Here is a 288,358-nt window from a genome sequence, read left to right on the forward strand (position 1 = left end):
AGCTCCATGCATCTTAGATATAGATTATCTTAAGAGAGGGTATTTTAACGACCCAAAAGGATACAGATGGGCCTTTGGTGTGGCTGCAGTGGAGGCAGAAGAGATTGAACAATTATCCAGCATGCCTGGCCTTTCAGAGGACCCTTCTGTTGTGGGTTTGCTGAAGGCTGAGGAGCAACAGGTACCAATTGCAACCACAACAGTGCACCGTCGGCAATATCGCACCAACAGAGACTCAGTGATTCCCATTCATAAGTTGATTCGCCAATTGGAGAGCCAAGGGGTGATCAGCAAAACTCATTCACCCTTTAACAGCCCTATATGGCCGGTACAAAAGTCTACTGGAGAGTGGAGACTGACAGTAGACTATCGTGGCCTGAATGAAGTCACGCCGCCGCTGAGCGCAGCTGTGCCGGACATGCTGGAACTCCAATACGAATTGGAGTCCAAGGCAGCCAAATGGTATGCCACCATTGATATTGCCAATGCATTCTTCTCAATCCCTTTAGCAAAAGAGTGCAGGCCTCAGTTTGCTTTCACTTGGAGAGGGGTGCAGTATACTTGGAATCGACTGCCCCAGGGGTGGAAACACAGCCCCACCATCTGCCATGGACTGATCCAGGCCATGCTGGAGAAGGGTGAGGCCCCAGAACATCTGCAATACATTGATGATATTGTGGTGTGGGGTGACTCAGCCGTGGAAGTCCTTGATAAAGGAAAGAAAATAATTCAAATTCTTCTAAAGGCTGGCTTTGCCATTAAACGCAGTAAAGTCAAAGGACCTGCACAGGAGATCCAGTTTTTAGGAGTAAAATGGCAGGATGGACGTCGTCATATTCCAATAGAGGTGATAAACAAGATTGCAGCCATGTCTCCACCAACTAACAAAAAGGAAACACAAGCTTTCCTAGGTGTTGTGGGTTTTTGGAGAATGCATATTTCAAATTACAGTATGATTGTGAGCCCCCTCTACCGTGTGACACGGAAGAAGAATGATTTTGAATGGGGTCCTGAGCAGCAACAAAGTTTTGTACAAATTAAACAGGAGATTGTTCATGCGATGGCACTTGGGCCAGTCCGGACAGGACCAGATGTTAAAAATGTGCTCTACACCGCAGCTGGGGAGAATGGCCCTACTTGGAGTCTTTGGCAGAGAGCACCAGGGGAGGGTCGAGGCCGACCCCTTGGATTCTGGAGTCGGGGATACAGAGGATCCGAGGCCCGATACACTCCAACTGAGAAGGAGATACTGGCAGCATATGAAGGGGTTCAAGCTGCATCAGAAGTGATTGGCACAGAAACACAACTCTTCCTAGCACCTCGACTGCCAGTGCTGGGCTGGATGTTCAAGGGGAAGGCATTCCCTATGCATCATGCAACTGATGCTACATGGAGTAAGTGGATCGCACTGATCACACAACGAGCTTGTATAGGGAAGCCTAGTCGCCCTGGGATCCTGGAGGTGATCACAAACTGGCCAGAGTGTGAAGATGGTGAAATATCACCAGAGAAGGTGACATGTGTTGACGAGGCCCCATCGTATGATGAACTGTCAGAAGATGAGAAGCGGTATGCCCTGTTTACTGATGGCTCCTGTTGCCTTGTGGGAAGGCATCGGAGATGGAAGGCAGCTGTATGGAGTCCCCTACGCAAAATTTCAGAAGCTGCAGAAGGAGAGGGTGAATCCAGCCAGTTTGCAGAGGTAAAAGCCATCCAGTTGGCTTTAGACATTGCTGAACGGGAAAAATGGCCAAGGATCTACCTCTACACTGATTCGTGGATGGTGGCAAACGCTCTATGGGGATGGCTACAGCAATGGAGACGGAACAACTGGCAACGACGGGGCAAACCCGTCTGGGCTGCTCCACTATGGCAGGACATTGCTGCTCGAATGGAGAAACTAGTTGTGAAGGTGCGCCATGTAGATGCTCATGTACCCAAAAAGCGGGCCACAGAAAAACATCTGCATAACCAGCAAGCTGACAAGGCTGCTAAGATTTCTCAGATAGATCTGGATTTGCAACATAAGGGGGAGTTATTTTTAGCTCGATGGGCCCATGATACCTCAGGTCATCAAAGCAGAGATGCTACCTATAAATGGGCTCGCGATCGAGGGGTGGACTTAACCTTGGACACTATTGCACAGGTTATCCATGAGTGTGAGACATGTGCTACAATTAAACAAGCAAAACGACTGAAGCCCATATGGTATGGAGGACGATGGCAGAAATATAAATACGGAGAGGCCTGGCAGATTGATTACATCACACTGCCACAGACTTGCCAAGGCAAATGCCATGTGCTCACAATGGTGGAGGCGACCACCGGCTGGTTGGAAACGTATCCTGTGTCTCATGACACCGCCCGGAGCACCATCCAGGGCCTTGAAAGGAAAGTCCTCTGGCGACATGGCACCCCAGAAAGAATTGAGTCAGACAATGGGACGCACTTCAGGAACAACCTCATAGATGCCTGGGCCAAAGAGCATGGCATTGAATGGGTTTATCACATCCCCTATCATGCACCAGCCTCAGGAAAAGTTGAGAGATACAATGGGTTACTGAAAACCACACTGAAAGCGATGGGAGGTGGAACTTTCAAGCATTGGGATACACACTTGGAAAAGGCCACCTGGTTAGTCAACTCTAGAGGATCTGTCAATCGAGCTGGCCCTGCCCAATCAGGACCCTTACATATTGTAGAAGGGGACAAAGTCCCTGTGGTACATATAAAAGACATGTTAGGGAAGGCAGTCTGGGTGTGTCCTGCTTCAGGTAAAGGCAAACCCATCCGTGGGATTATTTTTGCTCAGGGACCTGGGTGTACTTGGTGGATGATGTGTAAGGATGCGAAGACCCAATGTGTGCCTCAACAGAATTTAATTCTGGGTGAGAATAATCCGTGAATTAAATTGTATAATGATAGTTGTTGAATGTCACGATTCCTATAGTTGCTCTATGTTATGTATGTGTAGGTGATTATGATGTGTAAACCTAGACATGACGTGTAGATGGTATAGAATAAGGGGTGGAATGTCCTGGTTTGAGCCAGGATAGAGTTAATTCCCGTGAGGAACCAGGAAAGGGGCACAGCCTGAACAGCTGACCCAGGCTGGCCAGCAGATATTCGATACCATCCTAACCGTCATGCCCAGGGTACAGGTGGGGGCTGGCCGGAATAAGCCCTTGCCCCGGTATAAGCTTCCGGGGGGCGCGGGCTCTCGGTCGCCGGTCGGGAGCGGTCGCTTACGTCGGGTCCCGGGTGGTGAGCAACTGTATCACTCACCAGTTTTCTTTGTAATATTCCCTTGTCTTTGTTATAGTTGTTACTCTTCAATTTCCCCAGTAAACTGTTCTTATTTCAACTTACGCGGGCTCTTTTACTTTTTTTTCCTCCCTCTCCGATCCCCTCCGCATTCTGTCGAGAGGGGCAGGGGGAGGAGTCGCGGTTTTCTTCCCCTTTGCTCCGGCTGGGCAAAACCACGACATGTCTTAACATTGGGCCATGCAGATGGTGCAGGATTGTGTCAGGATAGAAAGCTGCAGAGTCTTGTCAAGCTGGGGTGGTGTGGCCTTTGCAGCCAGTGAGTACAGCTTTCTCCTGGGTCTGTCTGCAGCTGCAGCAACCAGTGCATATGTGCACCTGGGTATCTCTGTGTAAGGCTTAAAGAACATGTGGTCTTCCTAATAGGGCAAAGGGCCCTTTTATGCAGTGGAAAACAGATTTTGCAGCATTAGGGACTTGTCAGAAGCATGAGAACGAGACCCAGTTTCCATGTTCATCCACATAAATGTGCACACGTTTTCTACTTGTATGTATATTAATGGGTAAAAATTAAAGCTATTTAAAATGAAAGCTATTTAATCATTTCCTTTGGAAAGTGCCATCTGCTTCCATGTAATATTTAACATTCAGGATTCTATTTATAAACAGAACGAGGTGTAGACTTCAAAGCTGGATTTGCTCATGCCAGCACTATGGCCAGCTCACAATCTATATATATATATATATATATGTATCTGTATGTTTAATGTGATACAGATCTACAAACCAAGCCTTGTATGTTTAAGTGAAAGAACAGAATGTGAAGTGAAGGTTTATATATCCTCCTCCCCAAGCTTAAACTAGAAGCAATCAGTGGGCGATAATTCTTCTTATCATTCTACTTTCATTAAATAATCACCAGCACATGAGAATATATCAGAGAAATAGAAATTGCACAACTGCTTTGCAGTGATACAGATGTAATATAAATAGATAGTGCAACAAAACCCAAATACTATTAATATTTTATACTTTAGTATTCTTTTATTTCTTTTTTTCCCACTAAAATTGTTCTTTTCTGGTCAAAAGATAGAGTGCTGAGCCATGTCATGTTTGCACATATGGTATTTGGATATTGCACCAGTTTCTGCCTGAATCAAGTAGCCAGACCCAGGCATGTGAAAGGGTAGAGGAACAGTCCAGAGAGGTTTGTGGCTATTGTCTGAGCTAACTCGTGAAGCAGAGCAAGCCAGAGTTTGTCTGTTTTCTACATGAAAGCAAGAGTGGAAGTGACTTAAAGCCAAAAGTTATCAGCTGTAGGTTTGGTTTTGTATTACGTCTTTGTATTCAAGTGATAAATTGTTCTATGAAGCAAGGACCCTTAAAGGACACAGCTGTGGTGTTTCTTTATTTTGGGAAAAGTTTTGTCAGGTTAAAGAGAGTGTTACAGTTAAAGACAGGTTAACATATCCCCTGAAATAGTTGGCAAATTCTTAGGTTTTTTAGTAATAATGATGATTTCTCAGAATCCACTTTTGTTTTTTTTTCTACACTAGCTTTAAATTGGGTGAAGTAGCTGTAAATTCGTGTTTCAAATATGATCAGAGAAAAATCAGTAACATGTAAGACAGGTTTGCAAATAAAAAGTTGAATCTTTCATAATCATGTTCTCATGATTGCCAGGAGTATCATCTGTCAGCAGCATTGATTTCAACTGTCTTTAGTCAGACAGAACTCCTGGATCCATTTTAAGTTTAAACTGTCTTCACTACCAGTTCAAATGTGTTGCAGATGTGAAAAAGCCCACCTTTTTGATACACCCATCAATAAACTTGAGTTGATATCTAACTGCAAATAAACCTTTAGAAGAGGCAGGAAACTCCAGAGAACTACAAAAAGGTCATGAGGTTATGCAGGGAGAAAATGAGAAGGGACAAAGCCGAACAAGAACTTAATCTGCCTACTCCTGTAAAAGATAATGAAAAAATGTTTCTGTAAATTCATTAGTAACAAAGGGAGGGGTAAGGAGAATCTATATTGGATGTTAGAGGAGATATAGGAACAAAGAAGGAGGTAAAGGCTGACATACTTAATCTCTTCTTTGCCTCAGTCTTTAATAGTAAGACCAATCTTTCAAGATCCCTTTCAGCCCCTGAGATTCTGTGATTCTGTGATCATATGGGACAGCTAAGTGATCAGGCCCAGTCAGTGTGGGTTTAAGAAGGTGCTTGACAAACCTAAACTTCTGTGACAAGGTGACACACTCAGTGAGGGGCAGGCTGTCGATGTTGTCTACTTGGATTTTAGTAAAGCCTTTCACACCATTCCCCCCAGCACTCTCCTGGAGAAAGTGGCTGCCCATGGTTTGGATGGGCCTACTCCTTGCTGGATTAAAAACTATCTGGATATCCAGTCCCAGAGAGTGGTGAAAAATAGAGCTAACCTCAGTTGGCAGCTGGTCACCAATAGTGTTTGCCACAGCTCAGTGCTGGAGCCTGTTCTGTTTAACATTTCTAACTGATCTGGATGAGGAGATCGAGTACACTCTCAGTAAGTTTGCAGATTACACCAACTTGGGCGGGAGCATAGACTTGCTTTAGGACAGGAAGGCATTGGGGAAGGACTTTTCAGAGGGAAGCTGGAGAGATGTGCCAAAGCCAATTGTATGAGGTTCAACAAGACCAAGTGCTGGGTCTTGCACTTGGGCCACAACAACCCCAGGCAACATTATAGGGCTGGGACAGAGTGGCCAATGGCATCCTAGTTTGTATCAGAAATAGTGTGACCAGAAAAACCAAGGAAGTGATCGTGCCCTTGTACTTGGGTCTGATGAGGCTGTGCCTTGGATACTGTGTCCAGTTGTGGGCCCCCCAGTACAAGAAAGACATTGAGGTGCTGGAGCATGTCCAGAGGTGGGCAACAAAGCTGGTGAAGGGTCTGGAGAAGGAATAGCTGAGGGAACTGGGGTTGTTTATTTGGAGAAAAGGAGGCTGAGGGGAAACCTTATCACTCTCTATAAGTAGCTGAAAGGTGGTTGTAGAAAGGTAAAGGTAGGTCTTTTCTCCCAAGTAACAAGCCATAGTAGATGAGGAAATGGCCTCAAGTTCCACCAAGGGAGGAAAAATTTCTTCGTTGAAAGGGTTGTCAAGCATTTTAACAGGCTACCCAGGGAAGCTGTAGAGTCCCTATCTCTGGAGATATTTAACAGACATGTAGATGTGGTGCTTAGGGACATGATTTAGTGGTGGACATGGCAGTTCTGGGTTTAGGGTTGAACTTGATGATCTTAAAGGTCTTTTCCAACCAAAACGATTCTATGATTCCACGATCCTATGAAATGCAGTACTTTTTATGTTAGAGAATATGAAAGCACAACTACTCAAATTGTAAATGTATTTCTTTTCAGAACCTATATTTGACATTTTGAGCTGACAATGAAGTCATTTGACATTTCACATTGAAAAGCTACATTCGCTTGCTGCCGTCAGCATATAGTGCATTTTTCCTTAGGAGGCAAGGTAGACTGCAGACCTTCTGCTCCAAGCCTTCATTAGGCCCATGAATCTGAGCCTTTATGTGGTTTTGGAAATGGAAATGACATAGAACATCTTTGTTACAATACTATATTTTTATATGTGTTTTATCAAAAGCATTACATGATGTCTAATCAAAAGGTTAAAGGAGAGAAGGTGGCTATAAACCTACTCATGTGTGTGCTTGTTTTGAATGTTGTTGGACTACAAACCAGTGAAGAACAGATCTGTGTTCCTGGGACTTCAAATGTTGAGTAATGCAGAATTTACTTATTAAGATGAGCAAGCCTCTCCACACTGCATATACTGTCTGTCCTGATGGAAGCATGGTATTTGACCAGGAACACATCCAGCTGTAAAACTGATTTCCTTAAGCATGTAAATAAGGTGTGTATCTTAAAAACAATTGTGACATCATTAAAGTCTATAAAATCATTGCTAAATGCAAAGAAAATTACCACCAAGCTAAGACGCCTAAAAGACTTCAAACTTGCTTTCCATACATTTGACAGCACAGGTTATTTATCATGTTTTATATGCCAGAATCATGCATGTGCTTATGTTTACAGGTAAGTATGTTTATGAAGAATGAAAATTATTGATTATCACTAAAATGTACATAAATAAAGATGAAATCTCTGTTAAGTGTATCATAGATTTTATCCTGCAAGGGTTTGAATGTACATAAGAGGAGTGTCTCAAAGTCCCTCCCATAGAGTCAGCGTGAGGTATTTTTTTTCCTATCTTGGAATTTACTCAAGATGTTGCAGACCTAATAGGAAAGGCACTGAGATGCATTCAGTTTAATGGATGTATTAAGCCTGTAAACACATTGGCTGAGGAATAAACCTTTGCACAGGTTGTTCTTTATTTGTCCACATTAGTGAGACAAGGTAGGTGGTTGACTGGACTATGACAAATAATTTCTGAAGGAGATTTGAGTCTGCTGAGTAAGAACAGGGTACATAATTTTCTTTTTGGGAAAACATTTTTCACACTATACATAATTTTGAGGGAGGATTAGAAGTGCTCTTTTATTGAAAAAATAAAATGCAACAAAAAATGTTGATTGTGTTTGGATAAGACATTTTTACTGCCTTTGCTTTGTCATTACTAGAAACAGTGAAGAGGCAGAAGGTTTCATAGAATCATAGAATCATAGAATGGTAGGGGTTGGAAGGGACCTTTAGAGATCATGTAGTCCAATCCCCCTGCAGAAGCACGTTCACCTAGATCAGGTCGCAGGAACGTGTCCACGCGAGTCCTGAAGACCTCCAAGGAAGGAGACTCCACAACCCCTCTGGGCAGCCTGTGCCACTGCTCCCTCACCCTCACAGTGAAATAGTTTTTTCTTATATTTAAGTGGAACTTTTTAAGTGGACTCTCTCCAGCACTTTCCTGTCCCTCTTGAGCTGAGGAGCCCAGAACTGGACACAGGACTCCAGATGAGGCCTCACCAGGGCAGAGTAGAGGGGGAGAAGAACCTCCCTTGACCTGTTGGCCACACTCTTCTTGATGCATCCCAGGATACCACTGGCCTTCTTGGCCATGAGGGCACATTACTGGCTCATATTTAGCTTATTATCAATCAGAACTCCCAGGTCTCTCTCTGCAGAGCTGTTCTTCAGCAGTTCAACCCCCAGCCTGTACTAGTGCATAGGGTTGTTCCTTCTCAGATGCAGGACTCTGCACTTGTCCTTGTTGGACCTCATGAGGTTCCTCTCTGCCCAACTCTCAAGCTGGTTGAGATCCCACTGAATATCAGCACAGCCTTCTGGGGAGCCAGTCCTCCCAGTTTGATGTCATCAGGGAACTTGCTGAGGGTACACTCTGTCCCCTCATCCAGGTTGTTGATGAAGATGTTGAACAAGACTGGCCCCAGAACTGATCCCTGTGGAACTCCACTGGCCACAGGCCTCCAACTCAATACTATGCCATTGATCACCACCCTCTGGGCTCTGTCATTCAGCCAGCTCTCCATCCACCTCACTGTCCACTCATCCAAGCCACACTGCTTGAGCTTTCTGATGAGGATGTTATGGGAGACAGTGTCAAAAGCCTTGCTGAAGTCAAGGTAGATGACATCTGCTGCTCTCCCCTCATCTAGCCAGCCAGTTATGCACTCATAGAAGGATATCAGGTTGGTCAAACAGGATTTCCCCTTGGTGAAGCCATGTTGACTCCCCCTGATAACCATCTTTTCCTTCATATGTTCAGTGATAACATTCAGGATGAGCTGTTCCATCACCTTTCCAGGGATGGAGGTGAGGCTGACCGGCCTGTAGTTTCCTGGGTGGTTTAGACTTGAAACTCTTTTACTAGAGAGAAAACAAGTGCATGGATGTACAATTTAAAAAAAAAAAAATGTCAAAAGTAAGTAGATGAGCAGATGAAAAAATTTCAGTTCTCCTGGCCAAGGGGTGAGTGGGGCTCATTGTAACTGAAAAGTGTAAATGCAGAACTGATGGAAAGACTATCCTTTCCAGGTAAATAATATTGGATTTAGTAGGAGAAGCTACACTCGGGGTGAGCTTCTTATCTGAGTACAAAGGAGAATCTTTTTAAGTACTTAAAACCCAAATATATCCCGAGATATAATACTAAATATAAAGTACATAATTATTTCTCAAGTTTCAGAGAACTAATTAATTTCAAATAATTACATTTTGGGAGGTATTTTTTTTTCTGGAGATGTTTCTTAAATTGCCCAATGTGTAGTTTTTTCCTGTATTAACAGCAAAATCTTAGATTATGTGGATAACAGTATGTCTTGATTTCTTATGGCCTAATGTTTTGAAGTAGATCCATGCCTTAATGTTTTAAGTATTTGGGAGTCTAAGACTCTACAGAGATTTATCTAAACTGCTGGAGCACTTAGCTAATACCACAATCAACAAAAATAAAGTGATTGTTTTCTACAGGTCTTAATGTTATGCCTCTGGGAATGCTTAAAGACAGATTAAAATCTGATGTAAATTACCAATATACTATAAATTGGCCATGATTCCTGCTGGAGTTTATAAGTTACTATTGTTTGTTCATGGTCCTATTGTACCTAGATTTAAGCTAAAGGTATCCACGTCCATACAAATACCATCCATCGTTTTACTTGATTCAGCCCTTTTCAAATGCTTCATGAAATCCTTTCCCCTTTCTGAAGACTGTGGAAAATTTCTGACACTAATAGTCAAGGAATTTACCCAGTTCATTAGTGCAGGATTGCTGCTGAATGTGCAAGTACCATTAAAAAACCCAAAGATGGAGAGCACTTCATCTCATCTGCAAGCTTAAACCAGCGACTATCATCTCAACTTCACAGGCAGAAATATAAGTTTCTTAAGGGTAGAAGCAAGAAATTGGTATCCAGATAAAATTCTAGGGTTAAGGAACTGTATCAATGCTGTGTTTTTTCTCCAGTGCTACTGCCAGAGTGAGCTTCTGCTCCCTTCCAGTCTTAGACGTATACATGCAGATAGAAGTATCACACAGGTAGAGGTACATGCGTATAAATAAGTAAAATTTGTCTAATTTGTTTGTATATCCAGTCTTTTCTCTTTTAATTGATACTTGATCATGAGTCAATTATTACAAAAGTGGTATGGTTGTAAATCATTAGCAATTTTTCTCTGTTTCACAATGATTACACTTCTAGTGTCTATATGCAGAAAGTATGTATCATTTCTGTCCATAATCACTTTTTCTTGCATCCATAGCTATCCCTTTTTGAAGCTTTGGCAGCTGGGTAGTTGGCAGTAATTTAAAATGAGGACTAAGAAAGAATCCCATGTGAAAAGAGAACTTTGGTAGAGATTTAAATCTGGAACATGAGCAGAACAATAGATAATTCTGGCCATTTACAATTTCTTATTTTGAAATTAAATCACTTGCTAATTCTGTTTGATATAATAGATACAATCTTACCTTCCTTATTTATCCTGTAGATGTGTAATATGAAAGCTGAGTAGCAAGGAACGGAGGAAGGATAAGTTCTCGGTGAGATATTGGGCAGTGTTTCAGTCCATCTTTGCTTGAGACAGATGGTTATGAGTCTTCTATGGAATAATACGAATTTATGAACAATCTATAGTTGCATTTATAAACACATTCATATGGTTATAAACCACATGAATCAGTTAGCATGTTTATGAGCCATATTAATTGGTTAAAATGTTCCCTTGGGACAATGTTATTTGGTCAATCATGTAGTATGTCCAGCTCTCACTCATGGCTTATTTGAGCAGTTGACAGTCACTAGCCTGGAAGTGCACTATAGTAGATGCCCATTTAGTTTAGTGTTGTAGTTGTACACTCTTTGATATACAGATGATGAATCTCCATTAAAAACTCCTAATTACTAAAGTTATAATATCATCTGATCCTGACAACTATTTTTGCAAACACTGGCCCTTGAAACCAGTCAACCTTCTCTGTCCTATCCTTTCTGGCTGCCAAATCCCTGTTCTTTACAAAATGTTGACAAAACACTGGTGCTACTGAGTGTCTATTTAATTTTTGACTGATTTTCCTGCTGCATGAGATCACTGGCAACTGCTAGAAAACACTCTTGCTTTCCCAAACTTTATGTTTATTTCCCTGAAGATCTTGCCATCTGCCGTGCTCAGCTGCCCAAATACATAAAATTTTCCATGTCTTATGATTTTTTTTTCCTGAAAACATTTATCTGTTCCCTCAGTCTTTCCAGTTTTCATCAGGTTCTTTATGATCACTTCATTTCTAAATAACATGTATCGTAACAGGTCATGTTACCACAAATCAGAGTATTGATTTTGGCAGTAGGACAGAGGTTACTGAAGCAGTGAGTAGCATTCCACATAATACCTAGAGGTCAGCCAACAGAACTATGGACAACAGATTCATACATGATGCTCTTCTCACAGTGTATATTTTGTTGGCCTTCCTTAGCATTTACACCTCATTTGTTCCAACTTGCTTACTGTTGCCAACCCCAAGTGTTCAAAATCACAAAATTGGCTTGAAATTGATACTGTTTGAAGCAATAATACATTTAGAAGTTCTTAATCCAGAGGGTTTGTACTTTCAAGTATTTTCCTGTAGCTAGCAGGAAATGTGCTCTCTTTGTGTGGAGGGCAAAAGTGACAGAAATCACACAAAATATTGTGACCCTATCTGAGTTGAGAAAACATCAGATATCGCACTTACTGTATGAGTTACTCTCAATTTATACTAGCGTAAGTAAATGAGAATGCTGCATAAATGATGTAAAGTGACTGTGTGCAACAAAAATAATGTATTGTTTCACCTGTTAGAACTTATACAACCACTGCTTCTACCCTTCTGGTTCCATATTACTTCTCTTTAAGAATCAAGTAAACAAAGCTCTTGAAGACAGAAGGGCATGCAGAGGACTGAAGCAGTGAAGACATCCATGCTTCCAGACTGGTTGGTTCTCATGTTAATCTGTTTATGCCTATCATCTCTACTACTCTATAGTATCACAAGATCAGTGTATCTTGGGTCAGCGGAAGCCTTGCTAGAAGTCATTACATTATAAAATGGGAATTGGTCATGATTGTATGAAAGCACTCTCTTTTCTTTGCCTTGAAACTTGATCTAAAATAGAAATGTGTCAAAAAAACCCTAGCTCCCCACTCAAAAAAAACCCCAAAACCCAATCCAGAAGTTTGAATACCTCACAGTCAACTGTTTGAAAACTCAGACTAGGACACACATGGGAGATTTCTTGTGGATTTTAACTTTAAATCTATTTTGTCTATAGTTTAACCAAGCAAGCTCTTCACATTCTTATACCCATGTCTTTATTTATTTTTCACTCTTAGGTGATTTCTAGTGGGATGAGAGTGGGAGGTTGAGGGAAAGAGTAGAATGAAGAATGAATGAGTGTTGTTCACATGCAAATCCTGGGGACTCCTGTAAAATCTAAAACAGTAACAGTGGAGGAGGATGTGGCTGGCTGGTGAAATGCTCTGTGGGCTACATCCTGCCTGTGGCTAGGCAAGAACTCACACACCATTTTTTATTTGTATACGCACACTAGGTCCTTAGAAGGTGCTTAGCACACTGGTGTATGCATCTAATAGAAAAAGAGAGACCATGCCTTGACACCGCATCCTTACTGTTGGTACTCACATACTATGCATGCTTGGCTCGTTAATTGTCTGCTTTTTACAGATAGGAAATGAATGTGAATGGGCACAATGTTACAAGGATGAAATTTCCCTGTGGGAACCATGTTGGAGGTGTTTCTCCAACACAATCTGAGTTTTCAACCTGCAGTGTAGTGTTTTTCCCTAAAACTTTTCTGAAATATCTTTGTATCGCTTCATGTAGTTCAGCGGAGTATAAAATAACCTTGGCATTTGCTTTAGTTCTGTCATTTTCCGTTTACAAATTAAAAAGGGCCTAACATAAATAGTTGTCAACACTTACATATTACTCTGATTCATTGACTTCACCACGAGAGTTTTGGTGCAGTGGCAGAAAAAGCCTCAGTATAAAATTCTTATCTTGAAAGCCACTGCAGTTGTTCATTTCTCAGTAAGTACGCACAGTGAATCTAATTGTGCTACTTGAGATATAATTGCACAGTTGCCAGAATAGGCTATCAAAACGGTACCTCAGTCTGCATGTGGGCCTGAACCACCTAGGGTGAAGGGCTTCTTTTTTTTGTACTGCGACAATAGGAACTGCTTTGATCATTTAGATTTAAAAACTTGTGCAAATAGGAGAAAGAGAGAGAAAAAAAAAGAGATGAAAACAGTAAAATCAAAGCATGTATGTCTCTTCCTCTTCTGGAAGTTTTGTTTATTCATAGATCAAAACTTCCTAAAATTCTGTTGTACTTTTGAGGAAGGATCAATTCTGACAGAACCCTACTACACTATTTTCAGGTCAATTTTAAGGAAAGACTATTAGGTCTCTCATTTGTTATAGCTATTTAATATCTAGCCATAGACTAGGAAACACTTGCAGCACTAGCAGCTAGTATCTGCTTACCTGTGGTCCTGTGGCCCATGACAGCTCAAACCTTTCATGTGAAAACAAATCGGTACACAGCAAACATAGCAGACTGGAATTTAAATCATCCCTGCTGTGCCATGGAAAAGAAGAAGTAGAGAGACTTGTTGATCCACTCTTACATAACTGAGCAGTGGATAAATACACATCTGGCATATATTACATTTTGAAAAAACACTAGGCTCCAGGCTTTCCTTCTTAATTCTTGAAGTAAAAAATACAGAAATACTGGAGGAGAGTTTATGTTGCAAAATTGTGAACATCTAGCTCATTTATGGCCACGGGAGGTCTATGCAGGCAGGACTGTGGTGTCCTCAGCTGGTTCAGTTTAATCTCACTGCCTGGAAATGCAGTCCCAGGGACCTTAGTTTGACATCTCACCTAAGAGGTCTGTTTTTTTTGTGAGACCACCATTTTACCTTGCTTCAGTACTGGCTCAGGAGACTCTGAATTTCATGAAGACTATTCTGGGTGGTAAAAATATCCTAGGAGAAATATTTAGCTCTTGTGGAAGCTTGTGCAGTTCCACTGAAATAAATGGACTAATTGAGGAGTAAGGTAAAACCACTGGCTTTAGTGGTTTTCATGCACAGACTGAAGGGATTGAGTGTTGTCGTCCCTTTTTTTAAAAAAAAAAAGAAAAAGAAAATTGTAAACAAGGTGTATTTTAGGGCACAGTTCTGACTAAAGTGTTCCATCTAGTTAGTCTGATTGATGAAATTCATCTAGCAATTAAATGAATAACTAGATAAAGTGGAGCAAAGCAATGGTGGACTATGAGCTAGTGTGAATCCCTAGAAAGATGTCCCATTGTGTCACTGCCATGATGCAATCAGGTGAGAGACTTTGTCACTGAGCTTCTAAGAACAGTTCTGTGTTTTCACACATAGTGTATTTTACTTTCCTACAGGTATTCAGTGTGGAGTATTTAGAGAAAAGTCTGACATAGTCAGCAGGCTGGATTTATAAATTTACTGGCATAAATTGCCATGAATAAATTTCTGAATTAATTGGAGATGGCAGGATGACACAGGGCATCCAGTGCTCAAATATGTGATTCCTAGGAAAAGCTGCCATGGATTATAGCTCTTTGGATAGAAGCCAAACTTTTATGCAAACCAGCAAGGCATAAGCTGTAGGAACTGTCTCACTGCTTTCTTGCTGCCTAGTCTGGGTGACCAGTGCTTGAAGGGAAAACTCCATTAGTGGAGGCTCAATTCTGGCAATGGTTGGTGAGAGTAGAGTGCAGTTTTTCTCTTTACTGTCTCTGACAAAGATTTTTCTCTGCAGGAGGCTAAAGACTGTCAGACAGAACTGTAATTACACTCAGGTTTACTGTGGCTTCTACAAATTAAATAATGATGTCATAGAGGTATATCAGAAGAAACCCAGACTGTGGTGCCTTTGGAGTCTCAGCAGCTCAGCCTTGGTCAATGAAAGGTTAAGCGATGACTAGTGAGCTGCTACCCTTTTGTTCTCTAGTTCTGGTTGGTAACTATGTTATTCTGCTGGAATAGTATTCTTCATTTTCAGGCTATGAAAAATAACTGATTAAAAAAATGGAACAGGTGAACAAAAATGTGCAAACCCGGGGTTCAAATTTTATGGGAATTTTTGGCTGGTTGCACTTGATGCCACACTCTCTTCCAGTTTTACACATTGTCCAGTCCAGTATGATTACTGCACCTACAGGAAGCTAATTTTAACTTCAAGTGCTTAATAGTCTCAGCAAAAATGAACTCAGAGATAGCGTGCATTACCAGGATTTGTACAAGTTGTGTTTCATAGAATCATAGAATGGTATGGGTTGGAAGGGACCTTTAGAGATCATCTAGTCCAACCCCACTGCAGAAGCAGGGTCACCTAGATCAGGTCGCATAGGAACATGTCCAGGCGGGTCTTGAAGACCTCCAAGGAAGGAGACTCCACAACCCCTCTGGGCAGCCTGTGCCACTGCTCCCTCACCGTGAAATAGTTTTTTCTTATGTTTAAGTGGAACTTTTTGTGTTCCAGCTTCATCCCATTACCCCTTGTCCTGTTGCTAGCTACTACAGAAAAAAGGGATGTCCCAGCCTCCTGATACCCACCCTTTAGATATTTATAAATGTTAATAAGATCTCCCCTCAGTCTCCTCTTCTCCAGACTAAACAGCCCCAGTTCCCGCAGCCTTTCCTCATATGAAAGATGTTCCAGTCCAGTTTCACACTTGTCTGTGTTTCTGAGTGTATTTCCCAGCCACTAAAGCCCATGGCACTTAGTTGAACTTTCTGCATAACAAAGCCAATGGTTTCTACTTCAGGTTCAGTATCTTGCAACTGAAGCAGACAGCATCTTTTTGTAGACATCCAGACTTGATCTAAATTCTCCAAGTATCACAGAATATTCCAGGGCAATCACTTCCAATGGTTAATTATCCACACTGTTAAAAATGTGCCTTGTCTCCAGTTTGAATTTTGCTGAGTTCAGCTTCTAGGCTCTGCATCTTTGAATAAGAAATGTGAAACTCTTTTGTTGTTGATTACTTATATAGCTTGTCTGCACAAGGAAAGGGAATGGTTCTCTGCAGTTGGTGAGCAGGGTGAACAGAAGGGTCTTTTAGCATTCTTGCCCTTCTGCATAAGCAATTGTGAAAAATGTCGAGCGGTGGCCTGTAAGCCATAAAAGCATAAGCCCTAGCAGAAAGAGTGTCAGAATCCATAGGCAAGACTTTCAATTAAAATAAATATATGCTTGTAGTCTAATATAAAGTAAGTGAAAGACTACAAAGCATCTGTTACTGCTAAACGCTAAGAAACAGTCTTCGTCTTCCTCATTTAAGAGTTCAGCATACTCTTAGGAGAAAGTAAATGGAATTTTTAAGCATTAATTCATGTGAGTTTTCCTATGTGATCTCATATAATGTTAACATCATATATGAATGATATACAAAATACACAGAACTTCAGACTAAAAGGCTGTTGTCTGTCTCTGGTGGGTCAGCAGCTTCTTCTTCCTCAGTTTTACGCTAATATTTATTTCATTGGCCCACCTGATTAACTTCATCCAATTTCCCTACAAGGTCTCCTCACCAATCTTTTGATAATTGCCAAGGCTTAGCAGTTTCTGGAGTGATATTGTACAACTTGTCTGGGGAATCTCAATGCAGATGGAAGCTGGTTGCTATGTGTGTTACTGTAGTAGTAACTATATAGTTAGAGCAGTATTAGCAATTGCTTCTTTTTTTTTTTTTTCAAATGGAAAAAGCAGTAGACTTACTAAGTTCACCTCTGTGAGAAGCATATTCAGATTTTACCCTCATGTGTTTAGGTAGATACTTGAAAGATAATGGCTAGAAAAACAATGAAAGTATCCAGACTAATCGCTCTGATGGGGAGAAGTTAGAGGCCGCTTGCAATAATGGAATTAAGAGTCTCCAGAATATTTTGGAAAGTGTTTCTGGACATTATGAGAGTATAGTTGGAGAACTCGGTGAAATGGCTCCTTCCTGGGAAAGACTCATTGGAAAATGTCCCAGTGGCGACTTACTCAACCCTCCCCACCAAGGACTACAACAGAGCTAACAAGATTAGGGGAAAGAGGAAAAAAAGGGTGGAGGGAAGACAGGATGAGGGAGAGAAGGAGAGGGATAGACCAGAAGCTCTAACTGGGTATTACAAAGGCTCTTCTAGGAGAAATGGAATGTGTATGGTACTGCAAGGTGCAATCTATATAATTAAGAGGAAACATGTTATAAAACTTTTTTGAAATATCATTCCAAGTACTTCTGAAATGAGAGGGGAGCAGGAATAAAAAAATCTATCATAAAAAGAGAGAAAAGAAGAAAGGAAAATAAAGGAAGAAGATTTTGAGGACACAGAAATTGAAGGAGGTGAACCAGTCATTCCCCGCTGCACATTCTCCACTTGAGCCCATGAATATGCAAGTGAATATCAGAGCAAACATTATCACTGACACAGATTCCCTTCCACAGGATATTTGTGTTGCCATGCATATGAATAATTGCATTAGTAAGGCAGAAGCTCTGGTTCCCATATTTTACATGCATTTATATTTTGTCTGTGGCCATGCTTTGCACTCTAATGATATGGTGCTGGAATAATCCATTTATCTTGTTTCTTTCCAATATGAACAAGATCTTTTTTCAGTTGACCCAACACCTCAAAGAAATTGGACCAAGAACAAAAGATGTCATCTCAGGCTTAGTCTGGACAAGACAGAGGCAGAGGGTAAGAATTTTAGGGGAGTGACGGATGTTAAGTCATCTGCCATCTGATAGGATCTCAGTGTACTGAGATCACGTTTAATTGTATATCTGCATAGCAGCAATCACTGTCTTCTCTCTTACCTCCCACCCATTTCTTTTTGATTTAAGCTTCATTACTAAAATAGATGGATACATAGATGAGATGACATGACTACATCCTCTAGTCCCCTGCTTCCCAGCTGTGGGGGAACATGATGGTAGTATAGTGCTACCACTCTCTCAGACTCTTACGTTTGGCACCAGTCACGGTGTCAGGGCTGCTTCTGGCCTTCAGGTCTCCAGGGACCAACATATGGCAACAGTATCCAGATCCTCCACTGATATAGCTGTGATCAGTCCTCTGCCGGCTGATGTATTTAAGTGGAAAACCCTGAGAATCTGGCAAAGCATGAGTTTTGGAAGTCTCACCAATCACACTCTGAGGTCAGGATAAGTCCTTGATAGTTTTTAACTCAGAACAAACCCATTTTTGCAGATATTAGATGAATTCACTGCTGAGCAGAAGGCCAGCCCTATCTTTAAATTTTAATGGGACTTATTGGTATATGATCTTGGCCTGGCTTTGGCACAAGGGTTATTTTCACCCAAAGTGAACTACTGAGAGGTTGACAACATCCCTTGGAAGACAACCAGCAAGAAGTCATTACTCTTGGGATAGCTGTGAACTCCAGGAGAATCAGAGAAATATTTCCTTCTTAGGCAGAAGCCAGTGTTATATAAAGCAGCTAACACAAATGCTGGGCTTATTGGCAATGCTAAGATAGCAAAGTAACTGAAAAATATTTACTTACACTCAGTAAGCAATATCTTCATTAGTTTTGAATAATGTTAATGTCTGTCCCTTGTTTATGGTTTAAATTATTTTCACAAATCATTAAAGTCAAGATGATGACATTGTCCCATCCTGTAGAGCACATCTATTTATAGAATACATGTGTTGTGTACCAATAAGGAACTTTAAAAAAAGAAAATATATTATCTGAGTGCTCTTCAACCGCATTCTCCAGTCCTGTGCCATCATCTGTTGTCATCATCTAGAGTCTCTGGGTAGCACTTTTTTAGCAATTCAGAAGATTTATGTGTCTCTTGCTGTACTAAATGCCATTCTTTGAGTATGCAGAGAGCACTGAAAGTTTCTTTTGAGGAGTGACCGAGGAGATATTAAAGCAGCTCACGTGCTTTATGCATAAAATTTGAGAAGCTGAAAAGCAATTTGATTATAATATGATTGAAAGGATGTTCTGTGGCATGCTTCAGTGATGTTTCTAAGTGACATAGGTGCATAGGCAAGAAGGGGGTAACTTGACTGTTGATACTTCTGTTGTTTTTTATTAAGAATACTTAATCTTGCAAGCTGCCCAGAGGGAAAGCCTTGTAGAGCTAGTAGGGCACTGCTATAGTGAGAGAGTCCCTTTGCAGCAGTTGCTTAAGATAGTAGCCCTGAATTTGCATCCCTGGTTGAGAATGTTTGTAGTCAATTAGAAACCAGGTTCTGCCTTATGTTAGGGTTGCTCTTCATCACTCTCTGAATATGAAATGGATTTTAAGTGAGTGTAAACTTAAGTTATAACCATTATAAGGCAGCTTTGCATCTTAGATCAGTTTAAAGCCTCAAAGTAAATGAGAATCTGGATTCACAATGTATAAATCATGGACTGCCCGACTAAAACTTAATTGAAGATTTTTATGTTTTGTAATGCTACCACTAAGACTACTTGAATGTTTGTTACATTTAATTCAATATAGCAACTGTAGTCATTAGAGCTCCTCAAACTGTGTGGTAATCTCCAGGTTTCAGTGTTTTGCTTTGTACATATTTGAGAATTTTACAGACACCCATTCAGCCATGAGACTGTTTTGTCTTTTTTTTTTTTTTTTTAATTCTAAAGTTCTTAGGAAAGGACATAGCACAGGAGGTCAGTATGGGAAAGACCTTCTAGTCCATTCATCCTTTTCATATTTACTATGCTTCTTTAAATAATTTATCACAAGACACTTTGTATTCTGAGAATTTCTGACAATTAATTAAAGTTTTCATCACTTGTTCTTTGGGAATTAACTTACCGTGATAAATCATCTCACCCTTAACACTGGTTATGGTCTGTTTGTTACCACTGTGTCTTCAGTTGGTACAGATGGCACTTGCATAAATCGTTTAGTCCGGGATGTATCCCATGCATGTTACCTTTAAAATAGCAGGGATTCAATCTATACCCTTTTCTGGCCATAAAGGCAAGGGAAAAAAAAAGAAAAAAAAGTGGCATCTTTATGAGAACAAATAAAGCTCTGCTCTTGCAAAAACAATTGTACACATTCCTCTTTCTTCTTGTGCCTCTAACAATGGCATTGCTTCTGAGAAAGGAGGCAGAAAAGCATCCTGGGCGTTAAACACACTGAATATCATGTCTTCGTGATCTCTTCAGCTGCTCCTGCCACTACCACACCAGAGTTAAATTAGCTATGTAGATACTCAAAATAAAAAATTAATAGGAATCTTGTTATTTTGCTCTACCCACTTCTTTCAAATATTGTTCCATTCTCTCTAAGCAGGCATTGGTCTGTCATGATGTTTGTTACTGCAAGAACTTCTTAAAGAAGCAGTGAGATTTCCTTAATTTATATTTTCTGGAAGATTTTAATATTCACCGGGATAACATCTTAAGCCTCATTGCAAAATCTGTATTCTGTAGTCTCCCATTAAAAGCAACATCTAATTAAGAACCAAAGCCTACAAGATGAACTCCCTGGGAGCAAGTGACTAATTGTCGATAGCAGGACTGAATTTAAGCTGTTGCCAGCATCTTGAGTACAGTTTGGTGCTGGAAGCTTCTCCCAAGGGTCCTTTCTTTCAGTTTCACAAAGTACTGGAATAGGAAAAGCTGGAGAGGAGATGGTCCTGTGGCTCTGCAGAGGCCTGGGGCTGTGCACACCAGCAGGGGGAGATGAGGTGATGTCTTTCCACTTCTGGAAACCTTGGCACCTCAGGTTTGTAGTCAATTCTTCTTCTTCTACATCGAGTCATTTCCACTGTACAAGCTTGGAGTGCTTAATTAAAGCTATAATTTAGAAGCATCAGTGCGGTGCTCTACTGGATACATAAGTTGAGTTAAATCTGCTTGCTTGCACCTGTAAATTTATAGAGGCAAGCTACTCCTGCAGGTTGAATTTTAAACCAATGCATGTTTGTCCACACTGTCAGGCTCTGCCTGGGCTACTGGCCCTGCAGCTGGATGAAAAAGGGCAACTGGGACTGTGGCCCAGCTGTGCAGGAGCTAAGGCTTGGGTAATTTCCTCTAATAGCAGATGTGTCAGGCAACTCCACCAGTTGCTCTTGGCTGTCTGCAGTGCCATTTGGCTGTAGTTTTGCTTCTGACTCTCTTGCTTTTCATTCTTGTTTGCTTAGTCTTGATTCCTGGTTCCTGTCTCCTTTCTGTTATGTTCCTATACCTCACTGTTCCAGCCCAGACTTATAATAGGGGCTCTTTGGTTTTCAAACTTCTGGCTTTCAGTTTGGTATGACTCTTTCTATCTTGGGCGTCTTGATTTATTCGTATGCTGGCTTCAGTACTTGTCACCAAATATAATTCTAACATGGTCTTCATCTTTGGGCATACTGGTGTGATGATTACTCTTGAGAAAATTGAAACTGAAGTGGAAGAAACTTGCATTGGTTTGCTTTTCAGCTGCATTGGAAAGGGGGCAGATGTGGAAATCCATTGCATGACTTCTCTTGAGTCTGCATACTACTAGGGATTTCAGGCATGACTTGTATATCAGTTTTGCACCAGAGGCTCAATCTGAATGCAAGTATTCATTCACAGCCTTAGATGACAACAGTTAAGCTTCTATCGAAACCTGTTCTAAGCAGGCTATTTTTGGCAGGGGGTATAACTATTTCCAGGGTTCAAAGTTATTTTCTTTCACTTGTGTTCTCTTCTGTTATCTGTTGACTTTTAAAATGTCAGTCAAGCTCTGTATAATTGCTCAAGGCACCATTTATCACTGTTTTCCATGTTGATTCAGCATCTTGGAATTTGGAGCTAACCTGCTTTCCCTCTCCAGTGCTCCAGATGCCATGCATGTGTTTTATTCCAATGCAATTAATTTTGGTATCATTCATTACATTATTGTCTATACAATTATCTATTTTGCTTTGCTTTCTAAACCAGGCACAGTATCATTAACAATGTGTATAAACTCTGCTAAATGTTTCAGGACCAAGTCCAGAACCTGTACAAATAGCTGAGCCACCAGCCTAACAGATGTGTGCAAGGGGAAAACATGCAAAGCTCCAGAAAGGCACACTGTGGATGCACGAAGACCACAAGTGGGGAAAGTAGAGAGTACATTTGGTGATAGATTAAATGGCTATGTTTTGCAACCTGAACTTTCCATCATTTGGAAAATGTAGCCAGAAAGCATTTGGATGATACAAACAATTGTTGCCAGGCCCTTTATGTAGCTCCTTCTTGTGTACTGAGGTAGAATAAGGGCAGGAAACTGTCAAGAAAGTCTTCAGACAGTGCCCCTTGATGGTGGTCTAAATTGGTATACCGTCTTTTGTATAGGCTCTCTACATGGGAGTGAATTTCCTCTCTAGGATATGATGGAAGCAAATGTCACATAGGGTACTAATAAATCACATTGTCTCTCCGAGGCTAGTATACAGAACTTGCTATCAAATTTGTTGTGGTCAGATGGAGATTAATGCAGTTCCTTTAGAAGTTTTATGTGCTTGTAGTCAGAGCTGTGAGCATGGGCTCTAATGGAACATTGATCCACTAAGGAGCATCTCCTGAAGATGCACTGTCAACACAGACTAATAAATAGTGATTTTAATGTTGTGGACAATTATGTTATGGAGATTATGTCCTATGTGCTAGGCTTAATTACACAGATATTAAGAATTCATTTTTATATTGAAAGGAAGTAAATTGAAACAATTATGGATCTCTTTTAAAAGAAAAGTCAGGAAAATAACCAGTTAAGACAGAACCAATATCTAGCCTAACCTCGTTGCACATATTTATCATGCAGCCATCTAACACTCAACAGCACTCTCTAACTGCCCTTTAATTCCAAGAACTGTCAAACTCACATTTATTACATGTGAAGCCAGAACTTCCAGGGGCTAAAAGCTAATGTGTGAAGGACAGGCTCCCTGTAGCTAGTTTTTCCTCTAATAATAATGATTAAAATTTTAAACACTATCTCTTACAATCAATACTTTAAAACAGTATCTTAATTGGCTGAGTCACCGTGCAAACATACGGTTACTTTTCTGAAGAGAATCTTCATCTTGCTGCTGAAATAAAGTCTAGGCAACTAGATTGCTAATTTTTCATTGAACCTGTGACAAAGTTTAGATACTACTAGTCTGAACATCTTTATGAAACTCTGGCTTAAAATGACTATCTTCTCATTGTATGGGCATTTATTCCTCCTCCCACTTCAGCTGGATGTTGCTGCTTTCTGAAGCCACTGTGTGCTTAAAAGAATTTTCATGTCTCAGCTAAACTAGAAAAGAACCACTTATCTGAGGCAATGAGGTGGGGACTAACTTATTTTGAACTTGAAAAAATTCTCTCTCCCCCCAGCTCTTGCAGACCTTGTCTCTAAACTGTGTGATCAGAAGTGACTGCTCTTCAGAACATCAGAGCTTCTAACATATCATGCTGGGCTTCTATTCTGCTAGAGGATGAAATGACTAACAATGGTACTAGAGAGTGGTGATGCAAGAGGTCAAGTGTGTTAAAATTTTCCCAGAATCCATGGACCATTCGGAGATATGCTCTTCATGTTCTCTTCTGACTGTTAAATGAGGAAAAGGAATCTAACAGGACTCTGATTTGATGAAAAGAAATCTTTCCATGATGAAGGAGGTCTTTGTGAGAAAAAGCTGAAGGACCACCTGTGGAGATGGGGGGAAAAGGACAGATTTAGGTAATAAGGAATAGTTATACAACCTTCACTACTAACATAGATCTGAAATACAGAATTTTTCTAGTCTGTTACCATTATGAAAGAACAAAGAGGGTGTTCAGTGATTTATATCTATTCCTTTCCCTCCCTCGCTGCAAATTCTCCTAAAATAAATCATGGGGTTAAGATTGCACCACACTATGGCAAAGTAGTCATGGGATCTTATACCTGTGATCTGAATCTTAGCTGTTATCATACCTTGCAGAAGTGTCATGATATGTGGTATTTGGCAGTGGTACTCACCTTTGTCTTATTAAAGCTTATCTGAAAACTCATAAGGAAGAAATTGCCTGAAATAGGGATTCTACCTTGGAAAGGAAGACAAAATGCATTCAACAGATGAATAATCAAGACCTTCTACCAGATAAAATGAAAGAACTTTACCTAGGCTGGATGGCATATTATAATTGCAAACGTAGGAGCAAAAGAAAACTGTTAAAAGTAGCTTTCAGAACTCAATAGCTTTCAGAACCAATGCAAACATGCTGGATTTGTGATAGTGAATGTCCTTATATAGCAGCAACAATTATTAATACTTTTTTGTTAAAAAAATCAGAGCTGAAGTCCTGTCATGTGACTAATGGGGGAGCAAGTGTAAGCTGGAGAGACACAGAATCTCTGTTACTGCAGCCTATCAAGAAGAATCCAGATGACTCATACAAACAGCCTGCAGTCACAGGAGAACAGATCCAAACTGGTCCTCAGCTTCTCATGAAGTTGTGGCCCACGACGTGTATGTAATACCTGAATTTACTGGCCATACTGCATTCCGAATATGCTGCTTCTCCTGCTGTGTCCAAGCACTGGGTGCTGCTAAGCACAGCACTTCCCAGCAGTGGGGATGAAGATGTAGGAGTTTTCTATCCAGATTCTTCAGTGGACTTAGTGCTTCCTGAAGTATGACTAACATATGGGGAGCTTCCTGCAAGCTTGTATAGGCTTCAGGATTTGTTTGGGCACACATAAAAAGACCCTTGCTTGAGCGCTAGCTCTGTTTCTTATTCTCGTGTTACCGTTGCAATTGGAATCTCAGATGGGAACTTTGTTACCCAGCTAATTTGTCCTCGTGGGACAAAAGGATAGTCACACCACATGGAGCTCACCATGGTTGTTGGAACAAGCTGAGAACTCATGCTGTTGTTCTGAATGTCAGTTGCATACAATGTCTCCCTATGTTCAGTGAAAATACCACAAGGACAGCCGACAAAATAGTCCCTAAAAATGTTAGGCAAATCAAAGCAGAGAATATGTGTCATAACTGCCATCTTATTTTCTTTGTGGCTTTCTAAAGCAACAGGATCTGCTAAGCAAGGGACTTGTACATCACCCTGGAGGGGAATGGAAGCCCAGGTTAGGTGTCTGTTGATTCTTGGCTCATCTACACAGAAGCTATTCATCAACAACTCTGTAAACATCCCTCTTCCAGAATAGGTGTGTCCTAGTTTCCTCTTTAATTAAAAACTCACAGTGTTAAACTAAACCGGAACAGCTCAGCCTTATTCTGGAAATTAGTCATGAAATTAGTCAGGAATAGCTTCTCCTGAGCAACTACATGCATAAACAAGCCCTAAACAATATTTATGTTGTCTGGACAGATGGGAGACACCATCACAGGTGTAACTTTCATTCCCGTTGTCAAAGAAACATTAAGTAAGAGCCCTTAGCTTCCAACTGGGGACAAAGAACACTTCACACACCACCTTTGACGATTTTGTTTGTCCTTGCTGGACAGTTTGAGAAGCCACTGGGGCTGGACAGGCCCCAGCAGTAAGGCCAAGCGCTGCAAGCTGTGCCAATCCTTTCAGCTGGCAGACCTGAACCAGGTGAGCTAGGCAAGATAACACAGTCAGGGAAGACGGGCGCAGGCATTCCCTCGGGGCAGGCGGCCGGAGCCGCCGGAGCTCGGCAACGGCCCACGCCCCCCGCAGCAGCGCGGGGCGACCCGACACGCAGGCGCGGCCACCGGGCGCGGTTCTCCGGCGTGCGGCCGCCGCAGCCACTGCGAGTGACAAGTGGCGGCCGCCCCCGCGGCCACACGCGGGCCTCCCTGCTCCGCCTGTGGCGCCGCGGTTCCGCCGCGGTTCTTCAGCGCCTGTCGAGCCGCGGCCCTGAGGGCAGCCGCGGCCCCGAGGGCAGTCGCGGCGGGGCGGGGCAGAGCGGAGCGCGGTGCGGTGCAGCCCTGCCGGTCCCCACGGTGCGGATGGGCGCAGGCGGCGCACCTGGGCGGTGCGGTTCGGGAGGGGCGGGGCCACCTGACAGTGATTGGCAACTCAGTGTGAGCCAATGGCGGTGCGGGGGAGCGGGAGCCGGGAGGGCGGGGCCGGGCGGGGGGGCTGCGCCGAGGAGCGTGTGCTACGCCGCGGGGCCGCGGCCGGTGTCGGTGCGAGTGAGGGGAGAGACCCTGCGGGGGGTGGGGGGGAAGAGACGGATCCAGATCCCGATCCGGTGCGGCGGCAGCGGCCCGTGGCGGCGGCGGGAGGAGCCGGAGCAGCCAGCGACGCGACGCGCCGTGCTCTGCCGTGCCGTTCCGTGGAGGAAGGAAGCGCAGGGCTGGCCGCTGCGTGTGCAACCTGGCTGTTCCTGCTGCCCGCGTCCACTCGCGGCTTTTCCTGTCGGAGCTGCCTGACAGCCCCCCGCCGCGGGTGCCGTCGCCAGAGTCTTTGGCCGCGGGGAGGAAGAGCGAGCCCTCCTAAACAACCCGGAGGCGTGATTGAAAGCGAGCAATAATTAACTGGAGGAGGACGACAGGAGGACGGGGGTGGAGGAAGACGAAGGAGGAAGACACCGCGCGGCAGAGCCCAGCCAGCGAGCGGCGGCGGGACGCGGCAACTTCGGCCGCAGCGGAGGACCCGGAGTCTTGACTGCAGCGGCGGCCGCCGCCTCAGCCCTCGCCTGCCCTGCTTGAGGGGGGAGAGCCCCGCCGCCTCCCCGGCCGCCGGACATGTCGGAGCATAAGGCCGTTGATCCCAAGTTATCGACGACGGACAGGGTGGTGAAAGGTGGGTGCTGCGCCCTCGCCGCCCTTTCGGCTGGGTCGTACCGCCGTGCTGAGGTCGCGTCCCTGCCCCCCACCTACCCCACCTCGGGCAGGTACCGCGAGGCTGCAGGCGGTACGGCCGAAGGAAGCGGTGGGTTCGGCCCGGGGGCTTGCGCCGGGCCCCGGTGGAGGGTTTGCGGCTTCCCTCGCCCGCCCGCCCGGCGCTACATTGCAGCATTTCCCTCCCTTCCTCTCCCCCGCCACCTCCCCCTCTCCGCCTTGAAGGCGCTGCACAGGGCTGGCGTGAGAGAGAGGGGGAGCCCCAGCTTCCTCAACCCGCCCCAGTGCCTGGGGGAGAGGGGGGCAGGGCTCAGCCCCCTCCCTCAGCCCGCCTGCTCCTCCGGGCATCCCCCCTTCCTCCTTCTTCCCCTCCTCCGGACTGCGCTCCCTGGAGCCCCCCCCGCAGGCTGCGCCGCCGCTTGTCACTGCCATTCGGCTCCCCGCATGCTGCAAGGATGCCTGGAAACCTCCTCACACCGACAGCCGGGGCTCCGCTCCCCACCCCCTCTCCCACCAAGCCAAATCTTGATGCAGGGGACACGCTGCGCTGCCTGGCTTCCCTCATCCAAATCCTGCACTCCCTGTAGGGCTGCCCCCGCGGCACCTGCGAGGGGGATTGCCGTGACAGTGGGCACAGAGGGGGCGGCGGGCCGCGGGCGCTATGGGAGGCGGCGAAGGCTGCTTCCTCCTCCTCCATCGCCGTCTCTTACTGACGGCCTGGCCTGCGTGGATGTGTAGTTATCCAGCAGACGTACCGTGGCCGTGCACCCGCGTGTGCATGCAGATGTGCGTGGGGGTGCTCGGCACAACCACGTATCGGCTCCATGATTTTTGCTCGGTTTCGAAGGTATGTGTGTGCCGAGAGCCTCGACTATATAGGCAAATTAGACTTTGGATTAACAACACATTGAGTCCTGCAGTACAAACCAAGGTCTTATTTACTGAGGTAGTGCCTGATTTAAATTGCACGTGTGCATTTCTCGGTACGTGTGAAGTGTGCCTGTACGTCGTGATTCGGGTTTTTGGCTCTGTTTTTTCCTTTTTTTCCCTTTTCTACACCGGCCATGTAGCTGGATGCACTTGGATACAGTGTATTTCTTCTGGTTGGGTTATAACCGGTATATCAATACAGAGTGGCAAGCACAAATCGTAGATACAGCATGCGTCTTTCCAGAACCCAGGAGGCTGAAAAGGCCTTGGAATGGATACACTTTTGTATTTACACCAAAACTGGGCACTCAATGTAAATAATATGCAGGAAGACATATTATTTATGTTTTTGTGTTTATATTTGCATGTACCATCTTATACCTTTTCCCCTAATTTTTTTTTCCACTCCACATTAAATTGTTAGTCTTCAGTTGTTATAAGAAACATAATCACAAGCACGATAAATATTTATTTTGAAAATATTGTGCCAGTTCACCTTTACCTTCTAATATGTGCAATATTTACTGCTCGTTTAAGTAGACAGTATGTTATATCATACTAAGAGTGGGCTTTAGAAACCTGAAACAGCATGTTTAGCTGATGCGTATCTTCTATAGAAACAACAAATGATCATCCCATTGGGAAGCCTTCTTCATGATTGTGAGATGGCTAACTTTTGTTTTGTTTGGGTATTTTTTGTGAGGTTGTTTTCTGGGGTTTTTTTTGTTCGTTTCTTTTTTACATCTTTCTTGGTCCTAATACATGACCAAATGTCTTGATCTTTGCTGTGTCAGAACTTCCTTTGGTTTAAGGTTATGTTCATCATTAATAGGAATTGTCTTAATATTTAAAAAAGCCTCAGTGGTTTCAGTGCCTCTTAGGATGTCTTGTGAGTAATAATTATTTTCATTTTTCTAATGTCTTAAACATCTGAAAGCACCATTTCTAAGCAAACTTAGTAGCATGTGTAGCGAGGTATTTTTATAATGCAACTAAACTGAATCAATTCAGTTCAACTGGGTTCAAGTTTTGAACAAAAAAACAGAACATACATGCTGCTTAGGTGTCCATCTCAGCTGGTAACTGTTGTCTCATAATGGCAGTGTTCCACTGGACATGTCAAGATCTGTTTAACTGGTTCAGTCCCTAATTAAATATTGAAATCCTTTTAAGGTCTTAAACAGCGTCTGAAGAGTGCAGTACACAGCAAACATTCTTAATAGGATTATTCTTTTCTGTATCATAGGGACTTCACACTGCCTTCCTATAGACGATAAGGAACTAGAGTAAGAAAATGGTAGTAATAATAATGAGATGAGAAAAGATTCATTTGTTCCTTTCCTATAGGAATTGATTTGTACCTTCTTGACAGGAACAACTGAAACAGGCTTGCAGTGTTAAATGTATAAGGAATAATTAAAATAAAAAGGCACCTTGTAAGCGCCTATGCAAATAGTTGGAGAGCCTTGGTAGTCTGGAGAGGAAAACCAGATATTCTGCTGTTGGTGGGATAGAACCTGTGAAAACAGCTTTTTGGTTTTTTAATTTAGAATATCATATAAAGCCTTACTTAGAATGGAAATGTTTTTAGCGTATGAATATACGCTCTAGGTTAAATTCTTTCTTCTGTTTGCATGTTCTGGTTTTTTTTGCTTGTTTTCATTGTGTTTGGTTGGCTTCTTTTTAATTTTTTTAAAGCCTTCCGATTTGCTGGTGTGTGACAAGAGATGTCTCCTTCTAACAACAATTCTGGGCTAGCTGGTGAAAATCCTGTCTCAGCACTGTTACATAATGATGGAGTGGGTTTGGGGAGGTCACAGTTCCAGCAGCTTCGTGCAGATGGCCTGTGGCTGAGAGATGTCTCTTTGGGGGGTTGCTGTGGGCACTTTTTTACCTTTTTGCGTTCTCATGCTTAAAAAACTCATCTATACTGAGAAGTCAGTTATTTCCATAGGTGAGGACTTAAGCAACGCAAAATGCATGAGAGATTATTGAATTGTCTGAACGGTGCTTGGACTGATTTGAATTAAATATTAAACATGCTTTCGGCAGAAGGATAAAAAGGCATAGGAGGCCCTAATGCTTATAAAGTCCAGCTTGTGTACAATTACATTTCACATTGAAGTTTTTTCATCTGACACTGTTGTGCAATGACCAGTGTAAAGAAAAAATTTGACTACATGGGTAGTGTTAACTTTTCAGGAGCAAATCAACTCTTGTTTAGAGTTTATAAAACTGTATTTTGTTGAGATAAAGGAGAAGTATGGGAATCTAGAAGATGCACTTATCATTTGAGAAATACTTTTTTGTTTTACTCTTGTGATTTCCTTAAGATGGTACAGGTGTTATGTTGCAAATCAGACAACTCACCGTTACTCTCCAGATTTTGTGATTCTGTAGAAGAGCAGCATTTCAGTCAATTGACTGCAAATACAATAACCGGTATGTTCAGAAGTTTATCGAGATCAAGGCTCAGGATAACATACTCTTGCAGCAAATGTTGACTTGACATACTTACAAATTTTAATTTCTTGCTCTTTTTGCTAGAGGTATGATGCAGTCTTCACCTGGATAGACATGTCTTAAAGTTCTTGCTCTCCTTCAGGACTGAAGAAGATACCTCTCATCAACACTGCTTTTAACTCCTCAGACTAGCCAGCCAGAGTGTGGGCTTGGTTGTTTTTGTGAATTTAGGAATACCTGTCTAGGAAAAACTGGACTGAGGATACGAGCTCATTCCTCATGAGTCACACAACAGCTGTCTAATGTCAACAGCTTTTGATCACTACTGACATTAGCAAGATTTGAACCCCACTGACCCAGAGGGAGAAGCTGTATATCAAGTTACTTGATCGCCTCAAAATATTCAGTGTTGCATTACTGCCTTCTAGAAATACTGTTCTAAAGCAGAGTAATCCTAAGTAAAAACTTTGAAAGTGAACTGGAGCAGTCATACAAAGAAATAAAGTCAGTATTTCTTGGAAATCTTGCTGTTAGCTAGGTACAGTGATTGTTTTGATTCGTATGGGCAGCCCAGAGGGTTGTGTACATTTGAGTGGTTTTCTTGTCTGTTGCTTTTGGTTTTCTGGGTCAGGTTGTTGTTGTTTGTTGAGTTGGTTGGGGTTTTTATTAGCTTTGAAGGAAAAGAGAATTTTAAAAATCATACCATCTCAGCTGTTTAGATAGGCTACTGCCATGGTCTGTGAACATTGGCAGTCTCCTTTCCTCTTGTGTGTTGTGTGTGGAAGTGTACACATTTATATCAATGATTGACAATGCCCAAAGAAACTAGACATCCGTCTCTGCTGTCTCTGATTTTCAAACCATGTCATTGTTAATGGCCTTCTAATGTTCAGGATGTCAGTTGTTTGTAATACAATATGAATGCCAGCTCATGATCAATATGTTAGCCATCAGTGTTAATTTCAGATTCGTGAGAGGTAAAATTGCTGTCAATAATGGGAATTAGCAATGAAGTTTTGAGTTCCTGATAGTCCAGAGAGACTTGTGTCTATTCACCAAAGGCTTGTGCTCCACTCTGAAATCCAGCATTAGTATATTGCAAAGCCTGCTTCTGTCTCTCTGGGAATCAAGTTCAATTTTTCCATCATAGTTATATCCTGCAAGTTCTGGGATCCCCTTCAGTGGTTTTTGAGTAATTGTGTGGTGACCTGAAATGTCAATAGTGTTGACGAATTTGGTATGTATTGGATGTAAATCTGAGTGTTGGGAGATGTATGACAAGGACCAGTGTTACTTGTGTTGTTACAGCTATCTAATGACAGTAAATAGTTATGTGCCCCTCTTCTGAGGGTACTGAAGATTCAGTATCTGCCTGTTCCCACGAGGGAAAGGAAGGAGTTGCTTTATAGCTCCTTCTGTCAGTTTAGGAAAGCCGACTTTATTTTTCTTTTGATTAATTTATCTTTATATTACTTAGGAATGTACTGGCTTGCTCTGAGGAAGCCTGCATCTGGATTTAAGGAGTATTATTACCTGGAGAATCCACCTTCAGCTATGTCAGAAAGGTGGCAGTGGTACAGCTGGAGGTCATCTGCTCTTCTCTGTCCACTTTTACCTTTGTTTGAAGGGATAGATGTTCCTATACCACAACTTTGGTAATAGCAAAAAGTCTGTAATTGCAGATTCCTGGAACCTTTGTGAAACAAGCTGATATGAGATGCAACTGAGAGCACAAAACATCTGAATATGCTTGTATGGGCCTTACGGTTACTTAGGAAAGAAAACTAGGTTGTTATTTTCTTGTATGTAACTGCTTTCTTCTTGTCTCCTCATCAAAATTAATACTTGTAAGACTGGTGGATTCTGTCAGCTTCGTGTACGTTACATGGTATAAACCTGTATATACATGTGATAGTTGTGTAACACTTGTAAAGGATTGTGAATGTAGTACCAAGAAACTGAAACAGAACCAAAGTACAATGCTTGCCAGTAATGCTTGTGTAATAAAGCTGGTAGTTTATTTTGATTTATGCACTCACTGACCCTCTTAGTCATTAAGAAAATTTTGTAAATACATTGTAAAATAAACCTTTTGCAGTGTAGGCATAGGGGAAGAATCGTGTTGATACTGAAGAGCACCTTCCTGTTGTAGTTATTGCTGCATTGCATAGGTGGGAGGCTTTTCTCATGCTCTGTATTATGAGAGTGGCTTGCTGAGTCTCAGGACTGATATCAGGTGAGGGGCAAAATTGATGAGGACTGATGAGGTCACATCTGGAGTACTGTGTCCAGTTTTGGACTCCCCAGCTCAAGAGGGTCAGGGAACTTCTGGACAGAGTCCTTTGCAAGGCCACAGAGATCACAGAATCTTAAGGGCTGGAAGAGACCTCGAAAGATCATGTAGTCCAACCCCTCTTGCAGAGCAGGACCACCTAGAGTAGATCACACAGGAACTCATCCTGTTGGGTTTTGAATGTCTCCAGAGAAGGAGACTCCACAACCCATCTGGGCAGCCTGTTCTAGTGCTCTGTCACTGGAGAAGTGAAGAAGTTTTCCTTGTGTTTCTTTGGAACCTCTTAGGCTCTAGCTTGTACCTGTTGTCCATTGTCCTAACATTGGACATTGCTGAGATGATCAGGGGATTGGAGTATCTGTCTTATGAGAAAAGACTGCAGGACCTGGGTCTGTTCAGCCTGGAGAAGAGGAGACTGAGGGGAGATCACATGAATACAAGTATTTGATAGGTATATGTGAAGAGGATAGGACGATACTTTTTTTTTGTTCGTGTCCAGTGACAGGACATGGGGTAATGGACAAAAGCTGGAACATGAAAAGTTTCACTTAAACTATTTTACTGTAAGGTTGAGGGAGCCCTGGCACGGGCTGTCCAGGGAGGATGTGAAGTCTCTTTCTCTGGAGGTGTTAGAAATCCATCTGGTTACGTTCCTGTGTGACCTGGTCCAGGGGAACCTACAGAGCAAGTTGGACTAGGTGATCTTTAGAGATCCCTTCCAACCCCTACCATTCTCTGATTCTGTGAAAATTGCCTTGTTTGTATATCTTTTGTACACTTGTGAATTCCACATTGACTAAAGCTGCTTTCTGTTCCCTGTTCTTTTTGACTGAGTCTAGAAATAGAGCTGTTGCTTTTGATGCTACTATTGGTGGTGAGAAACTTCAAAAAGGAGTTCAGGCTGGATGTTATCAGCGTTTAACTGAATTGGAAAATATGAGATGGTTGAGGTCATTTTCCATAGGGCGATGTTATATAGAACAGGTGTTTCCTCTCTACTATCCATTCCCTAATTGAATGGTGTCTGCTTCCATCACATACATCCCACTTGGAGATGATAGATGTTGCTTAGTTATGTGTACTTAATGTCAGTAAATAAATACCTGTGGCTTGGATACTCCAAAGTTGGGGTTTTTTTTAGTTTCTTTTGTTTTACTGAGTGGCTCCTACCTAACAGTTCAAAAGCAGGACTATAATTTTAAATTTGGGATTTTTTAATTTAAATTTGAATATTAATTTGTCCAAGTCTTCCCAGCAATGTTGAAGCAACACGTAGAGGGGGTATATAGCTCTGTAGCTTTAAAGAATGTGGAGAAAAATACTTCCTTAAGAGTGTTTTAAGATACAAAGATACTGCTTAACACTTTTCTCAAGCGTGCCATAAAAGAAGCCACAAGTTTCTGAAGTAAAAGCCACTTCAAATCATCTTCATGAAGAGGTGCCTTCTTATATTCCTTTGTATGTGGTTTTGCAAGTCAAATGCGAGTTACAGTTGTAGAATGGTTCTTCAGCTGAACACTTAAGTCATTTCCTTTTCTGATAATCAGTCATTTACCTTGACGTTCCCCCATAAAAGATCATTTTATGGCTATTCAATCAATAATGGTGAAAAGTATCATCTCAGGTCTGAAAGACATTATATCACATGTGCAGCCTAGTTCACTGAATGCATGGCTCATTGAGCAATCTGCCACCTGGGTTGCAGATTCAGATGTATTATTGTTGGAGATTGTACCCCCGTACTTTCTTGTTTTTTTCATTTAATTATTGAATGCAAGAAGAGATAGAATATTGCATGTGGAGAAACAGGGAGAGAATGAGTGCTATGGTGGTAAATGTTTCTTTAAAAGATAAAAGTTTGAACTACTTATTTGTACCCTACTTACTCTTCCACCAGAAAGCTGCTACTGTTGAAATAACACCTCTAGAGTAGTACCTTCTTGACAGGCATTTACGTGCATGTGAAACTGACGACTATGATATCTATATTTATAAGTGAGGTTAGGCACGTTTATGTTGATATGGCAACACTACTTTATGAGGAGAACATGACTGTGTTATTTAAGATTGAATTATGATGCCAACACAGTCTCCAACTCATTTCCAAATAATATAATTTGTGTTTAGAGCTGGAGGGGGGAAGGGGCAAAGTGAAATCGCACCAGAGGTCAAAAATAGTGTTTTTAGCTCAAAGTTAATTCCTGGGTGTCTGTGGGATACATATGCTTAAGATGTAGATGGCATTATTTCATTTTAGGTTGCACTTCATTAAGAATGTTTTTGAAAACATTTAGTTTGAGGATTGTCTACTATTCAGACTTCTTTCTACTTAGAAATAAATCAGTGCTGTACTGAATTTGTGTTGCAGCTTCCTTTTGGTTTGGCCATGGTTCTTTTTTAATACTGTCTCCCCTTTGTCTTTCAACGTCCCTTTTCTTTTCCTGTCTATACCTTTCCTACATTTCTGCAAACTCTCCTGTCATTATTGCTTTTTTACTCATTGCTAGGTATGCTGAGCAACCTTGATACTGCCTGGTAGTTGTGATTTGGGTGCGTGTGCCTGAAACAAGAGGTTCACTGAACAATGTGTCTTCTAATACCTCTGTAGGCATTTGTAGGTGCTTGGGGGAAGCGCGTGAGAATGAGTAGTTTAAGTATATTCTCCCTCTTCCTCAGACTTCTGTTGTAATTCTGCAGGCACCTGCTGACTTTTCAGTGAATAGCTCCACTATCAGTGTGCTGCTCAAGCTCTACCCTTGTCACAGCACGATGTCTCTATTTTGCTGTTCAGCTGCAGCTTGCAGGTTGCTTAGTAGTAATATGGGAAACTCACAGTGTGACTGTTAATTTCGACTCTCATAGTTTTCAGAAGGCTCCGAGGGCCAGGATACAGAGTGGTGTGTTTTTGTTTAACTTGAAAAGACAGGTGATATGAACACTCTTTCTTTGATATCTCTGCAACCAGACACAAAAGATAGTTAGCAACAGAAGGTAACATTTGCTGAAGTTGGTAATACTTGAAAAAAACCTGAAGTTCACCAGGGATGAGTGACCTTTAAACCCTCCACCTTAACTTCTGAGCATAAGTGCAAAACCTAGTTTGCATTGAGATTATACAAAATTTTTGTGGTAAAGAAAGGAAAAATTATGCCAAAATATGGTTCTAATAGCAGTAGCTCTTTGTCCTTTTGTGTATATGTGTGTGTGTAGGCATACATGGCTTAAATTAAGTCTGATGCATTACAGGGCTTTCCAAATTGAAAAGTGCTCAAATGGAATTACATGTACTGATGGAGACAGGTATTGCTGTAACAATGCCAATATTCTATATCATATTCTTTTTCTCTATCCCATCTTTTTTAGAGGCATGCAGCTTAGGCATTTTATTGCATCAGATTTGTGTTGGCCAAAATGCTTTCCTTAAATTGTCCTGAGTGTTGCACAATAGAGAACTGGTGGAGCAGAGCAAAGAAGTATAACTAACCTATGGAGCAAATTGTGCTGTAATGTTGGCTCTGATACTTGCTAATTATACAAAAATATCAAGCCTGCACTGTGTTGCCACAAGAAAGGAAGTGCACTTTGAACTTCTGATTGGAATGGTGAAAATAACATGTGTTAATAATGTTTTACGCAGATGTGATGCTGCAGACAGTCTTTGACGCTCGTTCTAGGCATTGTTCAATAGGCTTAATTAATAGAACCCAAACTACAGGTTTTTGGCCTAATTTAGTGTGTGATTAGATCTTGGTTTTTAATTTAAGCTTTTGTGAGTGTCTTTGAAGGTAGGTTGTACAATTTTTTTTTTTTTCATTTTTTTTTCTGTACTTGCTGATAGTGAGAGCTCAGTAATTGTGTGGCTGGATAAAGCAAAGTTCCTGAGTTCATGTTTAGAAGTAACTATCACTGGAAAGGAAATCCTTTGCAGTCTGCATAGATGGCCCAAAGGCAGAAAAAGAGTCTGAGCTTCTAACCTGTTTTACATTGCTGTTTTTGGTTATAAGTACACATTTGACAATTATCTTTCTCTTTGTTTGGATAGGGATGCTTAATTTTTACTGTTCTTTTGCTGTGGCTGTATTTGTAATCAAGACCCTATGAAAGTGGGTGTGTGCTGGGTATGATTAAGTGGTAGTCTTTCTGAAGTGTTTGGAATTCTCTGGATTTTTTGTTTGTTTGTTTGTTTTTTAAGTGGAGAAACTGGTAAAATGAATGCTAGTTTTATTAATAAATTAATGCTTTCCTCAGTAACTTGGAGAATTAAAAAAAAGGGCAGTGCAGGAGCTTGTGACTTCTTTCTGGTCTGTAGCTCTTTATGGATGATTTTGGAGGAGAAGGCACATCACTAGAGGGGAACATATACTCGTGTGTTTTCCTTAGAAATGACATTAAATTACTTGAAATAGTATTTTCCATGTTCTGTGGAGATTTTATGCAGGAATAAATGCTTTTTCTTAGTTTTTTCTCCACCTGTTAAGGAGTAATGCTTGGGTAGACAGTTGTATATGAAAATCTTTTCAGCATCTGTAGATGTGGTATTTTCTATTTGAACCTTTTCATTGCGTTTATGTGTTTCCATCCTTATGAAAAATCTCATTTGGTTCATGTGTATTACAGTTAAAAAACAACAACAAAACTTGTAGATGGAGCAGCCCACCCTGTTCTTTGCTCCAGAGGAAAGATCCACCCTCCACTTTGGACTTGAGACAAATTTACTCAGCACATCTCTCTTCAACACCAGATTTTGGATTTCTTAAATGAATTCTATTACTGGAAAAGACAAGTTAAGTAGTGTAATACCTTTATTTACTGTCTTTTTTTCAAGGAGTTTAACAATTGATAATTTGCATGCAGATCCACTCGTACAGAATCCCTTTCTATCAACCCAAACACAAAACCCAAACCATGAACAGAAATAATAAAATAAAATCAAACAGTATTGAAATAATTTTTAAAGCTTTTTTTTTTTCCCATGGTGCTTGCCAAGTTTCAGTTTGATGTAGATTACAATGGTCATACTGTGTTACAATCTTTGAAAAAGTGCAACTGGTCATTAGCTACAATGACACGAACAGCTGTAGTATTTTATGATAACAGCTGGGAACAATCTAGTTCTCTTCAATAACTTTCTTTTATTGTTCTTTTCATGCCATTTTTAAAATGAGAGAGTGAGATTGTTGTATTTATTCTCTATTTCACACCAGGGATTTCTTCATAAGCAGTGGTAGCAATTAGGTAACGAAATACGGCATTGCTGTTTATGACTTGGAACATTTACCTCCACAGGACCTGTTTCATAACCCACCAAAATCTGTGGGAGTTGGAGTCTTTTCATTAACTTGAGTAAACTGTGGATCAAGTTGTCATCTTAGGACTTCTGATTTTGGCCCTTGTTTTCAGGGCATGATTTCTCTTCAGTTTAAACTGCTTTGTTATATCTGATCTTAACACAGCTTAGGACAGGATGATGTTAGCTCTGAGCAAAGTGTGCTTCTACTTTGCAGTGCTTTCATTTAGCAAGTGAAAAGGGACGTGTCTGTTGTAGGTGGCTGGGTTCCCAAGAAATAGTTTGTTGTTCTGTTGCTGTGTCTTCAGAAGTGTAGCGTTACATATTTTCTGTTAGGTATCTATGGTTGATTTTTATTGTTGGAAAACCAAATAGGAACCTTTCTCATATATCTTTTTTTTTTTCTCTATATTCCTTACAGATGAGTTTTCTTCACTAATGAACACATCTGTGTTATCTTAAAATCTCTTTAACTTATTTTTTGGTGTAACAGAGTAAGTCTTAAAATCACACTGATAGTAGTACAAAAGACGTACATATCAGATCTGCATAGAAGCATTGTTTTCTTCCCTGAGAGACCTACTGTTCTGTGTCACACAAGTGGAGTCCTCATTGATTACTGGAGGGGGGGCCGAATGGCACAATGAGGTATATTGGGCATACAGCTGCAGAGTGTGGGAAGAGGAAATGTATGGAGCAAGGGTATGTGTTTTCAATGCTACTTAAGGATTCTTATCCGGTTTATAAATCAAAAGTAGAGAGCTGTTACAGGACATTTTTTGCCTAATGAATTGTGCTGGGTCAGGCAAGTATATTAGCTTCCCACTCTGCTGCACAGACACCGATGTAAATGCTGCTAGGGAGCTTGACTCTATCAAAAAGCAGAGAACTGTCAAAGACAGTTGGTGAAGTTTGATTTGCTCATATAGTCTCTGTATAGCTAAGTTTCATTTAGATTTTTAGTGAAAGATCTTTTTGCACTTTTAAGAAAAGTTTCTGTTAGCCGTAACAACTTTTAACCTGTTTGTCCTCAAACTGTCAGTAACAAGGAGGGGAAAATGACTTTAAGGTGCTCTCTTTTAAGCATACTGAGGTGAGGTTACTTTTGGTAGAGGGGGGAAAGAGGAGTGAGCTCAAACATACAAAAGGAGGCAAACCTGCATTCATTTCAGTTGAGAAATTAGTTTTAGCTCCTGTGCTGTTGATTACCTTAGAAGGTAAGGGAGTGTTTTTTTCTTTATCGTTTAACCTTCTGCTCCATTGCTGCACTGGAGAAAGATTGTATCCTTATTTTTTATGGATGGTATATTGAAGTCTGTTTCTCAGTCACAGCTAAAAAGCATCAGCTCTGACAGCTTCACTGAAGCACAGAATAGTTGAGGCCAAAAGGGACCTTTGGGGGTCACCTGGTCCAGCCCCAACTCTCTTAGCCTTTCATCATAGGAGAGATGTCTCAGTCCCTTTAAATCATCATAATGGCCCTTTGCTGGACTCTCTGCAGTTGCTCCATATGTTACAGTTTATTTGAAATCTAAATGTAAACAAAAATTAATTTAGACATATAAAGAACGTGCACATTAGAGTAGCACACTTAACCTTTTTAACACGGTACTGCTGCTTCCCTGGAGGTCTGAATCTCAGGTGACACTAACCTCATGCAAATACTATTTGTTTACCTCATAGAAGATGGGGGAAATGACTGTCATTAATGAAAGTCTGAAATGTATGTGACAGTACAGTATTAACTTCACATCTTTTAGCCTATTGTCACAAACAACACTTTAGTGTAGGATATTGTTTGTATAACCTAGGTTGAGCTTAGAAGTACTGCCAGTCGGAAAGTTATTCTGCTGATGTATTTTTGGTTATAATCCAGTTGCTATGGGTTCTGATTTGTGGGAGTTGGAGACAAAGTTTTTAATAGGCCATCTTAGAGAATTTGCTAACAGCCTCCTGGGCTTCATTAGGAGGAGTGCTGCCAGCAGATCGAGAGAGGTGACTGTTCTCCTTTCCTCAGCACTGGAAAGGCTATACCTGGAGTGCTGGGTGCAGATCTGGGCTTCCCAGTTTGAGAAAGACATGGACATTCTGGAGCGAATCCATTGCAGGGCCACAAAGATGTCTGTGGGACTGGAACATCTTCCATGTGAGGAGAGGCTGAGAGAGCTAAGGCTATTGACCTGGGAGAAGAGAATGCTGAGGGGCGTCTCATCTGTTTGGGTAAATACCTGGTGGAAGGAAATGAAGAGAAGGAAACCAGGTTCTTTTCAGTATTGCCCAGTGGCAGCGCAAAAGATAATGGACACAAAATGACAGCTCTCACAGTAAGTGAATTTTCTAGTTTGTGAAACACTGGCATAGGTTGCCCAGGGAGGTGGTGGAGTCCCCATTCTTGAGGACACTCAAAAGCTTTTAACCAAATGTGAAATAAAGAAATCTCCCTTAAAAAAATTAAAGGTTATGTCTGCTAAAGAGGTATTCTACAGGAAAAATGTTTTGTGTGGTTATGAGGATCCACCATACAGATACTTGTTTTGAAATAGCAGCAAGATCTGTTGCATTGGGAAATTGTATATTTTTTTAATTGATGCAGCCATGCGTAGCTGATAGTGTCACTGGCAAAACACTTTTACAGATCACTCTTGAATAATTTCAGGATCTCCTAGGCATGTATAGCCCTGGAGTTTGCTGTACCTTGAGAGTAGGTACAGAGAGCATCCCCACTGTACTTTGCACAACTATAAGAAAAATGGGAAAAAGTTTTTATATAAACCTTTCATAGTTATTACTGATGTTTCTGGCTGATGGCAATTGTCTTTCAGCTCCAGTAATCTCTGCCATAATGACTTTTTCTTCATAACTTTCTCATGCTTTTTTATTTCCTTCTGAAGATGTACATTGCTCTGTAAAGCTAATTAGGAAGTACCTGAGTATTACCTGTGTAAAAGTAAAATGAAACCCGAGATGAGGGAATCTCTCTGTGGGTGACAGGGAGTGAAGATAAGTGTCTGAAAGAGTTTGAGTGAAACAAAAGTATGCCGACTGCTTCAGAAAAGTTAGTAGGGCTAACACTCCAGAAGTTTTGAGCAAGTTCTCTAGGTGGGATCACCTTAAGAGATAATTAACTTGGATAATGGAGATACCCTTTTTTTTTTTTTGAGTGAAAATGCAGCTTTCAGACTTTCTCAGCTGACTAGATACATATGAGGAAAATGGTAAACACATAATATAATTTAATATATGGTTTGCCTTGGTGCTCATATAGATCATGTTGTATAATAAAACCTGACAAAGCACACATCCCTATGAAAAGTTTAAATCCGTTTACTGTCTTTACAACATACTGAAAACAACTAGGAAGAGGACTTGCTAGTGCAGCCACTAAATCTTTGGCCTAATTATTTGTAATTGGAATAGTGTATGTCAAAAGATCCCTTGTTCTGGAGAACTTCTGTCTGCAAGAAGTCAAGTAGAGTGTTGAAGTGTTACCTTAAAGATACTTACAGAAATAAAAAAAAAAGACAAGTTGAACATAGATATTGTGACCTGGAATGATGTTCCTTGTAGTTAAACACACCAAAGGAGCTGAAGAAGTGCTTTGAATAAATGAAAATGAAGAGCAAATGAGAGAGCTCAACAACCTGCAGGTACTGTTAATAGCATCTGTTCCACCTACCTGAAGCATTAATGGCTATTCCAGGAGTATCTCTTTTAGCCATGCTATAGGGCATTTCTTCCTAAGTGGCTCTGAGGGTTACACAGTCATCTCCTGCTCGGGTACAGTGGGCATCTGTCATAGTCACAAATAAGTCACCAGAGGAAATTATTTCTGTGGGTTATATTCATGAAAAACCTCTTGAGAGTGACCATAGAGGAGAAGTGGTTGTATAGCTTTTAAAAAATGTCTTTCTTTATGAAGGAAGATATATGATACTAAAATTAGTTGTTGAGAATCTAGTGTATTCTTATGCTCTGATACGTTGGGCATGATTAAAATCTGAATTCAGTTTATACCATGTTTTATCTGAACTGATGTTACAAGCTGCTTCTAAGAAATAATTTTATCAGAAAATATTAACAAATTACCATGATTTCACAAGGCTTCTATTTTTTTTCCCCCAAATTCTTAATATAACAAAACTGACCAAACCAAAGTCTAATTCTGTCATGAGTCCTGGAAAATAAAGGGTGTGTGGGCAATGGATTCTTCTCGTGCCTTGATGCAGGGCAAAAATTTTAACTGCCTTCCTAAAAGTTTACCAGAAATATTTTTGGCTTATAAAAAAAGCAAGTTTTATCTTTGAACAAAGATAACTGGTGGCAGTAGTAATATTTTTTTCGAATGTGCAGAGCAGCTGAGTGTTGAAGAGTTGGTGAGATCAGATGGCCTATCTGTCCAAAGAATACTACAAAATTTTTTCATAAGTATATTTTAGCTACCAAGTGAATGACCTTTGCCTGAGTTTATGTTAACCCAGCACCCTGGATTATTTTGGTGAAAATTATTCCTTTCAAATTGTCCCTCTTGCCTCCTGAAAAGGTACTGCTTTTAAAAAGCACAACAGCACTTATAGACAGTAGCCCATAAACATGGAATAAATAATACATGGCAACCAATTCATTGCTAGAGACCTTGTTGAAAACAATGCTTGAGTTTAAGTATATTTTTCTTCTCCTGGACATGTGAAATCATATCTCTTGATGAGTATCACCCAAGCTTTGGCGGATTTATTTTAAGTAAGGTGAGTCTTACTTTTTCAGGGTAGTAGGGACCTAGCAAGGAATGGACTGGGTTAGCTCAAAAACTTTCCTTGTAGTAGGAGACTGCAAAAGTAACAGACTGAATTATTACTGGTGCAGTGCACACCAGCAGTCAGAAAGGATGCTGCTCAGAGGTAGAGAAAAACACGAGTGGAATCTGGATTACCTTTCCTTTTTCTGTGTGAAGCTTATCCTCATGCCTTCCATCTCCTTTGCTGCTATACTACTAACAATTCAAATATTTTCTACCAAGTTAAGAGGCCTTTCTTTTGTATTTTTGAGTTCAAGAAGAAAGTGACTCTGTAGAAGCTTGCCCTGAAGCATTCTACTTGAAGATTGTATTATTTAGCGTAAATTTCACATTTAAGTAATTCAAAGGAGAAATGTTCTCATTTGGTATTAACCTTGACTAGTGAGGGGTGCCAAGTGTGGTAAATGGACCAAAGAGGATAGTTAGTTATTCACATCTATGTATCAGCTGCACTGTAGAAGTCTCCAAAAAGGGCTAGTTTCTCTTGAAAGAAACCACTGGAAAAAAACAGGTCAGTATATGTGGTGTGTTTGTGTGTGGCAGGACTACTATCCTACAAACCTCTTACTGCGATCAACAAGTGCTTCCAATCTATACTTCAGAACTGGGAACAGAAAAAATTTGGATGTTTGCTATTTGAGGGTAAGTACTGGGCATGTTACTAGTTTGTTTTTGATAGAACAATATCCCCACTCTACGTGTGTGTGTGTATCTGTTTCTGATTCACTGACACTGCAGCAAAAGTGGATTTGAAGCAGAACCGGTTTATAAGGGAAAGGCAGATGTTGAAAGTTTTCTACTTGAAACCTCACCAATTCCCTTTTCAGCCTTTAACTTCCTGTTTAGATGGGGAACACACTGTGGGTTGTTGTGTGGCCAGGCAGGTCTTTCAGAGGCAACAGCGTTCATATTTTGTGTAGTGTACTGGCTAGATTTTGATGCTTTAGAAAACTTTTTGCCTTTTGTTTCCTCAGAAAAATCTTAGGTCCCACTTGCTAAATCTTACTGGAAATGAATGAGTTTATTCCTGAGTTAACCCAAATAAATGGCTTTCTTAAAGAAATGAGACAATCAACAAACACCTTAGAAAAACTTATGCATCTCTACATGACTCTCTTTTTCTTCTTTATATGCAAAATTGGACTTTTAATGAAAAAGAAGATGTTTTCTTGCTTTGGTGACCTAACTGCTATGAAACTTGTGTTAATGTAGCCTGTCTAATGTCATACTCTTCTTTGCTACGAAGAGAATTGTGATGACTGGAATGCATGTCATCAACTTCTGTAATCAGAGTACTTGAAATATTTACAATACTGTGATTACTGTAAAACTTACACACATGCACACACTGTAGCTTCCTTAAACTTGAAAGGCAAAAACACGTATGTCCTGGTTTGTCTCCTGTTCTTGTTTTATAGTTTTTTAACTTAAAGTGTTTGGCAAAAATGAATAAAATACAAACTTCTTGATCTCCTGTCTGAAGTTGGTCATGTACACATTTATAAATTATTGTAGTGAAATAAACAGGAGGAAGGAACAATTGTGCAAAGTTTGAGGTATTTCACTGGCCAAAACCAAAACCTCAAGCACTTACTGAAGCGGCCAAGTTCTGTGTCAGGGTGTTGTCTGTCAAGAGACTCATACCTTTCCATGGATCCAGCAAATGGAATTGAGCAGCAGGGAGATAAATCCTGTAAAGGATTTGCTTGGAATACCTCTGTGTTTGGAAGGCCACTTCAAATGGCCAGGACCAGCCTACAAATAATTACCCACCCAGGTTACTATCAGGAGGCCTAAGATGTGGAAGAGCTCCAAGCCAAGACTTATCAGTCTGATAAGTTTCCTTTCCATTGTGTGCAAGAGCTGTGAACAGTTGGTGCAAAAGACAGTTCTTTGTACAAGTAACTTCTTTTTCTTGTTTCAGACCCTGAGAGTCAATCCAACGAGAAATAATAAAGTAGCCCAAAACTATTACAGCTGTAATATTTCCTATCTGACAGGTAAAGTTCACAGAAAACCATCTAAACTCTGATTACAGACTCATTTAATTGAATTTCATATTTCAAACTGGGCATATCTTGGATTGAGTCCAGGGCATGAAACCGGAGAGGATTTGGTAGCACTACTAGACAAGGTTCTCCTGTAACAGGATTGCCAGGCATCTATTGCCTGCCCGGGAGGAGACAGCATGAAAGAAGGTACTTACCTAACGATGGGCAAAGATCTTTCCTCTTGGATTGTTCCTTGCTGGGGATCTCATAGAATTTTTTATGCTGAAGACTCGAGCTTCGAAATGAGGCTTTTGTAAGTGGTTTTACTCCTCTGACATAAGAGAAAATCCCACAGCAAGAGGATGTGTATTTTGCTTTATTACTAGGCTAAAATTGTGAAAAAAGTCTCTCTTTTCTTCTGGGATGGAGGATGGGCCTAGATGGTTGGCTCTGTGCACCTGTGTAAGTTATCTTTGTCTGTGACCTTTCCTTTTCATAGGCAATCTAATGTCTGTTTAAAGTCTGTGTGGTTTGATGTAACTCCTAGCAAAGTGAAGCTACTTTTAAAAAAAAACATTGGTGGTTTAAATTTTTTTTTTTTGGTATCTCTATGGAAAGTCAGAGTTCAGAGCTCACATTGCAGATGCTGCTTGTTGGTTCAGAAGCTTCCACAAGGATGATGTAAGAACAAGAAGTGAAGAGAAAACAAATACTGATAGAAACAAATTATGCCTGCATATGTAGTCATGTAGTTTTTGTCTTCCTTCAGAGCTGAGGACTTCTTTGTTCATTCCTAGCTGACTCAGCTGGCCTGCACTGTCTTCCCTAATAAGTTTTAAAAGTTTGAGTTTGTATTTTTTTTTAACTTCTGTCTGAGGAGTTTCCATTTTACAGGCTATTTTTTTATGAGTCTAGTCCCGTCTCCAAAAGAGTAATCTCTTGTGTGTTGATGTACATAAAATACCTCAAAGTTTTCTTAAAGAATAGTGGAAGAATGGCTGCTAGCCCTCCCAGGAGGAAAGCACAGTGAGGTCAGTGGTATTCCTTTTGCTTACCTTTTGATTTTGTTCACTCCTATGCCTTGTGAAACAGCCATGAGCATTTGTCATGAACCCCTTTTACTTTCCTCTTGTGAAAATACAATCCAATATGGGCTTTTATTTTTCTTACAATTAATCTATCAGAAACTAGATTTTTTTTTTGTGTTTGATTGATTTTGTTGTTTTTTGTGTATATCATTTTTGGGGATGTTTATTTGTTTTAAATAACTCAAACCTTAGAACTGAATATAAAACCAAAAAGCCACCTCAAAACCCCACCTTGCTGTTACAAACTAGTCTTGGGCATCAGTTGACTCAGACCATTTTATTATAGATGTCTCATTTGTTTAATCCCATATAGTTAATGGTTATTGACTCATAACTAAGATTCACCTTGCCTGTATGGGCTTCTATTCTTTTGACTTGTGTTTAAAAAAAACCCAAAACAACCTATATTTTAAATTAATATTTTTCCTCACATCTATCTGTGGACTATTAGTCATGTTTCCTGGTGTTGGAGAGTTTTATTGAGGGGGAACATCAGGGCAATAACAGAAGTGCTGCAGGGAGGGATAATCTCCAAAAAGGGAAAAGAATGGAAAGAAATGTCAATATAATATTTTGGTTTCTACCAGTTTATTTTCTTTCCTGATGCTTTTCACTTGAGACCAGGCCAAGAATGAGAAATGTTATGGTGATTTGCTGTTTGGTTTTTTTGTTTTTCTTTTTTTTGTGTGGTTACTCTTGTGTATTAACATCTTCCTTCTGTTCTCAATGCAAGTTCCCCAAAGGCAGAAATGGATCAGGTATGTGGGTGGGAGTTTCACATGTGCTGTGATCAACAGCAAGTTTTCTCTCTGAACATGCAGTGTGAGTTATTGGGGTTTGTTGCATGATATTGCATGACAAAGTAAATGACAGCAAAAATGATATATTATCTGTACTATTACTCCTTTTAACATGTAAGCTGTGGGTTTTTTTCCATTCTTTGGGAGAGAGAGAATAATTTAACTTGCCTCTCTGAGTCTACAGCTGCTCAGTGTTTTTTTCCCATGGTCTTACAGGAAGCCAACAGTGGAGTCAGGAATGGCGTTTTTAATTTCTCGATTTGGAATCGGTGCCCCAATCTGTTATATCAATATTACATGCAAAATAGTGCCACCTCATTCTACATGTGTGATCAAAGCATTTGGTCTGGCATATATGACTGCCTTCTCCTTGTACTGCTTTGCCTTTTAAGATAAAGCATGTATATTCCCCCCACAGCCAGGTATATGATCCTTCTCTCTACTGCTGGGATTCCAGAAGAAAAGCAAGGATTGATCTTTAAATGAGAATATGAATCATTACTGTGAAGCCTGGACTTTAAACACAGTCAGTTGTCCTTGTGTTTTCAGTAGCAAATCTGTTCTTTATCTTCTCCATAGCAGTCACAGTTTTAATAACTTTACTTGACTTCTTATGGATAGGAAGTAACAGAGCTGCTTGCAGCACAGTGTTTAAAGGTTTACAGTGTATATTAATGGTCTGTTGCTTTCAGGACACGTTTTGGTTTCAGTTCCTCTCTCTCATCTATCTTCATCAAAATCGAGAGTCCCTCTGACACTGGGAAGTAAATGTGAAAGGCCAAAATGTCTCTTTCAGACAGCGACTCAGGTGTACTGTCACATAACTTTTCAAAGGCTTTTTCAGTCTATCTCAAACACTGAGGATGTTCTTGGGGGCTTGGCCACATACAGATTGTCACAACCCTTGAAAATTTTGGATCCCTGTATAGTTTGCAGTAGTTTGTTTCTACATAGTAATCACTATTAAGACAAATATCCCCTGAAAAGCCTCTTAAAATTGTGGAAAGAAAAGGTCTATTTTTTTTCTAATACTTGCTTTTGTAAGGCAAAAGTGATTATTCTATAAAATCTAAATCTCCCGTGGTGATTTTTCTCCACCAAGAAAGTCTATGTGAAATTTGTATAAAAGCTATGGATGGGGAATATAATGACCTCATATTCTCAGAGGGAAAAGGTGTTATTGGAAACTGAAAGTATAATAAATTTGCAGCATTAGGGAGGGGCATTAAGGAATAATTTTTGATGTTTTTACCTTGAGCAAGTGGCAACAATTAAAAAGCAGTTTTGCAATTCAAGCAAATATTGACATTTATAATGGCTTTTGACTTGCGCATTTAATGAAAACAAGGACCATGAAGATGCTTGTTTGTCTGCAGAAAAGCTCATTTTGTGGGTTAGAGATACTGGCTTGCAGGGGGGCTATGTTGTCCAGGAGAGAATCTCTATCCCTATCCCATTTTTTCTTCCCTTCCCTTCCCTTCCCTTCCCTTCCCTTCCCTTCCCTTCCCTTCCCTTCCCTTCCCTTCCCTTCCCTTCCCTTCCCTTCCCTTCCCTTCCCTTCCCTTCCCTTCCCTTCCCTTCCCTTCCCTTCCCTTCCCTTCCCTTCCCTTCCCTTCCCTTCCCTTCCCTTCCCTTCCCTTCCCTTCCCTTCCCTTCCCTTCCCTTCCCTTCCCTTCCCTTCCCTTCCCTTCCCTTCCCTTCCCTTCCCTTCCCTTCCCTTCCCTTCCCTTCCCTTCCCTTCCCTTCCCTTCCCTTCCCTTCCCTTCCCTTCCCTTCCCTTCCCCTTTTGTTCCTTGCCTTTTTTTTTTTCTTTCTTCTTTTTAACTGAACTGTTTTGATTTGTGACGTGATCCAAAAGACAAAGAAAACAAAGTGTGCTGACAGATTGACATTCTTTGAGACTGGTGCCAGAAGGCTTTTGGAAAAATATCCAATTCTTGCACATAAAGTCTGATCAAATATTATATGGGAAAGTGTGTTCATTTTGTTCATTACAAGAGAGGACAAAACATCTTATTACAGTCTTCTAGCTCAGGTAGGCTGTCAGGAGTATCATACTTTTGAGGTCATTTCTATACAAAAGTGAAAAAGGCAGGTTGTAGTACTAGAATGGGATTCTCTATCTATACATGGCTTTTAAATTATGGTTATTTTTATGCATAAACTGACTTTCCATCTGAACTCACAATTAGCTGAAGGTAAGCAGAAGGATATGTATGTGGACATTTGTCTAAACATCTCCTAGTTGTTCAGCGGTTTTTCAGTATTTAATTCTGGAACTGTAGTCCTATACCTCCATGTACTGGCCTGGCAATGGACCACTCTCTTTAGTCTTGTCTAATAAAGTTCAGGTATTTGCTCAATCTACGTGGAAACTGTGTTTTGCCTCTAGTCAAACTGATGTAATAGGCAGTGAAAGCTGTCAGGGAGGTGGATATCTGTGCAAGAAACAGTGGTCTGGCTGCTGAGCGTGCTGAGCAGTTGGTAGGCAGAATGGCTTAGTACAGCCCTGATGGCTCACCCATGCTGTTTGCAATAAAGCCTCTTCAGGGAAGGTCAACCAGTTTACAGCTGAGTCTTCTCAGTTCACAGGCTTGTTATTGAGCCAGGTTATTATAGTGGCAAATGTAACCACTTTTTTCGTTTGGTTATTTGCTAAGGCTGTTTTGCAGTATGGCTTGTGTGCTGTGCATTGGAACTGGCTCTTGAGCTGGCTGAGGTGCTCCCTGTTGCGGCTGTCAGTCCTGTCTTAATGTATCACATAAGCATAACAGTTTATAGAGGGCTGAGGAAATTCACTTAAGGACTGATCAAAACTATTTGACATATCTCTATTAACCTAAACAGTTTCTCTAAATGGCTGGTGGTAAAAGATTTTGCCGAAGTTCTATGAAAAGAAAGTATTTAATTTTAAATTAGTTCAAGAGGCCAGCCAGGGTTTACTTGCCCATGATGGTAAGTTCTCATATCACAAAACCATCTATGGGTGGTCTTGAGACAGACTAATTAAATATATTAGGGATCTTAAATTCTAATTGAAATATCACAATTTCTCTTCATTGGTTTTTTGTTCTTAAAAGTTTAGTTATGATTTTCTAGTATTATATAATCTGGTATTTTATGGAAATTGTTACCAGAAATTTTTAAGGTTTCAGTATCCTCTCAGAATGATTAGAAGAACAATTTAAGTGTAATGCTTTTTACAAACATCTGGAAGAGGCTGGAGTTTGTCACTTTGTCATTTTGTAGAAACAGGGATGAATTAAAAGACTTTTTCCTGCAGACATCTCATTTGTTGCTCCATGGTCAATTGAAAGAAAAATAAAAAGGCATGGCGTCCTGGCTGTGTGGGAGCTTGAAATTTCCTTGCAAATGCTGGATGATGACCTGTTTTCTCAGGGTCTTGCCTAAAGCCAAGTACGGAGCACTTCTTCAGTAACCTAATGATGCATTTTTGATAGTGTTGCCAGGTCTTACTCAGCTCATGCTGTCTTGGTGAGTAATATAAAAGTTACAGTTCTTTTTAAGCAGTCATCCTCTTGCTTTACTTTTGTGGTGTAAAACACTAGGAACGTCTCTGAAATCTGTTTTGTCTTATTTTGCTTGACCTGTGAAAACCTTTCAGTTTTATAATTTGAAAAGGTATGTTTTGAAGAAATTCTACTGCCAGTTATTTTTCTGTGGGGGATGGAGGGTTACTGCCCAGGGTTTCTAAGTGACTAAATACCAGTCACCTCTGCTTGCCAAGGGTGTCTCGGTTGCTGTTGCACTCCATATGAGAGGAAGAGATGCTGCTGGTGGCCTGCTTTCTTTTGCAATCACCCACCATCCAGACAGAACAAACTTCAGCATTTCTGGTACTGTTGCCAAGATTCCTGTAACAATGCAGGTCAGGGAAAGGATCCTCTGCAGTGTGTAGGGTTCTTCAGAGCCTCTGTGCCAGTTTTTCTTTTCTCCTTCTACAGAAAGAGAGAAGTTAAGCGTCTTCTGATGCTTCTTTTTGCTTTCCAACATGAAAAAGCTCATTAGCCAATTGATAAAACTTAAAATGGTTTCGTCTATGATGCAAGGTAAAAGTGACAATAACTAATTACCTAACTAACTAACTGAAGTCACCACTAAATATCTATTCTAAAATGAAGACTCATAAGACAGATTTGTAGAATGTCTGAAATCACATCTGAAGGTCATAAAGTATAACTAGGAATCTGCTGTTCCCTTTTTTAGGGGCTTTTGTGTGTGTGAAAAACTGCACTAACTTGTTTAAAGAATTTTTGGGCTAAACATTTTAGCTTTTAAAATTACCAAACACAATATATGAACTATGTTATTCTCCGAAGCTGAAGTGCAAGTAAAGTTATAAACATTTTCTAAAATTGCTAAAGTAGTAAGTGGGCTTGCAATAATCTAAAATTACCTTTCAGGTACTATATTTGATATTTTTTTATATTCATGCAAAAATCTCTCCTGTAGCTAGAAAGTCCTGAAGTCACACGGGGCTGACACTTGCACAGAAACATTTGTCCCTGAGTAGGGAAATTTCCTTGCAAAGCTGCTTACTTGTCTTGTTCTAGCAAGCTTTTCTCTATCAGTGTGTGAAACATAGAATTATTTAAAAAATAATTCTTTACTCTTTATAAATGCAGCAATGAGAATGAGACCTCTGGAAATAGAGCCAAATCCATATTTGTGGGTGGGAGCATGTGAGGTTTAAGGTGTTTTTGTTTTTAAAATCTGATGTCTTGAGACAAGCAGCTGCAGTGCCTCTAGCATTGCTCAAAGGGCTGCAAAATTAAATTAACCAGACATGCTGCTTTTACTGTTATGTGGAAACTCATGGCAGCCCTGCCACTGTCCATGGTCAGGTGAATTTCACCCAGTTAGAAATCCCAGTGCTATTCTCTGTAGTGGAAAAAGCTGAGCCACTGGCCTGACTGTTGTCTGTTGACCCCCACCATAGTGATTCCCACTTCCCTGGGGAAGATTTTCCTTCTCATTGACAGCTTTGGATTTGCTCCCTCTGTAGGAATCTTGTGTAATCCTGAAGGTCTTGACTTAGAGGTTAGAGAGTGGAATAATATAGACTTGGGCTTCCAGGTTGAGCTTTTCTGCATCCATCTGTCTTCATGGGACCCAAATAATATAGACTGAAAAGTTACATTAGACCAAATGATTTGTGCCTCATTAGAATTGTCATTTTTTTATAATGCAGAGTCTGTGCAATTCATTTGTTGGAAATATAGCAAGGGAAACTATAGAACCCATAAGTGGAAGAACCAAAATGAAAATGTTTAGCTATTCACTAGCCAGCTGACCACTCCTGAGTTCTACTGGAATTACAATGCTGGGAAAACTTACCATTATCTAATTTTTTTACAACATATTTTTTTAATGATGCCAGTACTTGTATGTCTACTGGGGCACCTACTAGATGAATCTATTTCATGTATTTTAAAAGTCTGCTAGGTTTCCTGTGGTAATGTGTTATGTTTGGGAGGTTGGCAATTAGAGCTTAGAAGACATGAATCTGATGGATAAAGTGCCTGTCTTACTCTTTTACTTATTTTTATATCTGATTGTTTATAGATCCATTGGGCTGTACTAACAGCAAAACAGAAACAAATATGTTTATCCCAGGCTACTGTGTCACCAGTGAAATACGCAATATTCTAGATCAGCATGAGAAGCGCAGAAGGCCTGAAGGGGTGGAGATGTTGTAGCAGCCACACTCCTCTGTGTCCTGGTGCTCAGTGCCAATCCTGCCGTGGGGTGGGAAGCTCTTCCAGGGATGATCCATTGGCTGTCAAGGGCTGCTGAACTACTCCCAGGCATCTCTCACTCTTCTCTGGAGATGTGCATGCTCTGGTGCCTGAGCAGTTATTCATTTCACGCTCATGAAGTCAGAAGGCAGAGGTTTTCTCCACTTTGTTTTTCCATCCTTATTTTCCTTTTAAATTTGGAGATACTTGCCCTGGTCAAAGAGTTGAAACTAGACCATGTGATTTGGCATGTGGTCCTATATCTCCTCCAGCTCAAACTATATGGGTTTAATTATGGTACAGAAGTAAAAGTGAGGAAGGGAGACATGCTGCTCACATGCAATGAAACATTGCATACTGGCTATCAGTGGTTCAAGTAAGGTAGATGTGTTCTGCCTTAGTTATTTATGCCTTCATCAAACTGAAGGCTGTACCCCGCTATAAAAGGTAGCAACATGGTGACAGGGTTGTGTGGTCCTCCTGCCAACTTAGCAGAAGGATCTTACCGTGCTTGAGGATATTTCCAGTTACTTGATCTGATGAACATTTTGTCTTTCAGGCTCTTAGATTGATGCAGATGCTAACTTGATTTCAGGGCAGTTTTGAGTATTATTAGCTTCAGATTTGTGAAACCCTTCTATTTGGTGATTTTTTTTTTTTTTTTTTTTTTACTGTGTGCTTTTCACAAATGGAATGTAAGGACCAGGCTCTTATAGTGACAGCGTGAGGAAGCCTTGGCACGAAGCACGTAATGAGCAAAAAACTTGGCTTGATCCAGAAAGTGGGGTTTACATTTATTTTGGGATAACTCTTTCGTTTTTCAGTCTGAATAAATATCAGATCTCTTCTTTACTCTGCTCAATGAAACCTGAATAATTTATGCAACTCTGACTAGGAGCTGACAAGAAGAAGCAACAGTGCTCTTGCAATTTTTATGATGGCCAAGGTGGCTACTTGTTAAGAATTAAAATGAAGTTCCTAAAAACTGAGAGTAGAAAAACTATTTCATCTGGAAGCATGCTATTCTTAGATATTTTTTCTTTTTTTGCAAGTGGACTTGCAAACCTTGTTAAACAGAAGTGCAGTGATAAGAAATAGAAACCATTGAAAAGGAAGACAGTATTCATGTGTTTCCTGTGTTATCATTCTTTGTGTTTAATTCGTCAGTGCAAGATTCACATGACCTAAAACAGCCTTTAGAAGCAAATTTGCCAACATATTTGACTGTTGTTAGTTCTGCATTTTGAGGAAATCTTGAGTGCATTCAAGTTAACTTTCAATATTATCCAGGATATTGTGAATTGTCACGTAGTGCTTTATTTTACTTCACTTATGGGAGATGTAGTATGGATGACCTTAAGTTATCAGTAGTAGACAGTCCTTGTACTTCTTGGAATTGAATTTATAGGAAAAAAAAGTGTCAACTGAGTGTGGCAAATGTTTATTTACACAAGAAGATAAATGTACAAGTTTTTAATTGCTGCCCGAGGGAGTGGGATATAGTTTATAAATGTGTCTCTACTTTTAGAATGTAAGAGTTAAGTTACAGTTCTTCCCTGGTGATTCTTGCATGAAACAGGAAAAAAGATGCAAAGCTTTCCTTCAAGTGACTAAAAAGCTACACTGTTGAAAGCAACACTGTGGCTTGTAAATTGATGTTTCCTGTTACAGTTTCTCCGAGCTGTCTCCAAAACTATGGAGAAGGTTTAGTGGTGAGGTAGAAAGAGATTGATTATGCTGGGACTCCTTCAAAGCAGTGAGATCAAGGCAACTTCCTAGGCTCACATACACATCCCAGTTACACCATGACTATCTCAGGATGAGAGATGATGTCCAGCATCCTTTTCATAGGCTCTCTTCCGTTGTATTTTCTAATACAAGCAAGCTTGTGAGTGCTGTTTGGCAAAGTGCCTGGGTGCTGTGCAGCCTTGACCTAGCAGGGGTTGCAGGACCCCAGGTGGGCTGCAGCTGGGCTTCCTCACCAGCTCTCCTCATGGAAGAAGAGGTGCTAAAGTGCTTTCCATGCAGGAAATGAAGGGTGTTAGGGGATTTCCAGGTAATGTGTTGAGCTAAGGGAAGGGTTATTATTCATCAGCTTCTTATTTTAAACTTAGAAGCAAATCTGGGTGGTTGTAGAGTTAAGATATTGTAGCAGTATTGGGCATTGGAAGGAAGAGCTGAGCATTTGTGTGCAGAATAGAGCAACAGGAAGATATGCGTAGCCTCTGAAAAGGTTGGCAGTTGTCCTACTGAAGAGTTCTGTATAATGTTACAGCAGTCTGCTGATGCTACAGAATTTTGATAGATTAAACTGCAGTTTGTTTATATGGATTTTTTTTTTCTCTAAGGTTCAATGTTTCCAATTGAAGATGTAGATCTTTAATTAAATAAAATTATTTCCATCCGTATTTAGAAAGCTTGCATGGCGTTCAGGCTGAATAGTAGCTGCTATTTTGACTTAAACAGTAAGTGTTTTTTTCATATAACTTTGCAAACATGAAATAGCTCCCCAGTCAAGTGAATAGTCTTCTATTCTACATAGATACGTTCCTGCTTTATTTGAAGTAGATGAATCATTTAGTATGGTTTTATTATCTGTGTCTTATGTGCTCAGGAACGGTGGAGTGATTTTTGTTTTGTGGGTTTTCTTTCACTCATTTAGGGGAGCATATGGTTTAGGGAGAGTTGCCTTATATCTGAAAATTTGGCGAGGAGTCTGCAGATTGTATAATTAGCTCCATTCCTAAATAGTGACTTCTTTTCCAGGTATTGCTTTGGCTACATACGTTTGGAAATGAGTATGGTTTTTAGGGCAGTAAATGGGTATATGTATAAAAATAAGCCCTGTTCAAACTTGGACTACCAAACTAAATGTTAGCATTTAAAAGCATATCAACAAACTTGGTAAGAGGAAAGAAGCATTCACAGTGACGAGATTAACTTGGTTAAAGCAGATGCTGAAGAAATGATTTCTTTCCGTTACCTGGATGATGACGGGCAATGCTGCAGGCCACTGAGAAATTGACTGAAATGTTGAGCTATGCTCGATTGTTTGCTGTCAGATTATTAAGTTAGTTCCTGGAGGAGTCTGGCTTAAGTTGTTTACTAGTTGATATCCTCAGTATTCATCATCCATTTGTTCCTGTCGAAGAGGATAATTTGAGCATTTTTGGAAGACAAAGCAGGAGGGATTATAAACAGATTTAGAATTTCAGATGATGAACTGTAAAAATGGTCTGAAATCAATGAGGTGAAATTTAATAAAGATGCTTGGAGAAATCAAATGCACAATTATAAATGGGCTAGGTAGCATGCTGGTCAGGAAGGACTGGGGTATTGCAGTGGGTCACAAACTGAGTTTGTCAGAGGTGGTGTGCATAACACTGAGATCTCATAAGGGCTGTATAGATGATGAAACATGTCAGATAAATAGCAGAGGAGGTAATTATGCTTCTGTGCTTAGCATTCTGCTTTTAGCCTAATCAGAGGGATGTTGTAGCTAAAGGGAGCGGAATCTCAATGGCACCAACAAGGACAGGACACAAGGTTTAAAAAACTCAGTCTTCAGGGAAAATCTGAAAGCTTTGAGTTTCCTTAGTCTAGAAAATAGAAAGATTAGGGAATGCCTAAATATTCAATGATATGAAAAAGTGGTGTAAGGAAGGTAGAGATCAACTATTCTTTACTGCTACTGAGGCTAAACGAAATTATTTTAATTTGCTGCACTGAAGCTTTAGATTACATAATATAGAAATTTCCCAGTACTCAGAAAGAAATTCTCTAGAGACTTACAGGAGGTAGATGAAACATTGCAAAAGCACCGTTGCAAAGATACACAAATGAAAACTGGCCTAAGTAAGTAGCACCCTGAGAAGTGCTGTGTACCCTCTAATCATGGTGTACAGCATGGGAAAGGAGATTGTAGGTGGACTCTGAAGGCAGGAGAGCAGTAAGTTAACCCTAGGGACAGCCTGTCAGCTCAGCCTTAGAGCTGCACTGATGTAGCCAGGGATATCTGGTCCTGTTCATGTAGCTGCCTGGAATGCTTCTGCACAGAAATTATGCTGTATATGGTGGAGAGGACTTAAAGATGTCAGTTTGTCCTGGAGGCAAGCACTGGTATTAGGGCTTCATAGCTTTTCTAATCCACATCCATTTTTTTCCTACTAATAATTCTCATCTCATTGTAGTATTCGATTCTTGAAGTGGAGAAGGGTTTTCATGCCTCACTTGTGGTTTTGGTGTGTTTTTTTTTTTTTTTTTTTTGTAGTGTTTCAACAGTGAGTTATACGTTGCAAGTTGGGAAGAACAGGCCCAGATGACTGCTGGGCGCTATTTTTTGAATTCTGCTTTTCTATCATTTGCTGTTAAAATGATTAACTCTTTGTGTAGTTCTAGTCTGTAATTAATGGAGCCTGAAACATCTCTCATTCAATTTCTTTTCTCTGTACACTAGTTTCTTTTAAGACACTGTCTTTCATCTACCTGGTATTAACACTAGTAATATTGCTTTTAAGATATCTTTAAGATCTACTTCTGTGTGCAAGCACCACGTTAACTTTTGTTTCCAGTTTATTAAACTACATTTGATAAGCTAATGTGATGCATACTTAGCTATATACTCAGTAAAGTTAATCTTGTGTTGAATTTATCCAGGAAAAAATATGCTTTGTGGGTTTTTAAAAATTTTTATTGTCCAGATTCTTTAGTGTTGAGATTTCAGGTTGCTGTGACTTGAGTTATCTTTTTAGCTTTGGTAAAGGTGCATATAACTATGGAATGAATTTTATGTTCTGTAGTGAGTATAGTTTTATTGCTTCTCTTTTTACTTCTGAGAAGTACAGAGTGTACTTCTGGATTCTTTCTCTGTGTGTGCGACTACTTTAATTGGATGGTTTTCATGTTCTCTAAATAATACCAAGTGATTATTTCTTGGATCTTTTTTAGCTCTATCTAAAGGTGCATTTCAAAGTTAGGAAAATGGATATACAAAGGTTAGCTTGTGACTTTAAAACAAGTCTCAGATTCATAAGAAGCCTTTAGTTTTGCAGGTTCAGAAGCAGGTAAAATAACAGAGTAGGCAATAGTGTACACATCTGAGTCAATGTAAGATTAGCTTCTCAGGTGGGAAAATTTATCTGCAAGAGATTTTGTGCCATGAGGGCTAAATTGGTCCTTGTACCTGAGCTAAGGCATTGAGAAGTGGTTTGGGAGTCTCTGTAGCACTGACCTGCCCAAGTCTCAATCATGTTCCCCAGCCCCATAGCTGGGAAAAACAGTCTTTCCTGTGCTCTGTGTTTGTCAGAAGTATTGATTTTGAGCCAGCCTGACTATGCTAACTACTGTGTTCGGAGAGTTATTAGGTGGTAGCTAGAGCCAAAATGTTTTTCTTTTCCTGTCTGGATCTATCCAGCTGCACAGAGCACTAGACTGTATAAATTGTTTACTTGCATTTTGCTGTGACTTGTAGTACGAGCTGCTTGCACTGATTAATGCGAGATGATAGTTTTTCTTTTTATTTCTTTTCTTTTTTTTAATTTATTACCCCCCACTTGCCTTGAAAAATAGAGCATTAGATTAAAGTGGTTATGCTTAAATATAATGAGGAAAACCAAATATCCTGATTACAGATCCTAGTGACATTTGTGCTTTTAAAATATGCCTACTATTTGTGAAGTTAGTGCCTTAACCCTTGTACACAAAACGGAGGATGAGACTGTTTCAGGGAAAAGGAAATTAACAGCTTTATAGAAGTTGTGGAGCTCTAGTTTGGGATTTCACTGGAGATCAGCTTTTGAGTTCAGTGAAGTCACTTAACTTGAGTGCAGTTGCAAATGAGAATAATGTTTATTTAGGTAAATTAGGAGGGACGATTAACCTGAGCCTTTTGTGAAACAATTTTGAGAGTAGAGGAAAGTATGTGAAAGTGAAATTATGATACTTATTCAGACAGACAGTAAGGTGGCTTTTTTTTAATCCTGATTGTGTAATTTGCAGAGGTTAAAATTTTGCGACTCTGATATTCATGTAAGTTTATCAGTTTATAAGGGCCTGATTTTCAAACTATTCCAAAAATGAAATTCTTACTTTTCTATATTATTTTATTTTGGTCAAGTGGAAGCATGCAAAACTGAAACATTGGCTTTCAATGTTTCTCTTCAACTGACGCCTTGGTTCAGCAGCTTGCATTAGCCTTGTCTGTTTTAATTTCATTTCCTTCCTTGACAGAATACCTACGGAAGTTTGTCATACAGTTTTTCTCAAGTGAAAATAGCTTTGTTAATGGGCTAACAGCACCATTAGGGTTCCCTGTGCTTCTGGTCAGTTCTTTTTTCTTCAGCATGTGAAAGTATTAGCTTCACTGTTTGCCATAGAATAATAATGTTTTTTCAGAAAAACTCAAATATTTAAACAGCTGTTTCCTTTATTCAGTACAACACTAAAGAGGATATTTTTACCATCCTGACACTGTGCTCTTAAACTAATTCATTAATTTGTTTGTCTTGTTGTTTTGCCGTCTCTGTCCTAAGACAATTGGTTTAGGATAGTCTGTTCTCTTATTTGTGACACTTTCGTTTCTTGCTGTATAAGGCATAGCAAGTATTTCATCAAGAGGTTTGGCATGTGTGATGTCAAATGGTGCTGGAGACAGGACTCTCCCTAAAAGCCTGAAGTAATAATATTCAGTGTTGTAAATTCAGTCTTTCTAAATATTTTGTACTAATCTGGCATAGGCTTGTTGTACTAAAATGAGACTAGTGTTCTCATACCAGTCTAGGCAGAGCTCGGCATCAGTTTTCACACACAAGCACTTCTTAAAATCCACCCCTAAACACTCTGAACGCTTTCCATATTAGTTGAAAGGCATTTGTTATTTATCATCTGACAGGATTTTATGTACCAACAGTACCTACTTCTTTTGCAGGATGTAAATATACTACTTAAATATGCCACACACTTTAATATACTGATTTAAACTTAATACATACTTGAGACATGTTTTGTATTTTCTACCAGTGTATCTTTGCACATCCTAGAGTCAGATAAATCTGGGGAACCTTCTAATAGAGGTTTGCTGAACTTCTTTGTAGGTTGCATTTACTGTCAATCCTGCTTTGAACATCATATACTTAATGACAATTTGTAGTCACTAGAGAAGTTGCATGGGAGGACTTTTAAACCTGTAGTTCTGTGTAGGCTATATAATTTTCTGCAGCATGTATTCCAGGCTTTCTGGATTACTAAGGCTTTTCATATTTTGAGAGAAATTTCCCCATGTTTATAATTCTGTAGAACTTTTTTATGACTTGCAGAAATAGCATTTTAAATGCATGCAATGCTGGAAAAACAGTAAAATGCTTTCCAAAATGAGAGTTTTGCAGTCTGCAGCTATTTGTGTTGCAGGGTTGTGAAGCATGGAGTGATGTTAGTCAGCATGCAATATCTCTGTTTGCCAGAGATCATTATCAGTAGCAGATTGATATGACAGAAGCACATTTATATGAATATAACCTTGTATATGTCGGTATTCTTTTTCACTCCTCGAGTAACTCTTGGAACAGTGGCAAATTTGGATAGTGGGCTTTGTAGAGTTATTGCGTGGCAAAGATGGTGTTCTCTCATTGGTTATCTCCCTTTCATAAGAATCTTAACTATTGGTGTCCAAAGATGAAGAAACAGTGTCTTCTAAAATAATTCTGTTAAGTCGTCCTTGTTTCTTGTTTTGCTCAAAATTCCCTAGCTGTCCTTGTTTTCCTCAGATAACTATTTATAGCCAGTATCTCTTACTGGGAGGACTCAGCTGGCAGGGCTTGTGGGGGGATTCCTGGAGGTGACATCATCTCATCTGCAGAGCAGCCTCCTGCTGGCATGGCAAGGAGGGAAAAACCCTTTACTACAGATGAGATAAGAGCTTGCAAAATGCCTTTTATAGAGAATACATGCAAAGCCGTAATACCTTACCTGCCTCTTACTATCTGAAGAAATAATCTCTTGAAACTCATGTTGCAGGTTTGGTCTTGAATTTTTAAACTGTCCACCCACTCTTTTTTGTCCTGAAGACTCCTTTGTATTTCTTTTCAAATGGAACTTAAAAGCTCTTTGAAGCAAACAGAGGAGGGAAGAGATTTTCATTTCCTTGCCTTCCAAGTGGTGGAACACTAATGAAATAGCTCCATTCTGATAATAAATGCCTTCAATGGCAGGTAGGGATAAAGGGGATATGTGTTCTATTGTCTTTTTTGTCCTCTTGGATATTCAGCATCCCTACTATCCAACAATTAGGTAGTATCATCAGGAGAAGTGAATGTTTGTGAGATCCATATGTAGCTTATTTACCACTTCTTTATATGAGGAAGAAAAAAGCTTTCTATGGTGAAAATGGGAAATTGACGTTTTCTCCTAATCACAATATGCAATAAAATATTTTTTGACGAGGTCTGTATCTATGGACCTCATCGTCTTGGAAGTCCAAGTACCTGAGGAGGGAAGATAAGCCTCATCCCATCTTGCAAACGAGGACTTGGAATGGACATGGACTCTTTTTTTTTTTTTTTTTTTAAAAGAATAATTCTAAACCACCAAATGTCATAGTCTTTCTGCATTTGAGGTTTGCCTTTGACAGCATCCTTGAGCCCAGGTAACATAGCTGAGCAGAAAGACAGTGACCATGTAGCAAAAGCAGTGCTTGGGCTCCCCAGAACAATTTGATTTGCAGCAGGGCAGGTCTGGAGCAGCAGCTGATGAGGTGTTGAAACTTGAGCAACTGTGTCCCTGCTTCACTTGTTTGAGTGACAGAATATTTGAATGCCAACCCACCTTTCCCTTCGTTTTCCCTCAGTGGTCCAGCAAACTTAAGTTTAAAGTGATGCTTGCTCTAGAGATTTTCGTTGCTGTGAATCAGGTTTAGGGATAAGGCTGTGGCTAAAATGCAGAGGAAACAAGTCCAATTAAAAATATACCTATGGTTATCTGCGCATTTCAGACATGTTTGTGTGAGAAGAAAGTAGTTTGGGACAGGTGCTTTTTCAAAACCAAACTGTTCGCTGATGTGGTTGATGTTATGATGGTTATTGTCACTGGCAGGACTAGTAGAGGATAGAGAGATATAAAATGATGGAAGTATTTAGGAAGTCCCTTTAAATGGCCAGTATGACTCCGTGTTTCCCTTCCATTTTGAGGCATGAAGGGATATACTTAGCTAGGTCAAAAAAAAAAAAAATTATGTTCAGGATGTGTTCTCAAACTTTTTTACTTCAAAATGGCAGATTCTTGCATCTTGATTCTTAGCAGGTCTCCCAAGTAGACAGCTAAAGGTGTGTAGGGGAAGAGTTGGTCAATGGAGCAGTTGGAAGGGCCCCTCCTCCTCCTGTCTTTCACCTACAAAACCAAGGGGGAAAAGGAAGCCAATTTCTTATCTGAAACATATACTGAGGTTTTCTAAAGGCAAAAAGATTTCAGCCTTGGCTGTCAAAAACCAATCCTGAGATACTGCTGATAACATGCCAGGTGACAACTGACGTACTTACTCAAGCCTGGCTGAAGAGCAGTGGCCAGTCCTGGTGCCTGTGAGCAACTGGGACGTGTCCCTCCTCAGGGACCTGGATGTGTGGCCTCTCCTCGGGGACCCTGCCCTGGCTCTCTGTCCTACAAGAAATCTTGTGTCTCCTCCATGTAATTAGTGGTAGTGTTTAAACCAGCACACTGGCAACAGTTTGGCACTTGTAATAAAAGCCTGTACCCAAGGGAGGAGAGATAAAAGAAGCAGTTTGCAAAATGCCTGTGTGGTTTAAGCTTTTATAAAAGGAAGGTATCTGGTGGCTGAGAGGCTGTAGAAGGAAGGAGAGCTTACTCTGTAGATTATACCAATGAATTTCATGACTTGCACATCCTTTAAAATATATATATATTTTAAAGTCAGATGGCTTTGCTTAATCCCTTTTTAAACTCTTCAAGAAAAGATTTAGTCGTTTAAGGTGAAGTGTGTGTTCAGACTCTTGTACTACCAGTCATGATTAACTCTCCTCTCTTACCTTGCTAATTACTTCAATGAATATATTAATTGCTATCACATTTTAGCAGAGACCTATCACTCTGGGATCCTAATTTACTTTGTTTTCAGAATTGCATTGGGAGGGAAGGAGAAGGACCAAGTAAGCATGTCAGTAGGGGTTTTGTTACAGCTACTTGTGTGCCAGTTGTTTAAGTCAAATGAAATTGGAAATGTATTGTATGCCTTGTACTCTCTGACAGCCATCCTGAGGAAGGAAAACAATTAGTTCCTCTTCATACCACTGGGACTTGAGTGTGTGATTTGGGGCTGAGTGCATGTTGGAGTGTTCTCTTCAGCTGAGGCCATTAGTCATACCATGCAGCCCAGTCATTTTCACTGTGAAGAACTGATGGTTTTAAGAACCTTAAAATAAAGGGAATAATGGCCCTGTGCAATGTGGCTGCTTAGTTTTCTTTTTCTTTTTTTTTTTTCATTAGGCTTTTATCTTGTTTCTGCAAGAAGAGTTAAAGGAGCAAAGAGAGGAGAGACAAATGCAACTGCCCAAAGCATAGCCTTCATCAGTGCAAAGGCCAGCATTCCCTAACTGGGGCTTGTAAATGTGTGGGAATCGGGTAACATCAGGCATCTCTCCGTTTAAAAAACGAAACCTTGATGTTTATATGCTGGTAGATCTGAAATCTTTGCTTCATTAAAAAGTTCTGCTAAATGTTTTTATGTCCTTGATGGCAATTTTGTGGATTCAAAATTTTGTAGGTTTGATCATCTTGAAAGCAACATTAACATAAGGCAGAAGAGGAACCTATTTGATGGTTAGAGAAGGAAAAGAAAGAAGGCTGAATGTTTTCAACACCCCCAATAAAGGGAGCTCTTCACTGTAGTTGCTGCAGTTAATGAAGATATTGTACCATGTAAAGTGGCTCTGTTGTCCAGATGCAGACTGCTGGTCTCTGAATTCAGTCCTGATATGACATATTAGTTTCTGATTATTGAAAGGGTAGTTTCCAAGTTTTGAGATAGTATATAGGAGGATTTAAATTTCTCAATTAAGAAAGTAATGGTGTGGGAGTGTTTTGTTTTTTATTTTCCAGCGTGATGTTGTGGATTGAATGATAATGGGAAAATGAGAATAAAACAGACAATAATGGTCAGCTTACCTGAGAATTAAGGTTGCTTCTTCATTGCCATATCAAGTGGAAGTTAATATTTTGGTTTTATTTTAAAACAAACATCTGTATGTTGCATCAGGACTTCAGGATCATATTTTGTGGCTGAGAAGTATGTCACAGATGTGATGCTTGCATGGTAGTATGCTTCCTTTGTTTTGGTTGACTCTCCCATTTAGCTGCCTGTCTGACAATGTGGGAATGAACTGAATATCTTCATATGCAGGTTAATTTAACACTGGCAGTCTCCTGGTTCCCTGGATTTCCATGACTGACAAGATGTTTGGTGTCCCAAATGCAGAGATGTTCCAATGTCCAATATGATGAACACAAAGCTGCATCAGAGTTTGCTTTTAAGCATCAGAGTGTGACTGGCAACAGAATAATTCTTGAGGATGAATTTACTTGCACTGGATTCCCAGTGGGTCTGGACCTCCCAATGCCTCAGGAGCTAGTGGTGGTTTGGTAGGTGTGAGAGGCCATATACTCCTGGTTCAAGATCAGTGAACCAGTGACTGCATCTAGATTTTTCTTCATAGTGACTGCAATCACGAGATTTAAGAGACAAAGAAGAAAGTCCTAACCAGTCCTGTCTCACTCAGTCACTCAGAAGCTGCGATTTTCTTACATAGAAATGGAATGCCATGTGTAATATCCAGTAGATGTGTTTGTAGGGGTTTTGGGAGAAACTTTGGATAACCTAGGGTGTTGCACCCTCACTGTTCGCATCTCTGATTTCCCTTTTCAATAGTGGCCTTGTGTCATGAGGTCTATATGCCTTTGAATTCAGTGTTTGATTGCTTCAGGTTCCATGTATGCAGTGCAGCACTGAAAACTCCAGAGCTGTAAAATTGTTAGATCTTAACATAACTTTTCTGTCTCCCTCTTCCTATCCTATTTCTTTGAAAAGCAAAGAATACTTTTTCTGCAGAGCTGTTGATTACAAAGTTGTATAATACGGGTGTAAATAGTTACCAGTACTAAGTGAGCTTTAAATTTTTATTCCTAAGTGTCACTGTACCATCTGTGATATTGAAATACAGTAGCTAATGTCTGACCCTTCAACATGTTTGTAGAGGTGGAATTTTCTGGGGGTGTATGTGAGTCAAGCCTACTTTTAGTCAAATAATAGCTATATTTGAAGTCCTGTAGTCATTGTTGTGGCATAGGCTTCCAATTTTCCACATTCTGTAATATTATTAACCTTGCAATTTGTGCTGGAAGGTGGAGAATGTACATGAAATTTCTGGTAATTGTTAACCCATACATTTTGAGCCATCACGAGTAGCCTTCTCACCTTTCAATAAGTATGATACTGCAGTTTTGAGCATATTACTGAGCATTTACTAATCTATAAAGCATACTATTTTAAGAAAGAATAAATAACTAAAAAATAGTATTCTAATTACAATTAAGTTACCTCTACTTAAGTTGTTTATGATTATTCTATAATGAGTTTTGGTTTGGTTTAAATATCTTATCAAATTGACAGTTGATGGTGTCTTAAAGAGCAGAGCCATAAATGTTTAGTATTTTCTCTGTAGCTGGACAGAATTGGGCTTTTGCATGCAGGGTGGGCAAGGCTGGGAGCACCTCTAGAACAGTACTAGTGCATGTGGCCCTTTTGGAGATCAGGTTTTGGGATTGTTAGGACAGTGGCTTCATTGACAATAAAAACAACTGTAGGGAATGCTGTTGCAATTTTAGTGCAACTGTTTTGTACTTGAGGATTTGCAAATATAACATGGTACATCTACAGTATTCAAGAAAAAAACCCCAACAGAACACCAACAAACAAAATCAACCAACAAACAAACCCAGTTTCTGGAGATTTTTTGCAAAGCACCAGGTTTCACTTCCCCAAGGAGTGAGTGCTGTTCCAGAGTGTGTTGTAGTGAGAAAGAGGATGTTGGAGACCAGCGACTGCCGCGGCTGCTGCCAGCAGCAATCTTGAAAAACCTACACAACTCTACTACCAGCAGTTAAAAATGGGCAGAGGTGAGGGTGGAGAGAGAGGATATTGCTTACCTTGACAAGGACACGAACGTTGTCTCACAGTGCCACCCAGTGATGTCTGCCATAACAGCACGGGAGAGCGAGGCGCTCAGGGTGCCTGCGGGAGCGGGGCGGGATGGGGGCTGAGCCCCTGGACACGCGGCGCTGAGCCCTACACAGCACCAGGGCTGCTGGTGCTTGAGCCATCGTCTGTGAGCTGTTTGTGACATAAGGGAACTCGAGCCAGCTGTTGACGAGATACATCTACTTCTAGCTTGAGGGGAGCGTTTTCTTTAACTATGCATGTACAGGATTAAGCTTTGTAGCAAGATCTCAAGGGAGATTATTTTTGGAGTGCATAAAATGCATTCAGTTCAGTATGCCTCATTTGTATGTGGTAGTATTACGCTAAAAGTGCAGTCTTGTTGCTCTGTGGTAAGAGTTCAGTCTAGCTCTTTGACCCATTTCTAGTCCATATGTATTAAAAACACAATACTTTTGAGACTTGGTTAACTGGACAAATATGACAGTTAATTGAGCATTAACTGTGCTATATTGAATCAGATCTCCACTGAGTACTGATTTAAACTATAAATCTGTCTTTTGCAAGCACATTTATCTTTCATATTTAGAAAAGACGTGATTTTTGAAGTGTTATGAGAAAGATAGACTTTATAATTTCACCTTTAATTGGCATCAGTCCTTCTTTGTCTTGTGCTGTGTCTTCCCAGATACAACACTGGTGAACAGCAAAATCCTGAAAGTTGGAGCTCAGCTTCCAAGTGCTGAGTCCAAGGCAGGGATTAAGCAGAATTGTAATTTTTAACCTCTGAAAGCTACTTGGAAAGGTGGAAATATGACTGGACTCTGCACGGGTGGGCTTAGCATTTTAAGACAGCATTTTTTTGGAAGGTAACATAGATAAATCATACCATCTTCACAAACAAACTATTTGTTTTCAACACTGTAAGTGGAGATTACATGAAATAAAAGATTAATATGTGTTGTGGTCTGAAATTAAAGACGGTGAGTTTTATTATTATTCAGTATTACTTGAATTTCAAGCCAGATACAGTCGATAAAAGTCACTGCAAGGCTACAGAAGATAAGCCACCTTCTTTTATGGTTTGCACTTCTTAATAGCATTTGGTTCCAAAACATTTTGGAAAAAAATGAAAGAAAGCATTCAGAGTACTGATTATATCCTTGTTTAAACTACATTATTTTGCATACTTTAAAATATGAAATTAATGTGTTATTGCTTCACACTAAAAAAATTATAAAATGCATTCTAACACCCCCAGTAGGAGCTGAATGTTCATGCACCACGATTCCTAGAAATACTTTGAGGAAGAGGGGTTATTAACCTCTCTCCAGAGGTCAGCAGTAAAGTGGCCAACAAGAATATAAACTAGCCATGCTGGTTCAGAATGTGTTTGGCTTTTTTAAAGGGAGTAGTGTGATAATGTTGAAACAGCTAAAAGAAATATACTTGAGAAAAGGAGTGTTTTTTTTTTTTTCTATTTTTTCCCCTATTTTTGTTGAGGGAAAGGGGCTTGATATATATATATTTTCTTTAAAAACTTTGGAAACTGCAGTCTGAAGTCAGGTAAGTTTATGTACATCAGACTTTCGTGCATTCATTAAATGTGGTGGCACTTGCACCTGGTCTGCAAAGATTGCTTCTTTATAAAAAAGGACTAAATCCTCAATTTTGTTTTGTAAGCTCTGCAGAGTGAAAGTAAAAAATTGTGTGTAGTCCTTTTAAAACTGTCTCACCTTTCAAATTTCTGGACAGTGATAAAGACCTAAGGAGATTTCTTTTGTACTCTTGTCTTTGAAAATCTGCACATATAAACTGAATTTGGCTGTTGTGCTGTCTACAGGGATTTAGTCAAGTCACTCTACCATTTTACTGTCCTACTTTGTGATTAATGGGGTTGGAGCATGCATATTTATGAACTCCTGGTGTGTTCTTGAGGAGTAGTGGTACCAGAGAATATTCCCCAACTGCACAGCTGCAAAGCACTGTCTGAATGTGAGACTGCCAAATCTACTGGATATGTACGAGGAAACTGGCACTGTGTGACTTGCAGAGAGCTGCTGTGAACCTTTGTGTACTCCAATAAGCAGAATTTTACAATTTCCATTTAGTGCTCTTCTATGGCATGCTGTTGTGTTAGGGTGGAAGAGAAGGAGGAAGAGAATGTTAAAGTTCTGTACTACTTGAAAATCTGAACAGATGACTTCCAGAAAGCCCACAAGCCTTTTCAGGATGATGGAACCTCCTCCATACCATTACTGGTTTCTCTTGATGTCGACATTTATTTCTGGTAGTTGATGTTGAATCTTTGGTGTATGGACACTCAGTGGCATTTTGCATTGGTGAAGTCTGAAAAACATACCACATAGAACATTCACAGTTCTCTCTTTCATGTTAAAATAGTTGGACCTGTTGCTTGTAAAGGAAAATGTACTGAGCCATCTATGTTCAGGCCTGTGCTTTAACTACTGGATCTATGCAACAGTCAAGATCTAGTACTGTTTTCTCCATAGCAGGTCTATTAATCTCTACACTTTCTGGAGTCCGGTATTAATGTGCGTACATGTGCAAACACAATGAGTTCTTTTCTGCAGTAAAGACAGGGTTTTTTTGGTTTCTGGTTTGTCTGTTTGTTTGTTTTTTAAAATGAAATCTGCATGAATGTATATTAAAATTTTAAAATATTTCCACAGCTCACACAAATCATAGCTCTTTGTGCTGTAAGAAAAAGAATATAAGTGATCTGTTGATAACGTGTTTTTTTAGAACAGTTTTTTTAATGGGATCAAATATTTAGACTTGGAATTGCTGTCTGAATTCTGGTACTTAGCTTTCTTTTTGGCACTTGTTCTAATATGTTCCCTAACTAAAGTAAACTTCTTTTAAAAAATGTTATATATATTTTTTTTTCCCTTGGGTTTCTTAATGTCAAATTTGCACAGTAACATGCTGTGCATGTACCAGGCCACGAGTGTGTGTGTAGGTGTTTTGGTCTGTGTTAGTTCTTTACTCAGATAATTGTTAGCACTATTTAAGTATTTGCTTTCCTAGCTTAGATTTGCTTGTTCCTGTTGGGTTTGAAAAATGCAGTCTGGTGCCATCTGTTAGTTTCAGACTGCTGTATAGCTTGACCTTTGTAATCCCTGTCAGATGTAGCACAGTGCTGCCTTTGCTGGAAAGTATTTCACAAGGGAAGCCTCTTCTCATCCCTACCCATTTAAAAACAAACCTGGATGATCTCACTATTTTGTGAGGTTTAATTATTATTGTATATTTTCCAAAGGCTTTTCCTGTGAAATGAGTGTACAGGCTCCAAAACTACATCTGCTTACTGTTTGCTGCTATATGCAGGTCATCACTTAGGTCTGTCATTTCTTGTCATTTTCAACAGGACTGTTGAAAAGATGAGAATATATAGGAAACCTGTTCAGTTTGATCTGTAGAAGTGTGGTGTGTTTTCCTTTTTAACCATTTAAACCTTAACCCAAACCATGAGAAATCTTTTTTATTAAAAGTTCATATGTATTCTTCCTTCTGAAAAGAGAAGTAAAAAAAAGGTGTAAAAGGAATATGTTAATTGTAAACACCAAAATTATCAATCTATTTTCTGTGTTACTGCCTAAGGGATCAATTTCAGTCTTTTTGAAAGGTCTGAACTTCAGTTCAGAAAATGAACTCTCAAATCAGAAGTCTATGATGTAGATTCAAATATACGCCACCATTTAAAACTTGCTTACACTTAGAAATAACCTGCTTCTGCAGGGGGGTTGGACTAGATGATCTCTAAAGGTCCCTTCCAACCTCTGCCATTCTATGATTCTATGATATTTATGATGATGACACTACAATAGCTAAGAAAAAAGTAGATGTGGAAAAAAAAGCAGTAGAAAAGTCCAGTTAAAGAGATAAGTCTTAAGATGCCTGTATTTTCCAATAGGATGTATTTGGGAACTTAAAATGCTTGTACGTGGGGAAAAAACATTGGCACTTGTTGTCTTTAAATACTTAATACTGCTGTTTCATAAACCAAAGGTATTCAGCATGCTTCAAACTATTTAATGCATCTTAGTGATAAAAATGGAGATGGCAACCAAAGCAAAAAAACAACTACCACCCCCCTTCCCCCAACCCTCAACCATCCATTCTCTCAGAAATGTGGGTCTACATTTTGCTGTCCAATTCAAAGCTCTTTATTCTTTCCTGTCAAATAATGGAATATTGGACTTGTTTTTCATTTAAGTTTTTTACACTCACATTTGTTAAAATGTTCTTTGTTTTTACAGCTGAGTTTTATCTTTTTTTTTTTTTTTTTTTTTCCCCAATACGTTTTAAATTATCACATTTGTTTCGGTAATTGAGCTGGGAATTAGCAAGACTCATAGTTAATTGTGCATTTCTAAGCAAATGTGTAAGCCTCTGACTAGTACTAAGTTCTTTTGCCATTAGTTTATTTTGAAGAAATGAGGTTGAGTAAAACAGTATGTTAATTTTTCTTGCTGAATTGCTTTTCAGAAACATGACCTGTCTATTAATTAATTGCATTGTTGGGCAAATTAACTGAAGAAGTTAACTAATTATTATTAATAATAATAATTTAGAAAGTCTTATGCATTAAGCATTTGATGTTTTAATGCATACAGATGTGTCTCAAATGTCATTATGTTTCATATAGACTTGAAGAATATGAGATCAGCCCAAGTGATGTGTAAATGTGACGAGAATGTGTATTGGTGGAAGAAGAGAGAAGTTCCGGAAGGTAGACTTAAAGACAAATTGGAAGTATTCTAGTTGTATAGCTAAACATCTATTAAAAAAATGCTGGTTTTAAAATGAGAAATCTTCCCTGCATCTGCATGTTAAATCACAGAGATAACCTGTGTGATAAAAGTAGCAACAGTTGTCATAGAATCATAGAAATGCCCCTGCAGAAGCAGGTCAACCTAGATCAGGTTGCATAGGAACATGTCCAGGTGGGTCTTGAAGACCTCCAAGGAAGGAGACTCCACAACCCCTCTGGGCAGCCTGTGCCACTGCTTCCTCACCCTTACAGTAAAATAGTTTTTTCTTATATTTAAATAGAACTTTTTGTGTTCCAGCTTCATCCCATTACCCCTTGTCCTGTTGCTAGCTTCAATATAAAAAAGGGATGCCCCAACCTCCTGACACCCACCCACCCTTTAGATATTTGTAAATATTAATGAGATCCCCCCTCAGTCTTCTCTTTCCTAGACTAAACAGCCCCTCTTAAGCCAAATGAGTTTTGTGAAGTGGAAGTGCCTAATAGGTACCAGGGACTCACAATGGAAACAATTGCAAGAGTATCTCTGAGGATAACACATTATCAATATGGGAAAGAAAAAAAAAAAAAAAGACAAAGCAATGATTAGGAAAATTGTTCCAGCTTTTTTGAGCCAGAAGAGACCTCTTGGCTCAAAAAGCAAGAGCTTCAGTCAAAGTGGATTGTGTTACAGGAAGCACTGTAAGGTAAATGATGTGGAAAAGTACACAGGACGTAATGTTATTTAAACTACATACTAAAATTATCCATACTTTTATTTATACTTGTATATCTAATGTTAGGAAATTTATGTATTTTCAGTGAAACTGTATGTGAACAATCTTCACCCTTATATTTAGTAGAGATGTTATCATGCAATAATACTTTCCTAAGTATTTATCTGAAGAAATTTTTTGATAGGAATGTTGTGTATAGATTAAGAAATATCAAGCAATCCATTGTATGTTTATATGCATTATAAAATTAATGAAATCATATGTATGACATACGTTGAAATAAAAATAGTAGAAAATATCTCTTATTCATAATGGCCACTGAGTAATGCAGATAGAATGAGTGCTGTGTGAGTTGTCTGTGCAAGGCAGCATTGCCAAAAGCAAAACCCTAACTATGCTATTGATCTGTGAAGACATTCCTGCCTCCAAATCAGGAGCACATGTCCTCTCCCTGCTGTAGCAGCACTGCCTTATCACCGTTAAGGCTTTTCCCTGCGTTTCTGCATGTGTAAATGTTTGGTTGATAATGAACTAGCAGTTGCTGCTTGGTTGGGAAGTTGCTTACATGAACTGTATGGCTTGTTCGTAAAAGCAGACCACCATATGTATGACACCACTGACAAAATTAGCAGAGCATAATGGCAACTGATTTGGAATCTGGAGAGATTATTTTAAAGTTGCAAAAGGAGGAACTGCAGCACCAGGAGGGATCTCTCCCGGAGCATTGAATCCCCTCATCTGTTGCCTCCCGCATTCTTGCATCCATCTCCAGAAGTGATTCAATCTCTACTTTCACACTGTTGAGATTTGTTTGTGTCTCTGCCTGGATTCAAAGACTCTCTGAGATCTTTTCAGCACTCATGTCTGGAAGGTTTCTTACTCATAACCCAATTTATACCCACTATGCTCTGGTGAGCACTGTCAACCAGTTTCTCCCCAGCCCATCTTTCCCCTTTACTGCCCTGATATCCCTACAGCAGCCGTCTCCCTCCCTTCTCTCGCTTTCATTTTGCTGAACAGTAGGAGGCAAAGTCTTTCAGCTTTTCATAAAACAGACCTAGGGTTGCTGTGCTCATCTTCACAGCCCTGTTCTGCACCTGTTAAGAGCCTCAATTTATTTATTTGTCTCAAGTAACCAGAGCTGTATAAGGTGTTCCCAGTGATCCCTCACCACAGCCTTCCTAATCACTGCAGCTCAAACTTGCCTCAGGTGTTCCAGGGTTGTACATATTAAATAATTTCTGCTGTTAACTGCCTCTCTTTCCTCTCTCTTAAATAGAAACAAAAAGACTGAATGTATGTAGCTAACTTATGCAAGGAGTAACCTGATGGTGAGCATCTGGAATCAGGGCACACTTTGCACTTACAAAGTTTGTGAAAGAGAAATTAAAAAAACCTTGGAACTAATAAAATTTAAAACTTTAGTGGAGTCTTTCAGGAAGAAAGCAGAAGGCTCTCAGATCTCTGCTGATAAATAGATATCAATGACAAGAATGGTTTAAAAAAGTTATTGCTTGATATTTTTCAAGTTGACTGTGGAAAACATCTGAAACTTACTAATTTACCAATAGAAACAAACTCCTGCTTTGTCAGGAGAAAGTTCTGGGTGATGCAATCAGCATTTCCTTTTTTAACCTTAATATTTCTGTAGTATATCATTGATATTTGCTTCAGGAAATCACGCACAGAGACAGCCTGACATAAATAGGCTGCAGTGGAAACACAGCCTAAAAATGGTATTGGATGTGATACGCTAAGTCTCTAAGTACAGTAACCAGCTTGAGGGAAGTCATCATCTGATTCTTTGCACATAAGAGACTGCCATGTTGCAGTTTTGATGTTCACAATGTGATACTGGAGACTATGAGTACTTGTCTTTGGTACTGTGGGAATACACAGCTCAAGGTTTTTTTTTTTTTGTTTCCCTCCCCTCTCTTGGTGGGAGAGGAGCACATTTGGAAAGCAAACTAAACTTGTTATTTTTAATGCTCTTGTCATGAGACAACAAAAAATCCTTGAATTCAAAGTAGTTTTTACCTGCTGAATGCCTAACCTAGCAAAGACTACAGAAATATTACCTCTAAGTTCTGTTACTGTTGTTACTGTGGATGTGATGTATTTGATTTTACATCAAACAAAACCTGTTTTTCTTACCCCAATTATCTCAACCTCCATGTAATCTCTGCAGTAATGGTAGCAATAAGCAATGTTTACCAAACAGAGGAGAGGGTCTGGGAACCCAGAGGAGGGAGGGTGGGATTCCAACATGGGCTGATCCTTGTGGAAGTGGCATGATAGATGTAGACTGGCCAACAAGGAGGTAGCCCGCTACCAAAGTAGCAATGAAAGGAAACTGTCAGGGTCATCTCATTCTTCATTCACTCCTACTTAAATATTGATTGCTTAAATATGTAATAGAGGAATATGTAAAGGAATAATTGATTTTTAATTGTGTGATATTCAAATGAAATGTGTAGTGACCTACAGGTGAAGTATTTTGTGTATTTCAGATGCTAGTAAAGGATGGTTTTTGTTGGTTGCAGTGATGCTTCTGAACTCCCTGTTTGTAGTAGCTGAACACAAAAAGATGAAGAAGGGATCATTAAATGCAAGAGTCCCTTTTGAGGTCTAGGGGGAGCATGATGACTCTAATTTTATCCAGTGGAAAGACAACAAATTTCTTCTGTCAGCTCTGAGGAAAGCTGAAATTGTAGACTATTGTCTTGACAGCATTTCTAAAAGCTCTCCTTGGTTACTGAATATTCGTTCTTCTCTTTAAAATAAAAAAAATATAAACACAAATTTAAAAGTAGAATTGAAATATTGAGAAAACTTGACCAGTCACTTGTCTACTGATTTAAAGGTAGTTAACGTGTAAGGTTGGTTTTGCTTTCTGTTTTCAAGGCATTAGTCTGTAGGCAGTACAACTCTCAACTTTTAAATTATACTTGCAGCAATTCAAATGTGGGGTTACATCAGCAGGTCTCTGTAAGGCAATGGTTTGAAACTTAACTGTGTGGGCTTGACTGTATTGCTTCTAAAGATGGCCTTACTATCCTCTTAATTAAGGGTCATTTGGAGTTCCATGCCTGGGAGATGCACTTAAGAAAACATGCAAAGTGGGGGAGGAAATGACTTTTGCCTTTTTAAGACTTTGTGTGATTGTAGAAGCTGGTTTTGTTTGGATCTTGTTTAATTATTTTTTTTTAACCAGAAGAAATTTGCCCAGATTTTTATCCCAGGAGCAGAGCCTTACAGCATACATACAGTTTAATAAATGCACAATCAAGCAAAATGTGTCTATGGAAGCAACAGACTTAAGGGAAAGAGAGGGGAGAAAATTAATAGGTTTTTTCTTTTTAATCCATTGTCTATATTCTTTGGTAATATTTTATTAATGTTTTTTTATGGCTTCTTAACTTTTCAATTCTATTCTAATTAAGTTTGCATTTAGAGTGTGCCCATTACCTCTAACTAATATTTGTCTTGCTGTCAGGATTTTATATTTATTTTTGCTATCTAGTAATAGTCATGTGGAAAGCTACATCTTGAGTATATGGGTTGAAAATGAAGGCAATATTTTTACGTTCTTCACAGATTGGTCTGTTATGTCATTTAAAAAAAAAAAAAATCTGTTTCCAAAAGAGCTAGTCACTCTGAGCAATGTACTCGTGCTTGGGGAGTGCGGGGAGGGAGGTGGGAGAAGGGATTCCTGAAAGAGAAGAGGTAAAACGTTTAGCTGAGTGTGGTTCAGGAGGTTAGTTGACTGGAATCAGATGAAACCTCAGAGCTCAGATGGTGTCAGTTGTGTCAGCAGGAGGCTGGTGGAAGTTGACAGTTTCTCTTGCTGTAGGTATTAGGCATGTGGGTAGTGTGGTTGCCATTTTCAAGAGAAGTTCACAGAAAGAGCTGCATATAGGAGAAAAACCTTTTCATTTCTGATGATTATTATGTAAACATTCAAAACAAATAGGGGGACAGTTTTTACATTTAGAGGTATACTCCTGTCACATTATATTTAACCAGAAGGTGGTCTGTGACTGGTGGGGTTTTTAGTGGTTTTTTGTTGTTGTTATTAGTAATTTTTTGGTCTGTGAAGTCAAATCTTTTAACTAACTGTATTGCTGAAACTGTGTGATGATAGACTTAGCTGCAAAGGAGAGGCCATTTTATGAGGTATGTGTAGCGACTTGGATTTGGATCCATCTTGCTTCATGTCTCCATTCAGCCCATTGCCTTTATCTCCTTCCCTCAGCAGTGTAGAGCAACATGCATGTGGGGCAAAAATCGAGCGTATTTTAGGTTCATACTGTAGAATTAACTCAATCGTGCTGTCAAAATGCTGGTAAAGGGAGTCTGAAGATACCAAGTTGGTCTTACATGTCTCTTGGTAATCATATATTAGGGATGAGATTTGCCCAGATAGTCTTGTAGTTGAAGTCTCTGCACTAGCAGTATGTTCATCTTTAGGACAATGTCTCAGTGGTTGTTGTATAAATGGAAAATTGAAGTGGATTTGAAAAGGTGTTTAATGTAGTTCTGTCTGGGATGGTCACCAATGTGGTTTTGTGGTCTAGATTCTCAGACAAAAATGCAGAGTAGGCAAGTAAAGACTATAAGAAAATGGTGAAATTTGCTTGCAGTCATGGAGCAGATTCACATTAGACCCAGAAATGTTTTAGCCCATCATCTGGACTGAACTTCCAGGTTGACCTAATAAAGCATTAAGAAATTATGTTGTCAAGCTTTGATGGTCAATATATTGACTCATTTCTGGAAGTCTAAATATTGCCCATCTACAATTTTATAACTGGTTTAGACAGAATTAGAGGAGTTCTCTTTTTCATCCTTGTTTTAGGATGCATCTTGAATGTAAAGAGGCTTCCATAAAAATAAGGGAAGTCCAATGTTTTGAGAAAAAAAACCTGATGGCATCTCCATAGTCCTCTTTTCTAAGTAGAAGAACTCAGACCAAAACGTTACTTCCTTCTATTTGTAAATGAACATATCTGATACAGTCATTTGCATTTCAGCTTTTTTCTCCTGAGTGTTGTGAAAAGATGATTATGCTTCTTATGCTAATCTATAGATTAGATGCATAATGTCCTATATTTTGTCTCCCAACAAACAGGCAACTCTTTCAACTGTTCGACATAATCAAAACTGGAAACCTGCATTTGCAAGAAAATCATGGGGACACGAACAAGCTAAACAGATTTACAATGACAAAAGCATGTTGAAACCAATGTACAACACTAACTTTTAAAACGTGACATTTAATTTCTGCTTTATAAATCCTTGTCCTTAATGGGGGATAGTAAGAGATTTAAGTGATAAGAAGACTTCTTGGTTGTGGATTCAGGCATAGCTGGGGTTTGGACTAAAACCTTATTTTCTCTTAGCCTGCCTTTCATCTCAGTCCCGAAAAGCCATGGAAAATAGGGCTGGAGTTAACACTGTGTAGATGAAATATGTTTGTGCTTTTGTATTATATATCTAAAGCTAATTTTGAATTATGATGTTTAGCAGAAGTTTCTGATAGAATTGGGTTGTTTTAATCCCTTGTCTGTAGGAGTGTTACAGGAGTCCTTAGCAAACCCTGACAAACTCAAACCCTGTAGGAGTGTAACAGGAGTCCTTAGCAAGCCCTGACAAACTCAAACCCTGATGTCAGGGTGCAGGAGGTAGCAGATAGGTCTATCTGTACAGTAAAACCACTTAAAGATCCAGAGATTATCTGCTTCCAGTATAGTCTTACAGTGGCAGGAGAGAGGCAGGTAGTAGTTCATTGCTATTTCTGTTACCTTTTAAGTTTGGCTTTCTGTGTTTGTAACCCTGTTGGGTTGTGCACAGTGGCTTTATCTTGGCAACTGTTTTGTTTTCTGTAAAGCAGATATGAAAAGCTGTATAATCCTCATGGCTGTGCTTGCACGAGATGTTTAAAGTATAATGTGAAGTGGCTGCCTGAGCAAGTGCTGCCATTGCATGGCAGTCCCCCGGGCAGCACGTTCTCCCTTTCCCTGGCTGCTGTGTTCTGAGGAAGAGGCGGGCATGCTGTTCCTCAGTTTTGCAGAGATTTCTCCTGGTGACCAAATGAAGGACACATGCAGGGAATCATTTTATTGACTGTGAGTGAGCTTGGAATTTGTTCTTCCTTGCTCTTTTTTTCTGGTGACAGTAATGTCAGTGCTCAAAGGAATGAAGTTTCTTATGGCTGTCTGTTCCATATAAAGAGATGTTAACAGCATATGAGTAGAATGGTCTGTTGATGGTAACCATTGAAGAACAAAGATATCCAAGGGACTGAATGTATAAAGGCTAAATATTCAAGTGGTAGAGTACTTCTGTTGTGTGTGCGTGCATTTTTGTCTGCTCATTTTGTGAATGTGTGGCTGGAGAGAGACATTTTGGAAGACCGTGTTTTATTTTCTTGATAACTCCTCGAAAAAAAAATGTTAGGAAATTAGGGCAGTAGGGAATACAGTTCAGTGAAATGACCTCATACATAATTTTGTTCTTGATATAACTGATTATAAAGATACGTTGAAACAATGAATGAGGAATGCTGACTGGCCTTGTTATTCTGGAGGTAGCAGTATCACACCTGAAACCTGCCATTAGCTAATTTTAAGGTCCAAGAACATGCTTGTAGGTTTCTTATTTTAGTGATATAGATACTTTAAGAATAATACTTCCCTCAGTCCATTCTTCTGTATGGATATTTCAATGAAGACCTGTTTCTTTTTACAAGAACAAAGACAATTTATCATGTTTTTAAGGAAACTTACAAATTGATTTCTTCCTCTGCATTATATGCTAGATATAAAAGGATATTGTAAGTATTGGTAGCCAATTGATCAACATGTTGACATATGCCCTATCCAGTTTGGCTGCTGCTACTGATCTAGGAGTTTTGGTCCCCTTGGAATGAGAGCATGGTAAGCTTTAATAAAAAATCTCTGGTATTTTCTTTTGTTGGAGAGTTATTGGAAGAATAATGGCATGGTGACAACTGAGAGTCTCACAAACCAACTGCTGCTTCCTGGTAAGTTTTGTTTAGGTGGTAGGTAGCCCTGTGTTAGTTAAATTCCAATAAAATGGAAAGCTTTCTCAAGTTGTACCATAAAATAATTGCCTGACAGGGTCAGGCCAATGCTGCAGTTTTTGTGTAGTTGCGATGGGTTTTGTGCCAGTTACTAGCAGATTAATGCTTTTTTCTTTTGTGTTGGTATTCCATTTGCTACTTCTTTTAAGAAGTCTTTTATGGTCTTACATATAGTGAGGACAAAGCAGTTCTAGGTTAATTGTTAAGTTTGTGTATGTGGGTTAATGTTTGTGCTGAGGGAAAATGGAGTGCTGATTTAGTGTCTTGTTTATCTCTTAGTGATTTTAAGCAACATTTTTTGTGACAAAAGAGAATTTTTGTTGCTTAGAGGTGAGGTGGTTTTTTTTCTAACATCAGAGAACTTTCTGTTGACATATTTTTGCAAATATGCTTTTTAAAGCACAATTGATCATGATTAATTTATCCTTTCTTCTAAGAGACTCTCCAGAACAAACTTGCTCAATCTGCAGGTAAAAAGAAGACTTTTTTTTTTATTTTTATTTTTTTCCTCAGTTTGTAATTGTGGGCTTTTTGGTTATAGCCTAGAGCATGAAAATGTAAAAAAAAACCCTATAATATTTATTTTTAGTTCCATACATTATTCCTGTTATGTAGAGGTTCTGCAGTTAAATTTAAAGAGCTCTTTTAATGGTGCATGAGTGAGAAGAGAACCTGACATCTACTCCTGTAGGTTTCAGCTACTGATTTTGCGTTGTACATAAAGATAGTAGGACACAGGCTTGTTACCAAGCAAATGCTGTAAAGTCAGTACAAAACACTACTTTACAGAACAAGCATTCCTAAAGTGTGAATACATGTTCAGCTGCTGTTTTATATATACATCATGGTACTACTGTCAGTTGTGCGATTGAAACGGAAGTGTTCCCTGAGAGCTTCTTCTTAATCTGCTCTGGCCTCCCACTTTCATGTGTTCTTTTTTCTTCTATGTTTTCCCTTTTCCTCTGAATTTTAGCTCCTTTTCTTATGCCATCGCGTTCCATGGTTGAGTAAGCAAGGTACTGTTTTGCAGCGTTGATCTTCTTCTTGTGGCTTCTCTTCTTTTTATTAAGAAAATATACATATTACTTGTTTCCCCATTTCCTTGGGAGGGCAGTTCTTAATGTCAGAATACCAGTATTTCTGTGTGTCAGAATAAGCACTGAGATAATTGAATCAGAGTACAAATGAGTGCTCTGGTTAGATTATAGCTGAATCAAATTTAAATCCATATTTGTTACTTTTCTTTTTTCATGGATATTACCACTTTTTGATCAATTGTATGTACTAACTCTCAATTTGGAAGTTTAGTTTATTTGTCATCTTAGTTTGTGATGACATTAGTCTATTTGAGTAATATTAAATTGCTACATGTTAGTAGTACATCAGATGACTCTTGCTGTTGGACAAACTGTAGAAATCTGAAACTATGCTCACTATTAAATATCAATTGATATCTTTGTACATGATATGAAACACTGTTGGTTTTCCACCAGCATCTCAGCATGTGTTGGGATATCTTGGCACTAGCAAGAAGTGGTGAGTTACAGGACCTATCCTACACAGCACTGGTGAGGCCATACCTAGAGTACTGTGTCCAGTTCTGGGCTCCTCACTACAAGACATGGACATACTGGAGTATTTTACTGTGAGGGTTATCAAACAGCGACATAGGTTGTTCAGAGAGAGGCTGTAGAGTCTCCATTTTTAGAGATGCACTAAATGCAACTGAACACAGTCCTTGACTTTCAGCACTTTTCCCTTCTGTGAGATTATAAAGATATAATGGGAAATAATACAGGATTAATGAAAATGGTAAAGAGATTAAGAAAAAAAATACTAGTAGTACAGGTTTTTGCTTTAGATCAAGTTACTCGGTCATGTTCATCAGTTCGTGCTGTTGCACTGGCTTCTCTGCAACCACTTTATTTGGAGTGACAGGAGACTGTGGAGCGCAGGCAGCTGCCTCTTCTTGTTTTGTCTTTCCTCTTGGTTGACCTCCGTGCATCCTCCACTGCAGTCTGCCTTAGCTGATCTTCCCCTCGCTGCCAGACCAAAGTGGCAGTTTCATTTTGTGAGGGCTGTCACAGTCCCTGTGCAAGTGAACTGGCCTCACTGGGCAACTGTCAGAAGCCGTGTACTTTTTGAGCAAAAAGGGAGAGATCCGTGCAGGCACTGCAGCTTCGACAAGCCAAGGCCCAGAATACCCAGTGCTGCTTGGATCCTTTGTGCCATATACTTGTAATTCTCAGATAATTTCTTCTTTTCTCCGAGTCCTGAGGTGCTGAAAATATACTACCTAGGAAGATGTGCTACCAGTGAAAGGCTGTAAAAGTGTGATGTGTAAAGCAATTATTAATGATATCATGATGAACACGTTTCAATGGGTTGGAAAGTCATTAAAATAAACATTTTGGCAGCCAAATATGCAGGCCTCTGAAATGCTCATAAGTAGGAGTCTGAGCAGAAAGAGCGATTAAGCAAATGAAGAAGGGCACACAGAGGTATGGTATCACTTCTCTCTTTTTGTAATTAAGGATAGGAAAAAAAGGGAAAAAAAAAAAAAAAAAAGTTACTTGTGTGAAGAAGCCAGACAAAAACCAATCTAAAATTCAGAGTAAGAAGAGAAGTCTCCCTCAAATCCAGTCTTTGATTTCAAGTTGATGTCTTTCGCCGTGTCTCTTTCATTCTGCTACAAGCAGTAATTTCTGTTAAAATCATAAGCCAAATGCCACTGAAAAACCACTAAGAAAATCACAAAAGGAAGAGGTTTTTCAATAACAATAACAATTAACTAACTTCAGCTCACTCTGATTGCTTGTATTTGGTTGCATTTACCTTCTATCTCACATTACCATTATCTTCCTCTTTTAAGTATTTCAGGAAATCTATGCTAATGAATGTTGCTATATGGCTACAATGCAGAGATGGTGTTATGAATAGAAATTAATGTTTCTGTCTTCAAGCCATTTTCTAGGTACTAGAAGTGTTCTTCAATATTAGTCTCATATTTTCTTCCGAAATGTTTGATAATGTGTAGTGTTAAATGTGCATAACAGCAGGAACAATTAGGATATTTCACTGATAGGGAAAAAATACTCCTTTGACCCCTCTTCCCATAAGCTTTATAATCTTAGCGTCCCGACTCAGGCAAACATCTAGCAAGATATTTACTTATTTGATCAAAATTTGCCTTTTCTCAGTTGATCCGAGACCTCTTTTTCTTATGGCTTAGTTATTAGAGCATGTTATACACACCTTTTGGTTTTTTTGCTTTAGGAAGACATCTTACTCCTATATGGATTACAATTTCACATAATATTTTTATAGTTAGACACAGATTTTTGTTTGTACTTATTATTACCTAAAAAAGTGTCAGCTGCTGAAACTGACAGGCACAGAGATCAACTCATTATATTTTACTGTAACTATGTATTGCATGAAAACAAAATATGTTCACTGAAAGTTTTATTCCTGACTTTTGGGACTGTTGATTTCCTCTTCCATTAGGTCTTAGACATTAATTTAAACTCCAGCCATGTACTTCAGGTTTATGAGAAATTCCTCCTTTGTTAATCTTTATTAACTTAATCACAAGTGCTGCACTGTCTCCTTGTTAGGCAGAAGATACTAAGTTTAGATTTTTTTATTTTTTGAAGAATAATCATCAAATTGTTTCACTGCTTTTCCTGTCTCCTACCTACTACATTGCTAAAATGTATGAAGTCTCCCTAGGTCTGCCAGTCTGTGTTTTGTTAACTCTTTTCAAAATTCTTTCCCCGTGCTTTAGAGGTCATCAGAGAAGGACATCCACCAGATTATTCATTTTGCAGTAGCTAGCAGACTTGAAATTTTATGAAATAGTTTGGAAGATCTGCTGGTAAAAGCTAAAGTGTGTATTGTAGGCATGGAAAAAGATTTTTCTTGTGCTGATATGACATTTAACCAATCTTACTCTAAGTAAGAGTTTTCTAAGTAGCATGGCTCAGTACTTATCCTGTAGTTGCTGTTGCTTATTTTGCATTCCCTTTGAGCCAAGTCCCTGATAATTAGTCAAACTCTTATTCTTAGTGGAGTCAAGAGCAATAGAATAAGGACAGAGTGTGATGTGTTGTAACAGTATGAAACTGGAATCAGGTCTGTTACTGTGAGAGACATAACAGCAGAAAGCTCATTCCTGCATGCAGGCTGCATCATCTCAGGATAATGATCTCTGTGATGAGACAAAGTGTTTCTGAGAGAGACTGCCAAAAATGAAGAGTATGAATAAGACAGTGGTTTGGTTTTTTTGTTTTGTTTTGTTTTTTTCTTTTCTTCAGCAGAAAAGCACTGTGTTCCATAGCCCTAAATGTCAATGAAACAGTAACTTACAAGTATAAATACACTTTGGAATAGGCAGTATCAACTGTGGAGAGCTGGAAACCTTGTACTAGGAAAAATAAGATGAGATTTCTGCTCCCTGTTGTGTTGGCTGTATAAATGATCTGGAAGTGCAGGTGAACATTGAAGAAGTACTAATTTATTCAAGGTAATTAAAGGCCATCTCTAAAAAATTATTCAACTACCTTACAGTCCTGCTGAGCTAAGCCACAAAATTGTAAATTAAGTTGGATGCAGAGAAATGTGAGTGTGCACATGGGAATGGGAAACATGAGAAAATTAGAGTTCTACTATGTTAGTCTCTGACCTGGCTCTTGTCACTAGTTGTTGCTCCAGGATCATCTTCCCATGGGTTACTCTGGGAAGGCAGGAGTGTGATGCTCAGTATTGCTAAGTAATGCACAGCAAATGGAATGACTATCCCCTATCACTAGGGAAAAAAATGAAGAATAAGATGTGGTTGTACAGTGGTGTGACTACATCTAAAATGTTCAGAGCAGTTCTGGACTACTGTGAAGCATAGTTAAGCTATAGGACTGCCTGCCACAAGCCATTCTGAGTGCTGTGGTAAGCTATGGTGGAAGTTTCCAAGAATTCAAAAACTAAATGAAAAGAAAGAAGAAATCCAGCGAGAGCAAGTACAAAATCTGAATCTGGCTCAAAGTTCCTCAACTCCAGGTTCCTCTGTTTTTAAAAGTAGGAGTTGATTCAAATCTAACAAAGAGCTTGGTTGTATTATGCTGTTGCTGCTTGCCGATACAAATACTGTGAGATGTTAAGTATCTGTTTTGATATTATCACAAAAAAACCCCACAAACTCCAAACAAACAAACCAGCCTGTAAACAACACCCTCCCCCCCAACTCCAAGTATCCCCATACCATGACAACTACAAAGCCCTGCACGCTAATATGGGATGTTACAAATGCTTGTTCCTAGGAGGAAAAGAAATATTCTAGTTGGAAATCCTTATACTAGGGGGAAAAACGGATAGGAATTTTCTTGGTGGAGTCTCTGAGGGTGAATGTTGGCTGACTTCAGTGGCAAACCTTGGGGAGTTGAGCTAATGCAAGGTGTCAGGTTCAGGGGTTATTTTCAATTCTGGAAAGGAATAAACCTTTCCTTGGGCCTGAGGCTTATCAAAAAGCAAATAAGAGAAGGAAAAAGCCCATCAATAGTATAGAGGAAAAGACGAGTCATACAGCCTCCTGTTTGGAAGAAAGACTTTTCTATGCATTATTAATAAAACTGTCTTAAAAGAACTGCTTAGTATTTACACGAAAATAACTGTTTGGAAATAATGTGTTACTGGTTTCTGCTGCAGGAGAGGTTATTTGTTGTTTCTGGATGTAGTTTGATTTTGTCTTTTCATATTTATAATTAACTATTCCAGCCTGTTATTCAGAGAAACGTGTGCTCCAGTTCTTTGATTGCCTCATAGAAGCTTATAGTTTGCCATTTGGATTTTCCCAATATGTGCTTCTGAATACTAGATAAAGGAGAGTATGAGTTTCATGTGTTGTGTTTGGAATGTCATTTCTCAAGTAACCAGCTAGAGATAGATATTATGGATGACAGACTTGATATTGTAGTGCTGGAAAAAGAAAACAAAATGCAATGTGATTGCATGTCCTGGTTCATTCTGAATTCCAAATGAGAGAGTTTTAAGATATGTTAACATATATTTATATGTAAGTACATGTTTTACTTTTTGGTAGTGATTTTTTTCCTCCCCCATTGGTAAGATTTTTGCAGTAAATACATCTTCAGCATGCTTCTGTATTGTGTTTGACTGGAAAAGGTATGAAGATAGTTGAACTAAGTGAACTGTTAGTGCTTTACACTATGAGAAGTAATACATTATTATCAGTTTATAGATCTGGTGCACTGGGAAGCAGGCCTTTTTCTCTTGTGCTAAAATGTCTACCTCTAACACAAATCAATTAAATCTAACTTATTTTGAAGTTGCTGTACGTGAGCATTACTGGAGTCATGATTTTGATACATTCATCTCTTTACTGAGGAATCTCATAGCCAAGAGCAAATTTGGATGAAATTTAGTGAGCATCCCAAAAACTTCAGGGTGAAGTTTGAGGAAAGATTGCCATGGAAACTAGATCAGTCCTATTTAGCAGGATTTCTGCCAAGATCCTTCATTTGTAGAGGCAGGCATAATGTATGTTATCTATGTTGTGGCATTATGAAATAATGTCCCTTGTATGGAAAAGATGGATATACAGTGGGGTTTTTTTTCCCTTCTCTGGGACTCTGTAAACCTCAGGAAACCTATTAATCATCCCCTGCCTTGCATTTGCTGTGAGGAAAGGCATTTAGCCCAAACAATGTTTTGTTTTGTTTTGTTTTTTCTTGAAAACATAGCTTCATATGTAGCTTCTAGCCAGGAAACATTCTGGGATTCCATTTGGAAGGTTTTAAGCATGGGGGGATGGAGGGAATAGACAAACAACTTAATGTGGTTGACAGCTGCTGAAGTTGATGTGCGTAAAATGTATCAGATCATTTTGGCTGCTTGCAGAAGAGGAAAATACCAAAACCATCAATTCAGTACTGCTTTGTTTGTCCTGTCAGCTGAGGTTGCCAATTCAAGCGATGATTTACCAGTTAAGAGTTTGTGATTCCATTTAGCAGATCTCCTGGTGTATCTGCCCCTGATTATAGACAGGGGAGATTCTGACAGTGATACTAGCAACATATGAAGTGTAAATATAGGACCTGAGCAATTTAGAAATAGCATTTTTGTAAGACTTGGGAATTTAGTAAGTAGGATTTTTTTTTCCCCCAAAGAAGTTGTCAGAAGCTAGTAAGCTTGACCATAAAGCTTTAAATGTAGAATTCCTTCTTTCAAATTTGCCATTAAGTGTTCATTTTAATATTTAAGTATCTTTTAATGATTAGGACAATGACATGGGTTTTAAGATATTCAGATAATGAGAAAAGACTGGATATCCATGTACTGCGATTCTTTAATGCATTCCACAGGGCACAACCATAAAACAGGTTTGAGTTTCAACTTGAAGGCCGTAAAAGCTTGATAGCTACTGCCTTAATGCTGCTGAGTGTCTCTGTTTTCAGGCTGATAGGCTTTCTATAAGTTTAATTCTATAAACAGTAACACCAAAGCAGGGATCTGAAAAAGCCTGATGATGATGGTGATGATGCAGATTTTGTCAAAATGAGGGTGCCTCAGGTACAAAATGTGAGCAATGCAAGAGTCAAAAAAGAATATTGCAAAAATTGAAAATGATTCTTTTGTTTAGAAGATTTAATTGTGACATGGTTTTATGAACTAGTATGAGGAAGAATGGCAATTATAACCTTATTTGCATCTAGGGGAGCATGGGTTAGTTTAGGAAAAATCTTTCAGATCCACCTTACCACTTTTTGGGTGATGGTGCAATTAGTCCAATAATCTTTGAGGTTTTTGTTGGTCTAATCTTTAAATGAAGAAAAATGTGGAAGTTATTTCATGACAATATGATCAACAATGACGACATTTGAGAAACTGGAGTTAGAGCTTTCTGACTTGCCTGCATCTGGGTAAGGAATGAATTCTCTGCTGCTTTGGGAAATTCCCAGAGACAGTGTTGGACTTTGTTAATACATGTTCAAGAAATTAAGCACAAAGAACTTTGTTTCTTGTGTGCTAATTCCTACTTAGTGTAAACATTAGTATCTTTATTTTCTTAATGCTGAGATAACATTAATCTTAGAAAAGCTTTTGTGTCATACCAGTATAATACACAATACATTTGTACTTGTCTTTAACTTGACAAGACAGAAGGGCAGGATTTTCTACTCTTTATCAGGTTGCTGAGCAATTTGAGACTGCTTGATTCTGCAAAAAATTATTCAGTTGAAGTGCACTTAATTTAATCTCCTCTGTTTCACTGAGTATTTGATAGAAGATAATTGAAAATGCCTCAACTTGTGCTTCAGAAAGTTGTACTTGCAGTTGAACTAGACTTTGGTTTGCTCTTTTTTTCTTCTGCTCTGTCTTAAAGGTCAGTGGAGCTTTTTTGTAATGTGGGTAATGCTGGAACGTAAGCCATTTATGGACTCAGTCCAGAGCTGATGGAGCAGTCAGTTAAACGTGCATCTAAAACATTGTTGCGTTATTCTGTTTTACAGTGGGAATACTGAATTGGTAATCTGAGGAAGTTACCACTGGCTGTGAAGTAGTCAATAATTGATTCAATATCTGATGAGTTATAGATTTTTCTAGCAAGCCCTTTTTGTTCATTTGTGAAGGTAACTCACGGTGAGGGAAAAGCATTAAATGTTGGGATTGCTTATTTTTCAGACAATAGTTTACTGAAAGGTGCTATTTTTGTGAGTTCCTTACCAGTTATCGCAGTCATTATGATCAACTTGACAGTGACAAGATTAGAAAAGGCAACTCTTTCTGTGTTACTTGCATGTCTCAGTTTTTCTTTTTAAATAAAGGGGAAAATGCCCCTTTTTTTACTGACTAATTCAGTGTAGGGTGTTCTGCGTTTTTCCCCAGAAGACAGTAATAGAAGTACTGCCCTATCTTCAACAGAGTGACTTCCCTCCCCTTCTTTCACCATCCTTTTTGTCAGAAAATAAAGTTTTCTCCTTCTTGACTAATAATATGGTGATATTCTTAAAATGTGTTCTTTAAAGCTATTAAGAAAAACAAAATGGTTTTGGATGTCAGATATGGTTTATGATCAGAGCAGTCAGATTATTAAAGTTTGAAGAAGATAGATATGAGACGGAGAATCTTTTAAATGCATAGTTATTATATCTACTATTTTGTAGTTTAAGTGACATCTGAAACGATGCTGAAATGCTGATGTGAAATGATATTGCTACTGCAATATCGTGGGTAAATGAACTACTTTGAGCTGAAGTACACTGTGCTGTGCCTTGTTTGCTTCAACCAAAACTTCTTTACTGGGTTCTGCAGGCTGCTATAGAGGGAAATCAGCCAAGCTGAAATGAAGAGCAACACACCAAACTCTCTGGAGCTTGAATAGCCATTGAACCGAATTTCAATACTTATCTGAGAACATCTCCCATATGATGAAAGGCTAAGGGAGCTGGGGCTCTTTAGCTTGGAGGAGACTGAGGGGTGACCTCATTAATGTTTACAAACATGTAAAGGGCAGGTGTCAGGAGGATGGAGCCAGGCTGTTCTTGGTGAAGACCAATGGGCAATGGGTGTAAGCTGGAACATAAGAGGTTCCAAAGAAACATAAGGAAAGACTTCTTCACTGTGAGGGTGACAGAGCACTGGAACAGACTGCCCGGACGGATTGTGGAGTCTCCTTCTCTGGGGACATTCAAAACCCACCTGGACAAGTTCCTGTGTGACATACTCTAGGTGGTCCTGCTCTGGCAGAGGGGTTGGACCAGATGATCTATCGAGGTCCCTCCCAACCCTTACCTTAAGATTCTGTGAATATATATGCTTCTCCAAATAGGAAAAAAAAAACAGAACAACCAAAGCTCAATCACCAACTTTTTCCATAGACTCCAAAAGATTAGGTGGCCACCTATGTGTGATAGGCAGAATGCATAAAACTTAGACTTGGAGGGCTAACTGGGTTTTGGAGAGTATTAACTTCACCCACACCCTTCCCCTACTAAAGCCCACAGTAGTTGACTGTGTTATAATAAAAAAATGTGAATTAGGCTTAAGTGTTCAGAAGATACACAGTGACATGTTTTCAAAAACAAATTGGATGCAAATCATTTAGGCCTTGGCAGCTCTCATTGAGATTTTGCATGTTGGATGACACAAATGAGTTCTGTTAAGTCTTATGCAATAAGGTATAAGCATTGTGAAAAATACGGTTTTATGCTTAAAGTACAATGGAGATAGGTATATATTTTTAGTATGTTTTACTGTTTGAGGGAAAGGGGGGAAAAAGCAGAGACAGATTAACTGCAGAGACAGATTCTGCAGTCTTTTTAGACATGTGCTGCTGGAAAAACAGGAATTGAAAGGTCAAAGATAGGTTTTCTTCTGTGTCAGAACTGAAACCAGATTAATGGATTTTGGAGTATTCTGGCCTGAAACAGAACTTTTCTTTTTTTATTCTGACTTCTGCATCATAGTCTATAAGAAGCTGATTTTAACAAGTTATAGATAAATGCTTTTATATGTTTGGTTATAACATGTTCTGGGAGAAAACGCAAAGTTATTCCTATTACAATTGATCTCTGTTGACTATTTATAATTTTACTTATCTTTAAGCTATTTTCTTTTTATACTGGAATGTTTTTTCCTTTTTTTTGGTGATGTGCATATGCTGTATTAATAATGCAACTCTCAGATGCTCTTACAAGGAAATACTGTAGGCTGTTCTGGAAAGCTGTAGTTAAGTCAGGAAAAGCATCTGTTCCACTCAATTACATTACTAATATGAAAAGACTATTAAAAAGTGTGACAGCAAGTTTAAATATTGTTTCAGGTCTCCAGTGGTATTCCATAGGAGCAGTTAGCAGAATGGGAGGTCTAGGAACTGTTACCATCTTTCTGATTTGTTCTGTGGTGGAAAACTTATTTTTAAAAAATAGATTATTAAATTGGAAACAAAGGTATTCTGTACCTTTTTGATTGTGTTTTGGAGACCTTCATAATAGGGCAAGAATTTTATGCCTGATAAAAAATTACTCTTTAGGGTAAGGAGGAGACAAGCACCTGTCCCTCAGTTGAGCACTTACACTGTCTGACTGGATTTAATTTGTTTTTACAAGCACTTTTTCTGAAATGGGGAGGGCTTTTGAAAGGCTCACTTTCTCCCTTGAGTTTTCTGGTGATAAAAGAGAGTACTGCAGTACTTCAAATGTGGAGCTACCCACTGACTGCCCATAGAACATGAGAGACTCCTTTGTGTTCTCTTCCTAGAGCAATATTGCTTCTGGAGATAATGGCTTAGCTGAAGATACTCTTTGAACAGAGGTGAGGCTGCTGGAGTGATTTAGGTCAAAATGAAAGTAGCCTATACTGAGGAGTTTCTTTCAGTATGCACTTCAGGTATAATTAATTCTTTTAAAAGGATCTGAAGGGTCCAAATTATTTGGGGTACTCACAGCCCCAGGATGCATTTCTTTTTACCCTTTGACCAAAAAACTTGTTCAAATGGAACAGATAGTAGTAATATGCATTTGGGGATTTGTGATTGAATATGTATTGATCAAGAGGTAGTATAGTTAGGCTTGCAGCTGGTCAGTGTTTGCTAGCTATGATACTTGAGACTTTTGGGAGAATGTGGATTAGGGTTTGAGTTCTGCAGAAAACCTAGAGAAGCATTTTGAATTTCTCAACTGTGCGTGATGTGGAGTTTTGCGTGAAAGGGAAATATAAGTTGTACATTGAAATATAAGTACAGCCTTTGAGACTTCTTTCTAATTCTGTATAGATTTAATAGCTAAAATCCATAGTCTGTGTGGGTTTTCCTTGTGTACCTGAACATACACACAAACACAGGCACGTGGGTGTATACGTTCATTGCAATTTCTGGTAATGGTAATTCATTTCTTTATTGTTAAACATGTAAGAGTGTGTTTTCAAGGATGTCAGCAGTATATCTTGATACCACTGTAATGTGCATTATTTCCACAATAGGTTATCAATCAAATAGAAAACACACTAATGTCTAGAATAATTGTGCATAGATAAGTGTTATATATACTTCTCTATCCTCCATACAGGTACTTCTATATTCACTGCAGATGGTGTAGAAGTTAAAAAATTGCTTCAAGAAGTATAATCATTGTAACTTGAAAAAAAAAATGTAATTATGCAAAACTGCAGGTATCAAATAAAAATATCCAAACCCAGAAAACTTCTTGATTTTGAAAATGCATAGGGCAAATGGCTTGGTTTGGGATACCTTTGTTGATGTTAGAGGTGCTTCCTTTTGTTACACTGTTCCATGGAGTAACTGTTGCCTTGGTCACAGCATATCTGGAGAAGTGATGATGAGGTACTGACTATGCAAACATTCATGTATCTTTGAGGTAGGTAAGGAGTATATTTTGAATCCACTTTCCAGTTAATTATATTATGCTCACTTTTCAAAATGCCATTCTTGCATATTCTCGCATATATGGTCAAAACTAGACAAGCTTTGCCCTTTCTCTGAACCACAAATCTTTGCAAAAGCATTAAACTTTTTCTCAAGGGGAGAAAAAGAGCAAGCTTTGCCAGGAATGATTTGAAGCACTCATATTGCAAGTAAATACTAGGCATCTGCAGTATTCTCACTGGAGGCTCAGGTGAGAGGTGTAGCAAATACTTTGTTCCTTCTGTGATGTTTTCACCCAGCCTGGCTGAGGTTGCATCAGGGTGTTAGCATGCATCGAGCACTGGAGATTTTCTTGCACATGTATAATCAAATGAGTTTACAACATAGTAAGGCCATGCCAGGGATTTTGAGCATGTGGTACGTCAAAAGTTTTCCTTTAAAACAAGTGAAAGATGGGATAATTTCAAATTCTAAATACTTCTGATTTTTTTAATGCCATGGGAATTATAAGGTTTTATGTTGGTATTTTTAGAGGCCAGCTGTATACCAGAATCTCAAAGATTGTTTTGTGTAGGGTAAATAAAAAGTGTGAGGGGTAATTTTGTTGGTTATCGTTTCCTAAGGCTTTATTGAAACAGCATGAGTACATATAAAATAGGAGAAAGTCTTCTATGTGTGGTTATACTTTAACAGCTTGAGTTTTGGGCAGAGAGGAACCTCATTAGTTTCAATAAGGAGAAGTGGAGAGTCTTGAACCTGGGGAGGAACAACTCCATGCACCAGTACAGGCTGGAGGGTGACCTGCTGGAGAGTGACCTGGGAGTTCTGATGAAGAGCAAACTAAACATGAGCCAGCAATGTACCCTCATGGCTAAAAAGGCAAATAGCATTCTGGCATGCATCAAGAAAAATGTGGCCAGCAGTCCACGGGAGGTTCTCCTCTCCTTCTACTCTGCTTTATGGGGCCTCATCTGGAGACCTGTGTCCAGTTCTGGGCTCCCCAGCTCAAAAGGCACAGGAAACTTCTGGAGAAAGTCCAGCACAGAGCCACCAAGATGATGAGGAGACCGAAGCATCTTTCTTATGAGGAAAGGCTGCAGGATCTGTGACTGTTCAGCCTGGAGAATCAGAGACTGAGGGGGGACCTCATTAATACTTTTATGTATTTAAAAGATGTATGTCAAGAGGTTAGGGCAACACTTTTTTCAGTAGTGTCCAGTGATTGGACCAGGAGTAATGGACAAAAACTGGAACACGAGAAAATTCCACTTCAGGAAAAACATTCCTGTGGGAGTGAGGGAGTCCTATCACAGGCCGCCCAGGGAGGATGTGAAGTCTCCTTCTCTATCGGTTATCAAAAACCCACTGGACATATTCCTATGTGACCTGATCCAGGCGGACCTGCTTGAGCAGAGAGTTGGACTTAGATAATAATAGAATCATAGAACGTTAGGGGTTGGAAGGGACCTTTAGAGATCATCTAGTCCAACCCCCCTGCAGAAGCAGGGTCACCTAGATCAGGTCGCATAGGAACATGTCCAGGCAGGTCTTGAAGACCTCCAAGGAAGGAGACTCCACAACCCCTCTGGGCAGCCTGTGCCACTGCTCCCTCACCCTCACAGTGAAATAGTTTTTTCTTATGTTTAAGTGGAACTTTTTGTGTTCCAGCTTCATCCCATTACCCCTTGTCCTGTTGCTAGCTACTATAGAAAAAAGGGATGTCCCAACCTCCTGACACCCACCATTTAGACATTTGTAAATGTTAATAAGACCTCCTCTCAGTCTCCTCTTTTCTAGACTAAACAGCCCCAGTTCCTGCAGCCTTTCCCTGTATGAAAGATGTTCCAGTCCTCTGATCATCTTGGTGGCCCTGTTCTGGACTCTCTCCAGAAGTTCCCTGTCCCTCTTGAGCTGAGGAGCCCAGAACTGGACACAGGACTCCAGATGAGGCCTCACCAGGGCAGAGTAGAGGGGGAGAAGAACCTCCCTTGACCTGCTGGCTACACTCTTCTTGATGCATTCCAGGATGCCATTGGCCTTCTTGGCCAAGAGGGCACATTGCTGGCTCATGTTTAGCTTATTATCAATCAGGACTCCCAGGTCTCTCTCTGTAGAGCTGATCTTCAGCAGTTCGACCCCCAGCCTGTACTGGTGCATGGGGTTGTTCCTTCCCAGGTGCAGGACTCTGCACTTGTCCTTGTTGAAGCTCATGAGGTTCCTCTCTGCCCAACTCTCAAGCCGGCTGAGATCCCACTGAATGGCAGTACGGCCTTCTGGGGAATCAGCCAGTCCTCCCAGTTTGGTGTCATCAGCCAACTTGCTGAGGGTACACTCTGTCCCCTCATCCAGGTCGTTGATGAAGATGTTGAACAAGACTGGCCCCAGAACTGATCCCTGTGGAACTCCACTGGCCACAGGCCTCCAACTCAATACTATGCCATTGATCATCACCCTCTGGGCTCTGTCATTCAGCCAGCTCTCGATCCACCTCACTGTCCACTCATCCAAGCCACACTGCTTGAGCTTTCTGATGAGGATGTTATGGGAGACAGTGTCAAAAGCCTTGCTGAAGTCAAGGTAGATGACATCTGCTGCTCTCCCCTCATCTAGCCAGCTGGTTATGCACTCATAGAAGGCTATCAGTTTGGTGAAACAGGATTTCCCCTTGGTGAATGTTTGTTGACTCCCCCTAATAACCATCTTTTCCTTCATATGTTTAGTTACAACATTCAGGATGAGTTGTTCCATCACTTTTCCAGGGATGGAGGTGAGGCTGACCAGGCTGTAGTTTCCTGGGTCATCCTTCCTGCCCTTTTTGAAGACTGGCGTGATATTGGCCTTTCTCCAGTCCTCAGGCACTTTGCCTGTCCTCCATGCTTGTTCAAAAATGATGGAGAGAGGCTTAGCAATCACATGAACCAGCTCCGTCAGCACTCTCAGATGTATCCTGTCAGGACCCATTGACTTATGAGCCTTAAGCTTGGCCAACAAGTCTTTAACCTCTTCCAGTCAGGACAAATCCTTATTTCTGCCTCTGTTGCACCAGTGGGGAGATCTGCGTGAAGCAAGAACTAGTGAATTCTCTGGGCTCATGCCACCTTGTGCCCCCTCATTGGAGTTGTGAAGCAAGCCTTTTATCTGCAGGTCTTTATTGTATGCTTAATGCAAACTCATTTTTCAGTGTGAGAAGCTACTGCGGTCTTGGAAAGATGCTTCTTTCGTTTACAAGTAGTAGGAACTAGTTCCTTGATATTTAAATAAAAACAGTCCCATGTTCCACTTAAGTCAGAGTTGTTTTCCTTGACACAAGCTGATAGGCTGAAATGAAATAATGCATTGAACAGAGCAACATAGCATTCTCTTTAAGGGAAAAAACAAGTGCTACATTCATAGGCTGTATATGCTGTATGGCTTCTTGGTGCTAGGTTATAATTATGACTTGCTTCCCTGGGTCATGCTTTGCTTTATGCTGCTTTGCTTCATTGTGGTAATAATGGAGTAGGTTGCTATATTAGTTAGATCAGTAATGTCAGTATAGTAATGTTTCAGGTGGATAAATTCCTGTTTGTTGCTAAGGTCATTTAATAAAAAATTTCTGATGAACCTTACAGATAAGCTCATCTCCTAATATGACAGTGAGCAAATAGTCTTCAGAGATTAAGAACCAGTGAAAATGTGTAGGCTAGCTTTATCCATTGGTGAATGCTTCTGGTTTTGTATTTCTATGAGAAGTAGCATCTGTGAATTTTTCTCTGGCTATTAGTGCTTACTTCATATATAAGCACAAATCTTACAGGAAACCTGACTTGAGATCTATGCTAGACCACCTGCATCCTGTTCCCCACTTCTGTTTTTTACTGTTCCTTATATAGAAAACATCTTAATTTTAGTTGTCTTAATAGTCATTATTAATAAGCCCTATAAATGTATACACACTACAGTCCTGCCATGCTGCATCAGTAACTTGCAGAGTTGTCCTTCCACTCTTCTCCCCCTTTAATCTTGTAGTGATACCTGCATCCCAGTCTAATTAAAACTTTCAAGTTCAAGGAGGAGTAAAATTTCTCACCTTTTGGGAAGGTGCACTAACAATTTATTACTTTCCTGTAGGAAAAGACAATTTCCTCAGCTTTTCTTGAGAATTTAACTGCTTAGCATAAAAAACATTCAGGTTCTTTAGGACCACAGAAAATTGTTCATGAAGGAGAGGAATGCTGCCATCAAAATTCCTGACCCTAGGACAGATGAAGCTATCTTTTCTGTCCAGCAACCACTGAACATTGAATGTGGACGCAATCTGTGGAGCAGAATGCAAGAGTTGAGTTTCCCTTGTGCCTGCATCTGCCTAGGCTGCAGTGCCACATTTCCTCCCCTCCCATCTGATCTTGGGCTTTTTAGTCTTCTTTGGAAAAATATTGTGGACTTGTTCAGGGTTGGGGAGAGGACAAACCTCAGCTTGGACAGCTCTGTAACTGATATGTCCACCAAGAGAAGGGGATATAGTATTGACCTAAAGTGTCTCAGCCACAGCACTTCGCTGAGGGAAGTGAGTGAAATCTCCTCTGATCTTAGCTTGAAATAATGGTGACCTGTTCTGCTTGAAGGGATCTGAGACCAGAGATGTGATTGAAACGGCCTCCTTCCATGTCACCATTATCAGATGAGTCTTCTTGTAGTTTCTCTCTGGTAACTGCTTATTTGCTTAATTTTTTTTAAAAAAAAAAGCTTTAAGTCCTACTGTGTTGTGCTGGTCCATGCAGGCATCCTTCACAGAGCCACTGTGCTTAACAGATGCTGGTGGATGACAGAACTGAGCGCCCAGCACTAAGGTCTCTCTGTGGGTGTAGTCATCAGCAAATGAAAATTAAATTGCTTGTACACAAGAGACATGGGAATGAAGCACAGATCTTTGATTCTCTCATAGCCTCATAAAGCTGCTTTTTAAAACTCTAGTGTTCTGCTTAGGAACAGGATGTTTCAGAGAGTATCAGCAAAATGGTAAGTTTAGACAGATTTATTTTTATCCGACACATTTATTATGCAGCAATTGAGATTTGAGGGAAGATATGATTTACAAAAAATATAAAAGCTTCTTTAATAAAGAAAAAGAGGATTTGGATTAAATATCCTTTTAAATACAGGACTAGAAGCTTAAACTGAGGGCTTTGAAACTCTATTGCTGCCACATATACCCAGATAAAACCCAGGACAACAGTTAAAAAAATAGATGCCTATTAAAGTATGTAATGGTACAATGAACAGAAACTTGCCTTTTAATAGTTATTTTTTTAATAATCCTGTATGTGTTATTTTTGAAATAAAACCAATTTTCTACAGCAGTCCAGGTTAGCTGATGGAAATAACTATGCTTTGGAGATAAGTCCAAGACAGAATTTCCAAGCGCCAGTGGAGGCGAGCCATGAAAACCAGACAAAAATACCAGGGCTGATTCACAGCCATGTTATTTCAGATTGATGCCAGTGTCACTGATTTTGTCAAGTTTTATCTAGACATCGAGATAAGGCTGAACCCAGTTTCAGAGGTCACAGTGTGATCTGTTAATGCTGGATTAGAAATAACATTTGTTTAATGGCATTACAGCAGCATAGCGCAGTGGTGAATGTGGTCCATAATCTTTAGTATTGATCTATGAGAACTGTAGTCACAAGAAAATTAGTTCTTTGAGCATGTTGTGAGAAGAATAAGTTGTTGGGAATTGATTCATACAATGTATTGGGGGGGTTTCAATACTCTTCATTGTGAGTGAAAGGCAACATCACTTACAGGGCCTGTGGAAATCTTACGTACCCTTTGCCTCCTGCTTCATCCCCTTTCTGAAAATGACAGGCTGAATTTCTCTCATTTCAACTGAAGCATTAGTTTGAACTGGCAAGCAGTATCTCCAGTATCAGGCAAGATGAAACAAATTGTGCGGAGCATATTCTGAGTTGATTAAAGTTCAGTTTCAGGAGAAGCCAGTGATTTAACTGTCTTTGGGTATTCAGTGAAGATTGTGGTGGTTTTGCTTTTTGATTTGTGAGTTTTTTTCAAATATGACTGTGTAACATAATGTGTACATCCCTAAGTCATAATCTACATAAATTCAAAGTGAAGACTGTTGGTGTCTGTCCTTTAAATTGCAGATGGAAAAAACAAACAAAAAACCCCAAAATGACTAGTGCCTTTCTGTGTTGCTATTTTTCCAGATATATGACCTGACCCCTGAACAAGAAAAGGCTCTTATAGGATCAATAATAGGTGTAACTTGGCACAAATAGGTTTTCTTACAAAATTTAGTGCCTTTTTTAATGCCTATATTGTATTTCCTGTCTATATGATTATGGCTGAATAAGCAGATTTCAGTTTTAGTGTAATTCTGAAATTGTTTCTCACACTAGCATGTGTAGACCGTGGCCAGTTCCTCATACATCATAAACCAGTATGAGTCAGTATACATTCACTTGTGCAGAAGTTTGCTGATTTAAAACTTCTGTTGAAGGCAAAAATGGTTCTAAAGGAAGCAAAGCCATTCAGAAGGGGAAAAAAAACCAAACCCCAAACAACCAAACAAAATCTAACCCCAGAAAGTCCCACCAACTGCAATTTTCAACTAGCTTTTGAGGTTAATTTGACTCGTGCTGCACTTACTCCATACACATATTTGTAAGACTTTAATTTATACAGCTTTGGCTTAGTGTGACTGATTTATGAAGTGCTGGAGTAGATCTGCTACTTACTACATGTGTCATGACCAGTAAAATAATAAAACAGGTTTCTATTTAGAGATCAGCATGATTTTTTTATTTAGTTCACGTGGAATAGGTCAGACACTAATGTTTTAAATGTTCTTCACGTACTGATTAGCTTAGGTAAGGTGTTTGGGTTTTTCATTTGTTTTTTTCCCCATGGTTTGCTTTTAAAAACAAAATTAAAATAAGCTAAAGCTTACATAATTCAAAGATACTACTTACAAGTTCTTTGGTCAGCATTAGCAGCTTAGAGCTTGGAAGGTACAGGCAATAAAGTACTGAGCTCTGGTAGTGTCCCTTTTCCCTTGTTTTTTCCCTTGTAAGCTGCAGGGTCTTTGGGTAGTTATTTGATTGCCAGATGCCAACACATCCTAAACTTAAAGTGTAAGATGTTTAATTTTTTATTTTTAAAGGATTACTGTTTAATGCTATCAGGAATTTCCATTTCCTGGTGAATAGCTTCTTGACTTTCTTTAAGCAATAAGAAGTGAGTTGGTGTTTCTTGTTCCAGGAAGCAACTTCTGCAGGCTGACGTTTAAGCAGAGCAACTTCTTTAATTTGACATTTAAGCAGTGTTAGAAAACAGATTATCTGCAAATAGAGGTTGCTTTACCTGCACTGCTTCTTCTCTCCTTTGAGGGCTTAAGAAATTTGTGTGACTCATATCAGACTGTGCACAGAAGTCAATTTTTGGGAGCTAGGTCTTCATTATATGTAAACCTTGTCCTGATTGGAGCAACTTTGGAAAGGAAAGAATGTTTGCTTTTCTGCCCTTTCACTTGTCACTGGAGACTTTGAGTAGAGCTCAAAGCTTAGGTGATTTCTAACCAAACTAGCTAATGGTACTCAATTATACTTACAAGTATAAATCACAAGGTGTGAGAGCGTCTTAATTAAGACTTCATTTTCTAGGTGAGGAACTGTCTGCAGTGCTCCTTTTAGCTGTTGCCACATGAGACTGAAATTTGGTAGTGCTGACTGAAGTAGATTGAATCAGACAGCCAGATGAAAATGGTGCTATAAGCCTGTATTGATACTTGAAGGTATCAAGCAGATCCTAGAATCTATTACTTTCAGATCTTAGAATTGATTATTTTTTCCCATTAGATAAAAAATTATTTCACATGCAATCACTTTCTAATTGCCTCCAGTTAGGAACAATAGTGAAATTTTACTGTAGAAAAGAAATTATCCATCACTCAAGTATTTTGGGGGATGGAGGAGTGTGCCTGATTCCTTATCTAGTCTTGGAAGACCTTTGGTATTTTCCGTTGTTACAGGTTTTTTTCCCTGACTTTATTTTTTCGAAATGAATTATTCCTATAAAGGAATTTAAACTCTGGGTAATTATTGTTCTCTGTTCCAAAAGCTAATGAAAACAAAACTTGATAGTATGCAGTTGGAGGCCTATGGAAAAACTTGGGTGTAACACACTAAGTAGGAAAACAAACTTTGCCGATGAGGCCGGGAAGCTACGATCATATTTTCCAGTTTTAACTGTATGTGTTGGGTTCTAACTGGGAATGTTTCCTGTTAAACTGAATTTTTCCTCTCTATTTTATTTTGCAGTTGGGTTTGTATCCACAAAGTGTGGACAGGAGAGGATATTAAGGGTCAAAGATACTTGTGTGTGATCTTAAATGCAGGGAAAGAGTATACTTTTGTAATATTTTATAGGGACTCATGTTGCATTGTGCTATGTGAGACTGGTAGAATTTGTTTGCTTTTTTTACAGTAGCTGGTCAAAAGATACTCTGGGAATGCTGTTAGTAAATAACTTACAATTTAATGTTTCAAATGGACCCATTTCTTTGAGTTATGAAGCACTTCTTTCATGCAAATCACTTAAAGTATACCTCCTTCCCTTCCCCTTTTTGACCTGTACCTCTTCCTAGGTTCTCTCAGGGTGTGCTTTCTAATGTATCTGCTGTCTGTGAAAGTTCTTCTGTAAAAGCCGGGTGTCATTGTTTTTGTCAGATGTTTTTGAGAAGCTGAAAAACATTTTTATTACTGATTGTTTGATAATGATTAAAGATTAGAATTAGATTTGGTCAGTTAATGTAATCCTGTAAATTTTGTGTGTTGCTGAGATCAATGCTTTAATTTATTATAAAAGTGTTCTTAGTAGTTAGGATGGATATTTATCAGTCTAATCACCAGATGAAAATCAAACTACCAAGGGAATCCTGTGTATTTGTCCAGGATTCTGTGTGTTTTATTACTCATCACTTGAACCCATAGTAAGAATAATTTTATAATAATGTTTTAACTCATTTGAAGAACTCCTTTGTGTAAATTCTTCTTTAGGGTTTTTAAGGTTTCCTGTGATAAATATAAAGAACATGAAATTCTGTACTGGTAGGTATTTTTTTTAGTTTGTTTTCCTTTAAATGGATTTGTGTATGTGTGGTGACCTAAGAAGACATAGACACTTATGGTTGTTCTTTTTGAAATATAATTTGACCTGAGTTTATGAAGAGATTAGTTATGTTCTTTTAAAGGGTGAAAGAAAATTGTTACTCAACAGTTTTGAGAAGGCCAAGGATGTCACCAAATGACCATAGTAATCTTGAAGTGGTGGGAATGTGTAATATTGTGACAATTCTCAGAGAACAGATACTTTGTTGAAAAGGCACTATTAGGAATGCAAATTTGAGGATACTGAAATAATGTCTTATCACATGTATTGGCTTTGCATAGCAAGGTTTTGGTAGTGAGGGGCTATGGAGGTGGCTTCTGTGAGAAGCTCCTAGAAGCTTCCTCTATGGCTGATCGAGCCAATGCTAGCTGGCTAGAAGACAGACCCACAACTGGCTAAGGCCAAGCCTAGTAGTGATAGTGATACCACTGGAGCAGAGGTTTCCCTGCAGCCCATGGAGGTTAACTGTGGGGCAGATGTCCACCTGCAGCCCATCTGCCAGGGCAGATGAATGTGCTTGAAGGAGTCTGACTACATGAGAAGCCTGTGCTGGAACAGGCTCCGTGCAGGACCTGTGGAAGGAACCTACAGTGGAGCAGTTTGTGAAGAGCTGTAGGCTATGGGGAGGACCGATGTTGAAGTTTTTGGAGAATTGGCTCCCATGGGAGGGGCCCCAGATTGGAGCAGGGGAAAGGTGTGAGGAGTCTTTCCCATCTGAGAAGGATGGGTGTGATAAGCTGACCAAAACTGCCATTCCTTGTCTCTCTGCCTTTGGGAGGAAGGAGATAGAGAAATGGGGAGTAAAGTTCAGCTCAAGAAAGAGAGGAGGGGGAGGAAGATGTTTTAAAATTTAGTTTTTGTTTTCTTAATATCCTACTCTGATTTGATTGGTAATAAATTAAACTAATTTCCGCAAGTTGAGTCTGTTTTGCCTGTGGCTATACTTGTTAAGTGATCTCCCTGTCCTTTATCTTGAGCATTTTGTTAATTTTTTTCCTCTCTTTTGTCTGAGGAGATGAGTAATAGAGTGTCTTAGGTTGGCACCTGGCATCCAACCCATCGTACCCACCACACCTCAGGCAGGTAATGACAGAATTTCAGCCCAATTCTGTGACTCCAAGATAATGGTGACTTTTGCTGCCCTTTGTCTCTGCTGTGCAACTCATCTCTTTGCAAAAGATCCCTGTATGCTCATTGAAATGGTGGAGGTAGTTGAGACGGGATGATCCTGTCAAAAATGTATCCACAGTGTTGAGAGGTAACGAAATAGCTCCTGGCACAATATGCAGTCTGGCTTTGCAGCCAGTCGGATGCAGTCTTCTGTGAAATAACAAGATGCTACACGGAGTGAGACTTAATCTTTACTTTGCAAGTTTGAGGCTCAAATCCTGCAAAAGTGATCTGTGTAAAGAATTTGCTTCCCTTAAGTGTCACAGTTACGCTCCATAAGGACTGCTTGCGGTGTGCAGGAATGGATTGGCTTTGTGTTGGGCATTTCACGTGAAGAGTGAAGGGGTGAAGCATACTGATTAAAAGGCCTCATCAAGTACCTTAGCATGTGGAAACAACTTGACAACATGTTGAGGACACTTCAGAGTTGACATAGCCCTTCCTTTGAGAAACACCTTCCTAGGATTGCTTCTGTCCAAAGTTAGAAGAGCTTCCCTAAGGCCTTTCTGTCTCTGCTGTTGTGTTCTCCAGTTCCAACTGAAATGTCAGAAGATATTACAAGTAGTTACCAGAGTGGAGATATTTGATCACATGTATCTTGATTTTTTTTTTTTGTTATTTTTTTAAAAAATTATTTTGAGCCTTCCTACTTCAAGAAATTGTTAGCAAGGCTCATCTCAGTCTTCTATGAATCAGTTTCCTTGCTGACTGGTAATACCTTCTGGTGATGAGACCAAGGACTAGAATCCGTTAACAACTTCAACAGCAGTTAAGCAGCTCTGTTGTAATGGATTTTATTGCCCCCAGCTGTTCTTTGAGAAAGATAGCCCCCCATCCATTATATGAAGAGAAGTCAGTGATCTTGAGTAAATATCATTTTTATCACAAGTCTATTGATAATGGTCGTTTCTGGGTTGCAGGTGTTACTGTTGCTTCTCAAATGGCCTGTTTTCTGTACTGCCATCTGAGATATCTGTCAAAACAACTCACGACTGTTTTCTCTCTAAATTTGGTATATGTGGGCTTTGTTGAGGAATTACCCTTCTGTCTCCTGACTTGGTTCACAGATGCTATTCCTAAGGTGACTTCATGCAACAGCATGTTTGGTTTTTTGATTTTTTTTTTTGCTGTACTGTTTTTTATGCAGTATTGACTAGCTTGCCTAGTGGAACTCAGCTTTCTGTGAAGCAATGGATCTTGCTCTTGAGTGACACTGATTTGATTATGTCTTCAAACAAATACAGTTGTGAGCACTTCTGATTACATTGCAAGAACATCTTGGCCATGGGGAGAAGTTAATGCTAAATTTCTGTAGGAATCCTGCTAGTTTCTCATTATTTTATATTGTAGATTTATTTTCCAGATTTCAATTTCTGACACTTTGACCATCCAGTGAGCAGACACAGTGAAAACCAGTCCTCAAATGCATCATGTCTTAAAATGGCAGGAAAAAAGCGTGGCATTTTAAGAAAGGGGTTAATAACTCTGATGATGTTTCAGAGTCAGGAGTAGTTTACAGGCAGGCTCTGTATGGCATGCGCCTATTCTAATGACAGTAGCTAATGTAGAATGAAACCTGATAGTTTTTTGTTAGGGTGCATCAGAACATGACTTCCACTTTAGTTACACTGAGAAAATTTTGGTTTGAGCCTTATGCTGACATATAAATAGTTGTTTGGTTTGGTGGGGCTTTTTTTAGCAGGAATAAATATATTTTCCTGTAATAAAATTTAAGTTGACAAAAAACCTAAGTACTTGTATATTATAAATACTATAGTACGTTTTATTGAAAGGACATTTTGTCTTCTAAATAACTCTCACTTCTAAAAAATACCTGCTAAGAAAAAAAAAATGTGTTGGTTATAAAAGGTACCAGTGATACAACCTGTTTGAATAGTGAATCTGTCACTGAATAACTTGTGTGTGGAGATGAAAGTGTCATCCACATGCTGCCTGAGGAAATCTGTAGGGGAGGCTATTTGTCACTGAGAACTCCATGTCCTGTGTTGCTGGGTGTTTTTGTCAGTGCCTTTTCCTTTTCCCACCGCATTGGTGAGCACTGCACTGCCTGGGAGGTTTTGCTCTCTTCTCCTTAGCAGATGTGGATGACAGTGACTCATCCTCTTGTTCCTGTCTGTCACCTGAAATACATAGTGTTCTTGAAAAAGAAATTCATCATTCCTTCCCTTTTGGTTCATTGTAACCCTGTAAGGCAGAAATTTGTAGGCAGGAACATGCTCAGAGTTACATAGTGTTCAACTATTGCCATTAGGTCAAAAGGTTAATCTTTGACTCCCTCTCTGTACACTGGACCTTAGCTTTGCTCAGACATGACATGGTACAGAAACATATGACTGATTAAATAGTGAGTACACCAATATATGGATGTTATTGTTCATTAGAAATGCCCAACAATATGTCATGTGTGGAACCACATTGTGAAATGGGAGTAGAGTTCTAAGGTCACACTGCTATTAAAAATATAAAAATGTTCCTGTCTTTCAGAAATAATGGTTTTGATGGAGTTTCTGAGATATGGGAAAATTTTATGTGTACCAAGTCTGAAAGTTATGAGTAAGCAGATGTAATAAAACAAAGCCATAGAGGGACCTGACTTTTTTTTTTTTTTGTACCTGTAGATTAAGTGTCAACCCATGTAGAAATTTGTGCTCTGGTCACTGCTGTAGTGCAAATGTTTCTCAAAATGAAAAAAAATAATTACATTGTGTTATTGATATGATGACAGTTACTCGTGTGTTCTCCTTACAAATAAAGAGAAAAGCATTTATTTTTGATCAAAGTGTGGTGTGCTATAAACAGTTACATACAGACATACAGCATAAGTTACGTGAAATTACAGGGCAAGCTTTACAGAGGGAGATGATATGCAATGAACTCGAATATTGATGAAAGGTAGATTTTCTTACAGGAAGCTTCCTCTGAGTATTAACTTAGTGTACAGCTTCATTTTAAATAATTATAAATAATTATAAACAAAATAATGCTTGCTTTGCCACATGCTTGTATTTTATTTATGTATGCACACATGGTCCACTCTAATTAAGCACAGCTCTTTATGATTTATTTATTTGTTCTAGAGAAGCTGCTTAATATTTGAGAGAAACAGTAATGATGTGTCTGACCTTTGCAGTGGCTGTGTTAATGGTAAGATGGATTTTGCAGGAGCTTGTGAGAACAGTGAAATAGCAGGTTGATCTTTTTCTCCATTTGCTGAAACATGCTCAAAAGACCTTAAGTCACAAGGAAATAAAAAAAAAAAAAACACAAACAAACCAGTAAATGGTGTTTTTAGATCTTGGGAGGATGCTACTGACAGGCTGAGGTAAAGGGTTAAAAACTTTGATTCTTTGCTCTGTGTTGTGGTCCATGTTTTACTAGCAAACCACCAGGGTAGTATTTCACATGGTGAAATACTGGTAAGGTGTAGTTTTGTTTTTTCTTTTTTAATGCCAATATAAAGAAGTAAGTGTAAATGGAGTTAGAGAACAGACTAGGCTTTAAGTTTTACAGAGTATGGATAACTGTGGATGTCTTTCTTGTTTGGTGATCTTGTAGTGGGATTTGTCACTAAGCTTCCTAAAAATATATGCAAATTTTATTGTCTCTCCCTCTTTTATGGCCGTTTCTTAATACACATTCCCACCTCTTTTTCCAAAAACATCCTTTGAGCATGTGCTGTGATGAGAAACTTGATGCTAGCAGTTCAATCTGCCCTGCCACTCCTCCTTCCTCCTGCTTCTCCCTCATGGGCTCTCCCAGCTCCATGCTCTTCCCTGTTGTGTGTTCAGTGTGCGGAGCTGCTGTCTGATAAGACCCTGTTTTATTTCTGATAAAGGCAAAGCCACCGGGAGGTGAAGAGTTATTTGTGGCAAATGCTTATAGCATAGGTTTAAAAAAAGTGAGAAAGCAAGCAGGTGTGGAGAAGCTGATGGATACCTGTGTATTCAGATGGTAACATTGTTACGTAAAAAGCAAATTAAGTTAAATGTTTGTTATATTTATGAAACCATTTTTGTTGATATTTGTGGGTGATACCAGGAAAGAACCATGTTTAACTGACACATGCACATGACCATTTATGTTGCTCTTCTGTGGAAGCTCTCTTTATATGTACATACAAAATTAATGTGCTCATAATGGAAGATGCAATTTGTGGTCTATTCAGTTGCTCATGTTTTTGCTAATTAATCATTAATCAGCTTCTGTTGGAATAGTATCATTTTTCTTTAATTAGCCACTAGTACATATTTGTTACAAATCTGCCTGCAGAGCTCTTACAGTGGTGCGGTTTAAGTTGTATGTTCCTCTTAATCAGCAGGTAGCATTTCATGGCTTCTTTTTGTTTGATTGCTTGTATATCTTTATAAATGTAAAATCACCTTTCAACATACATACATACATATATGGAAGTTACCATAGTAACAGTCTACAATATAATCTATTGTGACTATAGTATAGTCTACTGTGATAGTCTATTGTCAATGCACCCTCAGTAAATTTGCAAATGACACCAAGCTGGGTGGGTGCATAGACCTGCTTGAGGGCGGGAAGGCTCTTCAGAGGGACCTGGAGAGGCTGAATTGATATGCCAAGGCCAACTCTGAGGTTCAACAAGGTCCTGCACTTGGGCCACAACAACCCCAGGCAACACTACAGGCTTGAGGAAGAATGACTGGAAAGCTACTGACAGCCAGCAGTGTGCCCATGTGGCCAAGAAGGCCAATGGCATCCTGGCCTGCATCAGAAATAGTGTGACCACCAGAACCAAGGAGGTGATTGTCCCCTTGTACTCGGTGCAGTGTCCAGTTCTGGGCCCCTCACTATAAGAAGGACATTGAGGTGCTGGAGCGTTTCCAGAGGTGGACAACAAAGCTAGTGAAGGGTCTGGAGAACAAGTCTGAGGAGGAGCAGCTGAAGGAGCTGAGGGTGTTTAGCCTAGAGAAGAGGAGACAGAAGAGACATGATCACTCTCTACAAGTACCTGAAGGGGACTTGTAGTGAGATGGAGGTCAATTTCTTCTCTTCAGTAATGAATAATAGAACACGAGGAAATCGGTTCAAGTTGTGCCAGGGGAAGTTTAGATTGGACATTAGGGAAAATGTTTTTACAGAGAAGGTTATTAAGCATTGGAACAGGCTGCCCAGGGAAGTAGTGGAGTCACCATCCCTAGAGATATTTAAAAGATGCATAGATGAGGTGCTGAGTGACATGGCTTATTTTAGTGATGGGCTTAGCAGTGTTATGTCAGTGGTTGGACTTAAAGGTCTTTTCCAACCATAATGATTCCATGAGCCTACATTAGCTCAAAGTAGTATTATGCTGCATAGGTTTTTACACTGTGATGCCTTTGGGGAAGAACAGAGCTGATTGCCCTGCAAAGACATAAAAGCTAATTGTACATGCTTCTTACAACAAAACTTATTGGAGATAAGTAACAACTTTTCCCTGTCCTTCCTTCATGTAGGAAATGAAGGATAGCCTTCTGGGTTTTTGTTTTTGCAGGAAGAGGGTAGAGGCCTAGAGAACTGCTGAGTTCTCATTGAGTTTCCTTTTTATTGCAATAATTGTTCTTTTTCACTGTTGCATAATGAATCGTTTATAGCTCACGAACATCGCTGTCTTGCTTTTAAGGGTTTACTATAGATTCATATGAAAGACTGACAGAGCATACAGCCTCATTTTTGTGACTGTCATGGCATAAGCTTAATGGCAGTAGTTGTGAAAACAGCATGAGGTTTTGGTCTTTAACAGTCTGCCTATCGTAGAAGTACCGTTCCAAACAAACTAATTTAAAGCTGTCTAAGAGTTCTAGTCAATTGAATGAGAAAATAGTCATTGATCTTTGGCAGGGCTTGCCAGAGCTGAGGGCTCTATTTTAACTTCATTGTTGGTTGTAGATGCCATTGCTTCAGGAGAATCGTAGTGGTATCAAGGGCATAATAAACTTTCACCCTCTCCCCTTTTGTCACATGTCTAATTCTGAGACCAGTTTACAATACACTGAGCTTCAGTGTATTGTAAAGACTCACATTCATTAGTGTTCTCCACACGATTTCAGTGAGTGGACTACTGGACCTGGAAAAGCAAAAAGAAATTGAGCCAGAAAAAAACCCCAAAACAAACAAACCCATTTTCTGAAGATGTTTTTATTTAAAATATCAATGGAAAATAACTGCACAAAGTGAAGTTATTACCCACTCTGTTACTCCTGGTAGTGTAAGTGAAGGGTTCTTTTCTTGGACTGTAAATTATGTGTGTGTTTTGTGGACTGTATATCGATGGTGAAATGAGAAGAAAATTGAAGCTAGCATATGTTGATCCATTGTGTTAGGGTTTTGTGTGTCATCATGTGGGAGAGCTGCGAGTCAGACGCTCTGCAGGTGACCAAGCCCTTTGTTAGGGATGGGGTTGCACTGCAGATGCAGCCAGCTGAGACCAGCCCTGTTGCCCCCTCTTCTTTCCACTCAGAGCTCCCAAATAATGTGACCCTCCTGCAACTGTGGCAGGGGATCAGTGTAAATTACCTTGTGGCTGCTGGGCCTAATGCTACTCTTATTGAACTGCAAGGGAAAAGGGGGTTAATCTGGGATGACAATCCAGCCTCATCCTGACAGCTGACAGCATCACTTCTAAGCCTTCTCACACCAGCTGGTTACAAGAGATTCAGAGCAGGAGCACTGAAGTTTGCTGTGTGCCTCAGAGCTTACATGAAGGTAGTATGTAGCTCACTAGTCGCTACCATGTTGCTAGGGCAACCTACCTATTTCTTCATTTATTTCCAACTTGAGTCTGATACGTCTTCTGCCCTGCCTTTGCTGGAGTAGTCTGTTTGGTGCCCAGGCACGCTTTGGTGGGCTTCAAATGTATCTTGCATAGGGAAGGCATCTTCCATTCCCCACCCCAAGTCATTAGAGAGAAGTCTGTCTTGGATTTTAGCATTTTAATTGGAGTGTGTCTATGCATGTCCATGCATGGTAATTAAATATTGCACTTGTTTGTGTATTTTATGCTCTTAATGGAAGGGAGTGTTAAATCAATGTTCTCTAATGCTCCTACAGCAGTTTAAGCTGCATTCTCTTCTTTCTCTATTATTCCATGCTTTTTTAGGGGCCTGTTTGAATGTATCTATCTGTAAATATGTTCTAAATCATTCTCTCAATTTTTTTGGAAGCATAAGTTAGTTGTTCTTGTATACCTGGATCATGTAGTCTGCAGAACACATGCTCTTTAATGGTCTTTTTTTGCTGTAAGAAGTGACCAGATTTTATTTCTTTTTTCCACTCAGCTGTCCCATTTCCTCCAAGTCACCGGCTCACAGCTAAGGAAGTATTTGATAATGATGGAAAACCTCGTGTGGATATCTTAAAGGCACACCTTATGAAAGAAGGGAGACTGGAAGAGAGCGTTGCTTTGAGAATAATAACAGAGGGAGCTTCGATTCTCCGCCAGGAAAAAAATTTGCTGGACATAGATGCACCGGTCACAGGTTAGTATGGAGTTATGATGATGGAGGGGATGGCTGCTGGTTTGAGATGTTAAATAGTGCATTAGTGTACGTGGCTTCCTGAGGAGCTGAAAGGCAGCTTGAACGTCACTTGTTCTCTCAGATACTTGATTCTCTCTGCTACTATGAGGATAGTAGAGGCCACCAAGAAGCTTGTAAATTAGAGGAAAGAATCACATCTGCTGAGCCCTTTCTGTTTCTAAGGCAAACAACACCTTTAGTCTTTAGGAAGAGAAAACTTTCTTGAACTTGAAAAGTTATCTGGCCTTTTGTACCAGGTATTAATTCTATAACTTTATAGATGTAATTTGCCATGGTAGCACTGTTTAGCCATACAGTGTCAAGCTCTGAAGGAACAATGGTGTCAGAGTAAATGGAAATTTTAATTAAATGCTAAGGAAAATAACAAGTGCAGAATAAAAAAAAAAAAATTAGCAGAATCCCCAGTTTGTGTTGCCTTGGGGATTAATGAATTGTGCTAGCTGCAGAACCCATCCCGCTCTTGACTATCAAACACTACCACGCACTCATTAATCCTCAGGAAATGCCTTATACTTTGAATTTCCTTCTCTAATTGTCTCCTGCCTCCGACTGCATTCTGAATGTATGAATGCATTTGCTTGCTGTAATGTGCCTTCTCCCCTGTTTTGTTGTTACCAGATATGAATGCGTTTATGGCAAGAAATAAATCTGTGGCAAAGAAAGTTAGCTATGGGGCAAAACATAACTAATTCCAGCCCTCTTAAACTATGAAATCAAACTATAAAACTTGGTGTAAGAAGGCAGGTCTTTTTTGTCACTGCTGTTTCTGGAGAATCCTGAGAGAAGTAAAAGAAATAGGTTCACCTACTGCAGAAGGGTTATCAGTCTTTTTTATCAGTACTGGTAGCATTCACCAAATACTACATAAAAGTAACAAACCCTTCATTTTCAGGAAACTTTCTCTGAAACTGAAAAGCATAGTGTCTGGACTAGAATGATGCACGAGTTTTTAAAGCTTGTAATTTTGAAAAATTTACTTTAAATAAGGGATTGTAACTTGACCTGGAGAGGTAATGTACATCATTTTTTATACAATAATTAGCTTGTCATGCTGGTGTACAGTTCTGATGGAAAAGATGTCAATCATGTTGCAGCTTATGGATGAATAAAGGAGACAAGATGAATAACAGGATCCCCTGAGCAGACTGAAAGTGAAGTCTTACAGACATTTTTCTTTGATGCGTCAGTATAAATGAAAAAAAGTCATAGATGTGCAATAGCATTGTCCATGACTGAGTGGCAGAAATTCTACCTTTCTGTGGATTTTCTTTTTTATTATTAATGTGATCTTGGGGGGAGGTGGGGTTTGGTTGGGTTTTTTTATATCCATTGGGAGAGGTAGTCTGTAGAAGGACGCGTCTGAGGTGACTTCCATTTGTCCATGTTTAGTATTTTCTCTATTTAAAAATTATTTCTTAAATGCTTTTGAAGGTAGGTATCAGAATTCTTTGGAATTGTATTTTGGACATTAATCTCCCAAAGGTTATTCCATTGTGTAACACTGGTATAATTTAAGTCTTTGGGTTTTTTTTCAGTTGAGTCTACATCTTCCTTTGTTCCTGCTTTTGAAATTGTTCTCACGCAGGGATTGTGATACTGCAGCATTCTTGAGGCCAACTGGTCGCAGGTTTCTTTTAAGCTAACATAGGAAAGCTGGGCTCCTAATGCTTGTTAGCAGGGTAGCTGAGAAGTGCTAATGTTCTGTATGAGTAAACATGAAAGATGGAGTTATGAAAGTGATTATCAAAAGAAAGGGAAAAAAAATACTGTGATGGGGAAGTTGCGAAAGCTTGTAAAGCATGTTGTGGGCCTGACAATTTTCTTTGTATGAGTACTATGACAGCAGGTGACTAGATAAAGAGAATATCAATTGACCGATGGTGTGGTGAAAGTGCAAGGTATACAGACAATCAAGAAATAACTGCAGAGTAGAGGAAAGCTTTTTTCAAACATGGAAGAAGAAACAAAACCACTAATAGAGAAGCAAATAAATTTTACATTTTAGACATGGCTAGCAGTCTTGTTGAAGAGTGACAGTCATAAATCATTAAATGAGATCCTTTGTAGGAGATGCATTTATCTTTCAGAAACATATCCCTGTAGCTGGTTAATGAGATGGTGATTATCAAAAAGAAGAGCTAGAAGAGCATAACTGTTAAAGTAAGAGCACGGTGGATTAGTACAGTGGTATAGTTGGTAAATGTTAAAGAGCATGAAAAGTTGGGGGTTTTAAGCCTTGTACAGTCATCCCTCAGTTAGAAATTTCTTTTTTTTTCTACTTTAAGGGATATAATTGTCCTCAGAGAAAAAAAATAAACAACAACCCAGAAACACAAAACAGGATTCTGATTATAAGCAAAGTCATGTGAAATAAAGTGGGTACATAGAACACCTGGATTTTAAGAAAATGATTTATACAATGAGGGGGAGGCATGCAAAGAGCCTTAATGTGAAATGCACAATCCTTTATTTTGCACTTATGTATAAAACTTACTCCGTGTCTGTCGTTAGTTGGAAGCACGGCTGGGATTCTCCTTTTGAGTTAGTGCATTTTGTTTTCAAATTTGTCAAGGTTATAAGCCTTTTGAAGTATTACTGATGAATGTATTTGCAACCTTAGCTCAAATTCTCCTTGTTTACTGCATACATCTGTACATGTTTGCATAGTTTACAGCTCAACAGATATCAAGGAGTTAGTTGACACTGGCCACTTGACTTCAAGACAAGGGTATGGGATAGAGTTGAAAAGTTTGGGAGACAGGGACCAAGGAACTAAGAAAACAACAGAGATTGGCTGGGCAGGCAAAGCAGGAAGATTAGCAAGAGGTTCACAGAATATTGGGACTTGACAGGCAAAGCATCCGGTCTGCGAGGTGAAAGGGGAACATGGTGGAGTGGGCCTGGCTGCAGAGTGACAGCTGTGGTAGAAGCAGTAACCTGTCTCGTGACTGGCAGCAGTGAGGGGCTGGCACAAGGATTGTAAGGTCATCTGATTTCTAGTGTGGAAAAGTGAGCTAGACACCCTGGTCTACCAGGATGCTTTTAAGTTGCCTACAACACCTTGAAGAATGTCCATGACACTCTTTATTCACTGGGGAATGTGCAGAGGGTGAGGGAACAAGGAGCCAGCTTCCACAGATTAATTATTCCCAACTTCTTCATCTATATCCTCTTGTTTTGGAGGCATGTAGTCTTAAGCTTGTGGGTTTAACAAAGCTGATGTATCACTAAAACTCAGCTGTTCGTTGCTCAGAGGAAAGATGTCTCTATGTCAGCCTTAGAATTTCCAGCCCTGTTTTACGTTCATAACAGTATGATGACACATGGAGAAATTGGCTCATTTTTAATTGGGTTTTTTTAATAGAAGGCTAAGGAATTATATCTCCAAACCTTCCTAGTGCCAATATTTACCGGAGGCATACTCCAAAGAACAGTTGCGTATGCCAGATTTCTAATTGCCTGAGTAGCTTTATGTGACCTTATTATATAGGTTCATTAGTATATAGAATGATTCTGGGCAAGTGATGTACACTACCCTTTGCATGATGACCGACTAATTAACTGCTTGTTTTCATAAGCACTCACTTCCAGATCTGAAATCTGCTGTCCTTAAGTAGTGAATGCTCTTAACTGCATGCCAGGCACATGTCCATTTAACTTCAGTGCATGAGTAACTTTGTCTGCATGCACTGTATGTGTATACTTCTGTATGCTACAGAGTTATCTATAAAATGAAAAAGTCTTTGAATTTTTGAATGTGTTATGTCAGAAAAACAAATTTTGTTAAAATTCTTCATGGGAATGTTGACTTGCTTGGCTTGGCTCACAGTTTGTAAAATGGACCTTTTAGCTTTCTAGTGTTTTGTAGCAGTTTTGTAAATAAAGCAGATTTTGCACAAGTGTAAAGAACACAACTTGAAAGTTGCTAACTGCACAAGTATCTCTAAATAAATAAATAATAAATCTCTAAATAAATAATCTCTAAATAAATAATCTTTAAAGGTCCCTTCCAACCCCTGCCATTCTATGAACATCTTAAAAAATTGCTAGCTACAAGAGGTTAAAAAATGTTATGAGTCTGGAGATGCCGCAATTAACATACAAGAGCCCAAAGATCATATTGCAGAGTTTGATTTAAACAGTAAAGTAGCTGATGACAGCAGCCATTTCCAGCTTTGAAGGTAGATCTAATTTTGAAGTTGTCACTGTTTTGAGTAGAGCAGGTTGTGCTAGGTGACCTTCCCACCTTAACTTTTTTGTGATTTTAATTTATACCTTCTTAATTTACATACTTACCTTACAGGGTAGACCTAGAATTCCATGTGGTATGTTTGTGCAATATCCATCATTGTGTGTCTTTGCATGTTTGTACCTTTGGGATTTTTTTTTTTATGATATTCTTAGATTTACAGATCATAAATGAAAATAGTTTGGTATCTCTTGCATATATGACTGCATAAGTGAATAATCTTGTAAAGGATGTGTGTTTGCACTTCAGATAAGTCTTTTTTTCTGTTGTTGATATCTATTTTAAACGTAATTAACATGAGTTGTTTCTTCTTGTGACAACTGATATCTCTCATTTTGTGTGCTCAGTATGCACTCCTTTTGTTTAGTGTCTTTCCATTATTAACAAGTTTCCTCTGGTAAACTAAGGATACAAAACCCTAAGTCATATAATTCTTTATAAATCTGTGCTTTTTTAGCTTGTGGTACTTTTATGTAACATATGAACATTACCGACAATGCTGCTTATGTACAGATGTTCTTCATTCTGTCTCTGTGGTTGCCACCACCAGCAGTGGCAGCGATAACGGTTTCTGCAGGCAAAGGAGCCAGCATCTGTCAGTCCCTCATTTGGGAAAAAAAAAGGGAAATAGGTAAAACAAGCACATATGGTCTTGTTCTAATCCTTCACAAGCTTCCATGAAAAAGCCCCGTGCTATCCTGTGTTTAAAGCCTCTAAAATGTAAGATGGGTGCAACTTGGTATGTGAAGATAGGAGTGCACTGGATGAAGAAAGAATAAAAGCTTATTGTCGCAGTGTAGAAAGTGTTTCAAGTAGCTGTAGGTCTTTTCCTTGACCTCTAATGGTCCTGTTTTTTGCAGCTCCTGCATTTGCTAATGAAGTAGATGCAAGGAAACCACTGTTGCTTGCAGAGCCTTCCTTGCTATTCCCTTTGCATCACATAATGTAAAGTAGGGTGTGTATGTTGTTTCCATATATATAAGTACTAATCTTGTGCATGCTAAGGGGGGAATACACCCTGTTGCAATTTCATTGTAGTGTCTTTAGGTGGGACACTACAATGTGGTGGGAGTGGAGAGATGGTAGGCATCTGGGGAACAGCTTGTGTGGGAACAACTGCAGCAAGTCTGGTGACCTTTGTAAACCTTAGGTGCATTATAGATCCATAAAAGCTACAGAGGGGAAAGCCTTTTCTTTCCAGCATGTGCATTTATGATCTCTGAGGCTTACAGATTTCTCTGGGTACATTATCCCATGGGCTGACAACTTCTGGGCCTGAACATTTCCTCATGTTTCACATAAATTTTTCCTTTGCTCAATTTTTCTCACATGATAGCATAAAATACTATTAGTAGGTTGCTAGTGTTTTGCAAGTTTAAACTTTGTAAGCATCAAGAATTTCTAGCTAAAGTGATCCATGCTAAGACAAACCAGTAAAAGTATTGCTGCCCACATTATAGTAAAAAGACAATAATATTTAAAATTGCATTGAGCTGTGGCACACATGCAAATGATATGATGCAACCGGAGAGTTAAAACTAAAACAGTTCTTTATAGGTTTTACCTTAGAAACAGTTTGAGATAGAATTCCAGCATGGAAAACAAACAAGATTGCTTATTAGAGACCTGTAAGATCTATCCATATGAGCACAACATGAAAGTTTGTTTGAAACTAACATTTCAGTAAAAGCAAATTTAGTTAAAACTTCTCTGTTTCACACTTAAATAATTTTATATTCCAAACCTAATGTACCATGGTTACTGTTCAGGAAACTACTGAATTTCCAGAACACTGTTATAACTAAAATATTTACTAACGTGTCATGAAAAAAGCAGTTACATCATAAAGTTTTAATACTTCGTTCTGAGTGACTGGTGCCTTCAGACTCCCAGATCTAAAAGCTTTAATGCTGGCTTGAAGTCTAGGTGCCTGCAGCTTCTGATAGCAAGTTTTGAACAGAAGAATTATTCTTCCTTCATTGCCATAATGCATTCACTAAAGTTATCTTTAAAAGCATCTTAAATATTGTTTGTAATGTTAAGAGTAAGCACGTGGTGGGTTCTGCCCTCTGAACAGAGTGTTGTTTTCAGTACAATGCTTTATTCTGTATCTCTGTCAAGTAGTGATAGCTCTCAGTTGTAACTTCTCACCTGCTTTATCTGTATGGCTAATCATTCTGAAAACATGCTGATATTTCGTTAATTCTAGCCTTAAAATGCCTGAGAGTCCCAAATGTTCCTGGTATAACTACATCAGTCTCAGTTTGTGTTATACCAGTATACATTCCCTGTGTGGACCAGTAACAAACAGGAACTGGACACATTTCAGCAAATTATTCTTACTTTGCATAATTTGCCTGCAGTTAATTCTCCTTCATCATGGAAAAATTAACTTTGACTGCAGTGAGGTAAAGGCTAGTTTGAAATAAACTTCAACTTGTTTCTTAATACCAATTCACCATCTCATTTGTGTAAATGACATTTCAACAGAACTGACTGAAACTGTGAAAGAGGAGGAAAGGGAAAATATCAACAGCACCATCTACTCTTGCATTCTTCTTGAAAACAAATGATACCGCAATATTTTTACTTGCCTGTGTAAGGTAGATATGTTCTCTGACTTAATAAAGCAAATAGAATTTATGAAAAACTATTTACCATCATTTAAAAAAAGTTAGATATCCTCTGTTCTCAATGGATGTATGAGTGCAGTTTGCCATTGCAACAATTATTTCCCTTTACGTATTCCTATTGAATGTTATTAAAATACAGAGACCTGCATGTTAAACTCCTGTTAAAAATAAGTTGATATAAACATCCTGTTGAACAGCTAAAATGGTCTTGATTGAATCTTTAAATTGTATTGCTGATTAAAACTGACATTGCTCTAGCTATTTTGCATGCTTTATTGAGAAACTCATAATACATCAATGACTTGTGAAAGGTGAAGATGTAAGACTCTATGTATTTTTTTTTTTAATCTGTTCCTTCCCTAAATGTTTCTGTCAGTTCTGATTATGGATTGAAATATGCTTGCATCCCTGGTAGAACAAAGTGATTGAGTCTTGTAGCTTAATTGAGCTGCTACAGACATTAGCATTGGACATTTTGGCAGAGCTGATGTCTTCTAGTAGCAGCTGCTTAAATCTATAATTATTGCCAAGACAGTGGGTACTATAGATTGTGTTCTTTACAACTACCTCACTTCTTATACATAATCCGTCTATAGTTGACTTGCTATGGTGCAAAAATCATAGTCAAATAAGCCAAAGTGAAGTTATGGAATCTGAGATGCCCTTTAGATAAGGAGCTTAATTTGATACGGTGAAATGGAGGATCAAATATATGTTGGGCTTCAAATCATCACAGAAATTGCATGGATTAAAAAATAACCACCAGCAAAAATACAAAACCAACTACTTGCAGATATCCAAGTCTTTAGGACTTCACTCTTACCATCTGTTATTTATTACATGGTCGCTGCTTCATCATGTAATACTGATGGCACAATATAGCGTGTCAGCATTTCTTCTAGGGCAAATAGCCATGGTGTTTATTGTAGCTTCTCAAAGATTTTTCAAAAACTTGTATATGGGTTATTATTTGCCTTACAATTATGTAGTCAGTGGCACAAATTGAGTTAGAACTGAGTCGTTCTGGGTCTTTGACAATTGGATTCTTTTTTTGACACCAACTATGATGTTTGCAATGTGTAATCCTCATTAGAAAGAGATACTTTCTTCTTCCCTTAGCTTTGCCTATTTGTTTCTCCTTTTGGTTCTGGCCTCAGGTTAGCTTAACTTCAGGTTATAGTTTGTATTGGCAAGAGGTGTGAGAATGCAGTGGGATCACTACTGAAATTGCAGCCACCCACGTTCCTTCTTCCCCTGTTTTGGATGGAGGAGCTACTGAAATGAATAAGACCTAGAAGGAGGCAGTGGGAAATTCCAGCGTGTTTGCCTCCCCACTCCCCTCAAGCAAAAGAAAAATTTACCAATCATGCATAACCTGGTATTCCCCACTTATGTGTGTGAAATAATAGATGATTGTGATTTATATATGCTTGAGGCTTGGAAGGGGGACTGATTCTGTCTTAATCACACTGTACCTGTAACAGTTGCAGAGCAACTGTAGTGTAGAAATCAAGCTAGGAACAGCTATGGGAGAGAAAGAAAGAAATTGGAGAAGTGTGAGGGAGTGGTCTTGTAGGAAGACAGAGACAGCATTTTACGTCAGTTGCTTATTGCTATGTGGAGGCATCACTGCATTCATCTGATTTGGGAATCACTGCATAGTTGTTTAGAGTCCAGTTGTGCTTTTGGAGTAGACTCCATATGTCTCTTGCCTTCATCTGTGCTTTATATTTCACCAAAACTTCACTGTGAAGCACTGGAAAGTGCAAAGGAGATAACTATCAGGTTTATTCTGAAGAGCTATTATAAACATTACCTGCCATCACTTAGGAAGAGCATAAGTCAGTGTTAAAAGTTGAAAATTATACTTAAAATGATGTAATACTAGGATGAGTGGTTCTTCCTGCCTTTAGATGCTTTTTAATTAGTATTGTAATTGTTCTAATAAATACTACCTACCAGCGCTAAAACAGGTACTTTCTCTAGTTGCCTTTCTGCAGTTTATCTAGATAAAACAGTGAATAATTTCTGAGTATATATAATATCTTCTGTGAAGATAAGGACTTTAAATAAAAAAAACCCAAATCTTGCTATAGTTCAAAATGTTTAAATTAGTTGAAAAAACCCCCTCATATCTTTATGTTATCTTTAAATACTGTGAAGTCCAGGGAAGAACTTCTACCTTATATCTGATCTAAATCTCCCCTCTTTCAGTTTGAAGCCAATACCCCTCATCCAATCATTACAAAGTCCCTATCTGGCTTTGTCATAGTAGCCTTCAGGTACTGAAAGGCTGCAAGAAGGTATTCCCAGAGCCTTCTCTCCTCCAGACTGAATAACCTCAACTCTCTCAGCCTATCTCCACAGGAGAGGTGCTCTAGCACCCACATCATCTTCATGGTTCTCCTCTGGATTCACTCCAACAAATTCATGTCCTTACTTTGGGAGCCCCAAAATCTACCTCTGCAAGAAATTCGACCTAACTGCCGCAAGAGTATTGCTTTACTCAAAATTGGTTGAATTCAGAAATCAAAGTGAACTGCTTGTGAGAATTCACTGCAGGAATTTATATAGCCAGAATAAAGTTACCTCTTTTTTTCCTGAATAATGGAGAAGATAAAATTGAGTGAACTGTGTAAGATTTCTTCTCTATTAACCTGTATTAATAGAGAACACCTTAAAGTATAATTTTTAATCTATAACCTTAAAAAGACCCAAAGAAAACAACCCACAACACGTTTCAGCTCATCTTTTGTGCATATTCTCTCCTGTGTTTGGTGCCCTCTGTACATACAGCCCAAGAGCTGCAAGATGGCAACATGGATTGGAGACATTGCCGATGTAATCATGGACATAGAAATCAGTCCTGTGACTTCAGCCTTTGATGAAGTGGCAGTGCAAGAACACTTCCATTTTTTTTCTGCTTGGCTTCCTTTCTGTCACAGACAATAGTTGGAGTTGTCTAAAACAACAAATTATGAAAGCAAATGTTGCTTCTTTGTTCCACTTAATTTCCTTTGGCTCTTATCAGACTTTAAGAGGAGAAGAATCTAGCCTCAATTAAACAATTAAAAGTGAAGATAAGTAGACATAAGAGCTGTTTGTCAGATCAGCCCACATACTTAAAACTAGGTTATATTTTTCCCCAAACAATTTCAAAAACTCCTGTTGAAAGTGTAAAACTCCTTTCATAGAATCATACAATCACAGAAAGGTAAAAGTTGAAAGGGACGTCTAGGGATCATTTAGTCCAACCTATTGATAAAGGAGGTCCACCTAGATCAGGTCATGCAGGAATGTGTCCAGGCAGATTGTGACAATCTCCAGAGACTCCACACCCTTCCTGGGCAGCCTGTGCTAGGGCTCCTTCATCCTCAGAGCACAGAAGTTTTTCATTACATTTAAGTGGAACTTTTTGTGTTCCAACTTTTGTCCATTATTCCTTGTCCTGTCACTGGACACTACAGAAAAGAAGTGTTGCCCCATCCTCTTAACATGCACCTTTTAAATATTTGTCCCCACTCAGTCTCTGATTCTCCAGGCTGAACAGCCCCAGTTCTTGCAGCCTTTCCTCATAAGGAAGATGCTCCAGTCCCCTGATCATCTTGGTGATTCTCTCCAGCAGTTCCCTGTCCCTCTTGAGCTGGGAAACCCAGAACTGGACACAATATTACAGATGTGGCCTTATGAGAGCAGAGTAGAGAGGGAGGATAACATCCTGATGGCCACACTCTTCTTGAGGCATGCCAGAATGCCATTGGCCTTCTTGGCCATGAGGGCACATTGCTGGCTCATGCTTAGTTTGCTGTTCATCACAACTCCCAGGTCTCTCCAGCAGGTCACCCCCAGCCTGTACTGGTGCATGGGGTTGTTCCTTCCCAGATGCAGGATTCTGCACTTTTGAACCTCGTGAGGTACCTCTCTCCCCAACTCTCCAGCTGGTCGAGATCCTGCTGAATGGCAGCACAGCCTTCTGGGGAATCAGCCAGTCCTCCCAGTTTGATGTCATCAGTGAACTTGCTGAGGGTACACTCTGTCCCCTCATCCAGGTCGTTGATGAAAATGTTGAACAAGACTGGCCTCAGAACTGATCCCTGTGGAACTCCACTGGCCACAGGTCTCCAACTCAGTTCTGTGCCAATCAACCTCACCATCCACTCATCCAACCCACACTGCCTGAACTTTTTGATGAGGATGTTATGGAAGACAGTGTCAAAAGCCTTGCTGAAGTCAAGGTAGATGACATCTGCTGCTCTCCCCTCATCTAGCCAGCTGGTTATGCACTCATAGAAGTCTATCAGGTTGGTCACACAGGATGTGCCCGTGGTCAATCTGTGTTGAGTCCCCCTGACAACCATCTTTTCCTTTGTGTGTTTAGAGAGGAATCACACACAAAATCACAGAATCTCAAGAGCTGGAAAGGACCTCGAAAGATCATCTACTCCAACCCCCTTGCCAGAGCAGGACCACTTAGAGTAGGTCACACAAGAACTTATCCAGATGGGTTTTGAATGCCTCAGAGTAGGAGACTTCACAACTCATTTGGGCAGCCTGTTCCAGTGCTTTGTCGCCCTCACAGTGAAGAAATTCTTCTTTGTATTTCTTTGGAACCTTTTGCATTCCACCTTATACCCATTGCCCCTTATCCTATCATTGGACATCACTGAGAAGAACCTGGTTCCATCCTCCTGACACCCACCCTTTACATATTTGTAAACATTAATGAGATCACCTCTCAGTCTCCTCCAAGCTGAAGAGCCCGAGCTCGCTCAGCCTTTCATCATAAGGGAGATGCTCCACTCCCTTCAGGATGAGCTGGTCCATCACTGTTCCAGGGATAGAGATGAGGCTGACTGGCCTGTAGTTTTTCATTTCCTCCTTCTTGCCCTTTTTGAGGACTGGAGTGACATTGGTCTCCCTTCAGTCCTCAGGCACCTCACCTGTGCTCCATGATGGTTCAAAAATGATGGCAAGTGGCTTAGCAATCACATCAAGCTGGTTCCCTCAGCGCTTGTGAATGCGTCCCATCAGGACCTATGGATTTGTGGGTGTCCAGCTTGCCTAATAGATCTCTAATAAATCTTCATTCATCAAGGGATCATCTTGCATTCTTCAGAATATCTCACTGTCTCCCAGAGCCAGTCTGACTTCCCAATGGCCAGTCATGAAAGTCAAGACTAAGGCAAAGAAGGCTTCAGTAGTTCCACCTTCTCTGCATCCTCTGTCACCAGGGTACTCACCTCATTCAGCAGCAGGCCCACATTCTCCCTAATATTTCCTTTTGCTACTGATGTACTTGAAGAAGCCCAGCTTGTTTTCCTTTACTTCCTTTGCCCAGTTAATTTTCAAAACAGCTTTAGCCTTCTTGGTTTCATCCCTACATGCTCTGGCAACATTCCTATACTCTTCCCAAGCAGCCAGCCCCTTTTTCCACCTTCCTTTGAGGAGGAAGTAATTGTTCGATTTTAAATTAATAAGAAAATACTTGTCTCTAAACTGCAGTTAGCTATTAGAGCCTATGACAAGGGATAGCCATTTCACCAAACTTTTACTTGAGATAAGATAAGCATGGTAAGCCAATGCTGAAGTGAGACTAGGTTGCTCTCTAAGTATAATAAAACAATCATTAAGGATTTTATTTGTATACTATGCATAGTTTGTATGCTATGCTTGTTATGTTAATAAGTGATTGCAGCAGATTAAAAATAAGTTTGTAGTCTGTTGAATTCTCTTTGAATTACTTGGGGTTTCAGGGGTTTTTGATTTGGTTTTTTTTGATTGTTTTATTTTTATTAAGGTATCTGATACTAAAAATAGACTCGCTTATCGTAGTGAAAATATTGGTTTCCAAACACACACAGATGTTATTTATGGCCAAAACCAAATCTTAGTCTTGAAAACCAACATCAAATGTACATAAATCCTGTGTAAATCAGTAGCCCTTCTGTGGAAATTCAAAGGCACTTCACCTAGATTTTATTGTAAAATTAGAGAGGAAGCGTTAAGGCGATACAGGGAGAGGACATGAAACACGGTGCAGAATACACCTATGCTTGCCTGAATCCTTGTTGAGTGAACAAATGTATTGTCCATAAACTGATGCTTTAGCAATGCAAAAATGACTTACAGATTATTGGTGCCAATCTTAGGTGTCCAGAAGTGCTTCTGTATATTGTACTACAGAAGCTGAGGCTTTGAAATACGAACACTGTATCATACATCCAATCTCACTCTGAAGGAAGGAGCTGTTTAAAACATAACTTGTTGAGGATGCTATCAGATGATATATGTTTGATGTGTTTGAGAGAATAATTTAGGTTGTCCAGTACCCTTGAAAAACACATGGTCTTGCCTCTTCTTCAAAGCAGGGCTGGCTTCGAAGATAGATCAGGGCTAAATTCCACCACTTCTTTTCTCAACTAATCTTTCTTCCAACTTGCACACATTTCTCCTTCCATCTTAACACCATGTTTTTGAACAGACTCCTTAGTGTTCCAATTCTGTTTTGGTGGGACCGAGGTAAAAGTCATAATATTCTTCGAACACCAAGACTGTCTCTCTTAATGTCTGCCCCTGTTTTACCAATTATCCACATTGCTTTGCTCCAGGAACTGCAGTGACTCATCTGAATTGTTTCATGCAAAGTCTCTGAAACATTTCTTTGACTCTTCATAGGAGGACCTTTTTGACACTCTTCTTGACAAATCTGGCCTTGGAAGAGTTGTACTCTGAGCACTGAATTATCTGTCCTTTTTCAAGATCAAGTCCCAAGCCCTTTCATATAGGCTTCCTGGAATGGGCAGTTTTGACATTTAATCTGTTGTTAAGAGCTATTACTCTGCAGTGCCTGACTAATGATTATTCCCCATTAAACATACCAAAGTACATGGAGGAGAGCATGGTGTTCAGATGCTGAGTACCTGCAGCTGTCTTCTCTGTACCTTCTTTGACTGCCTACTTTCTCTGCCTTTGGACACACAAAGTATTGCTTATGAAAGACTTTAAAGAAAGAGTAATAACGAAGAAGATCCATCTACCTGATGTGACACCTCAACTGAAACCTTGGCCTCAGTGAAAGGTAATATTTAAAACATGGGTTTTGTGTCCTCAGGATTACCTGGGCATAGAATCTTGCATGACTTGCAAAAAATCTGACTGGTACCTTTGTTCCATTCAGAGGTGGCCCAAATCTCTTCAGCCTTTGAAAATGAAGTGTTTGGTTCAGCTCCTGTCAGTATTCTGGGATGTACAAAAGAACTCCCTGAAGTATCTAGCTAGAGGGAAAGCATGGGGAAACATATTTCAGTAAGAAGGGTATGTTTTTAGTTGCAATAAATTAATTCTTAGTTACAAGAATTTTGTGGAAAATACAGATGCTAATGGTTAGAATGTTTGATTCAGTGTCTGTTCTGCCATGTTTTCTTTTTTGCTTGTGAACTGCAAACGTTTTCCTGTAAATCACTATTTATATCTAGAGTGTATACCACATGTGATCTCAAAGCACAATTGTTACAGCACTCATACAGCATACTTATCAGCTGTATCAGTTGTGAAGTTCTGGTGTATTTGCATGCATACAGAGAATGGTGTAATTAACCACATTAAACTGAATAACACACAGCTGCCCCACTGTTTCTCTTTATGGGTATAATTAGATGCTGAGAGAGCTATAGCAGGAAAAAGGAAGAGTTTCCTCCTGCCACCCCTCAAACAAGTTTTCAGTTCCAATTAAAATAAATTACATTTTCAACCAGAAGACATTACTCATGTGATATCTATGTCATTTAGAAACAGTCACAGAAAGCCTGGTGCAAAGGTAAATATTAGAAAGGAGAAAGTGGAGGGGAATGATTTAGAAATCATAACTAATAGGAAGTTTTTTAAAAAAATATTCTTTTAATTGCTCAGTTATTCTTCAGTGAGAAATTTCTACTAGAGGTAGAATAATGAAGATTCCTCACTAGATTTTGGCTGCTAGAGATTTCTTTAGTTGTACTGTGTGATGTACTTTGACACTTTGAAGAGTAATTCTGAAAAAACCTTCTATCTTATGAGACTACTTAAGAAATAATATATGACACTTTCTGCCCAGCACCTTCCTATTTTGATTTGGATGCTATCAGGTGCTCCAAGAGTGTATCCTTTCCTGCACTGCTGTGGCAGTAGGACTTAAAAATAGAGAGGAGAACAAGATGCTTCATTACAATGCAGTTAGATGGAAAGATAGGATTTAAAAATTATTTTTACTGGAACACCACGTGTTTCTTGTCACTAATAAATCAGTTGTTCAGTTTTAAAAGTATCCATAAGAAATGAGCAGAAAAGCCACATAGTGAAAATAGCATGAAAAAGGAAAGTCCTCATCTTTTTGGCTATGGTGAAGTTTAAAACTAAGATCATATTTTCATTCTTCATTAATTGAAAAAACAGCTATCTACTTAGTTATTTGCTAGGATAGGAACTTTTCATTCAGTGACTTTTATTCCAGTGACTTTGAAATCTTTTGATAGACATTATGACAAATGATGGCTGTCTTTAAGCTAAAGCTTAATGATGCAGAAAAATGTATGTTACATTGCAGGAAAAAATGCTGCTTCCTGTCCTTTCCGTAAGTATTGTGGCTGTATAAAATGGTTTAAATATAGTTGTGAAGAAACATGTAATTAGTGTATTAATATCACTGCTTTCTTTATGTGGAAAGTCTTCATTTCAGTGGCTACTTAATCTAGGTCTCCATGTTACCTGTTATGTATGTTATTTCAATATGCTTATCAAACCATGAGAAGGAATGTGATTTGGGGAAGATTCTTGGATCAAACAAAAGGGAGTACCTATATTTTTAAAATACAGCACAGGTGTATGTTTTTCAGGAGCTTTTATTTTCCAGATGTAGTCAAGCTGTGTGAGTGTGTCTAGTGAAGGAGGCTTTTGATGATGCCAGTTCCTGATGATCTTTCATGGTTATCCCTTCTTGCTTTCTTTTTCTTGGCTGCATAAATATACTTTTCAAGACAATTATGCAATGCATCTTTGAGTCTAAATTAGTAGTGTTTGATACTTCTTACACGAGATAGAACTTTATTCTCAAAAAAATAATGCCATCCACAGCCTGACAAGTACAATATTTCTAAGATCAGGGCTGATATACTGAGTATCTTGACTTCAGATACAGAAAAGCAAGAAATTGTAATTTAGCCCAGTTTAGGGGTAGATAAAGCAGAGACTTAGAGAAACGGATTGATCCATGCTTGTTACATTGGGGGTTGGAACAACCTCGCCTTTCTGTGAGTTTTCAGAAACAGTTTATTTTGTGAACTTTAGTGTAAAGATTATAACGTAGCTCTAGACTGAGAATCTGAGCTGCATTTGGAAAATATGACAATGGTTCATGTCTCTGCAGTTATGTGGTAAATTTCGAAGTAAAAGCATCGCAAAGACAATTCAATTGGAAGATTTCTCCTGCTTCCTTCCCATCCTTTAATCTGCAAAAACAGTGTAATTCCTGGCAATCTTCTTATTTCCTGTGCAATTTTCTAGTGTCCTTGGTGATACTGGAAAAACTAAAAGCCTTAATGTCTTCCTTTTTTGAGATACATAAAGGGATTGCTGTTCATATGCATATATTTTTAATACGTGCTGTCGCTTTTTTGGTTTAAAGTTATGATGCTGAGAGCATTTTGTAAAATTGACTGTAATAGTAAATTCAGCTTATTGCATAAGGAATTTAGAGCATGTTCTTGTACTGTCAATGCTGTTATTTGCAGTGCTGTGGCTGGCAGCCTATACTTCACTGAGTTATTACAAAAACAACATGGTACGTATTGTTGGTTCAAGAGACGGAAACAAGTCCTGCAGAAGATGCATTCTCAGGTGAACAGAGATGGTCATCTGTATCCTCCATTTTCCTTTCATCTCCTGAAAGATGCCAATGTGAGTGATCCTGTCCACCAGCATGGCTATTGACCTCTTAAGCAGCACTTATGGTCAGCGTGGCTCTGTGGCAGCAGCCTGACCCGCCTGCTGGCATCTTGGCCTCCTGGCCTTGGGAGCTCCCCTGGACCCATGTCACAGCTGTTCCAGCATGCTGAGCCCACTGAAATCCAACCTGGCAAAACTTACATAATTAAATACAGAGCTTGGCTGTTTCATGGATTTAGTATGCTGAAACGGTTAATTTTGCTTGAGGATCTCTGAGACCAAGAGCTGAAGCAAGGGAGTGAGGGAGGTGGCAGTGGGCAGGAGCATGAGTAGCTGAGACTGATGTGATCCTGAGGCTGAAATGATATTTTCTTATTAAGGAAGCTGAAGATACTCTGTCATTTATTTGAAATAAAGTGTTTTCCTAAACACTTGTGAAAGAATAAATACCAGTACCTGGTAAAGTCAAGTCAAATGTATAATCTAGGCATATTTAGTATACGTAGCCAAAGCATGTAATGCTTTCTTCATGTTCTTATGGTATGATAATTAAATTATAAGAGAAACGCAATATTTCTTGAAAATTAATTTGCTATAGTAAGGTTGAAATTTTTCAGAGTATTGCAGAATAATCCTAGACTCAATATTTGAGTCATCCTGTGTCAAATGAGCTGTGATGCATTTGTCATCAAGAAATCCTGTAAAGCAGGATACTTTTTTTGCTATGATTTGTATCTCGTAAATGTGCCTAAAATGTGAAATTTGCTCAAAGGATGAAAAGGTTGTATTTATTTTTATTGAAATAATTCTCTGTGGAACCAGTGTAGAAGAGGTCAACTGTTCAATTCTAGGCTTCATGAAAATCTGAAATTGCTACATGTGTATGAACAGATACAAAGCTTACGTTTATTTTCGGTTGATTTTCATGCACTTATGTCTGTATGTGCACACTCACTGCATTCTGTCCTGGTGATGCATCAGATAGTGTATATCATTGTCATGGTTTAGGCACATCTGGGAACGAAGGACTATGATCAGCCATAGGTACCAAGGGCCTTGGAACACCATAAGCACAGGAAGGGCTCAAGATCCACTTAAAGTCCCAGGCAAACCAGACAAGACTACTGGGGGAAGAAAAAAAAAATAATCTACAACCCACAAAAAAACCCATAAAATCCCAAAACATAACAAACAGAAAATACCACAGAGTGATACAATGAGGAAGAGCACAACCAGCCCTTTCAGACTACCTTCCTCCCACCTTACATCTCTTCCCAGGCTCAAAGCCCTGATCCTGGTGTCTTTGCCTCCTCCCCACCTGAATGGCTCAAGGGGATTTCAGTCAGTCTTTTCCTGATGGCTTCTGCCTCGTCTCTCTCCTTAAGGCAGATGGACTCCTCACCAGTCTTCCCTGCTCCAGCACAGGATCCCTCACACGCTGGTCATCCCTGCATGGGCTGCTCTGACCCTCTCTGTCTCCTGTGTGGCACTCCAGCATGGCCTGCACCATGACTGCCTCCTCAGAGTCTCCTGCCTGTCTGGGCGCACTCACTTGGAGCTGCTGGTGACTCTCAGGCCTGCCATTGCCTTCCATGGGTTGCAGGGGCACAGCTGCGTTCTCGACATGGGTTGCAGAGGGGTCTCCAGTCTGTCCCTCCTCCTTCCTTCCTCCTTCTCTGACTGTGGGGTCCACATGGTTGCCTCTGTCTTATACTAGCTGTCCACTTGCTCTTCCAGCTCACATTTCCCTTCTTAAATAATGATGGCGGAGATGCCAGATTGCTCTGGCCAGGTTGGAGGTGGGTCCACCTCAGAGCCAGGGGTGTTTTGAGCACTGCTTAGTAGGACAGCATTGCAGCCCTCTCCCCTGTTACCAAGCAAAAAGCAACTCCACATAAACCCATGACAACCTTTGATATAGATTTTAAAGATAGTTGAGGTGTTTACAGTAAATAAGCTAACATTCATGCTCAGAAGCAGCAACAGTGCTTGTGTCAGTGCTGAAGATATTTTTTGGGGGTTGTAATTGTGTTTGTTACTTATATAATTGGGTGGTATTTATTATACACCAGATATATCTCTTGATGAAGGATACCTGTACTCCATTTTGCTGCAGCCTTCCTAGGATTTTGAATTCTATTCAAAAAAGTTTCACTTTGTTGTACTCCAGGAATATAAATGAAAAAGTAATTTCTAATGCCTTAGTACCCACTTGCAATTTTTTCTCCTTTTCAGTCATTCTGTTTATAAAGAATTTTGTTCTCTGATGATAAATGTTTCTTTTCTTACTCTTGATTGTATTCTCTTTATGCCATATTTAAAAAAGCTATCTAACATAGTATAAGGGGTGCCAATATGTATTTAAATTTGTATTTAGTTGTGGTGGGAAGATTTTGGTTCTATTCCTCATCTAGGCTGTGGAGACCTGAAGTGTTTTGAGGTGGTTGTTGTTGTTATTGTCTTCTCCTTCCTCTATATTTTCCTTTTGCAGAATTTTAAGTGGCTGGGACAGGCACTCAACATCAAGTCTACTTCTATTTCATATTTGGGTAAAGACTGCTTGAATACTGGGACTGAAAACTACTTAAGTCTGCTTAATTTTCTTTGTTTTTAATCCCATTTTATTTCACCAGAACCTCTTGCTGAAAGTATGGTGGGGGAGGGAAGTTAAACTTCTGTGATTCTTGATTTGTGGAGAATGTGCCATGTTCTATTAGATTAGAAGAGAGTCACTCTCAATCAAGAAAAGAGGAAGCTCAAAAGTCTAAAGTCAGGAGCAAGGCAGTAACCCCATAAAATGAATTTGACCCTTTAGTTTCCCTTTGAAGTCCAGGGAATGTGTTAGAGGCAGGATGGAGGCCAAATGGCTCAGATGCCCTTTCTCAGGATGTAGGCAGATGTCTTGTAAAGCCTCAAGCTTTGAAAACCCCTCCAACTACTGATTCTCTAGCAATTCCTGCCACCAGCTATGGCTTGTCCCTTCTTTTGCAAGGCAGCTAGTTTTATTTACAACAATACAAATTCTGTTTTTTCAAAGACCCACTATAAATGGAGTTGAAAAGACTTGCATTATAAAAAAAAAAGAAGAAAATCCATTTTAGTTCCATTTTTAATCCAGATCGCTTGAATAGGTTCATTTACAGCCATGTCATAGACTTGCCTTAGCACCTGTTGAATATCCATCTGCATGCAGAAAAAACAAAATTTCAATTTGAAAACAAGCTGTTTAAATTGCATTCTGGGACATGAAGAAATGTGAAGATGCATTAGTTAATCACATGTATGTTTGTTAAAAAATTTTAATAAATTCTGCAAAAAGATGAAGCACTGATTTTTTTTTAAAGGGGGCAAAAACTTAATGCAACAAATAATGTGTCTCAAGGAAAATGGGATCTGCTTTAGATGTCTCTGAGTTGGAGGTGATTGTAAAGGTTGTTGTAGGGTCTCATCTCAGACTTATGAGTTGTGAAGCTTTGGAATTTAAACAGGTAAACTACATTAAAGACTTAGGTTTTTTGGTGTTTTTTTTTTTTTTTTCTTGTCGACCCTTGGTATGAAATATAGTTTGCCTACATTTGGTAACACTAGTAGTAACACTACTGTGAATGCTCTAGTACTGCTATGTAGTGATTTTAGACACTACATCTAGGATAGACTGCAGTAATGGATATAACGCTACTGAAGTACCTAGTTTAATATCTCATTTTAAAGGATATTAAATGGTCTTTTTTTTTCCTCTGGAATTGGATATTAAAAACCTTCTTTTTCTCTGGAATTTGACATATGTGTTCTCTGTTCCCAACTTAGGAACAATCAAATATGAAATATGAATGGCAGCAAGTGCCACTTGCAGTGGTTCTCAAAGGAAATGTAAAGCTTGGCCCTCTGCTTAACAGATGACTGCCATTAATACTGAGCGATGATTCTCACTGTAGTTAGTATTTCATAAGTAGGCAGAGTGTTTACTGAAGGGAATTTTAACATAGTGGGCTCTGGTCTCTGGAGCTGCTTCAGGTCTCTATACCCAAGTGTGTTCTGACATAGTGGAGCACAAATCTTCTCACCTTTGCAGAGCTTTCAGCTGTGCGTTTATTTGTTTATTAACATTCCGTTTCAAATATTTTGTCTGGCATGCACCTTTTAGGTGTCTCCTAATTTTGTAATACCATATGTGCAAGTAAGGTTGAAGTAGGTACTCTTTAGATTGCTAGTTCTCCCAATGTACCATACAGCCTTCCTGTTTTGGTGTTTCTAGAAGCCAGAGAAAATTATACTGAGTTCTATTTAATCTTTTATTCCATGAAGTAGCTACAGTATTTAGCAATAAAGATCACAGGGAACTAGGTGTTAACAATGATTTGGTTCCTGTATTAGTAGTAACTTTTTCTGAAATCTAATGTGCCTTTTCCATTCCTTATTTCATTTGTTAGCTCATTATATACTGCTTGGGCAGACTGCTCTTGGCAGCTATTGGCTGTTCTTAGCATAAGCAGCCACTTTTTGCTTTGCAACATTATTGACTGCTTATATTGGTCTCTAACACAACTCAGAGTAGCTGTAATTCTGTAGTACTGGATGTCTTGCTTGTAGTGATATTTCTATCACTAGATTGTCTGTAGAAGGAGAAGAAAATAGTTATTTTTGCTAGGCAGAGTTAAGCCTGTGGTAGCTGGATTGAGCTGTAAGCCATGAGCCTCAGAGGTGGTAGGGGGTATGATGGCTGATCGCTGTTGTGATTGCGCCATTGACACTGTATCTTCACACAAGAGTTTCCGAGGAAGGGCAAAAAGACAGGTACACAGTAATTGCTGGGAAAATTGGTTAATAAATTGACTGTAAGTTCTCTAAGGAAAGCTACTTCTAAAGAGCAGTTGATGTGGGAAGAACATGGGTCAATGTGTTTATTCCTTAGTCTAAACAAGCCTAGTGGCATTGCTCTTTGGCATGTTGCTATTACCCATCCTTAACATTGCGGGTCAAGCACAGTCAGAGATTGCAAATGCTATTTTACAATGTTTAGTACAGTCACTTCAGAAGAGATGAATTCTGAGTGGTATTTAACAACTACTTGTGATTGTGTTTGTTATAGTATGCATGCTTATCTCTCTATGTTATTAGTTCTGTTCATTTGGGCTACTGTTTCTTACTGGCAGAGATAAGGAAGAGGTAAAGAACAACCTGGTCCAGGTACTGTGATGGAAATGAATTTGGAAGAAATGCACACTTACAGGATCAGCAGGACATGTTTGCTCTATAAAGTGGCTAGATAGGTTGTTCCAAGCATTGTGACAAAGACTTTAAACTGGGGTTTTTTTAAACAGTGTTTTTAAAAACCTTGAAAATGACGTGGTATGGCATTTTACATTCTCTTGGAGTACATGAAGGTTTGATGCTTTGTTCTTCAGAAAGGTATATCAATTCAATGTTTGTCAGAAAGGTTTTGTCAGTGGCTAGCTCACATGGAGTATTCTGTAAATGTGTAACAGGAGCAGAACACAGGTGAAATGTGTGTTTTGTTTATTTGCTATTCAGAGCATCAAGCAATAAAAAAAATAATGGTATCATCTCAGAAAATACAAAATTTCAAGGATTATAAAGGTAAATTGTGATGGATTATGAACAACAACCAAGCAAATAGTAGGATTTGAAGACTGAGAGAATTTCTCTGTACCCTTCCCTGCCCCATGGATTTGTGTATGATGATGCACAAAGTGAAGCTATCTATAGCCAAAGGCTTTTAGAAAGTACTCTGCCTAGGTCTTTGTTTCATCCTACTGAAATGAAAAAGGATTTCTAAGGGATAGAATTATGCAGATGTTAAAAGATTTTGAAAAGTTCCCCATTCATATATGCTGACTGGATTAATGAGGCACTTTCCAGTTCACAGCATAATTTTTATAAATTGCTTATGATTTTCAACTAAAAAAAAAAAGGGTTAGTTCTCTTTTTAATTTCTCCTCTTTGGTAAAGCTATTCTGTTTACCTGTTCAAATGTCACTATTATCTATTCCTTATGAATTTTAAATTAATTCAGAGCCTTGATATATGTTTTATCTGCTCAGACAAGAAGTCAGTGGTGCTGGTATGAAAGGAGCCATCAAGTTTCTGGAGTTTAAGGAACTGTGGAAAAACATACTAACTTAAAACAAAATAATACAACCAAGAACTTCTTAATTAATAGATACTGTAGTAACTAGATGTAGTGGTTTTGCCTGGGCCAGGTATTTTTTGGTAGTGAGGGGAGCTACAGGGGTGTCTTCTTTAAACAAAGATCTGCCAGAAGCTTCCCTTATAGCTGACAGGGCTAATGCCAGTTAATTCTAAGATGGACCCTCAGCTGACCAAGGCCTGGCCAATTAGTGACTAAGATAATGCCTCTGAGAATAACTTATTTAAGAAGGAGAAGAAGTTGCTGCACAGTTGCCAAACTACAACAGCAACAGGAGTGAGAATGTGTAAACGTTTCCACAGATACCAAGGTCAGTGGAGAAGGAGGGGGAGGAGAGTGCTTAGGCCCTGAAAGAAAGACTCCCCTGTGACCTGTGTTGAGGACCATGGTGAGGCAGCTGTGCCCCTGCAGTCCATGGAGGCCACGGGGGAACAGAAACCTACTCGGAGCCCATGGAGGACCGCCGGAGCCGGTAGATGCCTGAAGGAGGCAGGCTGTGACTCTGTGACAGACCTTGGAGTCTGTGGGGAGAGGAGCCCACACTAGAGCAGGTTTGCTGTCAGGACTTGTGATCCTGTGAGAGACCCACAGTGGAGCAGTTCATGAGGGACTGTCTCCTTGTGGGAGGGACCCCACACTGTAGCAGTGGGAAGTGTGAGGAGGCCTCCCCCTGAGAAGAAGCAGCAGCAAAGTCCATCTGTAATGAACTGGCCACAACTCTCATCCACTGCAGGGGAAGGAAGGAAAGTCCCGGGAAGAGGGAAAGGTGGGGAGGTGTTTTTAAGATTCGGTTTTATTTCTCATCTCCCTGTTCTTATTGTTCCTTTAATAAATAAAACCCTTTTCTCCCCAAGTTGAGTCTGTTTTGCCTGTGACGCTAATTGCTGAGCAATCTCTCTTTCTCTAACTCACAATGCAGTCATTATATTTCTCTCTCCTGTCCAGTTTAGGAGAGGGAGTGATTTTATGACTTGGTGGACACCTGGCTAAAGCACCACACTAGAAAAGATATATGTAAAATATTTTTTTAAAGCAGAGAATATTTTTGTTAGACATATACATCCTAAGTGGGAGTACTGTTCAAAAGTACCTTTTTTTTTTTAATATGAAATTGATTCCAACCAGGTGGTCAGCATCTAAAACCTGTAGAGCAGATGGTTCTCTTCAGGAGAGTGAAGTGTAGAACTGCAGAGTGCAATCTAATGATGCCAGATCACGCCAGACAATCTGCTGCCTGTGCTTGCCTTAAAAGCAGATCAGGAACAACCCAGAATTCACAGACGAAAATTAGTCACTGGTCTAAGTGGAGCAGAACATAAATTACTGGATTGTTTCTTGGAGAACACAAATATTTGAATAGCAGCAGACAAGAATGGATTTTAAATATATATTTGTGTTTGAGGTTAATTCCCTGCTTTTACCAATCGAGTTGCTAAACAGTACAGTGAGGAAAGATGACCATGTTTAAAAGCCATGGACCTTTTCCTACACTTAAATAGATGGTTTGCTGAGCACCTGGCTTGTGAACAGATGTAAAAGAAATCCTTCTATTCTAGGCCTTACAGCAAGCTCTGTAAATCTCATTTTCTTCACTTTCTCTCATTCTCTGAAAGCAACATTCAGTCATGTTTGCAGTCACACATTTATTTGCTTCAGGGATTTATTTCCTCTTCTTTCTGTTGTGCCCTTCAAGCTGCAGAATTTCCTGCAGATCATATAACTGTACCTTGTATCAAAATGGTAGTGGTTCCCCTTCTCAACGTAGAAACAGCTTTTTCTTTGGCCTTGGACGAAATTTCCCCTCTCTTTAGCAGACATATGAGGATAACTTAGAAGGCCTGTAAATAAGAAATTTAGGCTTGCATGTATGAACAACTTCTTTCCTCTTCTTCAGCATATCTACTTCCTATTTACCCTTGGGACACTTACAATACCCTGTCTGAGAGAAAAGATGGGTTTGCATCTCAGACAACTGGCTACAAAGGCTGGAAAGTCTTAATTTAATATCTCTGTACTGAGTAGCTAGGTTTGAAAGTCTGGCAGCAATTGGAAACTCAACTAAGAATGAAAGTGAGAAGGTATATGTCTTGCAGTATCCCTGGTTGGAGAGGATTATTGCAAGGATGCGTTATGTCAGTTCTTCACGTGATTAATGGCTGTTGTTCATCCTAAAATTTAAGATGAGTGAGGTAGTTTTCCTTTTTAATGAATTCTCTTTGCAGCAATAAAAATGCTGGTGTATAATATGCTTTGATCTATGCAGTTGTCCTTTTCAAGCAGCTGACGATTGAAACAATGTAATTTATAAGCTTCTGCAGGGGATTTGGACTAGATAATCTCTGAAGGTCCCTTCCAACCCTACCATTCTATGATTCTGTGATTCTAAAATGGAGTTCTCGATATAAAATGAGAGGGGTTTTTTTGTTTTTTTGGTTTTTTTTTTAAATAGGGAGAGGAATGGACAACCTACCAATAATCTCCCTCAACAAAATGCATGTATTTAAAATTTGCTTGAGTGATTTCTTGAAACTCAAACAATAAAACACTTTATTCTTGGAAAACTATCTAAGAAGCATACCAAATGGTTGACTTGCCATTGCAAATGCATGCTTTGAGAAGTACTATTTAAATCATAGATGTCTAGTTGAGATTTCAGGAATGTCCCAGAATATCAGTAGCTTGTCACTAGGGTAGGATGCTTCTTTACCCGGTGCAGATCTAGATGGGGAGTTTTTGAGAGACAGGCATGATATTTGCTGAAAACCGTAACTGAAATGCCAACAGAAGAATCTCTTGTCCACAACTGTACCAAAATGCTGGCAGAAGAATCACTTGTCCACAGCTTTACCTGCCATAAAGGTCAGGTGTGCCTAATTGCACATTGCCCAGCAAATCTTATGAAACAATAGGGTTTAAAATATCGTTGTGTTCACTACAGAAAGTGTTAGGGTTTCTTGACAAGAATATTGCCATATCTTTGTACTAAATGGTATGGAAGAGATGCATCTTGTAAGTTCTGTATCTCAGTGCAGACTTGTTTCTAGAAGGGTTAAACTTCTTTTAAGGTATGAGCTTAGTGGTGTGGGTGGATGACCCATGCTGCTTACCGCTGCTGAGAGATCCTCTGAGCCATGGGGTTGCTCTTGCTGCAGAGTGGGGGTGAAGAGAGAATCTCTGCAATGCCTTACCTGAGTATCAATGTCAAGAAAAACAAACCAACCCATAATTCTGTTCTCAAGTCGCCTACGGAGATGTCTGACTCATGTTGTGTATCTGGTGCTTTTGTCAAATAGGTAACGGATTGTTGCTGGCAAATGGTACTCGTCCTTGCCAGGTTAATCGTGGGCAGTACTTTGCTGTGCAGATGTTTGCCTTGTTTCTGTGTGGTGGCTGTGCTATGCCCGACAGCTGATGTTCCATTAGGGAACTTGACCTGCACTTTTGGCTGTAATGTCTGCAACATCATCTGAAATGGCACCAAAAAGAAAATAAGGTTAAAATAGACAAGCAATTGTCAAGAGTTATAGTCATCTTACCAGACAAAGCCTCTCCCCTGTGATTCCCTGCTGGAGCACGTGAGTTACAAACATCTAGAATAACCAGGGACTTTTCTCTGCAGATATTGAAAGAGCCTGCCCCGAGGCATTGTGGCAGTGTGAAAACAGGAGACCACATTGCAGGGTGTTTGAAAGAAGTATGTGGCTTTTGCTGTCCACCTGGACTTTTGCCAGCTGAACTTTGGCCATCCTAATGAACCATTAATTAGCAACCAACTGGATGCAGACATATTTAATCTTTTTGTAGGAGCTTTGCCCTACTGCTAAGAGGGTTGTGTCAATGCACCTTTGAGACCGTGCCAGTCTTCAAAGTACAATCAATGATTTTACATGTGGTTTCTATCAGTATAACTGAGGTAAAGCAAGCTGTATATTCTGGGATAATGTATATGCATAACTCATGGCAAGCAAATAATAAAAAAGAACTTTATTGTGTTTCAACATATCTGCTGTGTTTCACCAGGATTAATACACACTACTGAAGTTTAATTGAGACTTGCTTTACTTTTTCCTGAATGTATGGCACTTAGTCTGTATTACCAAAGCTAACTAAGTTTTTTATTGAGCTAAAGATGTGACAACAGTGTAGTATGCAACTTTCAGAGTCAAAGGGAACTGGTAGTAATTGGAAGGCTTGAGGCTGCCAGTTGTTATGCACCGGAGATATTACAGCTGTACAATGTTTCTAGAGCAAATGGAAGGAGAGCTTTTCTAAGCGTTTAAGAGGCAAAATTGTAGGGATTTCTAAGATGCTTAGAGCATCCTGTGAAAAATACTTTCACTTAAATGACTCTCACCAGGGACATATTATCACAGAATGGCTAATATTGGAAGGGGCCTCTGAATGTTATCTGGTCCAAGTCCTCTGATCAAGCAGGTCCACCTAAAGCCAGTTATCTAAGACTCTGTCCAGACAGCTCTTGAATATCTCTGAGGTTGGAGACCCCAGAACCTTTCTGGGCAACAATGTGCTAGAGCTTGGTCATCCTCACAGGGAAAACATGTTTCCTGGTGTTCAGAGGAAACCTCCTGTGTTTCAGTTTGTGTCCATTGCCTTTTGCCCTGTGACAGGGCACCACTGAAAAGAGCCTTCCCTCCTCCAAGTTCAGGAGTCCCAGCTCTCTCAGCCTTTCCTTAGTGCTCAGCTCTCTTTGATGGATTGTCTCCAGTAACTCTGTGTCTGTCTTGTACTAGGTAGCCCAGAATGGGACAGAGCATTCCAAGTATGTCCTCATCAGTGCAGAATACAGGGAAAGGATCACTTCCCTTGACCAAGGAACCATTATCTTTCACTGGAGCAAGGGCACGTTGCTGTCTTATGATAGCTAGCCCCTGGGAGAGTGATTGAATCCTCTACTATTATAGAAATTGTTTATTTATGATTTTAATTTGTATCATGATGCATAGTTGTTCTTTCTGGTTCTATTCACATTTGTGGATCTAAGGCTGTAACTTAAGACACAGTATCTGATTAGTAAGTGTATTGGCAGTTCTGCAGGCAGTGCAATAGTGACTCCTTCAGAACCAAAGTGCATATATGGAAGAAAGCTAAACAAAGCCAAGTTATGCACAGCCACATAACCATGGACATGATTGATTGTGTTGTGTTGTGTTGTGTGACTGGGACAGCCTTCGCATCTCAAAGGAATGAGAGAGAGAAGGCAAACCTGTCTTGTAATACCCTATAAAAGAAATACATCCATCTATAGTGTATCCATACGTATAGTGAAAGAGATTGATCAGAAAGAAGAGGGGAGCCAGGCATAGTGGTTGATAGATTATATTTTTCAAAATTGTCTTCTCAATTTTCTCCAGATGCAAGTGCAGCTGCTGGTATGTGTATGCAGGTGTTGGAGATGGGAGATAGCTCTGAGGAAGAGCAACAGCAATAGAAAAAGTTGCTAGGTTGCATCATTCCAAGCTGGAACTTGGCACTGGGGATAACAATTCCAGGATAAAATCACACGGTGCCATAACTTTGGATAAAGGTATTCTCTTTGTAGTATTGCTGTCAGATTGTGCTAGTGCTGATTGACTGCATGAGAGCTTGGGTGTAGGCTGGATATCTAGATAATGTGGTCATCATTGAGGGAAGTCACTAGGCTTGTCATTCTCACCAAAACTCTGTCAGCCTTGTAATGTAAAGGTGAGGTGACCTGAGTACTGCTAAAGGAAGTGCCTTTTTCCAGAAAGCTTGGAAGTTGATCAGGGGACAAATTGTATATAATACTTACAGTAATTTTCTTGGTGTAAGAGAGTGGGCATGTGCTAATAAATTTTGCTGAAGACACTCTGTGGGAGGCATATCCAATTGAGAAGGACCGGAAATGAGGGAAGAAGTGGAACGTGCTAGACGTTGGAGTAGTAGAAATGGGACTACATCCTTAGTTTTGTATGTGAAACTGAGAGTTTCTGTTGTGAGCAGGTTGCTTAGCTTGTCTGTGGAGGAGGTCATAGCTTTGATAGTTAATTGCAGAGTGACTGTAACTGTGAAAAGAACAAATTCATCCTGTCTGAAAATGCATTTCTAATAAGCACAGAGAAGTGTGGAGCTGATTTTGATCAGTGTGTGGTTCAGAGCCCTGGTGAAACTTGTCTGAAATAACACACGTAGTTCTGATTGCTTGTATTCAAGAAGAAATTAAACAGAAGCAAGTATTAAGAAAATATTCCAAGGATGAAGAATGTAAAAGTCATGGAATAAGGCAGACTGAAAACAAAAAGTTAGGGAGAAAAAGCTGGAGGGAAGATGACCTATTTTCTTTAAAAGACAGTGTTGATACAAGAATGGATGGTCAGCTGTTAATATAACAAGTGAGCTGTGACATAGAAAAGTTCTCTATCTTCAGAGCAAAAATTTTTCTGGAAAGATTCTGACAGAATAAGTAAGGACAAAGAATGAACTAGCTTAAAATGGAACTGGTTCATTTGGGGTGGTTTTTTAATGGTTTTGTGCTTTTGGCTTGTTTGTTATTCTTGCTTTTTTTTTAAGGATTCATAAGCAGAATTGTCAGCATGTGAGAGGACTATGGACTTTGATTCCCTTCAATTCTTTATTGCAGTGCCTCTGAAAAATCATACATGAGTGTTTACATGTGTGTTTTAAATAATATCTTGACTGATTAAACGTGGGGGATTTTTTGTTTGTTTTAAAATCTATAATCTAGTTATGTGGGTTGTGGCTGTAACTGGCACTGCTGTAGGAAAAAGCATCTGAGTTCTGATGAGAGGGCATAGATCACTGAACTGTTCTCAGTGCTTGAATGAATTCTTACTATGATATGGTATCACTGTAAGTGCTTTAGGTTTTTTTTCTGTGAGGGCTTCAGGAAGCAATCCTAGGGCAGAAGTAACCCCATGGATATTTTTAATGCACGAGACAGAATTCCAACTGGTAGTTTGTGGTCGGATTTTCATATTACAGTATAGAAACAGAAGTGTACACAGATTATAAGAAAGAAATTCAAAGGCCCATCTTATGAGTAGCTCTAAAATTGCTTTAGAGTGGGGTGAGGAAAGGACCTGTTGAAGAACAACAACAAATCTTGAAAGGAAAGAAGAAATGAAAATTTAGAAGCATAAGTCTCTTCTTGTAAACACTTCAACTTTCCTGTGCTGGTGGGAGTTACTGCTTCTGCCTGATTTATAGGGATTCACTGGACACTGAGCAGAATTAAGTAGACAAACAACAGATTCAAAGAGCTTTCTATGTCATTAAATTGTATTTTCTTTACAAAACATTGCCGGCATAGTTAGAGGTTTGAAATTTTATTGTATCATACATTGTAGTTCAAGCTATTGGAAGTATTACGGAAGAAGTCCAAAAGGAATTTTGTCAGATTTTGCAGCGTGGAGGCCATAAAGATCAGACCAGACATCTCTCACTACACTTAATCTCTGCAGTACAGCATTGGTACAACTGACAAAGAAATCAACTTATGGCATCTGGGATAACGTTAGCTGTAGAGTTATCTTTAGGCTTCATTATCTTATTCCAATTTCACTGGTATTGTAGAAACTACAGACCTTCCACTGATGCTGTTAAAATCACAGCATGGATAAGGTACACATCTGTGCCTAAGCTTGTAATTGTAGGGATTGCAATTTAAAGTCAAATGGCCCCCAATAAGGGACACAAACACACAAACTAGGTGTGAATTTATAGTTCCTCTGCTGTTCCTGAAACCTTGCTGCCTGTCCATGCCTCTCTCCCTGGCAGAGCTAGAAGCGTAGGCTGCTTGTCAGTGTAACCTAGAAGTTTTACAGCTGGCTCTTCATTAAGTTTGTCTCATTATATGAGTTGAAACCCTGGGTTATGATTTCGCTGAATTGCTGATTATGTGGTTTGGCACATGAAGTTGCTGGGGTCTGTGCTTGAATTCATCACATGCTGAATGCTTAGTTGTTTGTTTTGGGATTTTTTTTTTTTCTGGATAGTTTGCATTAGCCTTGTGAATCTCAAATTGATATGCAGAGTTGATAGGTATTTAACAGGAATCCAGCTTCTGTGAAAAGATTGTTGTGATATCCACTTGAAGGCCCTCTATGCCTGGTGCTGCAGACATTGGAAAGTAAGCAGCTCTGTGTGTGAGGGGAAAAGAGTGCAAGGCTTCAGCATGGAACCATATGTTCAACACTGCTCTTTGAATATCCCTACAGTCCATTCTTCACACTGCATGTTGCAAAATTCCTGGAGAGAAAAGAGATCACACTGTGGTCTCTAATTGAAGATAATGATAACACATATGGAAAGACGGCTGAATTCTGATACTGAATACTTGACTTCAGAACCTTAAAGGGTTCTTTTAACTCTTTGACTATGCCTACAATTTAGTACTGGTGTTTTGGTTTGTGCAGACAAGCATACAGGTTTTTTTTTATTTTAATGAGATAAAAATAATGACGTTGTATACTTTTACTTCAAACAGAGAGGGAGAAGCTAATATTAAAAGACTGAGTTAATTGCATTATTTTTGTTTACTCTTATATATTTTGTCAATATATATCCAGTGACAGAATAGTAGTGTATTTTCAGAATAAAAAGATAGCAGCTTGAATATCATAAATGACCAATACTTGGCACCTGTGACATGACTGAGCAGGCCATTCTGCAAATTTGCACTCTGCAAATTGAGCACATGGGTAGTAGTGCTAGCAGCCAAACCTCTATCCTACCATTTAAAAATATCAAATATGCTGAGGAGACCAGTCTGGGAGCACAGGAGACTCTGTTGGGAATATCCATCTGTTCTCCCTGCTGATGAAGTTACATGAGAAACTTGAGTAAATAATAAAGTAAGAAAAACTTCTGTGACTAATAACAGCAACTTGTGCCAGAAGAGGATGCTATCAATTTGGGAGTTTAAAACAAAAAGAAAGTCTTTCCTGAGATCATTCTACATCTGTGTTAAATGATTTTTGCATTTTCCCACTAAGGTCTTTTAACACTTTAGTATCTTATTCAAACCAATAATTGCATGTTTTGAATCTGCTAATGCACTTGTTCTTGTAGCTACTCTTCCCATGTGGGAAATGTAGTGCTATTAACATAACCTCCTGCTGAGGATATAAACCTTGCTATTACATGTTCAAGAACTGAATTGCAGGGAGCCAATTTGAAGGAGATATAGATTCATTTCTGCAAAAGTGTGCTATGCCCTTTTTTTCCTTTTGGCACCATACATCTGTCATGAACCAGATAGATACAGAGTTATCATAGCTGGAAAGATATTCATTTTTCTGTAACCCATGAAGTAGTATGCATGAAGTAAATTACAGGTCTGGTAGCTCATTTTATGAGTTCAGCAAGATGGAAAATAGAGGACAACGTCCATTGCAAGTTTTCTGACTTCTAATTAACAGTAGTTACTTTTATTTAAGAGTACTAAGAAGATGGACACTGATATTTCTGAACTGGCTTTATAGGATTTCCAAAGTCACTATGTGTTTCTAGAATCTGAAAGTTAACGAAAACAGGTTTATTTCCTCCTCTTGTGACTTTCAACATCATAAGGTCACAGAATCACAGAATGGTAGAGATTGGAAGGGACCTCCAGAGATCATTTAGTCCAACCTACTAAAGAAGGTTCATCTCAGTCAGGTCACAAAAGAACGTGTCCAGGCGGGTTTTGAAAACCTCGAGAAGGAGACTCCACACCTGCCCTGGGCAGCCTGTGCCAGGGCTCCCTCACAGGAAAGAAGTTTTTCCTCATGGTCAAGTGGAACTTCCTGTGTTCCAGCTTGTGCCTGTTACCCCTTGTTGTGTCACTAGGTGCTACAGAAGAAGACTCACACCATCCTCTTGACATCCACCCTGTAGGTGTTTACAAGTGTTGATAAGATCTCAGTCTTCTCTTCGCTGGGCTAAACAGCCTCAGTTCTCACAGCCTTTCCTCGTCACAGACATGTTCCAGTCCCTGATCATCTTTGTAGCCCTCTGCTGAGCTCTGTCTGGAAATTCTTGGTCATTCTTGAACTGGAGAGTCCAGAACTGGACACAGTACTCCAGACATGGCCTTAGGGCAGAGGGTGCGGATAACGTCCATCAACCTGCTGGCCACACTGTTCTTGATGTATTCCAGAATGCCATTGGCCTTCACAGAGACTTTTTTTACACTAATACCAGGAGAGAATAAATGTTTTCTTTAGTACTTAAACTTTTTCTTGTTGCTTATGGTGGCCTATTTAGTCATCTGTTTGAAGTCAAGAGGCAGCATGCTGTCATTTGTGACCTTTTGTTGGATCTTCTAGCTTTTGTTTTGGAAAGTCAGCATAGCCTACCCAGCTCTCTCCAGAAGTAAATTTCTGCATGGATAGCTGGATTAAGTATTAGAAGGGAACAAGGAATTGCTAACATTTTTTTATGCTTCTGCGGAATTTATAGTTAAGAAATATCATCAGGTGCGCAATAGCTCTTTTTATTTACATCTTTCTTTAATGTAGGACAGTTTAGTTTTGTTATATTATAATTTGTGCTGTGTGAATGTCTTAATGTTTTAGCATGATCTTGATGATGGAGAAATGTCAGTATCAGTTCCATCTGGTGGCTTAATCATTTTCTTTCCTGAGAAAGTACATAAGGAATACTCTTGAAGAATAAACTCTGCAGCAACATACCATACAGTGATTTTACTTCTATGTAAGTGCAAATAAACGAACGCCTCCAGAAAGATGTGGAGGCATTAAATTATTAGAATAATTTGTTATTATTATTTCATTTGCTGTTAGGGAAAATAGCAAGAAAAAAAAGGTAAAACCCTCCTGGGAAAGCCAAAGCTTTTTAGTTGTGTTTTGTGGTTGATGTTTCACGCTTGTTAACTCCAGGATTTGGTTTCAAAACCCTTTTAATAGAGATGCTAATGGGATTCTTCTCCATCCTGCAGAAAGTGCGGTGAGAGATTTTTGAGTGACAGCAATATGAGCTGCAGAGAGTAACTTACCTTTCAGTAACACTGTACAGATTTCCATAAAACTAGCGTTACTCAGGTAGTACTTGGTAAGACAAGGGGGGAACGTTTCTTCTCCAGCCATTGTTTCTGTGCTCATTTGGTGCTTTTCAGTTTCCTGCCAGTCTGCTCTGGACTTAAGCTTTTGTTTGTTCTTTAAAAGCCAAAGTATGGTTAGGAATGAAAGCTAAACATCTCCCCATACCAAACACTTCAGCTAGATGCCTCCCTTAGCATGGGCCTCCTCACCTGTTGCATGAAAGCTTGTACCTAGAAACCTTTTTCTTCCCACCTGGAAACCTTTTTCTTCCTACCTGAAGTTGCAATTATCTGCTGTAGAGAAACCAAAAGTCATTTGCCAGACAGATTAGCATGGATAACTGCATTAGCTTGACTGCAGACCCTGGAGCATCATGTGAGCTAATTTACCTTGTTTTTCAAGGAATTTCCCTATTTCTCTAGGTCAACTGCTGATAATCTCTAATGTGGCTTGGATCCATGGTCTAGAGCATCTGAGACACAATGTCCAGATACTTCCTATTGCTGCCCGTTCCCGAAGGAAAACACAAAACAACCGAGGTCGTTTTATGCGGTGCTTTATTGAGGGCCCTAGGGACCTGAGGACTAGTGTCCAAAGTCAGAGCCCCCACTAACAGAAAATTTCACAGAGTTTATATACTTTCCACAAATGATTACTTCATCAGGTCCCCGTGATGTTTACCAGTTTTCTTAGACATTAGGATTATGTTGTGCTCTTTCATGTAGTTACTTGAGACTATGCTTATCTGAATCCACAACAAGAAATTTCCATAGATAACAAACAGGTAAACATTCGAGATAACGATTTCTTTGAGAAAAACAAGATTCAGCGTTCAGTATTCTTCACTAATCTCTTTGCTTTGTTTAAGCAAGAATGCACAAGCTCAGCATGCCCCACTAGTTCCCTAGACTGCTAGGTTACATCAACATCCCACACTGCTCACTAGGCCTCGATACAGACCTTAGCCTAACTATTTCTAACTTTCCATATACAGTAATGCTAACAAGTCCCCCCTTTTGAGCATTCTTCTATCTTGCAAGGATGCTCAACATCATCTGTCTTTATTGTCCGTGTCTCAAGTAGTGATTTCCTTATATGATGGAGGAGGAGACCCATTTCCAGTTCCATTTCTGGTCATCGCATTCATTAATCTGCAGGTGTTGAGCTTTTCTCTGGTAATGGTTCCTAAAATACACTTGTAAACTATATAAATTATCATCAATAGTATAACAAACATAATTACATATTGGATGACTGAGGAAATCCACCCAGAGACCTGGAGCCCCAATGAATCAAATATTGCTCCTATCCAATTATGTTGAGCTTCTTTTTCAATTTCTTTGGCTTCGGTTTTAACCTTCTCCAATTGTAAAATATCTTTTTCTACTTCGATTGTCATGTTTGGAATATGGATACAGCAGTGATCAATTCTTTTGCTCAGGTAACCACAGACCCCATGTTCCCGCAGCAGCAACATATCTAAGGCCATTCTATTCTGCAAAGTCATTCTGCTAGTTGCCTGTAGCTGCAAATTCATATCCTTAAACCCTTTCTTGGTGGCTGCTGCTAATCTTTTAGTCTGGCCCAGTAGGTTATACAACATTTCCCTATTACGGTAAGATGCAGCCTGTGCAAACAAAGACTCTAAAGCCCAGCCAAATTCTACTCCATCACTTGGTTCATGCCATTCATCTTCTACCTTGATATCATCACCTATTTCCCTTTTCTTCCGAGCTATCCTTGTTTCTAATTTAGATTGTCTCCAAAATGGGCATAATGTGGGAACTCCCAAGGTTATTTGAGTTACTGGACCATCAATTGGTAAATGGGTGGTCCATTGCCCATGACCCATAACCCAAACTAAGTTTCCTGGACTTCTGATTGTAGTGGATTTGCAACTAATGACCCTTTTTCCATACATCCCTTTCTCATGTACATCTCCCTTTATTTAGTCTTTAATCGTATGATTATATCCCCGACATTCACACCCCCATTTCAGCAGAACTCTAACAGGGACTAAACCTATCTGACTCTCTGGGGAGTCACAAGTAAAAACTTTCGTACAGTTCCATATTTCTTTCTGATCTCTGGATGGTCTCACGGAAGTGTATGTAGCCATCACACTATCGTGAGTCTGATCTTTCTCCCCTGTCCATTGTATACACCATTGTACTGGACCTAGGTAACTATATGATTCCAACAAACCAGGTCCCCATACTGTGTCCCATTCATCTTCCAAAGTTTGTTGTTGTGTAACATTCAGGCAGATCTCTTCATTCCTAATCTTTTCGACTTTTATTTTTGTGCTACTACACCAATATCCAATTATTGGAATAGTACTATCTACGTACAGCGACCTTTAATATTGCCACCTCTCCCATAAGGACCTGTTCTAACCCATCTATAATACCCCGGCAATGATCTACACTCCTTTTCCGTTAAATCCCCCTGTATTAAACACCCATTTATCCACTCTTCATACTTTATTGATACTTGCCTGCAGTTCCAAGTAAAATTAACAGAGGTTTCTGGCATGGTTGTTATTGGAATAATTCCCCAGGGTATAGGTTCACCTGCAGCCTGAGGTAGTGGCAAACATGCTGTAATCTTAGATACATTCTGAATCATTCCAAAATCTCTAATCAACCCGACCACTAAATTTTCCCGTCCTTCATCTTGATGGAAGTTTATTGTCCCATTTCCTAGATCCCGTATTCTCCTTCGGCTATATTTGCCTCTAATTAATGATACTAACATCCTAGAGTGGGCCCACCACGCATCTTTGGCTATCCAACACCAATACATCCCTTCATCATCTGACTATACGTCATTTATTATTAATACTATGGTGCCGCCTAACCTTTTCTCTATCCGATATTTCCTTCCAGGCTATATACTGCTATCTCCAAACCACCACCCAAAATCTGAAAAACTCATTCTGGGATTCACTTTACATGTTAAAATAACTATTTTCCCTTCATTGGCCTGATACACCCCTTGTGTGGCCCTAATTCCTTGATTCAAATGAGGTCGGCCCTGCACATTTCTTTTTCCATAATTAGAGTAGGGTCCACATACAACTACACATAGATATTGTCCATCCATCTTACCCAACAGAGGTTGAGTATAATTCAGCCATCCTATCCCTCTGTTCCCCACATTCCACCAACTGATTCCTTCCTCGATCCTGTCCCACAGTCCTTGAGGTCCCATTTTCCACCATTTAACTTGAACCAGGGCTTCACATTCTCTTTGTGAAGTAAAAGTGCAGTTTTATCCTCAAGGGCGGGCCATCCCACATATCCATTAAAGCTATTTTTGGTATTAGTTCTACTCCCTCCTGAATCGGGGACCAAGGTATTACTCTCAAATCTATTCGCTTATAATCAAAATTTTCCCGAATTAACACCAAACACATGTATACTCCTGCTTCTCCTAACGTTAAATTAGTCAATTGCAAGGTAACACTTCCTTTTTTTTGGGTATCCTTATTCCAAACAGTAACAATACTTGCAGTCAATCTGGTTTGTCCTTGTTTCCAAATCGCAATTATTTCCTCGGCTCCAGCTCCTTGGTCATCAGCAATGTCACAGGTTAAATTGACATCCATCCCTTCCATGACAGTAACCACAGGTTCTATAACAGTGACAAATACAAATCCATTGACCGATACCATTTTCAATAATATCAACAGTACAACAGTTAAGAATGCTGTTTGGCTCGAAATATCATTCGAGTGGGGGATACCACTTGGGTTTCCCATTCGGTTGGAACCTTCTTGACTCGAGTGTAGTGGATCCAAGCGTCGATTCCCGCTACCTTTATGGCTGTGAAAGTTGTCAAGATCACTTGATGGGGACCGTCCCATGTCTCTCTCAGTGAGTCTGTGAACCAATTCTTCACATAGACCTGATCTCTCGGTTGAATATCATGCACTGGATTTTCCAGCGGGAGCGGCCGATTCCATTGAAGGGCACCCCGTAAGGCGTTGAGAACTCTGTTAAGTGACATAACATAGTTAAAAATCACCTGGTCTCCCAATACATGCGGGTCTCCTTTTAACACGGTGGCATGATAAGGTTTGCCGTACAGTATTTCGTACGGACTTACTCCTATCCTTTCCCTAGGTTTTATCCTAATTAAACACTAATGGCAAAGCTTGGGGCCACTGAAGTTTGGCCTCCTGTCATATCTTTTTGATCTGATTTTTCAATGTTTGATTCATCCTTTCTACTTGACCACTAGACTGGGGTCTCCATGGAGTGTATAAATTCCAGGTAATGTCTAACGTCCTAGCCACCTCCTGAACTATCCCTGCCACAAAATGTGGGCCTCTATCTGATGATAATCCCAGTGGTACTCCAAATCTAGGTATTATTTCTTTCAACAAAGTTTTCACCACTTCCTTTGCTTGGTTTGTTCTACAAGGGAAGGCTTCTGGCCACCCCGAAAAGGTGCACACATACACCAACAGGTATTTAAGTCCCTGAGCCCTTGGAAGTTCTGAAAAGTCAACTTGCCAATAATCTCCAGGCTCTGGTCCTATTTGTAATTTTCTCAACTGCACCTGTTTCCTTACAATAGGATTTTTTTTTTTTTTTTTTTTTTTTTTTTTTTAATAAAACAAACTGGGCACATGGCATTCACCCTTTTCGCCAGCGTTAACATTTGGTTGGAAATTATTTCCTTTTTCAAAAATTTTACCAACACCTCTGCTCCCCAATGGCATTTATTGTGTTCAGTCTCTAATATGGACTTCATAACATTTTTGGGCACCACCACTTGTCCCATTATCGTTACATACCATCCAATTGCATTCTTCTGGGCCTTTAGATATGTCGCCAATTTCTCATCATCGGCAGAATAGCTTGGTCCCCGAATCATATAACAAGAAACAGGGCTCACCTTGGTTGGTATTAAAGCCATCTGAGTCCAAACCTGTCGAGCAGCTTCTTTAGCAGTGATGTCTGCTAGTTCATTCCCTCGATATATCTTTCCTTCTTCTTTACGATGTCCCCTGATGTGCATTACTGCTACCTTTTCTGGTTTATGTACCGCATCCAACAGGGCGAGAACTTCCGATCTGGTTCCATTTTCCACAAAGCTAGATCCATCGGTAAAGAGATCCCAATCTGAATCTTCTAACGGTGTGTCCTTTAGGTCTGCTCGGCTCGCATACACCTGTTCAATTGTTTCTACACAATCATGAACCAGCTCCCCTTCTTCCTGTTTGCTGTGAAGAAATTCTGCTGGGTTGACATGGTTAGTTATCTTAAGTTCCACATCATCTTGTTCTCTTAATATAGCTTGATATTGTAACATTCTGCTGGATGATAACCAGTGACCCCCCTTTTGTTCCAGGACAGCCAAGACCATATGGGGCACAAAGACCTCCATTTTCCTTCCCAAAGTCAGTTTTCGGGCTTCCTGTATGAGGATCACTGTGGCCGTAACTACTCTCAAGCATGACGGCCAACCAGCACTAACATTGTCCAGTTGTTTTGAAAAATATCCCACTGGGCGTTTCCATGACCCTATTTTCTGGGTCAACACTCCCAGAGCCAGATTCTGCCTTTCATTTACATAAAGCTGAAAATCCTTATTTAAGTCCAGCAACCCTAAGGCAGGTGCTTCTTTCAGAACTTGTTTTAGCTCCTGAAAGGCTCTTTTCCTTTGTGAACTCCATTCCAATTGGGGCTCCTTCAAAGCCTCATACAAGGGTTTGGCTAACAATCCAAAATTTAGAATCCATAGTCTACACCAACCAATCATTCCTAAAAATGATCTCAGTTCCTGATGATTCCTTGGAAGGGGTATGGCACATATTGCCTTAATTCTGTTTGTGCCCAATCGTCTCTGACCTTGCATTAATTCACATCCCAAATAAAGAACACTCTCTTTGAGGAGCTGAGCTTTTTCCTTAGATACTCGATATCCTGCTTGTCCCAGCATATTCAGTAAGGCAATTGTAAGCTTCAGGCAAACTTCCTTTTCCTCAGTTGCCAACAGAATATCATCCACATACTGCAAAATCACATAAGAGAATGGAGATTCTCTTACCTGTTCGGTCTTCCATTCCTCCAACTCTTTGGCTAATTGATTTCCAAAAATAGTGGGGCTGTTTTTGAAACCCTGCGGAAGCCGTGTCCATGTCAGTTGTTTCTTCCTTCCCGAATTTGGATCTTCCCATTCAAATGCAAAATACTTCCTACTTGGTAATGCCAGCGGGATGCAGAAGAAGGCATCTTTCAAATCAATTACTGTAAACCATTTAAACCTTTCCGACACAGATGTTAACAGAGTATAAGGGTTAGCAACCACTGGGTGAATGTCCTTTACAATTTCATTTATGGCCCTTAAATCTTGCACTAGCCTATATTTACCATTAGGCTTACTTACAGGAAAAATAGGAGTGTTATACTCAGATTCACATTCCTGTAAAATTCCTTGAATCACAAATTGGGTTATCAGTGGAGCCACTCCTTTCCTAGCCTCCAACTTAATTGGATATTGTCTAACCCTAACCGGCTGGGCTCCTTTTTTTTTTTTTCTCTTTTTTTTTTTTTTCTCCTGTTCTACAACAACAGGCTGGGCAGCTTTTGACTTTCCTGGGGTCCCTGTTTCCCATACCCAGGGTACAACTGCCTGATCTATTTCTTCTGGAATGGGAATAGGTTCTATTTCCTTTATTACAAAAATTTTCCCAATTTCTTCATTTGGAATCTCCAATTTTACTCTCCCATTTTGAAATATTATTTTCACGTTTAACAAAGACAATAAATCCCTTCCAAACAGGGGCTTGGGACAATTGGGCATATAAAAAAATTGATGATCCAATTCCTTTCCCCCAAATTTCAAATTTAGAGGCTGCAAAAATGGTCTTTCTTCCAGCTGACCCATAGCCCCTACCACCTGTACGGTGGTATCACTTATTGGTCCCAGTCTTTTGTTGAGAACTGAATAAGTAGCTCCTGTATCAACTGTGAATTCCTGTTCTTTACCATTTATTTCTAACCTTACCCTTGCTCTAGTCAGCTCTGATTTTGGTAATTCCCCAAAACCAGGGCTTGGGCGACATCTGCCTCAGGCATAGGATAACTACCCATTGTCCCGGCGCCACCCCCCATTCCATTTTTCACAGGACATTCATTTTTCCAATGTCCTATCTGTCGACAAAAAGCACACTGATTAAAACCTAACTTTCCTTGATTAATGTTTCCCATTCGAAATCCCCCTCTTCCCTGACCATAACCACCTCTTCCTTGGGCAGAGCCTCCCCTACCAGGACCTCGGCCCCTTTGTCCTCCTAGTTGTTGAATTACAGCCAATATACCTGCTTGTTGCCGCTTAGCTGATTCTTTTTCCCCTACTATTATAAACCTTCCATGCAACTTCTAACATTTTATCCAAGTTCCTGGTGTCCTCATCTTCATCCTCTTCTTCCTCCTCATTATCATCGTCCTCACTATCCTGTTGCATCTGAGGTGGAACATAGGGTGGAGCAGAGGGACCCTGTCCACTATGAGCAACTAATAACGATAAATCTTCCTCTGGACCAGAGGAGGCAGCTAAACACTTAACACACATAGATCTCTTCTTACATTCACTACACCCTAATTCCTTTGTTTCCAAAACTAAAATACCACATTCCTTCTACCAATCCAGTTTTCGCCCTAAATAATAAAACAAATCCAAATACGGGATCTCATCCCCATTTCTCATTGTCCCATAAATACTGCATCAAAGGCGATATAATACCCGGATCGACAGTACCGTTTAGGGGCCACGCAGGTCCCCCTTCTGACTCATATAAAGGCCACCAATGATTACAATAGTTTATCGTTTTACCCTTATTCAAATCCTGATAAAAATCCAGCACTCCTCCATCTTCCCAGCAAACATCCTAATGGGGTGTTTCCTGGGATTTTACTATTAGACTGAACTAACGGCTTAAAAGTTTTAAGCGGCATCATTTCAAGTATTCACGAAACAAAATAACAGCAGACAAAATAACAGCAAACACAAACACTGTAAGGATACAAACAAAAACCACAAAACCAATAACCAGTACCAAACCAACTTGCCACTTCTCGACGCCGCGAGGGGCAAGTGCCGGACCTGCGCAGCTTTCGCCGCGTCTTACAGCCGGCGCCTAGGCATCCACCAAGACGTCTTAGCCCAACTCAGCGAGGATCGCCGCCTCGTCTTATGAGCAGGCACCCATACCAGAAAATAAAGCACCTATGGGCTTACCTTATAGCAGTCGTCCGCCAGGTGCGGGGGTCGGGCAAGAACCGATGACTCCCCGAGAAACTCTCGGTGCCGGCGTGGAGTAAATCAGCACGCGAACCGCCCCAGCCACCTTCGGAGTCCTGCCGCGGTCGCCAGAAAACTGCTGCCCGTTCCCGAAGGAAAACACAAAACAACCGAGGTCGTTTTATGCGGTGCTTTATTGAGGGCCCTAGGGACCTGAGGACTAGTGTCCAAAGTCAGAGCCCCCACTAACAGAAAATTTCACAGAGTTTATATACTTTCCACAAATGATTACTTCATCAGGTCCCCGTGATGTTTACCAGTTTTCTTAGACATTAGGATTATGTTGTGCTCTTTCATGTAGTTACTTGAGACTATGCTTATCTGAATCCACAACAAGAAATTTCCATAGATAACAAACAGGTAAACATTCGAGATAACGATTTCTTTGAGAAAAACAAGATTCAGCGTTCAGTATTCTTCACTAATCTCTTTGCTTTGTTTAAGCAAGAATGCACAAGCTCAGCATGCCCCACTAGTTCCCTAGACTGCTAGGTTACATCAACATCCCACACTGCTCACTAGGCCTCGATACAGACCTTAGCCTAACTATTTCTAACTTTCCATATACAGTAATGCTAACACTATGAACTCTCATTTCCTTTATTTCAAATATATAGATGTTGTTTCTAATAATGTTTCATGTCTGTCTGTAAATTTTAGTCATCCTCAATACAAAATTGTTACTATTCTAAGTAATATTGCTGTTCTAAAGCTAGTTTATTATGCTATGCAGCAGATTTTACTTTCAGCTGTGGGCTTCTGCTCTCTAAACAGATCTGTTTTCTCTTCATTTAGTTCTCTCTTGCTGTCACCTTACCAAAGGCAAATGCTTGAGATGAACAGGTGATAAAGGATACGGATGTAATGCCACTTGTTAGAAATTATTTGTAAAAATAGGTTGTACTATGGATATCTTCCTCAATTCTTATTCATGCCCAATCAGCTTGAAAATAGGCTTTGTTTAGATTTTGTTATTTATGATTTACATTGCTTCTTTTCAACTGGGAATGCAATAAATCCTTTTAAAATAATATACCTTACTATCCCATGTGTCCCCATCCCAGTGATACTAACATCAGACACACTGTCTCTATACCTCATACAGCAGGAACTGTTTCCCCCAAATGTGCAGAGAAACAGAACTTGGTTTGAATAGAAAAATCAAATAAAGCCAAATTGAGGGAAAGAGTTGGCATGGGTTGAACGTTTCCTATTGTAGGCTCAAAAATTGCTTAATTTAGTGGCTAATATAACTGTGGCTACTCAGCATAGCATGATGAATACCTCTGCACTCTATCAACACATTGTCCTTTTGACAATTCACTTAAAATGAATTTTATGTGCTTACAGCAGATATTTACTTTTTTGTGCAATATCCACCTAACTTTTGACAGCTGTTCTGCATTGTGATTGCTATGCATTACAAAACAAACAACATAAAATCTTTCTAAATAAGTATTTTTATGGTTTTACACAAAATATAAGAAATGCAGATAGTTCCTGGGAAGGAATACCACCTACTGTTCTTCAGCAGTACTTGAACTTACTGGTCGTCTGTTCTGGTCCTTGCTCAGCCTGGCAGCATGAGGCAGGATGACAGCAGTTGGTGCAGTGCCATCTTTAATGTAGCACCTGTGATGCTAACTTTGAAGAAACAGGCTGCAGCCTAAGTCCAGTGAAAGCAGAGGTGCCTTCATGATGATGAGGCCTTCATCCCGACTCTTACACAGGACACTTGATTCATACCAAATCAAGAGTCATAACAGATGCAACTCAGGTAAAGTATGAAAATTGGAGGACTCCAGCAGAGTTTAAAGGCTCAAAGAGTTGATTAAACTTTAATCAACTTTAATGTTTGGCAGCCTCATTTTTCTTGTGTTGTGAAGCTGTGATTTGCCACTTTGTTTTCTTGACTTTCAATGGAAACAATGACATGCTTTTCTTTTGTCTTCTGCTTTTGTCGTCTTTTTATTTCTTCTTGAAACAAACTGTCTCTAATAATATGAAGAAAGCGATGAGGGATAATTGTTTTATCTGGAATGCAAAATCTGTATACGACCCATGCTCAATGGTGGCATTACACTGACAATTAAAGAATACTCAATTTCTGTAGAAAATGCATTGAACTAAGTGTGAAACTTGATTCTAACTTTGAATATACACTGGTTTTGCTTACTCATTCCCTTCAGAATGGCAGATTTTTATTTTTATCTTATATAATTTTAAAAATAAAACGTAGTGGATTTTTAGATGACAGCTTTTGTCTCAGAATTCTCTTCAGGATTTTTTTTTTCTCATCTGCACTTAATTTATTTTTGGCCTGTCGTTTAAGTATGGACCTGTTCCTGCCTTGAGACTCAGAGTTGATTCTCATCGTCACAGATTTTGATATAGTCCAAGGTTCAGGACAGGCAGGGACCTTGAAAGCCATACTCTCTCCCTTCCCCCCTGCTGTAGCTCTGCCATCTTTGTCCTGATGCATTGAAAAATAGGATGAAACAAGTACAAGGGAAAGAGCAAAATAAAAGTGGAAATTGAGAGAGTTTTAAAACATGTATTTAGAGCAATTGTAACAGTGGGCCTGTACTTTATTTCGGAAGTCTCTTGACTTTTTTTTTTCCTTAGTGTTTCTGTTTCTTTAATTTCTCACTAAGTCTGCATCTGCCACACTGAACCCTTTGAGGTTTCCATTTCTGCTAAACTGTGTTGTTAAATCAATATATTTTCCCTTGTATTTAGACAGCCCTTGTCCTCCTGCAATGACTACCTAAGTAGCAGAAAGAGATCTTTTTGCGTGAGTTATTTTGATTTTGCTCAGAATCTGACTTTCCTTGGAACGAAAATGTTGGTTGGTTGTTTTTCTCTTGCATGCAGAAAATTACCATTCTGTGTGCAGAATGATCACTCTGGGACAGAATTTTGGGGGAAAAGTAAAGTGACCTCCATTGGCTCATAAGGTGCTCTTCTTGTACCTTGCAATTTCCTTTATTGTCCCACTACGTACACCATTTCTCTAGTGTGAGGAATGTATACTTCAGTAATTCCAGAAGGTGAATTTTCAGTTCCTACAGGTTACTGAATTTTTAGAAACACATTTTAAAAAACACAGGATGGTCTCTTACATGAAGTAGCTTTCTGGTTTTTTTTAAAAGTGCTAAATTATTTCATCCTGGTTAGCAACTCATAAAAGACATCAGCCAATAATGAATGTTACACTATCGTACATAAGAATGGTAAAAAACTAATATGAGATGGGCATTTTAAGTTACCCAATAAACTCTTCTAGTGTTGCAATTTGTAAGGGAGAAATATTTCCTGCTTTCCCAGCAAACTAAAGTAGCAAAAGAGGGTGGTGTCAGTTCTACTAAATTTTTGATTCAACAGAAAAGACAAGTTTTGCAGCTTATCAGTTGCTTGCACTGTCACTAATTGGGTTTTAAATGTTGCAATATGTTTCCTGCTGTAATAATGGTTTATATAATTCTAGTTAATGAGCATAGATCATTAGAGCATCCATGTTCAAGGGCTGCCTTGAAAAGCACAGCAACCCCGCAGTCCACTCAAAAGCTATCTGAAATGATGGATTTTGATCCTTTTACTTAAAAGGGAATTTCCCAGAAATACTGTTGGTGGCAGATCAAAAACCTCTGATAGAGGCAGAACCTCCATGTGAAAAGCTATTTTGGCTAGTCAGGTATGAAACAATCTCACAAATCATTAATATGCATTATCTACGGAGAGAACACAGTGTTAATCCAGTCCTTAATGGCTGTATCTTGTAATGCTTCCTCAGGGGCCTGAGACTCTCTTGATGTTTCACAACATCATCTTCTATGCCTAAAATGACACCATAATTAAAGACAAGTAAGATAATTGTATTTACTAAGTTTTGAGTACCAAACCCACTCACAAAACAAGCAGGAAGTGTTTATTTGGACTTTTTTTTCTCTTTTGTAAATATTTCTGGTGGTATATTTTTCTGAAGAGAGACAATAGTCTGTAAATGAGATCTACGTGAGTCAGTTTGTAAGTGGATAAAGATTTTAATGTGAAGGGACTGCTGAATGCTAATATGTTTCTTGGGTATAGACTGGCCACCAATTTGTTTAAATGGCAAAAATACTGTTCTTTACTTGAGATAATTTTGTATGATAGCTATTTATATTCAGTTACATACAACACGACAGCCAAGGAACAATTTTGACATAAAGAGTACAGAATTGTTGATCCAATGCAAATCACACCTGATCCTTATCCTTTACCCATGCTACTGGTGACTCGCTAAGAATGTGCAATTTAAACAGTTTGTTTTTAGCAGAGATATAAATGCCTGTAGTAGAACTTTATTGTATCAATTTTTACAAGGGGAAAAAAAAAAGTGAAAACTACTGTCTTGACTTTTGCAAGACTTGTGCCTGGTGCAAAAGCCTTGCTACATTGCAGAAGCCTGTTGCAGCTTTATTCTTTTAATGGCCTTATTGCTACTGCTTGTTTTAAGATCAATGAGAGGTGCTCAAAAGAAGTCTGGAGCTGTTACCTGTTGAAGCTCAGGTCTGGAAGCTGCTCCCTGCTCTCTCTGGGAGGGACAGATAAGACTCTTCCTATGTTGGAGGAGGATCTTCTAGATCCTGCCCAGATTCTGGGATCTCCTGATGCTGTGATCTTGCTTTGTCAGTCCTTGATGGAAGGGATGACAGTAAACGTTCTTCATGCCGAGTTTTTAAGCCTTTGTCCTCTAAGAGAAATTGTCACAATAGCTCCAGTGTTGTAGATCTTTTTATGTGGCCCAGCTTCAGTGAGTATTTAAATAAAGCTTTAATCAGCTAAACAGTTATTCAAGACTACTTTTTTTGTGTCTTTAGTTCTTACAATAGTCTTTTAGACTTCAGTAATTCTTAAGCAAAGTCCTAACGTATATGAAAGGTGAAGCTGTCTGTTTTTAGCAACAATTGTAGAAATCAATTTAATCTTGTCTACTCTCAATAAGATGCTATTCCAAAGAAAAGATACTTACATATCAGTATTTTCAAGTGTAACTGGCTTTTTGTTATATAGCTGTTTACTTTTGTTGATGGAGAAAGTTAAATATTTCCTAGCTGTACATGCATTCCTTTGAGTTAAGAATTGTAACACTTTTTCATTGTATTTTAGCATTGTGTTTTGTCTAAGACTGCATGGAAAAATGAGAAGAACAGGTTGAAATCCCATTCTTTTTCATTTACATTTTTTAATAATGGATTCAGCTCTACTTCCTGTGATGCGTAGATATCTCTGCTTCTCTTGGACACCAACAAGACACTTTTTTGATCTTGTGAAATCTGGTTACCTTACTTGTATGTTTTTTGAAGATAAGATCCTGTCTACACTGACTCATTTTTAGTCATGGTGATGTGTCTTCTGTTTTTTATAAGAAGCTACTGTTGATTTGGTCTTTTTGTTTTCCTTTTGGTCACATGCTTTTCCACTTTCTTGCAGGCTACTTACAGTAGATAGGCTGTTGCCAGTTGAAAGTCTGTAATGAATTTTGTCTTCAAACTTCAGGAACAAAAATATTTCAAATTTGAATAGGTACACACAAGAAAATAATATAAATTTTTCAGTGAAAATGTATATTAAAAGTTTTAGAACACATGAAAACTTTTCGATTTAACAAATACTGATTTGTGATCTAAGAGCGATTTTTTTTAATTACATGGCCAGATGTAAGAGGCTAAAAAAGAAACTGCCAAGCAATTTCTTCAGTTTCAGTTAAGCACAAACAAGTTCTAACAAACATATGAATACATTAGAATTTTACTATTTCTATATAGCTGAATGGTTTCTGCTTTGCGGTCACTTCAAATAACTGTGCTATTGCAATCCAGAGGGAGTAGCAAGCAGCCTGAAAAGTCACTGAAGTGCAAATAGCGTGTTTTTTTTCTTAGCACACATTTCTCACTTGACAGTAACAAATCCATGAGAGAACAGTTTCCCTTGAATTACTGGACTGCCGAGAATCAAATATGATCAATCAGTTGTACTAACCAACACAAGGGAGATGCAGCAGTAGCAATCTGTGCTTCATAAAGGAATTTATACCAAGGGCAGAAGATTTTGTTTCATAAAATCAAGGCAATGTGTTCTTGGGAATAAGACTTCTTGCTGGCTTGCAAGCAAGGAATATAATAGCCAGAAATAGGCATAAAAGAAAAAATATAAATTCCAACATGAAAATTGTCTTCACTGTAAAAGATAGCAGGCTTTCCTGGCTGACAACATATGAATGGTGGTGGTGTCAGCTGTCTCAGACATTAACTGCTGATTTTTACTCTCTTGAAATATTATGTTGATGTTTTTTAAATTTAGCAACAATTTAAACTTTAAGCATCCGGAATTATGAATTGTCGCATAAAGACTTATAAACAATGGGTTAAATGCAGATAAATACATTTTTGCTTGAAAAAGACAATGGAGTTTTGTGTGTTGGCTGTTTTTCTTACAAAGGACAGCAGTTTGATTACAAGAAAAAATGTAAAAATGCTATGTTTAGTGCATTTGTCCTGAATGTGTGTAAAAGTTGACACTTTTAATTTGGCTTTTAGGTTTTTTGAGGGTTTGGGTTGTTTATAGTAGTAGGGGGAGGCTTGTTTTGTTTTAAGGAGTGATCAGCTTCCCATGATGACTGACTACTTTAATCGATTATTTCATTATTCTAGTGAAGTAGTATGGTCAGAGTGACTCCCATAGTTGCCTTGATAAGGGCCTGTGGTTTTGAGCACTTCCTTGGGTTTTAACTTGTCTTTGATTAGAGATTGCACAGCTTTGTTGAGCAGAAGCTCAACAAGCTGTAGAGGTCAGCTTGTCACCAGCCCCCATGGGAGAACGGAACTTCACAGCCTGTAATAGGCGACAGAAAGTGGCATTTATCTCTGAAATTTATTATTAATGAGGAGTCACAAACACTCCACTGATCAATAATACTCTAGGTAGAGCCTTTCAAGTACAAAAAATACTCTGTAGCTGTTGAGCATTTCCAAGTGTTTCCTTTTGCCAAATAATTTTTCACCATAAATGTTTTTGTGGTTCCTTGTTTTCTACAGCTATGTGCTGAAATCAAAGCATCAGGAAGGGCTTGCTAAAGAAATAGATGAGAAAAATAAATGCAATTGTTTTAATATAGTGAAAATAATTTTTCTTTTATGTGCAGGACAAAAGTAAACTCAACTACGGCTGGAGTTGGGATTAGTATTGTAGTAGCTGTAAAGAATATTTTCTGAAATGTACTCAACTGATTATATATTTGAGCTTAGGCAAAAGTAGACAGTGTTCTTTCTGGAAAATGACTCATTCTGCAAAGTAAGAGAGTTAAAGAGGAAAGTTTTCTGAAAGAAGAGTTTATTTTCTTCAGTCACTGCATGAACGTGTTAAAAAAATGTCACTAGTACTCAGCTTGCAAAGGAGAAGAAACAGGGAAACGGTCATCTCTTAGTGCCCCTGTAAAGCATTATTTTGTGATATGCTCTGACAAGGTAGTATTACATAAAACGTTCAAAGGAGTGTGTGCATTGTGGCCTAAAATAATGATCACAGCTTTTGTTAGCCCAGTATGTTGTGGAAGTGCAGCTGATATTAGCCCAGAAAGGTTCAGAAAAATAAACATCTCCTGCTAAAACATGGATTTGACTTTTTGCATTGGAAGTAATAGTCATTTAGCAATACTCTGCCCCTTAGATGCCTAATGTCTTACAGAGCTGGAGTATTATGCTTGTACCTAGTAGTAGTTCATATATCGGCGTTCCAAGAAGAGCAAGCCCAAGGGACATTGTTTCAGAAGTTATTTCCATTATTCAAAAAAGGGAGGGAAAAAAAAAGTGGATTTTTTTCCCTTGTTTGTAATACTTATTCTTTCTATCACCTCATTATTAAAACTAACAAATGTAAGAGATTGGAGTTTCTTCCTGAACTAAGCGGACTTGAACTTTAGGCAGTCCCAATGCTCAAAGAAGTGTATGAGCTACAACATTAATACAGATAAGTAGATCTAGAGAAAGGGAAGTCAAGAGGTATTTCCCAGTCTTTTGACGATAGCCAGGAAACTTTACTTGCAACCCAGATAATACCAATTTACTCATCAAATAGCTTTTTCTTGGTAAGAATGATTTCACAAAATGCGAATTTAGGAAGTAACTTGTTTATCTACTTCATAGCAGTTTGGAAATGCATGTAGCAGAAAGTCTGTAACAGCAGCAGACAAGATTAACTGTTAACTGAGTGAAGCAGAGCTAAACTTGGCCTAAGCAACGGATTGAAGTAAATGCCAGCAGTTACACAGTGCAGCTATGTATCTTCAGATCTTTGAAATCAAGGGCTAAGTAAGCATGAGGAAAATGGGCATTACATAGCCGTAAGTTGGCCCAAACTCATTCTGGCTTAAGTATTACAGCAGTCAGCAGAGCAGTAGCTTCCAAAGCCAGGCACTTATCTTTAAAGTCATGTCAGACTCAAAGCTTTATTTGTTTTATCAGCAGTCTTTTGGTACAGCCATACAGGTATGACTACTCTGCCATCAGTAATGCACACCTACAGCTGCAGTATTGCATTTTGGAAAAACCTGTATTTAATGGATTTTATGTGCTTGGTTTTTGATTTTTTTTTTTTTTGGTCATAAACTTTGTTTGGTTTTGCATTAATGTATGGTAGTTTTTTTCTTCTGGTATGTGACTGATGTGATTTACTCGTTTTATGTTCAGCATTGGAATTGTGCTCTCAGAAAAGATCTGATATTTTAGAGAATCAGTTGCTGGTCTCACATCTTTTATTTTTTGTTTAAAAGCAGATCCTCATTAATGTTGCTGCTTTTAGAGGAAACCATAGAATCATAGAATGGTAGGGTTGGAAGTATTCTCAGATACTTTGTTTATTATACGTGCTTCACTTAAACAGATGTACAGGATTTCATAAAGTCACATAAACAGTGTATTCCATATTTTTTGAAACAACATAACCTACGAAGTTCTGTGGAAGTAGTAATCATGTAGGGCCTATTAGAATTAATGAACTCCATAGCTAGATCCTCTGAGCTTTCTGAAAATCTTCTCCTTGCAATATAAAATGCTGACTCAGGAGTTTAATTGATACCTGTATATTTAAATTTTTATTAAAATCCCAAGTCTGTGAGATTGTTTTTCTCACTTGGAACTGTAGCCAGGGATATTTTCAGGCTTTGTTGTCCTTTTTTTAAGCCCATCAGGAAACAAAAGATCACAATTAGCCTCAAGTACCAAAGACCTGAGGATTGCCAAAGGGCAGGGAGACCTTAATGGCTGCTTAAGGTCCAGGACAAAACAGACCAGGCTACTCGGCTTGGGAAGGAAAACAGAAAATTATTTAATACAACACCAACTAAAGCATAACCATAAAACCTCAAAACAGAACAAACATAAAACAACACAGAGTGGTACAATGATGAAGAGTCCAACCAGCCCTTTAAGACCATTTTCTCCCCACTCCGCCCCGTTTCCCAGGCTCAAGAGTCCTGATCCCGGTGTCTTTATCTCCTTCCCCCATGAACGGGGGCAGGGAATGGGGATTTCAGTCTGTCTATTCCTGATGGCTTCTGCTGTTTGTATCTTCTCAGGGCAGGGGGCTCTGCACCAGTCCTCCCTGCACCTCCATGGGGTACGTCACACACACAGCCCTGCACGGGCTGCTCTGATGTGCATTTATCCCAAAGGCTGCAATTCCTTTCCACCTCCCGTGTGGGTCTGCTCTGCGGCGTGCAGGCTCTCCAGCACGGCCTGTGCCATGGCCACCTACTCACACGGAGCTGCTGGTGGCTCTCAGTCCTGCCATGGCCCTGCATGGGTTGTAGGGGTACAACCTGCATTCTCACCACAGCTTGCAGAGGGGTCTCTGATCTGGTGCTCCTCCTTCCTTCCTCTTTCTCTGACTGTGGGGTCCATGTGGTCGTCTTCATCTTGTATCACTCTTACACCTCCTGCAAGCACTTCAAATTCCTGTCCCTAAATAGTGATGGCAGAGGCGCCAGATTGGCCCAGCCGGACCGGAGGTGGATCTGAACCCAGGAGCCGGGGGAGAGTCCAAAAACTCTTTACTGGGTCTTCAAACCCGCTCCTCGTTACCAAGCAAAAACAGCAACTTGCTAAAACATGACATGTTTGTTCTGATTGTATAATTTGCAACTGTATAACCTGTTTGGCTGAGACTGATTCAAGCAGTGAAGGCCTTTCTCCCTTAAGTATAAAAAGTAAAGTGGTAGAGATCCTTGGATAGAAATTCTGAATTCACATACACATTCACACATCAAATTTAACTTAACCAAATACCAATAACATACTGTTTGGCTGATTGGTAAGATTTTAAATATTTATTTACCTCCCCTTGGAATGTTTGGGTTGTAATTACTAAAGATGCATGTGATAACTCTATATTAGAAACCTGGAAGGATGTCATATTTGAGGTTACTGACAGACTATAGACCAGAAGATTGCCGTAAATGCCATTCAATAAAATATATATCCAGATATATAATATGGATTTTTATTCCTTTTTTTTTCACTCTCTCAATACTCTCTTTGCAAGCTTTTTTTTGATGGTGGCCTTTTCTTATCTGTCTCTGAATAGCAGTACTCTGTTACCACCTCCAAGAACAACTTATTGCATGTGATGTGGTTGGTGGCTGTCTGCCAAAAGAATATTCCTTCCCTGTCCTTCTCCTCCTCTGACTTTTTCAGTGTGATTTCCCCCGCTCCTCCTCGCCTCAACAACCTTTGCAAAAATAGTTCTCAATATAGTGGAAGAGATTGGTTAGTGTGCTTGAGGAGCATGGTGCAGGAGCTAGCCCAAATCTGCCTGGGTGAGACACCTAATGCTCCCCAGAGTCATATGTTAATTGCATGCACTTTTTATATGCCTAATAGCAATGTTATGCAAATAAACATAATTAAGGCTATTATGTTCATTAGTGTGACTCCTTTGTGTTCCTTATCATAATTGTCATTAAGTGATAGCAGGTTTCTCTGGAACTAGGTGATATTTAATGTCCTTTCCAACTCAAACCATTCCATGATTCATGTGGATTTAGGATCATTATGAATTTAACAACTTACTTGTGTGTATGTTTTCAGAAAGAGGAAATTAATCTCCTCTAGTTAATTGCATATGAGATTTTACCAGGATATAAATTACTATGGAGAGCTTTCTCTTAAAAGCACTTTTCTCAAAGATTTTTTACTGAGAATTAAGATTTGTATAAGATGTTGGTTATGGGGTTTAGATTCTGTAATTTTAAGAACTCATGTGATTTGAGCTAGAATTAGGAAAGTTGTACATTATTTGCTTTCATTAATCCTATACCCATACACTTGCGCATGAACACCTGTACTACTGAAAGGTTAGATTAAAATAATAGCTCAATCCTTTTAAGTCGTGAGTGCAGAAGATGAAGTTAAGGTTCAGTAAATCTTCACTGGTGATTCTTTTCTCTCACAGGTGTGAATGTAGACCATTAAGCCCAAACTCTAAACGTCACAGAATTTCTTTAAAACTACTTATACTGTCTCCTTCTGCTCATGGTGCCTACAAGTGGCCATGTCAAGACTGTCAGTTGCTTTTTAAGAGCCCAGAAATTTGAGAAATAGTGGTTTTGTTTTCTCATAACATAGTTTTCTGTAAAATGTAGGCAGAGTGCAATAGATCAAAATGTAATAAACAAAAGCATTTATTTCTGTTGAGCAAATGTTAGTTTTTCCCTGGTAAGACAAATTCTTGTGCTGAAGCAACGAGTACTGAATCACTGAATCATAGAATGGTAACAGCTGAAAGGGACCTCTAGGGATCATCTAGTCCAACCCGTTGCTAAAGCAGGACTGCCTATATCAGATCACACAGGAACATGTCCAGGCAGGTTGTGAAAATTCCAGAGGAGACTCCACACCCTCCCCAGGCAGCCTGTGCCAGGGCTCCCTCACCCTTACAGTAAAAAAGCTTTTCCTTAAGTGGAACTTTTTGTTTTCCAGCTTTTGTCCGTTACCCCTTGTCCTGTCACTGGAGACAACAAACAGAAAAAAGTGCCACTCCATCCTCTTGACATAGACCTTTTAAATGCTTGTGTTACTGAGGTCCCTCCCTTAGTCTTCTCTAGGCTGAACAGCCCCAGGTCCCACAGCCTTTCCTTATAGGAGAGATGTTCCACTAGCCTGATGATCTTGGTGGCCCTGTGCCACCAAGAATGCTTCAGATTCTTCCTAAAATATTGAGTGTGAGTGGGATGGAGCATAAAGCATATTTGCGATGGCATAGAATGAGGAAACTGTGACAACAAATGTTATCCTCAGGTGAAAATGGAAAATATTTTACAAGCCAACATGAATGTCCGGTGTTTGTGGTTAGGTTTTTAGATGCCAGGCACTCATGTGCTGAAACTTGACATGCTAATGCTGCTACCCATAAAGTCTTCTAAGTTTTTGGGACTTAGAAGGTAATTGGACTATAACCTGTTAGGGTAATGTTGCTCTAAAATTCTACTGTAAGAAGAGCAAACAAGGATGCTATCCATCACGCCATTGTAAATACCAAGGGCATCTTGGGGCTTTATATAGCTATTGCTATATCCATGTAGTACCAGTGCCTTTCTTTTAACTTTAGTGGGGTTGGGATTTGTGCTGCTACTGTCAAGAAACCTGATCCTAAGAGGTGAATTAAATCATTAACAAAAAAATTATCACATTAAATTGTGAAGGACTGACTGCAAAGTGCTTTTTAATGTCAATTTACTGACTCTGGAAAAATATTGTATAAAAAAAATAATGGAAGTCTCTTCAATAAGATGTAAACTGAGCAATTCTAGTAACAAACCTGTGTGTTATAGATGGGTAATGTTACAGTCCGATCTATGCATATATAACTAATCCCAGAATAAAACACAGCATTGAATTTTATGCTTCTTTTTTCTAAAGATATGAGCAAATTTGGGTTCCTCTTTTTCAAAAGCCCTTTTCCCATTTTGCCTAATTTCATTTTTCATAAATTTCATTTGGAGCATTGTTTAAAGCCAGACTGTGCCTGCTTCTTATGAAAGCCTTTTCTTCCTCATTGAAAGGGCTCTCTTCTTCTGATGTGTTGAATTGGATGGAGCAATGGGAATGTGTTCCCACTCTGACTGTCCCTGCCCTTCTACTGACCGAACTCATGACTGTATACGTTATTAAATTTCCCCAGGCCTTTGTTTTTCACATCTGTAAAACTGAGGATAAGAGAATTTCCCTATTGCTATAAATAATCTTGATCTAAGGATAGGAGATGGAAATGGTGACCTATATACCATTGAAGCACTTTCCTCACAAATAATCCTTCTGATAGGGTTATTTCTGGAATAAGCATTGCTCCTTGGATCTAAAAGTGTGTTAAAAGGAGATAATGATGGTGTATTTGTTTTTCCATTTGCTACAGATGATGCTCAGAGGCAATGCTGACCTGGGAAGGTGACAGGGAGAGAGCGTATTGTTTCTTTGATGTGTAAGGGAATTAATGCTGTTTTACTCTCATCCTGTTTTGTTTAGGGGGTTTTGCCTTCTGCTTCACAGCAGAATATTAATTACTGTTGTCCTGAAGGTCTTTTCTGATCTGATGTTTTCCCTTCCCCACACTTTTTCACTCTACCTCTTCAAATCAAGCGTCATTAATTTGTTCTAGCCTGCAGGGGATGGTGGGAGAAAACCAGCTCCTGTTACAAGGAGTGAGCGTGGGTTGATCTTTACAGACACCAGCGTTTCAAGTGTTGGCAGAGCAGAACACAGTGTAGTGTCCTTATGTGTTGCACAGAAAACAGCTATTCTCAAGATACTGGTTTTTTTGCTCAACACAAAGAAAGAAAGTCAGCAACCACACAATGTTGTCAAATGTAGCATTGACGGTCCATTTGCAGTTTCCTTTGCTGTAACCTGGATGGCTTAACAGTTTCTGGCTTTTTCTTTGGTGAAGAAGGCCTCTTTATGAAAATATGTAGTTGCAGTTTTTTGTTAATGCCAATTCACTCTGGTAGTATAAACTCATCAATTTGCAGGCAGTGATTGAAGGGAAGAGATAGATGAAAGCCTATTATAACCATGTTAGATAACTAGATATGAATATGAATGAGATTGTGCTTCTTTTGGAAATAGAGCTGTGTTATTCAATACACTTAGTATAACAAACGTTCATATGAAAGCCCTTACTTTGAGTGTACTATGTGTTTTCTTAGGGTAAGTTATCTAATGAATTGTATAAATGATTCTGACTTTAATTAGAGTGAGTAATGAAATCTACAAGTTCTTTAAAAATTTTGCTTATAAACAGAAACAGTCTATAAATCAACACACATAACAATTACTGACTTCGTGTCTTGAATAGTGCTACAGTGAGCGGCTACAGATGAAAACGGCTGGAATTTCTTCTTTTATTTCTCCTTCCTCCTTGTTCTTCAAAAAGCAAGGAAGAAAATGGCCCAGTATTTAGTGATTTTAAAAGAAAATAAATTTTTGGAACAAAACTAGCATTTCAAACATTTCATATCACTGTGGCAATAAGAAACAAAGCTCATTCAAGCTCAAAGATTGTGTAATCAAAGACATATGACTCTCTTATATGACTTTGTTCATAAATCTTGGGGAAAATGAGAGCCTTCTGGCTAATAGTTGAGTCCTACAGGAGCAATGCAGTAGTTTTTCTTGAAGCATGTGAGAATTTCATGCATCTAGGTCTTTCGGGTGTTTTCCCTCATGTTTATCGACTAAGGAAGTCCAGTCTTTGACTTCTCAGCTACAGAAGTTTGTCTAGTTGTTTCTGCTTTGCCACTGTGTGGCCACTGTTGCTTGTAAGAACTCCTTCCTCACTTGGCTTCTTCATTCAACATTAGATGACTCTTTATTGCTCTAAACTACTTCTCTGGAGAAATGACTGGGACGTAGTTCTCACTGGAGTATGTAGACTATAGACACGGACAAATGAGCATCCACCATCTAGGAGTCAGCTCTGACATGTGCAGCTTTGCGAGATGCTTGTTACTTTATCAGTAAGGCTTTGCAAGTACTGGATGTCCTTGCGAAATGGTAGGCTCCTGGAAGCATGTGCTAACTAGTGGAATGATATGAAGATAAACACTTCCAAAACATTTTACAAAGCAAAAAACCTTTTGTGATCTGCAGCCTGCATTCTGCAGTGTAATTCAAGAAGGTATTTTTTCTCCGTTAGGTTCCGAAGTATTGTGTGCTGCTTTGCTGAAGTACAGTGTCAGTCCAAAGACATCCCCAGCTCAGTGAATATAAAGAACAAGTTGTCAAGCAATTGATGATATTCCCTTCACAATATTAGTTTCTTCTTTAAAACGTGTCTTTTCTTCATTATTGCTAATTATCATACATTGTGTGAGTTTGTTTCTTCTGAAGCTGGTAATGGAATGTGGCATATCTGCTCCTATTGTCTCATGAAATTTGAAGATGGGAATATAATCTTGTGATACATGGAATGTAAATTCACTTGAAGCATTAATGGTGTTTTATTATCAGATTATAATGTTACACAGATAAATACACACCTTATAAATAAGAAAATAAGGGCAGCATTTTTTAACTTTTGCAGCTAGAAAATTTTTGAGTTGATAATGTTTGATATACTACAAATATAGATTTTGTTCTTATCCGTCTGGAGAGAGAAACCACATAGAATAATCTCTGGGCTGAACCTGTATGTAGTGAAGAGCACTTAGTTATCCGAAGGAAGGTATCTGAAGAGCATTTCAGACTTCTTCTCTGTGCCAATAGTCATTGCAATCTAAATCACTGTTCTACCACTTTGTCTTCTATAAATAAATTGTCAATACAACTGCTAAGCTTTGGGTTTCCTTCACTGCTAGTACAACTCTTAACTTAATGGTTTCTGTTTTAATATAACTTTTTCCTTTGACATAAATTGGAGGAAGCCATCAGAAACATAATTTAATTTGTATTAGGATGATGGTCTTTAAAAACAAACAAAAATCTCCCTTCTCTCCTCAATGTCCAATTTCTATTTTCACGGTAAAATGATATTTTATAGATAGTTACATGAGGAAAATTTTTGTTCTATAGTGTAAGGTGGTGTAGAGGATCTAAGTACTCATCAAACAAGTAGGAAAAGCAGCTCAGAAACATTATTTCTCAGTTAATGCATGGTTAGCCCTGTGAACTTGAATCTTTTGGATAGGGCCATGTCTTTCTTCAAACCTTTCTCCATACAGAGAAATTTCTAAGAAGTCTACAACCAACCAGTGTTTCTTAAACCTTCTGACTGCACCAATGGATTTAGTAGGGCAGTAGTTTAAAACTGCCTAAAACAACAGACCCAATGGTAAGGCTTGTGCAACAGTACACATGAATATATAATAAGTTGTGTGCTTTCAGACTTTCTTCTGTAACATGAAGGAGAAAGTCAGTGAACTCTAAGAGGTTTGTAGAGGCAGCATGGAGTAGATGTGGAACACTTTCTGCAGGCTCTTGGTGGGACAGTGTTGCAAGGCTTTTTGTTAGTGATGGGAAACTGCAAGACAAGACATGAAGGCTCAGTTCTTGACTGCTGTGTGTTTAGAAATATAATGCTGAATCTCTTGTGCTACCGCCTAATGAAAGATAAAACATTGATCCACCTGTCTGTGAAATACTCCATTTTTAGGACTCGTAAGAATTTAGAGTTGGAAAATAAATGGCAGGACTGTAGCTTTAAAAGCAGTTGCTTTTAAACTATAGATATAGTACTGTATACGTAAAAAATGAACCTTTAATTTATTTGTAAACAAGGCCATCCATCAGAATGTGAGCACACAGGCTTTACATTGTAAGGACATTTCAGGTCTATATACGCAAACCTGGAAAGTGTAAGATCCCTAGGCTATTCTGCGCTATTCCAGATAAAATACTAATTGGATTAACTCTATGTAGCATTATATATAGCATTATTTCAGTAGGGATTCTAGAATTTGACCACAATAAATGAAATCTCAATGTTAACAATTAATTTTAGCTGTCTTCTTCCCACAGCTTTTACCTGCTGATTTTAAGCCTCTTTTTTGGAACAGCTTTAGTTGGCAAGATTGGATTGGAGTGCTTTTTAACTTTCCATCTATTGTTTTTTTCTTTTTGTCTGGATACATTTCTGCATCTGTTGTCAAGTACAACAAGAGTAGGCTGCTGTGTGCAAAGTTTCTGGAATATCCATCAAGTATGTACTCTCAAGTCCAATTCAAAATTTTGCAAGTCATGGAATTGCAGGGCTCTGCACTTTTTCTTTCTGTCCTCTTTACTAGTTCGCCCTCTGCTTTTCTGACTTTTGGCAAATTCGTGGACATAAAACTACTTGGAGAAAGCTCCATAACCTTCTTGTTTTCTCTGTAATGGCCTGAATGTATTTACCTGTTGGCACACATCCAAATAATGACAACAACAACAAAATCTGGTTGCTTGGTGCTTTAGTGAAAAAGTTAAATCCATTTTAAAATCTTCCAGTCTTGTTCAACTTCACATTTTGCCGTTGGAGCAAATGGGGGCGGGCGATAATTGGTAGAGCTGTACAGTTATGTAACTACAAGCTTTTCTGCTGGAAGTTAGGAGAGCAGATTGCTTGGCCATCAATATGCAACACGTGTTCTTAATCTTCCCACAGTGTCCATGCAGAGGAGTACAGTGAAGCAGCATATATTGGTTTGGTAGATAAGCATGTTCAAATAAAAATGCTATCAAAAAATTTCATTTTCGCTACTTTTTGGGGTTTCTTTTTTAGAGAAAAGGAGGTGGATTTAAATAGTATTTATTTTGCATAATTAATTGCAGATATTATTCTTAGATAGAAATTAAAACTGTTGATAGCTTTCAACGTGAAGGCTGTCATCTAAAACTCTTGGCAGGGAATGGGGATCAACTAGGAAAAAGAGTATGCAATGTAACACAGTGGTCATAGGAGTACAATGTGCTATGATTCTGTTACTATCACAGAAGAATGCTCATCAGCATATCACTCTTGTGATTTATTTCATAGAATCATAGAATGGTAGGGATTGGAAGAGACCTTTAGAGATCATCTAGTCCAACCCCCCTGCAGAAGCAGGTTCACCTTGATCAGGTCGCATAGGAATATGTCCAAGTGGCTCTTGAAGACCTCCAAGGAAGGAGACTCCACAACAAAAACAGTGACTGGGACATTGATTTTTTTTTTTTTTAATGTACCTAAGGGAATGTTGATTAGTTGTTTCTGGTTTGGGTGGGGATTTTGGGAGAGGTTTCATTCTAGTTTTTGTATGGAATGACAATATTATATTGATCCTGTTGTTAGTGATACATTTGGAAAAGTGATGCAAGTAAACAAAATTACTGTACTGAAATGAAAGACAGTTATATATGAACACTGTTTGCACTGCAAGATTGTTGGATTTGTTGTTACAGCTCTTCTATATGATTCTTTTGCATCTTTGGAAAGATTATGTTTATCTGTAATAGAACAGGATCTCTGCATCAACTTTGAGATAAAAGCTCAAATGAGAGCATTGCTAGAGTACAAAAGCTTGAACCATTGCATTGGAGAGAGCATCTGAAGTCATCTGAATTTAGAGTTAGCAGTAAATAAGAAGCTGTGCTGCTGTTGCAAGATAAGGTCTATCTTAGACCATTCGTTTATTCAGTTTCTCATAATCACCCTTTCAGTTTGCAAATCAGAGTTGTTGGGTTTTTATTTTGAGTCACTGAAGGAACAATCAATCTAAACTGACCTCAGTAACAGTCAAAGCCATTAACATTTTCTTTGTTAAGGATCATTGCCAAAAAAAAGGTCTGGGCTTGGCCCTAAATTAGGGGATTCTCCCCCTCCCTTAGGTAGAAGAAACAAAGCAAGGCATAAGGAAGCAGGTTTTAACACAGCATAGGTAGCTAAGCTTCCATGAAGGCCTCCAAAAGGGTTGTCTGTGAGGGCCTGCCTTCCTGATGATGCTTGAAATTGCCCACCATGGAGTTTGCAGTTTCACAAGATAGCCAAGCCAATCTCTTAACTCTAAAGCACAAAAAGAGGAATCCCTATGTGGCCACAGCTTCATGTTACTTGTGCTCTGTCACATTTATTAAGAACTGCCCTTTCTAGAGAAGATGCTTGTTAGATTGACTTCGTTGCAATGAAGTGGAACAAAACATATTTATACAAGGTTAAATGAAGTGGCAAAGGTTAATGCATGGAAAATCAATGACCTCTTGTGTAAGACATGCTTTAGGAAAGCAAGCAGGCCATTTTTCTGTACAGAAATCAGAAGTCAAAAATTTGTCAGTTTAACCAGTGACATAGACAGAATAGGCACACTTTGTGTTTTATAGGAAGACTGTTGGTGTTCATCTGAGTTTAAGATTTGGAGAAACCGAGGAGGGATGTTGAAAGAAGGAGTAACCTTGCTTGAACATGTTCCCATTTTCAGGATGATTTTAGTTTGTCTTAATACTATTGCTAGTATTGGGTAGTCTACGGGGCAGTAGAAAGAATGGACAGATAGCTATGAAAATAAGTATAGGTCATATTTGCTTAATGACTCTCTTTTAATTAGTTGGTAGCCTTTGGTATGTACATATATGAATGCAAGTCATAGGAAAACAGTTTCTATTGAGCCGTTGCCAGCTCTTACTGGTTGTTTAACCAGAGGATGATGCACAAAATTCTATAACACATTTCTTACAAGATAGTGATTTCAGAATGCATGTGCCTAAGATGATTGTTGCACAGTGAATCTGGATATTGTTGTTTTTCTCTTCTAGTTTGTGGAGACATCCATGGTCAGTTCTTTGACTTGATGAAACTGTTTGAAGTGGGAGGTTCTCCTGCCAACACACGGTATCTCTTCCTGGGGGACTATGTGGACAGAGGGTACTTCAGCATTGAAGTAAGTTTCTTATGTCTGCTTTTGTCTGCAAAACTGCTTGCAGCTTATCATATATATTTAACATTGTAATTTAAACAGTTTAGGAATACTGAAGCTATTCACAGATACTACTTGTCAGCAGAAGTCATCCAATTAATTTCACTGTTGCTGTTTTCATAAGGATTGCCAAATCCTGCTATATCTGTGCTGGGAAGCTAATGGAACTAACCAGTGGCCACCCAAATATAACACAGAAAGCAGTATGCTCTGCAGCTTGTGCAAGCTAAATAGGATGCATAGATGTAAGCTATTATGAAAGAGAAAAACTAAATGAACAACTCATAGTTTAGTTTGATTTTTAGGTTTCTTTGATCTAAGTCTCCTGGATGAAAAATTTTACGAAAATGGAGGGACGAGACAGGGGGTAAAGGAAACAAAAAGACAGCAGATAACGTGCTGTGCTGGAGAGAATGCATGAATGAGTTCTGCTTAGATATGGCATGCAGGAGTGTTTCATCTCTGGCTTATGATTCAAAGAGTGGGGGATGTGGCTTCACAGGCTTAAACTGTTGTGCAACTCGATATTGACCTACCATTTTTCAGCTGCAATAATGTAGTTTGTGTCTCCTATAGACTTCCACCAAGCCAAGTTGCATCTGGATGAGGAGAGTTTTGCTTTGATTTCTGTATGTGTTTTTAATGTAAGAAATAGAACAAGTGAATTTGTTTTGGCTTTCAAGTGCTTGTCTAACAGCAGATTTTGACTTGCCATATAACACAAAGCAAAATAACTTATGGGTGGAGAATATGCCCCTTAAAATGATTCATTTAGCAACCTGCACTTACATATTTAGCAAATTATATTCTGAATTTAATTTTTCCATTCTGGAACACTACTTTTTTCACTGGAAGCAGTACTAGTTTCTACCAGTGCCAAGGAAATATCTGAGCTGTCACTTATTCTACTTTGTATGTAAGATTCTCAAATTACCAGATTTTTTTGTGACAAAACTGATTCTCCCCACCTGTCTTCTTGATTAGAGAATGCCTTTGAAAGAAAAGACAGTTTTCTGTTTCATAAGTGTATTTGGATGTAGAACTATGCATTCAAGCATGAACTCAGCACAATAAGTAGTGACAAGGAAAGGAAAAAGATGAAGGATGCAACTTGGCACGTTTGAGGGGTGGAGTGATGCATGCATTTGGTGGAGAAGGGCCACTGGGCATATCTAGCAGGCGCCAGCTCTTGCCAGTACCTTGTGCTGGAAAAGTTGTGGTGGTAAAGAGTTCTGGCCTGATCCTAATGTATATTTCTAACATGTCAGTCACACCACCATCTTTATTCCATCAATCTGTTGGTTCCCCTTTCTGCTATGTTGACACAAAACTATTCCAGTTCTGGGGTCTTTCTAGAAGATTTAAGTAGCTAGTCCAAGGTACTAATCACTTGTAATATAAACTTTTTTTAAAAAACCCTTTGATTGCTGTGTGATATCTAGTGTAAAAACGACACGATTGAGCCTAGACCTAGCTCAGCTCTGGTAGTGGGCGAGATAATCCTTGTCTGTGGGCTGCAAAGCATTTGGGATTCTTCTGGATGAAAGGTACTATATAATGTAAGCTATTATCATGAAGAACAGAGGAAGAAATTGCATAAGGTAGGTGGAAGGCGTTTGATAACGCAGCAGGAAAAAGATAAAGGTATTTGTATAAGGCACTCAGCAGAAATGACAATTCTTGCCCCATAGAGCTTTAGATCTAGGAACTCAGTCCTCCACGTGTGCTCCATTTTTACCAGACTTAGTTCCACCGTTTCCAGGGGGGATGGTCTGCGTCTTGAAAATTAGTTCTAAGCAAAATGTCACAGGATGAGACATTAATAAAGGAATTACAATAGATAAAAGAAAAAATTGTAGGTAGGATGAGATGAGGTTTCTTGGCACAGACAAAATCTTTATCCAGTAGCTGTATTCTCTTTTCCATTTGATCTTTCGGCAGAGCTTGAGCATTTCTTCACTTAGAATAACAAATTTCTTCAAGTTACACTATCTGATATGGCGCACTTGTTTCCTTGACTCCATAACTGATAATATTTCCCTGTTGTGCTTGTGCACTGTTCCAGGACTTTGACTCTGGAGTAGAAACCTCTCAGTTCTCACTTTCAAAAAAAGTTTTATGGTCATAGAGAAAAGAAATCCAAATGATCAAAACAGAGGGCTATTTTAAAATCCAAAGAATAGTTACAGCATAAGTGGTTTTGCAGGAATGGGCTTTAAGGAAGAATGACTAATCTCTACCAGAGTCTGAAAAGTCTCTTTCGAAAGGCAGATGTAAATGCCACGTGATGTAGAGGGGAGTATACGTATAGACTGCTCTTCATCACAGTCTTGGAAACATCACAGTCACAGTAAATACTAAATATGATGAGTTATTAACATTATGTAGATGGACTGTTGGAATTATTTTACTGTTCAATCCCACATGAAAACATCCAGGCTTAAATGTCAAATTAATAGCATAAGGTATGTACTGATCACTTTCAAGAGAGCAGATAGTTAAAATATGGAGAATTAAACCAATATTAAAAACTAATAAAAGCAAAGTTGTGTTTTAAGGTTCGAAACATTCGCACATCTTCATTTTCCGATTGCAAAGAATGAAATCCCAGAAGGAGAAACTGGTTTTGTGTTATTTTTAGCAAGAACAAAGTGAGATGTTTGAAGTGACTCTGGAATTTGACCATTGGACCTTGCATCAATTAAAAAGCATCTGGCTCTTGAAATGCTTCTAACCTCAGTGAACTGTTTGAAATTATTAACTGGTCCTTTCCAAGAAAAGAATTACATGTAAATAATTTTGTGTTAGTAAACTATGAGTGAAGTTAATTCTGGTGAAGCCATATGTAAGTCATCTCTCAAGCCTCCATTCACTTTCTAGGACTTCACTGGAAGAGTAACCACCTTTCCATTTCCTCCATTTTTTTGTTTTTGCTGGTCAAGTCAATGAGGGTTTTTATCATTTCTCTCATAGCAAAGAAAATCCTAATACCTTAATTATGCTGAATTTCTGTGCCCTTTTCTGTGTAACAATAGCAAATCTGTTTTTGCTGAAGCAAGAATTTGCTCTTCAGAGCTGTGAATATTCAGCAAATTCAGATTTTTTTTTTTGTCTATATAAGGTTCCCAGACTGGAACATCTGTTTGTGTCAGGGCTCTTGTCACAGCTTGCCTGATCCTATGCCAGCTCTTCCCAGAGCAAGTCCCCCAACATGATCTTGACTGGAGGTCACTCACACTGGTTCCCCCACACTGCTTCCATCTTTCTGTGGGACCTCTCTCCACAGAAAAGAGTTGGGGCCAAGGTCCAACAAGGAGAGCTAGGAGCAAGCACTTGGATACCTATTTAGAAAGTACTAGATATAAGAATTAGGGAACCATTTAAAAAAAAGGATTTACTAGTGCACAAGAAGTCAATTTCCACAGCCTTTTGAATTTTTAAGCATACTACCTCTACTTACATGAACACTAGTTTTAGAAACACAAAGATACAGGGAGAAAGAGCACACTGGCAAAAAAAAAAAAAAGTGGCAAAGACTAAGTTGTCACTGAAGATGTGGTTGATGCAAATAGCACTGCCTTGCTGTCCCTGTTCTACAGTCAGAGTCTTAAGAAAAGAAATCATCTTTTACGTCCTAAAAGTTGTGAAAGTAATAAAATTCTGGTTGCAATAAAGACAATACATATTTTTTCTTTATTTTCCCTAGTGTTCAGAGTTTTTCTTTCCCTGTGCTTGAGGGATGGTAGTTAGAAATGGCAAGAACTAGCATCTCTTGTATTTTGGTTACGCATGCAATGTATCTTTGTCTATGAAATAACGCTGTAATAAATAGTCATTCCCGTAGTGTGAATGCCATTATGTTTGTAAAAAGGTACATCGTTTCAATTGGAATAGTTATTGCAATTTAGAAAGCTGTATTTGTTCTAGGCACTAGATCGTAATGGTACAATTATTCCAGTGCAGTCAAAGTAATGCAATTTTTATATTTAGGTAAGGAGTGTGTTAGTTACAGAGTGAGAAGGTTATGCCAGTATACTGCTCCACAGTTCACAAATCATCAGACCTTAGCAACGGTAGCTCAAATTATCCTTTTGAATATGAATTACCTTGCATTTATTCACACAATTTCATCTGCTGGGAGAGCACCTGCTGCTATCAGTCATTTGTAGGGTGAGTTTATCTTTCATCATCCATACAAAGCCACATAGCTTACAGAGCAAGCTGTGTCTCTTGTCATGATCCAGTGAAAGAGTACCCAGAAGTGAGTGTACTGTGTCACAGGTGTTGCTATGGTTGTAATCTAGTGGTAACAGTAATAATTTTTCTAGGTTCCTTGTTTTGAGCACAGAATTTGAGTGCAAGAAGCCTGAGGCTTTTGGTTTTCCTTTTTGAAAGAGGTGCTGAGATGTTGAGTTGTGGAAAGGCTGAAATTCATATGCAACAGTGGAGTTAAATTCCAAGTCTGTTTTGAAAATATGTGTCTTTGGCATACACAGCACTTAATTGCACAGACCTTTTCTTTCCTGATGCTGAGACTGCCAGAGTCCCAGCAGGAAAACAGCTTGACTATAGGATCTGGGAGGTAGGCAGATTACCTTTTTGTTACAAACTTAACATATCTGCTATTTCAACAGCTGAAAGAAGCCAAGCAAGTAAGGAGGAGTGCAGTTTGAGAGCTGACATTTAAAAGATGTAACCTTTTTTTTTTTTTTGATAGTACAAAACGAGACAGACCAAAAATGCATTAGAGATGTCCAGCTTGCTAGTTCATTGCTGTACATTTTATATAGAGTCACAGCAGAGCTGATGTGTCATATATTCATGATGAAGGAATTGGAGGAATAAAAAGTTTAGAATTTTGCTATTGGGAAGCAGTATTACCAAAGAATTAAAGATTGTAAACTCAGATTTTCAACATGAACAAAGCATTATAAACCTTTTAACTTCAGTAAGAACAATGATATTCAAAGCATATGTCACCCTCATATGTGCTATTGAGTTTGCAGGGGAAAAAAACCCTACAAAAACCCTTGTTTACTATTACAATATTACACCACTGGACTACTGAACAGAAAAAGGAGAAAGTTAAAGGACGTATCAAAACAGGTGTTCAATATCATACCACTGAAGACAACATAAAGGAGGACTTTACTTGAACAGTGACAGGGAGACACAGAACCCTCAGGACTGCATTGAATCTCAGTCAATCTCAGAGGTTTTTTGTTAATAAAGCATTTCATAGAATCGTAGAATGGTAGGGGTTGGAAGGGAGCTTTAGAGATCACCTAGTCCAACCTCCCTGCAGAAGCAGGGTCACCTAGATCAGGTCATATAGGAACATGTCCAGGCGGGTCTTGAAGACCTCCAAGGAAGGAGACTCCACAACCCCTCAGGGCAGCCTGTGCCACTGCTCCCTCACCCTCACAGTGAAATAGTTTTTTCTTCTGTTTAAGTGGAACTTTTTGTGTTCCAGCGTCATCCCATTACCCCTTGTCCCGTTGCTAGCTCCTATAAAAAAAGGGATGTCCCAACCTCCTGACATCCACCCTTTAGATATTTATAAATGTTAATAAGATCTCCCCTCCAACTCTTCCAGACTAAACAGCCCCAGTTCCCACAGCTTTTTCTCATATGAAAGATGTTCCATTCCCCTGATCATCTTGGTGGCCCTGTGCTGGACTCCAGCACTTCCCTGTCCCTCTTGAGCTGAGGAGCCCAGAACTGGACACATTTCATCTAAGTACTAATCATTGTGCTTCTCTAAATTATAAGCAGCTTTGGCAACTAGATAAAACTTCAAAGCTGAACCTTTTCTTTCATGAATGGAGGTGTCACTTTGAACTTCTTGTCTCACCACATTTATACCAATTTTTTTGCATTAGGCAGTAAATTCAAACAAGTGGAGAGTTCCAGGAAATTTTAAAGGAACGAGGAAGTTATCATTAAAGAAACAAAGTATTTTGCTGTTGATGGGGAGAAGTGTAGGCTTCCTTTCCCATTTAAATTAAATCCTCAAACCCAAGTCTTCTCTTTCTGTGCCAACTCTAGAAAATTTTTCCTAGATGCACCCTTTGTGGTTGTTTTGGGACACAGCAGATAATCCCTGTGACCTAACACCACAATTTTAATCATAGTTACAATATGTGATCTACCTGGCATTCTGACGTCTCTTGTTGCTTCCTACAGTGGCAATAATGTCTGGGAGGCAGAAGAGGTGGCGTGAGCTGGGACACCTTCCATGTATTTCAAAAAGGAAGAATTAATTTTGCAAGTCTCTGGAGAATGCTGCCAGTACTTTTTGCTCTTTTTACCTGGCTCTAGACCCTCTGAGTACAAGAACAAAACTTAAGAGTGCAGACAGAGCATCTAGATGTTTACATGTAATAAACTCAAGGAGAAGAGTAGTAGTATAAAACTCCAGCTGCTATCTAATTATCTATGGATAGTGTGAGGTTTGGCACAAACATAAACATGTTGCATCAGGTTTGTGGTGGGGGCGGGGGTTGTCGCTGAAGATGAGAACTGTATAGCAAATGAAGGAGCAGAAATCAAAATATTGCCATGATTAATTGAATTATTCTTTTCAACAAGATGTTCTGAATTGTAGAAAGCAATTCATACTGTACAAATGCAGAGGCAATACATTGCCAAAAATGCTGATTTTACTCTAAGCAGAAGCTGTGGTTAGTTGGACATTCTGAATTTCTAATCTATTAATTATTAAGGTAGATAAATAATTTTTTGCAACAGATCAAAACAGACTGTTAGAATGTAGTTGCAAATGAAAGTGGGATGTTTATTTGATGCCTTTTGTTTCTCATACAACAGTTCTGCAGTCCACGGATATTTAAGAAAGGAAGCGTTGGAGAAGCAATTGTTCAGACAGTTTTCTGGCTTGTGTTTTTTGATGGGCCACTATGGTCTTCTTGAAGATGGGTCTTATTTCTGTCAGCTTCCTTGGAGCTGTGACTTTGTCAGCCACGTACCTGAGCAGGGTCACCCTGCACAAAGGATAAATCTTCCATGAAGTTTGCAAGTCTATTCATTGGTCAAGAGTTTCATAGTGCTTTGGCATCGTGACTGTCAGTTTTGTTTTCAAAACAACTGTTTTAATCAGATGGTTTCCAGAGATCTGAGCAGAGATTAGACTCTCCAAGTCTTCTTCTTTTTTCTTTAAAAGCATGTCTAGAGGAAATGTCATCTCAAATAGAAATCTTCTGGAAAGATAAGGCATTTTAGGAGCTTTGTGTTAACTACATTTAATATAAGAGATTTGTGGAATTTTTTTTTCTTGATTGTTGTACAGAACCATGCTAAGTGAAAATGAACAAATGTTCACATGGAAACTGTGTAATATTGGAAGCTGAGATATTTCCTGAAATATGGGTTAAATTGTTCTAGGGTAACTTCTCCTCAAGCCGGGAAATGCAAGTCTTCTGGTGAAATTGTTTCCACGTCAGGTTTCTGCCTAATTTGCCAGGTGAAGAGTGCACACTTCATATTAGAGATACATAGCAATTGCTTCTTGATAGCCAGGGCCACTAAAGGCAATGCATGACTGAACAAGGAAATACTAGTTAGCAAAAGTGTAAAACTTTATCAGAATATACTAATACTAGTTTCAGCTTGTTTGGGTTGAAGTGCAGAGAAATCTTTGCATGTAATATAGGAAGAGTGAAGTTAACTAGTTGAAAATAAATGTTTCACACAAAATACCTTCTCTTCTGCTATTTCTTTTTTTTGTTGGGGGTTGAACCTAAGTGTTTGAATTGCATCATTAATTATTAATTACTTTTTTTTCTCTGATTCACAGTGTGTGCTGTACTTGTGGGCCTTGAAAATCCTTTACCCCAAAACACTGTTTTTACTTCGTGGGAATCATGAATGTAGACATTTAACAGAGTATTTCACATTTAAGCAAGAATGTAAGTCTACTGTAACCTTTCTTCTCTTAACTCCCTTTTCAACATCTTGATTTGTTGTTATCTGAGTATTTGACACTGATTTGCCATCGGTTATTTAAAATGTACTTCTTATGTTAACTTTCTTAATTTTAAATGAAAATTAAATTAATTGAAATTATTTTAAACTATTTAATATTTAAATATATTTTAAAATAATTCACTGTTCCCTGAGAGGACAGTCATCTCGAAGGGGCTGGAGAGGGTGTCTCAGTCATGGAGAAAGGAAGGGGTTAGACCTCCTGCAGCAGGTAGTGACCAACCACCCATAAAAACCTGGAGGCGCTATCACTTGGTGCTGCAGGTATTGAGAAACTTCAGCTTGCCAGTCTGCCCTGGGAAGGAGCCCAGGGCTGCTGTGGGACCCTCTGGGCCTGGCTGCTCTCAGTAAACCCATGCCGCTGCCACTTTTTGCAATGGCTGCTGGTTTGCTGCCCCATGCAGCAGCCTGGTAGGCATTTGGACTTGATCTTAAAGGTGTTTTCCAACTGAAAGGATTCTAAACCCTGCTGGCACACCAGCTCTGGCACCTCTGTGACAGGTCACTAATGAAGAAGATGGCATCTTATCAGCTCTCATCTGCAACAATAGAAAAATGCAAGGAATTTGTGTGGTGGATTGTTTGGGTTTTTTTCTTCTTCAAGTATAGCATTTCAATGTTTACCCTGTTACTAGGCTTAAGCTTTTTGGTATGCTCTTCTTATAGGAATTCTTATAGGAATGTGGCAGGAGAGGATACAGTGATACAAACAAGCTCACTAGATATAGACTTTCACCTGCACAATGAAGCTTTTATTTTTTTCCTGTGACACTGTAAGGTGAAGCTAGTGCCATAAGTCTGTTTTCTCTTTTTGGCGTCAGAGATAAAGGAAATGTTAATTGGTTCAAAAGCTTCATGGTTTACTGAGTTTAATGTTGATATTGGCAAATTAACATTTCAGCTTCATTGTAGCACCTCATTCATTTCATAATGGCATTTCTGTAGATAATTATAAGTGACCAGGCTAAAGTTCTGATTACTTCACAAAGAGTGTATTGAGTGACAGTGTAGCAGATGATAACCATTCAGCAGATTTCATGGCAGACTATTAATGGCATATTAAATTGTTTATTTACCAATATTTAGAAAAAATATAATAAACTTGCCAGCACTTTTATTAGTTTCACCTCAATCTGAACAATTTTTCCAGTGGTGAATAACGATAATTCTAAGGAACTTTTTTCCATGAGGCAAGTTTTGGTGCAGTCCTCAATGCAAGAGAGAGCAGTGAGAGCAAGACTGAGATACTAAACAGCAAGATAACCTCTTTTTTTCTCTTACATGTTTTTGATACCATCTTAACCTTTAAAAGGTAAAATCAAATATTCAGAACGTGTATATGATGCCTGCATGGATGCCTTCGACTGCCTTCCCTTGGCTGCTCTGATGAACCAACAATTCCTGTGTGTACACGGTGGCTTGTCTCCAGAGATCAACACCTTAGATGACATCAGAAAAGTAAGTCTGAATAGTGCTCAGGTCAAATAAGTGAACAGTTAATTGCCAGCCACTAAAACTTGAATCTTTTCTCACTGGCTTTCATTTGTGTAAGATGCTTGTATGACATTTTTCCCCTTGACATTGGATGAGCAAGGATCTGCTGGGACAACTCAGGCAGAAAGCAGCCATCTATGAGAGGTGGAAACAGGGGCTGGCTTCTTGGGAAGAGTATAGGAACATTGCCAGGGCATGCAGGGGTGCAACTAGGAGGACTAGAGCCCTTCTAGAATTAAATTTAGCCAGGGATGTTAAGGACAGCAATAAGGCATTTTTCAAGTACGTCAGCAGCAGAAGGATGGTGAGGGGTAATGTGGGCCCACGGCTAAACGCTGAGGGTGCCCTGGTGTCTGAGGATGTAGAAAAGGCCAAAGTACTGAATGCCTTCCTTGCTTCAGTCTTTACGGCCAAGGCCAATGCTCAGGATGCCCAGTCTGGCAAGGATAACAGGATGGCCAGGACAGCAGAGGTCTAGCCCTGGGTGGAAGAGGTTAAGGACTTGTTGGCCAAGCTTAAGGTTCATAAGTCAATGGTACCTGATGGGATGCATCCTAGAGTGCTGAGGGAGCTGGCTGATCTGATTGCTAAGCCTCTCTCCATCATTTTTGAACAAGCATGGAGGACAGGTGAGGTGCCTGAGGACTGGAGAAAGGCCAATGTCAATCCAGTCTTCAAAAAGGGCAGGAAGGATGACCCAGGAAACTACAGGCTGGTCAGTCTCACCTCCATCCCTGGAAAAGTGATGGAACAGCTCATCCTGAATGTTGTAACTAAACATATGAAGGAAAAGATGGTTATTAGGGGGAGTCAACAAACATTGACCAAGGGGAAATCCTGTTTGACCCCTGTTCTGGGGCCGATCTTGTTCAACGTTTTCATCAACGACCTGGACGAGGGGTCAGAGTGTACCCTCAGCAAGTTGGCTGATGACACCAAACTGGGAGGACTGGCTGATTCCCCAGAAGGCCGTACTGCCATTCAGCGGGATCTCGACTGGCTGAAGAGTTGGGCAGAGAGGAACGTCCTGAGGTTCAACGAGGACAAGTGCAGAGTCCTGCATCTGGGAAGGAACAACCCCATGCACCAGTACAGGCTGGGGGTTGAACTGCTGAAGAGCAGCTCTACAGAGAGAGACCTGGGAGACCTGATTGATAATAAGCTAAACTTGAGCCAACAATGTGCCCTCGTGGCCAAGAAGGCCAATGGCATCCTGGGATGCATCAAGAAGAGTGTGGCCAGCAGGTCAAGGGAGGTTCTTCTCCCTCTCTACTCTGCCCTGGTGAGGCCTCATCTGGAGTCCTGTGTCCAGGTCTGGGCTCCTCAGCTCAAGAGGGACAGGGAAGTGCTGGAGAGAGTCCAGCACAGGACCACCAAGATGATCAGGGGACTGGAACATCTTTCATATGAGGAAAGGCTGTGGGAACTGGGGCTGTTTAGTCTGGAGAAGAGGAGATTGAGGGCAGATCTTATTAACATTTATAAATATTTAAAGGGTGGGTGTCAGAATGCTGGGATATCCTTTTTTCTACAGTAGCTAGCAACAGGACAAGGGGTAATGGGATGACGCTGGAACACAAAAAGTTCCACTTAAACATAAGAAAAAACTATTTCACTGTGAGGGTGAGGGAGCAGTGGCACAGGCTGCCCAGAGGGGTTGTGGAGTCTCCTTCCTTGGAGGTCTTCAAGACCCACCTGGACATGTTCCTATGCGACCTGATCTAGGTGAAACTTCTGCAAAGGGGTTGGACTAGGTGATCTCTAAAGCTCCCTTCCAATGCCTAACATTCTATGATTCTATGACATTATCACCCTTTAAAGGTCGGTTTAAACAGAATATAAAAGGAAATGTTAAAATTATTCACTTTGTATTGAGGTGAGAAAATCACCATCATCCAGGAAAACAAAGGATTTATCATCTTTCTGTTCTGAAAAAGGTAAATGTATGTAAGTATTCGGGAGGGAATGTAAACATAGCAATAATTTCTGTTAAACATTATATACTAACACAGTGTGAGCACACCATTTGATGATTCCTTGCACCTTGTTAGGTATTCTGTGCTTTCTTGGAGAAGAGAGAAAAATAGCTCTAGAAAACCCTCACAATATTTAAAACATATGATAAGAAATGATGGTATGATTGCAATGCATATACTCAAAACAATATTTCTATTTTAAAGAGAGTCAAGAGCTTCATTCTCAATAGGTCCAGCTGAATTTTTAATGCGTCTGCACTTGAGTGACCACAAATTGTCTAAGCAAGGTTTACTAAGATGATGCTTTTGTGGTAGTCTTGTATTCTGAGAAATTTCTTAAGTCTCATGAGAGTTCAAATAATAATGTCAAACAGTTTCTTCATGTAATTCAGTGGTTTTGCGTGCTATCAAGTATATTTTTCTTCAGGTGTTTTGTAAAAGAGATCCCAGTTGATATTTGTAAGATGAGGTATTGAAATCATTCATTCTTCTGCAGAAAAGATTTTCTAATTGCTGCAGTTTAACACTTGCAAACGTGGATAAATACTTCAGAGCTTTAAAGTTACTAAAAGATACATTATATTCTGAGGTTAATTTGTAGTGTACTAAGAAATTAATACAGATTAAAAAACCACCAACTTGAGCCAGTAATTACATGGTTTGGTTTAAAAGTAATTACATTAAGACAGAAACTGCACTTTTTAAAGTTCCAGAATATAAAGTTTTGTTTCTGGGGTAAAGGTTCACTGTCTTGTTAAGCAAAAATATTCTCTGCAGAAAAATTACCTGGCTTTGCAACAATGTAATGTCAAAGTAAAGCTGTTTAACTCTCAGATTCTAGATTAGGATCATTAACATCTAAACTTCCACATATCTCTCCCACCCTCCCCCCCAGCAGGTTTATTAATTTTTGTCAATCAGTAGGAATTGATTTTGCATATTTATGAATTGTTATTTAATTTAAATGAATTATGGTTAAAAAAGCATTAATTGGTAGAGGGCTTAAACAAGTGTACGTATGCTATGAATATTTCATGCTGAGAACACAAAGGTAAAATTATGGACGTCTCTTATTAAAACTTTTTTTAATTGATTGGTGAAAAGAAATAAAACAAATTTGTTTTCCCTTTAATTTTTTTTGGCAGGGGGAGAGTATGTTAGGTATGCTACTAAATCATTACTTGATCTTTTTATCTTTTTGGTCAGAATAGAGAATGTTTAAGACTGCAAGCCTGAGTTGTACACACATCTAACAGGAAATGTTTTTATATTAAAGAATTCTTGCATAGGAATCACTACTTTTTATATTTCCCTGTTTTACTCTACGTTGTCTTATTTGCATTATGATTCTGGTGGATAGGCAGAAAGGAGATTTTAGCTACTTAATTAGAGTTAGGGTTATAAGAGCAACAAGAATGTCACAGCAAGATGCTATAATGCAGAGATGTTGTCTTGAAGTTTAAATACATATTTTTGTGAAAATATATTAAAATAAAAATGAGGACTTGCTTTGAAATAACTATGGATTTTTTTCTTGAGACATCTCATTCACATAAAATCGAGTAGCATAATGTTTGAAAAATCATGAAATACAGAAATACCATCTTCTCATGCACTGAAATACTTGCAAAACAGCATAGAAAAAGGCAAAAAAATGCATACAAATTCATGTAGAATGGGAATTTATTACATCACTTAATTTTTGGTTGTATCTGTTTCTTCTCCTCTTTGTCAGTGTTAGCAAGGAGTCCTTTACTGTTACTCAAAATCTTTTGCTTTAAAGCTCAGAGCCACCCAAAGCTGAAAAAATAAATTGCTTTGGGTCTTTGTTTGCAAACCCGTGAAATGAAAGGTAGTAACTTTGCTTCAGTATTCCTGTGATACATAGTTGAAAGAAGTTAGTATTTCTTTGTCTCCTATTTTTCTTAGTTAGATCGATTCAAGGAACCACCTGCATATGGACCTATGTGTGACATTCTGTGGTCAGACCCATTGGAAGATTTTGGAAACGAGAAGACTCAGGAACACTTTACTCACAACACAGTCAGGGGATGCTCGTACTTCTACAGGTGAATATTACTACTTTGAATTAGTTTCTGTCTCTGAAGTTGTTCTGCTTTTGCAGTAAAAATGTTTCCTTGAAGTTCGTGGCACTACTTAGATATTTGTGCCTTTTTTCTCTGCAGGATTGCCCTGTTTCCAGGTAAATTCATGTTTGGTTGCTTTGTGTCTGGGAAATCCTAAAATGACTTAACTTTATCCAGGAAAGCCTGTGTATTTTGCTTATTTTTGTCCTTGTAAGTTAGGGAATGAATGTGTCACTTCTAAAAAGGTTTAAGTAATCACATTTCTAGATTGAAAATTAGAACTTAATTATGAACGAATGAAGCCAGCACTGGTAAATGTACTACCTATTGCTCTGTAGGGTGAGTGAAAATTGTAATTTCCCTCCCCCCCCACTAGACACTGTTGTTTCCCCTCAGTTTTATCAAAGTTTTGTTTCTGTTTGGGAATAGTTCTTCCCAAGAAATTAAGGATTTGGACAGCATTGCTTAGTGAAATTTTAAGAGAAGAAATGCAGACAAGTGCCTGTAACATTGTTACAGAAACATTTATGGACTTAAGTGCAAAGACATCAAGTTACAATTAATCCTTGAAATTATTTCTTTCTGTTGATGTTTGCGAGTAAAATATTACTGTGATACTATTTCTGAAAAAAGTAACAGTAATGAGGATAGACAGACATGTAAAGCAAACCTGTAGTTTGTTTTGTGACTATTTAAAGTGTTGTAAACAGAGGTTTTCAAATTCTTTGAAGGTTCAAATACTCATCTTGGCATTTTCTTGTTGCTGGGCTACTTGCCTAACACTTAATACTGTCCTTGAGCAGATGTCCAGCTGCTTTTTTAGTGGTAGTTATCCTTTAAACATGGGAATTTTGGTGCCTCTTTCTGTGTAAAGAGGCAAAAGACTCTCTCTCCTGTATTTTAAAGGAGTGAATTTCCTTGGTTGCCAGGGGATGTCTTATTCTCCCCTCTCTGGCAATGTACAGGGAGACTAAAGCAAGCAATACATGGTTCCCTTTTCTGGGTTCTGGTGGGATGAAGAGCTCGTGATGAAGAACTTCTCAAGCACTGCTTTCATTTTCTCTTCACCATAGGAAGAACCTGTGCTACCACATGAGCTGTGGTAGTATTTACATTGTAAGCTCCTCTGACGGAGTAGGGAATTTGAAGGGTTCCAGCTTGTATGTTTGTTTGTTACAGTAGTTAAGAGCAACTTACAAGGACATTGAAGTAACAAAATTGGCAGGGGGTGGTAGGGGAGGGGGGTGGGGGGAGTGTTAAATGGCAAAATGATCAATGTATCACGTGAAATATTAATTTAAAAATCAATTTTTGTTCAGAAGTGAGAAAATGCCATTGAAATGTGAAGAAGTTTTGAACTTTTTGAAAGGAATTGTTCTGCTTTGGGCTGTGCTAGCCACACAGAAGTCTAAGTTTTCCCAACAAGTTCAGCAGAAGTGAGGAATCTGTCTCTGTTAGTTATCGTAGAAAAATCTCACCTTGAATGTAGCTGACCCATAGCTGTTTAGTAACATGTTGAAAATAAATCAATGGCTTCCATCAGTAACCAGGAGACAGAGCTGTTTCAATTAACCTTCTTATTGGTAACGTTAGGAGGAAGGTAACAGATGGTTTGACTTTTAGAAATCAGTTTTCCAAGTCCTTTCTTTGAGCCATAATTGCTGCAGCGTGGGCATGGGCTGAGAACAACAGCCTGGGCTGCCAGCATGCACCTTTTGTGGTCAAGTCATACAGCTGCCTTCAGATCAATATTGTCTGGAAGGGGCTCAATAAATGTGTTTGGTCTCATTATGAAAGAAGGTGTCGAACTGTTGCAAACAATTGATCTGTGCAGAAATGGAATTATGACTCTGAGAGCTAAAATCATTCCTCTTCGTCTCAGCAGCACCAAAATGCTGGAGCGTGCCTGAGACTTCCAGGCACTGCAAACAGTGAGTAATAGCATTTTCACCTCGTGAACCTCTCTTACAAAAATGAAAAGCCTTGCAGACATGCCTTGTGCTTAAATACCAGGCTTATTGTATGCTGGAACAACTTTCCAGATTGTAGAGTTTTTTTTCCAGAACTTTGTTTCTTACAATTACCATAAAACTTTCCAAAAATATATATCTGTTTCCTCCTGAAAATAAATCAGATCTAGTCTGTGTCCTGACTTACATTCAGAAAGATGCAAATTTTGAGGGGAGGTGGTGGAAAGTAAATATCTGGAAGATACCTAATTGTCAGGTCATGTGTGAGGGACATGTAACTGATGGCACAAGCAGACAACTAGCTTGGACTCACATTATATGAACTTATATAATAATAAGTGTTAGTCCTAAAAGAAGTGCCTAGTTGCTCTGGAGGGTCACTAATTGCTTACCTAATGATAACCCTTAGCAAAAAAAAAAAAAACAAAAAAAACCCCACAAAAAAGTATCCATCAGAATGCAACTGATTTACTTGTCTTTTCTAATTGCTTCCTGAGAAATGGAGTGAATTCTCCTAAACAGCCAGCTCAGCTTGTAAAGGAAGGACTGAGTTATGCAGTCCTCCTTCAAGAATGTCTATTGATAGGATGGATTTTGTTTGTTCTTCAGTAAATAAAATTTCTTAGTTTCTTCGGTGATTTCCAGAAAGGAAAGTTAAAAGATTGCAGTGGGTATTTTAAAATGAAAGTCAAGAAGATTTCAGGCACACACATAAGCCAGGGAAATTATTAAGACGTCTTAATCAATTGATGGAGGTGATTAAGATCTCTTAATCAATTTCAGGAAACAACTGTAATAAAAAACTTTCTTTTTATCAGATGTGTCCATTCTAATGTCAAGTTTCTAGTGACTTTTCTCTGATTTAAAGTTACTTCCTGTAACAAAATGGTATGAGGAAAATAACAGTTATGTGGCTTTCAAACTGTACATGCGACATGTTAACAGGGCTTTCCAGCTCAGTTTTACATGAAATCTTCTCCACTCAGCCCAAGCTTATTTGTAAAATGCTGAGCCATTTGTCCAAGGTAAATACAAGTGAGAAAGTAAAAAGTCTGTAGCTTACAATAGTTTGACAAGCTTCTCGCTGTATTTCTTAGGTGATTGCTCACATACAACCTATAGAATTTCAAACTGATCAGGTTTTTCGTCAAGAAATTTCCTTGTATTTAAGAGTTCTTGAAACTGCTGTGGCTAGCATTGTAAATTGTCGGATCTTGAAGCCACAAGCCTAACCTGTCATTTGGAGATGAAAAGAATAGTCAGCTTAATTTTCAAGGGTGCTGAGAGTCAGTGCTTAATGCACATGTTTTCCAGTGAGCAGCATTTCACAGTGTGAGCTATCAAAATTTATGGGTCCTTGAAAACAGCAACAGTATAATGCCACAGTGAAAATGAACTGTGAAATTTAAGTAGTTCTTGAAAGTTTTTTGGAGTTCTCTGTACCTTACAGTGAACAATGAATAATAATGATGAAATTTCATTTTTCCTTTCTGAAACTGGAAGTTGTATGTCCTTTGCAGTTGTGGTCATGTTTGATACTATTTAATGAAAAAACAGAAATGGAATGTTAGTTGTGTAAATTGGTTTTTTTAATAGTGATTTAAGTGTAGCTTACCCAAAATAATGTTGTATTCAGGGAATATTGTGTCCCTGAGTGATATTCCCCCTTGTCCCCGATTTTTCAGCTGATTCAGACAGTAAAGAGGTTTTCGTCTTTGTTAATCAAATTCTCTAGTTTTGCTTTGAATTTATGTAGTGAACATTTATTTGCACTGAGCTGGTTGGACTGATCTCAGCCATTTCTATAATAAATCTATCTGACTTGGCAAGATATGCTGTGACTTATCTTCTTGAGAATGGCTTCTTTCAGTGAACAGAAATCTTGAAGAAGTCAAATGAGCTTTTCTTCTCTCTGAAAATAAAGTTAACTTATGGAGATTCAGCCACTAAGTGGGTTTAGGCAATTGTTGAGACTTGGGGAAATCTCTCTACTTTCTAAGCCACAGTAGTATTGGGAATGCCATCATTCCTGTAAGGTTTACTGGATGGATGAAGAATTAAAGTGTTCTTTCATTGCAATTGGACAAAGTTCCTATGAACATGCATGGTCCTAACCATGAAAAATTGTGATTAGATTCACACCTAGCTTGCTTCATTTCCTTTGTGTCAAAGCTTTGGTGAAGAACAGCGTGAGTTTGGTTGCACCACTGAGTTAATTAACAATGTATTTTCCTATAAGTATATCAAGGGCTTCCTATCAGGAGTAAGCACATGTGCAAGCTTAACACTCACTTTCTGGGATCATTTTTGTGTGTAAGACTTGGTTAATTAGAGCCTGAATGTGGCATGAGCCTGGCCAAAATCAATGGATCACCTCTGAAGTAGAGCAGATACTCAGAAGCTGTCTGCAGGGATTGTTCTCTAGCCTCTTGGCTTTTTTTAGCAAGTTTAATAGGAATCCTTATGGAATGTTGAGCTTTATAAAGCAGTTTGACTCTTGACTACATTGTTGAGTTTTTCAAAACAGAGACAGAAATGATTAGTGACTAGCATTGCAGACTCCTCTAAGAACTTCATTTGTGAGTTTTGGTTTGCAGTGAAATGTTTCAGCCTTACAGGTGCTTTGGGGTAGAGTAATAATTTTGTCCCTGCCAGCACATCATTTCAGTGGTTTACTTTACATGAATGTTAAGTTTGTGAGTGTGCAAGGACTAGAGAAATGCCCGCTAAAAGCTCTTGAAGATTGTAACAGGATTCACCTCAGGGTGTTTGTATGAATGTCAGAGGTTTTTGCAGTAGCAGTATTTTAAACAGATTCTTTTGCCAGTTTTTCCACTCATCCTTCTTCCAGGCCAGAAGCTTTTTGCTGCCCTCACTACCCACCCAGCTGCATTGGTAGAAGTACTCTTATGCTCCATCAGACCTGGAAACATGTGGAATTTTGAAAGAATGACTCTGCAAAAAGATAATGTGTTCATTTTTTCCAACCCCATGCAGTTTTCTGCTTTGCTTCTCAGTGCAGCTATGCAGAGAGCACAGCAAAGGGCAAGAAAAAGTAAGTGGGAAAAGCTGTGCTGGGAGTTGCCTAGGACAGCAGAGCAGCAAAAGCTTTGGAGACTTAAGTGTGAGGCCTGTGGGCTTTGCTGAAAACCCGTTTTTATATGAGCATGTAGTCTTAGAGAAGCTGTCAGGCTAAATTTGAATGCTCTCTTTTTAAAGAAATATTTACACCTCTGCTTTTAACAGGATGATGAAAGATACAAAAAATAATTAAATCCATCCAATTTTTTCAGGTTATTAGTGGGAGAGCCATTTTGGTTCATGTTATTAAAATATTGCTTCTCTTCCAAAACTGCATAGAATTAATCAGTGATCATGCAAGAGAGATCTCACAACTAATAAACTATGCATGAAGCATTTTAATGAAAAAAAGGATGCCAAAGTAGGGAATATCACAGTCACATACTCCATGGGGAATAACATCTCTCTAGCTTAGCAGTGGGGTATTTTGTTTTCTCTGTGAGTCACCGTGCTTCCATGATTCAGCAATGACACATGAAGCGCAGGCAGAAGGCTGGGTCGTTCTGGAAAAGCCTGGTGCGGGGGGGGGGACACGGTCTGTTTGTTTATTTTCCTTCTTGGCCAACTGCTTTATTTCTGGCTCATCTGAATTACAGTCTGGGTTCTGCAAAGCAGGGCAAGGAGGCGATGCATTTCTGGAAGGGTAGCAATCAGAAAAACTAGTAGGGAATTTGATTACAAGATGATAATATTCATTAGAAAAGTTAGAAGAAAAAATTCTAAGCAGTCTTTTCTGTAAAAGCTTGTTTCTGATAACTTCTGCCATAATCTCTGTTTCATTGGCATTTTGCAGGTCTTCCTACTGTTTACCTGGAGGCCATCTATTTTTGTGTTGAGCACTATATTTTAATATGAAACTGCATTTAGACAGGAGCAAACTGATGTTAAGAGAGTGCTAGAAGTTAAAGTCTTGTATTTATTGTTACAGCTGGTGTGACATACATAAAACTGAATACAATGAAAGCCTTGCCCTGGCCCCCACTTCAACAAGTAGTTGAAGAAAAAATTGTTGAGAATTGCATTACCTTTTTCAAAATAAAATACCCACATAATTGCTTATGAGTTGTAGTGGTCTGAGTAATATGAGATGCCATGCTATTCACTAAGAAGAAAAGACAGCAGCCAGATTTTAATTTCTTTTAATGTGTATCTGCATGGAGCACTGTGTGGAATCTCTGCCTTTGTAGGTGTGGGCCAAATAGAATCAGCCAAATTCTGCTAGCAGAAGTCTGTTTTCTATGGATTTATGAAGCATAAGATAATTAAGGAATAAAACCCCCTACCTTTTGTACTTTGAAATAGAAAGAACTTATGTCTACTTAGGAGGATTTTTTACCACTTCATTATGTGTTTTAAGCAGCACTTAACACTGGATGAAAAGAATACCAGGAGGCAAAAAAAAAAGTGATAGGCTAGACACTTTAAGCAGCTGCACTGATAATGAACATAATCAACTGTCTATCAGATTTTTCAGTATAGACCCTAGTTTTCAGAAGTTAATGTAAAAATTTCTAAACAAAATGTACCATAAGTCTACATTTAGTCACAATTAATTATGAGAAGAAATGTATGCAAATTAGTTCACATTTGCTAGTGATTTGAATGGCAGCCTGTCAGCATTCAAGATCACTGCAGATGCCAAAATGATACCCCATGTAATTTGGGAATTAAAATTATTTTATGATGGCAGTCTTTTTAGACAATTCCAAATACCAAGCCTGCAACTGAGAATATATGCTAGATGGGTCAAGTCGAAAACCAGCAATATACCATACCACTAGATCTGCAGCCTCTAGTTATAAATGGAATTTCAACTTTGAAGTATCTAGGAAGTTTAGAAGCAAGCAGGAGCATTTCTCGTGGATAAACTGAGAGAAGATATAAGAATGTATCCGATTTGGCTTTGTTGTTTTGTGTTGGGTTTTTTTTAATGAGTTTTCATCTCTCATACATGAAGTTATAAACTGATGAAACTGTTAAGTGATTGCAAGTGGGCTCAGAAAGTGGTCTGTGAAATCTTGGCTGGGACAGCAGGTCTTTTGTATACTATTTAGTTGAGATTGTTTTTAACTTGCTGAGTATGTTTAGCAACAGCTTTTACTTAAGTGTTTTGTAAACCAGTTTTACTGTATGACTGCATCTTGTCCCTAAGATTCTGCAAAGCATACTGCTCTTGCCGGTATTTTTGATAATACATACGGTCCTGTAACAAAATACCTGTATATGTGTTACACTTGGAGATTCAGAGACTCTGCAAGTTTGTTTGTGTTGTATACAGGCACAACATGGGCCCATCGTGCTACAGATCCAACACAGAAAATGCCTTAGTCTCTTCAATACTTTCTATTTCCTTCTTTAAACCTTTCTGTCTGTTCTGTTATTTGAACTATGAAAGAATTGAATCAATAGTGGAAAATAAACATGATGAAGGGATGTTATTGCAGGGTCTGTTTTGCTTTTTCACCAACTATTCAAGTGACATTTTAGAGCTGCTGTTTGAGGTTCTTTTCTTTTTTGGGGTTTTTTTTTGTGCAATAATTTTTTATAGTTGTTCACCAATTTGCCCAGCAATGACAAGAGGGATTTATAGCATCTGCAAGTCACATCCTGGGCCTCAAATCCAGAAAAACCTGTATCCTATTTACAGTCTTAGGTCAGATATTTTCTCTTGGGCAGACTGTACTCAGAAGGCAGCTCAGCTCTCCACCCATGCCAGCCTGCCTCTCCACTACATCGACTTCAGAACTAGCCTGCTTGGAGCTGGTCAGGCTCCAACCAGACAGAGGGATATAGGAGAGTAATACTTCAGACTGCTGTCCTGGACAGCTTGATTTGCTCCTGATGTGCAGACAACCTTTGGTATGGGAAGCAAATTCAGGTAGTGTCAGGAAGTGGTAATAGTTGATTTCTCTCCAGATTCAGTGTTTTAGTTGCAACTCTTTTAAACTGCTAGCAAGAATGCAGCCAATACCAACCTTGGTAGTAAGTGATATTAAATTCAGAAATGCCTTTCAGACATAGGGTCACTAGGCTACAGGGGTATGAATGAGACGCATGCTACCTTGCAGGTGTGCCTACTGAAAGATTATATATTCAATTGGTCACATTTCTGGGGTTTCAGACATCACAGAATTTATGTTTTAAGTTGTCAAGGAGAAAGATTGTTCTTGTGTATCAAAGAGATAAAATTCAGAAGATCAAACACCTCCAGTTTGGAGATTAAGTTGCCTTTCTTCTTTCTGTTTTTCTTTCTCTTTCCCCACAGCACCTTACTGTTTGGTGTCTGTAAGCAGCTTGTGCTTACCATAGTCAGTGGGTGAGGAAGTTTTCTGTTGCAGGCACCATTGTATCATATTTTTTTTCTTCAGGGTACATTGAATCTTAAAGTACAATAAAACAAATTACTTCCTGACATGCAATAGGGAGATTGTTGTTACGTAATGAATTGCAACTTTCCAATGTTCCTCTCCAAGCAGTTATAGGGGGGGATTAAAAAAGATGCTACTACTAGTGTTGTCTCTACTGAAGTCTGACTGCAGAGCAGGGGCTGATTTCCTGAATGATTCATGTTGGATGAAACATTTTTTGGAAGACAGAGCTAAAGGTGGTGCCTCTGATAATGCCATAACAGGTGCTCTTATTTTCTTCCAACAGTTACCCTGCTGTATGTGAATTCCTACAGCACAATAACTTGTTATCTATACTTCGAGCTCATGAAGCCCAAGATGCTGGGTAAGTATGTGGGGAGAGGGGACGTTGATAATGAATAATGGCTTACCATTATCAAACAGAGCAAGGAAAGAAAGAATGAACTGAAAAAAAATAAGTTGCAACAGAAATTCCTTTTTCCTAATGCTATAAAAGCACACACTGGCATTTACATGATTATTACTGAGTTACAGGACTTAATGAATCATCATATATCCCCCTTCCATAGCCTTAGTGATTTTAAGTGACATAAAATGACCAAAAGTTATTTGGATGCCAAACTTGGGAAATGAAACACATTCATCTTAGAAAAAGAAATTTTGCAAACGTCCCTGAGACTTCTGACACACTGATTGCCAGATGTCTGGGAAGTGATTTGGCTCACAAAGGGCAAAACTATTATTTCTTAAGTCTTTCACACCTACTTAAAACTTCTGGACTTAATGATTTTACGCTTTATTGAGAAAATAAACTTGTAGGACTTAATAGTAAAAAATTATTTTATTCAGGAGTATCGTTATGGTATTTAAGGAGTTTACTAAGACATGGTTGTGCAAAAACAGTCCAGGTCAAGAATTTAGTGGGTTTGATGGTTCTCCCATGAAACTATTGCCAGGGCAAAGATAGAAATTTTTTATGCTGCACTAAAAATTATTTTTAAGATCTATTGATTGAAATGTACCATGTTTGTGAGATTTTAATGAAAGGATGATATCTGAATAAATAGCTTCACATACCTTGCATAAATTATTAATGTGTTTATTTGGAGGTAGAAACTTTACTCAACCTAAATAGAAATAAAAGATAAAGTAGCAAGATTGTAGGAACGAGGTTGGTATTCACTATGCATATAAATAGATGTTCTGAATGTCTGAATTACCACATACTTAAAAACTTCAACGCAATTAAAAGCAAGCTATTACTCTGCCTAAAATAACTGGCATGAAATACCCATGGGTAATGAAATTTCATTTTTATTATATTGCTTTCCAATAAACAGTGAAAAATGAAATTTTGTAGAAGAAATTGCACTGAAACTGTACAATGGTTTCAATGCAACTGTTGTGGCTGTTTGCCAAATTCTTCAGTTTCTTGTAGCTTAAGTCTAAAGACCAGAATGTGGTGTTACCTCTGTCTTTATAAGAAAAAAGTACTGTTTGCTTGGATTGCTTCCAATTACTTACAGGTTTAGTGCTGGATTGATTATATATTGGTCCAATAAGCCTTTTATTTTTCGTAAGGCAGCAAGGTTACGTAAAGAAAGCATACAAGCAGTAGTAAACTGACTAATAGACTGGATGAGATTAGACGCAACACTGAAAATACTGGACCCCTTGTTTCCCCTCTTGCCATCACCTCTGGCCTTGCCAGAGGGTAGGCAGGCAGCTTGGATGCTCATGAAGGGCACACACTTTTCTTCTGGAGGCAGTACTGTGCCTCTCCAAGGCCTGTGCTGGTGCTCATCTTTGCATGCAGAGGAAACATCTGGGAATGTCCTGGGTTGCACACACATAGAGGCCAACTGCCTGCAGGGATGGGCACTGAACGAGTTTGTAACAAAAGCCACCCCCGGCTCACTAAACTTCAGATGGAAGTGCAGCTTTTGAGCATAGTGTGCATGCCCTAACAGTCCCAAATAGATATCATGAGTAAGCCTGCAGGAAATATTTTTTCTGAGTGCTTTAGAAAACAACTATGCATGTTTTTGTGTCTTGGCTTTTGTTAGCAGCCAGTGCAGTAATATACTAGGGGTTTTTGTACTTTATTGGTCACTGACAAATATATATATACAACCAGTCAATAATTAGTATCTTCTGTTTCCTTGTAGGTATCGTATGTACAGGAAAAGCCAAACAACAGGCTTCCCTTCACTAATCACAATTTTTTCAGCACCAAACTATCTAGATGTATACAATAACAAAGGTAAGAGTTTACTTCCTGTTCTTATACAATAGACTGTACTTCTCTTTACCAAAATAGATTACATTGGTTTTCTTTTTCACTCCTCTGTGTATTCATTCATGCCTGTTTTCTTCCGCTATTTATTTAGTTCATGCCCATTCCATTTATTACATAACACAAATCTAATTAAATTTATTACAGGCAGATGTATGCCTCTGAATGTAACTATAGATTCTAATATGCCTTAGGATATTTCTGTATTTTGACTCCAAGTTATTAAGTAAATGTTGCTCAGGAAGGAAAAGTGAAAACAGCTCTATTAACTAAGAGAAGCATATTAAGAAATGCTGTGGGTAAGACATTTGGAGTCCAGTGTTCCTTACAATTAGTTTTTTGTCCCTTTGCTCCTTTCTAATAAAATTAATGAAGTTTGTATGCACAAACCCTCTAGCCATCTAACAAATTTTGACGAATCATCAATGCATAAAGCATGTGATACATACTGTCTGAGTTCCTTTATGTTTTGCATTCTTTTAATCTCTTGAAAACTATTATGTAGGAAATGAAATATCATTAGCCAAAAAAAAAAAAAAAAAGGTTTCTGCACAAATAAGCAGTCACTGGTCACTCTGTAAAGACTCCACTGAATACAAGTGTTTGTAGCTTCTCTGAGTTTATTGGTTTATTGTGTTCCCTGAAATCTCCTCTAATGAACTGGAAGCAAAAAACATGTTTCTAAAAATAAAGCATTTTAATAAATCTATCCTTCTATATCTTGAAATGAGCAATAGTGTTTACTTTCTCCTATTCCTGGTAAAGCTAAAGTTACTTGTATTCCTCTGTGAGCAAAACAAAATAGTTTTTTTTCCTCAATGATATTCTTATAAGTGGTTTCACTGCAAAGAGCTTAATATTTCTTGAAAAGACATTTTTCATTTGTGTGCTTCCCTGCAAAGGAAGTAAGCAATTTGTTATTTTTTTTTCTAGCTTGTGAACAAAAGCTTCTTCAGGAATTACTTTATAATACAAAACTTACAATCTAAAGACTGTTATGCCATGAACGGTATGCAAGGGAAAGAAACGCTTCACTGTTAGATGATGGGGTTTGTTACACTTTGGTGTTCTTAATGTGTATGTTAAATTGTGGGAAAATTAATAAAACCATTCTGAAAAAAAACATGCAAGCAAAGCTGTCTAGCTGCTTTTCTAAAACTAAATAATATAGGGATTCTGCTAGCAACCTAAAAAGCACAGCATGAAACCAGAGATTATACTATTCAAAAATCTCGAGTTTGAAACCACAAATTTTGGGTGGTAAAGAGAACCACTTCTCAGTTATCTCTGTTTTGGAAGAGAAGGTCATTTCCGATGTTCCAGGATGCTTCACTGTGTCAGAAATGTTTTAAAACTGGTGAAAAGCCTTCTCTAGTGTAAAGCTGCAGGCCAGCTGGTGAGAGACGCTGGTTAACCTGTGATCAGAGCTGAAGTTTGGGTGGACTGCTGGCGTTACCTGCTCTGCGCAAATGTATGACTTGGTATAAATTTAGAGGCTGACCTTTAGCAGCCTTGTAATGAATTTCTGTTCAGTTTAACTACCTCCTTTTCTCTCATTAGACGTTTTGACGCATTATTTCGTGTGCTTGATTGCACTGGCTCTTGGCATTTAAAGTACATCGTGCATTGCTTTTCATGCTGCATTGCTCATGCATCTTCATCTGGATAGCATTTGGGTGCTTGATTCCCTTCTCAAGAAAGGAAAACATCATCATCCTCAATCAGTCCAAAACATGTCTGCTTGTTGGCTGTCTTGATTTGCAGCAGGTAGATTAACTTAGAACACAGAGCTTCTGATTGACTGATTTCAGGAGGGAAAGGAAGGCATTTTCATCTAGAGGTGTTACAGGACAGTTGCTCTACCTGACTCATCACGTACTGCTGCAGAACTTGATTGATTTTTATAGATCATTTTGGTTATAATCAGTGTGTGGAAAGGGAGTAACTCTCCTACTAGTAAGTGCCATCCTTTCTAGTGTTAAATCTTAGTGTGCTTCTCATTGTCATTTAGCTAATAAAGATATCCTAAATAAATTTCTGCAAGGCTTTATCTCCCACTGGCACAAATGGGTCATTTTTACATGCAGTGTTGTTTAAGATACCTTTTTTTTTTTTTTTTTAAGCTGCAAGGGTTGATAGTTCTCAAACCCATTAAAGCAGGTATACTTTCTTGTACTACTTCAAAGCACTTTGGATGAAGTGGATTTGGTTGCCAACTTTATCCAAGGGTTTATTCATTCCTCACTGGAGAGCAGCCACTGGGATCAGATATGTACTCAAAAAGCAATAGAGAGGCAACATTCCCAGAGGAGTAGCTACAGGAGTAGCTGAAGATAAAGTACCCAAACAAGAAGAGTGTGGCCAACAGGTCAAGGGAGGTTCTTCTCCCCCTCTACTCTGCCCTGCTGAGGCCTCTTCTGGAGTCCTGTGTCCAGGTCTGGGCTCCTCAGCTCAAGAGGGACAGGGAAGTGCTGGAGAGAGTCCAGCACAGGGCCACCAAGATGACCAGGGGACTGGAACATCTTTCATATGAGGAAAGGCTGCAGGAACTGGGGCTGTTTAGTCTGGAGAAGAGGAGATTGAGGGCAGATCTTATTAACATTTATAAATATCTGAAGGGTGGGTATCAGGAGGTTGGGACATCCCTTTTTTCTATAGTAGCTAGCAACAGGACAAGGGGTAATGGGATGAAGCTGGAACACAATAAGTTACACTTAAACATAAGAAAAAACTATTTCACTGTGAGGGTGAGGGAGCAGTGGCACAGGCTGCCCAGAGGGGTTGTGGAGTCTCCTTCCTTGGAGGTCTTAACGAGCTGCCTGGACATGTTCATATGCAACCTGATCTAGGTGAACCCGTTTCTGCAAGGGAGTTGGACTAGATGATCTCTAAAGGTCCCTTCCAACCCTACCACTTTATGATTCTATGATATCTTCTGTTAGTAATGCTGCAGTGGACCATTTGCGTGGGCTGTCTCAAAGTGCCAACATGCCATGGAAATCTCTTGTGGCTTTGCTCCTCTGGGTTCTGGCACTGAAGAGAGTTTTCTGTATCCTTTTGGTTACTGGCCATTGCGTCTTGAAAGCTGCATAAGCAATTTGTCTGTCATGTGGCTGCTGGTCCTGTCACAAACCCAGCCCACACACATGCACAGCTTCAGATGCCAAAGTTAGGTTTTTCAATTAGGAGGCTCCTGTCAGGGGTTCCCTGCATAGTTAGTAGAGGCAGAGATACACTCTTTCAGGGGGTGTTTCAGAGGCTTTAGAAGTATTGGCAAAGGGGAGAAATTTATATCATTTTCTTGGCAATTCTCAAGCTTCTGTTCAGTATTCTTATAACTTTCTCAACATTTGTGCTTTCATTTATATTATTCAAAGGCATAAAGAAAAAGATATTTTAAGATTATTAATTAAACTTGTTACAATAAATACTGGTGCACTGATCATTTTTCAAAGACTACTCTTTCTGGAGAGGATCAAAAGCCCTCATGCAAGAAGATAAGTGCTAATTTCTTCATGATAGTTACCTGTGAGTTCATGGCCTTGGAGATAGCCTGTACCAATAAGGAAACTGAGAAAGTTGTGAAGGTACAGGTCTGTTCCTTGGGTTTGAGGGTGCCCATCTCCTGGAGAAAATCTCCATGGCAACAGAGTAAGACAGTGCAAAAAATTGCTGTGTTGTATGATCAGCTGGTCTTGTACCATATCTAAACCTTCATTCCTGCACTTAATATTTCTCAGTGCTTTAATTAGGACTTGCTATAATGCCAGTTGTGCCACAACACCAACAAAAAAAACAAGCCAGACATTTTTCAGAAGTTCTACAGAGGCAAGCAATTTATTTGTAAATCATTGGCAATACCTCATATTTTAGCGTCTGGCTGTCACTTCAGGAAGTGCATGCTTTTTGGCTGAGTGAACAATTTTAACTAGCTGCCTAAAGACAGACTATTATGTTTTGAACATTTTTTAAAGATTAGGTTTCATAGTGGTGAGAAAACCATGAGACAATCTGAAGCTATTGAAAAGAAAGAATGTGATGTCTCTTCCAGCAACGTACACATGGTATTGTTGAAAGGAAAAGCAGATGATGAAGGAAAGAAACAAAGAAAGTACACAGGAGAGTTTGGGATACCAAAAAAATCAAAACCAGCTGTACATCAGTTTGCTTGTTAGCATATCAGATAAATATTAATGAAGTAGGTATAAAGTATTAGCATGTATCGTACCATAGATATATGTTAAGAAATGTACCTGATCCAAATGAATCTAAGAAGAAAATGAATTTTATTGGAAAAAGGCAGAGTAATATACCTGGAAGACAAGGATGATCTTTGAGATCAATAGAGAAGCAGCATAACCTTCTATTTGCCCTATCAGTTTTCTTTAGTACTTTCTCTCTGTTGTTGTCACGAGGCCTTGTCATGGAAACAAAAGCTTATAAAGAGGAGCTGTCAGGATATCTAGGCCATCTCATTGCTGATGCAGAGAAGTGTGCCAGAAGTCATTTTTGTAGTCTATTGACAAAATCTTGGATGCTATTGAACTGTTTCTTTGGAAGATGCAATTGCGTGTGTTAAAAAAAAACTTCAGCATGCTATAAGGAAAAATTTTCCCAACTGCAATTAGCCCTGCTTCTGTACTGTATTATTTACATCATTACCTTGTATAGCAAATCATTTTTTCCTTTGATAATGTTTAGACTCCGTTAGCATTTTACTAACACTTGTCCCTGACCTGTCTCAGGCAGAAAATACTGTGGTTACTTAGCAACTCTTCTGGAGAAGAAGGCACTGTTCCCAGTTGCACAGTTCATGCTGATGTTAGTTTGGCTTTAAATCAGAATTTGAAATTCTTTCTTAGGTATGAAGAATTTAAGAGACCTTTCACTTTATTTCTTTTCTAAATCCAGGATCTCTTTTCAGGAAAAAAAATACGGGAAAATTAGTTAACTTGTTTACTAAAATTATTTTGAAGTGGTTTATCTAAAAGCATGTAGCTAATGTAGGCTGGGGAGTTGAGTGGATAGAAATCTAATGACATTCAGCAAGGGCAAGTGTAGAGTCTTGCATCTGGGAAAGAATAACCCCATGTACCCCATATACAGGTTGGGGAACAAACTGTTAGAGAGCAGTGTAGGGGAAAGGGACCTGGGGTCCTGGTGGACAGCAGGATGACCATAAGCCAGCAATGTGCCCTTGTGCCCAAGACCAATGGCATCCTGGGGTCTATTAGAAGGACTGTGGTGAGTAGGTAAAGAAAGTTTCACCTTCCCCTCTATTTTGCTCTCATGAGACCACATTTAGAATATTGTGTCCAGTTCTGGACCCCTCAGTTCAAGAAGGACAGGGAGCTGCTGGAGAGAGTTCAGTGCAGGGCCACCAAGATGATGGGGTGGAGCATCTCCCTTATGATGAAAGGCTGAGGGAGCTGGGGCTTTTTAGCTTGGAGAAGAGGATACTGAGGGGTGACCTCATTAATGTTTACAAATATTTAAAGGGCAAGGGTCAGGAGGATGGAGCGAGGCTCTTCTCAGTGATATCCAATGATAGGACAAGGTAGCAATGGGTATAAGCTGGAACATAAGAGGTTCCAAAGAAATACAAGGAAGAATTTCTTCACTGTGATGGGTGATGGAGCACTGGAACAGGCTGCCCAGATGGGTTATTGAGTCTCTCTCTCAGGGGACATTCAAAACCCACCTGGATGAGATCCTGTGTGACCTACACTAGGTGGTTGGGGAGGGTTGGACTAGATGATTTTTCAAGGTCCTTTCCAAACCTTAAGATTTTGTGATTCTAGGCTCGTATTTCTGTCCTGCTTATTATTCTTTTTCCTCAGATGGAAATGTTATCAAATAATTTATACTGAAAAAAAGATTCAGCACACCTTGAAGCAGGATATGTAATATCTTTGGGTAATCCCAAGCTATTTGTCACACAGGTTAACATTGCTCATGTTGCTTAAAGCCTTAATTCAGCTCCCAACATAGAGCCTTAAAATACCGTTTGAGATGTCAGAAGGATTTGAGACATCCACTCAGACTTGACAGTATGACACAGGAGACAAGGGTGCTCTAGGCTCATCTTTAACAGAGGGAGACCAAGGAGATTCTCCATGGGATCTCTGATGGCAATGGATGTTTACATTTGACCCTGAGAAAGTTAGAATTACTGTCTCCACTTTTAGCTGAAGGAAGGAGATCTCTTACCTGTGCATTTTTCACCACTCATATTTCCATGCTTAGGTACCAGTCTTAAATGCTTAAAGCTAAACTGTGTGATGCTACTGCATTACTGTTTCATTTCACTCTAATGTGATTTCAGCATGTGATATCTTGGTTTACTAGCATTAGAAAGAAGTATAATGTCATTTGAGATATCTGCACATCTTCACTTTATGAAACATTAGCTTTTAAAACTCATTTACTACAGCGAGTAGCAAAATCAGGTTAAAATGTGTGTGACTGTTAAGAATAATAAAATAAGATTCTTGCTCTGGTTGATGATTGTACACAATAAAATTGTGACTGGTGGCTTGATCTGTTTGCATCTGTCTGAGTATATGTTTGGAAAGAAAAGTATAGGAGTTGCAGCCTGGAATAATAAGCAACTGAACTTGAAAATATTAGATAGAGTCACATTTACCTGTTAGAGGTTTTGTAACCAGATTAACTCGTCCCACTTTCTTCTGTCTCCTCCATCACCAACCACATGCCCTGTAGCCATATAATCTTCAAAAGATTCCTGCTTTTTCAGGGCAGCTGAGGTCTCCAGTAGCTACTTAGGAATCAAGTTAATGTGGACTAAGAAATGAAGCAGAGGTGAAACCCTCAAACCTCTTCTGAGCCAACAGAGGGGAAGGAGAGACTTGTGACCAAAAGAAAGCAAGGGGCCAGAAAAGATCAGGGAAACTCCTGCAGTTACCTGAGAAGCATTTTCTTCTTGATTCAGGTGAAATTTCTTCTTCTGACTACTAGAGAGTAGTCAGAGCTGTAGAATCTTAATAAGTGCCAGCTTGTGTAATGTTAAATATTATCTTGGTTAGTTACCAAATGCAAATATCTTGTATACATTGTGCTTGTAAAATGAAAGATTTTAAATTAACAATTTAGAAAAGTGTTAGTGATATTGGTAACCACCTTACCTTATTTCATCCTTTTAAGAGTAGGGTTATTTTATAAGACTTCTGCCTCTGTTATTATGCTGCTCTCTTCCACAGTGTTATTTTTCTTCAAGTAGCTTTCAAAGTTATTTTTGAGAGAGAGCTGTTCAGGTCATTTACAGAGGAGAATAGTTTTAAAATGTCAGCAGAGCTGGCTTGTGTAAGATATTCAGGTGTATATTAATAAGGTGGTGTGAAGACTTATTTTTTTTACAGTAATCCCAAAATAAATTGTCTTCCTTTAACAAAACCAGAATGAACTAAAGCCATTTATATTTAATTTGGCAGTTTTTCCAACCGTTCTACTTTGGGTTCGGCCTTTTTGAGAGATCATTTGTAAAAGTTCATTCTAAAAATTATTTCTTCAATTTTCATAGAATTTAGAAATGGTCTTCATGGATAAATTGAAGAAATAGTGGGAAAGGAAACTACTTCAGCTCACTAAGATGATGAAGTTGAAGTTTTAGTCCTTCTAAATGAAATTTCACAACCATTAAGTGGTTCTTGTTGTGTGGTTTTTACTAATTTTTTGCTATAAAACCACAAACTATTTGTTTTTATTGTGCAATTGTCTCTGTAATAGAAGGAGAATTAATTTCTCTCTGCCATACGTGATTTCAGCCAAAAAGTGATGGAAATATTAAGAGCATTGACACTAATTTTCTCATTTTTGCTAATAGCCGTATTAAGCCATTTTTATTTTCCTGGGAAGCAGAATGGCTGCCAACTGTCAGACTAGGATGGGCAAGAGTCAAATGTGGTTTATTTAAATGATGGATGTCTGCCTGGCAAAAGTTAGTGTAAATGTTAGCAAGCTGTTTTCAGTGTGAACCAGAGAGTAGGCTTCAGATACTCCCAGGTCACTCTGGACTCTGTCATCAGCCACAAAATGGAAGATATTAAGCAACTTCTTAAATTTTTGTAGGAAGGAACAGTCTTGTGCATCAAGAAAGTTTCTTGCCTGATTGACAGATGCTTTAGTCAGTGGAAGGAGATGAATAATCAGAAGAAATTTTTCCCTCCCATCAGTCAACCTTGTGATGCACTGTGTTTCCTACAGTCCTTTGATATATTGCAGTTATGCAGCTTCTGGGGAGCCACAAGTGGGAAAGCTGGAGAAGAGGGGAAAATGAAGTAGGATGTACCTCTTTCTTTATAGATGGTATATATCTGAAATACTTTGGATTCACGTTGTTTCATTGTTTATAAGGGCATTATCACATGTGTTGCTGCTTTGACCCATTTTTCTTTGACTAAAGCTGAGGAACAATGATTTTGAGAATCACAGGTTACTAAATCTCATCAGCGTGGCTTAATTATTAGCTTTAAAAAGGCAAATTGAAGCTGATTTACTTAAAGTTGCATACATGTCTTCCAATATGTGCTGTATATTGTCTCCAGCTTACAAAGTATTTGATGACAGCTCATCAGAACTGCTACAAGAGCAGGTGATGACTAGCAAGATGTAGTGAAGTCAGCGCTGTCTACATAAGAGTAAACATCTGAGCAGGCACTATATTCAGAAGTAAACATAGATGCTGGTAATGAGATGGCAAGCAAACTTCATGTAAAGTTCACTGGACTGTCTTTAAAAAAGTGAGACCCCATCCTTTTCTTTTTTTTTTCCTAATAAAAATGTAAAGTGCTGGCACCTTTTTCAGTGAATGGAAACTTCAGCTTGCATCGACTATCTTAGTTCCATGCTGATTGCAGATCAGGTCTGCAGTTTCCTGTACCTGTATTGTTTGAAAACTTATATCTCTCTGTTTTCAGGATAGTTGTGAGTCCCTTTGATTTTAGATGATCATCTCAATATTACCTTTTTCTCCATGAGCAAAGAAATACTTGATCTTCCATTTCATAAATGTTTCTATTGACATCCAGCAGCACATATATTCTGTGCCTGTGCAATTTAGAAATTACTGAATTTCAGGAAACAGATTCTGTCAATCAAAATATACCCTGATTAGGTTAGAGATACTGCTAGCAGGTTGAGTCTCAACTGCATTATTAAGATTTTAGATTACATATGTCTTTGCAAGAAGATGGAAAAGAAAATAAAAGAAAAAAGAAAAAAAAAGGAGAAGGAAAGAGTGAGATTTGGTTTTACTGTTTCCCAGGCTGAGGCAGCTGGTCCATAAAAAGAACAGTAGAAATCTGGCACTGGATTTTTTCTTTATTGAAAAACTGGATTATTGAAAGCTCTTCCTCAATACATAACTTAAAGCTCAGTAAATACAAACAGCCACTGAACTCATTGCCACTCTGAATTCTTTTAGGCAGCCTCAACGAGTGGCCCAAGGTTTGAGTAATCTACAGCACACTAATAACCACTTACTAAAAATTTTAAAAGTGCATGGAAGTCTAGACGTGATATGGAATGTAGTGATAGCATAGTGTTGGGCAAAATCATGCTTTGGAAAATAAGTTTTGATAAGGGCAGTCATCTAGACTGATTGTAGACTTCATTTTATTTCATCTGCTTCATTTTCAACATGATTACTTTGCTCCTCCCTAACCAAATTGATATTGTCCCTTTCTCCTTTTTTTTTTATATTGCCAAATGTAGTCTTTTGTGTGTGCGTTTGTGTGTGTGTATTGACAAGAATGTTACACATTTTAATTGGTGCAAGACAAATTATATTCTTTTTCATTCATATTATTGGGAGCACAGTCTTGCTTGCCTGAAGTTAGAAAAATATGAGAAGAAGTATCATCTATTGTACAATACTATGAATGAAATATATTGGAAATATTCATTTGAAGAGCGGCATTCAGACTGCTTTTCTTTATCTCCAAAGTGTGGTTGTGAGCAGCTCAGGTAACTGAAATGTAAGGGTTTGAATAGTTTGCCTTGTTCCCTGCTGGTGGCAGATCACGGACCTGGCACTCATGACTACTCAGTTATTAATTCACTTACCAACCCATCTTAGTGCCAGTGAAAGCTGACGACACCACTTTTAGACTGGAAATGGCTTGTAACTTCTTTGAGACATCCTATTATATATAGTAGTCAAGTCCTGACACTGGGTCAAATGATTGAAAGCTGGTGAGCAGCTCAGCAGACTGTGCACGCTGTGAGCATTACTGGTCTGGTGACCAGTCACATGTGCTTGGCTGATATCTCTCTTGTTTCTTTCCTTTCTACATTCTAGCTGCAGTATTGAAATATGAGAACAACGTTATGAATATCAGACAGTTCAACTGCTCCCCTCATCCGTACTGGCTTCCAAACTTCATGGATGTGTTTACCTGGTCCTTGCCATTTGTGGGTGAGAAAGGTATGTAAATTGGCTCTGTTCATAAGAACTGCAAGATGATGTCTCAGTCATTGTGCATATGGCCTGCCTTATTTGAAATGGCAAGAATAATTTGAATATGCATGATTTGCTTTCAAGGACAAATTTGAAGAAACAGGCCTCAGGAGCAAGGAATTACCAGTGGTTAATCACAACTCTCTTGTGTTTTTAAAATTTCCGCTCTTTCCAGGCTGTGATGCCATTATGTTTCTGCTGTAGAAACAGGTTTTGTGACATTGCAGACCAGAGTTGCCTTCACTGAATAAAATTCTCAATAGTTGTTCCTTGATAAGCTCTTAGTGTTTTCCTTGGACATTGCTTACCACTCAAGGGACATCACAACAGACTTCACTGCATCATGGTTACATCCTTACCCAGCTTACTTTTCTGATAAGATGATGACAGATTGCATTTTCACCAGCAAACACACAACTGGTAATGTTAAGACCCAGTCTGGTTAACTGCTCCCAGAGAGAGCAGAGAGACAACAGGAAGAAAGAAAACCTGTGCCTCATCCCCTTTTCTGTGCAGTGTGTACAGTGCCTCATCACTGGCCAGAAAACACTGAAGAACATAAATGATGTTTTATTGAAACATGATGCTCTTGATGTTGCCTGAAGATAATTTCAAGCTACGAATGGCAAGCACACAAAGGGCATGAAAACACTTTGGTCTAACATATTAAATGAATACATAACACAAACTGCTTAAACCCTAAGTCATTTTAGTGAGGGCCTGAGATGAAGCTTGCTTTGATCCTTCCATTATAGTATATTGCTGCAACAGCAATTACTGCCAGAAAACTATAATAAATTCTTAAAAGCTGCTTGGAATAACGGTTCTCTCTTAATAGACAACTGAAAATACAGCCAGCTGTGGCTTTTACCTGCAGTCATAATCAGTTTTGTTTTCATCTACTCTTTTGTACAAGGAAAGCCACTGGTGAGACGCCTGAGGTCTCTGTGAACAAAGCAGATAGACAATCAGATGGGGATTAACAAAGAATGGACAGCTGTTTCCACTAATGGAGATATTACATAATCCACACTGATGTGTGTTGCAGACTCTCGTGAAGTAGATAAAACACTTCCTTTTTTTTTTTATTCAGCCCTAAACTCAGGCAGTCCATTTTTAGGATGGGCCTGTTGTCTGTACATGTTGCAGTCCTGTAAGATGTTCTATAAGGTCAGTTTTTCACAGGCTTCCCGTCAGTGCCCTCCTCTAATGGGGCTGAAACACACACAATCAGATTTGTTGAGGTTCAGAGACCATGGATTCTTCTTTTTTTCTTGGGTTGGTTTTTTTTTGTTGTTTTTTTTTTCCTCCTTCATGCCTTCCCAGTGGTCACTATTACCAATTGCTTGGAAATTTTAAAGCTCCAAGAAGTGACATCAATGTTTTTCCTTTCTTTGCAAAACAGAACTCATGGATGTAAGAGGTGATGTTCTACACAGCTTTTTATTTATTTCTCTTTTTTTTATAGATTTTTACTTTAAAGGCCATCCAAGGTAGGAAGCTGTTAGTTTCCCTGGTTGTTGTTAATGTGGAAAAGCTTTCCACTAATCCTGTCAAAGGAAAATATTAAATTCTTCACTAATGTAGAAGAAATGTAGCTTTGTCCCACTCTTCTAATGCTCCAAGCTATCATAGTTGTCACAGAAGAGGGTTTTAATAACCATTTGATTAAAAAAATTAAAGTTTCAACCTGTGTAGCTAGTGCAAGATTAGATATGCCTGGTAACCCTTTTAATTGATGCTTACTACATGTAGATGTAGTGGAGTTTTTCTCAATCTGCTAATGATTTCACATTTTACCTAGTAACTTTGGGTTTTTTGATTTCTAATTTACATTTTCTTGGTTGTGATTTTTTTTTTTCTAGGTTTTTTTTTTGTCTGTTTTTACTCCTGTGTGCTCTGTGGTTAGTGTCTCACTGTTGCCTTTCCAGAAGGAGCTGAGACCAGATTAGAGGTAGCCTGAGGCAAACCATTCCATGCCAAGTTGCAAAGTTAATAAACTGAGTACAGTCTGGATTCACTGATAATGATGTTTCTATTGAATATTGAATAGTTATGGCTAGAAGGGATCTTCACTGATCATCTAGTCTGTTTGTCCTGGATTTCAAGATACACTACCCCTTTGTGGGCATCTTACAAGGATTAACGTTTGTGTTGAACTGAAAATACAGTGTCCAAAACCTGGATAAATAAATAAATATTCTGTGATACTTATTGCTGTATTTTTTTCAATTGAAATGTCATTCCATTTGCTGAGCAGGGAAATCAAATCCTACTGCAATGTGGCAGCAACAGGAAGGGTGATCAGTTCTGTTGCCCAAGTTGAGTGAAAGGGAAAAATGTATTGAGGGGAGGAAAAGAAAGGTTACCTACTTCACTGACAATTGAAAAAAGAGATATTGTAATCACATTATTCTTAAGGTCTTTTTGTTGTCATATTTGTTATTTCTGTGGAAGCCTGTACTTTGTATTAACTACACGAGAAGCTTCAGACTTTATATTACTACATTTGTAAACCAAAGTCACGTTGTTTAAAACGTGAGTGCAGTTTCTGTAGCGAATTTTCCTTAACACTACTACAGATAGAGTTTACTCTCTGACAGACCAGGAAACTTTAATATTAACATTTTGCTTTTGTCTTCCATTTTAGTGACAGAGATGCTGGTAAATGTGCTGAATATCTGCTCAGATGATGAATTGGGGACAGAGGAAGATGGGTTTGATGGTAAGAATCTCCTGCCCTTGGTTGAAATTGTTTGCCTTGAGACTACTTTAAAAAATTATTTACTAACTCTGGGATGATTTTCTGAGTCCTGTTTAAGTTCTGTGCCATTGAAAGCAATTATTGTGCTGGAGTCCAATGGATTTGCTTTCTGCATGCTTTGTGAAGAATTAATGAATATTCTGCCCTATTCTAACCCTTTCCTTGGTCTTATACTTCTGTGAGAGTAAAATGAATATGAGAGTAAAATGAGAAAATCTGTGAAATCTGTGTCATGTCGTCATGAAGGAGTCAAATGTTGATTTCATATGTAAGTTCCCACAGATTCCCATAGAAAGTTTAATTCTAATCAATGAAATAATCTTCTGCAATGAATGAATGCAATGAAATAAGCTTCCTGCAGAGCTCCTTCCGAAACATTAGTATCACAACTTTGGAAGACTTGTACTTGAAATATTTCATTAGTCTCCTCTTTTTAATGCACTTGTGTATCTAAAAGGCTTTAAGAAGCAACAGAATCAATACAAGTCAATGGGTAAACACAGAGAATGTTCTGACCTGAAATTTCTGCAGAGAGGAATAGTCACTTCTGTTGTCATTTGAGTTGTGTTTATATGATGATAAGTTGCCTTGTATCTGTTGGCTTGACTGTAAATGATACTTTATATCTTGCAGTTTGAGTATTCTTAGAAGTATATTTATTTTATTGACCATTATTTTCTGGTTTTCAGTGCATGAGTTAATTGCAGCTTCTCAATATCTCTTTTCAGTTGAGCAAAATTGAAAAAAAAATCTCATGAATCTCTGACATTCATACTATGAATGCTTCCAGTGTTTTAAAAAACTAAATCTAGGAAAAGTACAGAAATAATAAAAAATTCAACAAGAAGCTGGAAAAATTGAGCACTACTGTATATTCTCAAGATGTTTGTAGGTAGAATGGATAAACAAGGAGAATGAAGACCTTTCAAGGAAGACAAATTTTTTATGAACTTGTAATTAATAATTAAACTTCTCTCTCAAAGCCTATATTTTTAATCTTTGGAAGAGGAAGCTAGATCACGGGTTTTGACAACTGTTTCACTTGCAATGGAGAAGAACGATATGGATGATAGCGTATTGATTTTCCTCTGAAAAGCCAGATGGAATTCCCTGTTCTGCATCCGCCCCAGAGTGTGGTCATGAGCAATTATCTTGCAGGACTTGGTACAAAGACAGCATTTACTGAAACCGGTAATCAGCGGAGAGAAGAAAACACCTGTTTGAATATTGTGCCCAATTTTTTTTCTCATGAAATTTAGATAAGTAGCTACTATGTAATTAAAGCAACACATGAAACAGTATGGAATCATGCAATGAGTAAAAACTGTAAAATCAAATACAGTAGCAACAAAACCATGTGCTTAAAGTCCTTGACTCAAGAGAGCATTTAAGCACAGGCTGAAAGCCCACTGAACACAATGCCAAAGCAAAGGCTTTATGGGAAGAATTTTTAAATTAATTCCCCATAGGCCTAATCTTTCCTTTAGGGTTGTACTATAAATTTCCATTGAGAAAATATAGGCCAATGCTTATAGTCCTTTTCTGAAATTTTAGTGTCAGCATTCCATCCCTATCTTACAGTTCAGGAGCACGTTTTGAAAAGCAGTCAGAAATGATGAGGTGTTAGGGGTCTTTGGGGACAGTAGCCCTCTCCGGTTGCTGGAGGTCTCTGCCTCCACTGCAGTTTTTCTGGGAGGAGGGTGGACCTCCTGCCATCTGCCTGGGAGTTTTACTGTGGCACTTCTCCAGATGTGAATCTTGCAGCATTGCAGGTGTCCAAGCAGGGAGACAGAGTAAAGTCCTCTGGGCTTGCATGTGTGTGTACTGCAGAATGGTATCTAACAGCATTAAAGTTTCCAGATGAGGAATAATTAAACCATTCTTGGTACTGTAATGCTAATACTATTGTCTAAATCTGGGGATTTTTTTCTATACGAATGATTCCTCTGTGTAAATAATTACATTAAGGAAGATATTAGAAATGTTGTTGTCTTTAGCATGTATAGCTAAAACCAGGGCTTGGCGTATGTTCATGGTTGCTTTCCCAGATAATCCCCTTAGAGCTGTAAGATAGGATCTGTCATCATGGTGTTGCAGCTTGCTCCTAGGTACACACTTGTACCTCCAGCCCACTGGAAGCAGAGGGCTCATGGGGATCATGCACATGGAAGAAACTGAAGGATTCAGGCATAAAAGTAAATTTGAGGGTCATGTAAATTTAAATGGAGACTGGTATCTTTAATGATTTCCTGGTAGGTTCTGATTTATTATCTGTACAACAAAGGAAAATCTTTTTTCTCTCAGAGATAGTTGAGTTCCCTCTTTTAGATTTTTTTTCCTTAGAGCCTTGCCTTTTAGGGGAGAAACTACAAGGTGTGTTTCATTTGTGTTCTCGATGAAATAGACTGAAAAGATTACCAGCTTAAAATTGTTTCTGTAAGGGCTGTATATTGACAGTCTTGTAGTGATTCAACATTTCCCCTCTTATTCTTCAGTGATTTCTATCCAAGCATCCTTGGAGGACTGCAACAGTACAGTCCTGTTCACCCACTGCCATTTTTCTTTAGCAGTATTTCCCACAGAAGGAAATGACTGATATCTGCAACAGCAGATGCCTTTTGTTTGATGGAATGATTCTGTAAAATCATCACTTATTTTTATATCATCAGTAGTTTTCAGGGCTCACTGCTGATTTCCTTTCTCTCCTTGCAGTTTGAACATGCCCTGACCTGGGTTCCCACATGTAATGGGAATGATCCACAACTATGGTTTGCACTGATCATTCATTTTGTTATCTTCTCTTACAATTTCTTGCCCTCTGTCTTCCCCTCTCACTTCTCCCTTCAAAACAAAACCCTGTCAGTATTGCCTGACTTCACTGCATGATGTTCTTGTGAGCCTTCCCCCTTTTTTTTTTTTTGTTCTTAGTCATGCATGTTGCATCTAGCCAGGAGCAGGATGCTCAACAGCATGTAGTCCCTTTTTTTCTCCTTTTTTTGTGGATTTGTTTTTGATTTGTTGTTTTTTGGGTTGTTTGGGGGTTTTTTGTCTTAAGCAAACACATCATGGGGACCTGATCATTTTGTTGTAAGCAGTTTCTGTGTATGCTCAGTGGGAGAAAGCCTAAATCGCAATCCTATCTCTCCCTGCTGTCCTGTGTTGGCCTTTTGGTTTCACTTGATTTAAAAAGGAGAGGATACAATAGGTCAAGTTTTCTTATCTCTTGCTGTACTTTCTCTTTCCCGTTTGCTATGGTGGTTGCAATATAATCTGATCCAGCAAAAAATGTCTTGAGTGAACGTTAGTTCTTGTGCTGTATGGTTTGTGCATCAAACATATTGCTTAGCAACAGGAGCTGCAAATACTTCTACCTAGCCAGCATACAGTTACACTCCTCTTTTATTGTAATTAGCAGCATTTCTGGCCTCATGCATTTGATTGAAAAAAAAACTAAGCTGCTAATTAAAAGGGTGCAATAATATAGTAGACAACTTGCTTTGTGTGCATTGCTATCATGATTTGGCATAAAGACACTCCTAAATTACCTACACTAATTTTTGTATTGCCTGCAACATTGTAGCTCTCAGCCTTCCAGTGGAAAAGCTGCTGTCACAATGCTAGCTGCAGAATTTATTCCTTGGCTGCAAAACAGCCTCCCCAGCACAGTGCTGTAGTCCAAGCCTAAAGAGAATTACCAAGTCAAACATCTCCTGCCAATCAAAACCTGATTCTACTGTGAACAGTGGCATAGGAAATTTGTCATAGGTCTCCTGCAATAAATTGCACCTGGGGAAAGCTTTGTGCCGACTAACACAGAGCTTGACTGAGCAAAACAAAGGCCTTGTCATTAAGTCCCTGTTTGTGATACTACCTGGGCAGGTGAGATTGTCCAAGCTTTTCAAGGCATTAAAAATTAACCAGAAGAGAAGTTGTGGGATTTTCCCCCTGGTTTATGTTCTTCCTCTAAAGCAGCAAGATTGGGCTGTAATGTAGATCTACTCTCTGTGAGCTGGTGGCAGAAGGGCATTTTAATGTGAAGTTTTGAATTTATTTATTCATTCATTCATTTATTTGGCCAGGTATGGTTTTTTCCATGCCCAAAGCATTTTTCATGTGACCCATAGTACATACAGCTCAGTGGTGTGCTCTGCCTCTGGACAAACCTAGAAGTGTGCACTAAATAGAATCATTTCCATTGGAAAAGACCTTTAAGACCATCAAGTTCAACCACTAACCTCACCACTAGTCCATGTCCCTCAGCACCAAAATACATGTCACAGTGCAGTTATGCTGTACTTGTCTTGCTCTCAAAAATAGTTGATTTTGAAATAAAATTTGATGATTGTAATCTGCTGGACTGTTTGAACAAATCCATGCCTGTGGTAGATAACCCAGGTTTTGGCAGAAGCAGCAGATAATGTCTGTGATAGTAAGCTATTCTTTCCAGTATCAGATGTAAGTAAACTGGAAGAACTGGCTTGGTTCCTCTAAGAAAAGAGGTATCATCAGGCAGGCAAACCTCAAATGAACTGGGGGTCTGCTTTTGAGAAGTAATTAAGCCACATCAAAGCAGCTGTAATAATAGAGGAGAAAGTATGCATCTAAGGGATGGAAACACCGAGGCTAAGCTTTGTTGCTGATCTTCTGCCTGCATTGCATGTTATTTTCCTGCAAAATCTACTAACAAGGCTTTAAGCGGAAAAGGGGTTTTTTTTTCTTTTCTCTTTTTTTCCCCCACCATTCTCAGTCTATTTCTTTAGTTTTGGATGTTCCTTGGCTAATTTGTTTCTTTTCTGTTTTTCAGACTTTACTTAAACATTTCGTTTCCATTGATGTTGTCAAAATGTTCTATATGATTTTTTATTTTCATTCTACAAACATCACTGATCTTTTTCTTTCCCCTCCCCCTTTGGAATTCATAAGAAGACCCCACTTATGCACAGAAGAAAGGTATTCAATAAATTGGAAGGCTTAAGTTTCATTAATTTTCCTAGTGCTTAGTTAAATAACATGTAATAGGATACCAGTGAGGGATTTGAGGTTGAATTTTTTACTCAGTTTTGTTTTCTATCTCTTCTGTCCTACATCTTGGAAGATTTTCAGAGTTTTTAGTCTTTTTTCATTGTTCTTCTTCTTAATCTGAAGGTCTAAATTACATTTCACGTAAGTCCTACGTAGCCATTTTGAAAAATCTGTGGATGCCACAAATCCAAGATCCAAGAGAGATTGTTAAATAACTGAAGTAAGATTCAAAGCTTTTCTTTTATCTTCCACGTACTTTTTCCACTTCAGTTTTAAAGTTGGCTGGTTTTTTAGGTTCCCTCATGCAAACAGGATTTGTTTAGATATTGCAAGAAAAGTAAAAACAGAGAAGATATCAGGCAATATTTTCAAAGGCTAAAATTAACCCTCTTAACCCATAAGCAGTTTTCAGTTTATGACCCATTTGCTTTCACACAGGCTTATGTTTGAGTGTAGCTGAAGTAATCTGTAAGGGTTTGCATAACGGTGAATTTCAGAATACTAAACTGGGGTATTCACACTTGAAATGTGAGTCTAAGCATTATGTATAAATGGTTAGGGAATCCAAATACTCTATCAGGTTAATAGTATTCAGTCAAAACTAACAGAGCAATAAAACATTGTGACTATCAGATGCATTATTTAGCAAATAATATTTTAAACATATAAGATAAATAAAATCATCACTAATATTTAGTAAACATGGAATAGTTTGAGTCACTTTCACAGATCTGTTAGAACTTAAAAATCATTTATATATATTTTTTACTAACAGTTTATGTGTATTGTTGAGAAACAAAATGTTGCCTTTGAGCATGTTATGTTTTAAGATTAAGGTGGGAGTTTTTTCCATTCCTACATTACATGAAAGTGTAGAGGATTATACTTCACCTCTGTCATAAATTATATTTCCATTTGTCAGTTCTCAACTCTTCCGGAATTTAAAGAGTGACTGGGAAAGGTCAAATACACTTACAAGATCAACTAGAATAGTTTGGGTTTGTAATTAACAAGTAGGGTTAGTGACAATTGTCGGGGGGGAAAGACAAACTGTTTAAGTGCTTTCAGGACTGAAAAAAGGATTAAAACCATGTCTTGTGTATCTTGGGAGTACAATTCTGTGAGATCATAGTAACTGAGGCAGGAGTGTACCCTGTTTCCTGAAGAACCATGCTGAATCGTTACTTTTCAATTGAAATTTTTCATTAAGCTGTTACAAATACATTTAATTCAGTTGGAGCTGAATTACAACTGTTTCTCCCACTCTTATTGTCTAAGATATTTATTCCTAAGACTTCATATCTTTATATTTTTAATATCTGTTCTTTATATTTGCATCTTTAAACGTGGGAGATTTGAAAGCCATCATTCTGTGCACAGTTGCTTTCAGTTTGAACTTCGTTCATCATTCCAAGACAGTCTAGGAGGACAGTTAGAAATGGAAATAATGCTTTTAATGGCTGCCCCAAAAGATGAGTGCGTGCAAAAGTAACATTCATGAATGTCTGATGTCTAGTTTATGCTCATCAGCAGATACAGGAACACAGCCCAGTACGTAAGCACACAGCTTCCACCATTTGAGAATGCAGCTCATTGATAGCTTTGGGCACGTACGAAGTGGGTTCATGTGGACTTGTTTGCATGCAGACTGGTTAGGGACATGGGATTCCCCAAGAATCTCTGCAGGATTCCCTGTGCCTGGCTATCAAGCTCATCTCTTGCACTGTTTTGGATTCAGCTTGACTTTGACCACAATATTAAAAGTTGCAGTGAGTTTCACCCTGAGTTTTTGTCATTAACTGTGATATTTGTTCCTGCAGTTTCTTTCTTTTGAACAGCTCTAGGATTTTTGAGTTGATTTTATTTTCAATTTTGAAAGGGTTTTTGTTTTTGCAAAGGATATCTATTTGTTTTGAAATTCAAGCACAGAACAGAAGTTTAAAAAGTGTCTCCTTTTCAATTCTTCCAAAATGCCAGGGTATCAGCTAGGTCACCTAGTCATCTAGTAAATATCATGAAGCAATGCTTGCATTTCCAACACAAGTCTCAAACTGTTAGGAGTTCAATTGTAACTGAGAAATCTGCAGTAGGAAAGATGACAGTGCCTGATGGAAGAGCCAGCTGTGGGGTTGCCATCAACACGATTGCATGAAGAAAACTGAGAATTGTTGCATAGTCAGCTCCCAAAGTCACTCAGCAAAGTCTCCAGCACTGCCTGGAGTGGCTGAGGCTGCAAAGAGGAGGAGCAGTGTGTGAAACGCTGGTGCAGCTGAAGAAGACGGGACTTTTGCTACGGAGTTCAGCGGCACTCACATTTCTTTTTGAGCTTGTTTGGCTGCATTCACTGTGCTCAGAACACAGTGAAGGAAGATCTGCACAGCAAGGCCTCATGGCTGTCTTCTGCAGCTTTTCACCTCTTACATCTGTCACTCACATTTGGAAATGTCTTGGTCCTCTGCCCGGTACTGGCATTGCTACTGCCTCAGCTCTCCGGGGCTGTCCCCTTTGCTGCCATAAGCAAATGCTTCATTTTTGGTCCTTTTTGCTATTTTTGCATCCATGATGGACTCCACTGTAGGAAATCAATTCATTTTATAGAAATTGAAAACAGAAATTTTCATTTTTGTACTTAAAAGCAGTGAAGAAGGAAGCATTATCCTCACATAGTGGTTTTCAGGTTGAGCTCTTGAAGCTCTGAAGGCAGGAGCTACCAAGCAGCATCCACACGAGCCAAGATTACCTTTCCTTCAGTAATCTTTGGGATGAGTCTTTAAGATGTATGTGGTTATGGTGTGATTATGTGATAATTAAGTGAAACGGATTTACTTAGTATAAAAAGTCATTTTGTTGGGGACATGGAGGTGGAGGGGGGTCCATATTAAGAGATTCATTATTCTGTTAACTTAGTATTATTTGATTTTCTTATTCAGGTGGTTCTCTCTTGCATGCACAAATAATACTTCAGGTTCTGATAATATCCAAGTAACAAGTACACATGCAAAAATGGATGAACTGTAGTCTCTGTTCCAGCGTTTTATTTTCTTTTAAGGCAGATTATTGTGTGAGTTCACAAATTTCAAAGTAATTGTAATTTTGAGCAGAACATAGCAGTGACAAGAATAAAGTTGCATCTCTGGAACTCTCTTAAACACTCAGCCTGCACAATCCCTCACACTTCATGCTATGCCTTTAGGTTCAATAACCATTTAAATATTTCTTAAATAGGGATGCAAAAACCCCCACTGGACCCTCTTGGCCTTCAGCTTAACTCAGTTAGGGTTTTTTTTAGAAAATAAAGTGAAATATGATTGTTTTTCACTTCAAATGATAAAGTTATGAAATAGATTTTAACTTTGTTGTTGTTGAACTCTTCTTTTTAATGGTTCAGGCACTGTTCATGTTGAATATCTGGCATTTTGACTGTCTTCTAAGAAATTTCTTTTTAAAAGAGTGCCTTCTCTGAAAATGTTTTGTAAATGGAAAACTAGCACAAGTTGATGGAAAAGCATGCAGCTTTAATGGATAGCAGGAAGGGATCACATCTCTAAAGGTACTAATACCTAGGTGGTTCAAAAGTGATCTGTCATGAGCTGTAAATAACAAACTCAATAGTATCTTGGAGTTTGACTACAAATATGGCTTAGGCTGGGAAACCGTGGCATTTATGTGGTGTTTCTTGCCTTTAAAGTTCAGAATAGTGATATATTGCGATTCCCTATAACCGTTTTTATTGCATTTTCCATAGGAGCAACAGCTGCTGCTCGGAAGGAGGTTATAAGGAACAAGATAAGAGCAATAGGAAAAATGGCTAGAGTTTTCTCAGTGTTAAGGTAAGACTTTTTTTGTTGCTGTTTCAGATTTTTTTTCATCTTAAAGGACATCTTTCAATGGTTACTTAGAGCATACTACTGTTAATCAAACAGCAAAATTGATATTTTAATATACCACTCAACTGAGTTTTACAGGAACCTTTTAAAGATTGTTGTTTTATACAATATTGATGTTTATTATGACTCTGAATAATCTTCTTCCTCAGTTTGTCTCATAAAAGAGACAAACAAAAGACCAGCAAAAAAAAAAAAAAGGTGTACTAATTAACTCTTAGCTACTGTGAGGCAAGAGTTAACCGTGAAGAAAGGGTATGTTCCAGATATCTCATTAAAAAAGAAGCCAACTGTCCTACTGTGTCACCCACAGGTGTTGCCACTGGCATGAGTAAAGATGATTAAAGGTGAAAGCATTGGGGTCATTTAACTAAAAGTCTGGGAAATCATGGTGCAGGCAGCAGCAACTCATTACGTTGGGCTGCACTCCTCCAAACACATGAACATGAGTAACTAGTTGCTACCCAATGTTTAGAACTCTCCATTTGGTGTCTCTTAGCAGAAGAGAAAACATGCTGTACTATGCTCTGCTGATGTCTAAATATAGAAAAACAGTTCTCCACCTCTTTCAGCAGAAGGATTCTTTTCTCCGGAAATTGTGTGTTGCTGTGCTGTAGTCCATTTGTGGCAAAATCAAGTCAGTCTTAAAAAATGTGTTTGTATGATTGTACAATTGGTATAAAAAAAGGAAAAATAATTACTTGAAGAATACGTATCGTTTCAGATTAAACTCAAACTTGCTTGATTTGAGACTCTTCTGCAGTGTGCAGGCAGTGGGCAGGTTGTCAGTGGGTGCTTCAGTTGGACACAGCAGTTTGCCCACGTGTTGCAGCTTGCAGCATAGCTTTAAATAACATAGTGAGATGGAGGACTTTGTACCTGGGGTTCCCAAAGTGTTATGTGTGAATTACTGGTGATGCACAAGCTACTTCAAAGTAGAACCCATAAAAAAAAAAAGAGAGAAATTGGCATCGAGCCGTTTCCCTAAACAAGACAGGAGAGCAATCAAATGTTTCCACCTGCTCCTCTGTACCAAGTCTGGCGGAGAGCCTGGAGCTGACACTGCCACCACCTTCATAAAACAGCATGATTATTTTTTTCTGATGATAGTTGAGCAAACAGAGTTTGGGAAACCTGGCTCTCTCCCATATCCTTGAACTGCAGCTTCTGGATCCACTGTATTTTGTTGCAGAGCACTTTTTGAAATTTAGGATTGATTTAACAGAAACCTGGAGTTAAATATGCAGAAAGGCTTAAAATTGGATGCTCAGGTGAGGTACTTGTGCTTTGGTAACTTGCACATATATGTCAAAGATTTTTTCAAAGGGAGCTTTGGGGCAGGAGACTTTCAATAGTTTCAATGATGGAAGAAGGTTACAGCATAATTTTTTGTGTGTGATAATTTTTGTAAAGTGATATATGTGAGCCTGATAGCTTAGGGTTTTAGCACCATTTGAAACTTTGAGCTCTCTTAAGTTATTTCATGAAAACTAACATTTTGAGGCACTGAGGGAAATTAGTCTTGATCATTCTCTGAACAAAAGTCAAATTCATCTCAGTCGTGAGATGATTTCTTACCCCTACCACATACATTCCGCTATCTCCAGAAGACTGTAATGGACTGTACCTGGTAGAGAAGCCAGCATTTCACTCACTGAAGCTGATGAGCCTTTTACAGTTCTTGTTTAGTGCAGGAGAGACTGAAGATGAAGAGTATATTTGTTCCTTCTTAGCTTTAGCCAGCAAATACAGCCCATCATTAGTGTTATCAGAGGTGCAGTCAGAAAATAAACAGGTACTTCCAATGGACAGTTTCGTACATCTCAGGATGATGAGTGACATTTCATCTCAGCCACCATATTCCCCTGGGAGTACCTCTTCTCTCTTTTGTGGGGAAAGGGTGATCCTTCTCAGCTAGGGGACAGGCTTCTAGACAGCAAAAATTACACAAGATTAGTCTGGCAAATACTATTTCTACAGAAAAGCAAGGGCTTTTTTTGTGTCTTGCCAACACAATCCACATGTAACACTCAAGTGTCTGATAATTGTTTGTAACCCTGCCAAGACTGCACTGACACTATTTAAAAAACCTTTGACGTTCCTGGTTGAATCATCGACGTTTTACGAAATTTATCCCACTAATTCTTGATAAAGCGTTTCCAAATGATCAGTGCCTGACCTGACAGCCTTCAGAGGACTCAGTCTATCCTTTTGAGCTGGAGTGACCACTTTCCTCAGGGGTATAACCTGAATGTAAAACTGACATAATTCCAGCCACTTTAATCTCAAAATAAGATATGAAAACAGTGTTGTATTGAGATTCCAATGTTATAAATGAGCTTTGCTGAGAACAGTCAACATGGAAAAATTGGCTTATGTTCAGTGGAAAACCTCGTGATTCCCTGTCATTGCCCCTCCAACTTTGTTTCTGACTTTTCTTTGGACATATTTAGAAAGGAGGGAGGTAAATAAACTATTTCATGAGTTTATTTTCCTTCTTTTAAAATGGAAGTATAGGAGATGAAATAGAAAATAAGGAACACTGAAGACTGAAAAAATCTCAACGTTTGTGATACACAGGTTTCTTGGGAATATTCAGTGGAAAGATAAATAAAAATAGAGTGAATAAATTTATCCTATGAAGGTGAAGCTAAAAGTGCCATTGCAGTTTAATTAAAAAACACAAAACAACAGAAGAGAAATGGAAATAGACTGAATTGAAAATGCAGAACATACATTTGCTTTCAGAGGCAGATAATCAAGAGAAAGCAATAATTTTGGTTATTATGAAAACACTGTGATAATTCTGGCTGTTGCATTAGTTCTCATTGCTTAGGAAACTTTTGACTGCTTCACGAAGAAAGCTATGTACAAAGAAAGTGCTACTTTCAACCCAAAAACAGAGCTTAAAGAGTATATGTGGAGGTAAATAAGAGTTATTTGAAATACATGAGTAGTTCAGGACCTGTAGCTCTAATCAAAACTAAGTAGTGAATTACTGAGACAGTTTTGATAGATGAACTCATTATCCTCAAGTGTTTGTGGAACTAAATTCTGTGTTTGTGCTTGCATCTTCCAGCTTATTGTTATTATATACTTCACAGAATCACAGAATCTTAAGGGTTGGAAGGGACCTTGAAAGATCATCTAGTCCAACCCCCCTGCCAGAGCAGGACCACCTAGAGTAGGTCACACAGGAACTCATCCAGGTGGGTTTTGAGTGTCTCCAGAGAAGGAGACTCAACAACCCATCTTGGAAAGCCTGTTCCAGTGCTCTGTCACCCTCACATTGAAGACATTTTTCCGTATGTTTCTTTGGAACTTCTTGTGTTCCAGCCTGTACCCACTGCTCTTTGTCCTGTCATAGGACATCACTGAGAACAGCCTGGCTCCATCCTCCTGACACCCATCCTTTATGTATTTGTAAACTTTAATGAGATCACCCCTCAGTCTCCTCCAAGCTGAAGAGCCCCTTTCATCATAAAGGAGATGCTCCACTCCATCAACTTTGTAGCCCTGCACTGAACTCTCTCCAGCAGCTCCCTGTCCTTCTTAAACTGAGGGGCCCAGAACTGGACACAATATTCCAGATGCGGTCTCACAAGGGCAGAGGGGGAAGAGAAAGTCTCTTGGCCAACTCACCACAGCCCTTCTAATACATCCCAGGATGCCATTGGCCTTCTTGGGCACAAGGGCACATTGCTGGGACATTGGTGGTCATCCTGCTGTCCACCAGGGGTGACCTCCAGATGCATTTCCTCTATACTACTATCTAAGAGTTCATTCCCCAGCCTGTACTGGTATATGGGATTCTTCTTTCCCAGATGCAAGACTTTACACTTGCCTTTGTTGAATGTCATTAGATTTCAGAGTAACACACTTCAAAATAGGTTTCTGTTAAAGGGTTAGGGTCAGTTTTGCTGCTGAGAAAGTATCTCATCACAGACAGCATTAGAAAGCTGTATTTAGTGTCTTGTCTGAAGAGCTATTGTATTCTTCTTGCCATATATGAAAAACAACAGATATTTGAAGATCAGCAAAACATATGTAGGCTTCCTAAAATGTTTTCTTGAATCCAGTATAATTTTTAGCATACAAACCTATTTAAAATGGTGCTAGTAAGGGTGGAAGTGCTTATTCATTTTAATGAGCTTTTATCTGCCTGTTTTTTTAAAGTGGCTTATGCTCTTTAATAAGTAATGCAACTGACATCTAGTGTAGACAAAAGCAAAACAACAAATTAAGTTGGTTTTATGCCACATGGTATAAGACATGTATTTTCAGTAATAACTGCTCCTTTGGTCTTATTTCTCTCAACTTTGTGGATTTATGTATATATATTCCAATATGTCTCAAATGTAGTTTGCTAGATGCAGGTTACAGAGTCTACTTTATTGTGGGCCTGTGTATGGTGTGGCACAAAGGTGAACTACTCACAAAGCAGTGAGGGGAATTGCACTGGTCTTATCACCAGATTTTATCCTAATAAGGAGTTGGAGAAAACCAAATACTTGTGAGTCAGATGTAGCTTAAGGTATCTAAAGCACCTTCTGTCCTTAAAGAAAAGGGACAATTATTTACTTTTGGGGTGTTTTTTTTTTTCTTTCTGCAGAGAAGAGAGTGAAAGTGTGCTCACACTGAAAGGATTGACTCCAACAGGAATGCTGCCCAGTGGTGTGCTCTCTGGAGGAAAGCAAACACTGCAAAGCGGTAAGCATGTTTACCTGCATGTGTCATTATGTGTAAAAAAATCAGTTAGTTTTCAACTGCAGAACACAAGAAAAGTAACTGCAGTCTTCTCGGGAAAAAATAAAAGACAATAAAACAGTCGGTTTATTTATTGGAGCATTTGTGAGCAGTTCATATAAGGTCACTTCTCAAGACTTAGCACATACCACTGATTTTCAAAGAAAAGGGGCAAAAAAAGTCCCTGAAAATTAACTTTTCAGAATAGTAGATCAGCATTGCATGCAGATTGTGCCCTTTCCGCAGCTTACAGCATCTTTTGAGGTTTTTTAAGCAGCCTTTGATACACAGATTACTGAAGGTTCAGCTTAGATAATGATACTCAAACTCTTATTTTATCTGATTTGTTCATTCTCACAGAGAATTACCAATGGGAAATAACTCTAGAATTAGAATTTCTCTCCCAGTGATTCTAGGTGACAGCATGAGAAGAATTTTGCTCTGATTTAAGCCCAAGTGAGGGAAGGCTCTTGCAAACACTGTGTTTGCTCTGTACACAAACACAATACAAATTATCATTTTGGTTTTATACCAAGTGCTTCCTGTTTCAGGAAATCTGTAAGCCTATAGCAGGGCTGCAGCTGATGAAATATTCCTTTTGGAATAAGGAGTTGCAAAGTATTTAATTTACTACTGTAAACTCTCCTTTTTCCCTGTGTGTATTGCTGTAGAGTATATTGCAGGCACACAAGAATGTCTCTCACTAATTGAGTTTCTGTTGGCAGTAGATGTAAGAAATAGAAATGCTTTTTAACCTTAACACAGTCTCAGCCTCTTGTCTTCCTGCTTCTTTGCTGGAGCATTCTTTCTCTGTATTTTTCCCTTTACTATCTCTTTTACCTAGATGACTCAGGTATATGGTGATAAACCTTCTTTTCCCCTTTTTTCCCCTGTCCGTTTTTTCTTTTTGATGACTTGTGTGTTATGGACATAGTAACATTCTGCACTGAAAATGCTGCAATATGATTCCACAGGATGCCTTTATCAATGGAGCTGTGGGCTTTAGCTAGGCTTTTCTCTGTATAGTTGCTTTACATTTATCAGAAAATTTGGTACAAGGAAACTGCTATGGTTGCCCTGGCAAAATATTAGGAATTGAAATTAATTTGAGAAAATTGCCTGAAGTTCTTATTTATTACAGTGACTAAAAGGAAAATCTCCTCATACTGCAGTATTCTGGCTTAGTAAAACATTACTATACACAAGCTTCTTCATTGGTTAATATGTAGTACCTCATCCAGCAAATAATCTGGAGCTTACATAGTTTCTGTTAAGCACACGTTCACATTACCATATGTATTAACAGAAAATATGAGTAGTATGTACTGTTGTGGAAGTATACATTTTAGTCATCATTTTTTTTTTTTAATGTTAGTGCTGGTTTGGAACTGGTTATTCATTTTGATTTCTCATCCTGGTTATCGTGTTTCATTTTCTTTTTAAGTTTGCATTGGGTTTCTTTCTTAATTTTTACCAGCTCTCTTGCTCTGTAACTCGAGAGACATAAGCTTACCTTGGTGCATGCGGGTTAGCTCCTATCGTTCCCCCATGCAGCAAGGTAATAGTATACATATTTGCATATTGATCTCAGTCCATATTTAATATACTAACTACAAAAAAAGGTTTGTTTTTTATGGAGGATGAAAAAAGCTTTTATGTAGGGAAAAATGAGGCGAAAAAGAAGAAAGTAAATCCTAAAATCTCATCTTCTTGAAATATTCTCTTAACTAGAGAAGGTCTTCAAAATCAAAATTTCTTTTTAAATGTCTAAGCTGTACCATTGCTATATTGAATTGCATTTCCTGATTTGCATCAGCTTCTAAATTTCTGGCTGTAGAAACAATTGAATGCCAAAGATGATGGGTAGAATTCAAATTATATTATGTCTGTAAGACCAATTAATGGTTTTGAAACAGTGGTAGCTTGGTATTCATAATACTGCAGCAACCTCCCAACTACCACCTTTCTTCTCTCTAGCCAGGCTTTGCAATTTTGGAGGTCCAGCAGCTTTAAATCTTGTATCTATGTCCATTGACTTAAATAAGAGAGTAGGAGAATGCTGTTTTCAGAAACTGGGTTGACGAAAAGGACGCTAACAGATGGAACAGACTGGACAAGATTGCAAACAAAGGCAAAACTGTCTGAGCAAACTCTGTCCCGTGCTGTGGGGAGGTTTCTTTTAGTCAGAAAAGAGAAAAAGAAATCATTCTGAGAAATTGCATACATGACACTTTTGCCTTGTACCATCAGCTAATACTTTTCAAGCCAGCATCATAAGTGGTACAAATCTTTTGTGTGATGGCTTTATGCCATTTTTTGTTCTCTTTTGACAGGGCAAATCAAACTGCTCTTATTCAAAGCTGGGAGAATTATACAATGACCTTTTCAGGTCAGATGTACAATATGTAAGACATCTTTATTTGTAGTTCTTTTGAGTTAAAAGAAAACTACTCAAACGTGTATGGAAACTTCTGCTTCAAAACAAACTATAGCCTAATTCAATTTGCAAGTTACTGTTTTTGTGTAAGCATTTCTCTGTGTGTCTGTTTCACCAAAATCCAGCACTTACAGTAACATTAGTGTTGTAGCTCCTTTGCTGTTCACTGACTTGTTCTTAGAGTTAAAATCCTCTGCTCATTTTTCTCATTCGTTTTGCTACCCCTTTCTTCTCTTCAGCTACTGTTGAGGCTATTGAGGCTGATGAAGGTAAATTGGCCAGTCCCCTTTCTGTTGGTGCTACAACAGATAAGGGCTCTGCTGGGTGTATTCATTTTGCTGTAGCTTGTACAGATTGTGTGGGTGTTGGGCTAACAATTGTGGCTCGATATTAACCAAAATGTAATTGCTTTAAAGGGGAAAATGTTTTTTGGTGGTTGGTTTTTTTTCTGTTGCTGCCGTTGTGTTTTTTTTTTCTTTCTGAAAGTTAAAATCACATTGGAATTGCTGTATGTTGAACTAAGCACTGAGTAATGCCACAGGAGGAGATCAGGGGACTTGGATTTTGTGGGACATAACTTGGCAGCAGCTTGTAAATGTCCTGTGACACATAGGTCAAAAGCTGTGTGCTGGAGGCTGGGTCTTGTCTCCACCTCAAACCGTCCTCAGCAATCTCTGATCAAGTAAAATGCACAGCTTTTTGTAAATATTCTCTCTTTTTGTTGTGGTATGTTTTTTTCCCTTTTTTGTTTTTTTGCTTCAGTTCGTTTCCTTTCATTTAGGTAGCTAGTAAAAATTTTTTATTGGTCTTTTGTTACAGTTCAGCGTGTTTCTGTTTCTCTTTAAAAGTAAAACAACATGAGACATTTGTCTGCAAGATGTCTGCTTCCTCTGGTAGTGGCAGTTTACACACTGGATGTTTACATCAGAACAACCATTAACATCAGCACCGTTTTAGCTACAAATATAAAGCAAATGGCTGCCTAGGAAGATTCCTGAATGTTTAGTATTGAAAACTGTGGTGCTTTACTGATAGAACTCCAATTTAACCCTTCAGTAATTTTTGACACTACGGTTAAAACCGAAGTGTTGCAACGTAGATGCACGACATTCATTCAGCATTCTAAATTTTTGGAAGAAGAATTTTCAGAATTCCCCTTTAAAACAAAATTCTTCAGTTGTATTTTGTTCTTGCCCCTCTCAAATTTTCTGTATGTTTTTTTTTTTTTTTAGTTAATTTAAAAATTTTAAAAAATCTGATGATTGCTGTCCTTTGGTAAGATGTGCCCTTTTGGCCAGTTGAATTTGTTTTTGATTTTTGTAAAGCAGTGAACAAAATTACAGAACAAACAAGTAAGAGAAAATACAACTGCTTTCTAAATAGCAGTGAGTAAGCTGCTATTTATGTTGGAATTATCTATTCCTATCAGCAATCTCTAATCTGCAGTGTGCATTCTTGTTGACAGTTTGGCTGTTTTCTGTGACTTTCTGTGACTATGTGTTGTGTTTTAGTATACTCTCAATGTAAACTGCTAATACTCGTTGTCTGACCAGCAACTACAGCAGAGCACCTTCCTCAGTATCACAGATGGTAACATGTCTGCTTGAAATAGTCGATTGAATGTGCCCTCATTCCAGCAATATGCACCCTTCAAGTTAACTACTGATTTGCCATCCTTGCTATTTAGCCACAGTAGCCATAGTCGTAACGACTAGTCTGTGTAGACAAAGCTAACGATGGAGAAAATGTTTCGCCCTTTACCAATTGTCCCTCTGCAGTTTGATTCAGTGTCCGATAACACCAAATGGGCTGTGCTACTGGCAAGATTCAGGACACAGCGAGTGTTTCTGTTTTGACACAGCCATTCATTAAACTATTGCTTTAAGGGACTGGCCTGGGTGCTTGTTAGATTCTTCATTTTTGTGCTAGAAGATAAAAGTTAAGAAAAAAAAGAATGAACCCAGGCTTGAAAAAACTCACTGTAAAGCCTGTTCTGTTTTCACTGCTCCATCCCCGCTCACTTGACTATTCACCATTATGATGTTGTTGATGTTTTTCTAAGTTCAAGTATAATACATGTTAAAACTCGTGCACTTCACAAAGTTCCAATGTAACATTTGTGAAACTGGCGAAGGAACTAAATCCTGAGGCAAACAGGATCTATCCGTTTTCATAGGAACATTTGGCAAAAATGTTAGCATGAGAAAGCTTTTCTCGCTCCCCCAAAAATATAAGGAGTGGTAGATTGGTACCAGGGATGTTCTGGGGGTTTGGATTCGTCCACTTTTTTCTTTAACAGAAGTTACCAGCTTGTCCAGAATCAGGACTGCATATTGGAAAGAGAGCAGAAGTACTTTGCAGTAAAGAGAAGCTAAAGGGAGGAATATTGAACGTGATCTTTGAAACTCCCCCAGCATTTTCTCTCGAGGGAGTTTGCAGTTTCCTGGTACTAACACACCATTTCTGCTGTATGGCATGTTAAGGTAGAGGCATAGCAGAAGTGCCAGCTCTGGGAAGTGTACTGAATTGATTCGGTGCTTATAAGAGAAAAACACACAGAAAGCTATGACAAAAAATTATCTACGGAGCTGTGACTTGCTGTTTGCCTGCTGTGCTTTTTTATCTTTTACTTTAAATCTAAAGATCTTTGACTCTTCAATTAAAGAGAGAAAAAAAAAAAGAAAAAAATCACACTGTACAAATACATTCCCCAGCCTATGGCTGCCTTCTGAGATTGGTGTGGCCTCATCAGCATCGCTGCTGAAGGACAGACCAAAAGTCCTCAGGTTCAATTGGAACTTTGGTCCTTTGTCAGTGCGTTTCCAAAGTTAAATTGTACAAACATGCCAAAATTACGATATCCCTGGTCCATGTTGCACTCCTGGTCGATTCAAGTTGCCTTCTAGAAGTTGAGGGATTTGTTGGGGAGTGTAACCTCACCAAGTGATAAACAAGCAGCTCACCTGCGTTGATCACATAAGGCAACCTGTTGCAGGGTAACCCCAGATCTCCCATAGCTTTAATGTAAATCCTGGCAGTGCTTTTTCCCCTGCTCTTTGAAAGTCAAGTGGGAGTTGTGCCTGTTTAAGGGTGTTATGGCAAGGCACAGTGTCTTTAAGGCTGTACATGGTGATGACATATGCTAACTCACCAGCTCACTGCTGTGCCCGAAGAATGGTTTCTAACTGCAAACTGTACTTTCATGTCAGCTTCTTAGCATTTTAAGCTGAATCCCAGTGGATAACAAAATACTGGAAGTTGATCTTGTTGAAAAAAACAATTGTGTTGTGAGACAGTGGTGGTTAACCCCCAGTTCTTTCTGCGTACGGTAAGGAGTCGGTCGTGTTGTCAGATCTCCTCATTGCCACCTTCACAAAGGACTTTCTCACTCATTGCTAAGTTGGGGGAAAAGCTGCTGAGAGTTTTACCTTGCTAATTTCACTTTTTAATAATCCTTTATTTAGCTATCAAAGGATTTTCACCCCAACATAAGATCACTAGCTTCGAAGAGGCCAAAGGCTTAGATCGAATTAATGAGCGAATGCCTCCGCGCAGAGATGTGCCATCCGATGCCAACCTTAACTCCATCAACAAGGCAATCTCCACAGAGACTAATGGCACGGACAGCAACGGCAGTAATAGCAGCAATATTCAGTGACCACTGTCCGGGAGGGGGGTTGAGCTGCAGGGCGCGACGGGGTTGCTGCACATCAGCAGTGGGATGTTCTTGCCTCTGATAATAGCTTACTTGCTCTGGGGGCCAGGTGTTGGATTCAGTTTACAAAAATCATCTATGAAGAGATCGTCAACTTTAATTTGGTGGGAGGGAGGGTGGGAGAGAGACACCTCCTTTGGATATGCCTTTAAAATGCTTGTAGAAAAATGAAAGCTCACGCTGGTATATATTGCAAAGTTAGGGGAATGAACATGTTTTCCTACTGCATTGGGAACGTCTAGGTATGTTACTGAAAGGCCTTTTATTATGTTACTGGACATGACAACTTTGTTTAATTTCTTACTAACTATTGTACGTTTACAGTTGCAGCACTAAACATGGACAACATCGAAACATTTTTAACAAAATGTACAAATTAAATAAGGACTATTTATTGATAATGTTTTGCTACTCTTGTCAGACAATGGCTATGAAATAAATTAGGCAGTCTTTAAAAATATAGAGAAAAAAGAAAAAAAAAAAACCAGAATGTTGGAAATTTGTTTAAAATGCCAAAAAAAAAAAAGAGTGAGAGAGAGAGAGAGAGAGACAGTTTAATTTTGTACAGATTATGCTTACCTCAGGTTTCTTTAGTGTGCTTCAATGCCCTTCTTTAAATATAACACTTATCTTACTAATTTGGCAGCAATTATCCTTTTCTTTGTTTAAAAAAAAAAAAAACTGGAATAATTATAACATTTATCTTTTTTTGCTGTTTATATTTAGGGGGGTTTGGTTTGGGGGATTTTCTGGGTTTTTTTGGTAAATCAAGTCTTGGTTGTGGCTTGCTGAATTTAAATATTTATGAGTGGTGCATTTTTAAGTATAGTGAACAAGACACCATATTAAGTGCAGTGAAAAGCATCTATATTCTGTAAAAATCTGCCTATGCATGTTTTTTAAGAAAAAAAAAATGGCTGTATAGGCCTGTATGGGACTGTAATGCGCTTAGTGGTCTGACTTATACTGGAAATGTATGTATACTGGCGTACTTTATATTCTCTAAAAAAAATGCTTAATGCCTTTGAAATTTTGTAATCAAAAAAAAAAAAAAGCTTTGAAAAATCTAAGGGGAGAGTATTCTTAAAGTTTTTAACATAAGCTTGTCAGTGCACATATAGATGGGTAGCATGTTTAGCAAACCTTGTGAAATTTAAATAAGTTTGTAGTTACATGTGAAATTCTAAATGCATGATAACTGTTAATGTCATAATGGTTTAGTCATTTTGTTCTGTTCTGTCATGTGCCACAAAATGTGTAATTTTTTCACTTTTTTCCCTTTGTATATCAGTTACGGGTTTCAACTGGTTCATTCTAAAAGAGAAAAAGAAACAAAACAAAACAGTCCATTGATATTTTTTAACAATTGTATAAGTGCCCAAGTAATTCACTACAGCCTACAGCCTTGCCTTTGTAATTTGACTTCGAAATGTTGGCAATCAAAGCATGCACTTGTAACAATGAAAGAAGCATTTTATATTACTACTCAATAAAAATGTGCATGAACTTAAGCACTCTTTCCTTTCTTGCTGGCTCAGTCACAGATACACACACAGGCGTGCGCTTGTTACTCTCTTTTGCTTCGGACAGGAGAAGGCCGTTGCTGTAAAAGAAGAATGACTTGTTTCATGATTCAAGGTCAGTTTTTCCCTAAAAAAAAAATCTGTTTGTTACCCAACTGGTTTAGGCTACTAAACATCTTCAGACTTATCCCCAAGTTCTGGTTAGAAAGTTGAGTTTTGCACTTAAATGAATAAGGACATATCCCACAAGTACAGTGCAGAAGAAAACATGTGCCTTCTGTGTGCTTCCACCTACCCCCTCATGCATCCCCACTCCAACCTGGAACGTTTGCAAAGGACTCCCTAACTGTGCTCAGAGTCCTTCCAGTCTGTCATCCCATAAAGTACTGATGGACAATGCCAAGTGGTGCGATGTTGTGGGTATCTCTTTAGTCCTCCTTTCAGGTAGCATTATTAAATGTTGGCTCAGTGCTTACTTTCTTAGGTGTTTTTCCCACTTTCACTCTTCTTAATCTCAGTAAAACATGACAGATGGCAAAAAAGAAGAGAATTCCTAATATAGTAGGAATAAGGACTAGGAAGCTGGATCAATTTTAGATAGACATGTTTATTTCAGATTGTACAGAAATGTAGCACAGGGGAGAGACACATACAGTCTAAATATGGTCTCTGTGAAAAGTCATGGTGTAAGTTTGAGTGGCCACAACTGAAGACACTTCTGACCTTGTAAGTTGAAGAAATTGGAGCTATACCTCAGAAAATGGAAGAAGCAGAGGTGTGTTGCAATTGCAGAGTTGAGATGTACTAAGATACAGATCCAAAAAGGTAAGAGAAAATGAATGCTTCACCAGTCTGAGAGGACAGTGGAAGACTGGAATGATAATTATTGCCAAATTTGGTAATAAATTTGATCATCAAATTATCCAGGTAGGTATTAACTGCAAGAGAGAGGACCTTCTTTGTGGTCTGTCTTGTACTGTCCCCCACCTACTGCTGATCCTCAGTGCGTCAGAAGGCAGCAAACAAGTCGTTGGAAGAATCTGGCCAGTCTTGTACTGAGGGAAATAGTCCCTTGTTGGATTCAGCAGGCAAATGGCTGAAAGCAATTTGAAAGCAAACCTTAAAGCAGATGGTTTGTATATGGTCCTTATTGTAGTGCAGATCTACTCATGTTATGAGGACATGACATAAATGAGATCTTGTGCCTCCCTGTGGGAAAAGAAGTAACCTTCTGAGGAGGTTGCCTGAGGAGAAGGTAGTTTGTTTATCTGTCACTTGTTGGTTTATTGGTTTCAGTACATATTTAATAAGCTTTCCACTTGGACTGCATTTTTCTAAAAGAAGAAAGTGCACTCTGAATGGAAAACAGGGCTAACACTTGTGGCTCGGCTTAAATGAGGCTTCAGAGCTGATGTTTAGGCAAAAGACTAAGGAAGCCCTGCAGCCATGGGCCAGGACAACAGAGAAGGGAAATGAATCAGTGGAGCTGGCAGGAGAGCTTGGGGTATTTCTTTCATTCCTTTCTCAAGGCAGGTGAGAGAAAAGGCAGTGGTGGCAGTGCTGGAGACCTGAGCACTTAACGCTATGAGACTGAGAAGACAAGATCCAGAAGCTGTACAATGTACCTTGGCAATAACAAAAGCTATTTAGTCTGATAAAATTGATAAAATTTACCAGAGACTGAGTTGTACCTGGAAAGCTGTGACCTGGAGACAAGACATGCGTAAAAGCAGAGTAGGGAATGGCATTGGAAATAAAATTTTTGGAGGGCAAACTTGTGATAAGGAGTGGGCTGAGGCTCACAGTCCTGGCAGAAGAAGCAATCCAGATTGTAGGATTTAATGCTGCATTACATGCTGAAGAGTTGAATCAGTTCATCTTAAATGCAAGAGTGCCTGTAACTAAGGGATTTGGACCTAATACAAGGGAATCGCTATGAAGTCAGCTGGGATGACTAGACAAAGTCTGGGCTCTCTACAAGATAAAAGGACACACATTATGAGGGCCTTAAATCTCAACTAAACCTGTGAGGAAAGTATTGCAAGCTAACCAGGTGGTGGACACCTCAAGCAACCAGAGAAAAAGCTAACAAGAAATGGAAAAATGACCTGTCCGCCAAGGTTGCTGGGATGGCCAGTAAAGTCTAGGAAGACTGAAAATTAGCACAAGTTCAGCTAAGTTGTCTTTGCTGATCGTGGTCAAAAAGCAGCAAAAAAATGTTCCAGAGACTTGAATAGGAAGAGCAAGGTATAACTAAGTGGAAAATTAGGCAATGAGGATAAGAAAGTGGTTTGAAACAGATGCATTGGCTAAAGGACCGTGGAAGGAAAGCCAAAAATGAGATTTACGGTATGGAAACAAGAACTACAGGAACCAAGACAGAAGCAAATTGAGATTTTAATGCACTCATTCCAGGAAAAAAATGCAATAGTTTCTTTCCTACAGTCGCAATAGAAAATACCACATTTGCTTACTCATCAAATAGCAGTGCTCTTTAACAGCTCTCAGAATGAATGGTATATTTTGAAAATATACTTGGAGAATATCTAAGTGCAGAAGTAGGTATAAATAAGGAGCAACTGCAGGGCTATCAGTCTGAGCGTAATCACATGCAAAGATTTTAAGTAAATCTTGAAGGAACCACTGTCCAAAATGTGTGTGAAAGGGGCTGTTTGCTGCAATGCTCTTTGGCAAAAAAGAAATAAGTCTTGGATGTCAGGAATGTGAACATCGAAGTTAAGGTGGAAAAGAGCCAGCTGAAGAGAAGATCAGAACTGTTGGTGTTGAGAAAGGAAGTTCTGGGCAGTGAGTAGGTTCTTCATAGCTTCAGACAGAAATTCAGCTAAGGAACAAATGCTTATGGCATCTTAAATTGTGTGTGTGTGTCCTATCCCTGCCTCCACCCACCCCCCTTCCTTTTTTGCATCTCTATCTGTGTGCACCCTCACCAGCTTTCATTGGAAGACTGGGATTACTGGGCATGGGGTCAGGGTTGCTGGAGGGATTCGCTGCTCATAGGTGCATATTTCTCTTCATGTTCCTTTCCTCTCCTCTTTCTTCCCTTTTGTTCCTAATTCCTTTTCTCTCCCTTGTTCTTTTGCTTTATCACGGGCACCCATTTTGCCACTGGCTGATGCCCTAAGGCACTGGCAGCCCTGGCCTGCAGCACCCACCCCTGCCTGAGGGGAAGACATCCACCATGGTGTCCCCACTGCAGCCTGGCTGCACCGTGAACACTCCTCCATCTCACCTGGGGTTGTCCTTGCCCAGAGATGCTGCTCACAAAAAAACAGAATAAATTTTGATGAATTCCTTGGCACTCAGTGCAGGAGCATCACCAGCAGGTGACTGGCTTGAGATTTTTGTTCCTGTTAACAGAGTAGGGAGCATTCCTGAGGAATAAGTGATATTAGGGGAACACTGATATTTGTGTGGAAGGGGTGACTTGATAGGACCATAAGACAATCATTTTTTTTTCTTTTAGGAGATGAGGAAATAATATTGGTAATAAAAGCGTTTACATACATAGTGAGAAGCACCAATGTTGTCCCAGGAGTAAGTTGGCATCAATAATTGATAGTACTGATCCTTCCTGAGGAGCTGGCGAGGAAAAGTAGCAGAGGGGTCATCTCTAGATGGGAAGAGAAGGAAGGGCTTCTCTTGATTTTTTCTGCATCCCTGTAACTATTTTAGTTACAGTGGAGAGAAAAATAATGGTCAGGTTTGCCGCCACTCTCTCTCAGCAAAGAGTTTCTCTTGGCCCTTTCACCTCCACAGCTTTTTCTTATAAGGAGTGATTCATGCGTGTGCTTTCGGAGGGAAATAGATTTGCAAGACTTGCCAAATAGCGCACCTCTTAAAAGCACAGCTGGGTGCTGACACGGCAGTGTTTCCCTCAGTCCAGAAAGTTGAAGCCAGAAATAACCTCCCATCCTCTAACAGCTCTATGACTCACGTGGGCTTTGGGGAGGGTGCAGGGATTCCCGTCCCCAGAAAGCCCCGTTGCTGCTGGGAGGGGGTTGTTCGGGGAGGGCTCAGCTGCTGGGAAAGTAGTGCTGAGCTGTCAGAGCCCACGCAAGGAGATGCCCTCTGATCTCTGAGTCAGAGCAAAGGGCTTCTGTGGAGGCTGAGAGTGAGAGGAGATGGGTAAGGAGAGACCAAGGCAGAGACCCAAGGACAGAGTCTGAAGTAATGCTGGTGGGGCTCCAGCCCTGAGTGCTGAACACTCCCTTTCTCCCCTAAAGCTGGAGGAAAATGCCCAGCTGTGCCCATGGAGCAGGATTTCTATGCCACAGGAAGGGCTGGGGCACAATCCCGGGAAGCTCCCTGCCAGAAACAGTGGGGGAGAGCTGTGCAGCCCTCCCAAAGGGGTGTAAAAGCAGGTGTGCCTGATTTGGGCTCCCTGGGGATGTGTCTTCAGTTTCCCAAAAGGGGAATGACAGCTGTGATCACAGTCCCGATTCACCCAGCTTCCCAGCCACAGTTCCTGCAGTGACTGGGCTAGTGGCTCCTAAATGACATATTTTCTGTTAAGCTTTCTAAGCCATCATATAGCGTGTTCAAAACTCTTCATCTTTGAGAATGAGTACCTCTGTGGTGGTCTCCCAGGATGAGTGAAAAAACGTGCTATGAGATCTACCATAAATTATTCTGACTATTAAGATATAGAGAGCCATTAAGATCTCTGTGCACTAGATATCTGCATTGACCAGGATTTCTGCATTGGGCTAGTCTTTAGTGTCTTTGCTCCTATGCCATTCCTGGAGTATGATTGTAAAGCTATCTATTGAAACACTTTTTTTCCTCTTCCTATGGGTTTATGCTTTTATTGTTCTTTTTAAACACAGTTAACCCAAGTTAACCTTTTATCTAGTGTGTCAAAATTGCTCCCAGCTCCTCATGGCATCATTGGTAGTGTGAATGTAGCATCAGCACAGGCTCTACCTGCAAGGAGATAAATTTAAAAAATACACATATATGTTAGCTAACATTAATGTTTTGAGGAGAAACTTCTTTACTGTGAGGGTGAGGGAGCCCTGGCACAGGCTGCCAAGGGAGGGTGTGGAGTCTCCTTCTCTGGAGATTTTCAAAACCTGCCTGGATGTGTTCCTGTGTGACCTGATCGAGCTCAACTTGCTTTAGCAGAGGGTTGGACTAGATGATCTCTAGAGGTCCATTCCAATCCCTACCATTCTGTGATTCTGTGTGTAATATGATCTTTTTTCCAAAATTTTCCTCTCTTTCAAGATCCTCCAGTAAACTGGGAGGACTGGCTGATTCCCCAGAAGACTGTGCTGCCATTCAATAGGATCTCGACCAGCTTGAGAGTTGGGCAGAGAGGAACCTCATCAGGTTCAACAAGGACAAGTGCAGAGTCCTGCATCTGGGAAGGAACAACCCCCTGCACCAGTACAGGCTGGGTGTCAAACTGCTGAAGAGACCTGATTGATAATAAGCTAAACATGAGCCAGCAATGTGCCCTCTTGGCCAAGAAGGCCAATGGCATCCTGGGATGCATCAGGAAGAGTGTGACCAGCAGGTCAAGGGAGGTTTTTCTCCCCCTCTACTCTGCCTTGATGAGGCCTCATCTGGAGTCCTGTGTCCAGTTCTGGGCTCCTCAACTCAAGAGGACAGGGAAGTGCTGGAGAGAGTCCAATGCAGGACCACGAAGATGATCAGGGGACTGGAACATTTTTCATACGAGGAAAGGCTGCGGTATCTGGGGCTGTTTAGTCTGGAGAAGAGGAGACTGAGGGGAGATCTTATTAACGTTTATAAATATCTAAAGGGTGGGTGTCAGGAGGTTGGGACATCCCTTTTTTCTATAGTAGCTAGCAACAGGACAAGGGGTCATGGGATGATGCTGGAACACAAAAAAGTTCCACTTAAACATAAGAAAAAACTATTTCACTGTGAGGGTGACGGAGCAGTGGCACAGGCTGCCCAGAGGGGTTGTGGAGTCTCCCTCCTTGGAGGTCTTCAAGGCCCACCCAGACATGTTGCTATGCGACCTGATCTAGGTGAACCTGCTTCTGCAGGGGGGTTGGACTACATGATCTCTAAAGCTCCCTTCCAACCCCTACCATTCTATGGTTCTAGATTGGACTTGCCTTGCTACCCCATGGGCTGAGGTGTGCTGCTCATGTATGCCTTTCCATCCCTGTTCTGTGTACACATGTCTAGTCTGACCCTTCCTCTGGGTTTCTTCACTGCCCTTTACTGGAAAGTCAGAGACTTTCTACCCCATCTCTGGGGAAGCAAAAGCACAGAGAGAACCCAGCGATGACTTAAACCAGCAGCAAAAACCTCTCAGCCATCAAACACTAGCAGCCACTGCATGTGCACACGGCTGGCACCCTGGTGGGTGCAAACTCTATGACACTGGGTCTATGGGGAGCCAGGAGGAAAGGAGGGACAACTATAGCTCACTAGGCCAAAATTTCTCAGGAGACAGCCCAGGAAACAACATTTTTGAGCTGAAAAGCATGTGTCTGGATAACATTATTGTTATTTTCCTCGCTGTTCCTGGCCTGACAACCTTGCCTGTGCGTATCTGTCCTTGCCTGCTTCCTTCAGCTGAAGCGAGAAGCTAGAGATGACTCTGCATAGGAGGGGATGTGTTATGGCAGACCCACAGCCAGTAGCCAGCCCAGAGGCTCATCTGCTCGGAGCATATTGCATGGATTTACAGAAAACCCACAACTCCAGGAACCCATCAGGGCTGGCCAGTCAGTCACTGGGTGTACATCAGGATGACAAGAGCACATTTAATGTAGTGACAATATTCTATGCAGTTCAGCACTCTTTGCTGAAGTCTTCTTATGAGAGGAGAGCGATACAGCCTGATGCAGCAGGACAAAAGGGTATCTGAGCCATGTAGAGCTGGTAGGGAGACTGAGGTAATATTATTAATTGTGTAAGGCTTTTTTTGTGAAACTCATGAAGGAAAACCTTTGTATCTAATGGAATAACTCTCATTATTTCCTGGCTCAGAAGTATTTCCAGCCTCTTGCAGTATCACATGTACTGAAGAAGTCTTGGGTATGGCCTGTTGAAAGGCCAAAGCTGAGGGGGTGGAGGGAAAAAAGAAAGAAATGGGAGAAAGTCTGAACTTAATAGCAGAAAACACAGTTTTTCCATAACCCTTTTATTATTATCATCATCATCAAGATTAATTAAGGATAAAAATCCCTGAAATATGGATCATTTGAAAGAGACCAGCTGGGAACAAAGCTTTAGCAAAATTGTCAAGAGACTAAACAGATCATTTATCTCTGCACCACAGCTGAGGTGCAACAAAAAATGTGTTCTGTTGAGCATTGAAAACTAAATTGTTACACTCATGTGAGCATCTGTGTGTTGTTAGAATAAGACCCTGGGGTTCTGTGAATGGCTCAGGTGCTAAACCCTTTGGGCCAGCTATTGCAGTCTGGGCTGACCCGGTTCTAGGCAGGCTGCTGCTAGGTCAGCAGATTGCAGCGGATACTCCTGTAATGGCTGCCAGGGAACATAGGATGCAATGGCTTCAAAACATCAGATGAAAGGCTTGGTGAGAAGCTGTGTGCTGCTGTTGAACGTTTCCCTTTCCTAGACCCGGCAGCACACCTCTCCTGCCTTCCCCACTTCCCTGTGGGCTCCCTGGCAGGACACAAGTCCTCCTCAATGCAAAGAAAGCACAGGGTAAAACCCCAGCATGAAATACATGTGACCTCTCTTTCCATCACAGCACGGCACCAGCATCCAGAGCAATGGGCAACACAGAGAATAATTTATTTAAGCAATACAAATCATGCTTTAAATTCAGCCCTGCTCTTTTCCACCCCTTGGAAGACTCCTGCTGGTGCTGCAGCCTCCCAGGTCACAGGTGAGGACCGCGTTCTCTTCAAAAGTGGCCGCCAGCACTGGCGATGTGAGGGATGGTTGATGGCTGCACAGCTGCCTGCCACTTCCCGCAGCCCTCCATCTCTTCCCTCCTGAAAAACTGTAGTTTCATCAAGTGCAGCTCAGAACAATGGAGCCTTGCAAGGCACATCCTTCAAAGGGGTGGGGGGTCTCTACAGACACCTTCCCTGAATCGAGTTGTACCTTCTGGGAAGGAAGAGAGCATGAGTAGTCCTTTCTTCTCTATTTCCCTGCCAGGTGATTCATTCAAACATCCAGCAAAAATATCCAGAACGGATGAACTATTTACACTTCTCACCACTTAGCTGCTCGCCACACAGCAGGGTCATGCAGCCCCCCAGGCAAGGAGATTGCAGTGTCCTTGTCTTCCTCCGTGCACAGGTTTGGAGCACACGTGCCTGTGCATCCCTATGTGTAAGCAAAACCTGTTTCCATGGTGACAGCTGCACTTTCTAAATATGGCCTGTGATGCCCAAATCATGTGGGTATTAAGCACTGAGTTGTGTGCAGGGTCCCTGCTGACACTAAAAACCTGCTGTTGGGGCTCACTAGAACTGAGGTGTGGCTGATAAGAGGCTGGACTGTACTTATCTTACAAGTGCAGGGAGAGATTTGCAGCATTTTCACTATTGGATGTGGCTAGGTTCCTTCTCTGTTAAAGCTGTTCCAATGCTTATCTGTGCAGAGCTGAACAGAGGTTGGGTGAGATTACACCTGATAAAATTATCAGTCTTGTAATTACATGCAACAGCCCCAGATACACTTCTGGGTTTAGCCTACAAATCTAGTAAGAGCCAGGCACCAAGAGTATTACAGGCTGAGGAAACCTGTGTTTGCCAGACCTTTGCCTGTACCTTTCTGTGACACCTGCACGACGAAACGCAGCAATGTACATGAAGCTGCAGCACTGGCCATATGTATGTCCATCAGCCTGTGCCAGGCAGTGTCACACTGAGGAGAGATGGGAAGGTCACCTACCAGCCACCCCACACTTCCCGTCATGCTCATCCCTCCCAAGCACAGGGTTGGCGTTTGCTTACAGGAGGGGAGTTTTTCTGCACTGCCTGCCCATCTGGCCTCCACGCTGAGCTGGACGTTGTTGGAGCGGTAGGACAGGAGGCTGTGGTGCTCCTGGCACCCTGCAGCAACCTGGACTCTCCTGGCTCTGGTCCTGGGCATGCTGTGCCAGGAAGAGCTATGTAAGGACAACACACCCCATCGGTCTGCTCCAACGCTCCTGAAGAGAAGTAGCTGGGACTTTTTCTTTCCTAACGCTGTAAATCACAAAGACAGAAAAACGTGATTCCAGACTGGTTAGTGAGTCCCTTTTCCTCAGCTTCTGGGCTCTCTCTCCCAAATGTTTTCAGTGTGAGACTCCCTACAGCATGGGGCAGAATATTGGGGTCCAGCTTCCACTAACAAAAATTTCCCCTCAGGATTTGGAGCTGGCAAGGCAGCTCAGCAGCAGCCACACATACATCTTTGCAGACCGTGAGAGATACACATGGGATGAGAGAGTTGGAGCACAGAGGGAGAAGGTATGAGGTGAGAGTTAGAATCATAGAATCATAGAATGGTAGGGATTGGAAGGGACCTTTAGAGATCATCTAGTCCAACCCGAATTCTCCTTGGTCTTACATCAGGAAGAGGAGGGAATATGGCAGAGGTCACAGCTTCTGCTCAACCTTCCTCCCAGAGCTTTCCAGCCCCTTGGAGCAGCCTAAACCTTCCTAATATCAGATTTCCTGAAAAAGGACAAAGAGCTCATATTGATGTATGAGGAGTGAAGAGCAAAAAAGGGCAAGAAGTAAGAAATATGATGCCATGAAACTTCCAGAAGCCATTGGAGCTAATACATAAAAAAATCTAGAAGCAAAGGCAAGGAAGGGAGCAAAACTGCGTGCTGCCCTGCAATGGATGGCTGTTCACTGGAAAGCAGGGAGAGGAAAGAGAAGTTGAGGCAGATCAATTTTGCAGATGAAAAAACGCTTATATATACAGAGGCTAGCAATGGGAGCTATTCAGATGGCATAAGACCATGGGGGACATCCTCCCTCAGCAGGTGCCCTGGTGCAGGACCACCAGCTTCTGCTCTGGGTCTGGTCTCCAGGTTGATCTGAGGCTCATGGCCAAGCACAGGGCTGGGGCTGAGCTGTGGCTGGTGGCATCCAAGGGGGCAGAGAGGAATTTGGTAGGATGGAGGGAGGGAGGGAGAGAGAAAGGCTGGAGGATGGGAACCACACATCATTCTCATTTCCATTTCACAATGGAGGAGAGGAGGTATCTTTTGGAGCTCAAAGGTGGTTGTGCTTTTTAAATACTGAGTGAAATGTGAAAAATAAAATTGTTCCCAGTCCTACACTCTCAGAATGATTTATGTTGGTATTTAATCCCACTTGTGTTTCCCTGCCCACCATGTTCTGGGTTTCTGTGTGCTTTTGTAAGCAGTGGGAAAGCAGCATGCTGCTAATTACAACCCAGGGCTGTTTGGACACAGAACTGGAGAGGGAGGTGAAAATAAATAAATAAATAGATAGACAGATAAATGGAAAGTCCCATCATCACCATAAATCCGTGTCCCACTCTTTGCAAAGCCCACTAGTGTGTTTCCAGGGAGACTGCAAGTTATTGGCAGTGATTGTTGAAGCCTGGCTGGCTCAGGGTTTGACTGGTGGCAATGCCTGCTCTCAGCCACTTGCACTGCAGAGAGGAGCCAAAATATGCCAGCACTGGGGTCCCACTGCAGTGCTTGTGGGGGAACATTGCATGCACATGGTGATATGTTTGCCCCAGCCTCCTGGGGACAAAAGGAGGGTTTGGGGGCTGGCACTGGCTGCAGGGCAAAGCAGGTGGCTGCTGTTGTGGTTTCCTATTTACAGGGAACCACGATGTGGTGCACACTGTGCGCATTGGCAGAGATGTTTGTTTTTAGGACAGCCAAATCTTAAAGTCATGTTTTCAAACTTTCAAGCTCTCTTTGCATTCACCTGTTTATAGACTGCACAGTTGTTTCCTTCATTAAAAATACAGATGCCCCTGGCTGGGTTGGCTCTGGTTGGGGGATGCAGGCCTCGAAGATGGGAGCGAGGGGAGCGGGGAGGCAGCAGCAGACATGTGCGTTGCCAGGATGTTCCTTTTCCCACCTCCCCATGCGCTGCCATCGCCTTGGCTAGTGTGGCCAACAGCAGATGCAGGCAGGGTCTGGTGCTGCCTATGTAGTTCCCACTGCCAGTCAATTAATTAATAAAGCTTTCTGGCCTCTTATCCAAGCCACCATTTCAGTCAGCTTAGGCTCCCTGTGGCAAGATATCCCTGACTGTTTTTATTCACTTTTCTTTCTAGCTGAAGGTCCCTCAGCAGGTTGCCTCAGCCCAATGAAAAATCATGCAAACTATTCATGAAACTAGGCCACAGGTGTTTCCCCTGCTCGGTGCTCTGGCTTACAAGTGTGGATGGCTGAGCTCTCTGCATACTCTCCTTGACCCCGTCACTCTGGCACAGTGCAGTGACCGGCTGCTGGCAGGTTTTCTTCTCCTGAGGTGGGTTTTTTTGCTTTGTTTCAGGTTTTGGGGGATGAGGGGTAGTTTGGTTTGGATTTTTGGCAGCCTGATGGTCAGGAATTGCAGCATGTCACTTCAAGTAGAGGCTAGTGGCCTGAAAAATCCTGTAGCAGCAGGACAGCTTCTTGGGGATGAATTAGGAAAAGATGCTTGGAGGCAGGGAAGGCATGTGTCTTTAATATGTTCCTCCTACAAGCTCCCTTGTTGTGTGTCAGGAGCCTCCACTCCATAGACCGTTTGTTTGTCCGCCCACCCTGCCAGGGCTCTGCCCCTGGCCCCTCCAGAGCTCTGGTGCCTCCCATGCCCTCCACAGCCAGGACACCCAGAAGGAAGGCAACTTCATTTAGCTGTTGAGCAGCTAGACCTCACACTACTAAAAGCCATGAATTATTGATAAGAAAGCAGTGTTTTGTTAGGGCACTTGCAGCCACACCACTATGTCGTCTCCCAGATAGAGTTAATTGCTGCAAAAATTTATGCGAGGTTTTTTGGCTCCCTGGCTCCCACCATGCTGTGCTTGCTTGCTTCTCCTGGCTCCTCCCTTTGCCTACCGAGGTCCTAATGTAGTAACCAGATAAATATCTAAGGATTAATTAATTTAATCCAACTTCTCCTGAGACAGAGCCCTGGCAGCTGCAAGTTAACATCAGCACAAGTGGCCAGTGGATGAAGAGGGAACAGGTACCTCTGAGCTCATTTCTGTGGGATGGTGTCTGCTCCCTGCCTCTCTGTCACGGAGCACAGCCATCCCCTGGCAAGGTTTTGGGGGCTAATGGAGCTTCTTCTGCTTCTCTCATGCCTGGTAGCTGTTGTGGAAGCAGCCCATTTCTTCATCAGGGAGCTGTGCAAAAGCTATGCCACATGATAATTTGGGGAGCCAGAGCACCTTAGGGATGTGCTGGTGGTGCTCATTTCTATTTCTACCTCCAAGCCGGCTTCGGCGGCAGCCTGGGAGCTGGTACGCAGCTGCCTCCAGAGTAATCTGAGGCCCTCTGAGGCCTGATGTCTCCTAATGACTGTATCAATTGATCTGCACAGGGATTAATTTAATCACAAAAGTTTTTACCATAGTTCATGTAAATATCTGCTCTCATTTCAATGATCACCAAGGACCTCCTGCCAAGCAGTTGCATGAAGCCAATGATTCCTGTCGACTGTCTCAAAGCCTTCCTTGCAGGAATGTGGAAGAGTCCTGAGGTCTGCCAGCCTGCAGTCCTAAGGCATCCTGCCCATCCTCTACCTTCAGTTAATGTTTGGTTCTTTACAGAAGCATCTCCACCTCTGACCTCCCTTCACGTAGGTCTCTCCTCCCTGCAGCCACCAATACAGTGCCAGGGGGAGCTGCTGCCCAAGCACAAGCAGCGAGGCCTGGCTACTGTCAAGTCCCTGCTGCCCTGGGGAGCCATGTTTTTGCTGCCATAGCCCATGGGGAATCTGAAAGTGAAGTTTCAGAGTGCCATACAATGAGTAAATTATGAAGAAGAAGAAAAAAGTCACCCTGCATTTGAAAAGTGAGGTATTTCTTAGTTCTTTTGGAGTTTTTTTGCTAATCTTCAGACGAGAGACTGTTAGGAAGTATTAGATTGTTGTTTCTCCATCAGCTTTTGTCTTCTCAGAGAAGAAAGATCTTACCAGAGGAAATGAAAGTCAGTGCTTGGGTTTTGCAGCTGTAGACAGAAGAGCAAAGAGCCCAGATTCCTTTAGTCTTTGACACATGCATTTTCCACAGCCCAAAATCTTGTGGGGCTGGAAATGTCAACATTTGAGGACATTAATGTTGTTACTAATTATTTGTCTTCCATTAAGTATTAAAAATGCACTCATGGCTCATCCTTCTAAGGTGTTCAACACAAGAAAATGTCACTTCTTACTTTCCAGGCCCCCTCTTTTCCAATTGCCTGGTAGCGTGGATGAGGTTACCATTGTCTCAGCTGTGCCATTATGAGATCTAGTTTGAGGGGTTTCCATGTACTCACAGGCACTGCAAACCCAACACCTCTCCTCTTTCTGCCTTCGTAGTCCCCACATCCTCTCTGGCTTCCTCATCCTCCTACCTTTGATCATCTGATCCCACAGGTCAGACCACACACACACATGCACATCCATCAGCGTGATCTGGGCATTTTCAAGCAGTTAAATATTCCTGGGTTTACATTCAAGAATGAGTGAATATGACTTAAAGGAAAACAAAATTCTCTTGAAGCCTGCAGATTTGTATTCTAGGGGATATGAAGAAACTCAAGGATTTAGCTAACTTACATGAAACAGAAAAAAAAGCCAAGAAATATCCCAAACCAAACCCTGCTGCAAACTGTATTAGCTGCCAAAGCCATAATTGTGCAAAACTGGGAATCTCTTTCTCAGCTGAACCTAACACATTGGTATAGCATGTTAAGCAAATTAACTGGCATTGGAAAGCTAGCATTTCGTATAAATAATAAACCAAACATTTTTTTTCAAATCATCCTAACAGTTTTCTCGGTAATCTGCAAATACAATACTTATATTAACTGGCTGTTTCCTCTGAATTGGCATTTTAGCTTTCTGAGGGGATATTAGAAAAGGTAACATCTCTAAAGCAGTACAATTCATATAGATTATAAAATACTGATTCTAATGCAGAAATAGATCAGCATAAAGCAATAATTTTTAAAATTGTGTCCCTGTCATTTATGGATATGTTTACATCCTATAGTAATTTATTCAGTTATTTGCTTCTTTTCTTGTTGTTTGGATTTATCTTTCCATGTGTAGTCCTCTATTCATAGAAAGCTTCATGCCCAAGAGCCAGGATGCTGGTGCTGGTGGGTGGGACTGCCTAGTCTGTGCTTTGGGATGATCTCAATTGCCCAAGTAGGCTTGAGAGCATTCATAAACTTTAAGACCAGACCAAAAAAAAGGAGGCACAGCAAGTGTGATCATCACGTTTACTGAAGAAAAGCTGTTTGGTATTCTCATTCTTCAAGTATTTTTAGACTGCAGTAGCTAGGGAGTGAGGCTGTTTTGTTAGCATGGCTTTTCTTAAGGGAGATCCTCCTACCACCCAGACCTTTGGTATTCTCAGGTCTCTTCTACAGTCACTGTGGGTTTCAAATTTCAACATGCTGGGTATCAACAAACTTGCCTAAACAACCTCTTGTCTGAGACTCATGAAACCCAGAGAAGGACCGTTGTGAAGAACACTGCTGGTGGCCCAAAAAAAAAACAAACCCCAAACCTTAAAGGCCCACCATGTGACCAAGTTGGGCTGACCATGTGGTTCTCTGATCCCTAATCTTCTAATCAAGAGTGCTCCCATGTCCAGATAAAGAGGCCCCAGGACAATTGTTGGTGACTGTGGTTCACAGGATTCAGCTAGAAGAATTGGTGAGTTTCAGGCACTAAGAGCCCTTTTAAATCTTGCAATAGGAAAAGCTAGCCATGGAAAAGGAGGCCCCAGAACAAAGCACCAGAGTTATTCTGTGCAGCATGGTGAAAGAGTAAAGCCTGGGAGGATGGGCACCCTCCAAAGGAAGAAGCAATGCCTTTGAACAGCAAGACCCTACTAAGCAAAATGGCTTTTGATCCTCAGAAGTACCTGAAATAAGGGATATGTAAATGCAAACACTGAAACTATTGATGTCTTTCTGTTGGTTTTTCTTTTTTTTTCAAGACATGACAGATAACATTGTGTTGTGGACCAGAGGATCCATAAGGATGCTCAAGAAGATGTGGAAGCTCCAGTGGGCTTCTAATGAACAATGCTGACTCTGGCAAAGCTACAGGATCCCAAGGAATCTGTCCCTTCAGATAACATTGTAAAAAGTAAGTACAGCAAGTGGGCATTTAATACATATCTGATCACAAAATTCACGTGTGAGACAATCCTTTGGGGTCTTAAAGTGGTCCCAAGGCATATAAGCTGAAGATGGACATTTTTGTCCAACATATTCACCAGGAACAAGAAATGGAAACATAGATTTCAGTGATCTTCTCCACACACATAAACTCTAGTGCTGTTTTTGTGTTACTGGCAGAATTAACAGTATTGCTGCCACATTTTAACATTTTTCTGAGAAAAGGAAAGGAAAGCAAGACTGCACATTTTGAGACAGCCAGCAATTGGAGTGTCCTGAGGACAGACCTGTTTGACTGTCACTGCTAGTAACCAAAGCATCACACTGAATTGCAAAGGCTGGTGGAGGGAATGAGAAAATAAAACTAGTCCAGTGACAAGAAGTATTGGGTCCATCCTAACTATGACTGACATTCCCAGTGGAAGAGAAAACAGGTTACTCTGCTTGCTACTCTGCCCTAAACCTAGTCACTATTCTCTTGTATGGTGCAGAGGCAGAAAATACCAAGTAGAAGAAGTGGACGAGCAGGTCTCCTGGGGAAGATTGTGCTGGGCCATTTACTTCACTAATAGTGCTTAATGATAGCTGTTAGTAACTGTGAAAGAGTTAAACTTAATTCCATACCCACATACATTGTCACCACTCAAACTAGAACAGCTATCCCACAGCGACATGAGAAATCACAGGTTTTTAAGAATACATGGTAATTAAAACTATTAGAAAAATTTAAACATTTTTATAACCCCAGTTTCCCAGTTCTCTAGTGGGATTGTGGTGTTGGTAATTTCAGATAGGGGTAGGGGGTTGAGTTGGAGATGCATAAATCTCGAGACATTAATTTGGGGCTGAACTGAAGGAATCCATTCTGTGTTATGAAAATTGTCAGCAGCTGCAGCTGAAGGAAGCAGAAACAGCTCTATCCCACTTGTCATACAACTGTCCATATGGAAACACTTATTTGGGAAGAAGTAATTGAGAGCCTTAATACGAAAATTGTTTCAGATTTGCCTCTGAATCAAAAAGTCTTTCTCATTCAAGATTAAAATCTTATATTAAATATTAACAAAAGAAGGAAAGAAATTTCTGCTGAGTGTTTATAGTGTGCCTGCGAAGCCATGGGGAAAATGTTTGCAAGGGTTTGCAGTTGCGAGAGGGTGTGTGTACAGGGCAAGGGGCTCCCAGCCTCCCAGGAGGCAATCAGGCCCTCACAGCTCACTCACAAAGTCAGCCTGGCTCAAATAATTTTAAAATGAAAAAAATCAGTTTTCACAGGAGAGAACGAAAGAAAACTAGTTCACATCTTTGGAGGTTTGTAAATAAAATGAAGCATTTTAGGGTTGAGCTCTTTGCTCGGATGAAAATCTCCACGCATTTATTGTTTCACACAGGGTCAGTGCAGAGTTATGTCTCTGTCATGATTTAGTCTCCTTTCCTCCTCCTCCTACTTTGACAAATAGGCAATTGTAAATATTTTAAGGCTGTAAATTGTCCAAGACAGGGACTGATTTTATGATAATAAGACTTTTAAGTGCACTAGTGTAATCCATGCAGCAGTTCGAAGTTCTGGATTACAGATGCCAAGCTCGACTTAACGTTTGTGGACAGAGTAGCCTGGCTATTAGAAAAAGTTTAAAAAGCATATTTCCACTTCTGCCTAATTTTAGGGATGGCTGGATCTAGATTCAGTCCATCTTCTGCTCTAGGTGCTCTTTGCCTATAAAATGCTTCCTGTGAGATGGTGCCTCCAGGGTTCACAGGTGCTGGAACGCTGTCATGGATGGTTCCATCACTTTCCCCCCTGCCCCCTCTCCCCTTAAACCTGTGCGTGGGCAGAGAGGATGATGTGCTTGAGAAACTGAAGCAAAGGGCAAAAAATCTGAGCACGCTGTCTGCCTAATGCCTGGAGCAGAGCCAAGCTTTCCAGTATTTAGAGCAAGGGGTACAAGCAAGTATTTGTTTATTGATTGAGAAAAAAAATGCAGTGTTTCTCTGACTCCCTATCGGTTTCCAAATCTGATTTAAATAAACTCTTCCAGAGCATAAATCCAGACAAAATATCATTCACCATATGTTTATTACTAAAACTTGGCTCTTGCTTGCATCAAAGTAGTTTTCACAAGCAGGCTGTTTGTTACAAAACCTCAGCAAAGCAGGTATAATTAGCATTAGCGCTTGAGGGGGAAAACAGGCTAAGAAGAGAGAAAATAATTTCCTTGCTGTTGCAGAGGGAGTTGGCACGGGGATTTGGGTTACAAACAGCCATTCCTAGCTTTCCATTTTCTTCATGTCGATGACTAGATTTGCATCTTTTATTAATTTTTCTAACAATTGGACCAATAGTACCTTGCTCATTTCTTAAAGGGAGTGCTTCAAATGCTTGTAAGACTAGCTTAGAAATATCCAAATAAATGGTCTTCCTACCTGAATGATGATAACTGCCTTGCAAGGAAGTTGTATGACAAGTTACTTGTATGCCATTTTGCATATAATTAACATTTATCAACCAGAACACAAACCACTTTGTGAATACACCATTTATAGGAGTTTTATCAGTGATCCACTCTTGTACTGCTGGCATAAGTCACTCAGATAAAGCCACATTAAAAGCCTCAAAAGGATAAACAACTACCACAAGATGGGTTTACATATCACCATTGGCATTATTATGAAGTGCTCAGACATTTTGGACTTTCAAACAAAGTTTGAGAGCTGTAAGGAGAGAATGATATCAAACCTTTTTTCTTTTTTTTTCACTTTAGCATTTACACATGATAAAATGTATAAATAAATAAAGGAGATACCTTCACATGAAGGTATCATCTTTTAGTTAAATTCCTAATAAATATGATCTTGAAAGTTTGTCTGAAAATGACAAAAGTGAAAATTTAAAACTCTATGAGATCTTTCTCCTAACAAATGGGTTTTGATTTTCTTTCCTCTTAGAAAACTGATTTATGCATGCTAATGGATCTTTCTAACAAATCCAAAACTTTTTCATTTTCTTTCTCCTATTGTAAAATCCTTCAAGTCTTTCTGTAGTTGAAGTGTGAGAGAAAGAGGCTGGGTAAAAGAGAAATGGAAAAATACTTCCTGAGAGCTGCAGTGCCCCTCTCCTGGGAAGATTCATTTGCTCTGGAGTCTTCACCTGCTGTTGCTTTCATGGCTCACAAGTCCCTGTTGCCTTGGTCTCCTGGCTCAGCCAGTCTTAATAATCTTTCTCTCCAAATCCCTAACTCCCAAGTGTTGCATCATTTACTCTGAAAGTCTTTCCCCCCCCCAAAAGCTCACAACCCTTTCCGATAGGAGAACTTCCCTGTCATCCTCCATGCTATGTTTCCAAAACGTCTCCTAAATTTTAAGAACATAACACATGCTGCTAACATAATTTGGTTGTAGAACACACTATTTTAAAACACTTATAATGCTAATGCTTTCACAAAAGCATTTTTAATGCATCCAAAGAGCTACTCATACCTTCAATGAAAGGATGTGACCAGTCTTATTTTCATAAAATGCAAAAATGAAGAAATAAAAGCTGAATAAATAACATTTTCATAAAGTTTGTTTCCCTATCATTTTGCATATACTCTCTTTGGAATTTTCTGAAGCCTAGAAACAAACATTCCTGAAGAGCTACAACCAAGCAGTGTGTAAGGATTACATGGCAAATGATGCTTTTAGGCTCATCCCATTACTATGGCTGGTTTCTACACAGCACTACCCGGGCTTGGTTATTTCTGTTTTGGGTTGATCCTACAACTGCACGAGTAAGAGCCTGGAGCAATCCCATGAAGTGCATAGCGTTTGCCCCTAATATTTCACCAGATAGGGAAAATGGGTGCTGCCAGAGGTGTCCTGCAGAGAGTGGGTTAGGTCTGGGCTGTGGCCAGGCAGCTGCTGCTTCTCTCTTTCTGCTTCAGATACACTTCTACAGAGGCAGCTCAGGTTATTCATCATCCCTATTCACTTCCTTCCACCCTCTTGACTGCTGTGTTGTTTTGGGTTGGGCTTTTTTTTCCCTTTGAGAGATTGAAAGTGGCAAAGCTTTCACTGGCACATTAGTGCTGCTTCAGGTGAGTGGTTAGCAGGGAAAAAAAAAACCAAGTAAGTTCATGGAGAAGCACACAGTGCCAGATCAAGCCCGAAGCAGTTGTCACCATCCCCATGTGCAGCAAGGATGGGGAAAGGGGGAAAGAAGTGACTTAGAAAATGCACAAATGCCTACATTTTAACATAAGTAACAGTTTAAATATTGCATGTTTCTGAATCACTTCAAAAAAATCACAGCTCGGGAATTTAACCGAAGAATAAAACCCTGATCTAGAAAACAATTAGTTCCCCACATAAGCCCACTGGGAGTATTACAGGAGATGGGCTGATTTCAGGATGGCACTCTATGGAAATTAGAGTTTTATTAAGTCTCAAAAGATATGGAAAATGTTTTTGGTTTTTTTTTTTTTTAAAGCATGTCTTGTGATAAGAATTGGGAATTTGGGAGCAAGGCAATTTATTTTCTTGAGAAACTGGCCACTATTTTGGTACATGTAAGCTGAAATCAGTGAGAAGGTGACAGATTCAACCAGCACAGATGAGACTGCTGCACCTACCCACAGTGTGCCCTCCCCAGGATGGCTTTCTTTTCCTGGCTGTGGCCAGTATGGCTGAGCTGATGGGTCATCCTCCCTCAGGCTTTGGTCAGTTATTTTAATCTCTTGGGAGTGTTCTTTTGGTTATTCATCCAGATATGGAGGAGGGAATTTAAGTAAATCCTACCACCTTATGACAATATTTCTCCAAGCAACAAGATTGTTTATAAAGGAAAATGAAATAAACCCAGGTTACAGATGATACATTGAAATGCAAATCTCTGTTGACTCAAACATGCAGGGATGAAACAACAATTTTACATCAGCAGGGTCAAAGAAAAACCTGAAAACGGTCAGGCAGGAGCAGGGTAAAGGCCATAAAAATAAGACGTAGCAGCAGCCCTGTAGTAAACATAAATGAATGGAGATGATGGTAAACAGAATGGGACAAATTAGAAATGTAACTTTGCATCCAATCAGGTTATTTGTTTGAAATGCTGGATGCACACATTTAAGTTTATTTTAGTTACTATAACAACCCAATACAAGCATCATATAATGTTTTATCACATTATTTTGGATACGATTACATTATTTTACAACTTTGGTTGCTAGGAGAGCACAGTACCTTTCTGTGTGCTTCAAACAATTTTCACTTTGTAGAGACATCGGCTTCTTGTGGCTGGCCTCTGACACAGCTATGGAATCCTTAGCAAGGCAAGAAACCAGATTATACATGTAGGAGTCAGTTGCGCCTGGAAAACTCTCTGTGATGAGAGGGTGGCTGGGATTTTCTCCTGCTGCAGGGCTGACAGGGGTGGCTCATGTCAAAGAAGAGCTGAGGAAATGAGGAGGTGGCAGTCTGGGGAGTAGCCTTAGAGAGAGCTTTATTTGAGATACAACTAAAGCTGAGGAGCTTCCTGTGCTCTTATGTTGATGAGTTTGTAATACAATGTACAAGTCGCATTTCATGCTATCAGATTCTGTTGCTGAAAAGGCTAATAGATGTGGAGTTATGAAGCTGAAGTTGTTTCTAACATAATAGCATAAGCTAACTCCCAGTCACTGAAGTACACTTTTGCCCACAGAATATTCTAATACGCGCAGAGCAAAGACTACAGATAAGCTCTGGGGCAGGTGGCTGCCCTGTGCTTCACAGGGCATTGCAAAAGAGGAGCAGTTGCTATTTAAGATATAATGGCAGGTGTTTCTTGGGGTGCACCACTCAGCAGAAAGCAGTGGCAAGCAAGTCTAAACGTGCTCGTTTATCTGATGGAAATGACTGTGCACCATAGTGAGGAAGTGTTCTTCTGGCATGTGGCCTTACAGGTGGACTGGGGACCTGTGTCAGCCTGTGACAACAACCCCCAACAGGGGAATATAGAAGAGAACATGATTTCTTGCAAATACCAATTGCTGAAGAAGGCGGCACCAGGAGAGAGGGCACAAAGCTAGTAGAAGGTGTTCCTCTGCCTGGAAAAAGCACAAGCAATATTTCCCTGCCTCTGATATCCCTGGAGGCTTTAATGCTTCGCAGTTTCTGGAGGAAAAGACATTACAGATCTGTGTGTGGATTGTGGTTACAAGGGGCAACGTAGGGGTCTGAAATGAAAAGGAAGGTGAGAGGAACATGGAAATATTTTTTAGATGTGTTTAAAAGCCAGGAACTTTTAGTAGGAGCAGGGCTTTTCTTTTTACTTTTAGATTTATTGATGATTATTGGAGCTCTCTGGGAAGATATTGTTCTTAAACCGCATACAATAGTGAGAAAGGGAAGAAAATTAGTTCCGTTTTTTTGTCCCTCTCAAATTTCCTCCCTCCTGTGCCTTAAATTGAGATTTCAATTAAAACAAAATCCCCATTGCCCAAGAAACAAACCAGAAATTCACAGAGTGGCCAAAATACCAGCCTCATCTTGTTTACCTTTTGTCTTTTCCTCCCAGAGTTACAGCAACTGGACAATACAGGCAGCAGTGCCAAGCTGGGGATTTGAACAACAACATGCACTTTTCACTAGGAAAATGGAAGCGACACATTCATCACTCCCTGTGACGGCGACATGTCTCCTTGGAGGTGCAGAGGGGCAAAGATTGCAGGCATGGACCAGCAGGAAGAGGGATATGAACTTCCAGACAGCGATCTGCTTGACAAAGCTGCTGAACTAACACATCTCAGTGGCACAGGACCCTCCTCCCTCTGCTACAAAATGTCAGGCTTTGGCACCTGCAGAGTACCTCGCTGCTTTGAAATGACAGCCTGGCTCTCCGAAGTGTCACCAGCAATCCAGTCCTCAATTAATGGTATGGATTTGTGGATTTCTGACACTACTCTCAAAGCTCCTGTGGGCTGCTGCAGCCTACAAGCCATGGATGGTTTCTGCTTTGCAAGACTCAAAGGAGAGGAAGGGAAAAAAGCTGGGAAGGAAAAGCTACTGTTTCATTATTCCATGCTAGCAGGGTAACAGAATACATTTCCTTTAATACTAAAATGTGTCATTTGAGAAAAGATCCTGCTATCTGATCAAGCTCTCCATTAGTTATTTTTTGCATGTGCATGCACAAATCCAGCAGGCAAGCCCACAGCACTGCTGTATATTGGAAACCAGAAAATGCTACAGGGTGTTTCTAAAGAATAGCAATTTTGAGGTTGTGGGTGGTTTGTGGGTGTAATAAAAAAGGCTGCATACTGAGGCATCTGAATTAGGCTTCTCTTTAGGCTGCTTACAGTCTCTATCAAGATTGTTAAGAACCTGATTTTTCCATGCTTATCCTCATCCACCAGCTTTTGCTCCTGTGAGCAATTACATTTAAGTGCTGCCCGTTGTATCCAGGCCCCTAACACAGAAGCTGAGCACCAGTGTGGCTGAAGGCAAGAGGAAAAACACTGAGCTTTACAGTACATACTGATACTTCCTGTATTTTTAGCAATTACTGAAAGCTGAAATCAGTTGGCCACCTGTGCATGGGCAACACATCACTTGTGCCACCTCCCCACACTGCTCACCCTCCCAGAGGCTGCAAAGACCACCATGGTGAGCATCAACAGAGGGTGCAAAACACACAGTTGTTCTCTGTGTGTTGTCGACTCACTCCATCCCTCTTCCCACCATGCCAAAACATGAACTCAACATCCTGCCACTCCCGGGGCCTTCTCCCAGCTCCCATCCATGGTGGTCAGCCACAGCCACCACCATCTCAGGACCCTGAGTAGCTCTTTTCTTCCAGGTTGTTTTTTTGTTTTGTTTTGGAAGCTTTCTCTATTGGGTTGGAGAAGCTGTTTTACAAAACTCCCTTCTCTTCTACCTGAGGCTCCTTGTTCTTGTTTGGCTCGAGTGACTGTGGGACATGATCTGAGCCCCTTGCACCTCAGGGAGGCAGACTGCTGCCAGGCTGCTGGCTTGTGCCCTGTAAACAGCCAACCTACCACACAGGCAGGTGACTTCAGCCTTGTCTAATCTGGTTGATCAGTTATCTTGGAGGGAAAAAAAGGCCAGTCTTTGTGTTCCCTTGAGCTAAAGTTTTTCCTGGCTTTTAACCACAGTAACAGTATGCTTTATAGCCTCTGTGCTCCCACCATGCATTGGTGCCAGAGCAACACACAAGCCAGCTCAGCCCGAACCGTTATTTCAAGAGCAAACCTAGTAAGTTCCCCTGGTAATTTATAGCCCTTATTTTGCTAATGGAAAGTTAATCATTGGCCTGAAACTATGCAAAAATGTCGAGGGAAAGAATCACAAGATCACAAGAAGAACTCTAATGTTTTTCCTAGTATGTCCCTTTCATTTACCCCTGCTCTAAATAAATTTAAATAAATAAATAAATCTAAATTTATCCATTTACCATGGCTCTAAATACCTCAGGGTGAAATGTGTCTGAGCATTTCAACACCTAGAAAATATTAACTACCTCAGAGCATGCTCCAACAAGCAGGCTTGGGGGCTGTCTTTGTGCTACAACCTGCCAAATTGGTGACCTGGGGTCTGGGGAAATAGTCACTTTCAATTCTGCTCTTTGTTTGTATATTTTTCTGAATGACCGGCACTGGATGGAGTAACTCCCTAAAACCACTCACAATACCCAAGGACCGTCCAGTGCTCAACAAATATTACTTTATTAAGATTTTTATGCTCTTCCAAGGTAGTTTTGGCATTGCTATCCTTTCCTGCCCATAGAAACAGGAAAATTGGAAGATTCTCAGAGTAATGCAGAGCTAGCTGACTTGTGATATCCATTGGTTCTCTACAGAGCCTCTCATTGCTACCCAGTGCTTCTGACCTGTGGTGCATGTATTCGCTAGTGAAGAAATCTAAACACAGTGCTAGCATAGCTGTTTGTAAAAAACAAAGGGGAAACAAAAAGTCTATGTTCAATAGGGCTGAACGCTTTTCATGCCAAAGTCTACTTTTCCTGCTCAGAAGCAATATTTCATTCACTGCCCATTGTAAGCAAACATGGTAATGTGAATGGCAATCCCCACATGAGGGAACTGAACAGGTAGAACTAGTTAGATGCATGATCTTTCTTATTTCCTCTAGTTCCTTCCCTGGTACTCATTATTGTCATTCCCAGGGGAAGAGTGGATAGTGTCCTGGATGGTCTTCATCAGTATATAATGATTTTAGAGACCTCTTTTGTCAAAGGAATTATGAAAACAAATCTGCAAAGTCTTGAAATGTCCATCTTGGAGGACCAAGGAGACTAGGCCTATGGATCACATCTGATATTTGTCCTGTAGTAAAAAACAAAGTCCATTTGCCTCCTATTTTTTACCAAGCAATGTTTTCTAAAAAAGGAATGATATGCAGCTGGTTGCAAATGAATATGATAGACAGAGAAAACCAAAATTTGGATGTTTATAGAAAACAAGCAAGTGGAGAGTGTGGAAGTGTTACATGCCTGTTGGTAATTTATCTGTGAAGCTGGAGGGGTGGGCTGGGTCTTTTTTACAGAATATAATCTGGCCACCCATAGAGAACAAACTTGGACCCTGGTGGGTGGGCTTTTTTGCCTCACAGCAATGCAGCTGGGCTCTTTAAGGAGCAGCATCCCATAGGAATATAGCCCACAAAGCAAAACAGGCTGGCCTTTTTCTTTCCTCAAACTCTAACCACTTGAACAAGGGGCCAGGGAGAGGGAAATACATACAAAAGTGTAGCAGAGACAGGGTGTTGCACACTGCCATTCAGCGTCTGGAGCAATGGGTTGGAGTATGTTTCCAGCTGCAGCTGATGATGCTTCTGCCCACAGCATCTCTGTGTCACTGCTACAGCCTCTGTTTCGTAGGGCAGAATCATAGAATCTCAAGACCTGGAAGGGACCCCAAAAGATCATCCAATCCAACCCCCCTGCAACTCACCTTGGTAGGTGTCCAGTGAGATGTTTGTCAGTAAAACAGCACAGCCTCGGTGGCCTCACCAGCTCTCCCTCCCTCAAGCAATCGGTTTTCTATGGCAACAGGCAATGTGGAAGAGTGTCTTTGGAGTGTGTGTATTTTAGCTTGTTTTGTTTACTGATTTAGTATAAATTACATTGATTTCTAGCAAACCCAAATGCTTACAAAACCTATAAGGCAAGAGAAGAGAAGAAAACTATAGGTAAATGGCAGGGAGCAACCTGTGCTTCTTCCATTTGTGGTCGTATTTTACAGTATCATGAAATCTCCCATTGAGGTACAAACTTCTCCATGCTGTACAGGTTTTAAGACCCTAATAAAAATAAGATTCAATACAGTGGCCAAGAACTAGACACTTAAACAATCTGAAACCTGGAACACACTCACAAAAGAGTAATTATCTTCTCTGTAATGCTGCGCTCCTGTCTCTCTGGTGAGTCACGCAAGGTGGCATGAGAGCAATGGTCTTACTCTCTTGCTGGATTTCATGGCAGCCTCCCCAGACGGGATTTCAAAGAAACAATTAATGAGAATCTTATCCCTGAGAAGGCTTTATTTGCGGCTGCGCACCAGGCACTGTCACTGCTGTAAGTCAATAGTGCCTCTCCCAGGGCATGATGACATGATTAGGTGCAGGTGCATGGGGCATTGCCCATATCCTGAGCCAGACAGAATGGAGCCAGCTGCAATTCAAAAGATGCATTAAACTGGGTCCCTGTCCTATAAAGTACCTGATTTGTTGGCCAGCTGTCTTTCAGGACTATGATTAGTTTCTTTACATGATCTAAAGGTTTGGAGGTAGCTGTTCTGCTTTACTGCTCTGTGTACCTCTGCGACAATTGGCCCTGGAGAACTTTGGTGTCTTTCTGCAATGCATCTGTTACTCAAGCACTGGCCAAAGGCAAATGTGTACAATCCCACCTGCCCATACAAAACACTGATAAACTAAGTACCTGCTGGTTCATTCCTGTCAGTAGCAGACCTCTGCTGCTAGACCAGTCTGATCAGCTTTGCGTAGTATACTCTTTCCATAGGCCATGAATAATTACATTCAAAATAGCTTTTTTCTAAGACTTAAACAGTAAATCAGTAAATTTGCTCACCGCTACAATCAGCACAAAGTCACAATCCTAACTCCAGGAGCCTTTTCTTTGACTGAGATGTATCAAAAACCTGCAAGCATTAGGTTGCTCTGTAACCTCTCGTAAGAAGTCCCTAAGAAGAAGGCAGCCCAAATGTGCTGGTGCTGGGCATGCCCAGCCGGAAAGTAACACCACCCTGGGAAAATATCTCCTGATTCATAGCTTTATCTCATGGTTTGTTTTTTTTTTTCCAGCTGCTGCAGTTCTGAATGAAGAGGTTTCTGTCCCTGGCATGCCATGACTGTCACCTGCAATTCACCTGCAAGGGGATCAGGTAAACCGTCTTGAACCTTTTTGCATACAAAGGATATGAAGTGGCAACAGCCGCTAGGCAGAGTGATCAGCTAGCTATAAGTGAGATATAGTGACAGAGTGCTGCTCTGTGAGAGCTGTAGTCTCTGGCAGGTGTCAGTGGGGAATACAGCTGCTGTGGGAAATCCCAAGCTATGTGGATGCACAAGGTAAAACTTTTGTGTCTGTAGGACTGTGATTTTCAGTTGAGAAACGCACCACACCCTAGGTAGCTCTTTATTTTCTGGTTGGCAAAAATACACTTGGATCAAGGGCTTGAGAAACTTGGTTTCTACAAATCCTAGGTACTTTTTAATTACACGGTCCTTGTGAGTTTCTAGAGATTTTTTACTTTTCTTGTACGGTAGGGTGTCAACTTTACTGTGCAGTTGGTGCACCTACCTCAGAATTTAACTTGTTCTCACCTCATAATTGCATCCCAGAGGATGTGAGTGCTATAAACACAAGAGCAAAGTAGCTATTCCACGTCTACCATGTGCTCTGGCAGAAAGAAGCTTCTGTGGGTGCTCAGTCACCCTCAGAGCCCAAACTCTCTCTCTGATTTGATCACAGTTCCCAGACATTTTGCTTGAAGATACCTGATCATATTTCTGGCACATGCAACAAGCCCAAGGCTTGTTACATACACAGACATATAAGCTACTCAAATGCTACCAGAGGTTCCCTGTAGACTTTTTGCTAATGTCTGACCTGCTGCCTGGATTCAGCCAGGAGGTATTTGCAAATGCAGGTAGTGGTTGTCAACTCAGGTGTCCTTGGAAGTAGAGAACCATTCATTGTGCAACTAGGGAGATGTTAACTACTGTGTTGTGACAGCTGTAACTTATTTCAGGTTATAGGCAAAGAGTCCTGTGGTATTTCCCCCACCACCACCCTTTTCCCCACCATGGTTCCTAGGGTTTCACAGAATCATAGAATGGTAGGGGTTGGAAAGAGCCTTTAGAGATCATTCAGTCTAACCTCCCTGCAGAAGTAGGTCCATCTATATCAGGTCGCATAGGAACATGTCCAGGAGGGTCTTGAAGAGCTTCAAGGAAGGAGACTCCACACCCTCCCTGGGCAGCCTGTGCCACTGCTCCTTCTCCATCAGAGGAAAATAGTTTTTCCTTATGTTTAAGTGGAACTTTTTGTTTTCCAGCTTCATCCCATTACCCCTTGTCCTGTTTCTAGACACCATAGAAAAAAGGGATGCCCCAACCTCCTGACACTCACCATTTAGATATTTGTAAATATTAATGAGATGCCCCCTCAGTCTCCTCTTCTCCAGACTGAATAGCCCCAGTTCCCAGTTTATACAGGTTGCTATTGCACAGAAACCTTTGTTATGAAAAAAAAAATTAAAAATCAATTGGAAATACTTGTGGGATAGAAGGGGAATTAATGCTTCTTCAGGTTTTCTTTACTTGGTTTGGCAGAAGGTGGTTAGCTACTCAGAAGGTAGGTGAGCCACAGGAGAGTGAGCTGCACAGGCACCTCATGACCCAGCCTAAAGGAAATATTTCTCATCTTTCTCAGCTATTTTTTAGCCTTGTTGTTTGAATACATGATACTTCCAGTAATGAGCTTTGGGGACCTCCGTGCTATGAGGAGGCTGTGCACTCTTGCAGAGGCATCAGTTTTGCTTTGAGGAGAATAGGACTACAGCAGCATATGTGAACAGGGCTTACTGTTCAGCCCTGCAGTTCCAGTCATCCTCTGGCTGCAAAGTAACCTGCGACTGCTGCTCTCAGAGATTTTTACTTTCCCCCCTGCTGTAACTGCAAAGTCATAATGAGTGATGCGTATCTGAAGTGTTCATTTTGGCCTAAGCATTTCTTAATCCTTATCAGGCAGGGAGTGGGGGGGTGGAGGCAACACACTGACATTATATGAGCAACAGACAGCTCTGTCCTCAATACTTCAAGGTACTCTAAATTAATACTGATAAAGCTGGCAGCCTATGCTAATCCTCAACTAAATGCATGAAAACTGATTAATAAAACAAAGCTTCAAGCTCCAGCAGCTCCTGCATTCAGGTCATTCATTGACCCTATTTTAAGAAAAAAGCTTTTGTGCACATGCATGGTTCCAGTTCCTGGGTTGGTGAGGTAGAAGTGACAACTGGGGCACGTCCTCCTCTCTGGCATGGCATGGCTTCTCCCAAATTCTTCTGCCCCAGATAGAAGAAAAAAATGCCATTACATAGTTGTTTTACTAAATCCTCTGCTTATGTCCTATTAAGTGCTTCCTGATATTTTGTACAAATGTTCTCATTATTTAGTAGTGACAAAAGAATATCTTTTGCTTCCAGGAGAGCGAAAGCCTTACATTCTGATAGTGTTTATCTCACTTGGGAGTTTACTCTAAATGCAGTGCTATTAAGACTGCATAAATTTAAGCCAGGAGTGGTTTATGACATGCTTAAAGTGTATCTCTGATTTGTTTATACTGGTGAATTGGGCAGGAGGCAAAATGCATATTACTACTTCTGGACAAAATCTGAGGACTTAGCTATGTCTATTTCAGCTGAAGCTAATGAAATATTTCAGTCCAAGAAGCAGAGACCTCTGCCCTAAGGAAATGCCATCAATGGGAGGGCAATGTGAGTCTTTCCACTAATGCATTCAGGGTGTTGGATTTGAGAAGCAGGTGCAGCAGCATCTTAGTGCTGCCACTGTGGTCTCATACCCACAGAACAGCCAGGAAATAATAAATAGCTGTAGGTTTGCTGTATTGCAAGGGAAACACATTTGTCACGTACCCCTTAGGATCTATCCTCATGGCTCACTGCTTTGCTGTGATTAAGCTGCAAAGAATTCAGAGATTCCACCAATCTCTATGGGATTTGCCTTCATCCTTTTAAAGAGGACTGCTCTAATTATCATGCTTTTTGCCAGGACAAAATTGGTCAAAAGATCACAGGCTGCTGTCCCATTTTGGGCCAATTCAACTTTGTAACCCAGCAATGTGGGCTTCCTCCATCCATCCCTTGGTTCTCACCTGTATATGTCTCCCTTGGGATCAACTGCAGCTCACAAGCAGACATGGCATGGGGGACTCTCCAGGCGTTACATGCAGAAATTTTCTGGCCAGAGCTTATATCAGCTGAAGGCTGAGCCTGACTTCATATGCTGTTGTCTTGGCAGAGATGCCCTACCTTCTCAAAATATTTGAAAGCATACGTTATTCCTGAGCTGCTTGAGCATGGGAGCTCACAGTCATTTTCTGAAGCCTTCACAGGGAACTATAAGCTGCAATTTGAATTCTCTGCAAAGCCCTCTGAGCATAAAACCTTGCACCAATGCCTAATACTCACTCCAGCTGCAGACGGAAGGGTAATTTGCAAATAACAAGGGCACAGAAAGCATTCCTCTCCTATGCAGTTTAGAAATGCCACTTAGTATCCTGGGCTCCGACTTCCAAGAGCATTCTTGCTCCAGTGCAAAACCTGTGAAAAAGAATTGGATTTCATTGAAGTATGAGGTGTTCAAAACACTCATTACTGCTGTCTCACTTGAAAAATAGGTCTCTCTTGGCCCCAAGATGTATTAGTATCCTTCCCTTGTCACTTCCCCCAAGTTCAGCTTCAACAGGAACGAAATTCAGTGAAAGTTGGAAGTAGCAGATCACCTTTGTCAAGAGACGGCAAGAAATCACTATGGAGCGAGTCATATTTATTCAGCATTTTTCAGAGTCTCATAGGCTGGGTTTTTTTACTCTCTTCTCTTTCTAAAGTAAAGTGAAGTTCATTTTCAAAACTGGATCAGCCTTGCACATTCGCTTAGTCTAGTTCTGAAGAGAGAGCCCAAGCTCTTATAAGGCTGTGCTGGTTCTGAGCTCAAACCATGCAAAGCGAGAGACCTGAGAGATCTGTGCAAGGGAGGGAGCATATCTCTGTCCAAGGCTCTGCAGAGCTTATCCTGCACTCTCTGTGGGTGCTGGAGATTTCACTCTGTGCTGCTGTTCATCGGGACCAGCATGCAGCTCCTTGAGGGAAACATAGAGCATCTCACATCGCTAAATTAAGATGGAGGAGGTGGTGGTTTTCTAGTTGAGGAGAGGAACAGAAAGCTTTGCCTCTGAGAGGAACGTAAGCAGCAGGGCTCTGTAGAAGGATTGTAGGACTTGCTAGACATTTCTTTTTTAAACCTACGAATCTGAAAAGCAAATTAATAAGCTCTTTGAGTCATTTTTGAAACCCATAGCAAGCTGTGAAATTTTACCCAACAGATAAACTTTTGTGTAAGTAGTTTGGGATATTTTTCCCGCCATGGGGTGGGGAGGAGAGAGCAGAAAGCTACAAGCTGGGATAGACTAATGCTGAAGGAAGGAGGCTCTCTGCCAGAGCTGAATTTCATTCCTCTTCAGCATTTCAATGGAAAACCCATGAACAGCTTCAGTCCCAGAAGGTGGTTAGGAGTGGGGGAAGCAGGGGGTATATATGATGCACCAGTTTTTCACCGGGCAGCAACATGGGATGGTGAAGGTAATCTTACAAAGCTGACACCTAGCATGACGGGTACAATGACAAGGACATGCATCTGTTTGCATGTGCTGCATTCTCGACAAAAATTAGGGCATTGAAGAAAGAGGTTCTGGGTAGAGAAAGCTGAACTGATTTGTGAGCGGGTTATCTCTGTTTTATGCTACTCTGGATCAAATCACCATTGTAATATTTGGGGTATTTTATCAGATCAAAACTTTGAGCGTTGTATACCACAAATCGCTTTGCTGACGTGATAAAAATTTTGCTAGAATGAGGCAAGAGCAGCCACACCAAGCACTGCTGAAGAATATGAGGTTTCTTTGGTCCTGCAATTAATTTGAAGTGGAAAAAGGGTCTGGGGAAAGGAAAGAAATTACGAGCGTAGCTTGTCAACTGTGAGAGCTCTACCTGAGGATGTGTGAGTGATTCTCAGATAAGCCTGAATCCCTGAAAGCAAAGAGGATGTGACAAGAAAACATGAGATCTTTAACTGGGACTCAATACCATGACTCATTATTTTATGCTACTCTTACTTTGTAATTTCTTTTTTTGTGGTTGCTCTTGGTCTAGCACTAGCAGCAAGCCTGTGGTCTTCGAAACCTCCCAAGGGGCCTTGATGCTATTGCATGGTGAATCTCTTTTACTCAGGCTCTGAAATATCCCAACCCCAGGCCTCACATTTTTTTAGGAAATGAAACTGTTTTCAGGAAAAAGGATCTATCTTCCACTGAAAAGACAGAGTAATATCTTCTGTGCTCAGGGCAAGCTTCTCTGGTATCAGCAAGCACAACAGACTGCATCTCAGTTTGGGAGCAGTTCAGACATATGGGGGGCAGGATGGGGGATCTGTTTTCTGTGCAGCACAGGTGTAACCCTACAATGATAGTATTAGTGTGGCAAACCAGCAGCCATCTCCTTGAAGTTTAAGTTGAATTCGGTAACTTTAGTGATTATTTGAAATACTTGCACTGACAAGATTAATCTGGCATTTCAACCTACAGACCCCTAACTTCACACATGGGATTTCTAATACTAATTATGTCTTACCCTGACTGAATGAGGCAAATAGGCAAAGCCCAGCCATTCTGCTGTGACAAGGTCACGGAAATCAGAGACAAAAAAAGATGAGTTCCATACTCTAATGTAAGTAAAATTCAAATGTAGTGTTTTGGGGTTTTTTTAAATAAAGCAAGGATTGTAGAATGCCTCTGTTCTTTTTCTTGTTTGTCCTATTATACTCATTATTCTGCTTTCCTACATGACATCTATAGGATTCCAGCTCCTATCCCAGGGGCACAGTAAATCTTTCCTGGCATGATACAGAAACATAGTATTGGAGGATCCTTAAAGCCAGATGGAACTGGTTCCATTTTAAATAAGTCTGAGGAATAATGCTGTTCAGTTAACATGAAAATTTTTGTCCTTTGTTGTCAATAGTTTTGTGCCTTTCCCATACGTCATTATAGTGTTTCTGTGCTATATGTAAGGCTCACTCTTACACATGAAAAAAAAAATCCAGTAAAAAAATTATTTTATTCCACTCACATTTTTCCACTTACTCTAATAAGAAGCATTAATGTCATGAACATTAGATGCTATGAAGCTCAAGCAGTCAAAGTGAAATGTCAAGTAAATGTAGGTAATTGGGTCCAGAGCACTGACAACCATGTTGGTGGCTGCTGAGAAATGGAGGGTTAAAGAGTGCTTTGCCTCCAGCACTCACCCCTTCTCCTCATATCACACAGGCTAGAAAGCAGAAGAGTTTCCCTGTTTAGTTTAATGAACATGCACTTCAAGGCTAGTGCTTTCTACCTTCACCAGAACCTGTGTCAGATTTCTTTTCAGCACCCTACTTTCAACTGTCAGCCCCTACTTGCCCCTCCCCCAGGAGTAGGGGAAGAAAACATACCTGTCCTTCGTGTGCTGCCAACATAGTATAAAACTACTGATCACTAGTTTGTGTCACATCAGGACTGTGAACCAGGGTGGCTAAGGGATAGTCATGCAGCTTGGTCTGCTGCCTTTCCTACCAGAGAAATAATGTTTGTTACAATGGCAGCTGTGGGAGGAAATATATTTAAGTCTTGCATCTAAATCACTTAGACTTTGGTTTTAATCACTCCTCCAATGGGCTGAGTAGGAAGTTAAAACAGCTGGAGCCACCATTTCAGTGGTATTTCTGCAGGCGATTAGTCTCTCATTTGCAGGATTCTTTGAAGTGCGTAAGTACATACTGTGATAATTCAAAAATTTAGCCACAAAACTCATAACAGACAAGGGAAAAAACTTTTTTTTCCCCCCAAAACCCAGCTAAGTTAAATCAGAGCAACTAATGTGACATGTTTACATTTGAGGGGGAGGAATAGCATAATTATTGCAAGAAAATACTGTCTTGGCACCACTATCTTCTGCTTGGAAACTCTGCACTTGTGAAGGGGAAATGCTGCCATGCTGAGCTATGGGTTGTGGGGAAACAAGTCCAGGAGAGAAATCTTCAGATGGCCCTGAGTCTTGTGTTAAGAAAAAAAAAAAAAAAAGCAGCCTTGGGTACTTCTGGTGGAAAAAAAAAAAAAAGAAAGAAAAAAAAGGAAAGGAAAAAAAAAGGATGGAAATGTAGTTATAGGGAAGGTGGGAGTTGGGGGAGATGAGAGTTATGAAATGCATTTATTTCAGTCTTGTGAAGTACCACAGCATATTGAAGCACTTCAGTAAGAATCAGGAGAGATGGATTTTGACACAAATGTTCCTTCTGAATTAACTAGATGCACATCTCCCTGCTGGCATTATTCATAGGTGAACTTCAAGAAGTGCTAGCCTCATCAAAATGGAAAAGCGGATCACTTCTTCTCATCTCCAGGCAAGCTAAATTCGGAAAGAAAATATATTTTATGGGGCAGGGATATGAACTTTGATGAGCTTATAGGACTGGATGGACCTCCAGAAATCATCTACTGTTTTGTTGGGTTTTTTTCTGAAAAGTCTGAATCGCTCTAAGAGGAAAATGGAATTTTGTGTTACTGAAATATAATAACTTTCTCATTTCTTCCTATTTCACACAGGCCCTAACTTTACCAGCTACTGTTGCAAAAATAACTAGAGTGTTCATAACTGAGAATTTAAATGGAATATGAGGTGCTATAATCCATCAGCACACTCAGCTTTTCTTGCATATGGTGCAGAAGGCTTATCTGGAGTAGAAGCAGAATCTCTCTTGTAACACCACCAGGATCCATTATGCTGCTGCAAAGTGAAGTTATCTCAAACAAACAAACAATGTAGTTCCTAGCACTGTAGGGCAAAAGTTTCAGCTCATTATATTTTTTATCCTTCAATTTTCCAAATGAGATTTTTCTGAAGAGTTACTAAGTGTTGTAGTGCTGCTCTCGAATGGCACAGAGAGCTGCATTGGTGTGAAAGATGATGAAGGGTGAATGGGGGTGGAGGAAGTAAAGGTGAAATCATCACGAGCTTGAACACCATCTACAGCTACTCTGGCCTGAGGGGATTGCCACCTAGATGAAAGGAAAATGTACTCTATCTTCACTTTTCCATATCATGTTGGCGAGATTTGTGTCTGTTCGCACTTCAAATGCTTCCTTTTATTTTTCAGATGTTTTCTGTAGGATTATAATAGAAAGAGAAAAGTGAGGAAATATAGGATTATCTTTTGAGCTCAGCCCTCATATCAACAAAGGAACATATCTAAAACTTACTTAGGTAGCTTTTCAGTCTCTAAAATAACATATTTTGCCCTGAAGGTATCATTCCCTGAACATTCAAATTTATTTCTAACCCTACAAGTTGTGCTCTGATGTGTTGCAGAAGAAGGTTTTTAAGATTCTCTGCTGTGGTGCTTACATCAAGAGTGGACCCATAATTAGCTACGTTTACAACCCAGCTTCTTGGCTAGCTGCTGCCCATTCGGCATGCTCTGATCTCCGACAAGGCTCTTCTGGTCCTATGGTGCATGTCTTCCCAGTTGTGGTGGTTTAGCCAGATGTCCCCCTAGTCATAATGTTACTTCCTCTCCTAAACTGGACAGGAGAGAGCAAGAAATGTAATGAGCCGTTCATGAGTCGAGATAAGGCCGGAGAGATCGCTCAGCAATTAGCATCACAGGCAAAACAGACTCATCTTGGGGAAAAATGGTTTGATTTATTAAAGGAACAATAAGAAAAGGGAGACGAGAAATAAAAATAAATCTTAAAAACATCTCCCCCCACCCCTCCCTCTTCCCAGGACTCTCTTTCCTTCCCCCCAAGTGGTGCAGGGGATGAGGATGGGGGTCGCGGTGAGTTTATTACAGATGCACTTTGCCACTGCTTCTTCTCAGGGGCAGGCCTCATCACACTTTCCACTGCTACACTGTGGGGTCCCTCCCCCAGGAGGACAGGAGACAGTCCTTCACAATCTTCTCCAATGTGGATCCTTCCCATGGGCAGCTGCTCCTCATGAACTGCTCCAACATGGAGCCTCCCACAGGGACAGCTCCTCACATCCTGCCCCAACGTGTGTCACCCACCGGGAGAACAGACCTTCAGGTACTGGCTGCTCCAGCCCAAGTCCCTCACAGGATCATAAGTCCTGACAGCAAATCTGCTCTGGTATGGGCTCCTCTCTCCCCACGGGCTCCCAGGTCCTGCCAAGAACTTGCTCTGGTGCGGGCTTCCCACGGAGGCACAGCCTCCTTCAGGCATCCACCTGCTCTGGCGTGGGGTCCTCCACAGGCTGCAAGTGGGTCTTTGCTCCCCAGTGGCCTCCATGGACTGCAGGGACACAGCTGCATCACCATGGTCCTCACCACAGGTCACAAGGGAGTCTCTCTTTCAGGGCCTAAGCACCCTCCTCCCCCTCCTTCTCCACCAACCTTGGTGTCTGCAGAGATGTTTTCACATTCTCACTCCCTGTTGCTGCTGCAGTTTAGCAACTGCACAGTAACTTCTTCTCCTTCTCAAATAGGTTATTCTCAGTTATTACCTCAGTCACTAATTGGCCAGGTCTGGGTCACCAGCAGGGTCCATCTTAGAGCTGACTGGCCCTAGCCCTGTCAGCTACAGGGAAAGCTTCTGGCAGCTTTTTGTTTAAAGAAGCCACCCCTGTAGCCACCCTGCTACCAAAACCTGGCCCAGGCAAAATCACTACACCAGTCAAGCCTGGACCCTAAGTCTGAAATTTATGAGGCTTCAGGCTATTTTACCCATCCAAAAGAAAACTCATTTTAGTTGTTGGTGCCGATTAACTTCTGTTCCTTCAAAATCACATGTAGGAGCAGCATCCCATTGCCCATGTCTCTGCTGACGCTTGCAGTAAAAAAGAAAAACATTTTTCTGTTGACATCAGCAAGGCAAGGAGTGGGCCCAGCTTCATTCACACCCACACAATATGTTTAATTAGAAACTATTTTCTTCTAAGAGCAGGCATCTGAATTCCTTGAGATGCTGCAGAGAGCTTCAAGAAGGAGTTACTGCAAGGTGGGGGTGTTTCAGGTAGGAGGAAGCAAAGAGCAGTTGGAGAAAAAAAAAGGGTCTCGGTAGTTTGTAATGATACATAATCAAAGCCTGTGTGCTTGTTCTTCAGATTTTTCAGAAATGTTTTCTATCTCTTTCAGGATAAATGTGATCATAATCTGGCTAAATCTATTTTCTAACCAGAGTTACCAAGGGCCAGGATTGCCCTGCATCAGGGAGGATACTGTAGCCACAAGGAACAACCGCTTTGAATCAAAACTTGCTTTCGTTTAGATGTCCTCTTCTGGCCTGACATGGGCCTCTTCCATTGTATGCCTTCAGTCCCATTCCAAGGGAAATAGTTGGTTATTAGTGTTGTAAATAGAAGGTTTACCCTTCACTTAATTAGCAGAGTCTGTGTCAGTAGCCTGCTTACCCCTCAGCCATCAGAATTTATGGAGGAGCCATTAACTGCTTGCCTTGTACATGCAATTAGATGAAATTACTGCAGATTGCAGTCCATGTGCGACAGTTTAATGGCAGCAGTAAAAGGCAGTTGAAGTCAGAGATTTCATGAGAGCTGTTGTAATTCTTGCCCTAATGACATGCTTGGAAGTTTGTATTTCTAAATACCTTCCCAACTTGCAGAATGTGCAAAACACAGAATTAGGGGCTGAAAATCAATCTCTGACTGCAGGGAGGTCCTAGGTATTAACAAAAAGCCCTTTCTTATTATAGTCAACAATATCCTATCCCTGCACGTGTGAAGCCTGCAACTGATAAATTTCAAGACCAAAGTCCTTTGAAAGCAGATAGTAATTTTTTGAAGAGTGCAAACACTGAGTGAAGTGTTTCTGAGGGTACTCCTTTCCTCTTGGATCTAAAGCAGAAATTGTCTTTGGCCTTCCAAAGAAACCCTATGAACTGCCATATCTGTCACAGCTGGTGGAGCATAGGAAGGATCAGGAGCCCTGACCAATTGCAAGTGTCACTCTCAGTTAAAGGTGCGAGAGAAACTTACTGGAGGCTAATAACAATTTCAAGCCTTCATCTTAGACTCCTCAAAGGAGATAAAGATAGACAAGCAGGCATGCATAACCATCCTGTGGAGACAAGATGGACAGACAGCTGTTTCTGAAAGCTAGTGATAGATGTGTCAGGAGTAGCTGGTTTCCTGGTGGACTGGAACTGCCTGGAGATGCCGTCTGATGGCATTGGTGGGGAATCCAGGGGTTAATGAAAAGAAGGAGATGTTTAGTGACTCCCTGAAGCACTCCAGAGCCCACTGCTTTATTGAATCCTGGCAAAATCTGTCCTTCTGCTTCCTAATTCATTCTGATTACTCAATAGCTGACTGAAATTGAGTAAAGCTGTCACTACCAGTGGTGAAGATTAAGATGTGCTGTGCTACTCTTGTTTATTTTCCTTTCAATTTGGAGGATAATGCTGTGCTGAGGCACAGTGGTGCTATGCCTACACAGCCCTCTTTCACTGTGGTGGTCCCGTGGCTCTGCTCAGCTGAGCGGGAAGCAGGAGGAACGAGTGGGATGGCACAAGGGGCTTTTCTCTGAGCATTTCCATCCTAGGGGATGGAATGTTCAAACAAGCAGCCGTAGGCAATGCGCTGCATGCACCTCATAAACTGGAAAAATACTGTTTCACACTCCAGGGTGGAGGCTACCTTAGAAAAGATGACAGTGTTATTTAGCCTCAGCACGTCAGCAGCGAAGTCTTCTGTAACAGTGATAATAGCACTGGGGCAGAGGGATGTGACTAAGGATTCTATTTCTGGGAGAGTCAGAGAGGGTCTTAACAACTGTTAATATTTCAAGGGGAAGGGTTTCATCTGAAGGCAAAAAAAGAGAAATCTTTATTTTACAAAGGAGAGACTGTGTAAGAGACTGCGAGCTGGTATCACCTCGCTCTGATGTCTGCCATTGGTTTAGCCTTCTTTGTAATTGATATTACTGATCAGATTGCAAAAAATTGCTAGCCTGTTAAAAAACAGGTGAGTACCAGCTGTTAGGCTCACACAGTCCTGTTGTTTGCTTGTAAATACCCTTTGGTAGGAATTACATGTCAAAATGTAGTTCTTCCACAATCAAATTTTTAAAAAGGAAGACTTCTGATTTTCCAGAAAGGAAAACACAAAGGAAATCTTTCACTTGCCATGGGGTTAGCACAGATTAAAATCTTTCTTGAATGTTTGTAGCTCAGAAATAAAATAATGTATTTTGAGTGAGTTCAGTAAATAAAGCAGGTGAACCTGCTTTAGCAGGGGGTTAGGATTAGATGATCTCTGGAGGTCACTTCCAATCTCTACCATTCTGTGATTGACCTGTATGACCGTCAAAATGAAATACTTTCTTGGTAATGCCTGTTGTGTGCTTAGTTTCCCTGTACTTACTATAGCTCCTCGAACAGTGCCATCTTGAAAGAAAATGGTGTCAGACTGGTTAAACTGTATCCTGCAGTCCCACAAGTGCTCTCATTTTTGGGGAGGATGGGCAGCCTCCTGGTGAGAACGAACCTACCAGAAATTCTTTAACTGAGGCCCAAGCTGCACCATAGGAAATACATTTTTGCTCGGGAAGCTCCAATGTGGGAGAGGATGTGGAGAACACAGAAACCACAACTTAGAGAGGGCCTGTCAGGCCATGCATAAATAATATTTCACTTTGAAGGGATCAAAAGCAACATAGTTTGATTTGCCTCAACATAAAAAACTGAAACATTTTGTTTCTGTCAAAATTAACACGTTGAAAGAAATGTTGACTTTACATTAGAATTTGTATTTTAAAGTCACAAATCTAAGTTACAGAAATCCCCTTCAGATTTTTGCTCATGTGACTGTAATCCTTGGTGATTACTTTGAGAAACTACATTCTGACAATCACTATTTTTCTATATGAGTGGCTAACTACAGTGTGTTTTACAAACAGTAACAAATTCACTCTCAGTGAGATAAATTAAGAGAGATTGTTTAGTGCTATTTTCTGGCTGAAAACAGTGACCATAGGAACTAACTGGGGCTTTCTGGCCTGCTCTAATGTTTTCTTATGGCCTGACCCAGGATTATTCCTTTCTTCCTTTTTAGACTACACATTTTAATTAAGTTTTTGTATAACTACTACTCAAGAAAGGCTACTATCCCTCCATTACAGGTCTTCTGGCACATGAAGAAGCTAAGCATGATTGCAGCTTTAATATGTGGTCATATTATAATAAAGGTTTTGTAATCAGGAGCTCATTATAGTTAGATTTTTTTTTTTTTCAAAATACACTTAAAAATATCTTGATTTCAAAGAAGCTTAAAAAGTAGCGTTAAGGTGATCTGCTAGAAATGTATTTTGGGTAATATTCATTTCCAAGGTCTCACAGCAAAGATCTCTAAGCTCTTTTCTTTTTGGGAACCATATAATAAAGGCTGTAGTAGTTCATGTGCTATAACAGTGAGTTATGTGTCCTGTGTAATGGCAGTCTCTGATTAGGGGGAGCCAGGTTTTCTCCTCACACAATTGAGAGATCAGGAGAAAAGTTACTCTCCTCACACAGGCCAAACTGGTTACTTGCTGTTTAACATGTTCAAGACTAAGTAACAGCTCCTGCTGATGCTGCAGTCCCAGGAGCAACCTAAAATGAAACCTCAGCCAGCAATCAATGCATGACTCGATGTAGCTAATTTTCTTTTACTCCCTTTTGTTCGTTTGTTTTGTGTAATGAAAACAAATACTGGAATGCCATGGACAGCTGCTCTATCGAAGGGCTATACTTTCTTCCTCTCAATAAAGATAACAGTGAATCCCCTCTCATTTATTCTCCTCCCTCCACCCCCTTTTTATTTAAGCAGTTATTGAGCAGCTCAGTGGGAAGCTCTGAATCCTTCTCGCAATAGTAGGGAATTTATTCTGGAAAATATTATTTTCCTAAGGGCTGGAAGTATAGCATTAAAAATGTCTAAAATAATCACTAAAGCAAAGCTGCTTACCAAGGACCATGACAATAGTCAAGTCTTACCATGTCAAGGCAAGTCCCTTGCTGATGTGTAAATTTGTGCAGAGAAGATAAGGGGCCTGTCTAGAGAGTCTTCCCTGGGGAGTGAAGCTCCATGGGCAATTATACTTCCCAAGAAATAATGGTGCTCTATAAAGATATTGATAAACAATGAAAAGTTTCTAATTCTGGTGATTTTGTTACTGATACTTATTGTGAGAACATCAATTCAGAGGTTTACTGCACAACTAGACAAGGGGAAAAATCATAAATGCTTCTAAACTGACTCAACATTTGGTTAAGGCCAAATAGGTCGTTATCAAGTGATTCTTAAACTGATTTATAGTCTTGGCTCCTTCAATGCTTTGAGAACTGGAAAATTCACAAGATGAAGCTTACTGCTGGATTTGGCCTGCTGAGTTAGTGAACTTTGATGAAAATGGCAACAGGACAGCATAATGTTTATAATCTCTCTCAATGAGTTATGAAGTGGCTTTTATAATAGAAGTCAAAATTACAAGTAGGAGTTTAAAATTAGGCTTGAAAGTGCAGTTATTCTCAAATAGATCATAAAAAACCAAAATCTAGGGATACTAACTTGAGTGTAGGTTGGCCACATTCTTAAATCTAAAAACCAAAGAACGTTTTAGACCGATAAGGGTCCTTCAAAGTAAAATTTCTGAAAAGAATAGTGGAAAAAGCAAGGATGGGGTAAGAAAAGAGGATGATAGTAAAGCTCAGAGAAAAGGACAATTTAAGCAGCATTTCTGTTTGTATATCAGGTGAGGTATATAGAAGACTCATGAGATGAGAATGATCTCCTTTATATGATTTTTCTAAATTCATAAAACACAGATGAACATAGTAATTGCTCCACACAAGCAGCAGAGAACAGATGTCTGCCAACCGTCCCAGCTGAGGAACCTGACAGTGCTGCTTCCAGACCAAGAAGGAAATGAGAAAGTTAAGTCTGAGGTATTACAGGAAAGTTTTACCTAGTAGTTAATTCTTTCAAAGATTGCTCAAAAGTTCAGTTTTCCATATTCCAGATATGAGAATTTCCAATCTATTTTGATTTAGAGCTAGTCTATTGTGGGGTTTTTGAAAATCTTCTGTCTGCCAGAAGTTAAGTCTGATGATTATTGCATTGATATATGATGTGGATACTTGTAAGTGCAAGTGGGAGTATCTTGTGTTTTGGGTGAATGTCCCTCCAGTTGGCAACTGTCAGCTCTGTGGTATGCCTCTCCCCTTCTTGATTTCGTTTAATTTCTGTTTAAGACCTCTGCAATGCTGCCAGTGAGAGTTTTATCAAAACAAATACATTTCTGTATAAAGGGGCTGTTTTGACTCATCATATTTTCTTGGTGAAAAAAAAAAGTTAGAAAATTCTCAAAACAGCTCTCATTTCAAATGTCAATGTCATTCTTTCTGTAGAGGAAATTCTTTTGGGAAGAAGGATTAAATTATTGTTTTACCTATGTCCTTCAAATGTGCATTTGCAGAGACAGATCTCTTCAAATAAGAATGCTTATCCTGAGCCATCAAAAGCTTTCTCCTGGATTTTCTTTTGTCCTGCCTTGTTTCAGAAACATGCAGCAAATACTGGTAGTGATGCACTGAAATTTAGACTTCAGCATAGCTGAACCTTGAGTTTTAAGCCTCAACCACGCTTACAAAACTAAGGAGTAGAAGGGCTTGAGGACAAATCTCAAATATTTCTCTAGACACAAAGAAAGCAAGGAAGTGAACAACCATGTACCTTATCCTGGCTTGTACCCTAACATACTCTTCATATCCAGCATCAGGTAAAGAGGGTGATTGCAGATATGCCACAAATGTTGGGGTCACTGTGGGTAAATTCTCATATGAAAGTTGTGAGCAGAGTTTCAAGCCATGAAGAATGCTGCCTGGTCATCCAGGCTTAGCAGGGTCAAATGGAAAACAAGTATTGCAAAACTTGGTCTTGTGAAGGTGATAAGGAGGCCAGGAGAGTATCTTCACTGGTTCTAGAGTTTCTTCCTGCTTCTTACTGTTTTTTCAACAAACTTACTTGAGATAAGTGCTCTTCATTTAAAAGCTGATTTCTTGCAGTCATTTTGACTTTTTAGGAATGGGGTGGGGCTTAAACCTACAGGCCTCTGAAAAGTAATCACTGTTGTGAAATACCTTTTATTCTGTCAGAAAGCCCTCAAACTGATTACAAAAAAAAAAACCCAAAAAACTGAGAATATTAACTGTACAAATACCCTGCTTTAGAGAGTGCATTAGTAGGCAAGAACTGTCACTTGTCTCTGCAATGATTGTGAACTACTAAGGGGAAATGTAGGCAAAAAGGACTTTATTAAAGATAGAGGTAAAAGATTGTTCTGTATAGATGTCACAGGTGGAAATGTGAGTTATTTTCCCGCTACAGCATCAGGTGACTGACAGAACAAAGGAAGTGGATCTCCAGTTAGCACCTACAAGGAAAATCACCATGACATTTGGGAGATCTTGGTGCTTTCTTTTTTTAAAATAAACAAAACAAACCTCAAACACAACACATGGATTGAATATGTTGTAATTTAGAACACATCTAGACAACAGCCCTGGCAGTTTCACAAATTCAAAGTACCATAGTTCATGATAGGGTGTGCTTCGCTCATGGACATTGCTGCAGGTGCACTTTCAGATGTGAATGTGCAAGTTATATTCCAGGGACAGTGTGGGGAGAAATGAAAACATGTTGCAGTCCGCATAGGTCTGTCAGTGGATGATGAAGTTATTACTGAAAATAAAAACATTTTAGTCACATTTCTTCTTTCTATTCCATTCTCAGCCATGAATCTGTCCTTAAGAGTGGTGTCCTAGTGTAACAATTACTGAGTAGGTGTTGATGAGGTTGTTTTTTTAGAACTGTAACATGGAGAACAGAAATATAAAACATGGTAAAATTAAAGGACGTATTGAAGAATGTTTAATTGCCTTGAATTATGAAGCGTATCAGTCACCCGGGGACACAAACAGTTGTTTAAACTTCATTTTTACAAGGAGGCAGAAGTACGGACTGGCAAGGGAAGGGAATAGATAAAAAAATATTTAGATAAGATGAAAGTACTCCAGTCAGCAGGGCCTGATGGAATTCACCCCAGAGTACTTAAGGCGCTGTCTGAAGCAATCACTGAGCCATTAGTGATTATCTTTAAGAACTCACAGAGGAGCGAGGAGGTCCCTGGAGACAAGAGAAGGGCAAACAGAGTATATTATACTTCAGAGAGGGGAAAAGGAGGACCCAGGGAATTACAAGCCTGTCAATCTCTCTTAGGTCCTTAAAAAGTTTAGAAACAAATCATTAAACAATCAACTAGCCAACTGATATTGGGATGGAAAAAGAAGTAAAGAAATAAAAAAGGAAAACGGGCTTCTCAGGAGTAGTTGATGTCAAATCAATCTAATTTCCTTCTTTATCATAGCAGCATGTATAGTGAAAAAAGAGGAAGCAATAAATGCAATAGTGCTTAGCTTTTAGTAACACTTTTTGATGTATATGACAGGCTAAAGAATATGGTATAGATATAATTACAGTGGTGTAGGTGCATAGCCTGTTGAAAAATAGATCCACGGCAACAGCAATTGCTGGATCACTGTCAGAGAGGATATTTCAAGTAGGTCATTCAGCAGTTTATCTGATATACCCAGTTCTATGACATAGTTTTTATTGACAATTGAACAACAAAGAAACAAACCCAACCTGTGGATGACACAATTAAGTGAAGCTGCAAGTCCTAAGAGACCAGGATCTGAATTGAAATGATTTTCACAGCTTGGAGAAATGATTCCCAAATATTTAAATAAAATTTCATCAGAAACAATCTGAAGTACTGTGCCTGAGAAAGAGAGAGACAGAGACTTTATATGAGGGGAATAAAAATAACCAGGCAGCAACATGTTTGTAAAAGACTTGAGGACTGCAGGGAAATCATGAATTAAATGTTTTGGATTATAGGAACAGGATCACCATCCTTGAGACACAGCACACAATTATTTTCCTTCCTTGGCTTCACTTGTGCTACTGCATCGAGTTGCAGGTGCCACCAATTCCTGGAGATGAAAGCAGAGAAAATCCGGAGAAAGCAGTCAGAATGTAGGGTGTCAGGAAACATGAATTGTGAAAAGATGCTGAGGGAATTGGGTTTGTTCACTTCAATAAAGCAAAGGCTGAGAGAGTAACACAGCAGCAGACATCTGGAGTAGAGGTGTGGGCTGTGAATAAGACAGTAAGCAATTGTTCTCTTTGGTCATGGAGAGAATAACAAGCAAAAATTATCTTGATTTACTACTTAATGTCACAGTAAGAAGAGCTGGTGCTGCCATTCAAGGATGCTTCTTGTTGGTTTGGTTTTGGCTTGTTGGTTTTTTTTTTTCTTAAGTCAGAGAGTGCCTGTTGGGAACTCCTGGCTTTGTGTCAGTGCAGGGAACTCATGCCATGAGGTTTGCTATGGCTACACATTTCTACTCAGAGGGAGGGTAAAAAAAAGTGAAAATGTTCCTATCGCTCAAGTTTCCATTTTAAAGTTGCTTCGACTGTATGCCAGAAATTGTTTGGTTTGATGGTCTTGCATTGCTCACCATGAAAATGTCAACATTTATTCTCTGTTACCATCCTCTGTATTGAAGATAGTGCAGTATTTCAGTTCATAATAAGCCAGTTGGTCCATTACACATACTCTCTGTGAACATCAGTTACTGTCTGCTTTAGATTTTCCTTCTTTCTCCACGACAGCATCACTCCACACCTTATTTCATGGAAGATGAGAGCCAAAACAGGCTTATATAAATATTAATTGAGAACGTTGTGAAAAGAGATTATATGAGAATCTATCCCTTGGAGAGTCCAGCAGAGATGAGTGTTGCATTAAAAACATCATAATGCAGCTATCCAGCAGAATGCAGACACCCCTGAATACTCAATAATCAGATCTGGACATAGGCAAAAAACCCCAAGGCTTTTGTTGTGTTGCTAGCAACGGTGCAGCTCCTGATTTCAGTACTTGGTGTCCTGCTGACCCCAGTGTGAGTTTGAGGTGTCTTTGGGACTCTGAGCTGAAATTGCTCTGGTAGAAGCACACTGGACAGTGCAGGGACAGCCTGTCTCTGTCACAACTATCACATGAAGGGTTTAACGGTGCCCATGCACCCTGTCCCACATGTGAGCACTCTCATTGCTGCAAGGAAAGCACAGGCTATGCAGACTTCACCCATAGCAGCTACCCAGTGCTCTCAAGTTGAATTGGACTGCAGCCAAAGCTGTACCACCACAAGAGAAGGTTGGACAGGCATCTTCCCAAAATCAATGGGGGTTTTGGATCCCAGACCCTACAACCAAGATGTTTTTGTGGCAGCACTGTTATCTCACTGCTTGCTCAGGTACATATGGCTCAACCCTCAAGTCGGTGACTTTTTCCTGCTGCCACCCGCTATTGCAACTCAGTCAGTCCCTTCTTTAAATGACACATAGGCTACCCCATTGCTATCAGAAGTCATTGATTACAGGATGTGTTAGCAATAACCCCACATTCAACCTCTGCTGGTTTGTTAGAGCAGTGAACACTCTCAGCTTTACTTTCAGCTATTAATTAACCAACCAGTCATTAACTGCTGCTAACAACTGATTTACAGGGAATTATTGCTTAAATAGCAGGAGGTATTTAAGAGGAAAATAAATTAAAACAAAGAACTGCTGGATCTTTGGGCACAAAAAGGACTCCTTGTAATATAGAGCATGGCTGCTACAGCACTGTAATTACAGAATGATAAACAGTCATTGGGAAGTACGTTCCTTTCCAGAGACAATGACATTATGTCTCCTGGAAAGAGTCCCTTTGTCTGCACTAATTGAATGATCTGAAATGAATGATGTTATCAGAAACCTAACCAAGGCAACTAATGTTATATTTATGGGTTATCAAAAATGTTTAATGACAACTGCAGTCTCTCCAAGATGTGTCATGGACACTGCAGCATCCAAAACTATGATTGAGGGCTGGCATGGCACATTATCTTAATTATAAAGGAGAACTACAAGCTCTTCCATTGGTTCTGCCTCCCTTCTCACTGGTAGAACAAATGAGACCTATTAACCTAAGTGCAAGTGAACACCACCTCCTAATGACACTTTTTCCTCTCTACAGACAGAGAGGAAAATAGTGACCCAAAATTAATTTACAGGGCTTGCAACACATGAAACCCCACTCACAGCTCCTCCTGTTGAATCTACCTGGGTTTGTGCCACCAAGGTCAACATTTTGGTTGATGAAACGGGTGTTTCTGAGGAGGTCAAGGTGTATTTGCCCTCTCCTGGCCAAGTTGAGCCATGTTTCACTGCCCTCTCCTGGAGCAAGAGGCTGCCTGCTCTGCTGCCATTTAGCCCCTTTTGACATCGCAGCGCTAGCAAAATATGTTTACTATGGAAGCAAAGGGAGAGGGAAGCTGCTTTTTCAGACCTGAGGGTGTAATGTTTCTGACTGTGAGGCTCTTCACGGAGAAGAAATGGGAAGGTATCACTGAAAAAATACATCCTGTGCTTTTGAGATCATTTGTTTTCATTGGATATATGTCAGTTTTCTCCATTACTTGCATTTTTGGGAGCTGGCTTCTGTAATTGGGCTAGTAAAAATATGACACAGCACAGGTGATGAAAAGTGACCATGGAGGGGCACAGGAATAACTACTCAAAGGCCTTGAGAGTGATAGGGATACTGAAGCAGAAAGAGTAGCTGGGGACAGCATTTGACTTGCTATAGGAAGAAATTTACTATCTTTGGTCTCTTCGAGAAAAAAACTTGGCAGAGCCCTCAGCATAGTCCTACACATCTGGCTCCTGCCAGAATCTGTGTCCTAACCTGCAGCCTTGCCTCCCTCTCTTTCATTTGACTCAATAAGTCAGTATGAATTATACACCTGAGCTGTGGGGACACGAAAATCCCCAGTTTCAAATTTTCAATCAGAATCTCAGGGTTTATATCCAAGGTTCATTAATTCTGCAAGAAACCTTTCCTTAGCCTTGTAATAAATGGAGACATTTGTGAACAAAAGTTTAAACTCCCAAACTTTCCCTTGTTCAGCTCTGGCTGGTTTGATGAGCATATGTCTGTGTTGGGTTTACAGGCTTTCACAGCTCCTCTGCCCTTTCATTCACATATAGCTACAAGAATATTTGGCTTTTTGATTATCTATAAAATTAATCACTGTTTACAAAAGGCTGCAGAGAACAAGAAAAATTGAGCAGGAAGAGAGGAGTGGGATATTTTGTATTTCTTCATTTTACCATTCCTACAGTATGTTTCTATACCAGGAGGTGGCACTGAAAATCACAGGGATCAGCAGCACACCTAAACAAGAATAAAGGCTGATAAAGCCTCTATATAAAGCATGACTACAACTGTATGAGTCTTCACAAAGGTCTTATTTTTGGTGTCTATTTTGGTTTTATTTAGCTGCCTGCAAAAGAATGGGAGACAGCCTATCTCTAGCCAAAATTCCCAATTCGGTCCCAAAAAGATAGTGCAGGAATTCTATGGGTTATTATAGGAAGTAAAAAAGTGAGCTGCTGCTAGCAGGGAGAGCATCAGTAGCTCAGTTCACTAATGCATTTATAGCATTTCAGAATATCATCTAACTGGTTCCTGGCCAGATGTATTTAATCCTTCCAAGATATGCCTGAGAAAGTTCTGATGTTCCTGGCAGAAGTTAAGTAATATTAGCTTGTTTTTTTCGACCAAAACCTCATTTGTGATGGTTGTAGAGCCAGAGCAAAGTAACAGCCTAAATGCCTTCAGACACTGAGGTGCTTGACTCTTAAGGTCCCAGAGAGAAACATAGATGCCTGGTGACAGGGTAGGGGCTTTGTATACTGGAGTGAATCAATAGACAACAGAGTAGTGAATCTTGTCTGAGGTGTTTCTTAGACTGGTCCATGGACTATTGGTACTCTGTAAGATATCAGGAGGTATCCTATCTAAGAACTGCAAAATTATTTGTAAGCATTCATGCATGCAGGAAAGAAGCACACCTGAAGAATAAAAGTAAGAGTAATCAGATATCAGCCTGCCAAAGTTTTAGTTCTGATGTACAGTAACATGGCACAGCATAGACCTTGACAAAAAAAAAAAAAAAAAACAAACCAAAAACAAAAACAAACCACAATTGTTTGCATTTTTTTTCAAAGCTCTGGAATGACTCTTATTTCCAGGATGTCCTCTCATGGCTGTGAGGAAGGCCAGCAGCTGCTCACCTCTCCTGAGGATGGGTTTTTTTTCCCCTCAACCTGTCAGAGAACAGAGAAGGCTACAGTCTTGTCTTGGAAAATGTAAAGGGTGCTTCTGGTAACTTTTACCTGAAGGCATTTCGGAGGTAGTAGGAGTATGTTGTTCAAATGTCCTGGCAGCCTAAGAAATTTTAAACCCACATTTGTGATCTTCAAAGAGAGCTTTGTATTTGTCAAGCTGTAAGAGTATGAAAAAGGGATGTCTTCCTCAAAGCTCACTCTGGAGCTTCCCCATTTCTTTTCCTAAGCCTGATAGAGGCATAAACACAAACTGCTGAAATACAGCAGCTGTGCACATGACCAGATGTGGACTTTTCCTTGGCTTAGCTCAGGCAGAGTTAGCTCAGAATCTCAAGCTCAGCCCTATTTAGGCTTACCCTGGCATGCCTGAGTACATTGCAGCAAGAAAATGAAATAAATTGTGATCCATCAGAGGACTCAATATTTTTAGGCAATTGATGTGACTATTTTTGGTGCTATATAAAACCCATTCTCTCCCACTAGGTACAGCCTGTCCAACTCAAGGTACAAACTGCCTCAGGCTGGGGACCAAGCAGGGCTCTCAGTTCTCCTACTTTAGCTTGGTGTATAAGTATGGAGGAGCCAATAAAACTAATAATACAAGTGACTGATTCAGCTTGTTTAGTGGCAGTTGTCTCTGATTGTATCACCAGCTCCTCTCAAACAAGTTACTATGGTAATGAAAAATATTTGAAAGGATTTAGAGATTTTTAGAGATAACAAGTGCACAATTTAGTCCAAAAAGTACCAAAGAAATAAGTGATTAGAAGGAGGTTATACTGGCTTACCCTCTGGATGGTATCTCCGCATGCACATCAGGACTTGTTTCACAGGCATTATTTATTTGCACATTTGACCTTTGCTTTTTTACCCACATCTCCCAAGATCATCAGGGATTACCTGGTGAACAAATTTGCTTCCTTCTTTAACCAGGCTTCAACAAACTTGACAGATAACGTCTTGTCTAAACAATCATTACAGTTCATTATTTATGCAGTAGGAACTGACCTGCCATTTACTTAAAGTCATCTTTTTATCACATTTCATCAATAAAAATTGACCTCAAGTGTTCTTAATTTGACTTAATGAAGTATAACGTTTGAAACAATCACATAGCCAATGAGGTAGCTATGACAATTGCTATATTGTTTTTCTCTGTTGTTGTATAATTAATGTATTTTTTTTTTAATTTTAGCTTTATTTTGGATAGTACAAATTCAAGAGACTTGATACAGGCAGAATGATTATGTTTCTGTCATGTTGAATGAAACTATTAGAAAAACTACTAAAATCCATGCCAGGGCATTAGTAGCAGCATTTGAAGTAAGCCTATTTTGTGTTCTCTCCGGTCAAATGAGTTTTTTTGGTGACTATTGGAGAATTTAGGTCAAACTACTGTAAAAAGAGACTCTGAATAGAGTCTATCAGCAATTTTAAGACTCTAGTTACTTTGTGGGTTCAAAGTACTTAAATGAACTTTGTGTGAGCTGTTGCCTGAAGTCGTGGATAATTCATGAACTAGTCATTACTTTATATTATTCCCTGCTCCTTTTTTTTTTCTGTTATTGTTGTTCTTTAAAATGCAAAAAGGTATTTATTCACTCTCTCAGTTTTTCTTAGTGGCATGATGTGTCATTAAATCATTGTTTAAAATACAAGTAAACATTTCAAGGATCAAGTAAAGACTAGAAGCAGGAAAGGTCTGTGGCGACAGCTGTGAGCAGCTCTGAAAACACCTGCAAAGATTTCCTTGTTCCAAGCTATGTGAAATATTTGAGAAGAGGAGAGAGGGGAAAGATGACATTTGGATTAAGAGTTCTTGAGCATCAATTGTTTTTGATATCAGAGATCTGGCAGCAAATAAGGTGAACTGAAGTGTAGCTTATCTATTTGGCTGGATTTCTAGGGCTAGCAAGTCCCTTGTCCAGGAAGCGGACTGATTGTTGAGGGAAGAACAGATCTGGAAAAATATTTATTTACTGAGGATGCTTTTACAAGTGCTCTTCTCTTTCCCTGATTATTCCCAAACAGTTTTTTCCTTCTCTGTGCAAGGCTCACCTACATCGGGCTACCAGCCTTTTTCTCCCAAAGGGCCACTTTTTCTCATGAAATATCAGGGCAGGGAGCTTCACAACAGCCTTGAGATATCTTCATAGCTGTCTGGACTTCTTATCCAGCATCTCTCACCAAGAAGTTAATTCTATTTCTGTTCAAGCTGAGTTTATCCAGTGGAACAGTGAAGGTATTGATAAATAGCAATGAATCGCAAAAAAACACCTATTGAAAGAGTAAATCGTTCCCTCAGCTGATTTTATTTGAAATATCTGAAATTATTTCTGCATAAGTGGAACTCCTTGATGAAGAAAATGTTTCTTAAAGAAAAAGAAGTGTTACAGGGTGTGAGAAGGACCTTGCAACTTGAATTCATACTTAGATGCGAAATATTGTTCTCTGTAATTTCTCTTTAGAAAATGTCATGTAATTTTCTGGTGATGAATTGAAATTCAGCTCAAGAAGATTGAATAGACTCCAAAATATTCATTGCTATTTTTTTCAACCATCCTATCATGTTAAGTTACAAAGGTATGATATTTAACTTCTGTATGCAGAAAAAATTGTTTGTGGGAGTGATAATTTAATTTCTGTGGCTTATTTCCACAAGGATGAGCAGATTTTTCATACAATCAATCCTGCCACACCAGGCCAATTTGATATTTGAGCTGAAATGGCTCCAGGACAAGTGAAAGAATGAGGAACAATCCCCACACCTTGCTCTTTATCCAAAACCTGCTTTCATATAGAGGAATGACTCCTCTGAGAATTAACACTTGCTGTTAAATACATAGAGACAAGAGAGAACTTTTAAGTACCATGTTCACATATTTGTGTACATTCTTTTCCCAAGATTAAGATCTTTTGGCTTGAGTGCAGGAAGCTTCTCCTATCACCTAATGAGAAAGGTTGAAGTACACATATAATTGAAAATGTGCCCTAGGAATTTTTAAAAAAATAGAATATAAGTGATGGGATCCTACTTCAGGATAAGACCCAACTGCCTGTACTGGTGCTTGCTTGAAATTGCTTTGGTATGCTATGAGACACTGGCCTGGCTTTTGGATGGCCTCAGCAAAACCTGAAAGGAATTGTTTTGAAGTTCTGCTGGCTTTTCTTGCAGTTCATCACAGACTTTGTTAGGAAATGAAGGAAAGGAAACTGGGCAACCACACTGCTCAGCCACTAGGAAACACACAATGAGCATGATAAAGCCAGCAGCTGCAGGACAATGGAACAGGCTAAGGCTATTTTTGTTAGATGTGAACAATCAATTGAACATGTGAGACCTTATCATGTTCCCTTCCAGCCTTCTCTCCCCCTTCTTCAACACCGGAAATTTTCCCAAAGGGAAACAGCTTTCCTTTTCTCTTAGTAAAGTTGATTACCATAATAATTTTCTCTTTCATCTCAGAGCAGGTTTCTTTTGGAAGTCTTTGATGGCTTCCTCTGAGCACATTTATCATCTTGTTATGACTGAGTGACTTGCAGCTGGGTCATACTCCACTGTGAAACCTGGAGCAGCATTTGGTGATATTTACGAGTGGGTAATTGTCCCCTCACCTCTCACTTGCTGGATGTGGAGGCTGGAAGCATTTCTTCCAGAGCTATCCTCACGACAGAAACCTGAATTTGAACTGGGCATAGCTTTCACAGATAGAAAATAAGCAGCAAGCATTCACATCTTATCAGACATAATGAGAAGAAATATATAATTAAGATGGTAATCAGTGCTTCAGTAGAATAATTCCCCCTTATCTTTATGACTCCTCAGAACAGTCTTTTCAAATGTCACAGCAATATTAGCTCCAACTCACAAATGGAAAAATGGAGGAACATAAACACATGATTTATGATCTTAAGTGGCAAGAAAGGAAAGAAAAATATATTTTGTTCAATCTCTAGACAGAACTACATTCTTCCTTTTTGTTCAGATGTGTGTTCAAACTCATCGACACAGTTATGTCCAATTTATATCATTTCAATGTTCCATGTGCCAATAGGAGATATACTGCCCTAGATCTCCTGAAAGGAATATTAATTTGTAAATGAGCTTTCCTAACATCTATTGATATTTCAAGCATGCATTGAAGCAGCACTTCTGGTTTGCTAGTAATATTTTTTTACTCTTCAGTTCTTCAATGTGTAAGTCTTTCTCCTTTTATTAAGCAGCCTATTAGTCACACAAGATCGATACTTTCTACACTTCTACCTGTTATCTTAATGTTACTGAGATCTGGCTAGAGCTTCATACCACAATTCTTGCTACTACTTTAATTTCATTATAATGACATGTTTACATTGGTAACAGTTCAATCAAAATTGGATGTGTTTATAACACTTACTGCAGTTTAGATTAACAGCTTACTTCTACTTTACTGCAAGGAAACACTAAATTGACTGTAAGTCCTAATCAATATAGCTATAATTCTTAGAATTTAAATAGGTTTTTAAGTGGTCTTGCCCATGCTGCTAAAGGTAACATTGCTGTCCTGTAATCTGTCATCCAGCTACTCCAGAATCCATTTCCAAACAGTTGATATAATTACAGTATCTTTTTTCCGTTTCCCACTGCTTTTCTTTCACCTGGACCGGATTTAACAAACTCTGATGTTATGTAATGCAACCAAATCTTGAAACATCTAATGACTGAGTCCATCATCATAACACATCCATGCCTGCTACAGAGGAGATAATGCTGGTGGGTACAACTGATTGACTCCCCCTGTAAACCCTGGCCCCTGAGGGTCACTAACTTTCTCTTATCATGCCATAATATATCTCTTATAGTGCCATTTGTGTGAGTACTGACACTGTTCAAGTATGGTTCCATGTTCCAGATTTGTCTCTACTACTTCATAATTTTTTTCAAAAATCAAGCAAAATTTCACTGTGAACAGTTGAGGCTCAAACTCAACTCAGCATTGAAAATAAAGATCACAGTTTTCTCAACATGGCAAAGTGGATACTCTGATCTCATTGATCATAGAATCATAGAATTATAGAATGGTAGGAGTTATAGGGCACCTCTAGAGATCATCTGCTACAGCAGGTTCACCTAGATCAGATCACACATGGATGCATCCAGGCAGGTCTTGAAAACATCCAGAGAAAGAGACTCCACACCCTCCCTGGACAGTCTGTGCCAGGACTCCCTCGTCCTCACAGGAAAGTTTTACTTTATGTTTAAGTGGAACTTTTTGTGTTCCAGCTTATGTCCATTATCCCTAATTCAGTCACTGGAGACTACGGAAAAAAGTGGCACCCCATCCTCCTGACATGCATCCTTTAAGTATTTTTAAGTCCTAAAGAGGTCTTCCCTTAGTCTTCTCCAGACTAAACAGCCTCAGCTACCTCAGCCTTTCCTCATAGGAGAGATGTTCCAGCCAATAAGGAGGTGTTATAGACGTTCATCTCAGTAGGCCTCTGCTGGACTCTCTCTAGAAGTTCCCTGTCCCTCTTTAGCTGAGGAGCCCAGAACTGGACATAACACTCCAGATGAAGCCTCATCAAGGCAGAGGGGAATATCTGGTCATACCTGAGAAGCTTTAAACAGTGTTTGGGATCAGAGTTCATGACTTAGGAATTTAACCTCTATTTCAGACTGTGAAGTCTGTCACAGTCTGCACCTTGAATGACTGTTTTTGTCAGCATTTTGGCTATGTTTTGGTTGAGGACCAAACTGTGTTTCTAAGCGTGCCTCAGACACACTCTGCTCAAGTATCAGACAGCACTAGTCCCTACTCAACACCTCCCCCTTTTCGCTCTTTTGGGAAAAAAATCCAACCAGAGGGAACTAGGAGATTTTTTTGGACAGGTCACTCAGCTAAACAACCATGTGCTTTCCAGGCATACCTTGAGACTTAACCATAGCTCAAATGCGCCCAAAAAAGACTTGATCAACTTCTCTCCCTCTCACTAACTCTCCCTGCTGCCATCATGGCTGTCATGAGAAGAAATTTGGCCTTGCATGCTTGAGTAAAACAGGCAGAGATCCATTGATCAGAGGTAATATGACCTCCTAATGTAGAATGGCATTTTGTAGGTTAGGCAAAAGCTCTCACTGAAAGTAGATGCCCAATTCACATTTACTTTGTTCCCATGGCTGCTCGGCTTCGTAGTGATTGAAGCTTTAAAGGAGTCAGACCCTGCCAGAAGTGGATGTACCTTCAGTGGACCAACCAGGGGAATTTGACCCCCAAAGAAAAAGAGATTGCAGACAGGAAATCCATACTGAAGCGCTAGTATTGTTAATTGTATTATTGTTGTTGTTATTATTACTATTATAATCCTTTTTTTAATCTCATAACTGACTCTTTCTGAACAAGATAAAATTATGTTTAGGAAAGCCTTTTAACAGCCTACATACTTCCATAACATGGTTTCACAGGTTTCCTAACAAAAAATGCGCTTCAAAACCTCTTTCCTGAAAGAGCTGAACCAAATTTATTTCTTTGTCCTGGGATCTTCTCTGGAAAGACAGCTTCCCTTTGACAATGGGTCTGTGTTGCAAAGTGAAATGCCTAGAAACTGGAGCCCTGTTTTGTTGGTGCTTCTGGATGTTGAAGAGCTCTTTTTCATCAAGGACAAATGACAGCTTCCCTTTCAAATCCACTCAGATTAAAACAAACAAACAAACAAACCAAAACAATACAAAAAAAAATGTAAGGGGAAGGAAAAGTTCTCAGCTCACAGAACAGAAAGTACATTTTTCATGTCATTGGAGACAGGCTATTTTTTAATCAATTTTTCACACGTGAGTCTGAGTTCAGTAGACTTGAGATCCCTTTCCACTGTCTCAGAGGTAGTGAATTGAAGGCAGGTTATCAGAAAATCCTGAATAAACTGGTCTCTCTGTCACACTGGAGTAGGCAAGGCTGATGGGACCCCGGCTAGCTAACTCCAACTAGCACTGAATCTGCTTTGAGAATTTCAGTGCAAGCAGACAGGCCTCTTCAAAGGCATTCACCTTTCTCCACTGTTCGCTGCTTTCTTAGGCACCAAATGCATGAGTGTAAATGGTGCTCAAGCTGGGCTGGCCACATTCTGTCCCATCTTCTAAGCAGCTTTTCTGTATCTAACGATGGAAAAAAATCTTTCACATTTCCAGCGTCTGTGCCTGAAACTGTAAATATGAGACCTTTTCCCAGTGAAGAGGCTTGACAGGTTAGCAATGGCAGGTTGTTAATACTTACGATGACTGCAAGTACAATATCAGATTTGTTGCCTGGCTTGGGGTTTGTCTAGACAGGTTGTTTTATTAGATAGCAGATGGTTTGGAAATTGTTTGCTGTGACAGGGCTGAGTGGAATTTGAATTCTCTGTTCCCAGACCAAAAGGGGTGGGGTGGGGAAACAGGAGAGCAAAACTCCCATGTTTCCTATTCAGATTGAAAAGTGCCTATATACATATGTATATGTATTATTGAGGGAAAGGAGATCACAGATCTTTAAGGAAATCTGATCAATTACAGGATTCATTTCCTTGGTATATCCTCAGAGGCAGTACTGGGAAAGTAAATTTATGATCTTTGACTGTTTTATTTTTGCAATTTTGAATGAGATAAGCAACAGCAGGGCATATTGGCTGGACCAAAAAAAATTCATTGATTCAGATTCTGGTTTTGGGTAATTGGATCTACTCCTTTTATTCAGACCTATGTGGGCAGAAGTTGAGGCTGATTCCTTTGCAGAGAGGTCTGAGAATAAAGTCTTGCTGGCAATGATTTTGGATCTCTCTTTCGTTATAGGCCAATCTTTACTCACTGAAATTCATTTTCAGGGAAGGCAGCAGCTCTCCCCTTCAGAACAAAGCTCTGCAGATGGGCTTCGTATGTCAATATGAATTTAAGTGTGAAGTTTAAACAATTTCCTCTCAGTCTTTCCTGACATAAAAGTCCCCCAGGGTGGAACTGTTTACTGAGTTGAAAAACTGTAAATGTTCTTACGGGATGCTTGTGCTCTGAAGAGATGGGAAGCTTTTGTTACTGGCTGCACAAGAATGAAAAGCTGTGTTTCTGAGCAGAAGCTGGACCATGTGTGCATTGAAGTATTTCAGATTTTATCCCCAGAGCCAGAGTATGTACTGATAGAAAAAAAAAATCAATGGAGGTTAGAATTAACAGGCCATATATTTGGTTAGTATAACTGGGTTAGTGTACAATTATCTTTTTGGCTGAATGGTGCTTCTGCCTTCCTAACTTCTTTGATAGTGCCTCTGTGGGGAAAAATAGCTGTTTCAGGAGTAGGGAACTGAGGGGTGAAGGGTGAGTGCCTTAGTCTAGGGCAGCCAGCAGAACTCATAGCCTTTTTTGGCAGGGCTTGGCTTAGGGAATCCCTCATACCACTTTCCTCACCACCTAGAGCAATGGGAGAAGCAGTGACTCTGAATGCAAATCCCTCTTTCTCATGGGGTGACATAATTGTACACCAGCCTGTACTTATACATGTGTGGGCAATCACATTTTTGAAGAGGATTATGTACTGGTTTGGCTATTTCTCACCTTGTTTAATCACAGCATCTGCTGGTAACTATCAAAGGTCATATCTGGCTCAGGTAGGCAAAAAGAGTTTCTGTGTCATCTTTTTAAACTAGCCTCAACCAAGAAACCTGACGGTTTTGCAGAGTGCATCCATCAGGAGGCAGACACTTAATTGTGGGTCTGTACTTCTGTATTTGTGCATTTTGGGTTCTCCTTTCATCAAAGGGATGATTATGCAACCAGATGTTAGCAAACATTTTAAGATAAAATAATGTATATTATTAATATAATTAGTGGTAATAATTCTTGTGATTATTTTTTACGCAGAACCAGCAGCAAGCTCTTTATTCAGAGAATAAGAGATGTCAAATTTTGCAGTGATCTGAGAGCAAAGTATTTGCAGACACTGACCGATGCCTGCCCTGGTGCTTGAGTGCACGCAGCAATCTCCAAGTAATTAAATGAGAGTATAGGCCTTATGCTATTTTTTTTTTCTGTAATGGCTTGAGTTCATCTTATCTGACATTGTTTTACTAGTCTTTGACTGATACTCATCAAATAATTGAAAAAAAAGAGTAACACCCAATTTTTGCAAATGCCTCAGTCCTCAAATGTTGGGCTGTATTTTTGACTGGCATTAGCTCTGGCGTCAATGTATGTACATGATGAAGGGATTTAAGGATTATCAGTCACTAATGCAGTGGCATCAGGATGTCTGGCGTTAGAACTGTTAATTTATTTAGTGCAATTCCTCAGGATGAGTGAATACATTTTTTTCAGCACAGTAGAAGCTAATGCTTGATGATAGCTGCACATTGCCATAGAAACTAGGACAGGTTCAGCTGTAAGTCAAAGGTTAATTTATAATTATTTTTAAAATCATCTCATTCAGATACATCAGTTAAGACACAACTTGTCCAAAACATGATTACTTACCAAAAAAATCTATCATTCTATTCTAGCTCTTCTAAAAATACATTAACATGGCTCCTGTTTGCTTAAGGCAGATTCTCCATAAGGTGTTATACAAGATAACTGTCTGGTTTTGAGTGTTTGTAGCTATGTTTGCAAATGACAGAGTGACTGACAGCACAAGCTCTCTGTG

General features: G+C 39.7%; 1 protein-coding gene across 1 annotated transcript; it reads left to right on the forward strand.

Annotated features, from left to right (window-relative positions):
• The first annotated feature begins 26,481 nt into the window (after positions 1-26,481).
• PPP3CA (protein phosphatase 3 catalytic subunit alpha) lies at positions 26,482-229,745 on the forward strand. The gene is made up of 13 exons (XM_061993547.1): positions 26,482-27,059; positions 108,375-108,575; positions 170,756-170,880; positions 178,730-178,841; positions 180,230-180,375; positions 184,317-184,456; positions 193,180-193,257; positions 195,062-195,156; positions 205,508-205,633; positions 208,317-208,391; positions 217,198-217,282; positions 221,949-222,046; positions 227,984-229,745. The coding sequence occupies exons 1-13, from the start codon at positions 27,002-27,004 to the stop codon at positions 228,175-228,177; spliced, it is 1,533 nt and encodes a 510-aa protein (XP_061849531.1). The 5' UTR covers positions 26,482-27,001; the 3' UTR covers positions 228,178-229,745.
• The last annotated feature ends 58,613 nt before the right edge of the window (positions 229,746-288,358 follow it).

The sequence above is a fragment of the Colius striatus genome, chromosome 3, assembly GCF_028858725.1.
Source record: "Colius striatus isolate bColStr4 chromosome 3, bColStr4.1.hap1, whole genome shotgun sequence".
Classification (NCBI taxonomy): domain Eukaryota; kingdom Metazoa; phylum Chordata; class Aves; order Coliiformes; family Coliidae; genus Colius; species Colius striatus.

What these genes read in the sequence shown, in the direction of transcription:
- PPP3CA (XM_061993547.1), top strand. Translation starts at nt 27,002, where the DNA reads ATGTCGGAGCATAAGGCCGTTGATCCCAAGTTATCGACGACGGACAGG. An exon ending in GGATGCTCGTACTTCTACAG is followed by an intron (nt 184,457 to 193,179) that starts GTGAATATTACT and finishes TTCTTCCAACAG; the next exon opens with TTACCCTGCTGTATGTGAAT. An exon ending in AGAGGAAGATGGGTTTGATG is followed by an intron (nt 208,392 to 217,197) that starts GTAAGAATCTCC and finishes CATTTTCCATAG; the next exon opens with GAGCAACAGCTGCTGCTCGG.